The sequence below is a fragment of the Elephas maximus genome, chromosome 15 (genome assembly GCF_024166365.1).
Source record: "Elephas maximus indicus isolate mEleMax1 chromosome 15, mEleMax1 primary haplotype, whole genome shotgun sequence".
Lineage (NCBI taxonomy): Eukaryota > Metazoa > Chordata > Mammalia > Proboscidea > Elephantidae > Elephas > Elephas maximus.
In genome coordinates this window covers 25,640,014-25,928,371 of record NC_064833.1, presented here as the reverse complement: position 1 = coordinate 25,928,371, position 288,358 = coordinate 25,640,014, and the positions used below count along the sequence as shown (strand labels likewise).

General features: G+C 39.9%; 2 protein-coding genes and 1 non-coding gene across 3 annotated transcripts; 1 reads left to right on the top strand and 2 right to left on the bottom strand.

Annotated features, from left to right (window-relative positions):
* Positions 1 to 52,333: 52,333 nt before the first annotated feature.
* On the bottom strand, positions 52,334 to 190,920 carry EIF3H (eukaryotic translation initiation factor 3 subunit H). Its single transcript, XM_049853584.1, has 8 exons — positions 190,746 to 190,920; positions 145,353 to 145,509; positions 67,994 to 68,161; positions 66,366 to 66,465; positions 65,011 to 65,160; positions 61,534 to 61,654; positions 55,742 to 55,874; positions 52,334 to 52,579 (listed from the first exon to the last, which is right to left on the bottom strand). Exons 1-8 carry the CDS (start codon positions 190,875 to 190,877, stop codon positions 52,482 to 52,484), a joined length of 1,059 nt encoding a protein of 352 aa, XP_049709541.1. The 5' UTR covers positions 190,878 to 190,920; the 3' UTR covers positions 52,334 to 52,481.
* Positions 190,921 to 213,648: 22,728 nt separating this feature from the next.
* Positions 213,649 to 222,785, top strand: UTP23 (UTP23 small subunit processome component). Its single transcript, XM_049854257.1, has 3 exons — positions 213,649 to 213,903; positions 220,112 to 220,286; positions 221,185 to 222,785. Exons 1-3 carry the CDS (start codon positions 213,716 to 213,718, stop codon positions 221,569 to 221,571), a joined length of 750 nt encoding a protein of 249 aa, XP_049710214.1. The 5' UTR covers positions 213,649 to 213,715; the 3' UTR covers positions 221,572 to 222,785.
* Positions 222,786 to 248,572: 25,787 nt separating this feature from the next.
* LOC126059122 (U6atac minor spliceosomal RNA) lies at positions 248,573 to 248,697 on the bottom strand. The gene has a single exon (XR_007513381.1). It is a non-coding gene; the product is annotated as a U6atac minor spliceosomal RNA (small nuclear RNA).
* Positions 248,698 to 288,358: the final 39,661 nt, after the last annotated feature.

Sequence of the window (288,358 nt, the reverse complement as noted above, 5' to 3'; positions counted from 1 at the left end):
GTCAATTTAAAGCAAAACTCTATTTTTCTTACTCTACTCGTGGCTGGTTAGTTGTTGAGTATTTATAAAAGAGAGGAGGACCCTCATTACAGAAAATTACTAGCTATGTGCAAACTTAGCACCAGCTTTTCTCCTGTTAAGGCTAATAGTGCAATGAACATATGCTTATGCATAGCCTGTTTTGTGTTTTTTGCTTTTTTCTAGGCTAAATTCTTTCCTTAAAGCCCTAGGATCAATATTATTGGGTCAGAGGGTAGGAACATTTTTATGGCTCCTGATATATATCCTCACACTGCTTTCTGGAGAATTTGTACCAAATAATAATGCCACCAGTAGGGTATGAGTTTATTCATTTTTCTAGAAGGTCATCAAAACTGGCCACTACCAGTGGGTGTTAAATGGTATGTCTGTTACATAGTATTATTTTATAATATTTTCTAATTTCTGTTGGGGACAGGTTTGCCACCCCAAAAAAGAAAGCATCTGTTTTATTCAATGCTGTCTTTGGTACTATGTACCGTTCTTTTTCAATTTTTTTTTTGGCGGGGGGAGGTTGGGAAGTGGTGGGTGATTGCCAAGGAAAAAATCTATAGCTCTTTTGATTGGAATTGTGCATCTATAAATTAGAATTATAAATCCACAAATTAAATTTAAAAATAATAGACATCTTGAACCATTCTGTGTTCCCATTCAAGAACGTCTATTTAGTCTGCTCCCTTTTCCCCTACCACACCACTTACCATGTCTCTAGCCCTGTTGACAGTGTAAAGCTGTGACAAAGAAAGCAAGTGCTCTCCAGTCAACATGTTTCTCCTGTCCGTCGTGGGCTCCCCCAGATCATTATTCCAACTCCCTTGCAGCTACAAATGGCGTGTGGCAGAGCTCTAAGCAATGGAATATGGGAAAAAGTTGTGTGTGTCACTTGCAGGCCTGACTTAACTCCTCTTGTGAAAACCTCCACACTCCCTCACCTCCCTCCTCTCCTTATCGGATGCATAGAATCCAGAGTGCACTCCAGGCCCCTGCAAGAGCCACTGAATAGAAACCTGGCTCCCTAATCACCATGGAGAAGGCAAACTTGCGAAATATCCTGTTGGATCACAATATGAGTGAGAAATACATTTTGCATTGTGTTAAACCACTGAATGGTGGAGACTGTGACGTAAGCTAATCTACCCTAATGCAGTAAGACTCACTGCCTTCCAAGCTGAAGACTCACATTTGGCTAGAGGCCAAAACAGTAACATTAAATGAAAAAATCAGAGGCATCATGATGCAATAAAAACAATGAAGGGTTTGGATACAGACAGACCTGTTTAAATAAAATTCTCATAACTGCTGTGGCCTCAGTTTTCTCATCTATAAAATGGGAGAAATACAATACATCATACAAGTTTGTGGTAAAAACTAAGCAGAGCATGTCTGTAAAAATGAACAAATCTGTCTTGGAAGAAGTACAGCCAGAATGCTTCTTAGAAGCAAGAGTGGTGAGACTTCGTCTCACTTACTTTGAACATGTTATCAGGAGGGACCAGTTCCTGGAGAAGGACATCATGGGTGATAAAGTAGAGAGTAAGTGAAAAAGAGGAAGACCCTTAACAAGTGGCTGCAACAATGGGCTCAAGCAAAACAACGATTATAAGGATGGCACAGAACCGGGCGGTGTTTCTTCCGTTGTACATAGCTTCACTATGAGTCAGAACCAATTCCACAGCATCTAACACCGTATGTAAAGCACACAGCACAATGTTTGGCGTGTAATAGCAAGTATTCTCTTCCCTTTCCAGCCAGAGGGGAGTGATGTCCTTCCTTTTAGCAGCAGCCTTAGGAAGGTACCTCTCCTCCTGAGTCCTCCGCAGCCCTTTTTCCTCTGAGATGAAGCTCTGAATTTCCCGATCACTTAGTAGACTTAGTCTATTTAGGCTACCAAAGCTACTTCATTATTACATAAGAAATCACAGCAATCCAAGAACGGGAAATCTATTTACAAGTAGGTAAATAACAGGGAAAATAAAATTAATGAGATCAGCTTAACAAAAATGTCTTCTATTCAAAAGTCTACCCCTTCCCACGTAATTAAATAAGCTCCAGTGGTACAACAGTTAAGCACTCAGCTGCTAACCCAGCAGCTCTGCAGAGAAACACCTGGTGATTGGCTTCCATAAAGATTACCAGAAAAACCAAACCCATTACCGTGGAGTCAACTTCGACTCATAACAACCCCATAGGACAGGGTAGAACAGCCCCACAGTGTTTCTAAGGCTGTAAATCTTTATGGAAGCAGACTGTAACATCTTTCTCCTGCAAAGCAGCTGGTGGATTTGGACCGTTGACCTTTCGGTTAGCAGCTGAGCACTTAACTACTTCACGTCCAGGCCACCTTTCTGTAAAGATTACAGCCTAGAAAACCCTAAGAGGCAGTTCTACTCTGTCACATGGGGTTGCTATGAGTCATAATTGACTCAGCAGCACCCAACAACAGCAATGGCCACCATCTAACTTACCCAAAACCTTCTATCTCATTCACCCTTACACAGTGACACACAGAGAGAAACCAGTCAGACTCCGCTTCTTACTCCTTGGTGCTTAAAGGAACCTGACCCTCTCTGACTTATTATCTAGGCACGCCACAAGAAGTGGTGAAAGATTTGAACTGATCCATACACACGCATGTGCACACGCGTGTGTACACACACAGATACTGTATGATCAGCACTGCACAGTTGCAGAGTAGGGGTGCAGAGTTTGACCATGGAACTGAGCCATGTAGGCTTTGAATTGGTGACCTTGTTAGCAGGGTTTGCTAACCACCCACAAATGGAAAGGCAGCATATTGCAAAATCATCAGAATGGGTCAGGGTATTACTCTTCGCCCACTTACCGAGGGATGCCAACCATATTGCAGTTTACTAGGAATAACAAATACCTAAATTAAATGGTCCAGAATACATGAACTATATCAATAATGAACCTACATTTTAGATGAAAGAACCATAAGCATTTAATTATCACAGAAGGTAAAAGAAAAAGCATCCAAAGAGTAAGCTAACAAAGAGGTAGGCACCACTCTGAAATTTTGAACAGGTTTCTAAATCAAAAAGGGCAGTAAATCATGTTACTTATCATTTAAAAATAACTAGGTTTTAAGAAATGAAATTAGACAAGTGATTAATGCGTCAGCTTCAGCCAGAGTTCCTTTGATAGTTGGAAGAAAATAAAACCCAGCCAAGAAATAAACATTTCAAATTCAGGTGCTTTGCAATCTGTGCTCCAAATGTTTTCCCTGGGCTTGTGAAGAGGTGGCTTGCTCCGCATACACAGCAGCCAGATTGCTGGCGCCAGTCAATTATCGTCAAAATAAGAGCACTGGCAGAAAAGAGGAGACGCTGCAGTCACAATGGTCAAAAGTGCACTTGAGCGCAATGGTCTGGATAGGCAAAACGGTAGGAGCAGGGAAAATACCAGCTAAAGGAGAGGGTTGTCAAGGTGATCTTGAAAGGATGCTGGTTTTGTTTTTGTTTTGCTTTGCTATTTCCATTTACATGAGGAACCAAGGATAGGACAGACCTTATATGTATTGAAATCGAAAGATGCCACGATAGAGTAAGAAAGAAATGTAAGTGACAGGACAGTGTGTGTAAAGAGACGGAGAAGTACATGGTGGGTTAGAGCACATCTCCTACGGCCCAGGACACAAGGGTTCAGAAAAACTAAAGGCAAAAATTAAAATGATTCATAATCCCACTACCTAGGTAGCCCCTAATAAAATAAAAAGCTTTGCTTCCATGTGATTGAATTGTGTCCCCCAAAAATATGTGTCAACTGGTTAGACCGTGATTCCCAGTATTGCGTGGTTGTCCTCCATTTTGTGATTGTAATTTTATGATAAAGAGGATTAGGGTAGGATTGTAACATGCTTACTAAAGTCACATCCCTGATCCAATGTAAAGGGAGTTTCTCTGGGGTATGGCCTGCACCACATTTTATCTTCCAGAAGACAAAAGGAAAGGGAAGGGAGCAGAGAAAAGGGACCTCATACCACTGAGAAAGCAGTGCCGGGAGCAGAGCACGCCCTTTGGAACCAGGGTTCCTGCATGGAAAAGCTCCTAGTCCAGGGGAAGATTGATGAGAAGGACCTTCCTGCAGAGCTGACAGAGAGAGAAAGCCTTCCCTTGGAGCTGACACCCTGAATTTGGACTTCTAGTCTATTAGACTGTGAGAAAATAAATATCTCTTTGTTAAAGCCATCCACTTGTGGTATTTCTGTTATAGCAGCACTAGATGACTAAAACAACCACACTCCAGCCCCATCCTATTTCTTAACCTAAAGTAAATCTATTTAAAATTCCCTGGATAGTTTTGCAGATGAATTTTCAATACATATACCAGCATTTATGTAGCTTTTTAAATTATACATAAAAGATGACATTATTCCCAAGATAACCTTTCTTTTTCACCTATTAATATACCTTTGCAGTATATCCATATCAATGCTTACAGATCCACCTCATTTCATTGTGTAATGCAACAGAACTTCTTTAACCTGTGCCCTATTGACTGACATTTAAGTCAACTCCAGATTTTTGACTAATTCTCACAAGGCTGCAGGGAACAACCTTGCACACATATTTTGGCATAATTTTGTAAGTATTATAACTGTAATTCAAATTCCCAGAAATAGAATTGCTGGCTCAAAGTGTAAATCCATAGCTGCTTAATTTTCATAAATATTGTCAAATTGCCCATGAAAAGGTTACATCAGTTTACACTTCCACCAAAATTATATGAAAGTGCATTTTCCTCAGCATGCTTGCCACCGCTAGATATATAAAGCTTTTCAATTGTTACCAATGCAATGGCTTAAAAAGTGGTGTGTTATTCCAGTTTGTACTTATGAACAAGTCAGCGCCTTAGAGTAGTCAAGAGCACAGGCTCAGGAGCAAGACCCTGAGCTGGAATTCTGGCACTGCCATTTCCTACCTATGTAGCATTGGCCAGGTTGCCTAACTTCTCTATGCATCAGGCACCTTCTTGACAAAATGGAGCAACAATATAACCTACCTCGTTGTTCTTATAAAAATTACGTGATTAAATAGATGCCAAGTGCTTAGAACAATGTTTGCAATACAGTAAGCACTAAATTAATATTAGCGGTTTTCATGGTTTGAATTGTGTCCCCCCAAAATATCTGTCAGCTTGCCTAAGTCATGATTCCCAGTATTATGTGAATTGTCCACCATTTTGTCATCTGATGTGATTTTTCTGTGTCATAAATCCTATCTTTATGATGCTAATGACATAGGATTACTGGCAGTTATGTTAATGAGGCAGGACTCAAGCTACAAGATTGGATTGTGTCTTAAGCCAATCTCTTTTGAGGTATAAAAGAGAGAAGCAAGCAGAGAGACATGGGAACCTCATACCACCAAGAAAGCAGCACTGGGAGCAGAGTGCATCCTTTGGACCCAGGTTTCCTGTGCTGAGAAGCTCCTAAACCAGGAAGATTGTCCCGAGCTGACAGAGAGAGAAGATTTCTCCTGAAGCTAGCACCCTAAATGCAGACTTCTAGCCTACTGGACTGTGAGAGAATAAACTTCTGTTTGTTAAAACCATCCACTTGTGGTATTTTTGTTATAGCAGCACTAGATAACTAAGACAGCTATTATTTTTGTTCTACCACCTATCAGTTTGTCTTAGTGTGGTGGCTTGCATGTTGCTATGATGCTGGAACCTATGCTACCAATATTTCAAATGCCAGCAGGTAACAGGTTTCAGTGGAAGTTTCAGACTAAGACAGGCTAGGAAGAAAGGCCTGGAAATGTGCTTCCAAAAATTAGCCAACGAAACTGTATGGATTAGTGCTTCTGCCTTATCTGCTAGTTTGTGGGGCAGTGTGTGAGGTCTTAAAAGCTTGAAAGCAGCCATCCAAGGTACAGCAAGTGGTCTTTATCTGCCTGGAGCAACAGAGGAAGAAAGAAAGTCAGAAATAGAGAGGAAATGGAATGTGATGATCAACGCTAATTACCTCCATGAACAACTGCCTCCTTTGCCATGAGACCATAAGAAGTGGATGGTGCCCGGCTACCATTACTGAACATTTTGGTCAAAAATTCTATAGAAGCATCCCATTTAAAAGAGGGAAAATGTAGAACAGAATTTTAAATTCTCAGAATCCAGACTTTGTGGAGCCATTGAGGCTGGATGAACCCCCAAAACTATTACCCAGAGATAATCTTAAACCTTAAGCCAAAAATATCCCCTGAAGTCTTCTTTAAACCAAACAACAGCTTAGATTAACTAGTAAGAATCTCTGCCCTGAGCATTGTGCTCTTTTGAGAACTATCTATATGAGATGAAATTGACAACAGCATCTCAAAAAATTAGATAGGAAACAGGGGGCAGTGAGTTTATGTTAATGGAGGAGGAACAACTTGGAAAAGGAGGATGAGAATGGTGCAGTACTTGAAGTATGTAATCACGTCTCAGAATCGTACATGTAGAAACTGTTGAATTGACGTATGTTCTGCTATGTAGATTCTCAACAACAACAAATAAAATAAATTAATAAAAACCTTATGAATCACAACAGAATGTTGTATAATATAGCACTGGAAGATGAGCCCCTAGGTTGAAGGTACTACATAATAGCCACAAAAATGGACTCAAACATGTCAATGACCAGGAAGATTGCACAGGACTAAGCAATGTTTCATTCTGCTATACATACGGTCATTACAAGTCAGAGCTGACTCAACAACTAACAACAGTAATAACTATTATTTTTATTTTACAAATAAAAATACTCATTTATTATCCATTTGTTCCTGGGTGGTGCAAAAGTTTTGCGTTTGACTACTAACCAAAAAGTTGCCAGTTCGAATCCATCCATTGGCATCACAAAAGAAAGATGCAAAGATCTGCTTCCATAAAGATTATAGCCAAGAAAACCCTTTGGGGCAGTTCTACTCTGTAACACATGGGGTCACCATGAATCAGAATCAATGGCAATGGTTTGGTTTGTTTATTGTCCATTTGTATTCGTCTTTTTGGGAGTGCCGTGTTTACATCTTTTGCCCATATTTCTTTTTCTTTTTTTTAATTTTATTATGTTTTAGGTAGAAGTTTACAGCTCGTATTTCTTATTGGCTTTTATGAGTTTTGCTCATCCATTATATCTTAACTTGATTTCTAAAGACAGATTTGTTCACCAAAGGACCCTGACTGGGAAAAGTGGGTGTGTGGTATTGGCATCTGCTCAGCCTCCCAGGAGTCCTTGCATAGTGCAAATGATTAACGTGGTCAGCGGCTAACCACAAGATTAGAGGTTCAAGCCCACCCAGAGGTGCCTCAGAAGACAGGCCTGGTGATCTATTTCAGAAAAATCAGCCACTGAAAACCTTCTGGAGCACAATTCTACTCTGACACGCATGGGGTCACTATGAGTCAGAACTGACGCTACAGCAGCTGAAAGAAAAAACAGGTCTCCCAACCAGAAGCTGGGCTAGGATGCAGCAGAGAAAGACTGAAGGCACAAAAATTAAGAAGGAGAATCAGGCAGCACTTGAGGTAAAAGTCTGAGACTAAACAGTCTAGACTTAAGGATGTGTGTGTCAACTCTGGTCCTCGACACCAGCACAAGTATAGCACTCTACAATCTCCTAGCAGACTGGAGAACACACACCAGGAAACCTTCCCTTGACTTTGAATTTTTTTTTACACATCTCTCTCTATTAAAGAAAAACATGGAGGGTATCAGTTATTTCCTAACCTTGTTCCTTTCCAAGTCAAAGTCTTGGTATTGAAATGCACTTTCTTCAAACTTAAATCCAAAAATTGTAATTTAATCAGAGCAATTATAAGTAACAGATGCTGGAAGGTTTGCGCTTTTTACTTTCACAAGAAATATACACGCTGGATCCAAATTTTTGGATATGATACCCAAACGAAGTTAGGGGCTGGAAATGAGAGACTGCTAAATTTAAGCCCATATATATAAGGTTTAGAAGTTGAAAGTACAACATAAACATGGGGAAATTGGGAAACCAGACACACAAAAAGTGTATTATATTTGACAGACAGCCCTACTTGATCAGCACATCATACTCCAGAGGTAAGTCAATAGAGTGCAGTGGTTAGAAAATGAACCTCAGAGTGTCATGGGTTCAAAACCCAGGCCTAGCACTTACTGTGGATGATCTTGGCTGCATTATCTTGGCCAAAGGAATTTACCCTCTAACACTCAGTTTCTCCAGCTGTAAAATGCAATATAAATTGCTATTGTTGTTAGGTGCTGATAAGTCGGTTACAACTCATAGTGACCCCATGTACAACAGAACAAAACTCTACCCAATCTTGCACCATCCTCACAATCATTGTTATGTTTGAGCTCACTGTTGCAGCTACTGTGTCAATCCAACTCATCTCATCTCATCTTACCAAGCATGATGTCCTTCTCCAAGACTGATCCCTCCTGATAACATGTCCAAAGTACCTGAGACGAAGTCTCATCATTCTTGCTTCTAAGAAGCATTCGGCCTGTACTTCTCCCAAGACAGATCTGTTTGTTTTTCTATAAGCCCATGGTATATTCAACATTCTTAGTCAACATCATAATTCAAAGGCATCAGTTCTTCAGCCTTCCTTATTCATTGTCCAGCTTTTGCATGCATATGAGGTAACTGAAAATACCATGGTTTGGGTCAGGTGGACCTTAATCCTCAAAGTGACATCTTTACTTTTTGACACTTTAAAGAGGTCTTTTGTAGCAGATTTGCCCAATGCAAGACATCATTTGATTCCTTGACTGCTGCTTCCATAGGCATTGATGGCGGATCCAAGTAAAATGAAATTCTTGACAACTTCAATATTGTCTCCACTTATCATGATGTGAAAACCCTGGTGGCATAGTGATTAAGAGCTACAGCTACTAACCAAGGAAACCCTGGTGGCATAGTGGTTAAGTGCTATGGCTGTTAACCAAAGGGTTGGCAGTTCAAATCCACCAGGCGCTCCTTGGAAACTCTATGGGGCAGCTCTACTCTGTCCTATAGGGTCGCTATTAGTCAGAATCGACTCGACGGCACCAGGTTTGGCTTTAGTTTAGCTATGAACCAAGAGTTTGGCAGTTCAAATCCACCAGGCAGTCCTTGGAAACCCTATGGGGCAGCTCTACTCTGTCCTATAGGGTCACTATGAGTGGGAATTAACTGAACAGCAATGAGTTTTTTTTTTTTTTGGCTTTTATCATGATGTTGCTTACTGGTCCAGCTGTGAGGATTTTTGTTTTCTTTATGTCGAGGTGTAATCCATACTGAAGGCTGTAGTCTTTGACATGCATCAGGAAGTGCTTCAAGTCCTCTTCACTTTCCACAACTAAGGTTGTGTCAACTGCATATCACAGGTTGTTAATGAGTCTTCCTCCAATCCTGATGCCACATTCTTCTTCATATAGTCTAGCATCTTGGATTATTTGCTTAGCATACAGATTGAATAAGTACATTGAAAGGATACAACCCTGACACAGATCTTTCCTGATTTTAAGCCATGCTGTATCCCCTTCTTCAGTTTGAACAACTGCCACTTGGTGTATGTACAGGTTCCACATAAGCACAATTAAGTGTTCTGAAATTCACAGTCTTTGTAATATTATCCATAATTTGTTATGATCAACACAATCTAATGCCTTTGTCTAGTTATTGAAAAACCAGTAAACATCTTTCTGATACCCTCTGCTGTCAGCCAAGAGCCATGTGACATCAACAATGATATCCTTCATTCTATGTCATCTTCTGAATCCAGCTTGAATTTCTGGCAGTTCCCAGTCGACAGGGGTGGATTATCCAATAAGCAAGGTAAGCATGGACTTACTTGTGCTTACTTATTAATCCGTAGTGAACAATTTCCATGAGTTTACCCATGCAAGCAAGAAGAAAATTAGTAAGTAAGAACAAGTAAGCCCGTGCTTACCTAGTGCACTGGATAACCCATTCCTGTCAGGGATTGTAAATTTGAAAGCTGTGAATTGTACATTTGATTCTGTAGGAACGTGTTGTGGGTCTGGGAGAGAGACAGATGCCAGCCATACCCAGAAGCAGAATCTTTGATGTGGTGGGAAAAAACGTGAAACTTCGCTACAGCACCAGTTTACCTTGCCTATTGGGTGATCTACCCCTGCCTGTTGATGTACTGTTGCAACCATTTTTAAATCATCTTCAGCAAAATTTTACTTGTGTGTGATATTAATAGTTCAATAAATTCCACATTCCATTGGGTCACCTTACTTTGGAATGGGGATGTATGTAGATCTCTTCCAGTCAGTTGGCCAGGTAGCTGTCTTCCAAATTTCTTGGCATAGATAAGTGAGCACTTCCAGCATTGCATTCATTTGTTGAAACATCTCAGTTGGTATTCGGTCAATTTCTTTTTTTTTTTTTTTTTTCACCAATGCCTTCAGTGCAGCTTGGATTTCTTCCTTGAGTACCATCGGTTCTTGGTCATATGCTGCCTCCTGAGATGGTTGAATATTGATCAATTCTTTTTTTGTACAGTGACTCTGTGTATTTCTTCTGTCTTCTTTTGATGCTTCCTGCGTTATCCAATATTTTGCCCAAATAATCATTCAATATTGCAACCTGAGGCTTGAAATTTTTCTTCATTTCTTTCAGCTTAAGAAACGTCAAGTGTGTTCTTCCTTTTTGGTTTTCTAACTCCAGTTTTTTGCACATTCTATTATAATCAAATCCACCAGGCACTCCTTGGAAACTCTATGGGGCAGTTCTACTCTGTCCTATAGGGTCGCTATGAGTCGGAATTGACGGCACTGGGTTATTATAATATTTTACTTTGTCTTCTTGAGATGCCCTTTAAAACCTTCTGTTCAGCTTTAAAAAAACAAATGATGCTGCTTTGTTGAGTTGTGAGGATTATATAAATTAATGCAGGAAAATGCTCAAAACTAAGAGTTCTACAAATGATTAAACATCTCTACATATTTCTCTCAGTACCTAAACCTTTTTATTTCTAAGTTTTTGTGGTCCAGATCCATATTCCAACTAACATCCATATCCATCAATCAACCACTGAGTGATCACATTAAGTACTAAGTGCTCGATACCGCCCATAGGAGAAATAGAAGAACAGTGCCCTCAAGTAAATTTCACCCTGATTAAGGAGGCCAAGTGGAAACATACGAAACAATTAGTGAGCAATACAAGGCAGTGAAAACCAAGGTAGGTCAGACCATAAATGCCACTGGATCTTGAGCTGGAGGTGTCGTGCTGTAGAAGAATGAGGGGTTTCAACCATCCCAGGTGGAAATCGGTCACCAGGCTGTGCCTATAGCCAACCTGGTCTATTGACTGCTATAGCTCCATCCACCCAGACCAAGAATTGTCCTCACAGAACTTGTTTCTCATAGAGCTGGGCACAGAGCATGGTGGTGTGAACTCAGTTCACTGAGGCCCCCTGGGGTTTTCTTTTGCATATGGCCTGGGGGGTGGGGGGCAGTGTAGAGTTTTCTTTCCTCTTAAGCACATCATAAGTACATTTCCTGAGGAATTACCGTATCGTGTCATTCATTGCTCTTATGCACCACACTGTCCCTGACCGATGGCAAGTTTCACAGTGGCTGGGAAAGGGCCTCCTTCTCTTTGACTTCCCATGGTCAGGTGTCCTAGGGCCTCAGTAACTGTCACATGAACAAATAAACCACTAAATAAATACATCCGTGGATGGATGAAGTTCATATGTTCTCACGTATCTTGTGTCAAGAGTAGAGCAGGTAAAAATAGAAAAAAATGAGAAGAAAGGAAATACAGACCAAAAACCTATTTGTGAGAAAATGTGCACATTCCCTACCAGTAGCCCATTACAATGAAACTCTGATCACATTCAATATTCTTTGTTTTCTCCATGGCTCTACTTCTTGACATAAAGTTGTAAGAAGCAAGCAAGTATTCAGCTGGAAATGGAGTTTTGTTTTGGGGGGAAGCCACAGGAGGAAGCAAGGTGTTTCAATTACTGTTGCTGCATTACAAATCACCCCCAAAATTTAGTGGCTTAAAACAACAGTGTATTTATTGTCTCTCAGTTCTGTGGCTTGACTGGCCCCAGTTGAGCAGTGCTGGCTTGGGGGCTCTCGTATGGATATATCAGATGATGGGTAGGGCTGGAGTTATCTGAAGGCACCACAGACTGCCTTTCCAAGATGGCTCCTCCACTCATGTGTGTGTACCTCAAGCAATCCTTACCCTCTCCCCTGGCCTCGCTCTCTCTCATATGGTGTCTCATCCTCCAGGGTCTCTCCACATTGCTTGGGCTTCTCACAACATGGTGGTCACAGATGAGTCTCACTTCCTGTACGGCAGCTCGTTTCCAAGAGGTTGAAAGCGGATGCTGCTAGGCTAGGAAAGGGCTGTTCCTGGAAGTATCAGTGTCACTTCTGCCGTATTGTATTGGCCAAAGCACTAATGGAACTCAAGGGAGTAGAGAGATAGACTCCACCTTTTGATGAAGGTGTGGCAAGTTCACATTTTAGGAGGATGAAGATACTGTGCTGCAGGCAACTTTGAAAAATACAATCTGCCATGGCAGTTCATTATTGCTATCATTGTTGATGCTGTTGTTGTTTTTCTAAAGAATCTTTGCTTAGCCAAACAAATAGAGAATACAGAAAATGCCTCCAGCCCCAAATCCTGTTGCCGACAGTATTTAATGGCTAAATGGCTCTGGGACTAAGATGTTCCTTGAGACTAACATCCTTCTTTGGACCCTCAGAGTTCCCAACCAGGGCCTCTCACTACCCTATGACGCTCCTTGTGGAAATTAGCCAAAAATGCACTTTCCTCCAGGTAGACACACAGCTTGAGGAGGGCAGTGCCAGCGATGTCAGCTGGTGGCCTCCTACAGGGCACACCTGCATTCGCAGAAAAATTATGTTCATTGAAAATCAGACAAATGAGTAAATGAGTGAGCATGAAATAACTATGCTTTCCTTTCAAAGCATCTCTGGGTGCTGCAGATGGTTAATGGGCTCGGCTGCTAACCAAAATGTTGGTAGTTCAAGTCCACTCAGAGGCACCTCATAAGAAAGACCTGGTGATCTGCTTCCAAAAAATCAGCCACTGAAAACCCTATGGTGCACAGTTCTGGGGTCGCCATGAGTCGGAGTCAATTCCACGGCAACAAGGGTTTTTGTTTTTGTTCTTTCAAAGCAGTGGCCCACTAAGTGGCAGGAGAGGGCAACAGGGGAACTGGGTCAGAAGAGAGGACCAGCCCCCTCCAAAGCCGCTCTGCTATGGGCAGCTGAAATCCACACCCTAAAACGTCTCCTGTGAGGCGACAGGGGATGAATGATAGAGCATTTACAGCTGAACAGAGCGCAGTTCAATTATAGTCAGGAAACCAGAGCCGGTGGCAAGTAGCTAATCTAGGAAAATAAGAGTAGAAAGGATCCTGTTATTTATAACCTTAGCACAGTGACATTGCCAAAAAAATATTGTATAAAGTATTACCAAAGAACATAATTTCTCAGATACATGGCTACCTTTTCAGAGATGGATAATTCACTGGGGTGATTTTAAAACACTTCTTTTTGCAGCTGTAAATTACCATTTGTGGGTGTTTGACTTATCTGTCAGCTTATTAAATCAGTCCCTTTTTTCCCCCTTTCCGAGCTACAGCTATCAGTTTGTGATTAAACGTTGACAGGGTGTTTGCTCTGCCTTCATGGTGGCTCAGAAAACTTACCAGCTGCTAGGAGAAATGGTTAGAACTTGAGCTACTTTAAAAATCGTTCCACATAAACTGAAAAATTCATTATCTGTCTATCTATCTATCTATCATCTATCTATCTAATTTCCCCCTACTGGCTATCAAAGAGTTGAGTGCCACAGAAACTTCCCAAAGCCAATACGGGCTATAGCCCTTGCATTGACCCCAGTGCCGTTGAGTCGATTCCGATTCACAGGGACCCTATAGGACAGAGTAGAACTGCCTCATAGAGTTTCCAAGGAGCACCTGGCGGGTGGATTCGAACTGCTGACCCTTTGGTGAGCAGCCGTAGCACAGGGTTTCCGCCCTTGCCTTACGTAGGCATAAAAATGTGCTTTCTATAGAATCCATTGAATATCAGTTTGCAGCAGGTGAAACAAAACCAGGATCTCCCACGTCTCATGGATTTTGAAATCCACCAAATCATTTTACTCTACCTGCCTGTGCTTCTAGGTATGTAAAAATAAAAAATATTTTACTGTATAGTTTATATGGGGTTTCTTATAGAGCAGAGAAATCAGGACACCCTCAACTTGACACTGCAAACCCACCATGCTCTAGTATCGCTGGGCCGTATTCCTCTCTTTATCAGAGATTAAGGGTGGCTCTGACACTCATAAATGCTTTTGCCATTCCTACAGAAAATGCTGGAGAAAACTGGGTCGCTGCAGTGGGTTTGCAGAGGCGACAAACGAGTTTGAGAGCCTTCCCACTCATAAACTTGCAAACTTCAGCTTCAGAAGTTCACGTAGACTTTAGTGCAGCTTCTGGGTAAGCACTCGGCTGCTAACTGAGAGGTTGCAGTTTGAACCTACCAGCCGCTCCACGGGAGAAAGATGTGGCAATCTGCTTTCGTAAAGATTATAGCCTTGGAAACCATATAGGGCAGTTCTACTCTGTCACATAGGGTCACTATGAGTCAGAATCAACTCCATGGCAATGGGTTTGGTTTTCTTTTCTGGTTTATTATTTTTTTTTTAATGCTTGAAAATCCAGGAAGTAGGAAAATAGTAAGTAATCTGAGATCCTCAGTTGGAACATTTCTTGCTTCCTGCCCTAATCTCTCCCCATGCCAATCCACCCTCCCAATGAACCTCCTCAGGATGTCTGAGCTTAGAGCTCACTTCTTCCAGGAAGTCTTCCTTGGCATGTGCACCTCCACATCTGGGCTAGGTGTCCTCTGCTGTATTTCCTACCGGAGCGCTCCCCACACTGCCTGCCCACGTTCTCTTTGCTTGTCTGCATCTCCCACCAGACTGCGATCTCTATGAGGGCTGGACCTTGTCTAACTTGCCTGCTTTCATAGCTCTAGTGCCTAGCACAGTGGCACATAGCAAGTGCTCAGTAAATATTTGTTAAAGAAGCGCTCCAAATTAGTCATTCCATATGGCATCGCAAAGAATACGAGAAAGTGAAATGTTAGCTAGCTCTGGATTTGACTACAGAAATACCTCACACCCCTGTCCTTTTGCAAAGTTTGCTATTTCTCTATTATTTCAATAAAATAATTGCTCTTGCTGTACCTCCTAATTTGCTATTTATAAAGGCAACCTAAGTCAACCCACTGATGGAACGTTTTGTCTGATGTTCCCGAACAACTCGATCTCTAAACCTCCTGGGTGGTTTTCCAGATACTTTCTAAACACTCTGCTATCTCTTCATTTGTATATACAAGTTTTTACAGAACCCTCACAAGCTTCTGCCTGCGGAATATAAACTGACCTCTACCTGTTGCCGTTGAGTCAATTCTGACCCATGGCAAGCCCACGTGTTACTGAGTAGAACTGCCCTCAGAGTGGGTTTTTTGGATGTAATCTTTACGGAAGCAGGTTGTCAGGCCTTTCTCCCATGGAGCCACTGGGTGGGTCTGAACCACCAACCTTTAGCAGCCAATCACAAGCTCTTTGTGTCACCCAGGGACCTTAAACAGTCCCTCTTTTTTTAACTGATGAAGAAATGGAGGTTAAGCAAGGCTAAGTGATTTGTTCAAGGTCATCAGAGAGCAAAGGCTACAACCCAGGTCTTTTATTCATGAGTCTAGAATTTGTTGGGGGAGAGAAAAAAAGGAAATTATACAAACTTTAGAAAGCCCTGGTTGAATATAGAACACACATCTTCCTATTAAAAAGTTTAAATGCACACAAATATAAACATATTTAAATAATTTTAAAATTAAAATATTTTTTAAAGTTTTCTTTAAGAAGAGGGAAATAAAGTCCAGTACTTGCTACCAGAAGCTCTCCAACTACATTTAAGTATGTTCTTAAAAGACATAGAGAAATTAAGTGTCAATGTCCAAGCCCTAATAGAAAGTGTCTTTTCTCTGCCTTTTATTTACTAACCTGATAATTACCTGTCATTCTTATGCTTACAAATTTCAAGGCATTCGGTTCAAACCAAGAGAGTCAGTAATGACTGGTTAGAAAAATCATTCAGTCTACCTTCTTGAAGCAGCTTCTCTAAGCACATATTTCCCCAGCCCCTAACTGATGTCAGCACGTGACGTTTCTCACTCTCCCTGGAGGACATCACCTGTACTACAACTATCAAGTCCTGGGGTAATCAACGTGCAGGTCTCCTTGTTGGGTAAATTGCCAGTCTCATTTCTAACCTTCACCACCCTGCCTTTCAAGGTGACTTGCCCCAGGATTTCTGATCTGTGGAATTAGCTTGATGGCAAAGTGATATGTTCATATACTTGGGTGCCACCTTGGTTGAGGGTGGAAAGTAGAGGCAAGATAAGAAGATAAAAATCCCTCCTTTCAGATCTGTCACACTATACTGTCATGATCTCTGTCTCTATCCTGGTTTAAGATCAGTGGCTGGGTAAGCCAGACATTCAGAACAAGGCAGCATGCCCCAAGCCTCTCCAGCAAAGCAACAACGTTCTCAGTTTTCTTGTCTATGTTCAAGGAGCTGGGTTCATTGCCAAGTGCCCCTGTCAGGTGAGGTGAGGAGGCTTCCTCTTTATCAAATGCCTCCCTCCCACACCCAGGGGCCTATCTTACATTGCGCTGTTTTCTTCTCACCAGAAGTTCTAGGAAGCATCTCTCTTGTTTAAAAGCTCACAGTCATAAAGGATTCAGTCAACAGTTAGAAATGCTTGAGAGTGTGAGCTAGACCACTTAATCATGGTCAATTTTGAGAAGTGAAGCATATAGATAACCTACAACAACACAGAACAGAATGAGACCAAATGGTTGAATTACAGCGATGCATGCCAAGCCACAGCATGTCGCCAGGAATGTTCACAGTGCTCCTATCTCAGCTCTGAATGTCGGCGTACCAGCTCTGCCATAGCTCTCTTCACTGGTGAGCATCCAGGCTTGCGGCTCTAAGCAGCCCCAGTGCCTTCCTGACTCCCAAATTTACTTTCTTAACCCTGTCCTCTCCTTGAGCTCTTTACACATCCAGCTGCTTACTTGACATCTCCACTTGGATCTCTTATAGGCAACTCCAAACTCTGCATTTCCAAAAGAGTTCACGATTTTCTGCTCTACTTCCAAAATCTGTCCTCCTCCACCTCAGAAAAAGGAATTATTATGCATCCAAAACCCTAGAAATCATCCTTTATCCCTCCCTTTCTCTAAAGGTTCTCATGCCCACACGGACATCTAATTTGCCTGTGATTGCTGGTACCATATTATCTCTCTCAATGACTCTCACTCTTTCTCTACTTGAATTGCCCTTAGCACACTGGATTCTCTGGTTATGAGCACCTCTACCACATTGTGAGCTACCTGAGAATGAAAACCATGTTCTGTTCATCTGTATGGCCCTAGATAAGTGGCAGCTATAAATGTTTATTGAATATAAACTGAATGTATTCCTCCTCTGGCAATTAGAGCACCAATACAAGGGAACACACAACAGGGGTTTAGGCAGGCAAACCCACCTGGCCCAGTCCTAACCAAAGACCGTAAGGCACACATGCTCGACCTACAGGATTTCTGGTTCAGAAGAATGCTGGGTAGTCACTAAGCAGAAGAAATGCTGGCAGCCCCCTAAGAGAGTTAGGTCTCCAAGTCTTGCCAGGTGCTCTGTAGTGTTAGATAAGGTCTCACTTAATACAATTTTCTGGAAAATGTTAGTGAGCTTAACTAGCGATCTTATTGACTTTCTCCCAAACAAATGTGGAAAAGACAGGTAATGCAATTGTTTTGAGTCCACGGTTCACATCTAGGGTCATGTCTATCAGGTGCAATGTTGGACCTCTTCCCACCAAAGGCCACCTACATTGCTTCAATTATATGGCTCAAAATCCACTGTTAACTCAGAAGAAACAGAGGACCCAGCCATGTCAGTCCCCACACAAAGATGTAATCTGAGTAAACACCTGTGACTAACAACCTCCACATGTACCTAGCTGCCTACTTGTCTAGAAAAACACTGAACTGGATGCACAAAAGGGTGAATTGTATTACAGAGCATAAATGTGTTGGCAGGGGATCAATGCCAGGTGTGGCAGCCATGAGAATGTACCTTGCAGACCTCCAATGAGGGGGGCGCATAATTGACCACGGGACCCAGCAACCATTATCTGAAGTCCATAGCCACATTTGTGCTGAGACCGTTCTTCCCTCAGGTTGCTCCCAGCCAGTGACTGACCACGACAGAGATACTAAGGCTGGCCCATCCCTGAGAGACACAGGACTGCTCTGATGGCCAACCGTGGCTTGAGAACTGCCCAGCAACTTTGCTGGACCTTCTTTAGACTATATAGCAACTTTCCCTCCCTCTCTCCTTCATACAGAATCAGACTTGCATCATGGGGGATGACTCTCCCAAGCTTTTCCATCTCCCTCACCATTTTCTCTAACACAGGCATTTCCCCTAATAAAATTTTTGCACGCTTAATCCTGTCTTGGCATCTGCTTCTTGGAGGATAGACTAACACACCAGGCAGCATCAGGTACCATGCTGAAGAAACAACACCACACTGTAAAATAAGGAACTCAGATTGATGTGGATTAGGTATGGCCACCTGTGAGAGAAAACCCAAATTAACAGTGGTTTACATAGTCCATATTTTATTCTCTCATAAAAAATAAGTACAGAGGTAAATAGTCCAGGACAGATAGGGTTAATTCCACAAAGTCTTTAAGGATCTAGGTCCTATTCAACTTTCTACTCGATTATTTTGTGATTCAAAATAGCTGCTATAGCTCCGGCCATCACATCTGAGTTTCAAACTACAAGATGGAGAACAGTTAGAAGAGACCACTTTCTCCCTTTAAAAACATGTCCTAGAATTTTCACCAACACTTTCACTCACATGCATCTCATCATCCAAAACAAAGCCATGTAGCTTTACCCAGCTGCAGAGAATGCTGAGTCGGTAGTCTGTTAGCTGGTGGCAATGTGCTCAGCCGAAAATCTGGAATCCCGAATCCCGATTCTTATGACTAAGGGAGAAGTGGCAACTAAACATTAGGAGGTAACTAGCCGTGTCTACCACAGAGACTAATGGGGAAAGAATCTACCTGGAGAGGTGGGAGGGGAGAGGCCTCACAGAGAGGCTGAATCAATCTGACGTGAAGACGGCTCACTCACTGTCCTTGAGGCTCACGGTTTGCATCTGTTTGGAATGTTTTTCACAGCCGCCCTCCAAAAAAAAAAAATGGCAATATTGACACTAACAATAAATTCAACCATGATTTATATTGTACAATATATGTAGCTAATTCATGTATGATACGATTTTACGTTCTGATTCAAACAAAAAATTTTTAAATGCTTTCAAAAATTATTTTTCTATTAAAAAAAACCTAATTGTGTCACATTTAACACTTGCAAAGCTATATGCAGAAAGAAAATATTTTTTAACAAAATCCAAGCAGATTTGAAAGAGAACTGTTAGGGTAATTATTCACTTGTACATTTATACCACATTTATCTGAGGACCAAGCATTGCAGATACAAAAACAACAACAACACAGCTCTGTACTTGAGATGCTCAATGCAAGAAGAGGCACAGACAAAAAAATCCTGAGATGCAATAAGAGCTACGATGTTGCTGTTGTTAGGTGCCACCGGGTCGATTACCACACACAGCGACCCCATGTGACAGAATAGAACTGTTCCCTGTGGTTTTCCAGGCTGTAAAATCTTTACAGCAGCAGATCACCAGGTCTTTCTACGGCAGAGCCCCTGGGTAGTTTGAACGACCAACCTTTTGGATAGCAGCCAAGTGCCAAACCATTGTAATACCAGTGCTCCTAAGAGCTACAATGTTGTTGTTGCTTGCCCCTGAACTATAATGAAGATGAAAATAGTGCTATAGGAGCACAGGTGAGGGGCCAACTATGCTCAAGAAAAGCAGAGTTTCACAAAAGAGGTGAAATTTGAGTTGGCATTTTGAGGAATGAGTAGGAGTTTATTAGATGGAGGTCAATGGATTAATAACTAACCTTAAATATTAGATCTAAAACTCATTAATAACCAGGAAGGGAAGTTTGGTTCATGCATTGAATCAACACATCAGGAGAAATAAATTTCTTCTAGATAGAGCAGTATGGAAATTTGAATTGTGCTCAACGTCTCTCTTTCTTACATCATAAGCCAGGTTAGGGGCGCCGAAGGGAGTTTGCCCCTCACAGGAAACACCGTAGTGCCTGGGTTACTATATGTATGGACTGAGCACTTGCTGGCAGAGTAAGAAGGCCCATTACCATGAAAAGACTCACCCCTACAGTTAGATAAAGATTTTATGATCACCTAATCCTGGTATAAATGGTTAGCCCCCTCAGTTGCTAACCAAAAGTCCACCCAGGGGCACCTTGGAAGAGAAGCTTGATATCTCCCGGTAAATCAGCCGTTGAAAACCCTGCGGAGCACAGTTCTATTCCAACATGCATGGGGTCGCCAGGAGTCAGTATCGACTTGACGGCAAGTGGTAATTCTCTTTCTAATTAAAAATAGCTAGAATAGCTTGTGTTAACTGCAACTAACCTCTGTCTGATAATGAAAAATAGGTATTCAGGGGCATTACGTGATTTGCTCAAAGTCTCATCTCAGAGTTGAATTAATGGCAAGCCTGGGACTGAAATCCAGTACTTTGGACACTAAGTCCTCTGCCTTGTTTAGTCTCCATTCAACTGCGTTTCGTGAGGTAACGAAGAGAGAGAACTATATTAAGTCTAAGGAAAGGGCTAAAAGTTTGGGATGGGGTTTGGTGCCCAAATCTTACTCTCAAGTCCTCTTCTCCTCTGGAATTCTTGACTAAGGGAGTATTCACACAAGGAACAAACACCAGATAGAAAATAAAGTATTCTTTTAAAAGAATAATGACACTCTCGTAAATCAGGGCTCCTCAGGTAAGCAGGGGTGGAGCATGCAATTTAGGCTTCTTTCCACTCAATCAGAACAGTGAGATCTGTGAGGCAGCCCCCCGAGCTTCTGACCTGAGCTGCCAAGTAGCTGAGAATGGTCCGTCTGTAATGAGGGCCCTGGGGTGTGGCCATAGGGACATAGGACATGCATAAGAGCATATCACAGTGTGGGGAGCAGGCAGAGGGAGAATATCCCTCGGACTCCATCATTGTCTCAGGCTCTGACTGCCCAGATTGGCAGCTCTTTCTCTTGTGTTAGGGTAAAGAAAAGGAAACTGGAAAATTGGTGGGGAGAGTAATGGAAGGACAGGCAGAATTTCTCACTTCGTTTTGGAGCCCTGGTGACACAGTGGTTAAGCACATGGCTGCTAACCAAATTCGAACCCACCAGTTACTCCCCAGGAGAAAGATGTGGCAGTCTGCTTCTGTAAAGATTTACAGCCTTGGAAACCCTATGGGGGCAGTTCTACACTGTTATATAGGGTTGCTATGAGTTTTTTTTTTTTTATGAGTTAGAATTGACTGCACGACGATAGATTTAGTTTGGTTTTTTAGGCAGAGGTGGAAATCTGGGGAGAAGAACCTGAGAATTCTCCACCGCTACAGATAACAGCCCTGATGGGAAACTCCAGGCCCTAGAGTCTCAGATATCTGGACAGCCAGGGGACAGCATGAGGGCACCAAGTCCTGAAAGAACTGGGAAAGAATCTGAGGGCAGAAAAGTTAACAGAATCATGGAGGGCATAACAGAGATCCCTTGGCCTGCTTTACCATTTTCCTCAAGAACCTTTCAGAATCTGGAGATCTGCTATCAACATAGCTGTTGAGCTGGCAGAATTAGGTTCTAATTAAATCTGTTGCCATCAAGTTGATTCTGACTCATGGTGACCCCATGTGTTACAGAATAGAATTGCTCCATAGGGTTTTCTTGGCTGTAACTTTTACGGAAGCCAATCACGAGGTCTTTCTTAAGCTGTGCCACTGAATGGGTTCAAACTGTCAACCTTTAGGTTACTAGTTGAGTGCAAACCATTCGAATGACCCAGGAAATAACACATAAATGTACAGATGCCCATCTCCTCTAGATGGAAAACTCATGCCTCTTGCTGGGCTGGCTTAGCTCCATTCCCTTCTAAGTGAGGCTTGTTAATAAGTTGGCATTCATCTTACTCTGGTGAGTTTATTTTATCAGACTCAGTGAAGGAAAAAAAAAATCACAACTTACCACAATAAAGTAAATATCACAAGATAAATGACAGCGTTTGAATGGAAACCACTTAGGGACTCAGAACGGTCAGATGCAAACAGTTTCTAGACTATTAGCTGTTAAAGGTTATGCCTTATGTCACCCAAAAGGGTTTTCCCCTAGATTTATAGCATGATCTCGTGGAAGATTTATTGTCATCTTCATTTTTTTCCCAATTTAACTTTATGAACAGTCAGCCTGGAACTCCTCCTAAGTCATTTAGGCATGAGGAGATGCTGGCTTTTAAGAAATGCCTTGTGGCATATTTTCTGCAGTTTTAATGTCTTTATTATTATGAATCGGATTATTATACCCTTGAGTAGAAACCAAATCATCCTCCATTTGCCTCTCTAGATTCACTCTACTCTTTTCTATCCTGCTTTGTGCCCCTGTAGGCTGTACGGACCTATAAGGACAGCATCAGATACTCCCTCGCCTTTGACTTCCAGTTGGGAACAGCCATAGGGCTAACTGGCTAGACATCAGAGGAAGAGAAGAGATGAGCTTGGCTCATTTATCCCCCCAAATCCTGCCATGTGCCCCATGGCTGGCTGCATCCCTTGATGCAAAATCACAGCTCCAATCAGGCAGCCCAATCCTCATAGCTCTCTCTTGTCTCTAGGTTCCAGCAACCACCCCCTCCCTGTGATATATAATTTGTTCATAAATATTCATTTTCTCTCTCAAGGAGAGTATTAATCCACCCCACTGATTTTGGACTTGGCCATTTGACTTGCTTTGGTCAAAGAAATATGAGCAGAAGGGACATTCATCTCATCCAAGTAGAAGCTTTAAATGTGCTCCTGCACAATTTGGCTCTGCCCATACTTATTTCTGCCTCCATCTGAGAAGAGGAGGTCCCAGTAGAGACTACCTTCAGCCTGGGTTCTCAAATCAGAAGACATGCGAAGCCCAGCCAAGCCCAGTTGAAACTAGCTGAGCCCAGCAGAGTCAAGCAGAATCACCATCAATCTATGTTCTCATTGTTGTTAGGTGCTGTCGAGTAGACTCCAACTCATAGTGACCCCATGCACAATAGGACAAAACACTACCCTGTCCTCGCCATTCTAATGATCCTTGCTATGTTTGAGTCCATTGCTATAGCCACTGTGCCAATCCATCTCGTTGAGGCTCTTCCTCTTTTTTGCTGACCCTCTACTTTACCAAGCATGATGTCCTTCCCCAGGGATCAGTTCCTCCTGATAACATGTCCAAAGTACGTGAGATGATGTCTTGTCATCCTCATATCTAAGGAGCATTCTGGCTGTACTTCTTCCAAGACAGAATTGTTCATTCTTCTGACAGTCCATAATATATTTAATATTCATTGCCAACACCATAATTCAAAGGCATCAGATCTTCTACTCTCTTCCTTATTCATTGTCCAGCTTTCACATGCATATGAGGTGACTGGAAACATCATAGCTTAGGTCAGGCACACCTTAGTCCTAAAGGTGACATCTTTGCTTTTTTTAACACTTTAAAAAGGTCTTTAGCAGTAGATTTGCCCAATAGAATACTTTGTTTGATTTCTTGACTGCTGCTTCCAAACTATAGTCCTCAAATAGCATACGCAAGAAATAAATGTTTGTTGTCGTAAGCCACAAAGACATTGAGGTTGTGTATTACCATAACAAAAGGCAACGGATACAGTTGTCCATTCTGATCTAGGGATATTACTGGCATCTGCTTTTACTTGGCTCAAGGTTTTCCATATCTCTGTGGTTTCCCTACACCCTTCCCAAACCTTTACAAATAGTCCCTTTATTAAAGACCTCTCAAAATACCCAATTTGAGTATATCATCTGTTTTCTGCTGAGACCCTGGCTGCTACAAGTGACAAGTTTAGTGCTGAGAATATTAAAAAGAAACCACAAAGAGGCTTGAGGTACAGTGATGTTTACCAAACTCACTTTAACAACAGTAAGGAGAAGAAGAAGGAAAAGAGGAAGAAAAGGAGAAGAAAGAGGGAAGAAGGAGAGGGATGGGGCAGAGAAACACAATGGGGGGAGGGGGAGAGGAATGAGAGGAAAGAGAAAGCAGCTACTGAGGGTTTACTATGTGCCAGACACTGTGCTGAGAACTTAAAGAAGATTATGTCATTTCATCCTTACAACAACCCTGTGAGGTGGATTCTATTAATTGTCCCTGCTTTGTAAATGAAGAAATGGATAAAAAGGGGGTACACAGCTGTTTCAAGGTCACCCTCAGAAAAATCCAAACAAACTCCTCCACAGCCTCAAGAAGAAAAAAAAAAAAAAAAAAACAGAGAACACTTGGTAGTGAGAGGAGGGAAGGCTTCATGATGACAGCACTTTCGAGGGCTTTGAAGGATGGTGGAATGATGCTAGTTATTCAAACTCTTGGACAGTGGATACCAGAAAATCTTGCTGGCCAAAAAAATACATCAAAGTCCACAGTTTACAAAATACTAACAGAAAAGCAAGCCAGCTCTTGCCTTTTATGAAATGTGACAGCCTCTGAGTAGCTCCAGACTTCTTTGGATTCTGTGGATTTTGTGAAGGAAGTTCCATTAAATTACCAAGGATGTGCATAGGAGCAACTTCTTGATGCTGGGGTTATCCATCGCCGTCCAAAATAACGTGAACCGAGGGGCTCTGCTCTGAGTGGGGGGTTAACATACATACACACTCCCCTTGTCTCTGGGGCCTTATTTCTATTTCGAGATTGTCCTCATAGAAGCAACACTAATCCTCTGCATGGGGCTCTGCTGTCCATTCAGCAGTCCTGAGTGGAAGTTTATCACCAGAAATACAGGCAGGTGTGCTGTTATTCTGTCCTAATGAGCCTTTCGGAGGAGGCCACACACAAGCAGCTCTGCAACATCACCATTTACCACTTACCAAAACAATCAACACATTATCAGGCAATCCATAGGGCTGCTGATTCCACCGCCGGATAACTCAAATCCTTCATTTCTTTTGGTTCTATTTCCTTTGCCTGTAAGGGCTTTCAGTCACCAGTACATCTGCCAGGCTCCTGCCCCTTCAAAGTGCAGCTCAACCTCCTCCTTGGTAAAGTCCCCCTCACTGAGCTACCAGGACAATGGGGTGTTGAGCATAAGAACTCCAAAGCTTAAGCCGCTTGGGTTTGAATCACCCAAATTGGATCACCCAAATTGGGTGATCATAGGCAAGTTACTTTACTTCTGTTTGCCTCAATTTCATCATCTAATTCCTGATTTTAAATATTGATGACTAAGCTAAAGAATGTAAAATCCTTTTGTGAACCAAACGACATAATATACCTCCCTCATAGAGGTTATGAGAATTAGGTATGTTATTACAAATGCATGCTTTCATTTATACATACCTGAGCTCCTAACAGACTGTGTCAGAGTTAATTAGGTGACTATCTTTCCAGTTTAAGAAAAAAAAAGCCTGTTGCCATCAAGTTGATTCCAACTGATAGTGACCCTATAGGACAGAGTAGAACTGCTCCACTGGGTTTCCAAGGAGCACCTGGTTGATTCCAATTGCCAACCTTTTGGTTAACAGCTGTAGCTCTTAGCCACTATGCCACCAGAGTTTCCAACAAGCTGTGTCAGAGTTAATTAGGTGACTATCTTTCCAATTTGACTTAAATAAAGTCCTTGAGGGAGGGGTTCTGTATGTCTTATTCAGCTCCTAGCCTGGCATGTGGTATAATGGGAATTCAGGAAATAGTTTGTGTTTGCTGGTTATTTTGTGCTGTGGTCAGCCTCACTCTTTTCCCCACACCGGGCTGGGCTCAGGTGGTTGGTTCTTCTTGTCTCAGATAGGGTGGCTTATGGTTCTGTGGTTGTGGTTAGCTGCCAGACCAACAGGGGTCTGGCTGGTCTGGGTTGCCCTCAGTGGGAGTAACTTATCTCTGCTCCACGTGCTCTCCCACCTTCCAGCAAACTCACTCAACCATGATCTCATGGCAGGTGGGCAGGATTCCAGAGGGCACATGGAAGTGTGTAAGGGCTCTTGAGGCTAAGCTCAGGACTGGCATAGTATCACTTCTGCTGCATTCTGTTGATAAAAGCAAGCCAGAAAGCCCGCCCAGATTCAAAGGGAGGAGAAGTAGATTCCGTCTTTTGATGGCAGTAGCTTAACATCACATCACAAAAGATATGGTACAAGGAAAGATGGAGAGTTATGGCCATTTTTATACTCTATGATGTCACATAATACCTATAAACAGTCCTCAGTACTTATATTTTATGGAACCCATTTTGGGAAGCCATAGTCTGATTCATTTTTAAATGAATCTCTGATATGTAATTAAAGTACTTAGGATCAGCCACACCCCAATAACTGCTTAACTATTCTTCCACTGTGTCTGCTCAGAACACATGCAAAAACAAAAAGCCTATGTGCAAAAGGAACACGTAATCCTCAGTTCTTTCCTACTTTAACAAGCACCAGCCCAGCTGATGTCATTCCAAATGAGCAGAGAAATCACTAAGGAAAGATGCAGTCAAGACACGTAAGAGCTTGTTTTCACCTTATGGCTTTTCTTTTTAACTATTTTGTAATGTAACCCAGCTCAAGTTCATTGCTATATCATTTCTCATCATGGTTTTATCTACACTTATTATGAAAATTAAGAAAAATAGAACTCTGACTCAGGAGGAAGGGAAACAAAGTAACAGTTACTGACTGCTTAAAATGTGCAGCCCTATGTATACACTCCCTCTGGATCCTCAACAACACTAAAAGGAAGATGTTACTAGCCCCATTTTATCAACGAAGAAACAAAACCGAACCTGTGGCTGTCAAATCAATTCCAACTCATGGTGTCCCTATCAGACAGAGCAAAACTGCCCCATAGGGTTTCCAAGGAGCTGCTGGTGCATTCAAACCGCCAACTTTTTGTTTAGCAGCTGTGCCACCAGGGCTCCAATGAAGAAACCAGATCACGGTAGTTAAGTAATCCCAAGGCAGCACAGCTCCTATGTGGCAGAAGTATGGTCTCAGGAAAGTCTTCCTGGCTTTCTTACTCCCCATGCTTCCGACCCAGCACAGCATTGCCTGGCACCAGCCATGCCCAATGCCAGCACTGACTCAGTATCTTAGTTACTCAGTGCTGCTGTAAAGGAAATATTACCAGTGGGTGGCTTTAAAGAACAGAAGTTTATTTTTTTATAGTTCTGGAGGCCAAAAGTCCAAATCAGGGTCTCAGCCAAGTTGATTCCTTCTGTGAGCCTCTCTCCTAGTTTCTGGTGTTGGCCAGAGATCCTTGGCATTCCTTTGGTTGTAGATGATACTTTATATGTTGTCTGTCTTCCCCTGTATGTATGTATATCTGTGTTGATTCTGGTCTTCTTAAAACTCAGAAGTTATTAGGTTTAGGATCCACCCTATACTGGTATGACCTCAACTGACTGATTATATTACATCAGATTGTGTTATGGAAAGACGGCTACATTACATTAGATTACATTATGGAAAGTAATTGGCTGTACCCAAGACCAACTGATTTAATCACACGTAACTGCTCTATGAGAGCAACTAGGCTAGTGTTTGACCAAACCACTGGGAACCAAAGCCTAGCCAAGTTGACACATAAAATTAACCATCACACTCAGGGAAAACTGAAGCTCCTGGATATCAGTTAGCTCCCTGTGGTCAACCATATTGGTGCTCAAAAGCATCCTCTTTTTGACAATTGGAGAGAATTTAATCTCTGCCCCATCACACAGCCTTGGCTGTGAGACTTGATTTTGTCAGTGAAACTTGAACAGAAGAAGTGTGTACTACCAGAGACTTTAAGAGCCAGCTCTGAGTTCATCATATTCTCTTTTCCTTTCACTACGAACAATGCGGTGTTCCAGGTAGAGGCTGTTCCATCAGCCTGGGTCATGAAGTGAAGCCACCCATAGTGGACAGGAAGCACAAGTGTGAGATAAGCCATTGTAGTCATAGTGTAACCATGAGAATGGGTCCTGCCTGGTGCAATCCCTTCAGTCAATTGAGATACACCAGACCTTTGAGAAAGAGGAAGTGGGCTTTATCACAAGCTGGTCAAGCAAGGAGCTCGGAGACTAAATCTCAAATCAAGCTCCCTAAGGTTGGGGATTCTAGGGCAGTTATAGGGCTCGGGATAGAGAACTTATGCATAATTCATGAAATTTCTGGGAAAAGGTGGGCAATTTCAGGAACTAATTAGCATGTATGAGGTACAGGGGGGTGCAATATGGCGGCTGGGGGTATGTATTTGGCGGGGGGTAATGACACACGAAGTTTATCTAAGGACAGCTTTGCAGCTTATTGCTCAGAGTAGTAAAGCGGCCTTGAGCAGAGAAGCAGTGAGATGACCTTTGGCTGTTATACAGAAAGAAATGCCTTATCGGGAGCTCAGCCTGGGCGTGATGGGCGGAGGGGGAACGACCTAACCCTGTGGGTTACATTTCAGGAGGGGGAACAGTTTAACCCTGTCAGTTACAATAGGTCACTGAGATGGGGCCATTTGTTACTGCAGGGCTCTGAAACTCCAAGGAGCAGATCCACTGCCCAGCGTCTTTTTATCTTTTTTAATTTTATGCTATATACTAGAGTGGGCAAAGGGTCTTGTTCTCTATGTTTCAATAATGATCTTAAATCTCACAGAATATAAAACAGTGTTGTTTTCAAACGTACATATATATAAAACCAAAAAACCCAGTGCTGTCGAGTTGATTCCGACTCATAGCGTATATATAAGCACCCATAATATGAATTTAGAAATAGAAATATGTCTACCTTTGTGAAGCACTCTAACATTAACTATAAGTCATTAGAAACCTGTAATCCATAAGAAAGTATTTAGAAATTTTCTGAATTTAGCATGTGAAGTATGGAAAGATTGTAAACAACATTTAAATCACTTTGACCTAGCACACTGTGACACAAGAAAACATAACATAGGTAATCTCTAAACAACTTCCTTAATCTCTAACCTTGAAGAAAAGACATGTCATTCAGCTACTTTCTAACCCTGGAGAACAGACATAACATACTAGTCTCTGACATCACACTGGCCCTAGTTGTATGGAGCCAAGGTGAGAAATCCATATATGAACCCTAAATTTCTGCTCACTTACTGAGAGAAGCCGGAGATGGAACTGAGATTTTTCCATCACTGCCAACCTTGTACCCTAGCTACAAGGGACCTCTGCTGACTTTGAACTGTGGGGAAGCCTTCCTTCCAAGACCTCTGGTTACAGGTAAAAGCCTGAAGTCCAAAGATTTGGACTTTAACCATTGAACTTACATTGTAATTGTTAATTCTGATTCTAAATGAATGTCATGGGGTTTTACTTGCATGCCTTGCCATGACTGCCTTGCAATAAACTAAATGGGTTTATGCATAACAAACCTGAATATCTATTAATTTTCTAAGATAAAACTCTACACAACAATAGGTCTACAGTCAGAACGGGTTAGGTTTGAACCCTGACTCTGCCATTCACATCCTTGCCATGTACCACCTTGGCAAGCTGCTTAACCTTTCCAAGCCTCCATCTTCTTATCTGTAAAATGGGAATAATAATGCTGACCACACATTAGAGGTGAAGTTTAAGTGAGATCACACAGGTAGAAGCCCTCGCTGTTTCTGGCACACCATAAACATTGCCTAACACTGCTCGATCTCCGAGCAAACATGCATCCATTCACGTACTTACACGCTCACCTTCTCCCAGCTCTTATTGCCCTTCCATATTCCCCTGAGCCTTTTCTTCCTCTGTCCTGTCCCTAACAACCAGCGTTCAGGCGCCCTCTGCCTTCTTATTTTGCACTTTCTCCCCAATCGGGCTTCTCTCCTCCCAGCAGCTCGCTGTCCCCTGTCTGCATGCCCACTCATCTTCCTTCTGACACCTTCCCTTCCTCCTTCCTCCAGCAACAACTGTCTTACTCCAGAGCCTGGACTTCCTTCCCTGCATCTGCAATCAGCAGTGAAATGCTGAGCACAGCTGGATTTTCAAAGCCAATGGTTAATTGCAGGGAGCGGAGGGTGACCCAGTGGCAGTTTCAAGTATTTGGAGTGTGAAATAATGAAGACACTGGTGAGCAGGCAGCCTGAAATCAGCGAACAGCCCCCTTCCTGAACAGCTTCCCCCTTCCTGATGAGAGCGCCTCTCCCAGCTGGTAAGGCTTGTGCTCGAGTAGGGAGGCAGAGGAGAGCCAGAGGCCGCCCCAGGGAGATGTGCAGGGGAGAGTGCGCATCCTCAGACCTGCAGAAAGATTTCAATGACTTCCCAGTTACCATGGCAGCGGGGCTCAGGGAGGATTACACCGGAACCAAGCAGCGAAGTCTTTAATGAGGTGGTGGCCTTGAGGGCCTAGGTCTCCCCTAGCAGCGACAGTGGTTCCTGATCCCCATTATCACTGAGTGGCCCCACCTACACCCCTCACACAAAGAGCCGACCCTATTGCCCCATGGAGGAAGAGGGAGCCCAATCAAACATGTCATAATCCTGGCTTGCTGATCTGAAAACGAGAGAGCAGCCAATCTGTGCCACTTATCACCTCTCTGCCAAATCCATGAATCAAGGCAACAGATGGACAGATAAATACCCAACACCAGTCTGTAGGGAGATGGCCATCTTGTGATCCCATGGGTTTGTCTACACTGAGGTAAAAGCCAAAAACCAAAAAAAAAAAAACACATGCCATTGATTACCACTCATAGTGACCCTATAGGATAGAGTAGACTGCCCCATAGGGTTTCCAAGTTGGTTTTAATCTTTATGGAAGCAGACTACCTCTGACTCATAGTGACCCTATAGGACAGAGTAGAACTCCCCATAAGGCTTCCAAGGCTGTAATCTTTATGGAAGCAGACAGCCATATCTTTCTCCCAGGGAGAGACTGGAACCGCTTACCTTTCGGTTAGCAGCCAAGCACTTTAACTAAATACCACCAGGTCTCTTTCCACTGAGGTAAGGTCCCTGAAAAGTCTTCAACATTAAAAATGCAGCATTTTTTCAAGGGGTTACTATATGTCAGCACTAGGAACAAAACAGTGAAAATTCCAGACCCCTGTCCTCGTGGAGCTTATAGTCAAAGGAGAAGAAACACAAATAATCAATTTCAACCATGAGGCAAAACCCATCTGCCGCCTTTGTTGCAACACCTACGCCTGCCTTTCTGCTTGAGAATATCGATGGCCGCATCCTCCCTGTTGGCTTCCCAGCTCTTCCCTTACCCAGGTAACAAATTCCCCGCATTCGGTCCTCTCTTTTAAGTACTCACAGTGATTCCTGTTTTCCTAATTGGACCCTGCTTGACACCTCATTCTAACTTATATAAGTGGAACACAAGGTGTGTGTGATGGAAGCAGCAGCAAGAAGTTAAAGGGGCTGCAGGGGCCAGTTCACCAGGCTCCTTGCAGTTTCACTGGGGAGTCTGAACCATACCCGGAGGGTAACAAGGCGCCATCGCTGAGGCATCTACAGCAGAGGGAGGGGCATTAGCAGCTCTCCACTGCTTTAGAAAGACCCAGTCATGCAAAGCAGCTACCTGCAGTCCCTGAAGAATTAATCCTTCATGGCTTGTATTTTCTACATGCTTTCTCATATGCTATATAGGTGCCGCCTGAGACTTTTCTTCCAGAAGGAATGATAGTGGGAAGAAGAGAAGTGACTAGGATCCTCTCTGGATCTAGGCATTCAGGGTCCTCAGGTGGGAGGCTGAAAAAAATACACTACACCTACACCCCGTCCCCCATCCTTCCCTCTTTGCAAACCCTGGATTATTGTGCTTAAAAACTTAGAACAATAGGAGCTGAGAAAATGCAAACCCAAAACGTCCCAGTGAGCACTTTGAATACAGGATTTATTGGTTCCAAATAAGGGTGTCATATGGGTGATACAGCGAGTGCCAGCTGGTTACTCTAATTCAAAGAACTTCTTGGTCTGTACAGTCAGTCATATGGAGCAAGCAGAAGCCTATTCGTTCTTTGTCGTTTTTTTTTAAACTTCTCTTTCTCTCTTTTCAAAGTTGATCTGCTTTTCTCCCTCTCTTTTCTCTTTCCTTTCTTTTTCCTTTTTCTTTTTTAATATTCTTGGAAACATTTTTCTGCCAATCACTGTCAGCGGCTACTCAGGCCTGGGCAGAGCAACAACAGATGCACCGTTAGATGTACAGACTTGGAAATGAGCTCCTGAGGGTGCGTGGGTGGGCGTATTCCTCTCACTAGAAAGAGCAGATAAACCATGAAATACTAATTCAAGCTTCAGACAAATTCTAATCTAATACGAATGATTCTTCAGGTACAAATACAGGCAGGGAAATGGAATTGAACCCTTCATCATCCAGAACTGATTTCTTTTAAGTAATAATTGAAACGCAATTCTCCTCGAGAGAAGGCCACGGAGACTTATGTGTATTGCTAATATATTTAAGGCGGAATAGGAAAAGACAAGAATCTCAACAGTGGTGGCGGAACTAAATAGAAACTGATAATGTCAGCGCTCAGAGTAAGGCCTCTCATCCTGAGAAGTCGAGAATCACCTTAAACAGCTCGTATGACGGCTATCCTTTGTTATCCAGGTCAGAAGGCCCATGCTGGGGTAGTTAGGAGAAGGGAAACAGGTCTTAAGGACACTGGCCTATTTTAGAAAGCAGCTAAGGTTTTCTGTGCTTAAGAAAAGCCATGGGTTTAAGAAAAAGGCTCAAGAAGAAAATCGGAAGATCTGTAGCTCTCCTGGACTCTCTCACTCAACACTGACCTGGACTAGCCTGTGTTTGCCAGTGTGTGAAAGTCATCCCTGCTGCCATCTCCACAGGGGCTCACGGAAGCCACCCCACTCAGAGACCTGATGGAAATCGGCATGGTCTGGGTGCCTGGCTGGAGGGCAGTTTAGGGTTACCAAACAGGATGCATTTTGCCTAAGCCTCTTGTCCTTATAGTTACCTTGCTGCTCATGTCCAAGCATTAAAGTTACCTACTGACTCCTACATACACTCCCAGGACTGATTTTCTAAACTATTTCTGTATTTCATCATTTTTAATACAGAGGGGATGGTTGGGACCTCATTCAAACTCTGAGAGGCCCTGGATATTGATGACTTGTAAGGAAGTCTTCACCAATAGGGCCAGCATGACCTGATTTAAAAAAAAAAAAAAAAATCCCCCCCAAAAGAAAAAAAAAAAATTTTTTTCCCCCCAAGAAGCAGATAAATCCCAACTTCTTTGATATTTTTATACAAGGTCTCATTTGGGGTTTCCTTAGAGTGTGTGCTTCGTGGAGTGTCCTTTTTCTCAAAAGAATGCAGCATTAATTCCCAAAGGAAAGACATTAAGAACTGAAATGATCCTTCTTTAGCCCCAAGAATTTCTGTGACAATTTGTCAGACATCAGCTCTGTATTCCCTCATTCTCTTGCTCTCTCTCTCTCTCTCTCTCTCTCTGCCTCAGCACATACCTTTGCCCTAGACTCTCACTCACCCTCTCTCTGAAATATCCTTCTTCTGGCCAAATCCTGCTGTCTTTCATACCTCAGCCCCAGGGAATTCCTTCCTCAGGGAGATCTTCCTTGACCTTTCATAATAACACAGTCCCTCTGTGATACTCTCATAGTCTCCTGGACTTTTGCTCCATTGCTCTTATCACAATCACTGTTATGGATTGAATTGTGTCCCCCCAAAATATGTGCTGTAAATCCTAACCCCTATACCTGTGGAACAGGAGCCCTGGTGGCACAATTGTTAAGCCTTTGGCTACTAACCAAAAGGTCGGTGGTTTGAACCCACCAGCCCCTCCGTGGGATAAAGATGTGGCAGTCCGTTTTTGTAAAGATCTACAGCCTTGGAAACTGTGATGGTTAAGATTGTGTGTCACCTTGGCTGGGGCATGATTCTCAGTGTTTATATGTGATCACTCCCATGATGGAATCTGCTGTGAGTAGCCAATCACTTGAAAGGGAGTTTCCTTCAGGGTGTGGCCTGCATCTGAATATAAGCAGATGTTCTGGCTTTTTTGCTCACTCTGGATCCTGCGGCTGCCTCCTGTTCATCTGACCTCCAGTTCTTGGGACTTGAGCTATCAGCTGATCTGCGGATCTTGGGATTCATGGATCTTCACAGCCTGTAAGCGGGAGCCCTGCTCTCCAACCTGATGATCTTGGGTTCACCAGCCCCTGTGGCTACACGAATCGAGAGAAACCTCTACCCTGATCCACGGACTTGGGACATTCCAGCCTCTGCAATTGCTTGAACCATCTCCTTGAGATATATATATATGTATATATGCTTTACTGGTTTTGCTTCTCTAGAGAAGCCAGCCTAAGACAAACCCTTTGAGGCAGTTCTACTCTATGAGTTGGAATCAACTCAACGGCAAGGAGTTGGTTATACCTGTGGATGTAATCCCATTTGGGAATAGGGTTTTCTTAGTTATGTTAATGAGGCCATATCAGTGTAAGTGTGTCTTAAACCAATCACTTTTGAGATATAAAAAGAGTAGATCAGGCACAGAAGAAAACAAGCGCAATGGAGAAAAAGCTGCTCACCACATTAAGATTGGCAAGGAACAGAAGCTGAAAAGAGACAAGGACCTTTCCCCAGAGTCAGCAGAGAAAGCCTTCTCCGAGAGCCAGTGCCCTGAATTCAGACTTCTAGCCTCCTAAACTGTGAGAAAATAAATTTCTGTTAGTTAAAGCCATCCACTTGGGGTATTTCTATATAGCAGCACTAAGAAACTAAGACAATCTCAAAGTTATTGACTGCTTATGTAATTATTTGTCTAATATCTGTCTCCTCCAGACTGTAAGTCCCATTGAGGCAGCATAGCAACCTCACAAACGCACCCCTCAGGTCCCCTACTGCAGGGATAGTGAGTGTCTTAGTTATTTTGTGCTGCTAAAACAGAAATACCACAAGCAGATTTCTTAACAAAGAGAAGTTTATTTTCTCACAGTTTGTAGGCAACAAGTCCAAATTTAGGGCATCAGCTCCAGGAGAAGGCTTTCTCTCTTTGTCAGCTCTGGAGGAAGGTCGTTGTTATCAATCTTCCCTTGGTCTAGGAGCTTCTCCTCACAGGAACCCCCAGTCCAAAGGACAAGTTCTGCTCCTGGCACTGCTTTCTTGGTGGTATGAGGTCCCCATGTCTCTCTGCTCGCTTCTCTCTTTTATATCTCAAAAGAGATTGGTTTAAGACACAACCTAATCTTATAGATTGAGTTCTGCCTCATTAACATAACTGCCCCAATCCCATTTCATTAACATCATAGGGACAGGATTCACAATACACAGCAAAATCACATCAGATGACAAAATGTTGGACAATCACACAATACTGGTAATCATGGCCTAGCCAAGTTGACAGATATTTTGGGGGACACAACTCAACCCATGACAGTAAGTGACTGGCCCCAGGAGCAGTACTCTAAAGCCACCACCACCTAAGCGAAGAGGCCATGCCTCCCACGAGCTGAACTGAGCCCAGCACTGGCTGCAGTTCCCTTCCTGCCGTCGGGTCTTCTCTGACAGGCGACACTGCATCAAGGGCTCCCTATCTGCCTGGCCAAAGCTTTCTCAGAACTGGGCTGCAGTCTGAGAGTCCTACTACCAAATACTCCTTCCGCCCTCTCTCCTCCCCAGGGGCAGATTTCACGGCCATCTGAATGCGCTCCCACCTCCTCTCGCTCCCTCCCCTTCTTCTCTCACGGACATTTCCCCCAGCAGAACCCTTGTACTTTTCCATCTAATCCAGACTTGACATCTTCCCAGAGGGCCGAGGACTCATACTGATGCAGGTAGTGTTGTTCTTAGCTGCTGCCCAGTCAGCCCCTGACTAATGGAGACCCCACGTAGGAAGGAAATTCTGCCTGGTCCTTTGCCATCCCTGTGATCACTTGCAGATCAGACTGTGGTGATACATAGGGTTTTCACTAGCTGACTTTTGGAAGCAGATCACCTGACTTTTCTCCCTAGTGTGTCTTAGTCTGCAAGCTCTGCTGCAGGTCGTTTCAGTATCGTAACAAAACGAAAGCCTCCACTGACAGATGGGTAGTGGCAGCACATGAGATGTGTTAGCTGGGAATTGAACCCAAGTCTCCCACAGGGAAGGGAAGAATTCTGTCACTGACCCACCGATGTAGGCATAAACCCAAAACGAACCCACTGCTGTTGAACTGATTCTGACTCATAGTGACCCTATAGAGCAGAGTAGAACTACCCCATAGGGTTTCCAAGCCTATAAATCTTTACCGAAACAGACTGCCACATCTGTCTCCTGCGAAGCACCTGGTGGATTAGAACCACCGACCTTTAGATTAGCAGCCAAGCACTTTGAGCACTGTGCTACCGGGGAGGTAGTTCTTCCTTATTCCCCTGTTCCCCGAAGGCGTGGTCCAAAACCTGATATACAACAGGAGCTCACTGAATATGTATAAAATGGATAAATGCTCACAGACCTGGTGAAGACTAGATGAGAGAGTGGGGGTAAATCAGACCAAGTCTCCCTTATCCTCTGGGAAACCAACTTCGAGGGCAAGCGCTACAGAATGGATACCGACATCCTCTTCCTCCTAGGCTTCATATTGTAAGAGTGACCATACCAACAGCTAAAGAAAAAAGCTGTCCTCGACACTGTAACATCAAAAACAACATAACTACAACGCATTGAGCATCCAGTATGTTAGGCAATGGATTATGCAATTTACAAACATTAATTTATTTAATTCTCACAATAACAGTTGGAGGTTAATTGTATTCCCATTTACAGTGAGAAAACTGAGGCTCAGTGAATTAGTCAGGGTTAGTTTAAGTGCCACTGTGGTAACAAAAACCCCAAATTCTGGTGGCTTGAAACTACTGCATGTAAATATGAGTTCTGTTCCTGACATCCTATATCCTCACCTTTCAGAAACAGGAAGCTAATGAACCTTTTGAACTGACCAAGCTGTTAAGTTTGACCAAATCCTGTGTGGATGAGGTCCAGGTTGCCTTGGACCTCACATAACCTAGAAGCATCTATGACATACTTGCTGTAACTAAGCTTCAAGGGCCTGAGATCATGTATATAGATTTGCTCTTGCGCTGAAACTCCTTCCTTTGCCTGTTCAGGAAAATCCAAATCAATCGGATTTTGCACACAATACAAAGGCCACTTACCAAACCAGACTTGTTCCTGATGAAAGCTGGCATCCAGCCTTTTCAAAGCTGTGATATTTTATTATTTTCAGTCTTCATATTTGCACCTTACTGAGTCCAGAATTCCTGGGCTTGTTTCAGCCAGGCAACAAGGGAAGAATTTATTTTTATATCATTTTTCTTTCCTTTAAATAAATAAATGACCGTGACCTTTTTTGATAAACATTAAAATCTTGCAGCCTCCCACCAATTTTTGAGAATCCCTGATTTATCCCAACTTCTAGTAGTTTGTTACAGAATGATAGGTTCTTTTAATTTTCAGAAAATAAAAATAGACCATAATATTGAATAAGCTTTTTCAAACCGTACATACTCCCCCAACTCCACCACCACTTTGGTGGATGCCCTTGCAGTTGGTAACCACTGTATGGACATTTTGCTCCAACTCTGGATGTGCTTAGCAAAACTGAAAGTGACAACTGGCACCCCAACCATCTAGACAGGAATCCATTTTGTCTCTAGGAGAATTCTTCACTGAAGGAAACCTGAATATGGGCAACTCAAGGGACGGAAGGAACTATCTCGTGAAAGGAAGAAGAGAGAAGCTGTTTCTGAGACTGGCCTCTGACACACTGCAGCCTCCAGCTCACAGATCTGATTCTGCCAAAGTTCTCTCATCCTGAAGCAGCATCTGGTTTCCTGATTCAAGCTTCTCCTTTGTCAAAACAGGCTCTTTCCCAGCAGGATTTCTAGTGCTTCTAATACTTCTTAAGCTTAATTGGACTTGTGGGTCTGAGAAGTCTCAGCCGCTCTTGAGAATAAGGGAGTCCCAGGGAGGGAGACTGTGGTCACATTCCTCAGGCCCGCAGTTATGTTGGCCTGAATCCTAGGTCCAGTGAGTTGTGATCTGAGCCAATCCCATAACCAATTTCAGTACCTCAGTTTCCCCACCCATAAAACTTAGCTCTGGGACTTGAGGGTCCTAATGAGCATTGGGCTTTCCTGAATAAATTAACCAGGTGCCGGAAACATCTGTGGCTGGAAGCAGGGAATGCTGTATAAACAGAATATGCTATTCTCACACACGAGACTGTGACTGAAGCTCCAGCAGTAAGTAAGCCTGACTTCATCCTAATTCCTATTCAGTAGGTATCTTGGGAAAATAGTCAACTTCTTCTCCTCTAGTCTAGACTAATTTGAAGAACCCACCTTTTCATTTACCTCCCTCTATTCTACTCAGGACAAAGGGTTTTCTGTAAAAAGTGGAAAAATCAATTGTTCTTATAGCACCACGCTCCACTTAAGTCATATAACAACACTCCAAAAATAAACGCCCCAGAAGACTACATGCTCCATACAGACAAGGGCAGTATCTGTCTTATTCACCACCACATCCGGAAAGCTCAGCATAGTTCTGATTCATAGAGGATACCAAAAACGTATTTGTAGCCTTAGAAAAATAATGCTGTTAGCATAGAATTTGGGACTGTATTTATAGTCTCCTTCCACGCTGTCCTCAGTTTATGAGTTTATGAGGGCAGAAAATACTATTATCACGTGATAAACCAGTTCATTAAGGCTCAGAGTAGTCAATTTGACAAGGTCAGTGGCAGAACTGCAACCAAATCTGCCTCCAAATGCCCAATTTAGTCTTCTGCCTCTACAGTGCACTGCCTTTGTCTATAGTGAGGGTTGGCAAAGTATGGCCTGTGGCCAAATCCAGTTGTATACCTGATTTTGTAAATAAAGTTTTATTGGAACACTGTTATGGACTTTCATTTACATATTATCTGTGGCTGCTTTCCCACTACAACAGCAAGTTTCAGTAGTTACAACAAAGATGGTATAGCCCACAAAGCCAAAGATTTTTGCCGTCTGGCCGTTTACAGAAAAAAAAGTTTGTTGACTGCCGGTCCATAGCATCTTTCTCCTGGAATTCTTCATCGGTCCTGGACGCTACTGCTGGAACAAGGGTTTTGCGGTCACATTTTTTAGTCATACAGCTTGTAAGATGAAGTACCACTTAATGAATGCTTACTGTTGTGAGTGCAAAAAGCTTTACCTGCATCAGCTTATTTAATTTTTCCAACAATCCTATGAGGTATCCATTATTAAAAGGAACCCTGGTGGTGCAGCAATTAAGTGCTTAGCTACTAACGGAAAGGTTAGTGGTGCAAACCCACCTAGCGGCTCCACGGGAAAAAGACCTGGTGATCTGCTACCATGAAGATTTGAGCCTAGAAAACCCTATGAGGCAGTTCTACTCTGTCACATGGGGTCACTATGAGTCAGAATCGATTTGACAGCTCCTAATAACAACAAGGTAATTATTGCATACATCCCAATGTGATAATAGAATTGGGCTAAATCATAAGAAATTGCCAAGTTTTGGTTAATCAAATACTAGCAATTTCATGTAGCTAGACCTAATGGTATTATCTCCATTTTAAAGATGAGAAAACAGGAGCAACCGGCCTACTGACGCACAGTTAATAAGGCCTCTGGCCTAGCGCAGCCACTAGCTAGAATGATTCTTCTGAAGACTTGTTAAGGAGCAGTTTCTGGAGCCAAGTTACATAAATTTTAATGAAGATTTTATTTGGGAGTAAACCAAATGGCTGCAGCAAGAAAGCCTGGCACTCAAGAGGCTATACCAAGGACTTCAGTTTGAGAAAGACAGCCATCTTTTTTAATAAGATCCTTTGAGGAGCTAGTTGGGGAAAACGGATAGGTTCTGGAAAGTGGTCAGTTAAGCAAAGGCAGGTCCTTTCCAAGCAGGAGTAAGTTTGTAACTGGGCCACGTGTCCTTTTTTTTTTTTCATTTGTAATAGGTATAAGGGTTCTTGGCTTTTCTATTAGGAAGTTTCAAGAGAGTGTGCTTTTGGAAAGTCCCAGTTAAGTAAGGTTTGTAAGTTTAGGGGGAAGCACCTGGGGCTGGTCTAAACTGGGTATGGTATTTCTGGTTGACACACTTTACACTTCACTTTATATATTAAAGGTTTTGCTAATTCTTTAAGTAAAGAACCCTTTCTCCTACTGTTTAAGGAAGACTTTCCCACATTTATTTGACCAGAGAAATTTGGGGTTCCCCCCCCCTCAAGTAACACCTATTAATATTCCACAAAATTCACGTTCCTTGGAAAACACTTTGGGAAACACCTCCACTCCCTTGGTCCCCACCACAGAGCCTGCACCATTTCACAGGCACCTCCATCCCCTCATCACTGCTGCAGTCATGCCCCTGCCTTCCCAGAATACCCACACAAATGCTCTGGGCATGCCCAATTTGAGACACGCTGGACCTTGCTCCACAGGCGAAGGAACTCCACTTTCAGTAAAGTAACCTGAGTAATCCCCGTGATGGCTCCGGGCTAATTCCACTTACAGGAATAATGAAGCTCCATCTTTGTACGGTGTTGAATGTTCATCTCTTACATTTTGACCATGCTACACCTCCCATCTGTAATGCAAATACCCTGCTTCCATCAAAACTGCTCACTCTCCCTCTAAATCTAAGTTCTTCGTTGGATTTATGTGCCGATTCAATTGCAGGTTTTTCCCCAATAATAGCATCCAAAAACTGAGGCTGCCTTCTGTCCAAGTCAATTAAGCAGGATGGGATATGCTTAGGTGGGTTTTTCCCCCTTTCTCAAAGAGAGAAAAATTGTATGTTTATGTAAAGTTTGCTGCCAGGGCCCCATATATTACATTTTCTTCAGGGAATAATATAAGTCCACAGCTTGTCACAAGTGTCCTCCTCTGCTCTCTCCTAAAGTATTAACTTGGGAGGGAGGTTAGAAATCTTTCATAACCAATGACAGACATCCGTGCACAAAAATAGCAAGTCTCCAGTTTAATATTTTATTGCCATATTTTGAAACAACTGGTTAGGCAGCTGCTACTGTTATCTTCCAATTACTTCTCATTTTTCCAGAGTTTTAAATACAAGCTGTAACTAATTAAATCTAAATTTCTATACGCTCTTTTTAAATAAAATAAAAAGACTATTTCAGAAAACATCGCAAAGAAACAAAAAGTTGAAGTGGAGAGGATGAAAGAGATCCTGGCAGCAAGAAAGAAGGGCACTCTGTCTTTGGTCCTTCTGGTGATTTGTCTAAGTTGCCTTAAGGGGTGCAGATAGGCTGTCCTCTAACTCCATCCACGGATTCCCTGAACAGGCTCTGCGCGCTGAGACGCTGCAGCTTGCTAAAAATGCTCTTCTCCCTGCCGGTTTTATAAAGATCCTCAAGAAGAAATCTCTTTGCTGAATGCTGAAAACCTTGCATGCTCAGATGTAGCACTCTATCAGTTGTGTTCAAACCCTCTTTCAAAGGAAATTTCTCAAAAGACCTTCCATTAAACCCATGGTCATTGAGTCGATTCTGACTCGTGATGACCCTATAGGACAGGGTAGAACTGCCCTAAAGTGCTTGGCTGCTAACCAAACGGTCGGTGGTTCCAACCCACCAGCTGCTCCGAGGAAGAAGGATCACAGCCTTGGAATCCCTGAGGCAGTTCTACTTTGTCCTTTAGGATCGCTATCAGTCGGAATCAACTCGATGCCAACAGTTTGGGTTTTTTGGTTTTTAAATCTTTACAGAAGCATACTGCCACATCTTTCTCCCCAAAGGTTTGATGCCGAGGGCTTAACCTCAGCACTGCCAGGGCTCCTTTCAAAACACCTGTTGTTGTTCTGTGCCATCAGTCAATTCCAACTCATAGGGACCCTATAGGACAGAGCAGAACTGCCCCATAGAGTTTCCAAGGAACTGTTGGTAGATTCGAACTGCTGACCTTTTGATTAGCAGCCTGAGCTCTTAACCACTTCGCCACCAGGGCTCTTCAGAAGACCTAATGGGTTACATTTGGGGGATATCAGTTTCAACAAAACTGGGCATGATTCTGATTGAAAACCAAGACAGAGACTTGAGTGATTATTTTTTCCAACATTGACATGTCTTTTGTCATCAATTACGGGGCTTGTGTTTAGCAATTATATTTTTTCCTAGAAAAATAACAGATAATCTGATTTTTTCTTTTTTTTAATCTGACTTCTTAGCCCTAATTGGGAGAGTTGAAGGTGAGGGTAGGAGGCAGATTGTCATAATTCGTCTCCCTCCCACTGCTGGGATTGAACTCAGATTTCAAAACAGAACGAATGCCACTAACGCTTGTCTCCGTGCCGAAGTTCTGAAGCGGTATACACTTGCTGTCATTTTCGGCACAGTACACTTTGCTTACACTTTGCTTTCACAGCTCTGCGGCCACTGCAGTCAGTAGCCAGGTGAACAAAACCCTGCTATTGTCTCAAGCTCCCTGTGCACCTGCTAGAAATGCTATGTTATTGTTGTTAGGTGACCTTAAGTCAGTTCCAACTCACAGCGACCCTGTGTACAACAGAACGAAAACACTGCCAGGTCCTGCACCATCTTGACAATCGTTGCTATGTTTGATCCCATTGTTGCAGCCACTGTGTCAGTCCATCACCTTGAGGGTCTACCTCTTTTTCGCTAACCCTCTACTTTACCAGACATGATGTCCTTCTCCAGGGACTGAGTCCTCCTGATAACATGTCCAAATGATGTGAGACGTAGTCTCCACCATCCTTGCTTCTAAGTAGCATTCTGGCTATACTTCTTCCAAGACAGATTTGTTCTTCTGGCAGTCCATGGTATATTCAATATTCTTCGCCAACACCACAATTCACAGAAATGCTGGTGACTTTCTAAGTGCAGACTTCCTAACACGGTCTGGACGGCAGATCTTTCCAGCCTTTTGCTTTCTCTCTCCTCCTCCTCTTCTTTCTCTTCCTCCTTCTCCACTGCAATTGTACTGGGCAAACATGCCTCCAGGCCCAGGCTCCTTTTTCTCTGTCTGGAATCCTCTTCCCTCTCCATAGCCTAACAAATAATTTTTACTTTTTCAAGATACAGTGCTAGACAGCACAGTACTCTGATGCTTGTTCTTTTCCACTCTTAGCCTCCACATAGAGGTGGCTACTCTGTAATGATTTATTGCATTTTTATCTTCATAAAATCACCTGGTAACTTAAAAAAGAAATTAAGATTCTCAGGCCTTATTATACACCTGAAGTTTTAAAATGCTCCCTAGGCAATAGTGACATTATAGCCAGGTTTGGGGACCACTATACCAACACTGGAAGCCCTGGTGGCATAGTGGTTAAGAGCTACAGCCGCTAAACAAAAGGTTGGCAGTTCGAATCCACCAGGTGCTCCTTGGAAACTCTATGTGGGCACTTCTACTCTGTCCTATAAGGTCACTATGAGTTGGAATCGACTCAACGGCAACATGTTTACTAGTGCAAAGGAGCCCTGGTGGTGCAGTGGTTAAGCACTCGACTGCTAACTGAAAGGTCACCAGTCACTCTGTGACTGTCTGCTTCCATAAAGATTACAGCCTTGGAAACATTATGGGGTAGTTCTACTCTGTCCTAGAGGGTCCCTATGAGTGGGTTGATACTCGCGCAGACAGCAGCACAATCTCTTGGAGGGCTTGTTCAAACACAGGTACTTGGGCTCCACCCTCAAAGCTCCTGACTCAAGAAGTCTGGGTTGAGGGCTGAGAATTTCCATTTCTAGTAAGTTTGCAGGTGATGCTGGTCCAGGGGCCACACATTGAGAACTGCTACCTTCAGTTAACTAAGCCCCTTTCATTCCCAGTGTTGAGCACACTTTTTGGCACATTCATCTGCTGAGTGAACACCAGAAGATGCTCCAATGTTAATATACCACAGAGGAAAGATCACAATAATCGCCATTTCAAAAGTGTAAGTTTGTAATTCTACTTTTGTCTCACTATGATGTTTCGCTTGCAAAGCTAAAACCCACTAGTCAGGTTAAAGACTCAGAAGTGCTGAACTGACAAGGTAAGCAGCACCCAACTCTTTTTCAAGGAAAAGCACCACTCTTATTGGTTGGCTGATTAGTTGGTTAGTTTTCCCTCCTAGACTTACTGAGAGTCCAGCGCCTAGTACATGACAGCGTCACAAGATAATCTTTTGGTCCAAGTGTGCTTTAAATCAGTTCAAACGGTTTCCTGCTAACATTCAGGCTTCGGAGAGGATTTGCATCCCAGCCTCTAGTCGTTTCTCAGCAGAGCACCCAACACTGCTACAGTCCAGAGATATAAGATGAAAGTAGCTCTTGAGAGGTTGTCATCTGAGATTTGCCACATCAGGGCTTTATCAACATGCACAATCAACACCTTCTTCTCCTCCCTCCCCTACCCCAGATGATTTCCTGAATTTCTGTACATTTGTGAATTCACAGAAGCAGGAACAGAATGACATGGAACATCACAAATGCAAATGTCTTTGTTCCTAAGAAATTACTCCAGTTTCCCTTTTTCCACAAGTTTGGGGGGTGCGAGGGAGCAGACCCCACATTATCATTGCAAAATCGCTAAGTTTAGAAGGTTCAGCACAGGTGAGTTATAGTTTTCCAGTCAAGGGTAGCTCTTAAAACACACACACACACACACACACCCTCTTTTCCCAATGCTGGTTTGTATTTTAGTAAAACTGACATCTGCATCTCTAAAGAAATACTTCACTGTCAGAAGAATCTAGTTCAATTTCGTTTGCTTGAAATGTTTTCATCTCAGGCCAAATTTAGAATCCCCCGCCACCTGTTTTCACCACCAATCCCCAGCAAAGTAACAAAACCTCACCTCTTCTATCCACTTCCCAGTTGGAACACGCAAGGCGACAGGGAGATGCAAGAGGTTTTTAATTAGCCCCTAAGTGGGTAGTGGTTAAGAGCTCAGCTGCTAACCAAAAGGCAGGCAGTTAAAATCCACCAGCCGCTCCTTGGAAACCCTATGGGGCAGTTCTACTCTGTCCTGCAGGGTCACTGAATCAGAACCAACTTGATGGCACACAACCACCCCTTGTTAGTTCTTAGAAAGCGTATGACCTTTTGCTCACACCTCAACCCCATGATGCATCAGAAAGCACCTTGTAGAAAGAAAGGCTCGAGCATGGAAGGGGCGACATTCAAGCTCTTTAAGAAGTACTGAGATCTAGAATAATACAAAACAAAGGTGAATGATCTAGGGAAAACCTGGGTAAATTTGGAAATGATATTTAAAGCCTCTGTGCCTGTCTCCACATCTGTGAATGGGGTGTCAGTGGTGTCAGAGAGGTTGCGCTAGACTCTCTCCTGCTCTAAATTATATCAACACATTTGCAAAGTAACTTTTATTCGCATTTTTCTCCTACTGCTTCTTAAGGCTGCACCTTCTCAAATCTATTGAGGCCTAAACAGCAAATAAACCTTGGCATATGTATATATATGTGTGTGTGTGTGTGTGTCTTTTGGGTTAGGTGTTTGAGATTGAAAGCAATGAAATTAACTCAGTGGCTGAAGGGAAAAAAGAAAGGCAGTGTTACTAAGAATATTCAAATGTGTTTTTGTGAGACCCAAGGACAGGAATAAACAGGCTTTAGAAAGGGACCGGATACAGAAAATCCAGGTGTTAGAAACCCAGGGCAGCATCCTTTCATCTTTGCTCTTCTCTCTGCTACTCAGGCCTATATTACAAAATGGTTAACTAGAGGTTAGATATACTCTATTCAAGAAAAGAGTCCAGATGAGAGCACTGTTGTTGTTAGGCGCTGTCAAGTGGATTTTTCACTCGTAGTGACTCCGTGTGACAGAGTAGAACTGCCCCTTAGGGTTTTCTAAAAAAAAAAAAAAATTTTTTTTTTTTTTTTTTAATCTCTACAGAAGCTGATCGTCACGTCTTTCTCCAGCAGAGCTGCTGGGTGGGTTCCAACTGTCAGCCTTTAGGTTAGCAGTCAAACTCTTCACTGTTGTGCCACTAGGGCTCCTAGGTGAACACTGGAATCACTTAATCAGTTCTTGTTTATCAGGAAAAGGCCTCTGATTGGGTCAGGTGTGCACCTGGTCCAATCACAAACATGGATGCTGGAGCCCCCCTCTGGAATCCTATGAATTCAGGGAGTTGAGTGAGTTAGAGAGTGGAACAGTTCCCAGAAATTGGTGGGGTGAAGGAAGAGAGTGGCTCACTACAGATGTGAAGACACCACATGAATGGGAAGAGACCTTGAAACTAAAACCATTTTTCAAGACCCGAGCTCCACTCCTGGTCCTGCCCAAAGTGGTGTCTTAGCTTCAGCTAACCACAACCTCTCTGAGGTCTGGTTTCATTATTCCCGAGCAGGAATTATATCCATCTCATTGCCTTAGTAGTCTCAGTACCGAGCACACTGGTTTCATAACGCATTTCCATTCCTTTCCCATTCCCAATGAGAAAATATGAACAAGTACTTTGTGAACTGTAAAATAATATATTAACGTAGGAGACTGCTCTTAAAAGCTGTTTTAAATGTAAGTAGCCTATTCGCTTTTTTCTCCAGGTACCTGGGGGTCTTTCACCCCCATGACAGGGGTGCCCTTCAGGTGGTATGGAATACCAGAGTGATTACAAGCCAAAACAACACCTCCTGTCCATTAAGGCCAGACTAGGTATTTTTGTAGGCAGCACATGCATTTTGTGTTTCTCTGGCCCATTGCATCCTGAGAGTGCATTTTCTGTTATAGTACAGTGGGCCAGAAGTGGAAATCATCAGCGGCAATTCCTCTCTGTATCTCATTAGAGGTCTAGTTTCCCCTTAATGCACATGAAGACCTTTCATTAGCAATAATGGGAGCTGCACACATCAGAGAAAAATAGGCCCTCACCATTGTGATCTGGGAGATGAGGTCATGGGGACACTTGCCTGTCTGACTGGAGAATCGTGACAGTCAGGGATGCATGATTAGATCACAGGAAAATTAAAATCTCTGGGACTTTTTCAAAATGAAACGCAATTTTAAAAGCTCAAAATGGAGAAGGGCAAGTATCAAAACTAAAGAACCACAGGCAGATTGAATCTAGGAATGAGTTAAGCAAGTAAAAGCCAAATGACAAGATAAACAAAGGTGGAGGAAGATTACCCAGGACATTTGACAAAATAAGAACCATTTCCAATACACACAAAGTAAGACACTGGCAAGAGAGAATACGGGTCCAAGAAGAGACGGCAAGGACCATTTACCGTCAGAAGCGGTAAACACTGCTGAAAGTTAAACAAATCCTTTGCCTCTATGTCCACAAAGGAAGATGGGAGACGCCAGAAATGGCTGTGCCCTGGAGAAGGGTCAATGAAAAAAAATATTACTGAAGGAAATAGAGGTGACACCTGAGTTTATGTCTTGAGGTTGACATAAATGCCAAAAGCAATATTTCCCTACTGCAATCAACTCAACTTTAAATAGGGACACTTGGAAACAGGTCACCCTGCATTGTTAAGGGACTGAAGAATTGGTAGAGCCCTTCACTTTTGCTCAGTGATTTTTTTTTTTATTAGAGGAAGAGAAAAAGAATCTATAAATATGTACTACCATATTTTAAGTCATTTTTTAGTTCTCTTTACATTAAAATATTAGGATGTTCTTTCTTATTATATTTTAGATGAAAGTTTACAGAACTAGATTCCCACTACAGAGTACACACATCGTTTTCTGACACTGGTTACCAACCCCACGACATGCCAATGCTCTCCCTTCTCAACCTTGGGTTCCCAGTTGCCAGCTCTCCTGCCCCTCCTGCCTACCAGCTCTTGCCCCTGGGCTGGTGTGCCCCTTTAGTCTGGTTTGATGGACCCTTAGCCGAAGGGTGATCCTCAGGTGTGGCTTTATTATGAGCTAAAAGGGTGTCTGGGGGCCATACTCTCAGGGTTTTTCCAGTCTGTGTCGGGCCAGTAAGTCTGGTCTTTCTTTGTGAGTCAGGAAGAGCATCCGAATTTTCAGGGGGAGAAAGTACACACGGAAAGAAGCCGAACAGGTATCAGCGATCTGTTTTAACGGGCCTGCAGCAAGTTCTAGAGTACGCACGGCCTCGGCACCCCATCTCCTGCCCCCCAACTCACAGCGCGTCTGGGAAGCTAGCCTCTGAGGTCCCCGTCAGTCTTCGGACTGCTCGCCACTGACTTAATGAAGGGACTGAAAACAGACTGCCTAACTCACAGTTCCCAGAAAATGCAATCGGACTCAACATCTAACTCCATGGAATCAAATTGTGGCTGTAATAAACTGACCACAGGGCAGTTACGCGAGGGCTGAACGGCCTCTGAGAACGAGGAGGTACTTCGAGGATTCGGGATAGATCAACCCCCTTCAGAACAGCCCCAACTCTCTGAACTGAAGGTAGCTCTTGGGAACCATCCCTGTGTCCACGTATCCTGTATCCCTAAAACCACAACTGAGGCTTCAGCAGAGCCGCTGGTCCTGCCAGGAGCAGTGGAGCCAAACAGGCTTATTTCCGATGCAGTATAGGGAGTGTGCATCTACATAAAAAGACTCAAAGCAGATTCTTCCCAGTGGGTGTTAGGCCATAGCAGTTCGCTGCAACAAACCCTAATTCCCCTGTAGCTCTGGTTCCCCATCCCCTCATTCCGTTTCTTAAGTCATTTAGAGTCAGATCAACCCCTGTTCTTAAATTCATCCAAAGAGATGAGGAATCCAATTTGGGAATCACCACCAAATACGTAAGTAGGTTCTAGCCTTACACTGCGGCACTCTCATGCTATGGGATCCAGAAAGCATTCTCTACTTTCCTCTAGCCTTCGTCAATCTTAACAGACCCAGCTCTCCCTTCTCCCCTTCCTGGCATGCCTACTGACCACTGTGACCCCTTCCATAAACCCCAATCAAGGAAGGGACTCTCTGTCAAGAGGGACCAAAGCACTCTCCAAGACGCTTACGACTTCTCACTTTCTTGGATAACTTTATCATACTTTAAAGAGATGGACATTTGAGTCATTTGCTAAAAATAAGCTCTACAGCCATCTGGCTTGACCTAGCTTAGTATTATCCCGTTAAGCACTCCTGTACCCTGCTCAGAGGCGCATCTGCTAACCGATTAACAAGCTCAGGCATAGTTCGATTCTGTATCATCTGTCTTCGTCACTTCAAGCACTTGACAACATAGTAGGTACTTGATAAAGACTTGTTAAATGAAAAAGAGGGGGGTTAAGAAAAGATAGAGAACTATCATAGAAAAAGAGGCCCAGTGGAAAGAAAAAGAAAAATATTGATAAATTGCATATTACATATTTAATTTGAATGAAATATTTTTTTACTCTTAAAAATGGAGTTGATAACTCAAACATTTTAATATCCCCACACCAGAGTTCAATGCCAGGATCATCTGAAAGTGAAGCTGACACAGGTTTTCTAAAGGTGTTACAAAAACATAGTGTGAACAATATAGTAACACTTTAGAAAACACAAAAATTAAAATATTTAGATGCCGTAATTGAGAAATCACACCAAGCTCCATTAATCAGGCTAACATTAAACAACTATATCTCAATTTCCAAGCTTCCATAAATGGAAAAAGAAAAATTATAGTTTACATCAGTATTAAAAATATAAAGTATTTCAAGCAGGCCAAAGAAGATTCATTCCCTCATTAAAAGTATTAATAATTATGGGGTAAATCTCAACAATGGTTTACTTTCTTGGTTCTTAACATTTAATTTCCATTAGATTAACATGCTAGCTTTTTCTGTCTTTTTTGTTCCTGGGTAAGTGAATGATTTATTAGACCCAGTATGCAATTTATGAGCCTTCCTCATTTCAACTTGAAGAAACTGCAAATATTTATAGAAGATGAACCACATGTATTTGTTCCTGAAAAATGTCAGAATATAGCACTCAAATCAAATGCTGAGCAGAAGCTATTCCCTAACACTACATACTGTGGAGATTTAACTTCCAGTGACATGTTTTCCTAAACAATTCTTCCCACTTGCAGTAATTCCTAACTCTTTAAAAACTACTGAATTCCTCCATTAAGTGTGTATTCATGTACTTCCATGAGTTATGGGTACCTGAATGATCATATGGAATTTAAGAAAAATCACACCTTTCAAAAACATATAGAAAAGCCTGCAAAAGCCAGAACCTGTGTAAGATAGAAACCTGCCAGAGAAGAAAAACTCAAATATTTTCCACTAAGAGAGAATGATAGAAAAGTGGTAAGACTGCACCCTATCACAGGTGGAAAACTGGCAAAGCCCAGAAAAACAAGGCAGTCCCATCGAGTTCTGGCCCTCACATGTTTCATCACGGCAATCGTTCACCATCGGGAAAATATCATTAAGGATATGTTTGAACTGATCTTCCCTTTATTTAACTCTGTGAAACTTCTAGTGCACTCCACAATAAAATTCCAAATCTAGGCAACTAATACAATTAGAATACAGGGAAATGAGCCAATAGAGTATAAAATCCACAAGAGCAGGGACCATGACCGGTTTTGTTTATTAATATATCTCCTCTGCCTGCCACAGTCACGCTCAAATATTTGTCAACTCAAATAAAGAATCACTGTAGGTGGGAGTGCAAACCAGTATTACTGTCTTGAAGGCAATTTGGCAATACAGGTGAAAAGCCTTAAAATTCTGCATACCCTTGACCAGCAAGTCCCCTTTAAGAATTTATCCTCAGCAATTACATACTTAAGCAAAAACGTGGATTTGTGGATGTTCTTCATGGTCCTGAGTTTTTATAAAAGGAAAAGCTTGCTTTTGCTTTTATAAAAATCAATATCCTAAATAGATTGCCAAGTACCTCTCATCATAAATAATACACAGTTAGTACCCACTCTATACCAACCTTTGTTCTACTTGCTTTATCCAGATAAGAAATGGAGACAAGAACATTACCTTATAGGGTGATTGTTGAGTGTTAAAGAATTTAATTCCATACTGTGTAACGTTACTCTATTAACTGTGAATATTGGGAGTGGAGGAGGAGGGACTAGGAGAATAGCACTGCTTTGGGAAAAAAAAAAGTATTTTCCTAATTTTTTATTTGAAAGGTTATAAAAAACCATGTATAAATTGAAAATCAATGGGAGTATTTCATGATATGGAATTGACTTAACACTCACGATCCCCTATAAGGTAAATACTCTTGTCCCTGTTTCTTATCTCACCCTGATTAAGAAACTGAGGCACAGGGAAACTACCTCAGACACACCAAGAGGGGAAGAGCCAGGTTTCAATGTGACTACCTGACCCGGTGCCCCAGTGATGCCTTCAAAACGACTCTGTCAAAAAAAGGACTTATTAACTCTATTTTTATTCATCCCCCTATTTGATAATTAATAATCATCTAAGGGTCCATGTCTTCATGGTAAAAATCACCATGTAGGAGTCTCATAGGTACACCCTGCCAGCTGGTAGATCTGATTTTTTGTTTTACATGGGATTTTTTATAAGTAATCTTTCAAATATGAAATTATGAAAATACATTTCTGTCCAAAGCATCACTGTTCTCCCAATCCTTCTCCACTCCCAGCACTCACTGTTAATGGAACAGTATTTCATGGAATGGAAAGATGAACAACAAACCCTAAGTGAAAATAAAACTGTATATACAGAATGGATATCATTTTCATGCAAAACATGGTACTTCGGTGAAACTGTTTTTTAAATTCCTATGCCCACTGGCTTGTGAGCCAGCGACTAGCCGACCACCACCTGAAGAACTGAAAAGGTAGACCTACAGGAAGTAGGACAGGTCATTCCAGTCATGGGAACAAGGGGCTCCTGAGTAAGTACATGAAGCCTGGGCTTGCAGGGGCAGGCACTCACTTGGGAGCAATGAGGGTATAAAAATTCACAGTATGTGTCAGAGCCCCTGGGTCAGGAGTTAAGACACGCGGCACTGGACTGAGTAACTGCAATGTGGCAACTCAGAGGTAGCAAAGATGGAATTCGTAAGTCTGAGCCTGGTGAGACTTCTGGTCAAGCCTCGTCTTATCGAAACAAAAACAAGAAGCTAAGTAAAATACATCTGAAACCAATAAGCAAGTAGTCGAGACTATGAAAAAAAGTTTTATTTTATTTTTGACTTGAAAGACAATATCAGAGCCAATGACATTAAAGAAATCCCCTGTGCTTTTCAATATGCAAACTCCTTCTTCCAAGACTTGCCCCAATGTGATCTCAAGAGTCCATGCTAATTCCTTTTCTTAATTGTTATATTCTTGAAGAGCCTGGGCCATGAAGAGTTTACCTAGGTTCTGGGCAGTGAACTCCTTGATGTTCTGGCAGTAAGTGTTTATCTGGCCTGTGCATTTCGGAAAGGAAGAAAGAGAATATGTCATTATGTGTTCCACAATTTGTAAAATGACCAAGAACAACAGTCAAACAAGAAAATCAACAGTATTTTTTTTAAATCAAGAATTTATAAAAATCAATTCTAACATGGAGAATGAAGACAAACCACAACTTTTTAAAAAGCCATCTGCTGTAGTAAATACAAACTAGGGGTCAATCAAAATGTACTATGCAGATCAGACCAGCACTGTACTAGGGCAACTGAGAAAATAGCACTGGCTGTCCTTAGTGAGGTAGAAAAGAGATAAGAAAAAATAAAAGCATAGAACTGAAAACGAACCCAACTCGCCTGACCCAGAAATGAGCAAGTATAGTAGTTCTCAGCCTGGAAATGTTGAGTTTGGAAATACAAGGGTTCGTCCAGAGTGCCTCTGGAGCCCTCTCTCCACCCAAGCAGAGCAGGAGCAGAGTCCGCTTGTAGAAGGGGCTCCATCATTGCCTTTTAAGTCTTAAAACCAATGGTCTGATACAACAGTCAGCCATTTTCCCCATTTATATACGTATTTTTTAATGTGGTAAAAAGATACATAACAAAACATATGCCAACTCCACAATTTCTAAATGTTTAACGTTCAGTGACACTGATTACATTCTTCAAGTTGTACAACCATTCTCACCATCCACTTCCAAATCATTCCACTACCATTAACATAAACCCAATGCCCCTAGGCAAAAGTTTCCTCTTTCCCCTCCCTCTCACCTCTGGTAACCACTAGTAATCTTTGGTTTCTATATATTTGCTTGTTTCATATAAATGAGATTATACAGTATTTGCCCTTTTATGGCTGACTTTTTTGATCACTGTGATGTTTTCAAGGTTCATCCATGCTGTGGCATATATCAGGACTTCATTTCTCTTTACGGGCAAGAGCTCTCTCCCTTGGGGCCATGGTTAACTGCTAGGCTGCTAACCAGGTCCGTCTGAACCTGCCAGCTGCTCTGTGGGAGAAAGGTGTGGCAGTCGGCTTCCTTAAAGACTTACAGCCTTGGAAACCCTATGGGGCAGTTCTACTCTGTCCTATAGGGTCACTATGAATCAGAATCAACTAGATGGCAACAGTTTTAATATTCCATTGTATGTATGTATGTATATCAAAAAACCAAACCCAGTGCTGTTGATTCGATTCTGACTCATAGCCACCCTATAGGACAGACTAGAACTGCCCCATAGAGTTTCCGAGGACCGCCTGGCGGATTCGAACTGCCAACCCTTTGGTTAGCAGCCGTAGCACTTAACCACTATGCCACCAGGGTTTCCATGTATGTATATAACACATTTTATTTACCCACTCATCGGTTGGCTATTATGGAAAGTGCTGCACTAAACAGTGATGTACAGTTCCCTGTTTGCATTCCTGTCTTCGCTTCTTCTGGGTACATACCTAGGATTGGGACTGCTGAGTCATATGGTAGCTCTATGCTCAGCATTTTGAGCAACAGTCAAACTGTTTTCCACAGTGGCTGTACCATTTTACATTCCCAAAGGCAACAGATAAAGGCTCCAGTTTCTCCACAACCTCACCAACACCTACCGTTTTATGTTTTTTTGATCACTGCCATTCCAACAGGGCAGCCCTGGTGGCACAGTGGTTAAGAGCTCGGCTGCTAACTGAAAGGTCGGCAGTTTGAATTTACCAGCCACTCCTTGGAAACCCTATAGGGCAGTTCTACTCTATCCTATAGGGTCAACTATGAGTCAGAATCAACTCGACAGCAGTAGGTTTGGTTTTTGTTTTATTCTAATAGGGGTGAGGTGGTATCTTATTGTGGTTTTTGATTTCTATCTCTCTAATTGCTAATGGCAATAAGCATCTTTTCTTGTGTTTGTTGGACATTTGAAAATCCTCTTTGGTGAACTCTGTTCAAATCCTTTGCCCATTTTTTAATTGGATTGTCTTTTTGTTGTTAAGCTGTTCACACTTTTTTGTCAAAGTATTAAAAATACAACTCTGTTTCAAATGTCTGTTTCCTAAATTTATATGTATATTAGAAAGTTTTAAGGAACCTGGATTTTTTTTCTCCCACACTAATATCAATAGAATAGAGAAATTATGAAACATCAGCTTTTGAGTATGATTTTCACTCTAATACATGTCTCATGGGTAATAGGCTGATTGGATCAAATAGGATTTAACAGCATTTACACAGAAGACTACTGTTATTAAGGAGTCCCTGGGTGACACAAACAGTTGCACATTCAGCTACTAACGGAAAGGTTGATGATTCAAATCCACCCAGAGGCGCACTGAAAGAAAGCCCTGGCAATCTACCTCCAGAAGGTCACAGCCACTGAAAACCCTGTGGGGCACAGTCCTATTCTGACACATATGGGGTCACCGTGAACCAGAATTGACTGGACAGCAACTGTTTGTTTGAAGTAAGGTTATTACAGCCAAATAAGAGCATGAACGTTAGTGTATTTAAATCAAGTCCTACTACAGGGAGGAAGGTCTCCACTATGTTAAACCAAAAAACCAAACCAGTTACCATCAAGCCAATTCCAAATCATGGCAAGCCCTGTGCTTTACAGTAGAACTGTATTCCACTGGATTTTCAACAGCTCAGCATTTGGAAGTAGATGACCAGGCCTTCCTTCTGCTCTATCTCTGGATAGATAGTGTTCAATATGATTACCAAATAAAGTCAATCCAGAATTACACTTATGTTGTTACAATTTAAATCAAAGCAAGGGAAAGGTACTTCTCTTCAGCTCCAAAATTTCAATTTCATTCCACTCAAACACCTGCTTGTACAGATATGGGCTCAATGCTAAGTTAGAAAATGAAGAGTGAGGGGTTTGAGCCAAATTATTTTTTTCATTATGACTGTAAATATTCTTTCTTGGTTTCCATGAAAAATGACTCAAATAAAACCATGCCATTTTAGAAGCTTATAATGCCATCTCAAAATATTTAGATGTATTCAGAGTGAAGGACTGATTTACGAATTCTTAAATTTCAGTAATTACAGGTGCCAGATTTGAATTCATCATTCAACTATTTTAAATGTAATAGCTTTTTAAGTATATTTTTCTGTTCCTAAATTTCTCATCGCCTTCAACTTCCTAAGCAATAGAGAAAACTGTCCAGGTTTTTGCACTGGCTAACAATACCTGCAATAAGCAGCGAATCCATCCTGGCAGGGGGCTGGGGTGGTTTGAAGAGTTTGGACAGGTCCTCCTCAGGTAGCGGGGGTTCTCCTCGACTCTGGCGCTGCATATTCTCCTGCTGGCGGCGCTGCTGATACTAAAATTCAGAGGGAAAAGGATTTCATTATTTTTCTCTACTTAAGAAGAAAAAAAAGACCTCCCTCACTAATGTAACCGGCAAAGCCCTATTGCTCCGAACTCCGACTTCAGTTTTATAAACTGTAACCACTGGTAACTCTTACTTCTATGTAGCTAAATATGGCAACAGTCCAATAAATCTCTGTTGTTGTAAACGCTAGTGTCACTCTGAGCTCCAAGTGTCCGTAACTAATTCAGAAAAACAAAACTGGCATATAAGTAACAGGGACTTAAAAGGCAAAGAAGCTTGTGACTGGTGAGTGAAAGGGAGTGACTTTACCACTTATTACGAGGTAAACGACAGCACTACACACTACCTAACTTTAATGACTAAGTAATTAACTACCACATTGGGGAATTCTTTCAGCTTTATCCCTATCAATTCTGATGATATTATCACTGTTATTTTTATTATTACTACTATCTTAATAAGAGATAAGCACCTGCCACATGTTTTAGCTAAAAATGATCACTAGCTCACATGATACCTCAAAGACTTTCAAACTCTGGATTCCTATGATTCTCAAAAAGAAGGTGGGGGAAAAAATACATATTTTTAAAAATACAGTCCCTGAATTATGATGTATTCAAATTAAGACAAATTGCAATGACAATCCTTTTTTTTTTTTTGGGGGGGGGGGACATGCCATCATCAGTAATACATACTACATACAATGTTGCAGTGTGTAATTTGCTGATGTTATCATTCCCATGCCAACCACCAAAGACAAAGATTGGATTTATAAAGATGCTATTGTTGGGCGACGTTGAGTCAATTCAGACTCACAGCAACCCTATGTACAACAGAATGAAACACTGCCAGGTCCTGTGCCATCTTCACAATCATTGCTACATCTAAGCCAATTGTTGCAGCCATTGTGTTAATCCATCTCTTGGAGTGTCATCTCCTTTTACAAACTGACCTTCTACTTTACCAACCAAGCATGATCTTTTCCAGCGACTTGTCCCTCCTTATAACATGTCCTAAGCAGCAAGACGTCTTGTCATCCTCCCTTCTAAGGAGCATTCTGGCTGTACTTCCAGTGACAGATTTGCTCGTTCTTCTGGAAGTCCATGTTATATTCAATATTCTTCATCAACATCATAATTCAAAGGCATCAATTCTTTGGTCTTCTTTATTCACTGTCCATCTTTCACACATGTGTATGAGATGATTGAAAATACCATGGCTTGGGTCAAGTGCACCTTAGTCTTCAGAGTGACATCTTTGCTTTTCGACACTTTAAAGAGGTTTTTTGCACCAGATTTGCCCAATGCAATACATCCTTTGATTTCTCAAGTTTTGCTTCCACAGGTGTTGATTATGGAGCCAAGTAAAATGAAATCCTGGACAACTTCAATATTTTCTTCGTGTATCATGATGTTGCTTATTGGTCCAGTTGTGAGGATTTTTGTTTTCTTTACGTTGAGGTATAATCCATACTCAAGGCTTTAGTGTTTGGTCTTCATGAGTAAGTGCTTCAAGTCCTCTTCCCTTTCAGCAATCAAAATTATGTCATCTGCATATCGCAAGTTGTTAATGAGTATACCTCCAATCCTGATGCCACGATATTCTCCATATAGTCTAGCTTCTCAGATTATGCGCTCAGCATACAGATGGAATAAGTAAGGTGTAACAATATAACCCTGACGCACACCTTTCCTGATTTTAAACCATGCAGCATCCCCTTGTTCTATCTGAACAACTGCATCTTGGTCTACATACAGGTTACACATAAGCACAATTAAGTGTTCTGGAATTCCCATTCTATGCAATGTTATCCATAATTTGTTATGATCCACATGGCCGAATGCCTCTGCATAGTCAATAAAACACAGGTAAACATCCTTCTGGTATTCTCTGCCTTCAGCCAAGATCCATCTGACATCAGCAATGATATTTCTTGTTCCACGGCCTGTTCTGAATCCGGCATGAATTTCTGGCAGTCTCCTGATGATGTACTACTGCAACTGTTTTTGAATGATCTTCAGTAAAATTTTACTTGTGTGTGATATTAATGATATTATTCAACAGTTTCCACATTTGGTTGGATCACCTTTCTTTGGAATCGGCAGAAATATGTATCTCTTCTAGCTGGTTGGCCAGGTAGCTGTCTTTCAAATTTCTTGGCATAGCACTTCCAGCACTACGTACGTTTGTTGAAACATCTCAATTGGTATTCCATCAATTCCTGAAGCCTTGTTTTTTGCCAATGCCCTCAGTGCAGCTTGGACTTCTTCCTTCAGTACCACCGGTTCTGAATCATATGCTATCTCCTGAAATGGTTGAGCGTTGACCAATTCTTTTCAGTACAGTATCTGTGTATTCCTTCCATCTTTTGATGCTTCCTGTGTCATTTAATATTTTGCCCATAAAATTCTTCAATATTGCAATTCAAGACTTGAATTTTTTCTTTAGTTCTTTCAGCTTGAGAAATGCTGAGCATGTTATTCCCTTTTGGTTTTCTGTCTCCAGGTCTTTGGACATTTCATTATAATACTTCGTCTTCTCAAGTCGCCCTTTGAAATCTTCTGTTCAGGTCTTTTACTTCATCATTTCTTCCTTTTGCTTTAGCTACTCTACGTTCAAGAGTAACCTTCAGAGTCTCTTCTAACATTCATTTTTTTTTTTTTCCTTTCCTGTCTTTTCAATGACTTTTTGCTTTCTTCATGTATGATGTCCTTGATACCATCCAACAACTCGTCTGGTCTTTGGTCCTTAGTGTTCAACATGTCAAATCCATTCTTGAGATGGTACTTAGGTTCTCCTGGATTTGTTTTAATTTGCTTCCGCTTCAACTTGAACTTGCATATGAGCCACTGATGGTCTGTTCCACAGTCAGCCCCTGGCCTTGTTCTGACTGATGATAGTGAGCTTCTCCATTGTCTCTGTCCACAGATGCAGTTGATTTGATTCCTGTGTATTCTACCCGGCAAGGTCCACATGTATAGTTGCTGTTTGTTGTTGAAAAAAGGTATTTGCAGTGAAAAGTCGTTGGTCTTGCAAAATTCTATCATGCAATCTCCTATGTCATTTCTGCCACTGAGGCCATATTTTCCGACTACTGATCCTTCACCTTTGTTTCCAACTTTCGCATTCCAGTATCCAGTAATTACCAATAAATCCTGATTGCATGTCTCATTAATTTCAGACTGCAGAAGTTGGTAAAAGTCTTCATTTTTGGCATTAATGGTTAGTGCATAAATATGAGTAACAGCTGTACCAACTGGTCTTCCTTGTAGGCTTATGGATATTATCCTATCACTGACAGCATTGTACTTCAGGGCAGAACCTGAAATCCAATGCCATTCCTCTGCAATTTGTCATTTCTGACATAGCAGACCATAAGATCGTCTAATTCAAAATGGCCAATATCAGTCCATTTCAGCTCACTAATGCCTAGGATACAGATCTTTATGCATTCCATTTCATTTCTGACTACTTCCAGTTTTCCTAGATTCATACTTCGTACTTTCCACACTCCAGTTATTAATGGATGTTTGCAGCTGTTTTCTTCTCATTTTGAGTAGTGCCACATCAGCAAATGAAGGTCCTGAAAACTTGACCCTATCCACATCATTAAGGCCGACTCTGCTTTGAGGAGGTAGCTCTTCCCCAGATCATATTTTGAGTGCCTTCTAACCTGAGGGGCTCATCTTCTAGCACTACATCAGAAAATGTTCCACTGCTATTTATAAGATTTTCACTGGCCAATTTTTTTCAAAAGTAGACTGCCAGGTCCTTATTTCTTGTCTGTCTTTGTCTGGAAGCTCCACTGAAACCTGTCCAACATGGATGATCCTGATTGTAATTGAAATATCAGTGGCATAGAGTCCAGCATCACAGCAACACCCAAGTCATCGTGGTACAACAAACTGACAGACAAGTGGTGAATTTATAAAGATACTGATAATTAAAGGCAGTAATAATGAAAACTAAAAAAAAAAAAAAAAGACATGTCAGAACCGTTTCATGATGGAGTCATCATCGGAACAGAACCCCCTCTTAAACTGGGGACTACCTGTATATATTTTATACATATGTGTGTGTGGTGTGTAAATCGTAAAAACTTACGGATCAATTATAGTCAGGAGCTAATATGGCAACACCTTTGAAAACCAGAATCTGTATAAGGTGGAAACCTGTCAGAGGGGGAAAATTCAAATCTTTTCCAGTAAAAGGAGGGACAGAAAAGTGGTAAGACTGCCCACCGCCGCTGGTGGAACACGTGCCAGATCTGGAGGAAAAAGGCCGTCTCGTTGAGTTCTGGCTCTGGCAAGGTTCACTGTATTTGTGGATTCCTTTCAACAGTAGAGGAAAAGTATCTGACACATAAGCAGGTAATGAGAAATCAAGGTGGGTTAGTAAAAATTTAGTCCCTGCATTCCTATAAAAACTGAAAGAGAGGCTAGTTCTTCCTGAAGAGGAAGAGTACCTTGCTTTGTGAAGATTCCTGTAGTCATTTATGGGATATAAGAGTAACACTGAGATAAATATTGAATGGTGCTGGTCTGAATAAATGTAAAAGCTTGCTAAATTTGAACATATTAGAATTCCAAAAGGTATCTGTAAATTTGGTTTTCAGAATCAACTGTCTCAGAGGTGGATGATATTCAATTTGATATCACAGGCTAGTCCCTTACCTACATGAAGGACCAGTCAGAGAAGGGAATCAAGTTGGGTTATCAGAGACCTGGAAACACATCTCTTCAGTTAAAAAAGATGCTTTATAGATTTACATTTTCTCAATTCTAATTACTGTAGGAACAATGTATTTTAAATTTAAAAAAATGGAAGAACTCCAATATTTAAATTATTTTTAACACATGATTCTCAGGACCACTTAGTTATGCTTAGAATTCTATACTAACAGCACCTAGTTTAAAGTTCTTTTGAACAAATACAGAATAGTCATACACAAACACGACTTTCATAGATAAGCATTCTAGAATTAACTCATCTATGAATCAAACGCTAAGAACATTTTAGAGCAACATAGTCTAAAAACAGTGTTCCAGGAACTGTGAAAATCCTGTGGCTTCAGGTAACACTAATAAAGAAAAGGTTAAATGGCCATGGCATCATCTATGTACATATGAAAGTATGCAGGTAATTCTAGGGTTTTCATCTCTATTATAATATTTCACAGCAGTTGGTCTATTATTTCCTATCAAAATTGCTCGCTCTTAATCACAGTTGCTCAGTTTTTTAAATGAACTGAAGATTGCTAACTATGGTGCAATGAGTCACTACCAACCCAATTATAGTTAGTGAAGAAATGAGCTGTGACATTTTGGAATCTCTTTGCCTTTCTCAATAAATGCATCTCTTATCTGCATAACCTTGGCCTTACAATCTGAGCTCAGTATACCAATTGTCAAGATAGGCATTGGCAAGTGCAGCTTGTAGATAATGTATTAGGATCACACTATATAAAGAAAAATATATAGAAACATAATATTTAGAAAAAAAAATCTTTCTAAGTATGACACAGTTACTAGCTAACGGTCAGTGATTTACCAAAGATAACGTAGATCATTCTGAAGATGACTCTTGAAGTGTCATACTCAGAGGAATGAATTCAATGATGTTTGTTTAATTTTTACATAATACGAACCTGATGTTTCTGCTGCTGCTGTTTACTAGTGTTTCTCATGTACGTGTTATATTTAATGATATCTTGGCTCATTTCATCCACTCTGTCCATCAGCAACTGTAGATTCTTTCCCAGATGATTGCTGAAATGTAAAGTAAATACACTGACATGTTGTACTTCAAGTTATGGTTTTGCCATTGCTCTAAACAATTCTGAGTTACTAAATGGATCTGCCTTTTGATACAAGAATGAGAAAAGCACATACACACATAAACTCAGGGGTAGAGGAAAGAGTCTGAGTCAACTTGTTATGGACCTGTCCATGCGGAACCCACACCTGTACCACCAGTATCTGAAACGGCTCTGTTTCTTACTGTCAGAACTCACATATGCTAGGATAGGAACTGTTACAATTACCAAATAAAATATCTACAGTGTTTATTTTCTTAACAACGAAGTTTAACTCAAACTCAGAAGTCATGAACACTTTTTCTTAACAAACCCGAGTTTAATTGTGCTCCAGGGCATGTAGATGAGTTAGGAAAAGAAGAACCAAGTAAACAGTGGGATTGGCCTAAAAGCAGACACAGATCCTTTCATTTTCACCAATGAAAGAACTGAGGCCCAAAGAGCTGTACGAAGTACAAGAAATGTCATGAAGAACTACATGATTAGTTGTTAAAACGTCATTTATGTAGGAAAAGGTCACTACCAATCTTATGACTAGAGGTTGTGGGGGCAGGGAATGGGGGAACGGTGGTAACGGAGAGAACCAAAAAGGAGAGGTATTGCCATATATAAAGAGGAAAACCTATTATTTATACTCAAATGTTGAATCATAGGGACTGACTATATACTGATTTTAGTAATGAAAAAGACACCACTAGAACAGACCCTCTCCCCCCATCAAATAAATGTTTTTAGTGTAAAATATTAATATTATGTGCCTTGTGCTGCTGTTGTCGTTAGGTGCCGTCAAGTCAGTTTCGACTCATAGCAAACCTACATCAAACAGAATGAAGCGCTGCCCGGTCTTGCCCCACCCTCAGGATCATTCTATGTCTTAGCCCACTGCTGCAGCCACTGTGTCAATCCGTTAGGTGCTGTAAGTATATGTAATAATAATGAAAGAACACTGCCACAAGAACAGATATGTGAACTTCGATCATTTCAAATAATTTATACTAAAATAAATCTCTTCAGAAATATATTCAATCAGAAATACTAAAACACCTACTGTAGAGTACGGGCCTTGAAGGGCACAAGAAATTAACAGTGCATAACCATTTCACTGATAACATTCACAAGACATCAGATCCATTACCAAGAGCAATTTTCTGGGGAATCTTTTCAGTACCAGTTCAACTAGAATATTGGAATAGAGAATTACTCTTAGGAATTTCAATAATACAGCATTTTCTTTTACTGCCAAGGAAACAAAGAACTAAAAACAGATAACTTAAACAGATGTGTACCAGGACATGGAGTGATAAGTCTGCTCTGGCTACAGTATCAACTTATCCATATTATCTTTATATACGATGGCCAACCTCTAGTTTATTTTTCTAAAGAAGAATACAGAATTGTTTTTCATGTGTGGAAAGCTGGAAGCTTATTTTTTAAAAAAATTAATAAAGGCTGTTATGGAAGAACCATTAGAACTTCCATCTAATAAAATGAAAAATAAATTTTTTTTTTTATTATTATTATTTATAGTGTAGAACAAAGTTATCAGGTAAATCAAAGCACTGGCATCCAAATATAGGTTGCAAAAGGCAAGACCAAACAAAATGTTTAAGGAGCTGCTTAACAATGATTTCTGGTGGGGCGTCTTAGAAAACTTCTCATGGCAACTGGCCTGCCACCATCACACTATTAGTACTAGAAATTAAAAATTAAAATGTACAAAAGTCCTATTTCAGTCTTTTCCTATTACACATAAAGTAAAGTAGAGAAGATAAAAACTATAATGAAGTATTTGTCCAGGGCTTCGTTGCTATGGTGAATTGGGAACATTTTCCTGGCTATTACAGATGCTGCCTTAGACAAACAGACATGACAGACCAGCTCTTTGGTAATGTGAAAGCACAGAAGAGCTTTATTTGTTTTGTACGCTCAGTAAAGGAAGCTTGGGAAAAGGTGAGGGCACAGATTATACAAGCAAAAGCTTTCATGGAGTAAATTCAAAGCAAGAAAATTATTATATAACTATATGTTTAATACATCAAATTATAACCTTACATGCGGAAAAAGGTTCTTACTTCAAAGTTTTAAACACAGGTGTCTCTTATAAAAGCAATACAGAAAAAAATATGAATTTCTAAAATAGACAAATGAAAAGATTATTATGAATATGTTTGCAGTCAAACAGTATAGTCTTTAGTGTCAAATCTGCCTCGTGACCTGGCTGCATCACTTAGTACTTCACTTACCACTCAGGTGCCATCCCCCTCCCCTAGCAGCCCTCATGATGGATCCACACAATGGAAGATAGCATTCCCACACCACAGTCCCACCCATTCTGAGCATGAAGAACAACACTGGGTTCTGTGGTCCTTCTGCTCACTTCCCTTGTACTGGGGAAGTAGAAAGTCTGCATGTTCTTCTGTGCTTCTATCTGAGACAGTAAGAAATGGGATAAATAATTGAGCTTCTGCTCCACACCGGCTGCTTAAGAAAATACAATTTATTTCTTTCAGTCATTGAACAAATACACAGACTGATCACCTACTCTATCTAATTTTAGACTTGTAGCAGGTCAGCTGCTAGCCACCTCCCACCACACAAATTCACATTTAAGACGATATATAAGTGACTCTGTTCACACATCTGTTACAAGCAACAGGTGGGGAGAAAGTAACCATTAATTTCATAATGTTTTGGAACACCTCAGTCAGCATTATATCAGTGTAATATATAATATCTTGGCAACCAGGTAGCTAAAGCAGTCACATTAGAGGAAACTTGTCACTATGGCCTAAGATGGTAAAAGCCAGTATCTGGTGAAGAATATTCAAATTTTAGTTGAAAACTCAAATGACTGAAAGCTTACAACTGACATAATTTGCAAATGAGCAAGGGCAAGTGCAACCAGTAAAAGAAAGAAGCATTTTTGACTGTCTCCCGAGTGTTATTAAATATCCAGAAACAGTACCATAAGCCTCTGAGGACGGTATACAATAAATAAATCTCAGCCAAATAACTGCTCCCCCCCTCCACCAACCCAGGGCAGTTTACAGTATCAGAGCACAAATGATACAGCAAACGGTTCTCAGAAGAGGAGTGCTCAGTATTCCAACACTGTTCACTTTATCAGTTTGGGGTTTTTCCTGGGATCTTAACAAGGCCGGACAAGCGGTAGATGTTGTTACATACGTCTTACCAACATCAAAATGTTAAGTAATTTTTTCCTTGTTTTTAAGTAAAGAATATGTAAAAGAGTCTTGTGCAGTAAAGATCGTGTTCCAGAGGGACTTCTCATGAGGCAGGGCTACTTACCTGCTAGCAAGGCTGAGCAATTCATGTTTATCTGCTACAGCTGACTTCTTCTCAAGCTCCCACATTAGGACGTTGATCAGATGTGAATTTTTTATTACAATCGGCACTTCTTCAAACATGTGCTCGAAGGTGATATTTGCCTTTTTCAATCTGTGAAGCATGTTAAAAAGACTTTACTCTGCTGGTCAGAAGTAGGTGTTAAATTGACTGTTTCATACATTTTATCTAATTACAAGCCCTCTCCAGGATCTTTATGTTTGTTTCATTAGCAAGCATCCCTTTAAAAAGGGAGAGAAACTAGAGTTTTACATAGTCAAGTACAAGCTGAGTGTTTTGAATAACTCTGAAAATGATCTGAGCTTTGAACTATAAGCCTGAAAATAAGATTCTTACCAAAAACAAAAAACCTATTCATTCCTTAAATTTTCATTGTTACTAAAATATAAATATTATAGGAAGTTATCCTAAACCATCTATACCTAAGACATTTTTAAAAAGTAAATAGCAAAAAGCAGAAATACCCCAACTCCTGAAAGGTTCGTTTTAGAAGCATACTGAGCTACAGAGATTAAGGCGAGCAAAATACTCACAGGATGCTCCACATACAATGGTTCAGGACACAGCAAAAAGGCAGCTTCTCATAGTTTAGTTCTAACTACCATATTCACAAATAGTACATTTCAAAGTCTTTGCCCCATAATTTCTTTTGGGGTCAAGTGAGAAACTACTAACGAGTCGTCCTACACGAAGTCAAAACCATGAACTTTGATTTAATAAATAAAATTCCTATAATTAACAGAACATGGAAGAATTTTTAAAAAAAACTTTAGTGTAAATATTCCAATATTTACATAAAGTAGGATCGCAAACCATCTCTATCAATTCGTTCTCTTCATGTTAATGGAAATTCTCAAATTTCTAATAAGCAGCATTCTTGACTGAATCCTTAAAATGTCTGTATCTTTCCCACTCCCTCAAGAAACAGGAGCTCAGACAAGAAGACATACAGCTCACAACTGTTCTGACACATAGCTTACAACCTGACAGTTTCTGATCACTCTTTCTATCTTCCTTTATTCAGTCATTTAGTCCTTCAAATTCAGTTGCTAATTAATGCTCACCCTAACAAAATTCACCCTTGGTGAGAACAACAGATGAGACATCCCATAAAAAATAGTTTAAACATGGAAAGGAAGAAATTAAGTGGCTCTCAGCCATACAGAAAGCTTCTCCAGTCCACATGGCAAAAGTGTTATCACACCACCAGCGAGGACTCAATAAATGTGGCAAACTAAAAATTTAAAAGAAAAATACCAAACCTTTACCATATGCCTTCATAGACCCAAAACACTTACGCTTCAGGAGAAAAATCCTTCTCTTTACATACTTCCATCAGCTTAGGAGTCAGTCTGTATGCCTTCAGCGAGAGAGACCCTTGGGCAGTTTTTATGGGATCTCAAATAAGGAAAAGAGAAAAAAATTACTAAGAATTTGTCACTACCAGGGCTCCAACAACATTGATTTTGTGCCCATTTGTTACTTATCACACACTCTTTGCAAAATAAAGATCAAAATAAGAAATAATCATAACATGATCTGAAACAGATTCAAGCCATTTTAGCAAACAGTAAGTGAAAATTTAGGATCCTACATAAAAAAAAAAAAACAACCCTACCTATAATAGGTAGAATAATTTCCTCCCTAAAAGGAAAAATAGGAGACTCAAAACACAGTTGCGTTATTTTCAAATCGATTCCTCAGCTAGAACCAAGAATTCACCTTATCAAATTAGGAGAAAAATACTGATGAATATTAAATATGAAAATTCACTGCATGCATTTCTGTAGTTCCGGAATTTAAAATGAATAACCCTGCAAAGAAAATTTATCCATTCTAATATTCACTGTTCAATTTTCTTAATTAAAATGGATTCTGAAAATAGAACCACTAAAGTCAAACTGCTATCACAAAGTGTCTTTCAGTTTTAGAAAAACCAATTTTGTCCGAACTAACTTTTTTTTTTTTTTAACTGCTTAAACGCTCCGCGAGTAAGAGTGCTTAACACTCGCTGCATGATAACGGCTCTGGCACGCCAATATTCGCCTAAAACCTGTGTTAACATTCATGTTGTCTGAAACTTAACACAGTGAAACTTTTAGCAATAGGTGCTAAAGTAAAAACGAAAATAGATTGAAACAAGTGGAAAATTCATCAAGGTCTGATGATGCAACATTTCCAGCCAATATAAGTACGCTTTAACAACTTGTTCTTTACTGTAATCCAATTGTTAACATACTGAAACAATTTTGGGGCAGCTCCTAAGATTGATCGTATTCATTAGTATTTTTTCTGACAGATACTCAGGACGTTACATTTACTTCTCAGCTGGAAACTATATGCAAGTCTGCCAGATACGGCAGACTGTGAGTGTTTGGGGAGGGGGAAGGCTATAAAGCTGTTTAATTGCCCACAGTTCTGATACAGCACAGAACATCTGGTCTGGAGAGCTTGAGGAAACACCATTAAACAGGCCGAAAAGAAAAAAATCTTTGTGCTAAGAAACAGTCCAGGTTTTGTACACTGCTGTCAGAGGCATAAAAAAAAAAAAAAGAAAAACTTGGCAAGCTGTGTTATGATTGGTCAGTCACGTACAGAGCCAGACACTCCAGCAATCGGGGTTTGTTAGACATCTGGTCTAGTTCCACCAGCTCCTGCAACGAGGGAGGGGAGGTGGAGGAATAAAATGAAGCAGCTACTCCAGCATTCCAAAACGTACACATCAGGGCTCTGATAGCAAGAAAAATAAACAGAAAGAAGGAAACCCTGTCTAGACTTAGCTGCTGCTGAGGCTGCTGCAGAAACAGGGTTGGTATTTACTTGAGAAGCCCTGCCAGGCTGCTCTTAGAGGCAAAAAGACAGAAAGCAAAAATAGTAGTAATAATATTAAGGGAAGAAAAGAATAATAAAGGAACCTCCTACTAACCATAAATGAGAACGACAGATTCCTCAATGGCGTGCTGGTAGCTGAACTGAGAGTCCAGGAGCGCCCGGGTGACGAACGAGCCATAGTATGTGGACTGGTACCAGCCCACGTGGAGATGGTCAATGTTTACATGGCGAAGGCTCCGCATCATTTCCATCTGATATTGGACTAGATGTCAAGGAGGGCGGGGGAGAAAAAAACAGAACTATTCAATGATGCCAATATTCAAAACAAGCCTTTCTGGAAATAAATTTCTATAGAACTGTTTATTAGCTATAGGAAATAGGCTTCCAGATTTAAAAATTCATTCAGTCACATACAAAGAAAACAAAATAAAGCTTTCAAATCACTGGGGCTTTCCTTTTTTTCCTCTAATAAAAAACCATTTTATCAAAAAGTTATTAAAAATACAAAATTAATGCTTTGTTCTAAGCAAGGAATTATTAAATGTGGTTCCCACTCCACCTTTTTAAACTCAGAAAATAGTAAAGGTTTAAGAAAAAATTTGTTTAATTAATAAACTGGTCATGAGAAGTTTCATTTGCATTAATAAGCAAGAAAAGTTATCGCTCTCTTCTTCAAAACTGCTCTTAGAACTGAAAAGTTAAAACTCTCAGTAAAACTAATGGGGAAACAGCTATCACATTAAATATAAACAGGATACAGGCTGCTGCTGATTTAAAACATAAGAATTCATTTTTGCCTTCATCTGGTGCCCCCTACTGCATATGCTAAATTTTAAAATGAATTTGTTTCTCTTGTCTGGGTGTTCCTTTGTGTTAAGTAACAAACACTATTTTTTTTTAACAGAACAGTTAATAAAGTTATATTTTAATCACCATATATGGAAAGAAAAGTTTTATTCTTTTGTCAAATTAATGACTCTAACGTATGTTACTGACTTAGAGCAGGACTAACTAGAAAAATAGGTGCAAACAGACAATAAACAAGACATCACAGCAAAAAGCAACTACAGTCCAATAACAGCATATATAGAAGAAAATTCTATAGTCAACATACTGTCAAGTTATTCCTATTATAATGAATGCATGGCCATGGTGAATAAACATATTTGCTTCATCAGGAACTTAGCTATTTTATTTTCAAAAGCCTTAATTAGGTTTTAGCTAAAGTAAAGTTATATGTCTGTCGTTTCCATGGTTATAATGCTACTATGGTTTTACATAGCAAACAAGACTTAGCGTTATAAAGTACAAAAGAGCCTTCTTCATATGGACATGGTCTTATTTTTCAACACCTGCTGTTATCAGGCAAATAAATTATACATCTGATTATTCTAAAGAAGACTTATTTCTCACGATAAAAAATACTACTCAAGAACTTTGTACTTTCTTAGTTTTTCTCTTGTCATGTAGAAGAACTACAGAAAAGGAAAAATCCAAACAAAGTTCTTCTCTCACTACCTGCAGGGACCTTCTTAGGCCCATGGCAAAGTTGCAGCAGAGCTGGAAGATGTCTACTCTGTCAACATGTACACCAGCTTAAGCGACTCTGTTCTGAAAGTGGATTTATTCATTCTGAAAAAGGGGGAAAAATTAATACAGAGATAGTTTGGCTACCATTATTTCTTTTGTCCTTTGTTTTTAAGGCTATGTCAGGAAGGGGTGATATCTGACACGTTCTACAGATCTATTAATAAAAGGAGAAAACAAAGCCATACAGCCCATGTTATATTCTAAACCACTATTAAAAACACCACCACCTTAGAAATCAATTTTACACATAATATGATGGCCTCGAGAAGCAGCAGCAGTATAAAATTAATATGATAATCTTCCCATATCAGTTATCTTCTCATCTTAATCTTTGATCTTTCTGACATATATGAGAATCCCCCCCCTGCTCCCCAGTTTAATAGATTTACATCAGCCAGGTGAATTCGCAAGTGGTATAGAATCAATGTTAAGGTCTCCTTCTGCTTTAAAATGTCACTATTCTTTTAAATCAAAATAAAATCGCTGATTTGGCAAATAAATTTTAATCAAAATTAACTTACAAATGGAAAGTTTCAATATCATAAAAAATAAAAAAAAATAGAAAAAAACAGGCCAGAACACAATTTGCTATTCTGAAGATATAAGAAAGGCAGAGATTGCCAAGCAAGTGACAGTAAAAACACGACTTTATAAAATGATATTTTTTTAATCAGTACTTCTTAAACACCTGTTAGTGTACAATTTAGTGATGATATTAGCAGAAGTTAGAGTCTACCAACTTGCACAGTAGAAAGAAGACCTGTCATCTAGAGACCTAGCTCTGAGGTATTCCTGTTCAGTTATCACCCTTCCTGGTGCTCAGTTTACCATCTCCAAAAAGATATCAGAGCTCTTCCCAGTCAAAGAGTCACCACTTCACATTGTTCACTGACTATTCTAATTATAAAAAATGTTTTTTCTATTAGCTAAAACAGAGCCTCCACTGTGCACTCATACTTAAAATGAAAAATATGCATAAATTTTATAAATAAATAAAAATGCATTTCTCTGAAAAGTATACTGTAATCTTCCTAAATCTCCCCTCAAATAGCCTGAATACAACAGATTTCATAATAGCATTTTTAGACTACACGGGGTAAAAGCCTAAGAATGGTAGCAAACCACCAAATTCCTCTTCATCCAGTCTTGCCCACATTACCGTCCCTTGGATAAAGAAGAAAAAGAAGTGTTCCTTTAAGCTAGCAAAGAGAGTCAGGGATATTAGGACCATGACAGGGCAGTTACCACTGCTCCAATGTATTTACTCCCGGAGACTCAGAAGGAATGGGGAAATGAGCTTCTATGTTATTGTGGGTGGGTGGCTTCATTTTCTTCTTCCACCACTTAGAAAATCAACTCATTCAAGTTTTTGCAAGGCTTTAAACAAACTTATTTATGAGGTAATACTGATGACCTAAATACCTTGGATGAATATTAAAAAATTTAAGAGTTAAGAGCAATAACAGATGAATTGATAAAATTCTTTTTAAAAATCTACAATGCACTGGAATTTCACTACTACACAATAAAGTAATGTGATGTTCCAGGATATTCTCCACCTTGGTTTGGTCTTACTCCCCACCCCAATTTTAAAAATTAAAAAATAAAAGAAACTTTTTTTTTTTTTTTTTTAAATAAAAATGAGTGCCCTCTCTCTCAAAGTGTCAGCAGAGAAAGAAAGGACTTGATAGTAATCGGATCCTTGACAAGGAGGGTGTTAGTGCTCCGACAACAGCTGGGTTGCACTGAGGCCCAGTCCCCGCCAGGGCAGCTCGAATGAGGATTCGATAAATGCACTGCTCGAAAAGAGGGCAATATGATTTATTAAAACAAAGAATGAAAAGAAGTGATGCTATTTCTATTATCAACAAAGCAGGGAAGCAGAGACACAACTCATAAAATGCTGAGTAAACTGCTTTATCTCACACATTTTTAGGTCTGTGTCCTTGTTTTAGTGTTGACAGACCTGTGACCCCACTCTCCCTTCACCCCTACTTTTTCCCCTCCTCCTCCAACCCAAGTTTTCAAAAAGTACAAAATCAAAACCTACAAAAAGCTTCCTGGTAAACCTAAGTAGGTTTACCTACTGCACAGCAGACTCCCATTTGGCTAAACTGTCTCAAAACCATGTTCCCAGCTGCCGCCATCAATCAACTGGTCAGAGCTGCTACACCAGCTGACACCTATTTATCCCCTCTGGCCTATGGTAGACACTAGGAAAAAAATCATGAAATGCTGACACACCGGTATGTTTTGCACAGGAAATAAGGAATGGTCACTCCAGATTCTAATCTCCCAGGTGAAATCACTGCTTTTCTGGCTACCCTAGTCTCTCTCTCAGAAGCTATACTGGGGGTTAGGGGCAAGATAAAAGGGGACTGACTGGGAGGGGAGACTTATGACATCTAGAAGCGGCTATGACAACACCTTGTCACAGATCACAGACTGGTGAATGCAAGGTAGTGTTATTTGTCTCCTCATCTCTAGCTGGTCCTCACTTTCCTGGGCTGGCATTTTAAGAAAGGTATTAAAGATATAGCTGGGCACAGATGCGGTTCACTCCTATCTAACTTAGATGCAGTTCACTCCTATCTAGCTTAAAGAGTACCTAACACTGCAGAAGGAAGAGAGTCACAGCAAAAGAGACAAAAAGAGAAAGGAGAAGGAAAAGACAAAAGGTTACTTGGTATAAAGTGCTCTAATTCCCTATCAATGAGTTTCTTGTAGATCAACGAAATACTGAAATAAGTATTCACTGCCAACCTTGCAATGCTGGTCAGTAATTTGACACTTCCATTTTGTTCTAAAGTCCTCATATTTAACAGAGGCCCAGGCAGCAATTTCAACCAATGACATTCACTCCTGAGTTAATAGCTAAATGTTCCTGGGGGAATTTCCTAAAGATAAATGGCAAGGGGAAATTTTTTTGGAGGGGGGATGATTTTAAAATTTATGATAATGTTCAACAGAAGGGTTTAAAATCGTATAATGAGAATGTTAGGCAAGAACCTTTAAAGCATTCTTCGTTTAAAAGCAAACACCCTACCAACTGAGGAGGTACCGTACATGCAGCCAATGAACTTCAAAGACAAACTGGTGGTTACCACTCAGCCAGCCTCAAATTACTTACTAATACAAAAGCTGCCCTTGGATGCCATTGAGGTGGTGCTGCAAAATCTGGGAGGATTATAAAACCGGACTTTAGTTTTAGAAATCTCTTCAACCTCTACAATTGTCTTAATTGGTTAAACCTCTCCCAAGCAAAGGATGGCCTGGTTTACAACACTGAATAACTGTTCTAAGCTTGGCACCAGTATATTCACATTCACTTTTTCCAGATATCCTCTTTGCAAAACACTCAATTTTAATGCGCCTAGAGCTAAAACTGTCTTAACTGAGGCAGGCTGTCCAATAACTATTCCTTTCAAACATTCACCACACTTTCACCTTCAAATAGGAGAACAATGACAATAATATATTGTCTTACTTTAAAATGCTGTATCTGGAGTTGCCCTGGCAAACACCGAAAGGCAAGTATACAGTTTGAGCTCTCCTGAGGATGACTGGGAAGGCCAATGTATTAGGAACTTTATTGTTCTGTAAGATGATTAACCAGTATTCTTTTTAGCTTAAATTCCTCACCCTCGTTTTTAAAATCAACTTTTTGATTTCATTATTTTAAGTGAACCCTCATGAGACACAATTTTTCACTGAAAAACAGAACAATCAATTGTTGACATTTGGCTAGGCTAGGATAAGCTCAAAGTAGGATGCCTAAAATTGAGATCTGTATAGCAGATGCAAGTGGGAAGGTGTTTTATAGATGTCTTATTAGGTTATTAGGGAAATTTAAAAGAGCAAAACAACCTAACATAAAAATTTAAAACAATTTAATGGACCTATTGTCTTATTTAATGACTTAAGTTTACCAAATAAATCCAGAATATTTTTTAAATATACATAAATATAGCCTGGAGCAAAAAAGAGGGGAGATAGGCATCAGGGGGAAAAAAAAACTAGCATCTATTGAATGAACACTTAGGGAGTACTGGTGGTGCAGTGGTTAAGTGTTCAACTAGTAACTGAAAGGTCGGAGGTTCAAACCCACCAGCCACTGCTCCGTGGGAGAAAGATGGGACAGTCTGCTTCCATAAAGACACAGCCTTGGAAACCCTATGGGGCTACTCTACTGTGTCCTATAGGGTCACTCTGAGTCGAAATTTGACTCGAAAGCAATAGGTTTGGTTTTATTGAACGCTTACTATATAGCAGACTTTCTGCAAGTGGTTTATATACATTATTCAACCTTATTCTTCACAATAATGAGCTAATCAGGATTACTGAAATATCCTTTTAGAAAAGCTGTTTCCTACAGCTAGGAAGTGGCAGCACTCAGTCTGACTTGAGGCTCTGACTCCAAAGCCCAGGCAACCAGTCACTTAGAGAGCATCATTGTTCCTTACCATGAAGTGCAGTTAAGTTTTTCTGAATCAATAAAGCACAGCACACGGATGCTACAGAAATACACATCTCTAGGTTTTCTGAAACCACAGCCTGTGTACATTTGATCACTAAATCAGTAACTTAGTACTATCAATAAGGTTTTAAGTGATAAAAGTACCTTCAAAGATTTCTAAATGTCAAAGTTGGTAATTATCACAAATATGTACTGTAACTCCCAACTTGAAAACATTGCATTCTATGTTGCTATTTGAAACTTCTGTCAAGACTATTTGTAACTAAATACTGGCTCAGATCAAAGATGACCTGCACAAACACATCAAGTAAGGGAACAAACAGAGACCAGAACTAGTATACAATCTTTGCAGCAAAGAAACAAGCTAAACTCAATTGGGAGATATAAATGGCTTAAAAAGCAAACAAACAAAATCCCACAACTTTCCTGAAGCAAACCGATGATTTAAACAAACAACAGAGAAGTGGAATACATCAAAATCCCCTATCTGTTCTGGCACAAGTGCTAACCTAAGAAGGACTTTTACGAAAATAATTACAAGCGTCTTTTCCAGCCGTAGCATGTGATAACCAGTGAGCATTCACAGGCTATGAACTGTGACGGCTCTGCCCCGTTATTTAACAAGACAAACTTTAGGCTGTGCCTCCCTCTTCCTATCAGACTTTCTGCCAAGCCACACATACGTTTCAGGCAATGTTCAAAGCTAGTAGCAGATGGAGACTTAAGCAAACAGAATGTGCATTTGAGAAAAGAATTCTGAAACAGTCGACTTTGGGTGGAGGAATTACGGAGCCCACAGAGTTCTTAAAATGTCCATATTCTCTTCAGCCAGTCTATGTCTTGTATTCCTTTTTTTCTCAATTAATGCATGTGTTATTAACGCCACCCTTGTGACTGCTTAAGCGTTTTGGTAACAGTTCAATTTTTCTCAACAATGTGTCCAATATAAATTCTACTCTACCTAGAAACTAATCTGTTCCACTTAAACAGAAATAAAAACTCTGCCTAATAATCTTTCAGAAATATATTTTTTTAATAGTTCATTTGTCCTTGGTGGTTTAATTTCTTCTTAAGGTGTTTATGAATTTTGACAAATGATTTATTTCCAATGCCAAGCTGGGGACAAAGGAATGGGCAGGGTATACACTATATTTTGTCTTTTACAACTATTAAGAACTTTGAAAACTACTGGACATCAGGTTTTTTTTAAAGAGGCTGTAATATGCCTCAATTAGTCTTCTATGAAATAAATGAGATTCTTCATGGAAAACAACATGTATACCCGGTAACAAATTCCTACTGTTATATTCTTATCATAAAACAAAAACCAAATCACAGAACACAGCCAAGAGATTCCGTTTCTTTCAGGTCATGAGAATTTAAAATACATAAACATTTATGCCCTTGTCATGAAAACATATGCACGCAAGTGGATGAGAGTAAGCAGTCACTAAGTAGGCTAATCGTTTGTCATTGGAAGCCTGTTTACACAAACAAAGTGAATTCACCTGGGTGGGTCCCAGGGGTGAAAACCCCTCACCCCTGACCTTGAAGAATTGTCACTGCTATGCCTTGCTACATTTAAGAGAATGGTATCTCAGAAGACCAAATGACAATCTCTGGGTTTAGAAAAAAACATATTTCATGCTATATACATATAATAGGCTCTTTCATGAGGGCAGGTCAAACACCTCTGTCATATTTACAACTATATACAAGGTCCTAGATTAATGCCTGGCACAAGTTAGGTGCTGAAAATATTCTTAAAGAATGGAATGTTTTAAAAACGCCTGATTGTTGTTAATGCACTAGAAAAGGTCACAATTAATCAAAAATTATTTGGCTGTGGCATTCTAGCAATCAAAGGAAAAAGAGAAACACATTATCCAAAAAGAGAAAAACACCAGATTTCAAAGTAGGTAACACTTTTCCTAGCACTTAAGCCTAAAATGAAATTTTCATGTGGGACTTCAAAGGGAAACTATTACGAAATTTTTTGGAGAAGGCATTTCTGTAACGAAATAATCACACTTGATTTACTTTTCCTATAAATTTGGGTTTTTAATGTAAAACAAGCAAAGAATGGCCTTCTGAGTACTTTCCATAACACAGAACAACTTGTATAAGTTATCCAAAAATAAATAAATAAATAAATAAATAAAAAACCAAACTCGCTGCCATCGAGTTGATTTCTGACTCATAGCCACCCTATATCAACCCACAGGACAAAGTAACAAAGGCCTACCAAAATTAATTAATTAATAGTTTCATCCAAGAATAAACTATCAAGCTGGCTAAAGGGACATGTGACTACATCATTAGGAACAGCTGAAAATTTTTGAGTTTTTTAACTGAATGACCGCAATAAGGAATGAGAAATGGGAAATGATTTTTGCTTACTTATCCTTTTTTTCATGTTGTTTGGCAAAAGATCTGTCCAGTATATCTGATGTTACACTGATATAATTTTTCTATTGCTGACCAACTTGCCTGTATGTCCCATAGCCACCTAATAACCTGGGTACTGGCACTCATAAACCGTGGGAGCAAGGAATAGGATAGGATACTGGACTACTCAGAATCTGAAGTAGTCAACCAGATTTGAATGCCATCTCTACCACTCATCAGAAGTCTCCTCTGCTGTTTTAAAAAAAAAAAAAAAGGAGGGGGGGTTTGAAGAGAATGGGAACAGTACCTACTTCATAGGGTAGTTACGAGAATTAAATAAAATCATCTACAAGACCTTAGTGCACTGAATAACCTCAAGAATTCAGTAAGTTATCACCATCACCTATTTTTCAAATGTACTGGGAATCCAGAGAATACAGTACGTATCTGGGTCAAAGAAACAGCTTTTGGAGACCTAAGTTTGATTAACTTGGTTGCCTGAGTGTAGTGTAAACTCCCCTTATCTTCATACTGGGAGTTAGTAAGAAATCAGGAAAATGGGAAAGGGGATTGGAGATTGCATGTACAACTACAAAAAAGAAAATCTATGACTTTGTAACATCCATTTCATGAAACAGAATTCATATGTGCAAATATGAATATGATCAAAAAACAATCTACCATGAGAAAGGATTACAAAAGGAAAAAATACTTCTTCAATACTAAAACTGTAAGCTAATTATATTCAGTACAATAAAGAACAGATTCAATAAAGAAAGAGACAAGCTGCAAAAATTAGATTTCAAGAAAAGGTAATCTTGGGTGTTCTATTATTACTGTATATATAACAATATAATTGCATTGTACCATAACTTTTTATCTCCTGATTCCATTTATAACTCTTCCAAAGAAAGTAAATAAGCTCCCTGCTCTCTCCCAAATAGGTGACTTTAAAAACAACACTAAGAATCGGGGTGGGTTTAGAGGAACTGAGTAAGCACAGCACAGCTCACTTACAGGAGTCTGGAAACACTGCCCACCCAAGTGAACAGCTGAACTCAACTGGATATAGCAAAAGTTCTCTAACTCACCATTTACAGCAGGATGAGCCACCCCATTTGGGACAATTTGGTTTAGAAAATCAGCGTTGACAGTGCTCTACAAGAATAAAGCCTGAGGAAGGCGATCTTTTACAAGTATTCCTAGCTGCAATCTAAAGAAGGGGAAGCTGGCAAAAATGGAAAGTGACGGGAGTTACAGAAAAGGTTGTTCTTATGGTACGCCATTGAGTCGATTCTGACCTCAAGTCGATGGCAACCCTATAGGATAGCGGAGAACCTTATTGCCCCATAAGGTTTCCTAGGCTGTAATCTTTACAGAAAGGAGCGCTGACACCACTATGGTTAAGTGCTTGGGTGCTAACCAAAAGATGGGTGGTTCAAACCCACCAACTACTCCCCAGGAGAAAGATGTGACAGTCAGCTCCCGTAAAGATTACAACCTTGGAAACCCCATAGGGCAGCTCTATTCTGTCCTATAGGGCCACTATGAGTTGGAACTGACTGGACAACAATGGGTTTGGCTTGGTTTGGTTTAATCTTTCTTTACAGGAGCAGATCGCCACATCTTTTTTTCCTGTGGCGCTGGTGGGTTCAAACCACCAACCTTTTGGTTAGCACCTAAGCTCTTAACCATTGTGCCACCATGGCTCCTTTTATTTAAATCAGATAACTAAAAGTACTCAGCCACACTCTCCATCCACCCTTTCTTGTCTTGACCTCTTTCCGTACACGTTCTGCTTCTTCCGAACACATTTTTATGGGACAAGGGATACAGAGTTTCATGCTGAGAAAGTATGAAACAGAAATCCATGTTCCAGTTCAAGATTAATCTGAGGTTGGAAAACACACGGCTTGTTTTTAATGAGGCTATGTTACCTTTCCTATTGCAATCTCCTTTAAGGAAACAATATCTAACCCTGGAGTCCTTAACCTGGGATTTCAAGGAATCTATGAATTTCCAAAAATCAATACAGCTCCCAGGCAGCCACCTGGGAGAACAGATCAGCACTGAGATCACTAAAGATACACCATCAGGAAGAGCAGGGACAGACCAAAAGTCTAGAGAAAGTCCTGCTTTCAGCAGGAGACCCAACAGACTGTCATTCTAACCCCTTGTAGCTATCAAGAAAAACAAATGTATCATGGAAAGCTAGATGGAGGCTTCAACTAAGCTTACCCCGTGATGATGACGCCGTTGTTGTTAGGTGCTGTCTAGTTGGTGCTGACTCACAGTGATCCTATGTACAACAGAATGAAACACTGCCCAGACCTGTGCTGTCCTTATACTCATTATTATGTTTGAGCTCATTGTTGCAGCCACTGTGTCAACCCTTCTCCTCAAGGGTCTTCCTCTTTTTCACTGACTCTCTACTCTACCAAGCATGAGGTCCTTCTCCAGGAACCAGTCCCTCCTGATAATGCGTCCAGTGTACGTGAAACGAAGTCTCGCCATCCTTGCTTCCAAAGAACACTCTAGCTGTATTTCTGCCAAGACAGATTAGTTCGTTCTTTTGGCAATTTGTGGTATATTCAATATTCACCTACACCATAATTCAAAAGCATCAGTTCTTTGGTCTTCCTTATTCACTGTCCAGCTTTTGCATACAAAGGAGGCATGATAAAGACTACTATTTCCCAGGGTGGACAACAGAAGACACACGCCCTACTTACCATGTGACAGGAGCTGAGCTAGGGAGTTAAGATTGTTCTAAAGGCAGGGAGTGCTAAACCTAATAGATCCCGTATTTTGAGAATACATAGGTAACTTTGGGGAAAAGCTAGTTTCTAGCAAAAATGTCATATTATTAAAATACCCTTAAAACAAATCTTACTCTACTGTGTTACAATGTACTTTGGAGGTACACATCTACAGTCAAACACTAAAGACCATCCTTACGTTACTCACTGATCATGTTAGCTCTTCCAGTTTTTACACAGAGACCTTAAGAAGCCATTACTGAAGCTTGTCTAATCAGCTGCCCTTATGTAATCTGAAGCTCATGAAAATGCTCTTCTATGGAGGGCCACATGGATTAGAGTGGAAGATGAAATACAGTGGGGGGGGGTAATAATCATTGAAAGGCAAGAAAATTACTATAGAAGGATGTTAGAAGGCTACAAAACAGACCAAATAATTCTCTTCCACAATTGGCAGGCAGGATCCTGCCAGATGTCTGAAATGGAATTAACCTCTATGGACTACGGTGATAGAAATAAACTGCACAACTACAATGGTAAGCACAAATACTATCTAGGAAAGGGACAGCTTTGTTTTACTTTCCCTGAACAGTTGTTTCAGATTGTTTCTCCCCCAACCCCCCGCCTCCCCCCCAAAAAATGTCTCTCACTGCAGTCTCCTCAGATAATGAGCCAGCAGTATGTCCCAAGGCTTCTGAAAACATGGCCAAAAGCCTATCGAATAATACCTGATAAAGAGTAAAGTTTAATCAGAGTATTTGAGATGCTACAAAGCATTCTTGAATCAGGTAAAAAAAAAAAAAAGTAAGTCATCTTAAAAACAATGTCAACGAAACCCTCCCCCCCGCCAAAATGATATATTTCTTTTCCTTGTAGAAAAGATTAAAATACTCATTTAGAAACAAGGCATTACAAATGACTTACAGATGCTTCTTCCTTATATTTGGGGGAGAAAAACCTGAAACCGCAAATTCATGCATTCATTCCTTCACACATTCAAACAGGTATTTATTCTGAGCTATAACGTGTCCGAACTTCTTGGGGCTGCTCAGCAGAGGGCAGTGAAGACAGAAACGGCTGCTGCAGTTAACATTCCAGTGGAGAGGAGCAGACAGGACACACAGGGTGACAGTCAGCATTCCTGGGTCTACTTTAAATTGGGAGGCCACAAGGTGGCTTTTAATAAAAGCTCGGTTCTTAGGAAATGGTACAGAGGAAATGACACCCATCACCTAGATCTAACTGGTACCCCTGCTGATAACTGAGACCTGCTAGCCATTTGTCCTCAAATGCTGAAATCCTGAAGAAAATATTCATATAGTTTTCTTGATGCACCTGTCAGTCTGTTGTACTGTGGGGGCTTGCGTGTTGCTGTGGTGCTGGAAGCTATGCCACCGGTATTCAAATACTAGCAGGGTCATCCATGGCAGACAGGTTTCAGCTGAGCTTCCAGACTAGGCAGAAGGACCTGGCAGTCTACTTCTGAAAAGAATTAGCCAGTGAAAACCTTATGAATAGCAGTGGAACACTGTCTGATATAGTGCCGCAAGATGACTGCCTCAGGTTGGAAGGTACTCAAAAGATGATTGGGGAAGAGCTGCCTCCTCACAGTAGAGTTGACCTTAATGACATAGACAGAGTCAAGCTTTTGGGGCCTTCATTTGCTGATGTGGCACAACTCAAAATGAGAAGGAAACAGCTGCAAATGTCTGTCCATTTTAAGACAAACAAACTATTTTTGTCAATAACACCCAAGAAAGCAAGCTTGGGAGTCAAAAGCCTGACTTCTTACCTTACAAAATAATACAGTGAAAATGAGTAGCTGCAGGCCAAGAAAACAGGAAGACCTAAATTGCAATTTTGGCTCTGCAATTAATATAATAAAGTCTCCAGTCAAACTGCCCTAAAAAGATAGCTTTAAAATCATCTAATTTCTAATTTGCTCTTAATGAAAACACGATTTAGTTTAATGTTCAACACATGGTACTGATGACAATGTAAAATGGCAATGATTACTCTTGTGAGATGAAGAAAGCTGACATTTTTTAAGAATGAAAGCAGTGACTAGGTAAGAACCCTTCATGAATAATACTTATTTGTTTTTTGCTACTTTTTGAAGTTGGAATCAATTATCTGTACTGTGTCTTCAAGGTGCTAATATTCCACAGAAATAAACGAGAAAAGATCAGTATCACTAAATATGTATGGTCTAGAAACCTTAACAACCCCAAAGGAACAAAAAATGAAAAGACGACTTGTAAAAGTGGTCCGAAGAGGTGGAGCAGCACTAAGTTTAAGAAGTAAAAAGTCTTCTAAACAAAATGCATTATGTGGGTCTCCTACGTAGGAAATAGGCATCAGGTTAACTTGAAGAGGGAGGAGATTCAAAAAAAGCCATTAGATTTTCCTCCCAGCACTTAATTCTACTTCAGGTAAATAAGTACTGGAACAGTGTCTCTCAAACTTGTATTACCTGCAGACCACTTTACGAACATTTGGCACACATGAAAACCACCAATTTCAAGTTTAAAAAAATATGTTATTACAATTTTAATTATATAAGTTTTAATAAATTTATAAAAAATAATTGGGGTATATTAAAACATGTATTTCAACATACAGATTAGAGACAGATGGTTTAGATGATAGGTGGTTTCACTGCTAAGAGCTTTATTTTTACACTCTATTTCTACTAAACTAGAAACTCCTTACTCAACTTATAGTTCATCAAGAAAAGCAGCAAGCATTTGGCTGCTGTCAGATAATCCTCAGTATCTGTATAAAACAGAAACTTGAAAATTATGGCACTCTCTCACTAAAATTTCTACCCGAGGAATATATTAAACCTAAGAATCAACAGTTTCAATTAGGAAGATTCTGGAGATTAGATTCCAATCCTTGATCTCATTAAGCTCTGGAAGCTATTCCTATCCTACTGGAGTATTTGGATGTGGTTTTTAAATATGCCCAGTGATTTCATCAATTTCTCCCTATGGTAAATTAAAATTAACAAGGCTTAGTAAAGTATTTAATATTATAATCTCCATACTAAAAACTGCAATATTTTCACTCGGAGGTAATGCTGTGAAACTACTCAGGATACTACATTTAATTAAAAAATGCTATTTTAGCAAATCATTTAAGAAAATGCAAATAAGTTTTATTGGCATTAACAGTGTCAAAAAGAAGGAAGTAAAATGCAATCCCTTCTCACTTCCAAGATTCACGTAGGCATCTTTCTCCTCACAGGGAGTATGGAAAGGTAGGGTCTTAATCTCATACAACACATAAATACTCAGGCTGAAATTTTAATTTTATTATTGTCACTATTTCCTCCCATAGCGAATTAAGATTAGAAAGCATAATACATTATTTCATCAAGTCTAAAACTCCACTGAGTATAGGAAAGGGGAAAAGGCTGCCAATTTTAAGACACCATGGATTGAAAGAGGCCTCCCAACTTCATACAGTTTAAGTTAAAAAAAAAAAAAAGGGAGGGGCCATTTTAGAACCAATAACGCTGTTCTTTGTAAATGAAGTAGTACGTTGGTGGGTGCTGGAGTAGTAATGTCCTTTTTTGCTAAACACACAATCGTACTCCATCAGTACTGACCCCAATACACTTTTTCCAGTCTACATCACAGCTCAAAAAGTGATTATTAAATAAAAATTCTCTTCTCCTGAATCACAGATTTTCCATGACGAACAAAAAAATCACCCACCATGTCTCCTTCACACAAGAACAACATATATGCTAAGAACGAACGCTTCTCTGCGCAACAACTGTGAAGTTAAATATCTACTAACAAGCATGTTTAATAGTCAGTGCTTCTGCATACTGTATGTGATTGATATTGGCCAATATTACTCAACAGTCATTTCATAAGGGAACACAAAGCTACTCTGCTTTCTCTCCAAACATAATATTTGTCATTAACTTTGAAGCTGGTTTTATAAGATTCTTGCAATAGTGTGACATGGGTAGTGCTACTTTGAATGACTTGGTAGTTGGGATTCTTGTCCATCTTTACTGACAAAATTCATTATTTTTGGAAATAATCCTTCCGAAGGTATTATTTTCTACTTGTCCTAGAAAAACTTTATTGATTTACAAAAACGTCAGTGTGGTTTATTTTAAAACCACACAAATGTTTTGATGGCATTATGCTACCACTTGACAAAGTTTCATAAATAGTTAAAAACTCTGAGCTCTGGGGGCAAATGGATCACAGGGCCAGTAAAACCTAATTTTCAGACATGTGTCATTGTAATTCCCAGTCACACTTTTCTTTTTCAATTGCTAGCGTAAAGCATCACACTCCTAGTTACTCATTCCCAGAATACAGAGATCCGCATTCCATTTAGGCTAGGGTTTTCCGGACCAGAGCACTACTGACATCTTGGATCAGATAATTCTTTGTTGAGGGGCAGGGGAAGGACTGTCCTGTACATGTTGGATGCTCAGCAGCACCCCAGGCCTCTACCCACTGAATGCCAGATGCCAGTAGCCACTCCCTAACCTCTCCCCGCTGTGAAAACCAACAATGTCTCCAACTTATACAAAGAAAACTACAAAGCACTTTCGCAAACAACCAAAAGAGACCTATATGTAAGTGGAAAAATATACCTTGCTTATGGATAGGAAGACTTAACATTACAAAAACGTCTATTCTACCAAAAGCGATCTATACATTTAATGCAATTCTGATCCAAATTCCAACCACATTCTTTAATGAGATGGAGAAACAAATCACCAACTTCATATGGAAGGGAAAGAGGCCCTGGAAAAGTAAAGCGTTACTGAAAAAGAAGAACAAAGTGGGAGGCCTCACTCTATCTGATTTTAGAACCTATTATAGTGCCACAGTAGTCAAAACAATCTGGTACTGGTGTAACAACAGATACATGGACCAATGGAACAGAATTGAGAATCCGGACATAAATCCACCCACAAATGAGCAGTTGATATTTGACAAAGGCCCCAAAACAGTTAAATGGAGAAGAGATAGTCCTTTTAACAAATGGTGCTGGCATAACTGGATAGCCATCTGCAAAAAAATGAAACAAGGCCCATACCTCACACCATGCACAAAAACGAACTCAAAATGGATCAAAGACCTAAACATAAAATCTAAAACGATAATGATCATGGAAGAAAAAACAGGGACAACGTTAGGAGCCCTAATACATGGCATAAACAGTATACAAAAAAATTACTAACAATGCAGAAGAGAAACTAGATAACTGGGAGCTCCTAAAAATCAAACACCTATGCTCATCCAGAGACTTCACCAAAAGAGTACAAAGATTACCTACAGACTGGGGAAAAGTTTTTAGCTATGACATTTCTGATCAGCGCCTGATCTCTAAAATCTACATGATACTTCAAAAACTCAACTGCAAAAAGACAAATAACCCAATTAAAAAATGGGCAAAAGATATGAATAGGCACTTCACCAAAGAAGACATTCAGGCAGCTAACAGATACATGAGGAAATGCTCACGATCATTAGCCATTAGAGAATGCAAATGAAAACTACAATGAGATTCCATCTCACTCCAACAAGGCTGGCATTAATCCAAAAAACACAAAACCATAAATGTTCTGGCTGTGGAGAGACTGGGACACTTATACACTACTGGTGGGACTGTCAAATGGTACAACCACTTTGGAAATCCATTTGGCGCTTTCTTAAAAAGCTAGAAATAGAACTACCATACGATCCAGCAATCCCACTCCTTGGAATATATTCTAGAGAAATAAGAGCCTTTACGTGAACGGATATATGCACACCCATGTTCACTGCAGCACTTTCTACAACAGCAAAAAGATGGAAGCAACCAAGGTGCCCATCAATGGGTGAATGGATAAATAAATTATGGTATATTCACACAATGAAATACTATGTATCAATAAAAAACAGTGATGAATCTGAAACATTTCATAACATGGAGGAATCTGGAAGGCATTATGCTGAGTGAAATTAGTCAGTTGCAAAAGGACAAATATCGTATAAGACCACTATTATAAGAACTTGAGAAATAGTTTAAACAGAGAAGAAAATATTCTTTGATGGTTATGAGAGGGGGAAGGGATGTAGGGGGAGAAAAGGGTATTCACTAATTAGATACTAAATAAGAACTATTTTAGGTGAAGGGAAATGCAACACACAGTAAAGGAGAGGTCAGCACAACTGGACTAAACCAAAAGCAAAGACGTTTCCTGAATAAACCGAACGCTTCGAAGGCCAGTGTAGCAGGTGTGCGGGTTTGGGGACCATGGTTTAGGGAGACATCTAAGTCAATTAGCATAATAAAATCTATTAAGAAAACATTCTGCATCCCACTGTGGAGAGTGGTGTCTGGGGTCTTAAATGCTAGCAAGTGGCCATCTAAGATGCATCAATTGGTCTCAACCCACCTGAAGCAAAAGAGAATGAAGAACACCAAAGACACAAAGTAATTATAAGCCCAAGAGACAGAAAGGGCCACATAACCAGAGACTACATCAGCCTCAGACCAGAAGAACTAGATGGTGCTTGGCTACAACCAATGACTGCCCTGACAGGCAACACAACAGAGAACCTCTGACGGAACAGGAGAGCAGTGGGATGCAGACCCCAAATTCTCATAGAAAGACCAGACTTAACGGTCTGACTGAGACTAGAAGGTCCCCAGTGGTCATGGCCTCCAGACCTTCTGTTGACCCAGGACAGGAACCATTCCCAAAGCCAACTCTTCAGACAGGGATTGGACTGGACAATGGGTTAGAGAGGGATGTTGGTGAGGAGTGAGCTTCTTGGATCAGGTGGACACTTGAGACTATGTTGGCACCTACTCCCTGGAGGGGAGATGAGAGGGTAGAGGGCGTTAGAAGCTGGTGAAATGGACACGAAAAGAGAGAGTGAAGGGAGGGAGCAGGCTTCTCCTTAGGAGGACAGCAATTGGGAGTATGTTGCAAGGTATATGTTAAGTTTTTGTGTGAGAGACTGGCTTGATCTGTAAACTTTCACTTAAAGCACAATAAAAATTAAAAAAAAAAAGAATGTCTCCAGACATCGCCAAACATTCCCTGAAGAGCAAAATCACATCTTCCATCGATAACACTGATTTAGGCACTGCTGTGCTATTCACCAGCCAGTCACATGTACAATATTCTCAGATACATGTTTACACTACTATTTTTTATGCTTGAAGGAACCATTTCTGATCTACTTTTGAGAGGCAAGAATACAGTAATGAGGATAAAAAATCCAAATTCAACAAAAATATGTCATTGATGTGAAAATGTTAACCAAAACAAACTTACCTGAGGCACACTGATCAACTTACTATCCTTTATAACATACACGTAACTTTTAAGAACTTAGCAACTATTAAGAACTTCGAAAAGACTTCTAGGAAAACCATAAGCAATCTTACACTTCCAATATGTAAAACTAATACAAACATAATTGCCTCGATGCCTTTCTCCTCTGAAAACATCCAAATGTGGAAGTATAAAGGTAAAATTAAAAAAAATTAACTATTTTAAACAGTATTTAACTTATAAAATTCACTACTACCAAAGTGTGATATAGGCCAAGAACATGCAAAACTTTCAAGCTAAAACAGATATACATGCAGTTGAAATCCTGAAGTTGGGTTTTAATTACAGCACTTCATGCCTTCTCATAACTGGCACCTCTTGGAACAATTCTCAATCTAAAAATAAAACAAATAAAAACCAGGAGAGTGGGGTAGATGGTAAACCTGAATCAATACAACAGTATCAATACACATGGCAAGCAAAAGAAAGGGTAAACGTGTATCACTCAGTCTTCTGGTCTTGGTTTAGAACTCCCTTCTTTCTGGAAGTTTTCCCCAGTTCCCCAAGTCCACGTTAAGTGTTCCTACTTTGTGTACCACACTTCTTTCATAACATCATCCTGCCATGCTGTTGTTACGTCTACAACTGCCCGAACAGACCACTGTGTCCACAACAATGTGCAGACTCCTTGGTAGAAGTACGTGCTTTAGTAAGTCCTTGCTAAAAAAGATTCAAATGAATACTTTGATAACTCTCCTTACAGTATCAAAAGTAAAAACAACATATACAAATTTACGCAGAATGACTAAGAATATTAACAGAGAGGAAAGAAAAAAAAAAATCCTGAAAGCAAACTGGAATCATACAAAGACTCTGAATTATTAGAAACCTCAATAAGTATTGTACACAATCGTCTGTATATTGAGGGGAGAAGGAATCAACATTATTTAGTTAATTTCACTTATATCTTTTTCAGAAGAATATATTGTGGAAAAATAAAGATAACATTTTAGGTTACGTTTAAACAAGAGTTTTACTCTGCTGGAGCATTCAAATAAACAGTCCACACTTCAACATCTTTGCAATTAAATAAATTGTAATTAAAACAACATGCAATTTTCACCTGAAAAACTGTCAACATAAAAAAAAAAAATGCCCAATGATGGTTAAGCCACAGTTTAATCATAGGGTGACATATATTCTAGTGTGGATGGGTCCACTTTATACCTATTGTCCTGATGTCCCACATGGTTTAGTATTTGTCTGGGACTAAATTGTCCAGTGTGTATGGTAAATTACATGGTCACATCTAAATGGCACTCTAACATACTCCTGAGAGCAACAATCCTTAAGGAAAAATGTTGGCACGATTAACAGCTTCCATTTACTGAGCATCTACTACAGTGCAATCAAATCAGATACTTTCTATATGTCATAGGTAAGGTATTAGTCTTTCCATTTGTCAATTTGTCAATATAAAAGTGACCACCAAGACTCAATACTAAAATTTTATACCTACGAAGCCCATGTTCTTTTCAATGTGCCATGAAACTGTTTATGTCATGGGACCCTCTGACTCCCCTGTTGGAAATGTAGAATAGAGTTATAATTCAAAATATGGGGGCGGGGGGGAGACCCTTTAAATGTTGTAGCTGTTGTAAGATGCCCTCAACTCAGTTCCGACTCATGGTGACCCTGTGTACAACAGAATGAAACACTCCCCAGTCCTGCGCCATCTTCACAATCATTGCTCTGCTTGAAACCACTATTGTAGCCAGTGTGTTAACCCATCTCATTGAGGGTCTTCCTCTTTTTCACTCACCCTCTATCAAGCATGATGTCCTTTTCCAGGGACTGGTCCCACCTGATGAAATGTCCAAATAACGTGAGATGAAGTCTTGTCATCCTCATTTCTAAGGAGCATTCTGGCTGTACTTCTTCCAAGACAGATTTATTCGTTCTTTCTGGCAGTCCAAGGTATACTCAATATTCTTCGAAAACACATAATTCAAAGGCATCAAGTCTTCTTTGGTCTTCCTTAGTCGTTGTCCAGCTTTCATATGAACATGAGGCGATTAAAAATACCATGACTTGGGTCAGGCGCACCTTTCCTCAAAGTGACATCTTTGTTTTTTAACATTTTAAAGAAGTCTTTTGCAGCAGATTTGCCAATGCAATACATGGTATGACTTCTTGACTGCTCCTTCCATGGGTATTGATTGTAGATCCAAGTAAAATGAAATCCTTGACAACTTTGATACTTTCTCCTGATGTTGCTTATTGTTCCAGTTGTGAGGATTTTTGTGTCCTTTATGTTCAGGGGAGCCCTGGTGGCACAGAGACTAAGAACTCGGCTGCTAACCAAAACATCAGCAGTTTGAATCCACCAGCTGCTCCTTGGAAACCCTACTGGGCAGTTCTACTCTGTCCTATAGGGTCACTATGAGTCACAATCAACAGCAATGGGTTTGGTTTATCTTGAGATGCAATCCATACTGAAGGTTGTAGTCTTTGATCTTCAGCATAAGTGCTTCAAGTCCTCTTCACTTTCAGTAAGCAAAGTTTTGTCATCTGCATATTGCAGGTTATTAATAAGTATTCCTCCGATCCTGATGTCATCTTCTTCTTCATGTAGTCCAGCTTCTCAAATTATTTGCTCAGTATACAGATTGAGTAAGTATGGTGAAAAGATACAACCTTGATGCACACCGTATCCACTTGTTCTATTCCACATCTGTGGAAAGGCAGCATGGAGAAGCTCGGCATCAGCAGTCAGAACAAAGCGGGGGGCCGACTGTGGAAGAGACCATCAAATGCTCACGTGAAAGTCCAAGTTGAAGCTGAAGAGAATTAAAGAAGTCCACGAGAGTCAAAGTACAACACTGAGTATATCCCACCTAAATTTGGAGACTATCTCAAGAATAGATTTGTGTCACTGAACACTAAGACAAGTTGTAGGATGACATCAAGGACATCATCATACATGAAGAAGGCAAAGAGTGATTAAAAATACAGAAAAGAAAGAAAAGACCAAAAATGCATGTCAGAAGAGACTCTGAAACTTGCTCTTCAATATAGAGTAGCTAAAGCGAAAGGAAGAAATGAAAGAGTAAAAGAGGTGAACAGAAGACTTCAAATTGAAGCTTGAGAAGACAAAGCATAATTCAATGGGCAAAGACGTGGAGTTAGAAAGTCAAAAGGGAAGAACACACTCAGCATTTCTCAAGCTGAAAGAACTGAAGAAACAATTCAAGCCTCAAGTTGCAACAGTGAAGGATTCTATGGGCAAAATACTGAACAACATAGGAAGCTTCAAAAGAAGACAGAAGAAATACACAGAGTCACTGTACTAAAAAGAATTGGTCGACGTTCATCCATTTCAAGAACTGATGGTACTGAAGGAAGAAGTCCAAGCTGCACTGAAGGCAGTGGTGAAAAACAAGGCTTCAGGAATTGAAAGAATACCAATTGAGATATTTCAGTAAATTCATGCAACGCTGGAAGCACTCACTCACCTATGCCAAGAAATTCGGAAGACAGCTAACTGGCCAAACGACTAGAAGAGTTCTATATTTCTGCCCATTTCAAAGAAAGGTGATCCGATGGAATGTGGAAATTATCAAACAATAGCCTTACTATCACAAGCAAGTAAAATTTTGCTGCAGATAATTCCGAAACGATTGCAGCAGTACATCTACAGAGAACTGTCAGAGATTCAGACTAGATTCAGAAGAGGATGTGGAACCAGGGATATCATTGTTCATGTCAGATGCACACTGGCTGAAAGCAGAGAATACCAGAAAGATGTTTACATGTGTCTTATTAACTATGCAGTGGCATTCGACTATGTGAATTATTTTTTTTAATAATTTTTATTGTGCTTTAAGTGAAAGTTTACAAATCAAGTCAGTCCGTCACATATAAGCTTATATACACCTTACTCCATACTCCCACTTACTCTCTCCCTAATGAGTCAGCCCGCTCCCTCCTTCCAGTCTCTCCTTTCATGACAATTTTGCCAGTTTCTAACCCTCTCTACCCTCCTATCTCCCCTCCAGACAGGAGATGCCAACACAGTCTCAAGTGTCCACCTGATACAAGTAGCTCACTCTTCGTCAGCATCTCTCTCCAACCCATTGTCCAGTCGCTTCCATGTCTGATGAGTTGTCTTCGGGAATGGTTCCTGTCCTGGGCCAACAGAAGGTTTGGGGACCATGACTGCCAGGATTCCTCTAGTCTCAGTCAGACCTTTAAGTTTGGTCTTTTTTATGAGAATTTGGGGTCTGCATCCCACTGATCTCCTGCTCCCTCAGGGGTTCTCTGTTGTGCTCCCTGTCAGGGCAGTCATCGGTTGTGGCCGGGCACCATCTAGTTTTTCTGGTCTCAAGATGATGTTAAGTCTCTGGTTCATGTGGCCCTTTCTGTCTCTTGGGCTCATAGTTATCGTGTGACCTTGGTGTTCTTCACTCTCCTTTGATCCAGGTGGGTTGAGACCGATTGATACATCTTAGATGGCCGCTTGTTAGCATTTAAGACCCCAGACGTCACATTTCAAAGTGGGATGCAGAATGTTTTCATAATAGAATTATTTTGCCAATTAACTTAGAAGTCCCCTTAAGCCACAGTCCCCAAACCCTTGCCCTTGCTCCGCTGACCTTCGAAGCATTCAATTTATCCCGGAAACTTCTTTGCTTTTGGTTTAGTCCAGTTGAGCTGACCTTCCATGTATTCAGTATTGTCCTTCCCTTCACCTAAAGCAGTTCTTATCTACTAACCAATCAGTAAATAACCCTCTCCCACCCTCCCTCCTTCCCCCCCTCATAACCACAAAAGTATGTGTTCTTCTCAGTTTATACTGTTTCTCAAGATCTTATAATAGTGGTCTTATACAATATTTGTCCTTTTGCCTCTAATTTCACTCAGCATAATGCCTTCCAGGTTCCTCCATGTTATGAAATGTTTCAGAGATTCGTCACTGTTCTTTATCGATACGTAGTATTCCATTGTGTGAATATACCATAATTTATTTAACCATTCATCCGTTGATGGACACCTTGGTTGCTTCCAGCTTTTTGCTATTGTAAACACAGCTGCAATAAACATGGGTGTGCATATATCTGTTCGTGTAAAGGCCCTTATTTCTCTAGGGTATATTCCAAGGAGTGGGATTTCTGGGTTGTATGGTAGTTCTATTTCTAACTTTTTAAGAAAACGCCAGATAGATTTCCAAAGTGGTTGTACCGTTTGACATTCCCACCAGCAGTGTGTAAGAGTTCCAATCTCTCCGCAGCCTCTCCAACATTTATTATTTTGTGTTTTTTGGATTAATGCCAGCCTTGTTGGAGTGAGATGGAATCTCATCGTAGTTTGAATTTGCATTTCTCTAATGGCTAATGATCGAGAGCATTTTCTCATGTATCTGTTAGCTGCCTGAATATCTTCTTTAGTGAAGTGCGTGTTCATACCCTTTGCCCACTTTTTGATTGGGTTGTTTGTCTTTTTGTGGTTGAGTTTTGACAGAATCATACAGATTTTAGAGATCAGGCGCTGGTCGGAGATGTCATAGCTGAAAATTCTTTCCCAGTCTGTAGGTGGTCTTTTTACTCTTTTGGTGAAGTCTTTAGATGAGCATAGGTGTTTGATTTTTAGGAGCTCCCAGTTATCTGGTTTCTCTTCGTCATTTTTGGTAATGTTTTGTATTCTGTTTATGCCTTGTATTAGGGCTCCTAACGTTGTCCCTATTTTTTCTTCCATGATCTTTATTGTTTTAGTCTTTATGTTTAGGTCTTTGATCCACTTGGAGTTAGTTTTTGTGCATAGTGTGAGGTATGGGTCCTGTTTCATTTTTTTGCAAATGGATATCCAGTTATGCCCACACCATTTGTTAAAAAGACTATCTTTTCCCCAATTAACTGACACTGGGCCTTTGTCAAATATCAGTTGCTCATATATGGCATTATGTTTTTAAATGGTCATCAAAAATTGTTTATAATGACAGAAAATCAGAAGTTATCTAATACATCCGATAAGATGTTAAGTAAAAACTTTTATACATCATTCGAGAATTTACAACTTTAACAACGGTGATGAAAATCATTCAACAACAAAAGAATGTTTAACATGATGTGAAACAGATAGAAAAGGTTAAAACACTTTAAATTTTTTTTTTAATTAAAGCATTTTTTTAAAAATAAAGTGTAGAAGGAAATACATCAAAATAATAACCATCATTGGGTTAAAGATGACATAACATGGATACTTTTTCCTTTTCCAATTTCTCTGAAATATTATTCTATTAATTTTACAATTCAAAAAACATTAAAAAAGGGAAAACTTAGCAAAGGCTAAAAGTTCAAATAAAGTGCATTCCGTTCTCTAACTCATAACAAAATTCACATGGTCACAAAAGTGATAGTTAAGTTTGAAGATACAGATAAGATACGGAGGAAAAAAATCAAAAGAGAAATGGAAGAATCTGAGGAGTTCAGTACAGAAGCATTTCAAGAGGTAAACCAGATGTTTCTATGGAACTGCAGCAAAGGGTCTAGAAGACAGAAACTTACAGTGTCAAAGGCTACATTCAGATCAAAGAACATAAAAGTTGGGTCCATCTGCCACAGAACTGTCCATTACACTGAAGGGATCAAGCCACACTAAGCTCCCAGCAAAACTCAAATTAAAATCAGTTGAATGCTGTTGAATAAGAAAGAACTGGAAAGATGAGAAGACTGCTTCCTCAAACATTTCATTGGGAAAAGGAAGCTGGGCAATTAGGTCAAAATGTAGAGGTCAAATGCATAATTTAAGTGGACAGCATCTCATTTGAGGATGTTAAAAAAAAATTACCAACAGTGATTACAGAATAATCATTTTATTTGCTTTCACTGCCACCATCATGTCTTTCCCACCAAGTATCTCACTCCTGCTTTACTTTTATAGATCAGGCAATGCTACAGACACTCCCTGCAAAGATTCTCAAAACCAGATGAAAAACTCCTTAAGATATTTCAGTCTCCAGAGGCAGCATGGATCAGATGTCCTCACAAAACAGTTTCCAGGCCTACACTGCATCTCCAGAGAGTAGGAGATGGATACTCTGGCTAAATTATTCAAAATAGGCAGAAAGTAAAAATTACTGCTCACGTCTGGTCTGTACCTGATAAATTTACCTTTCCTTCAAAATTGAAATAGGATTTTAACAACGATACACAGAGTAGTATGAGTATGAAGCCAACTGAGAGGAAATGTTTGATTTCTTGGGGGTAAAATTCTTACCTTTCAATTGCCAGCTATGTCTATTCATCAATCTGATCAAGAGAATATATAAAATAAAATGTTATTACATGGTTTTCTATAGTTATGAGCCATGAACCTTTTTTTATAGAGACCTCTGCTTCGATGATAATCATCTGACACTGAATTATGACCAGTACATTAAGTGCCTGTCCAGAAAAAAATCAATTAAACTTCCATGAATGTTAAAGGTCAAAATATCTCAGAGTACCTACCACCTACTAAACAATAACATTTTACAGATGGCATCATAAAACAAAAAATTCAACAGACATCTGCTCTCTTATCAGGAATAAAAGCAGAGACATATCCTGGACATTAAGTAGAAAACCTTTCCATTGTTGCAATGCCCTATATAATGAATTTCTCTCTTATTTCATACCTAACTATTTACTCTAATTTTGAGCCTCATTTGTATTTAGCTTTCTCAACTTGGTGGTTGAGATGTATTCAACTTTCTCAACTTGGTGTGTGTATGGGGATGGATAATATAAATCAAAATGAATTAAAAAAAAAAACTGTTGATATAAAAAAAACTACAATAATACCAAGTTGAGCAAAAGCAAAAAATATTATCTGGCTATCAAAAACGTGTTGTTTTGTAAATGCTATGGTCACATCAACACTTATAGAGAGTTATATGTCCACACAGGCTATATACGTTACATTCTTTTTCATTTTAACTATTATAGGCCATCCTTATTTTCTGTGAAGGCACAAGAATGATTAAATAATATCCTACAATTATCATTAGAGCTTGGTATGAAGCAGGTACTTTACATATATTTATACGTTTAATTCTCTATGATGTTGGTTCTATTATTACCATTTTACAGATGAGTAAAGTATAAGAATTGTCTACTACAGTAGTATAATTTTAAAATGCAGAGTTTGGAAAGGAGAAAGTTAAGACCTGTCACTAATAATTCCCACTCTGGAAAAAGGGCTAATCACAAATCTGTGGCCTCTCGTTTTACTATTAATAAGTAGAGCCTGCCTTTGCTCTGTGTTTAATCTCAAAGAGGAGCTATTATACTACAACCACTCGAAAGGACCAGATGAAACTGGGCGGAAAGGATCAAGTTCTCACCAGATGGAAGTCCAGCAGACATGAGGGTTTTTTGTGAAAGTATCTGATTGAAAGTAGAAAGAACAGAGTGACTCTTCTGAAATACAACCAGTGAGAATCTATTCTTCCTTAATTCTGCCTAAAGTTAAGATGTAGAATGAGTACAAATAAAGCAAGGTTTCCAAGAGAGCAGACGGAACGATGCTTCTCCTTCTTCAGTTAACATAAATTTTAGAATTACCCTTGGCTGTTCTATCCCTACCATCCCAGTGAAGCAAGACGATGCATTTCTCCATAGCTGTTACTGCTACTTTTACAAAGCAACACTCCTTATTACTTACATAGAAGTGCTACACCATTAATGTTGACGGGAAGGAAAAACTCTGAAATTTGGAATATCATGAAATCTTTTCCAGACTCAGAATTATGACCAGTGCTAAAAATTCAAAGATTGAAGGAAATAGATAAGAAAATAATTCTTTTGAACTGCAAGCATACGCTACAGGAAGTATGCATAGCATGAAAACAACACAGCATTTTACAGTGTTTATAAATCAACATCCTGCAGATGTTATGATTAAGAATATCCACAATTTGTTCAATTATGAAATGTTTTAAATTGTCAAATTAACAAGCAACTCATCTACTTCAAATGCTTTTTTGGATGGAATATGTATATCATAAATATTTGCTGCATATTCAACAAATACAACTTTACCATTTATTTCCTAAGAGGTACTTCCTAAAATATATTCCCCCAAAGCTTTTCATACAGAATGCAGATGCACTATCAACCATAAAGAGATTTATAAAATGTAGATGCAGCATAACTCATTTGATATTAGAGAAAACAATCTTTCAAGGTTATAAAAGACTGTGCTTTTTCCCTCTCATCTATAAACAACCATAGTATATTTAAAATAAACTTCACATTCTGATTTCTTATAGTATTTGATATAAGAAACTAACCAGAAGGTTGCTCCAAAGAGAAATGGAACATCTGCTGAAACATGGAACATGCTTTAGGCTCACATCTGCTACTAAGGTTAGTATTCCATTGTGATAGCTTCAATCTTCATGCTAAGCAGTAAAAGCATAACCAAGAATAAAAAGGTACCAAGGAGCATGCTCTTCAGACACAGTGCTTTCTTTTTCTCAGCAACGTGCTAACAACTAACTGGTCTGAGGACTTGGAGAAATATTTCTGTAAGTACATACTTCAGATCAAAATGTGCAGCTAGCTATTCGATAGACTACTTCTACCATGTGATTGCTGATTACATCCCTCCCCCAAGTATATTAACCTAAGCATTAATCAAGACAGGATGTATGCTATTTCTTGTCTGTGATTCATCAATCTACTCTCCTTTTTTATTTTTCAACTCACCAATAACAGAATGTGGAGAAGAAATAGGAAAGGAAAAATGAGAAAGTCCAGATGACTACAAGTGATGGCATTATTGTAACTCAAAAAGGTTGATTTTGTAAGCACACCATGCTCTGCAGCTTTTCTCCTTCAATGACTTTTTAACTTTCAATTTTCTTCCATAAAAAACAAAAACAAAATTCTATGCTTACTGCAGTAAAAATTGCATTACATTTGTGACATTTTTAAAAGCCCCTATTGTACCATGAAAGGTTCCCAAACAAGGAAAAATCTGCACAGCAAGAGAGAAACTCACATTTTCTAACAGCTGTGAAGGATCAGCCCCCTAGAGTAATAGAAATCAACTGCAAACTGAAAAGTGTTTAGAAATAAAATGTTTCCATCACCTCACACTATCAGCTACTTCCATTAGTACCCATGAAAGAGACACTGGATTCTACCCAGCATTTTAATACAATAAACTTAACTGACAGTACAAAACAGAATACAATTATAGGCTAATTCTACCATCAAACACAGGAAGTCATCAATGAAGAGAATGAATACTTGACGTCCCATTTTTGCCTCTTCACTCCTGGACTAAACAACTAATCACAAAAGTCTTACTTAGAGAACAGTATACAAGTCTTATTTATGAAGCTAGTATGACTTCCATATTCTGAATTAAAACCATATCACTTAAAACACAAATGCGCTTAGCATCACATGAGGAGCTGATTTTCCAAAGTTAAAATCAACGATAAGCCCCGCAGAGCGAGTTTTGTATACCTGTGATGGTTCTGCCAGTACCTTAACAACTTACCTACTAACTAAAAAGGTAATACAGTCTACCTATCCTGAAAAATAAAAGATGGGTGATCAAATAGGCTCAAATCATCCACATTACAATAAAAATAGGAGGATGTGAAATCATATTCGGCCATTCCAAGGTCAATCCCAACTCCAGTTCCGAAGATCTCAGCCAGTGTACTTCCTCTCTACTTTTAGGCACTAGGGTAGAAGCTATACAGTCAGCATTGAATTAAGACACAATTCTTGCCTTTACACAATTACAGTAGGTAAGACAGTCACATAAGCAACAATACCATGTGACAGATTCAACAGTGTATTGGGGTGCAGAATTAATACAAAGGCAACTGTGGGAAAGAGCATTAACAGGCCCTACAGAAAAGAAGATATCTGTGCTGGTTTTGAAGGATGGCCAAGAGTTTGGAAGGTATGGAAGTGTGAAAGGGTACAGAATTCTTAGTGAACTCTATAAACAATCTCATACTGTATAATGTGTACTGGAGAAGAGACAAAAAATAAGGTAGACCAAAGCCATTACTCTAAGGGCCGCAGGCCAGGGAGAACTGGGCTTTATTGCACAGGCAAGGTGTACCAGAGAAGGGCTGTAAATAGCAGAGTGATGCTGTCAGACCCCTGTCTGAAGACATCACTTTGGTAGTGGAATGAAGGATGGACTAAAGAGGACGAGATTTGGATAGGGAGGCCTATTAAGAGGCTACTGCAATAATTCAGTCAAGAGATGACAACGGAAGCTTAAAGTCAGGTAAAGTGGACAGACTCAAGAGATTGTAAACATAAAAACTGAGATATGCTCAACAATTTCACAAGTTACATTTAACAAGGGATGGTTCACAAGTAACTGTGCCATCAGGAAAACATCAAAATTCTAAAATGCATTTTAGGTTGGATATGGTAATAAACCCCCATGTGTATGCCAGTTTGTTGTACTGTGGGGGCTTGTGTGTTGCTGTGATGCTGGAAGCTATGCCACCGGTATTCAGATACCAGCAGGGTCACCCATGGAGGACAGGTTTCAGCTGAGCTTCCAGACTAGGAAGAAGGACCCGGCAGTCTACTTCTGAAAAGCATTAGCCAGTGAAAACCGTATGAAGAAAAGAGGAAGACCCTCAACGAAGTGGTCTGACACAGTGGCTGCAACAATGAGCTCAAGCATAGCAACGAGTGTAAGGATGGCTCAGGACCGGGCAGTGTTTTGTTCTGTTGTGCACAGGGTCCCTAGGAGTTGGAACCGACTCGACGGCACCTAACAACAACTACAACAATGGCAATAAAAGAATACCACAGAAGAAGTTCAATTACTAAGAATTAACAAAGCTTACACATTTGAGACAGGGACTAGAAATTCATGTCCTGCCAACTCCATCCTCCGATTCCCAGCAAAAGAGAAGCAAATCACAAACCGCTATCATGAAATTCATGAATCAGTAGTGCAACCTGTAAGTTTTCAAAATAAATAATTGCTACAACTTATAATTACTATATCATCGAAAGACAAATAAATGTAGGAATTCAAGAAAAAGCAATTCAACCTTTTTATAAGCTTTACGAAGTGTTTTCTATTTGGCTTTAAATTTTTTTTAAGTCAGGATACATTCAGGAAGGGCCAGTAGATATTTGTTTTATTTGTGGCATTTTTATTGGGTTTTAAAACTACGTCATTTCCAAATTGTTTTTCCCACAGCTGCATTCATTTCTGGAATAATTTTCAAATATACAGAGAAATAACCTAAATATGCTGACTTAAAACATACAAAACCAAAACAAAAATCTTCTAAATCCCTCTAAACTATAAGAGTTCGTAAATTATTTATGTATTCCATGGATCTTTTTAAAAGACACTTAAAATAGAAACCCAGTCACAAAAGCAATCATTCATTCAAATAACGGACCTAAAACGTCCAAGACACTAATCTAGAATGAATTAGGTCTGACTGCTGCCTGCGTATATTTACACAACCTAAGGATAAGTGAAGGTAAGTATATCAGAAATTCATGAGACATATTCTGACCATAGCTTAAATGCAAAGCTATAAGATACAAGGATAAGGACCATATTAAACTCATAATTTCCCTCATTTTTATCTGTATGTGTGATATAATGAATTGTTTTTATATGGCCTTTCTCACCATGGTCTTGTAACTCCCACCAAATGATTGAGTGGGACTATGCAAATACGGTGCTTGTGGCCCACCAAAGGGAATGGACAGCTTGCTAATATATCCCCTTGTAGGGGTGGGACCATGCAAATAAGGTATATGGAATTCTAACGAGGGGAATGGTAAGTTTTGCCATCCCGCTAGGCTTAAAATGAACATCCCAGAGGCAGAAAAAGGGAGACCTGACTAGCACCAAGAAGAAGTATAAGTGGAGCATGTCCCTTAGTCCCAGGTTTCCTGCACTGGGAACCTCCTAGACTCGGGAGACAGAGAGCTGAAACACTGGAGACGGCAAGAAGCTGCATCAGAGAAGTGGCAGCAGCGGAACCAGGAGAATGGCAGGAGATTGCGCAGTGGGCTTCCCAGCCCATGGAGTGAGAAAGCTGAGTGTCTTCAGACATGAGGCTTGCTGGTGGTGTAGGGTTCCTTCTGGGCACTTGGGCAAGCCATGGGGCAAGACAGCTGGGCACCTTCGGCCCGAGGCTTACTGGTGGAATGGGGTGCCTACAGGCACTTACTGGCAGAGCTAAAGAGCTTTGTAACCTTGCCTGAGCAGGGCAGGGGCTGAGTCAAGGGGCCAAGGGACAATGAGAGGCCTGCCTGTGGGCATGGCTGAGAAAGCACTGTCCTGATTGAAGAACTGTATCCTGAATTGTAACCTGTTACTTCCCTAATAAACCCCATAATCATGAGCATTGCCTGTGAGTTCTGTGTAGCCATTGCAACGAATTTTCAAACCCAGCAGGGAAGTAGAGTGCCACAGGAGGGACGGTCAGTGTCAGAATTGGTAAAAATGGCAGAGAAAGGAGGCATGTAATCTTTATGGGAGTAGACCTCCAGGTCTTTTCTCCCACGGAGCCACTGGCTGGGTTCAAATCACCAATCTTTCAGTTAGCAGCCAAACATTTAACCGTTCCTAAACCTAATCACAGAAACCCTGGTAGCGTAGTGGTTAAGTGCTCTGGCTGCAAACCAGAAGGTCAGCAGTTCGACTCGGCCAGGCGCTCCTTGGAAACCCTGTGGGGCAGTTCTACTCTGTCCTGTAGGGTCACTATGAGTCAGAATTGACTCGATGGCAGTGGGTTTGGTTTTTTGGTTTAAACCTAATCACTTCTAAATTATAAAAGCAGAATAGACACAGAGACACACACAAGGGAAAGGGGAAGATAAACAATAATGCACCAACAGGTCTAGGAGTGCCAAGGATGGCTGGCAGCTATTCCCAGTGCCGAGTCGATTCCAGCTGAAAATGACAAGGACGGACCTTCCCCTATAGCCATGCCCTGAATTCAGACTTCTTTCGTCTTAAAACTGTAAGAAAATAAATTTCTGCTCTTTAAAGCCACATATATGTGGCATTTCTGTTACAGCAGCACTAGGTAAATAAGACACCATGGGAAAAGTTCCCAAAACGTTGCAACACGCAACCGCTGACAAAACCAACACAAACATAAACCCCAAAAAACCAAACCTACTACCGTCGAGTCGATTCTGACTCATAGCGACCATACTAGACAGTAATGCAATATCTTCTTCAAAATACACTTAAGTACTGACTCTAAACACAGAATGATGTCTAATACGTCTGGTGTAAGGGCTGTGAACTGGCCAAGTACATAGGGCAGCTCCATCACACAAAAAAGGTTTTGACACATACACTGCTTTTAAAAATCTAGAAATTTCACATAAAAACTGGAAACAACCTAAATGCCCACTGAGGGTAGAATGGCTAAATAAAATGTGACATACTCAGACAATAGAATACAGCAAAGAAATATGAACGAAACAGAGGATGAACCTCACCAACAAAATGCAGGGGGCATTTCATTTACGAAGTTCAAAAATATTAAATTCACAGTGCATACATACACAGTTGATACAATCATAAAAGAAATAAGTTTCATAAAAGTCAGAATATTAGTTATGTGGGGGAGGGGGAGAGAAGATTTTATAATCAGGCAGGAACACTCAGGGCTATTCTGTGCTCTTACCCATTCTATTTCCTGACCACAGTAGTGGAAATATGGGTATCTGCTTTATAATTATTCATCACACTGTGCATTTGTTTTATGTACTTCTCCTGTAAGGAGCCCTGGTGGCTGAAAGGTTGGCAGTTCAAACTCACCCAGCAGCTCCACAAGAGGATGTCCTGGCAATCTACTTCCATAAAGATTATAGCTAAGAATCAAGCCAGACAGGGAAGTCACAAAAATAAGCCAAAGCTAAAACACTGAAAAATAGGGAAACAAGGACAGCAATATGTAAAAGATGACAACATTGAAACAAAAAAAGAGGGAATAGTGTAGTTATTGAACTTTCACATGAAGAGGAAGTTAAGATGATACCAAGAAATAAAAATTAGTTTAAACTTAGAAAAACAGAGGTAAATTTTAAAGTAACCACAAAAGAAACAAACAAACCTACACATCAAAATAAAAAAGAAGAAAAACATAAGGACTCAGCAAATACAAAATCAACAACAATGAAAAAGATAAAAAGAAAGAAAAACGATCTGGCACAGAAAATTTAAGTGGAACAAAGAAACTGTCAACATCACAAAAAAAAAAAAATACATTCAAAATGACAGCACTAAACTCATACCTATCAATAATTACACTGAATGTAAACGGACTAAATACACCAATAAAGAGACAGGGAATGGCAACGTGGGTTAAAAAAAAAAAAAAATCCACAATCCGTCCATACACTGCCTAAAAGAGATACATCTTAGGCTCAAAGACAAACTAAAATTCAAAGGATGGAAAAAAATATGTCAAGCAAACAGCAATCAGAAAAGAGCAGGAGTGGCAGTATTAATCTCTGACAAAATAGACTTTAAAGCAAAATCTACAACAAAGGATAAGGAAGGACACTATATAATGACTAAAGAGTTAATACACCAGGAGGACATAACCTTGATAAATATAAACACACCCAATGGCAGGGCTCCAAAACACATCAAACAAACTCTAATAACTTTGAAAAGAGAAATAGGTAGCTCCACAGCAGTAGCAGAAGACTTCCATACACCACTTCTGGTGAAGGACAGAACATGTAGAAAAAAGTTCAATAAAGACATGGAAGATAATGCCACAATCAACCAACTCTGATCTCATAGACATATACAGAACACTCTACCCAACACCTACCAAGTATACTTCCTTTTCCAACACACAGAACATTCTCCAGAATGTTTGGCCACAAAGCAAGCCTTAACAGAATCCCAAACATCAAAATATTATAAAGCATCTTTTCTGACCATAAAGCCATAAAAGTAGAAATCAATAATCACAGTAAAAGCAGGGGGAAAAAAATCAAATACATGGAAACTGAATAACACCTTGCTCAAAAACTACTGATTTACAGAAAAAATCAAGCCAGAATAAAGAAGTTCATAGAATCAAATGAGAATGAAAACACATCCTACCAGAACCTTTGGGACACAGCAAAAGTAGCGCTCAGAGATCAGTTTATAGCAATAAATGCACACATCCAAAAAGAAGGACCAAAATCAAAGCATTAACCCTACAACTGAAATAAATAAAGAGCAGCAAAAGCAGCCCTCGGGCATGAGAAGAAAGGAAATGATAAAAATAAGAGCAGAAATAAATGAAATAGAAAAACAATTCAAAGAGTCAACAAGATCAAAAGCTGTTTCTTTGAGATTAACAAAATCGATAAACCACTGGCCAAACTGACAACAGAAAAACGGGAAAGGAAGCAAATAACCCAAATAAGGAATGCGACAGGCACTATCAAAACTGACCCAAAAGAATCATAACAAATTACTATGAAAAAGTGTACTCCAACAAATTTGAAAACATAGAGGAAATGGACAAATTTCTAGAAACACACTACCTACCTATGCTAACACAGAGGTAGAAAAACTAAATAAACCTATAACGAAGAGATTGAAAAGGTAAAAAAAAAAAAAAAACTCCCAACCAAAAAAAGCCCTGGCCCTGACAGCTTCACTCGTAGAAATCTACCAAACTTTCAGAGAAGACGTAAAACCACTACGACTAAAGGTATTCCAGAGCATAGAAAAGGATGGAATACTCCTGAACTCATTCTATGAAGTCAGGATAATCCTGATACCAAAACAAGGTAAAGACACCACACGAAAAGAAAATTACAGACCAATATCCCTCCTGAACATAGAAGCAAAAATCGTCAACAAAATTCTAGCCAATAGAATTCAACAACATAAAAATATAAATAATTCATCATAATCAAGTGGGATTCATACCAGGTATGAAGGGTTGGTTCAACACTAGAAAAACAATCAACGTAATCCACCACGTAAATAAAAGAACCACATGATCTTATCAATCAATGCAGAAAAAGCATTTGACAAAGTCCAAAACCCATTCATGATAAAACTCTCAGCAAAATAGGAATAAAAGCGAAATTCCTCGACATAATAAAGGGTATTCATACAAAGCCAACAGCCAGCATCATCCTAAATGGAGAGTCTGAAAGCATCACCCTTAAGAACGGGAATCAGACAAGGATGCCCTTTATCACCACTCTTACTCAACATTGTGTTGGAGGTCCTAGCCAGAGCAATAAGGCAAGAAAAAGAAATAGAGGGCATTCAAATTGGTAAGGAAGAAGTAAAAGTATCCCTATTTGCAGATGGTATGATCTTATACACATAAAACCCCAAAGAATCCACAAGAAAACTACTGGAATTACTAGATTTCACCAAAATAACAGGATACAACAAAAAGACAACTCAATTAAAAAATGGGCAAAGGATATGAACAGATACTTCACCAAAGAAGACATTCAGGCGCCTAACAGATACAGGAGGAAATGCTCAGTCATTAGCCATTAAACCCACTGCTGTCGATTCGATTTAGACACAAAACTACAATGAGATACCATTTTGCCCCAACAAGTCTGGCACTAACCCAAAAAAAAACACAAAATAATAAATGCTGGAGAGGTGGTGGAGAGACTGAAACAGTTATGCACTGCTGGTGGGAATGTAAAATAGTACAATCACTTTGCAAATCTATTTGGCACTTCCTGAAAAAGCTAGGAATAGAAGTACCATACGATTCAGCAACTCCACTCCTTAGAATATAGCCCAGAGAAGAGCCATCACACAGATAGACACATGCACACTCATGTTCATTGCAGCACAGTTCACAATAGCAAAAAGATGGAAACAACCTAGGTGTCCATCAACAGACAAATGGATGAACAAATTATGATACATACACACAATGGAATACCACGCAATGATAAAGAACAATGACGAATCCGCAAAACATCTCACAGCTTGGATGAATCTGGAGGGCATTATGCTGAGTGAAATTAGTCAGTCACAGAGGGACAAATATTTTATGAGACCATTGTTATAAGAATTCAAGAAAAGGTTTAAATGCTGAAGAAAGCATTCTTCGATGGTTACAGGGGAGGGAAAGGGGAATTCACTAACTAGATAGTAGACAAGAATCATCTCAGGTGAAGCAAAGGACAACACACAATACAGCAGAAGTCTGCACAACTGTACTAAAACAAAAGCTAAGAAGTTTCCTGAACACAACCAAACACTTTGAGGGACAGAGTAAACGGGGCTGGGGTCTGGGGACCACGGTTTCGGGGGACATCTAGGTCAACTGGCATAAGAAAGTTTGTTAAGAAAATGTTCTGCATCCCACTTTGGTAAGTGGCATCTGGAGTCTTAGAAGCTAGCGAAGGGCGATCGAAGATGTATCAATTGGTCCCAACCCACTTGAAGCAAAGGAGAATGAAGAACACTTATTAACCCAAGAAACAAACAGGACCACATAAACCAGAGACTCCATCGGCCTGAGACCAGAAGAACTAGATGGTGCCTGGCTACCACTAATGACCACCCTGACAGGAAGCACAACAGAGAGTCCCTGACGGAGCAGGAGAAAAGTGTGTAGCAGAATTCAAATTCATGTAAAAGGACCAGACTTAATGGTCTGGCTGAGACTGGAGAGACCCCTGACGCCATGGCCTCTAGACGCTCTATTAACCCAGAACTAAAACCATTCCCAAAGCCCACTCTTCAGACAAAAAATTAGACTGGACTATAAAACATAAAATAGAGGCGGGGGCCAAGATGGCGGACTAGGTGGACGCTACCGCGGATCCCTCTTGCAACAAAGACTCGGAAAAACAAGGGAATCGACCACATACATAACAATCTACGAACTCTGAACAACAAGCACAGACTTAGAGACGGAAAACGAACAAATACGGGCAGACAGCGACTGTTTTCAGAACTAGGAGCCAGCGCACCAGGCAGGTGACCTTCGGAGCTCGATTGGGGGCAGAGCCCAGCGGGGCAGACAGCACAGAAAGGGGGCCCACCCCTTCCCCCCCGAACCCATCCCGGGAGGAAGCCTAGCAGGTTGGCGCGGGCGGCGTAGGGGCGCAGCCGGAGGGAGAAGCACCCGGGAGGCAGTGACTGATCTGGGAGGGGGGCGAACAGCGTCCCAGCTGGGGTGCCGTCCCGCCGGGAGTTAGGCGAGAAGCCGACGGGGCGCGAGCGGGTGGGGGGTCAACTATATTTCCCTAAAGTGACCCCAGGGCGGGGCCCACACGTTCATGCGGGAGGACCCACACCCAGTCCGCGCGTGTGGCACGGCACACCAGAGGGAGAAATCCCCGGAAGTGTCTGCTCTCAAAACAGGGAAAGCAGCATCCCAGACGGGCAGCCATTCTGCTGGGATCTGGGCATGCGCGCGCGCGCAGGGCATGAGCGCGGGGTCCATTTTTATTACCCTGAATTGACCCAGGGGGCGGGACCACCTGGTCGTGCGAGTGACGCCCTCCCAGTTTGCGCGAGAGGTGTGGCACACCGGAAGGAGAAGTCCCCGGGAGGAACTGATTGGTCCCGAAGCGCAGAAAGTAGCGTCCCAGACAGGGTGTCGTCTTGCCGGGGCTTGGGCGCGCGCACGAGCGGGGCGTGAGCGCGGAGTCCATTTTTATTGCCCTGAATTGACCCAGGAGGCGGGCCCACCTGGCCGTGCGGAGGAACTGATTGGTCCCGAAGCGCAGAAAGTAGCGTCCCAGACGCGGTGCCGTCCTGCCGGGGCTTGGGCGCGCGCACGAACGGGGCGTGAGCGCGGAGTCCATTTTTATTGCCCTGAATTGACCCAGGGGGCGGGCCCACCGGGCCGTGCGGAGGAACTGATTGGTCCCGAAGCGCAGAAAGTAGCGTCCCAGACGGGGTGCCGTCCTGCTGGGGCTTGGGCGCGCGCACAAGCGGGGCGTGAGCACGGAGTCCATTTTTATTGCCCTGAATTGACCCAGGGGGCGGGCCCACCTGGCCGTGCAGGTGACCCCAAACCAGTTCGCGCGAGAGGTGTGGCGCTCTGGAAGGAGAAGTCCCGGGGAGGAAGTGACTGGTTCCCGTACAGGGAAAGCAGCGTCTTAACCCGGAAGTCATCCCGCTGGGATTTGGGCGCGCGCACAGGCGGGGCGTGACCGCGGGACCTAATTATAATCGCCTGAATAGACCCTGGGGGCGGGCCCACCCGTTCGTGCGGGAAACGCCCACCCAGTGCCCACGAGCGGTGCCGCGCACCGGAGGAAGTCCCCAGGAGGAATTGACTGGTTTCCGAACGAGGAAAGCAGTGTCCTAGCCAGGGACCCGTCCAGCCCGGATTTTGGCAAAAGGGGGCGGAGCGTGAACGTGTTGTTCAGCTCTATATTCTGTGGTGCTACACTCCTAGCTCTCAGATCCCTCCCCCACCCTCCCCAGGCGACCCCATTAACATCCGAATACCCGGAGCCAGAGAGAGAATTCAGATAGGGATCTGACTGCATTTTTTTTTAGCTGACTACTTGGAAAATCTAGTTTCCCAGTGATGGCTCGGAGACAGCAGTCCATATCAAACCACATAAAGAAACAGACCATGACAGCTTCTCCAACCCCCCGAACAAAAGAATCAAAATCTTTCCCAAATGAAGATACAATCCTGGAATTATCAGATACAGAATATAAAAAACTAATTTACAGAATGCTTAAAGATATCACAAATGAAATTAGGATAAATGCAGAAAAAGCCAAGGAACACACTGATAAAACTGTTGAAGAACTCAAAAAGATTATTCAAGAACATAGTGGAAAAATTAACAAGTTGCAAGAATCCATAGACAGCATGTAGAAATCCAAAAGATTAACAATAAAATTACAGAATTTGACAACGCAATAGAAAGTCAGAGGAGCAGACTCGAGCAATTAGAATGTAGACTGGGACTTCTGGAGGACCAGGGAAACAACACCAACATAGCTGAAAAAAAATCAGATAAAAGAATTAAAAAAAATGAAGAAACCCTAAGAATCATGTGGGGCTCTATCAAGAAGGATAACTTACGAGTGATTGGAGCCCCAGAACAGGGAGGGGGGACAGAAAACACAGAGAAAATAGTTGAAGAACTCCTGACACAAAACTTCCCTGACATCATGAAAGACGAAAGGATATCTATCCAAGATGCTCATCGAACCCCATTTAAGATTGATCCAAAAAGAAAAACACCAAGACATATCATCATCAAACTTGCCAAAACCAAAGACAAACAGAAAATTTTAAAAGCAGCCAGGGAGAAAAGAAAGGTTTCCTTCAAGGGAGAATCAATAAGAATAAGTTCAGACTACTCAGCAGAAACCATGCAGGCAAGAAGGGAATGGGACGACATATACAGAGCACTAAACGAGAAAAAATGCCAACCAAGGATCATATATCCAGCAAAACTCTCTCTGAAATATGAAGGAGAAATTAAGATATTTACAGATAAACACAAGTTTAGAGAATTTGCAAAAACTAAACCAAGACTGCAAGAAATGCTAAAGGAGATTGTTTGGCCGGATGACCAATAATATCAGCTACCAGCACAATACAAGGTCACAAAACAGAACGTCCTGATATCAACGCAACTCAAACAGGGAAAGCACAAAAACAAACAAATTAAGACTAATTCTAAAAAATAAATAAATAAACAAAATAATACACACAACAGGAAATCATGGAAATCAATAGATAAACGATCAAAATAATCAAAAAGAGGGACTAAATATAGGAGACACTGAACTGCCAGATGGAGAGTGATACAAGGCGAAATAGAAGGATACAAGTTAGGTTTCTACTTAGAAAAATAGGGGTAAATAAAAAGGTAACCACAAAAAGGAATATCAATTCCATAACTCAAGAAAAAAGCCAAGAAAAACGTAACGACTCAATAAACACAAAGTTAAACATTATGAAAATGAGGATCTCACAAGCTACTAAGAAAAACGTCTCAGCACAAAAAAGCATGTGGAAAAATGAAATGGCCAACAACACACATGAAAAGGCATCAAAATGACAGCACTAAAAACTTACTTATCTATAATTACGCTGAATGTAAATGGACTAAATGCACCAATAAAGAGACAGAGAGTCATGGACTGGATAAAAAAACACGATCCATCTATATGCTGCCTACAAGAGACACACCTTAGACTTAGAGACACAAACAAACTAAAACTCAAAGGATGGAAAAAAATATATCAAGCAAACAATAAGCAAAAAAGAAGAGGAGTAGCAATATTAATTTCTGACAAAATAGACTTTAGACTTAAATCCACCACAAAGGATAAAGAAGGACACTATATAATGATAAAAGGGACAATTGATCAGGAAGACATAACCATATTAAATATTTACGCACCTAATGACAGGGCTGCAAGATACATAAATCAAATTTTAACAGAATTGAAAAGTGAGATAGACACCTCCACATATATAGTAGTAGACTTCAACACACCACTTTCGGAGAAGGACAGGACATCCAGTAAGAAGCTCAATAGAGACACGGAAGACCTACTTACAACAATCAACCAACTTGACCTCATTGACTTATACAGAACTCTCCACCCAACTGCTGCAAAATATACTTTTTTTTCTAGTGCACATGGAACATTCTCTAGAATAGACCACATATTAGGGCATAAAACAAATCTTTCCAGAATCCAAAACATCGAAATATTACAAAGCATCTTCTCAGACCACAAGGCAATGAAGCTAGAAATCAATAACAGAAAAACTAGGGAAAAGAAATCAAATACTTGGAAAATGAACAATACCCGCCTGAAAAAAGACTGGGTTATAGAAGACATCAAGGAGGGAATAAGGAAATTCTTAGAAAGCAACGAGAATGAAAATACTTCCTATCAAAACCTCTGGGACACAGCAAAAGCAGTGCTCAGAGGCCAATTTATATCGATAAATGCACACATACAAAAAGAAGAAAGAGACAAAATCAGAGAACTGTCCCGACAACTTGAGCAAATAGAAAGTGAGCAACAAAAGAATCCATCAGGCACCAGAAGAAAACAAATAATAAAAATTAGAGCTGAACTAAATGAATTAGAGAACAGAAAAACAATTGAAAGAATTAACAAAGCCAAAAGCTGGTTCTTTGAAAAAATTAACAAAATTGATAAACCATTGGCTAGACTGACTAAAGAAAAACAGGAAAGGAAACAAATAACCCGAATAAGAAACGAGAAGGACCACATCACAACAGAACCAAATGAAATCAAAAGAATCATATCAGATTACTACATAAAATTGTACTCTAACAAATTTGAAAACCTAGAAGAAATGGATAAATTCTTGAAACAATACTACTTACCTAAACTAACACATTCAGAAGTAGAACAACTAAATAGACCCATAACAAAAAAAGAGATTGAAACGGTAATCAAAAAACTTCCAACAAAAAAAAGTCCTGGCCCAGATGGCTTCACTGCAGAGTTCTACCAAACCTTCAGGGAAGACTTAACACCATTACTATTGAAGGTATTTCAAAGTATAGAAAAAGACGGAATACTACCCAACTCATTCTATGAAGCTACCGTCTCCCTGATACCAAAACCAGGTAAAGACATTACAAAAAAAGAAAATTTTAGACCTATATCCCTCATGAACATAGATGCAAAAATCCTTAATAAAATTCTAGCCAATAGAATCCAACAACACATCAAAAAAATAATTCACCCTGATCAAGTGGGATTTATACCAGGTATGCAAGGCTGGTTTAATATCAGAAAAACCATTAATGTAATCCATCACATAAATAAAACAAAAGACAAAAACCACATGATCTTATCAATTGATGCAGAAAAGGCATTTGACAAAGTCCAACACCCATTTATGATAAAAACTCTCACCAAAATAGGAATTGAAGGAAAATTCCTCAACATAATAAAGGGCATATATGCAAAGCCGACGGCCAATATCACTCTAAATGGAGAGAACCTGAAAGCATTTCCCTTGAGAACGGGAACCAGACAAGGATGCCCTTTATCACCACTCTTATTCAACATCGTACTTGAAGTCCTAGCCAGAGCAATTAGGCTAGAAAAAGAAATAAAGGGTATCCAGATTGGTAAGGAGGAAGTAAAGCTATCACTATTTGCAGATGACATGATCGTATACATGGAAAACCCTAAGAAATCCTCCAGAAAACTACTGAAACTAATAGAAGAGTTTGGAAGAGTCTCAGGATATAAAATAAACATACAAAAATCACTTGGATTCCTCTACATCAACAAAAAGAACACTGAAGAGGAAATAACCAAATCAATACCATTCACAGTAGCCCCCAAGAAGATAAAATACTTAGGAATAAATCTTACCAAGGATGTAAAAGACCTATACAAAGAAAACTATAAAACTCTGCTACAAGAAATTCAAAAGGACACACTTAAATGGAAAAACATACCCTGCTCATGGATAGGAAGACTTAACATAGTAAAAATGTCTATTCTACCAAAAGCCATTTATACATACAACGCACTTCCAATCCAAATACCAATGTCATACTTTAAGGGAATAGAGAAACAAATCACTAATTTCATATGGAAAGGAAAGAACCCCCGGATAAGCAAAACATTACTGAAAAAGAAGAAGAAAGTGGGAGGCCTCACTCTACCTGATTTCAGAACCTATTATATAGCTACAGTAGTCAAAACAGCCTGGTACTGGTACAACAACAGGCACATAGACCAATGGAACAGAATTGAGAATCCAGATATAAATCCATCCATTTATGAGCAGCTGATATTTGACAAAGGACCAGTGTCAGTCAATTGGGGAAATAATAGTCTTTTTAACAAATGGTGCTGGCATAACTGGATATCCATTTGCAAAAGAATGAAACAGGACCCATACCTCACACCATGCACAAAAACTAACTCCAAGTGGATCAAAGACCTAAACATAAAGACTAAAACGATAAAAATCATGGAAGAAAAAATAGGATCTACCCTAGGAGCCCTAATACAGGGCATAAACAGAATACAAAACATTGCCAAAAATGATGAAGAGAAACCAGATAACTGGGAGCTCCTAAAAATCAAACACCTATGCACATCTAAAGACTTCACCAAAAGAGTAAAAAGACCACCTACAGACTGGGAAAGAATATTCAGCTATGACATCTCAGACCAGCGCCTGATCTCTAAAATCTACATGATTCTGTCAAAACTCAACCACAAAAAGACAAACAACCCAATCAAGAAGTGGGCAAAGGATATGAACACACATTTCAGTAAGGAAGATATTCAGGCAGCCAACAGATACATGAGAAAATGCTCTCGATCATTAGCCATTAGAGAAATGCAAATTCAAACTACGATGAGATTCCATCTCACACCAACTAGACTGGCATTAATTCAAAAAACACAAAATAATAAATGTTGGAGAGGCTGCGGAGAGACTGGAACTCTCATACACTGCTGGTGGGGTTGTAAAATGGTACAACCACTTTGGAAATCCATCTGGCGTTATCTTAAACAGTTAGAAATAGAACTACCATACAACCCAGAAATCCCACTCCTCGGAATATACCCTAAAAATACAAGACCCTTCACACAAACAGATATATGCACACCCATGTTTATTGCAGCTCTGTTTACAATAGCAAAAAGCTGGAAGCAAACAAGATGTCCATCAACGGACGAATGGGTAAATAAATTGTGGTATATTCACACAATGGAATACTACGCATCGATAAAGAACAGTGACGAATCTCTGAAACACTTCATAACATGGAGGAATCTGGAAGGCATTATGCTGAGCGAAATGAGTCAGTTGCAAAAGGACAAATATTGTATAAGACCACTATTATAAGATCTTGAGAAATAGAAAAAACGGAAAAGAACACATACTTTTGTGGTTACAAAGGGGGGAGGGAGGGAGGGAGAGGGCTTTTTATTGATCAATCTGTAGATGGGAACTGCTTTGGGTGAAGGGAAAGACAACACTCAAAACATGGAAGGTCAGCCTAATTGGACAGGATTAAAAGTAAAGAGGTTTCCGAGATAAAATGAAAGCTTCAAAGGATAGCGAAGCAGGGGCTGGGGTCTGGGGAACTTGGTTTGAGAGGACTTCTAAATCAATGGGCAAAACAATTCTATTATGAAAACACTCTGCATCCCACTTTGAATTGTGGCACCTGGGGTCCTAAATGCCAACAAGCAGCCATCTAAAATACATTAATTGGTCTCAACCCACCGGGAGCAAAGGCAAAGGAAGAACACCAAGGTCACACGACAACTAAGAACCCAAGAGACAGAAAGGGCCACTTGAACCAGAGACCTACAATATCCTGAGACCAGAAGAACTAGTTGGTGCCCGGCCACAATCGATGTCTGCCCTGTCAGGGAACACAACAGACAACTCCTGAGGGAGCAGGAGACCAATGGGATGCAGACCCCAAATTCTCATTAAAAGACCACACCTAATGGTATGATTGCGACTAGAGGAATCCCAGAGACAATGCTCCCCAGAACTTCTGATGGCACAGGACAGGAACCATCCCCGAAGACAAATCATCAGGCATGAAAAGGACTGGTCAGTGGGGGGGAGAGAGATACTGATGAAGAGTGAGCTAATTAAATCAGGTGGACACAGGAGAGTGTGTTGGCAGCTCTTGACTGGAGCGGGGATGGGAAGATAGAGAGAGAGGGGAGAAGGTAAAATTGGCACGAAACGAGAGACTGTAAGGGCTGACTCAATAGGGGGAGAGCAAGTGGGAGAAGGGAGTAAGATGTATGTAAACCTACATGTGACAGACTGATTGGAATGGTAAATGTTCACTTGAAGCTTAATAAAAATTTAAAAAAAAAAAAACATAAAATAATACTCGTGAAGAGTATACTTCTTAGTCCAAGGAGATACACAAGACCAAATGAGCGGCTCCTGTCCAGAGGCGGCATGAGAAGGCAGGAAGGGACAGGAGCTGGTTAGATGGACACGTGAAACCCAGGGGTGGAAATCTGGAGTGTGCTGTCACATTATAGGTATTGCAACTAGTGTCACACAACAATATACGTAAAAATTTCTGTATGAGAAATTGAGTCGTAAACTTTCATCTAAAGCACTATAAAAAAGAAAAATTATTAAAAAAAGACTATAGTCAAGAAAACCCTATGGGGCAGTTCTACTCTGTCACATGGGGTCGTCGCTTCGAGTCTAAATCAGCTCAATGGCACACAACAACAACAGTAACAACACTTCTCCTGTATTTTATATTTTGTAATAAAAAATGTTTTCAAATGGAATATGAGAAATAATTTTTTTTAAAGAATGCAAAAAATCTCAAAGTGTCTGGATATTTTTATAGAAAACTACCATGTAAACCATATCAATATAGGTGAGATCATTTTTTCAAATCTCATCTTTTTGGAAATAATAATATAAATGGTGGAAAAATCCAAATTATATTTCTAAATGACTATAAATTTCTGAATTAAATATACCCATCAGCTGACTGCCCGAACTCTGTCATTCTACAATTAATTACAATTGTTTAGAACAAAGAACTTTAGCTAAGGCCAAAGAGAATAACTGTAATATAAAAGAGCTCAGTAATACAGTACTAAAGCCAAAGTATTTGTATTAGAGAATCATCAAGAACTCTGGGAACAACGTATTAATTATTAAAAACTCAAATGTAGTCAGAGGCTCTACCACACTGAAAAGTCAGATACCTTGGATCTGGGTTAAAATATTACAGGAAAAATGAATGGCACCACTAGGAAAGTATATATAACATGAATATATTCCAGAAAATCCCTCTGGTGGCTGTGAAAATGCCATATTCCTCTCCTCTCAATATATGATACTATATTCCTATCCATAATAATCCCTATCACTCCAATACCTGTTTAAAACCATTTCTACTTTCATAATTACTGCTAAAAGTCAGTCACACTTGTTTTTAGATGCTGTCAAGCCTCTGGACCTTTTACATACTGGTTCCCCCGCTACTTTTTATTCTTTTCTGTCTCCTATTAATCTACTATTCAGCCTTACTTGAGAGCAAAGCGTTAGCCTAGGACTTAGAGTTAACAAACCTCTGATGGACCACTAATAACAACTACTGAAGTCACCTGCTCTATTACTGAAAGTACAGTAATCTAAAGTAATCAGATCACAGGACTAATTAAAAAAAAAAAAAAAAGCTCCTCTCTTTCTTTATTGCTTAACCCCATCAGTGATAACATTTGTTGGAAATAAAGTGGAGGGAAAAAACTGTGAGGTTGGAAAAGAAGTTGTAACTGAGCTAAGGCACCTTTTACTGAAAGGTTGTTGGTACAGTAGGAATTTAAGCCTAGGAAAGGGAGAACTGGATTTATTAATCCTTTCAGACTGCTATAATATTATTTTGATCCTAACTACCATTTCTGCACTTGATTTACATTGAGATGTAATTATAACCTGTTTTTCTTATAATTTTCAGCATATATAAGAATAGAATCTAATATAATTAGAGCAAATATCAAAGATTAGTTCAGAATTCACTTAAATAACAGAAAAGTAAAAACGGGTAGAAAATGCTTTAAGTATATTTGTTAAATTAAGCAAATGAATTTTTAAAAAGCCATTATTCTCAACACATTATAGGCTCTGATAAGCAAACAGAATGTGATAGTAATATGAACACAGCCATGCCTAAACCCATACTAATTTTCATCAAAATTAGTGACGTGTCTCTGACAATACATTCAAACTCAATGCTTATTATTCAGGTAAGCTTTGTTGTTTCCTAGGATTCTTGAACAAAAGGGGTATTTAGCCACCCCAGTATAAACAGCTGACTACATCACTAGGCTTCATGGCAACTCCTAATGAGAGCACAAGTTTTTTATTTAATTAGGACACATAATTTTTATTTTCTGTTTATAAATAACAACCTATTTGTAGACCTCACTCATGATACACATTCATATCACACTTTACCTTAAATGCTAATAACAACTACTGAAGTCACTTGCTCTATTACTGAAAATACAGTAATCTACAGTGATCAGATTGCAAGGTTAATACAATTTAAAAAAAAAAAAAAGCTCCTCTCTTTATTGCTTAACCCCATCAATGATAGCATTTGTTGGAAATAAAGTAGAGGGAAAAAACTGTCAGGTTGGAAAAGAAGTCGTAACTGAGCTGAGGCACCTTTTACTTAAACAACCTATTTGTAGACCTCATTCATGATATACGTGCATATCACACTTTATCTGAAATGCTACTAAGTGCTAGCTCCAGTTCAACACCAAAATGCAGCATTTGGTTTGGATCTACTCTACAGTGACTGCCTCAGGCCCTTCCCATCCTCCTACTCCCCACAAAGCTAGTTTTTGTTTGGGGTGGGGTGTCTGCATAAAAAGCCCACTCCAAGGGCACTCACAATGCAGGGACTCTTCAAGTGTCCTTTTGGTTGTTAAATAATCTTACATTTCTGCCTGCCTTACTATGCATTGGGTTTTTACTATGTTCTTTAGTTGTTTAAAATTTGCCTAAAACACCACCACCAGGAAGCCTTAATTTTGTGTTTAAAAAAAAAAAGCCAGCAAAAGAACATAAAAGGCCCCTCCAATTAAAAAATGAAAGGAGAGAACACCTAAAATATATTTTTTTTTGAATTTTAAGGTTTAGTGGATTATGACACAATTACTTTTCCAATTATTCCTTTTCGAACAGGTTTTCCTGTAGCTTTAGTGAAAACATAAAATTCACTCTTCTCAATGCTCGCTGTATTATATCAACAGCAGATAAGGTCCTGCTTTCCAGATTAACAACCTCCTAAGAAAATCTCCCTAGAGTCCTGCCTTCCTTACCTACTGGACTAAACTAGATCTAAAAGACTACAGGGATAAACACAGAAAGATATAATTTTGCAAATACTCTGTCCAAACCCCGAAACCCACTGCTATCAAGTTGATTCCAACTCACAGCAAACCTACAGTACAGAGTAGAACTGTCCCACAGGGATTCAAAGGCTGTAATCTTTACAGACAAAGACTGCCACATCTTTCTCCCACAAAGCAGCTGATGGGTTTGAAGCTCCGACCCCATTCTCCAAGCTAAAATATCAAAATAGCAGTTTAATAATATTTCTGAGACACTAAGAGAAAAGGGGACCTTCAGTTGGCTTTTATAATGCAGTGAGAAGTATCTACCTAATAAATCTCCAAGTTCTTTTATTAAATTAATTTTACCTTTATGTCAACCGTATTTTCTTCTTGGTCTCTTGAACATTAGGTAAGTTTTGGCTTTCAGAAACAATGAGGTAGGGAATATACTAGGAAGTAATCGTACTAAGTTTGGTTATATTTCATTACAAAATGGAGCTGAAGTATAACCAAAAATATAGTTAATGTTCAATTTGTGGGAGACTACATTTTTAACCTCATAACTAAATTAGTATCATTTAGACATCACACATTTTAGTAACTGCTTGTTCATGACTGTAAGTAACAGCTTAATACAACAGCTGCCCTAAGAGTAGGGAGAAACAGGAAGGAAATTTATGTGTGTGTGTGTCCAATAAAACTTTATTTACGAAAACAGATGGCAGGTGGATCCTAGTTTGCGAACCCCCACTGTTCATCAGTGGTTTTCTTTTTATTTTTAAAACAATTTTTTTTTTAATTTTGTTGTGCTATTGAGAATATACACAGCAAAACATATACCAATTCAACTATTTCTACATGTACAATTCAGTGACACTTCTTACATGCTTTGAGTTATACAACCATTCTCACTCTCCTTTTCTGAGTTGTTTCTCCTCCATACCAGTGGTTGTTTTAACTTTATTGTTTTAACAATTCTAGTACCAATACAGACTCAAATACTATTAGTCATTTGATCCTTACACTGCCTTATACAGACAAATTTTGCCACAACTTAAACATATTTCAGTTCACAAATACAAAAATAAACATGAAAAGATGATAAATTTTACCTTAATTTAATTAATATCCCAAAAAACATTTTTTTCAATTACAGGACTGGAAAAAAAAAAAAAAAGAATTTTTGATAATACCCAGTATTGGCAAGAGTGTGAAAACATTTTCAGGCAAAACTGGTGGGGGTACAAATTGGTATAATTTGTATACAATTTGGCAAAATCTATGTGCAAAGGCATTTAAGATACACTGTTAAATGAAAAAAAAATGGCATATAAAATACGATTCTTTTTTTTTTTTTTTAAAGATATTTTACTTTTCACTTCATGCCTGTTGCCACACTTCTTGACAAGTTACATGAGACTTATTCTTGCCACATTCTAACCACTTCTAGATTTGACATTCTGTTTTCTGTATCCAAACGTTCTATATTCTGGCTAAGAACAATTACTTTTTAGCACTCTTCAGTTTCTCTACCAGAACTAGCAAGTGCCTATTTTCAGGACCACATTTTCCAGAAGTAAATGAAGTTTCAAGTGCTTTTCAAGTGGCACCATCCACACATGATCATGAATATAGAGCCACACTGTCTGCATCGATAAGTGGATGGTGAATGCTGAACAGGATAGGCTGCTAGGTTAATTTCCTATCATCTACTTATACATTTTACTTTTCACTTCATACCTGTTGCCACACACTTTTTTTTTTTTTTTTTAACTACATCACATATTAAGTGTAACAAACAAAACTAACCAACCCGGTCATGACCAGGTGAGAATCTCCTGTCAAAATGAGAACCACACTGCTGCACTGATAAGCAGACACTGAATGCTTACCTAGCTAGGGGGCTAAGTTAATTCCCTACATGATTTACTTTTACATTTCGGCCTCAAGATGGAAGAATGATAAATCTGTGAATGTCAAGAGTCTACTGTACTGCAGTTTGAATGGAAATTTGTAATTTTTTTTCACATAAAATGTGTTTCATCTATTGAAATACTCTTCCTAAGACACAGCCTGAAAACAATGGAAGTTTGGCCAACCACTAGAAAGTCATTACACTGAAGACAGACACTGCAACTAAAAGCCAAATTTCTCTCCACACAATTTAAACTCCCATCAGCAATGTAAGAGTGTCTACCTCAATTCAGTGTGCTATCGAACTTCTTAATTTTTGCAAATCTGGTGAGTAAAAGCTGGTATTTTGTTGTAATTTTAAATTGTATGCCTTCCATTATAAGTAAGGTTGAACATCTTTTCACATATTTAAGTGTTATTTATGTATCTTTTCCTATGAATTGTCTGAACCATTTTTGGCCCACTGCTTCTGCTGATGTTTGTTTTCTTTTTTCCTCTATTATGACATAAAACTGACATATACTTCAAAAATTAGTCTCTTATCACTATCGAAATGCAAACATTTTTCCACTTTCCATGTAGATTTGTTTTTAATTTTATGTGGTTGATTTATTAAGGCATTTATTTTATGCCTCTGGGTTCTTTGTCGTATGTAGGCCTTTCCTACTCTGAGACTGTATATTAAATAACTCAAGCTTGCCTTTAGGGCTTTCATGATTTTATTTTTTTTAATCTGTTTTCTTAAAATGGAAATTTTTGATCTACAGTAAATTATTCTTGAGGCAGGTCTATAATCTCTCCCGAAAGGAGCTTTTCAAAAACGAAATTATGTTCAGGTGAGACGCCATATGAGTCAGAAAATTAGTTTAATTCCTCAAAGAAAGAAGAATGACATAAAACTAACTTGTAGTGCTGCATTCTAACATATTAACAAAGAATAAAAGAAAACAAAAAATTTCTTTTCATATCTCCCTGTATTCATCCCATGATATGGCCACACCATCTTTGAAAGCAAAACAACCACAAAAACACCCTGTCTAATACAAGGGTCCTTAAAAAACTGGGGTAAAACCTCTTAAACTCATATGCCTAACTTTGTACACAGGTGCATTTTTTTCCAGAAGAAAATGTTCACAGCTTTGGGGGAGGGAGAAGGAAGGGGTGCACAATGGCCCAGAGTTGTGTGTCAGAGCTCAAGCAGTGTGAGGTGGTGTCAGAGTTGGAGGGCTGTCCATCACAGAGTGTCAGACCCTAAACAGAGTTAAGAAAGCTATCCTCACAGGAGGGTGGCTAGCATGAGGAGCCAGAGACTCAGAAAGCAAGGAAGGTGTGAAGGGTGGGTGGGAGAAGCACTGCATGGAGTCATCATCCTTGCAAGGTAAGGCAACACTTGGATGGGTGGCCTGGCACAGGATACTGGTGTGCAGGTGGGGTGAGATGGGCATCATAGGGGAGGAGGGGGGACTGGCATGTGAAGTAACAGCCTGAGCAACATGAGGAGGGCATCCGCAGAGGAAGAGACAGTCGGATGAGATAGTCACTAAGTGAGGAGAAGCTGTACTTATATGTATTCCCTAGTTCTGTCAACTCAAAAAGTGCAGGAGCAACAACACTGCAAGAGCAATGCACACACTCAGTTGCCAGTTCTTGGGTTCTAAATACCATTCTTCTCTGGACTGTGAAGATTTAGGTCTCCTTTGAAAAATGACTGATTCCAGAGTTGGGTCACACAAAGTACGAAATGAGCCTGGAACATCATGCTATGCCAAAGAGCAGAGAAACGCTCAAATAACTGAGGGGAACAGCCAGCTTCAAAGGACTCCCACTGACCAAACTGGTGACAAACTCAGTATCAAAATAAATAGTGAAAGTAGCTTATAATAACCCACTAAATAAACAGCCAACAATTACTTTAAAACAAATATGAGAATGTACCCAGCCCAGTGCCGTCGAGTCAGATGAGAATGTAAGGGGCAGGGAAACTAGATTAATGGAAACAGAACAACCAGAAGGGATATAATGACAATGTTCATGCATTGTGAAGAATGTAACCAATGTCAGTTAACAACTTGTACGGAAATTGCTGAATGGGAACCTAAACTACTGTGTAAACCTTCACTGAAAACACAGTAAAATATTACTTTAAAAAAAAGGTTGAATAAAACAGTAAACCACCACAAGTCGATACAGATATAAATAATTGAACACATGTTAAAAATGAAGTATTTGTGTAGTTTTAAAATATCACACTCAGAAAATACTTGTAAAATTGTTCCAAATTTTCTAGCTCTATAATGCAATTTATAATTAGGAATAATGATTAAGAATTTACAGAAGATAACCACATCTCATGACTGTATCAAAGACTGTATTCCAACATACTACACAAATTTTTTTAGAAATAATTTGGTATTTCTGCCTAAGATACAGCGTGCTTCAAACCCACCAGCAGCTCTTCAGGAAAAAGAGTGGCAATCTGCTTTGGTAAAGATTTATAGTCTTGGAGACCTTATGAGGCTGTTCTACTCTGTCGTATAGGGTCACTAAGAGTCTGAATTGACTCAACAGCAAGAGGTCTGAGTTGTTACCTTTGCCCTAGTTCTTTGGAAAAACAACTTAGGGGACCTCTCAAATTGTATTCAACCCCACAGAGTTTGTTATTTTTGCCTGGGAGAAGAGCCAGTATCGGTCTGCAAAGAATGTTACTTTCGCACAAGACCTGAGTTGACTGACATCTCCTGGGTAACTGAGGATTGGTTGAACTCCAGTCTGGTGAGGGGAGCCCCACCATGCAACTGATGAGGGCTAGTATGTATAAAGGGCTAGAACTCAGAGATTTGGAGGTGCCTCTTGGTTGAGAAGAGCTGGGAGGAGTGCATCCTTTGGGTCATGGAGGCCCCGCTGTTTCAAATATTCCCAGGCATAGTTTGAAGGAAAAAGAAAATCTGCAGCTGAGAGAGCTGTCAGCTAAAAGCTGGGCAGGTTAGGTGAGAGAGCTGCCTGCTAAGAGTTGGGCTGGCAGAGAAGCAGAGCTACACGGGACCAGAGCAGTCTCAAAACTGCTGGCTAATAGCTGGGCCAGTTAGTAGATGACAGCAGTAGTAGACAGAGCTGTACCAGCACACAAAGGCCAACAGCAGAGAGGCTGACAGCAGAAAGGCCTGGAAGCTGAGAGCAAATGAGAGAGCTGAGCAAGCTGCTTTGCTGGCTATGAGATAGGCCAGTTATCAGTGGAGAGGCTAATGGTGGAAACCTGACAGAGAAGAACCTGACAGCAGACATCCTGATGGCAGAAAGGTCTGATGGTGGAAAGCAGTTGAAAGCTGAGCAGATTGGAGCTGAGAGCTACTTCATTGGCTACGAGTTGGGCCAGTTAGCAGCTGAGAGCCCAATGGAAGAGAGGCCTGCACAGCAGAAAAGGCAGTCACCCAACAGAGAAGCTAAGCCAGGGCACCTGCCTGGTAGAGTAGGCATCCGCTCAGCAGAGAAGGAAGCTGTTCAGCAGAGAAGCCACGCTCACTGATCACTGGCTGACAGCAGTGGTGCTGGCCAAAAACAGTCTGAGAGCTGTTCCCGCATAGAGCTTATCTGCCTGATAGCCTTTTTGCTCAGAGAGCTGTCCTGGTAGGAAGCTGTTCCGCACTGAAGAAGGGAGGAACATGCTCTCTACTTTAGGGACCCTCCCAGACAGTGCCTGTGTGTTTCCTGATGCTGATCCTAAGTTGTTCCTGTTACATTCAAGTTATCCTGATCCCAGGTTGTAGCCTGTTACTTCCCTAATTAATCTCATAACTGTTTGAGTATGGTCTAATACTTTTGTGTGGCTGTTGCAACAAATTATCAAACCCAGCAGAGAAGGAGAAAGTGCCACATGGGGAGAGGCTGGTAACAGAATTAATGGAGAAGTGGGAAGGTGGTGATTAGTTTGACCTCTGCCTCACAGGAGCCAGCTTTGTGCTGATCCTGATTCTTATCCCTCATGAATTTAGGTAATTCATTATGCTATAAAACCAAAACCAAAACCATTGCCATTGAGTCGATTCTGACCCACAGCGACCCTACAGGACAGAGTAGAACCGCCCCATAGAGTTTCCAAGGAGCGCCTGGTGGATTCGAACTGTCAGCCTTTTGGTTAGCAGCTGTAGCACTTAACCACTATACACTATACCACCAGGGTTTCCCATTATGCTATATTGTAGGAAAAAATGAATAGTAATGTTTGACTACAAAATATATAAGGCAGAACAGCCCTGCACCAAAAACAGAATTATAAGCACTGGAACCAAAAAGTTTCTAAGAAGAAAAACAAGCAAAACAAAAACAGTTAAGAAACTACTGAGCCAAACAAGAAGGCTAGATTACTTAACCTCCCTGTATTACATGTTGAATAAAGGCACAGAAGTAGTAGTCTCACTGTGGCCTTTCCAATGGGTTGTAAATCATCTCAAGGGAACTAAGTCTAAATGAAATCAAAAGGGGTGAAGAAAAGGATTGATATTTTAGGTTTAGGGAAAGTATAAAAATAAATAATGCATGCCTGTTTGAAAACATATAGGATACTAAAGGCCTACTCTTACCCCCACAGCCTCAACTTCTAGTCAGTATAAATCAGTGCTGGTGAATTCACTGGGCTGTCCTCCCACAGTCTACTACCAATGAGTATTTTCCCAAGAACTAGGGACTTCTTTAACCAGTGAGTTTATGCATTAAACTGGAATTGCAGATCTGACCACAGCCTACTCTGCCTCTACTCAAGCCACTGTCCCTATTCCTTTAAAGCCACTACAAAGGACTGAGGCTCTTACTGCATCATGTTATAAACTTATTTTTATCTCCTTTACCAGGAACCTCTGGCTGTGCCTGTCCTCCTCATACCAAACTAGGATGGTTTATGTTTCTTCCCTCAGGGCCTTAACCTTTATTTGTTCCTATTAAATATACCCTATTTAAAAACATTCCAAATTCCAGCTTGCCATGGTTGCTTTGAATTATACAATGTAAATTAGTCCACTCAGTAAGGCTTGATCTTGAAACTTGATAAGCACAATCCCAATGATTAAGTTTAAATTATGCTTCAGTCCAAGACAGACCCTATATATTTCATGTATCTCCAGGCATAAAATGAACTAATAACTACACCGAGAATGGTGCTTTGTGAAAAAATAACAGTATCTACCACTCGGTAAGGGCTTACTATGAGACAGGCACTGCCTTAATGTTTTATATGCATTCTTACTTAATGCTCAGAACAGCCCTAAAGGGTAGATAGTATTATTAACATGTTCAAGATCAGATCAGATTCAAACACACAAAGTCTACTGAACTCCAGAGCCCATGCCCCTATCACTACACCAGATGGCTGTTAGGGAGCCATTATTTCATGTGCAAGACAATTGTAATAGCAGTTATTTTTATCATGGCTTTAGTAAATTGATCTATCTGATATATCGTTCAAAATGCGTATACGTGGCAATTCTACGCCTAGCTCACAAGTCATCTGTTACTCACTACCGCAAATTACCCCTTTACTGAGATGTTACATTCTCTTGTCTACCCCTTCTTCGTTCCCACCAATGCTCTAATCCATCTTCCTGCATTCAACTACTATTTTTCCTTATATAGACCTGAACAATGTCACAATACTCATAAATAGCCTTCCTAGTTGCCCACTGTCAATGGTACAAAGGCCAAACTCCTGAACAAAATGATCACCACTATGTTATAGACAGCAACTGTCTCCATTTTACAGATGAGAAAACTGAAACTAAAAGACTGATAAACTTTTAAGGTATCTTGCATTTCCTCAGTACCCTTCCTCATGTAACACTCTCCATTTCAAAACCTCTTCCCACCCACGCAACCTCTTTCTTCACTTGGAGAAATCCTAATCTATGTCAATTCCTACTTCTTTAATGCTGTCAATTTTACTGTTTAACATTTTTTCTACTGAGAGATGCAAGAAACTGTTAGTATCAGTGGCTCATGATACCAAAGGAGTACAGGTGGAACTGTTAAGAGTTTAAATGTATAAATTTTTATACATACACACTTATACACACATTTAACTTAGATGTAGACACCTAAACTGAGTTATAGGTCAGCCATTCCTGACATCAACAATATCATTTCATGAATTACAAAAAAGTATTGATTTGATGACATTCAAGCTTCCATTCATTGCATAATTCCATCTCCCAACAATTTTTGGCATCGGTGAAACACTCAACATTTGATTAAGCTCTACAAACTTTTTCCTTAATCTCACTAAACGGTTAAATGAACATACATGCGCTCTGGTTATCCTCTCCTAAGGGCAAAGATCTTTAGGATCAATGGCAAATAAAAATGTAAATTTTAAAAAATAGAGATAATGAAATGAGACTAAAGGGGCACACCAGCCCTGGGGCAAGGACTAGAAGGCAGGAGGGGACTGGGGAGCTGGTAACAGGGGACCCGGGGCTGAGAAGGGAGAGTGTTGACATGTCGTGGGGTTGTTAACCAACATCGTAAAACAATATGTGTACTGTTTAATGAGAAACTAGTTCATTCTGTAAACCTTCATCTAAAGTACAATAAAAAAAAAAGAAGAAGAAAATAGAGATAATGAGATCAAAAATGTGAGGTGAAAATCCTGTATTTAAAAAAAAAAAATTTTTTTCTTTTTTTTTTTTTAAGTAGTCCAGCATGGAAGGAAGAACTGCTTAACTGCCTAAGGAAAAGCAGGTAGAGAAGTTCCTCCTTCAAGAGTTGATGGCAACAGCAGCTGAAACAAAACATCAAAATCAATTATCTATCTCCTGAAGTTTGCAAGTTAAGGAAAAATTCTCCTCACTTTCTAGCTACTATTTAGCAAAAAAGCAAAAGATCAACTGCATTTATGGCTTATTGTTTTTGTTCCTAAAAGTTCAACCAATAGCCTTTAAAAAGAAAAAGAAAAAAGAACAAAACAGAGAAAAGATTTATACAATATGAAGCGAAGCCAGAAGGCATCCATAAGTAAAACTGGCATCCAATATGGAAGTTTTATTTAGCATGCTTATGGGTTCTGAGAGTCCATTTAGAATGCAAAGTTAGGCTAAACATAACACTGGCACTTTTAAACACCTATTTTGAGAACTGGGAAGGAATTTTTCTATCACTGTTAATATACTTAGAAATTATATGCTTTCCCATGAAGTCCACCATTCTAAATACAGTCACGCACCGTATATTATCCCTTAGAGCAACGTCTGACCGCATATATGTCCGTGGTCTCGTATGGTTATAATAAAAAAAAGAAAAAAAAAGAATAGAGTTCAGAAATCTCAACCAGAGAACAGGACGTAGCAGACGTAACTGCACGTAGCAAATTCAACAGTTTCCCACACACAACGTGTGTATCTCATGTCTTCTGTATACAAGGCGACTGTGCTGCCAGGGTATAATGGTACGGTACATGTATAACCCATAATACATGTCTTATTAGTCATAATAAACACCTGCGTTCCTAGCTTATTACATACTGTACTGTACTTTTGTTATTTTAATGTGAACTTTCCCTAAATACGAATAAAAAGTTTATCATACAATAGTGTATGCTTTGACATGTAGCAGCATCTAATATGGTGTCCGCACAATGCTCAAGTCACATAACGTTCTATCTCCTAGAACTTATCATGGACCTCCAGTGATGCATGACTGCATAGGGTACTCTCAAAACATTCACCTAGTTATCCTTAATCATAAAATAAGTCTAAATTTATTTCATAAACTGCTTTACTCTAATCAGCTCTCCTTCAAAGCTAATACTTTTTCTAAATGTATTGAAATTAAGGAAGAATTTATTCTTTAACTTCAAACAAATTTAAAATAAAAGAAACTGAAACACTAATCTTTTTGTCACATCGCTCACTGTTAATACTGCTCCACTGCGTGTAAGATCAACTTTAAATACTTACGCGGTGTATGCACTTCACTATCTCCCCTTTTTAGTTCGATTAATTCAACAAATATTTTATTGAGCATTTACCATGTGCCGCTATTCTGGACAAACAGTAAGTCAGTCTCAGTCCCCGAGCTCAATGAGCATCTATCTATTGGACAATAATAATATAAAAGATAATTAAAATATAATCTGGTAGTCTTCATAATACTTATTAGCTACTGTGGAGTAGTGGTTAAGCACTCGGCTTCTAACCAAAAGGTCAGTAGTTCGAACCCACCAGCCATTCTGCCAGAGAAAGATGTAGCAGTCTGCTTCTGTAAAGATTACTGCCTTGGAAACCCTATGGGGCAGTTCTACTCTATCCTACAGGGTTGCTATGAGTTGGAATCAACTCGACAGGAGTAGGTTTGATTTTCTTTTTGGGGATGTTTTTCATGTCTCCAAAAATTCTCTGATACTCCTCCCACCAGGAGATGGAACTTAATTCCCCTCCCCTTGAGTGTGGGCTGGACTTACTGACTTACTTCTAACGAACACAGTATGGAAATGGAAAAATGGTAACTTTTCAGTGCAGAAACCTGGCAGTCTCCCCTAACACAAGTGATCAAGGTTAACATCACCAGCATTACGTCACGTGGATATTGATGTGATACGAAGGTCGCTTCACTTCTGTTGTGTTCTTCCCACAAATCCACAACCTTGGCCAAATCATGACAAAACATAGGACAAGCTCGAATTAATGTGCGATGTACAAAATACCTGACCAGTACTCTTCAAATGTGTCAAGGTCAAGAAAAATAAGGAGAAGGAAGATACAGGTTGGAAGACATTAAGAAGACATGACAGCTAAATGCCACATGGTATCCTGAACTGGATCCTGGAACAGCAAAAGGATATGAGTGGGAAAACTGGGGTATCCTGAATAAAGTCTATAGTTAATGATACTGTACCAGTTCTAATTTCTTAGTTTTGACAAATGCATCAAGGTTATATAAGATGCTAACGTTAATAAAAGCTGTGTGAAAGTTAAGCAAGAAATTTGTCTCTGTAACTCTTCTGCAAAAAATCAAAATAAAAGGTTTAAAAATATAGTCTGAAAAGTACCATCATGGAGTAAGCATATAATTTATGAGAGCATGTACCCAGAGCCTGGCTCAGAGATATGTGTGTGGGGCCTGGGGATAACGTCTAAGCTGCATCCTGAAGTATGAGGAGGAGTTAATAGGCTTGGTGGGGGGTGGGGGGGTGGGTAAGAAAGAACAGGACCATCTACTACGCAGGAACAAGACAGACTTTGTTTTGTGTGGTAAACAACAAGTGGTTCAGTATGGCTGGCATTATGGTGGAAGAGCAGAGACTAGCATCCAGAGGCGAGGTCACATAGAAAAGCAGGAACTACCTGTCCTTTGAGATTCAGCTCAAATCCCCCATCAATCAGTTCAACCTAGTGCTAAAGTGACCTCCTCTTCTAAATCATTGCCTATGCCAGTCATTTGGCCATAATTAGGTACTGCCTTGTTAAGTCTGTCAAATTATTTTAATCTTTGCCGTTTAAAATCTCACCACCATAAGCAGACTGGAATGGCAGAAACCATGTTTCATATAACCTTGGAACCTTCTCTTACTGGTCCCACCTTATATCATGCCTTGGATAGTGTCCAGCATAGTAGGAACTTACAGGATGAATGCTCACATAATATAAACTAGTCATCGGAATTAATGTAAAGAATGTGCAGCTTTTGTCCAGAAATAAATGCAAAGCCTGGTTTTAATTATCAGAAGTATACTACTTCATGACAGAATAATAAAGTTAGAGACATTTTCATATTCAAGCAACAGTACCACAAGGACTACCTAAAAACCTTGGACTACCTTAGGGGCCTTAAGAATCAAGAGCATATGAACTGTGGAGCATAACATTATTTCCTTCTAACATTCTGACAGACTCTGCTCCTTTCCTCCTCCCTAACAATAGCAAAAAGGTTTCCTACAAGGTGGGTAGAAGTGGAGTCTTTGAGTCCTGCTTGCACACATAACAGTCATGGCTCTTAGACAAATTATTTTCTCTCTCTAAGCCTCAGTAAGAGGAGCCCTGGTGGCACAGTTGTTCAGTGTTAGCCTGCTAACCAAAAGGTCAGTGGTTTGAACCCATCAGCCACTCCACAGGAGAAAGATGTGACTGTCTGCTTCTGTAAAGATTTACAGCCTTGGAAACCCTATGGGGAAGTTCTACTCTACCCTACAGGGTTGCTATGAGTCAGAATCAACTCAACAGCAAGAGGTTTTTAATTCTCAGTAAAATGGGAATATTAATAATACTTATACTTCATAAAATAGCAATAGGAATTAAATGAACACATGCCAACTGTTCAACACAATGCCTAGCTCATGATAACATTCAATGTTGCAGTTGTTGGTTGCCAACTCATGGCAACCCCATGTACAACAGAACAAAGCATTACCCAGTTCTGTACCATCTTCATGAGTGTTGGTATGCTTGAGCTCATTGTTATAGTCACTGTGTATTTTTAGTACCCCCCAACATAGGGGGCTCAACCCCAGCAGTATACTGACAATATTCTGCTGTCACCCACAGGGTTTTCACTGATTTTCAGAAGTAGATTGCCAGATTTTTCTTCCTAGTCTGTTTTAGTCTGGAAGCTCTGCTAAAACCTGTTCACCATGGATGGCCCTGCCGGTTATCTGAAGTACTGGTGGCATAGCTTCCAATATCATAACAACATGCAACCCACCACAGTACAACAAACTGACAGGTGGCTAATGGAAGGTTCCACAAATGTTAGCAACCACTACTGTGGTTGCAATGTGACCATTATCAGTGGCTGTAATGTGACCACTACCAGTATAATAATGATGACAGTGGCAATGTGACAACATTCAAAGATTATTGCCTATCCATTGCTAACTTCTAATCTTTTTACTTTTAAAGAACTCTTCCTAGTTAAAAAGATAGAAAAAAAATTCTTCCTGTAACACTCTTAATAACAGCTAGTAAATATTTTACTAATGGTAAAATCATGATGCACAGGCAGAAGAGTAAAGTTAGTCAACAAATACGAAGAGATCCTTGGAGTAAACAATCAAATAGAAGTTTAAGAACAAATGCATAAAAAGGAAATCAGAGGAATGTTCCTAAAACTTCAATATTTCCTTTCATATTTTTTTAAGTTTAAAAGAAGTTAAGCTGAAAAGTTTCAAAACATCCAAGACAGAACACAGAAGCTATTTAAAGTTATTTTTAAGCACATTGTTTCAAATATTTTTTCTCCATCTCATAAATAATTTCATGGACTACATGCCAATGTGGAGATCTCACATCGGTAATACACTCTATGACAGTGACCAAAGCTGTATTTACTCTAAATGTAAAAGCCGTAAGAGTTTCTTGTACAAAAGACACTTTGCAGTGGAAACCAACTAAGCCAACAACCCTCTGCAGCATCATCAACAGTGAATGTTAATCACTGTATCAAACATTCCTGATGCTGAGCTGCCAATGCTGTACAATGCCTGTTCCCTAACACCTAATTCACATTCCGTCAAAGATGGATCCTAATCCATCTAGATGAATTTATATGCCTGATAGCATAATCAAGATGTCATACTAGCTAAACAAAAATTTTATTTAATCTTTGTGAAAAAATTACATATTAAGACACAGAATATATTTATACTGCTACCCAAGTTGTTTAGATATTAAAATATTAGGGATAAACAGTATAAAAAGAAAAGTTGTTTCTTCCAAAAGAGATACTCTATTTTTTCAATCAAAGTATTCATATCCAAATGCTTCCTTAGGTTACAAAGATTTCCAAGATGGCCTGTTAATTCAAAAAGACATAAGACACTATCTTAACCAAGTGACCAAAATTAATGTCATCAGTTACGTCACGTGAATAATGTACTATCTCAAAGGCTGGGATGAGGGGGTACTTCACCAAAAGCTATAATCCTAGTCTAATCATAAAAATAAAAAAAATAAAAAAACAGACAAACCCAAACTGAGGAACATTCTACAAAATATTTAAACAGTATCTTCAAAACTGTCCAAGTCATGAAAAACAAGAGGCTGAGAAACAGTTACAGACCAGAGGAGGCTCAGGAGACATGACAAGTATATGCAACATGGTATCCTGGACTGAATCCTGGAAAGGCAAAAGGACATTAGTAGAAAAACTGGTGAAATCTGGATAAAGTCTGGAGGTTAGTCAACAATAGACATATGTACTACAGTAATATAAGATGAGAACACTAGAAGAAACTTAAAACTGGCTGAGGGGTGTAGGGAAAGTGTATAAACTATCTTTATAACTTTTCAGTAAATCTAAAATTATTCCAAAATAAAAACTTATTTTAAAAAAAGAAGAAAAAGAAAAAGACTCCAGACATACTTGTTTATGAAGGTTATCTAGTAGCAGGATAAACAGTCTTAGAATAAACACTACCACCACCAATAAATCCCATTACCAATCTAGGTTTCCATAAATATTTCAAATGCAACAATAAGAATAAAACTTCCCAGATTAAGTCACAGATTTATAAAGAACATGACAGTCACCAATTCAGTAAGATTATTACAGATAGTTTAAAACCTGTCAGTAGCTTCCTGCTGCTTAATAAATAAAACCTAAACTCCCACAAGGCTCTGAATGATGTACTCTCTCCTTTCGCATCCAGCAGGATTTATTCAGACTGGCTGGCCTTCTGAGAGTTCCTAAACAAGGCCAAGCTTGTTCCCTCCTCAGGGCCTTTGCACCTGGTTTTCCTCTTCTCCTGGTGTCAGCTTTGTACACCTCCATACAAGGGGCTCTCGGGACACTGTTTAAAGTGGGGCAACCTCCCATTAAAAAAAAAAAGCACCTGTTTATTTCTTCTCCAGTCCTTAGCACAAGTTAGAATTACTTTATTTGGTTAACTGTCTAATGTCTCTACTTGTTCACCATTGTATATCCGTCAATGCCTGGCAGAGTCATGAGAGATACCTGGCACTCAGTAAATATCTGTTAAGTGACTGAATGAATCCAACAAGTTGCGGGAAACATCTTTGGGACAGGGCACAAGGGTCAAAGGAACTCCATCCAATGAATGAATGAACTGCTCTATCGAAGATTCTTCTTTATAGTAATATAAACTTAATCTACTTCACTCTTATTTCTATTCTGAGTAATCTCAGTTGCATCCTTTGGAGCTCTGTTATAAAGATTGATTCTTTCTCCATAAGATAGATCTAAAAATATCAGTCCACATCTAAATTACACTGATTACTCCACACAATGTATGCACTTTTCAAATGGCCCAAAAAGCTCCCTATGATCCTTGAAGTAAAAAATCTTAAATATTTCATATTTTAGCCAAGTTGGTTTTAAGTATAGGAAGCCCCCTGCTGATCACCAACAGCTCACATTTACTGTACTCCCTGCTCTGTAATACGTACCACTATCACAGGACAGGTGCTTCTTACAGAGTATTCAGGAGGGAAAGGGATGAAAAACAGGAATTTAATTTTTCTAGAATGTCAGATATTAAAGTGATTTGGCACATTTAGTCAAATCCTCAATGTACATGTGAACACTTAGACTCAATCTTCTGTCATTTCTTCCATCTTTCTCTAATATTCATCTTCACATTCTTATTGCTACTGCCACATTTCATTCAGACCCTCATTGCCCTGTTTTCTCTGCCTCCTGCCAAACATACCAGAAATGACTTTTCATAAAATATTGATTTTATCCTATCACAACATCTCTACTGGGGAACCTAGATTGACTCAAAACTGCTTCAAGTCTAAGCTTCTTTTTCAAGCTTTCACTGTCTGTCATAACCTGACTCTATTATTATTTCAGACCATTCTCCAAAACTAAGCCGCCATGCTAATCAGCAAATCTTCTCACTATTCCATGCTCGTTTCTAAATCTACGCCTCGGGTCTTTGCTTTCCTCAATCTATGAGTTACTTACCTCTAAAAATCTAAAATACAACCCTACTTTCCAAAAACAAGAGTATGTCACAAATTCTTAGTAAGCAAGCTTTCCAATTTTCAAATCTTTTCCTATTTTTAATACTTTTTCTCCTTTGCCTGGGAAAACAAAAAGGCCATTAATTGTCACGTCTACATATGCCCCAAGGGCGAATCAGATATATTAAAAGAAGACTACAATCCTAGGGATATAACTGAAAGTAGGAATTCAAACAGAAACCAACGTTCACTGCAGCATTATTCACAACAGCCAAAAAGGTGGCCAACCTTAATGCCGATCAACGGAACAATGGATAAACAAAATGTGGCATATACATACAATGGAATAATACCCATTGAAATAAAACCTGCTACAACCTGCATGAACCTTGAAAACGTTATGCTGAGTGAAGTCAGTCAGTCACAAAAGGACAAATACTGAATGATCCCACTCACATGAAAAAGGCAAACGTACAGAAACCAAGGAGTCTCTTGGTGGTGCAAACAGTTAACACACTAGCTAAACGAAAAATTCAAGTTCACCCAAAGTCACCTCGGAAGAAAGGCCTGGAGATACACTTACAAAGAAATCAGCCCCAGAAAGCTCTATGGAATACAGTTCTACTCTGACACGGATGGGGTTGCCATGAGCCAGCATCGACACAGCTCCAACTGATTTTATAGCGACCCAAGATTATTAGTAGTTACCAAGGGGGGGTCACTGCATAGGGAGCACAGAGTTTCTGTTAACGGTGGTGGAATAATTTGGAAACGGATAGTGGGGATGGTGGTACAACATGATGAATGTAATCGGTGTCACTGAATTGTACATATAATATTTGTTGAACTGGCAAAAGTTTTGTTTTATATATGTATTTATATATATACACATGAATTTTTATTGTGGTAAATATGTTTATCACAATAAAAAAATTTTTAAACTATAAAAACTTTACATATACATACATAAAAAGACTATTATGGAAACCCTGGTGGTGTAGTGGTTAAGAGACACAGCTGCTAACCAAAAAGTCAGCAGTTCGAATCCACCAGGCGCTCCTTAGAAACCATATGGGGCAGTTCTACTCTGTCATATAGGGTCTCTGTGAGTCAGAATTGACTCGACGGCAAGCGGTGAAGACTATTACATTCTTAAGTGCCTTTAACCAGCTTTGAAGTTATACTGGGACATGGAAAAGTCAAGCCAGATTACAACAGCTTTAACAGAGTACTCCAAGATGAAAACAGTAAAAATTAATTAGGACATGAATAAATGTACAAAGCATACTACATGTAAATTTTCAAAAATCGATTTAATGATTATTATTACTATTATGCTAAGTGTCTTAAATTGTTAAATCTTCCTTGTCCTCCCTTTATACATCAAAATGAGTATTCTTCTAATCCAAAACATTTGTTTAAATACAAAACAGAGATACCATTAACAATACCTGTGAAAGACTGTTGTTTCCGCCAATTAAAAATTTCATTCATCTATATTAGACTTACTAAAGTTTAAAGATTTCAAGTTCAAAGGCAAAGTGAGACAATTTATCAAACAAGTTCAATTCTGTGATTAGTATAATTCATTCATTATGGGTAAAAGCAGTTAAAATCTTTCCATAAATCCTCAAAGATGTTTGTCAAAAGCACTTAATACTAGCTGAAGGGAAACTGACAGCAGTTCTACTGTCTCAAATCATGAAGTATATTTTTTAATGCATCCATCTATATCAAACAAGAATTAACTGAATTATACTAAACATTCTTATAGTACCCCACTATCACAAGATAAACAAAAGCATAATTATGATCCAAGCGAAAAACTAAAGAGAAGGAAGCTCAGATGAATTTGATATCCAACTTTTGTACCTGCAAGCTTTTAATTTCATGTTTAACAGATATTCTTGTTCTAAGGTTAGCCTAGCTGTTAAACTTGTACTTCCTTACAATCCCTAGAATTTTGGCTTGGACAAGAGTTTTCTTTTTAAAAATCTCATTGCAATGAAAGAAATTATGGTCTGAATCACAAAGATGACAAGAAACCTTAGCAATTTAAATAGACAAGCCTTGAAATAATATTGTGATCAAAGTATCAAGCAGCCTAATAAAACCCAGGTGGCTCAGGCTTATCATATATGGTACTCATTACCACAACTGCACTATTTAATCTACTTCCTGGTGTCAACAAAAACTTTCTGTTATTAATTCCCCCCAGTTATGGATCTGCTTAAGTTACCGCAGTTTTCTGATAAGAAAACTCTTTGTCCAAAAAATTTAAAAAGAGGGAGCAGGTCTCATTTTAATAAATGTTTCAGAACTGGAACCACAGTTGGTAAAACCACAGAAACCACGGTGACTTTGTATTAGTAGCCATCTTCATAAGGTTCTGTTAATTCCTAAGGTGGTACCAGATGACCCATGGTTAACAGTTTTGTACGGGTTCACATGTTTACATCAGAAGGGTAACCATATGCACACAAAAAGAACTGTTCTGCATGTTATAAACCCAACATTCAAAAGAGACTGATGCACTGACAAGGTATACAAGTGACTCTGCCAGTCAATTCCTCTTACCCATACACAAATTCATATGGTTCCCTGTTAGTTACAACTTGTAAGAGTTCAACGCAATTTTCTCATCGGTAGATCTTACTGCCCTTTTTGTAAAGTTCTTACATGTTTCACAAGCAACTGGTTTTACAGCACAGTTCATTTCCAAAACGATTCCATTTAGGCAAAGTGAAAATACAAGTAGTATTTGCTCTGCCTCCAACAATGGTGCCAAACGCAGAAGCAGCAAAAAAAATATAACAAAAAATAAAAAGAGACAAAGAAGAAAAGGGGTGTATGCTCATGGTCACTGTTCCTGGACTTACTGGTTTGTCTCAACCACAGATATCATGACATCAAAAAAGACAAACTGTGAGAGTCATACGTGTTGCACACCTCCATTTTAGAGACAGCTAGAGCGAGTGCACAGGTTACAAAGGAAAATCACTAACTGCTTAGTGTTTCATGAGTGGCACCCAGTGTTCACACAGATCCCTTACAACTGATCCATTTCCTCTCCACGCTCTCTTCTCTTTCATTCTGCTTGCCCAGATGGCAGTCCCAGCAGACTGGAAGCATTCATTGCACAACATACCACTTAACCATACTGTGTACTCGGTAAAGAAGGAAGTTCACATGGCAGGCTTCATCAGTATTGTCTGTGTAAGTCATCTGCAAAGCAATGTATTCTAGAAAGCCCTCCCGTGTCATCAGTCACACACTGATTCCCCGAGTCAAATTAAGCAGCTATTCAAACGACTGCTTGTGCCTACATTCAGTAATACTTAATGAGAACTTCTTTTTCTTCCCCCTAACCTACCCAGTTCAATCTATCCTTTCTGACTAGTTTCTCCATTCCACGTAGCAAAATACTAGCGGCTATGTTGACTTTCAGCAGTTAAACAGGTTTACAATATCTGACCTGTCTATATTTATTCAACCGCCATTAATTTTCTACTGACCTGACGGTCAGAACTGCTTTTTTAAAACTTAATACCTGCTGTATATACACATACAAATTTAAGAAACTTTCTGCAATCTAGTGTTAATTTCGACAAGCATTTATGTCCTGGCCTGATAGTAAATGAAAACACCAAAAAGTAGCCATTCAAGTAAATAAATCATGAGTATAAGTCGAAACTGCAGGCATCTGTGTCACAACGATTCTGAAGAAATACTGGATTACCGACAACCCTCTTAAATTCTGATGGATTACGTATTAGCAGGGACAGATTACCCAATAAGCAAGGGACGCATGGACTAATTTACGAATCTGCAGTGCACAATCTCACGTGGGATTAGTAAATTAACACAAGTAAACCCGTGTGTACCTTGCTTACTGGTTAATCCACCCCTGCGTATTAGATAGGCTTGCTGGAGTTTCTGGTTCTAGATTTGCCACTATCTTAACCATGAGCCTCTCTGGGCCTCAGTTTCCCATCTGCTAAAGAATTACAAAAGCTCCTGTTGTGATCCACTCTGCAAATGTGAGAACTGAGGCTGAAGAAACCCAAGGTTACAATTAGTAAAACCAGAACTTTACCAGAACTCAGTCCAAATTTCCTTTCCTTAAAGCTTTTCAGAAACTTTGCAAGATAAATTAAATGATTTTAGAAACCTCCTCTAAAAGCTATACATAGTAAATGTATACACACACTATTTCCATACATGTAGAATTAATAACTAGTATTTTTATCAGGCTGCCCATAAGAAAAGGAGCCAATGTGGAAAGAAAGGCAAATCTGTATTTGGACAAAACACCAGAGTCTCACTGCTGGTCACGCTGAGTATCTCCTGAAGGAGCAGGGAAATCTTCCAGATACAGCTCACAGGGATCTTAACATTCCATGTTCTAGCTATACTACTAGAGAAATAGTTATTACCCATGAAGTTATTATATCATCATTCTTCATACAACCCCTCGCCCTCTTCTAGTGCTCAGTCTTTTTCATGTTTTGTTTTACCTGTGTCTTGGTGGTGGAAGAGGGGAAATTAAAAACTTAAGAAGAAATAATTCGCAGTATTAAAAAAATCTTAGCAATAGACTTTAAACTGAGTATGTTTAAATACAGATCAAATTATTGACAGAAGAACATTTATCTAAGGTATTAAAAAAAGGTATTAGAGTCCTATAAATGCAGATTAATCAAAAAGAAAAATAAAGTATTTCTAATATGAAAATGAAAAAGTCAGATGATCAGTTTATAAAAAATTCTAGGACAAAAATCATTTTATAAAACAAATATATATAGAGTCCTTTTGAATTGCAAACTTGGATATATATTTGTAATCCCAAGTTGTTCTCCAACTACACAAAAATATTTTCTAGGCACTTTCACCTGGTGCTATGAGTGCTATGATCTTCATTTATACTAATAATCTGATTTCACTAACATAATGTGCTAACAAGTTCCCCAAAGCTTCAAGTCAAATATACTGCTCAGAGCAGCTAAGTTCTTTAAATAACGAGCTTTCAAAAAAATATCTGTAGCAAAGATGTAAGGAAGCAATGGTTCACTGAAGTAGCTGGCACATAGCTCCTACTCAAATATCGGTTTGATGAAAGAATAATAAAAGAATGGAAAAAGAAAAACAAAGAAGTTGAAATGAGAGATGAGCCTGGAAGCTACAGAGGCTTGAGGACAACCGCCCGCGTGGTACTGCTGCTACTGCCATTGCTACCTATTGGGGTACCAAGTGCAAACAGCCCCAACTTGGGCTCTGCTGCGAGTCTTACTGCCACGGTGCTGGTTGTGGAGTTAGTAACCTGCCACCAAAACATGTCTCTAAAAGGTCATCAGCTCTCCAATTCTATAAAACAGAAACAAGACAGGTACTTATTCCAGACCACTGACATAATTCTGTGATTCTCTCACCAATCAAGTCGGGATTAAAAGCTGCTTGTATACTAAAAGAGTTCTATCGGTTAGTTAGATGTTAGAGGGAAAAAAGCAGGAATGTGTATCATGGGGATGAGGGAAGAAAGAGATGCAGTACAGCATTATAAAGCTCCACCACGTATTGTTATTAAGTCAAAATAATTATTTCCTTTGTTTTCTACTATATTAGAAAGCATCTAAATAAAAAGGACTGATTTAAAAAAGCAACAAATGACAATCCTCGTGGTGGAAAAGAGATAAAGGTATGAAAACACCTCTCTGATACTGATGTTAACTAACCCATGAAGAATAATCTCAAACAGATAGTTTCCAAAGCTACGAACATTTCATCTACATAGAGATGAATATAAAACAAACAGAACACTTCACTGGAATGACTAAAATATCACTCTTTCAATACAAAGGGAAGTTTGCAAACTTCAGCATTAGCACCAAAACATCCAATCTAATTATAATAAATCTTCCTTGTATAAACCTTACAGACCAGCTAATATATTTAATTGGGGGATCAGCCTGGGCAGCACTTCTCCTGGGCAAGACGGGAAGCAAGCCTCAACTGTGCTAGTTAGGACAATTTCTGGAAAAACAGAAACGGCAATGACCTTTGGTTACACACTATAACTGTGGCTTTTTGACGTTTTAATTAGTGCCAAAACAGTTCGTTTTTAAAGGTTATTACCATAAGGTTTAGCAGTAAATTCAAATATCTTTACCTAAAGTTGTTGTGGTTCAACAGTAAGATAATTTTTATTCAATTAAAATTCAAACCACTGGGAATAGTAATTTAAGGATTATATTTTTAGACTTGGGAAACTTAGGAATTTTAAATACTATTTAAGCACTGTATCCACCTGTAATTTTCAAATCTTAAAGTATTACTTTAAGTCTGCACAAAATTTGAACAGGTTTTACTTGGCTTCTTTCCAAACCATAGCACTTATGCTTTGGGGACCAAGGGAGGGTATAGTGTAAAGCGCTTTAATTTCTTTAAGCAGAAAAATCTTTTACCTTGACCACATTTTCAATAGTATATCCTTCCACGCACAGGAGTTTTTTAGCTAATTTTTTTAAAGGAACCTAAATTTTAAAGCGTGAGGTAAATGCAAAAATATTTTTCAAGCTTTTAAAATGAAGTTCCTACTCTTGTAGTTAAAATCTGCAGACCCTCAAACTGAAAGAAAGAAAGCATAAAAATATAAGATAGATGCTTCATATTTGGATTTTACTTCTTATGTTCTAAGTCTCTTAATAAAGCAAAAACTAAATACGCTAAGTAAATTTTGATTTTTTAAATTTCAAATCACAAACAATAGGCTTTCTGAGTGATCAAAATAACTTAAGTGAGCAATAACCCAAAGTTCTTTGTCCTGAATATACAGCAGTAAATCAAGAATGTGAACGGTTTAACATTTTCAAAATACTACCATGAATAACAACGCACGGTACCCAGGGAATTTATATCATAATTCAGCACACAGATTCTCTCTCCTTATCTGTCTAAACAATGTTTCATTTAAAATGATATATTTATTAAAGCTTTATTAAAAATATAAAATTTAACAAATATTTTACTTAAATATTTTAAATACAACTGCAGCATGGGTAACGATTTTTATAAACGTGGGCATTAACGTTATTGTCAGAAGTCCTTTCACTTAGGAAATCAGCCGAGAAGCCAAAAACAGCTTCTCTATCTGGATATTAAAATAGTAACAAAATTCAAAAAGTGTTACCAAGAAAAGTAATGATCTCTAACCAATAAAAGTTCCAACTTTACTATATATTATATGTATAGAATATATATTTTTATTAAGTAGTTTTGTTCTGCATTTCTAGAGATGCTTGTATTATTGATGAGGGCCCGGAAATTAACTGCAACAAACTCACAAGATATAACTTCTTTAACGATTACTTAAAATTGCAACTGGCATCCACCTACAAAATAAAACTTCACCTCCCCTGTGAAGTCATCCCCAAAAGAGATTCATGGCTCACATCTGGGTATTTGCATCATTTTTTCCTACTTCACTCCGGACTTGTATCATTCTCCTGTTTTGCAACTCTGTATTTACACTCTTGCCTGTCTCACTTAAACTCTTTCAAGGCGGTAACCAGGATTTGGTGTATCTTTTTCACCACCTACTCAATGTAATCTGCTGAAGAAATGCTGAACTGTATCACTGTCAACTCTTTTTTTTTTTTTTTTGAGATAGTTGAAACATTTTATCACACCTCCACTTAATGAACTGAGGTCAATAAATAAAGCTCATCCCTCAAGATATCCTTTCTACTCTAAATATACTCCACTAAGTCCAAAACAAATCCCAAAAACTTATGTATGTGTATATATACTTTCCCCAAATATTTCTAGCAAGAAAACAAGAATGCAACAAAAGAAACAGGAAATTTATTTTAAATGAATCTGTGGAACAGATCACAATGACCACTGACTATTCACACAGACGGGGAATAATACAAAATAAGTAAAACTCCTGTCTCTTCATAAAATGTCCCCATTTGTCTAAAAAACAGTAAGTTTTCTGTGTCCTGACTCAATTCTTCCCTGAACTCAAAAGTAATACAAAGCCGAAACAGTAACCAACACCTAAGTTTCAAGCAGTTTTGCCCTGGGTGCAGGTGGCAGGCAGGCAAACTAAGAATAAACGGAAGGTGAGACTTTAAGAAGCAAGTAATTAAGCAGTGATTTTCTGTAACATAAAATATGGCTTACATACCTAGAAAGCACTGCAAATAATATAATTATACAAACTTACTCCCTCCAAACCCAGTGATAAGAAAATAACACTTTTGCTTTGAAAAATTACTCTGAATACATCTTATTTTAATTACATTTTGGCAACTTATATTTTAGCCTTTGGAAAGCCTGTTTAAGATTCTACCGCACTGTTTTTCTTTTGAAAGCTTAATGGTAACAAAATAATTGTGTAGAACAGTCTACACTAATATTTCTTGCTGTAACAGCAAACCAAAAAAAATCAAACTTATCGCCATCAAGTCGATTCCGACTCATAACGACCCTATATCAAACCTGTATGATAAAAAAGAAAAAAATTTTCAAGAACAATTTTCTCCTGCTGCAATGAACAAAAAGGCTAAAAGCTGTGTTTGTGTGTGTGTGCGCGCGGGCACACACGAGCACGTGCATCACTTCAATAATTACACATGCTGCACACATTAATACTGTCTGAGCCAGTCAGGCACCATTTCATTGCTCTAACTGCATTCAGTAGTACAATACAGCCTTCATAGTGCATTTTGAAATAAGCCTATTTTGAAAGCCAAGGATCACCCCTTGTGATCAACTTAAAGAGAACATATAAAAAATGTGTACACTCCAAATATAAAAATTATGGATTTGGTTCTAATGCAGAATAAAGTAAGCTTCTTATACCACCTGCAATATTAAACTGACTTAGTCTGTTGCAAAATAAGACAGTGAGTTATTGGGTCTGTGTTTAATTCAGTGCACTTTATAACATATTTAAGGAATTCAGTTGTATAAAATAGTATCTGAATCTTATCAGATGAAAATAGTTTTCCCATTTTGCAAGCCTCGGGTTGCAAGTCTGAGAAAACAAATTAGTCTCCAGTTCTCCTAAGCTTGATAATAGTGCCCCCTAATGGGAACTTTAATATAAGTTTTTCTACCCGTTTTTATAAAGGATATATTCTCTAACATGAGCAGTTATTCACTTTCAACTAGAAAGGAAATTCTGTAATATAAAAGTGTATAAAGATTTAATACACTCAGAGAAGAGTTACCGCATCTGTAAAAACAAATTATAAATTAATGGGGAGAAACAAACAAGAGAAACCTCATGCCAAATAGTTTTCTAGGTTGTGAATCATCAAACTACCCTAACATAATCCAAGATAACACTACAGTTAATCTTATAAGGCAGTTATCCTTCTCATTGTGTTTTTAGTATTCGGCAAGTAACTAGTATATACTAAATCAGAGACATTATAGAGTCAGAAAAAAATGGTTCCCAAGTTAAATTACTTAGTGTCACACAGATCCTAACTACAGAGCTGGGAGTCCTAATCAAGTTTTTTGGCCTCATTTGCTGTTGTTAAGTGTCATCGAATTGATTTCAACTTATAACTACCTCATGTGACACAGTGGAACTGTTCCACAGGGTTATCTAGACTGTAATCTTTACAGAAGCAGATTGCCAGGTCTTTCTCCCACAGAGCTGCTGGGTGGGCTCGAACTACACCACCAGGGCTCATACCATTACTTTTCTACAATGTCTGGCCACAAGTCTACAACTGTGACTTTAATGCCTTCCTCCCTATGATGTACAGACAGTTCTCCTAAACATAAACTACTTAAAATGCAATTTTGAAAAGGAAAAATACATTAAAATTATTCTGATAATTTCTAGGTGTGCCAGTAAAACAAACATTCTGGAATATCAATATTTTCATTTCAGTGCCCACAATACATTCTGGACTCAATGTTACAGTCAAAGTTAAAGGCCATATCTAGAAGAAATAAACAATAATCAAAAAGCCACCAATTTATAATGAAAACAGAAAAACTATCACCTTATTCTTTAACCTTAGGAGAGAGGAAGAACAGCAATGAGTAAGAAAAAGTTATATGAAATAGGAGTTGTTAAACTTTCTTAAAGGGCCAAATAGTAAATATTTTAGGCTTAAGAATCATATAGCCTCCATCACAACTACTCAACTATGCCATTGCAGCAGAAATGCAGCCATAGAAAACACATGAACAAATGAATATGACAGTGTTCCAATGAAATTTTAATTACAAAACCAGGCGGCTAGTCCTCAGATTGTAGTTTCCTAATCCCTAATTTAAAAATTTTACTAACGTTTGACTTTTGGATCACAGATTAAAAATCTTCATTTCACATGAGGCACCAAACACAAACAACAACAACAAAAAAAATCTAAGACACCAAACACAAACAACAACAAAAAAAACACCTAAGCAACCTAAAATATATCATTGCTTTTTACTTGTATCACACGAATGGAAGATGAAAGACCTTTCCCGGAGTAAATATGAGTTTCAGTGGGTATTAAATAACTAAAAAGCATAAGCAAACAGTAGGTCTTTAGCATGATTTAAAATAATCAACATACAGGATTATTCTAAAATATGTCTGTATAATGGGAAATCTTCGTTTTTATCTAGATTTGGTAAAAATGGTAACTACATATAAATGTTCCTTAAAGACAGAATAAATGTATTAGGTAAGAGAACATAAAATTCAAACCTACTGTATATATATGTGTTTGTGTATATGTATATATATGTGCGTATATATATGGAAACCCTGGTGGCGTAGTACTTAAGTGCTACAGCTGCTAACCAAAAGGTCGGCGGTTCAAATCCACCAGGTGCTACTTGGAAACTCTATGGGGCAGTTCTGCTGCGACCTATAGGGTCACTATGAGTCAGAATCAACTTGACAGCAATGGGTTATATATATATATATATATATACACATATATATATATACGTATATATATATGAGCCGTGGTGGCATAGTGGTTGAGAGCTACGGCTGCTAAACAAAAGGTCAGCAGTCCAAATCCACCAGCTGCTCCTTGGAAACGTTATGGGGCAATTCTACTGTCCTACAGGGTCGCCATGAGTCGGAATCGACTTGACAGCAATAGGTTTCAGTTTTTTATATGAGGCTATGGAGAAATATAGGGTGTTGTCTTAGATTTTCACGCTATAACAAAAACGGCACCCCGTTAACTCCTAAAGGTAAACCAAGAAAAACAAATTTAGCTGTTTTACACAAAAAGCAGGTTACAGACACCAAACAATGGTAACCTGCGCTCAACAGTCTTTAACCACTGGCTTACACTTCATGAAGTATCTAAAAGCAACATAGTATAGTGAAAAACCATGGCATTTGGACCCGAGCAGCTGCAGATTTCAAACACTATTCTAACAATTCCCTAGTTAAGTGACTCTGGACAAGTTATTTATCATGCCAAGCATCAGTTTCCTAATCTGGAAAAGGGGACTGACAAGATCTCCAACTGGGCAGAGTAACAAAGGATTATCAGGCAATGTGCATATAGTATCAAACTCGTTGTCATTGAGTCGATTTCAACTCATAGCAACCCTGCAGGACAAAGTGGAACTGCCCCATAGAGTTTCCAAGAAGCGCCTGGTGAATCCAATCCGCCTACGATTTGGTTAGCAGGCACAGCTCTTAACCACCATGCCAGCAGGGTTTCCAAATATAGTACACAGCATGCAACGCTCAGCAATTTATCATTTAATGCTAAATTGAAGTCTCTCCTTATCTTAATATTGTTCTATCATTTTTAATGGGCTTCTTAAAGCGTATGCTAATGCAATCACATCTTGGCCAACTACCTCTAGCCCATAAGAGAAGTTAGCTTCTCTCTTACAGGTTAGATCAAGACCTAGTATTAATAATACAATTTGCTTCGTTAATAGAACTGTAATGGCATTGAACAGTGTTTCTTGTTCATATTCTAAAATTTTATAAAGTAAAACTAATTACCTAGGAAAGCTGTGTGACTTCTGTGCACAAGAATGCAGCGTTCTGGAATAGATTCTATTGCCATTCGTGCCACTAACCTGACAGTTGAACAAGTCACTTCAAATTAACTTCTCAAATTCCTTACTTGTACACCAAAGAAACTAAATTAACAACCTTTGTCTTCTAGCTCTAAAAACATTATTACTGAATTACAATTAAGTATCCCAGGTCTAGTGGTAAGCAGGGGAGTAGGGATATTCTAACACTGACAGAACTGATTGCAGGGAAATCTCAACATTAATCCTGTCCGAGGTATAAATATTACAGTAATTCAGACTAAAAAAGGAGTGTGGCCAATTAAAAAAAATAATAGTAAAAAAAGAAAAGAGAGGGAAGAGAAGAAACAAAAGGAGAAGGAAAAAAAACACATACTACAATAAGGCTTAAAAAAATCCAAGTACCTAGAACTAGACTTGATTGGTTTCTAGAATTATTACGTTAATACAAAACTTGATTTGCAGGACAAATTGCAATACCAAGGTATTAGCCTTGGCAAGAATATAATTTGTGTCTCAGATATGTTCAAGGTACTTCGTGAACAGTGAAGTTAAATGAGATTAAGTAACATTTTATCAAAGCTGAAAGTGATCAGTTAAAACAGTTGTATATAAAATGATCTCTGGGAGTTCAGACAAATTAGAAATTATTTTCAACTAGATTAAAAAATACATATTTTAGGATGTTGACCTTGGCCTTTGGTGTAAGTTTTTACCAACTGTAGGCCTTTGCTAACAAGGCAACTACATTGCAGTCCAAAAATAAAATGCCTCTAAAATAAAAAAATTAAATGCTTCTGAAACGCTTAAGGAGTCTTTTTTCTGAGGCAGGCAGCTCGACTCATCTCTTCGTAAATACGGATTGGGTCAAAATGCTGGACACAATGAAGACACCTATCCTTCACAGTGTAAACTACTCCCCAAGCTAATTTCATAACGAGAAAGTCAACTATCCAAATTATTACAAACCAGGATCACAAATTCCAAATAATTAAAGGTCAAACTAGTGAAGTTTATGATATAAATCCTCATTTCACAAAATTTGTGTAATTTTTCTAAGAAAATCAGAAATTAAGTGAACTAAGCCATCCTTGATAGAGAATCCTAATAATAGATTATCAAAGATTATAGTGATAATTGTGTTAAAATCCAATTTGTAGGTACTGCAAAGATACCCTTGAGATAAACACCCTTACCTTCATCAAAATCAGCATCATCCTCTGTATGCTGGGGGAAAGGAAAGCAGTTGGTAATTTCAAGCCGATCTTCTACAACCAAACCCAAAAGCACTCCTTGAACAACTTCAGTTCCTTGTCCTTCTTCTTGATAATGTTTGATTATTTTTAATACCACCTAAAAGAAAATAAAGGAGCTTAAACCCATTTTTATAGTTTATATTTCCTTTATTTCTGAGAAAAAATAAATCATACTAGTGTGTCTGCAAGTCCACAGAACTATATAATAGGATTAACCAAATTTCTTACAAATCACTTCCTTTATCCTTACATAAATAATAAAGCTCACACAGTCTAAATGTACACCTGAAACCCTTTAATGCAAAACTGACTTGCAGACCAAATTGCAGTACCAAGGTATTAACCCTGGTATGTCAAATGTCAAAATGGTACGTACAGACAGTCCCTGGATTACGAATGTCCGATTTACAAACAACTCATATTTAAGAATAGCTGCCATAAGGTCTGTTATATTAAAACTCTGAGTTAAACACATAAAATGGCTCATAATAATGAATGAACTCCCTACTCTGTGACGCTCAGGAAAACACTGCGCAGTTCAGAAGTGTTTCATAAGTGTTCTCTATGCATAAACCCAGTGCCGTTGAGTTGTAGAAGGGTACAATATATACTAAGACATTTGACTAACTAAATAAGAACCATGTGTACCTGTTCAGACTTACCTACAAATTCGACTTAAAGACAGACTTAGAAACAGGGACTGCTAGTATGTCAAAACACAGCACTTATATGACTAAATAGCCAATCAACCCTCGGGTCAAGACTCCTCTCAAGGGGCTCTGGGACCCAGGAGTTCCTTTAGCCTTAACAAACAGTACTCCTTTATCCTGAGGTTATTATTACGAAATTGCTGAGTAAACTTGTTTACAGGAAGATAACATCCTGACCTAGATGATAAAACTACCATTAAGACACAGAAACAAAGACCTCAGTTATCTGGACACCTGAAAACAGAAATCTCTGACAAATTTCAACTTGCCTTCCTGAACAGACTATCTCATTAGCCACAGAAAGCAACAATGGGAACATGTGTCCAACGAGAATCCGGTTGGTGACCAAGCACGCACAGAAAACATAAGCTCAAATACTACCTAGCTTTCCTCAACCAGAAGGAAATATTAAGTAACCTGTAATGGAAGCATTACAGCTAGAACGCTCCTTAGAAGTGAGAATGGCAAAACTTCGGCCCACATACTTCGGACGTGTATGTTATCAGGACGGACCAGTCCTTGGAGAAAGACATCATGCGTGGTAAAGAAGAAGGTCAGCCAAAGAGAGGAAGACCCTCAACAAGATGGACTGACACAGTGGCTGCAACAATGGGCTCAAACATAGCAATGATTGTGAGGATGGTGCAGGACTGAGCGGTGTTTAGTTCTGTTGTACACACAGTCGTTATGAGTTGGAACCGACTCAATGGCACCTAACAATGACGACAATGGAATAATCAGCTCTTACATTACTCTTTCCTCTAACATTTCAAAAACAAAAAAGAGGCGGCAACAATGTACATGGCTGAGCAGGCAGTTAATTTAAAAGTTCATAATAACAATAATGGCAGAATCATTAATAATAATCCTACAACATGGAGTAGTTAATATGTGAAGTACTTAGAATAGTACTTGATATATAGTATTTACTAATAGTATTACTGCCATTATTAGCTAATATAAGCCCATGACCCGAAAATCTAAATGTTCCTGGATACTTAATGCTATTGATGGGATCACTGAACCACTGCTGAAATGGAAGGCAACAGTCAAAGATACAATGCGAAGTTCTCAGAAGGAAGATATGTCTAACAATAAAACAAATGTTTATTAGCATTTTATTGATTAATGTTCCATTTAAAACCAAAGTATTCTTGACAGAAACAGTATTACCCCAAACCAAAACCAAGCCCACTGCCATCGAGTCAATTCTAACTCATAACAACACGATAGGACAGAGAATTGCCCCACAGGATTTCCAAGGAGCAGGCAGTGGATTCGAACTGCTAATCTTTTGGTTAGCACTTAACCACTGCACCACCAGGGCTCCAGAAACAATATTAATAACCATTTGATAATAACATGTTACATGTGTTGAATATTACATGCCTGGCATTATTCTAATGATTTTACATGTGCTATCAAAAGATGTAATTCTCATAACCACTTCATAAATTATTACATTCATTTCACAGATAAAGAAAACTGAGGCAGAGAAAAACTAAGTAAATCGCTAAAGATCACACATCAAGGAAGTGGCAGAGCCAAGATTTAAACACAAATTCCAAAGCGTATATGTTTGCTTTAATTTTAGTAACGAGGAAATGGTTTTCATATCAGTAACTCAATTAAGAATTAAAATGGTGAGTGACAAATAGACACAAAAAGACTTCACATGGATACGACACAGATCCCCTAAGGATAGCAAACAATCAGCAGGGAAAATTGCTTATTACAGAGGAGCACCAACTGACAAGACTGGCAGACCTTCAATACAGTGAAATTAAGTGCACGAAACTTACAGATTCCTGTATAAAGGCCCTCTCTGCTTCTTGAAAGGCACAAAAACAGGCTTTAGAATCATGCAGGTATAGGTATGACTCCTAGGTCCAGCATTTACTACTAGTAACCTTGGGAAAGCTATTTTATCTTGATCTGCTTGAGCGCCAGACTCCTAATTTGCAAAATGAAGCTGTTGACACTACTAAAAATGAGATAGTATGCATAAAATACTTCGCCCAGGGCCTGCCAAGTAGTAAATGCTCATAAATGATCAATATTATTGATGCTGTCAATAAAAAGAAAGCAGAGCTACTTAGCTCCTATTCAGCTTATCTATCTACCAAGGAAAATTATTTTCACTCTTAAAAAATAGAACATAGAAACAAAACTGATCAAGAGTTAGCATAACACACCAATCAGCTCTAAATGATTTCAAGTCACCTAGTTTAGGCTCCCCAGGTTCCTTGATACTCCACACTTAACCCTATTGATAAGACCACTGAACCCCTGCTGCAATCAAAGTGAATGAAAAATGCTAGAAGATGTATGAGCTTAGTGTGTATCTTTGGAGAACTCTTCAGTGGTTCCTACATGTGCAAAAAGCAATACTGATTAACTAGAACCCAGCATAGTTTCAAAAAGAAGTCAGGCCAAAAAGAATTTATTTCCCTTTATAAATAAAATAGTAATGAGAAAAAATATTTTTTAAATGAATTATCACAGTTAAAAAGATCTTATATTAAAACAATGTCTTAACTTTCAAAGGGATTAGTGGGGCAACGTAAGCAAACAATACAGCAGGCTAGATATGTCTGCTCAAAAGGCAATTTCATACAGTATCAGCAGAAGTACAGAGCTCCAAACAAGAGAAATTATCATCATCATGATCTCACTCTTTTCAGCATCCCTGAATTGTTGTGTTCAGTTCTATTCAACGACCAGAGAGAAAATTTACCAGTAAAAGTATTCAACTGAGAGACAGAAAAAAAGCACAGTAGTTTGACTATTTGCTATAGACAGTCAACATAAATACGTATACACAGAAAAAGGGTAATTTATAAGAAAAAGCTGAAAACCTTGTGATGAGGACCAGTTCAATGAATTCAAATCTCTCTCTAACTAGGGATACTCAAAATAACTGACGGGTTATCAGGTACTAAAGGATTAGTCTTACTTTAAAAGGCAAACCTAAGGACTGCAGATGAAAGTTTCAGGAAGATTTCAATTTTAAGGGTAAATTCTGTCTAGCATTCAAAAATGTCTGAAATAGGAACTAGACATGTCAGCCTTTAGGAAAGGCTTAGTGATCATTAAAATCATTTCCAACTCTAATATTTATGATCTTGCCTTTTTAATATAATCTGATAAAACAAAGCACTCAGGAAAAAAACAGGAAACCATTATTATCAAAACTAAGCTGATTCATTCTTCATTTTGACAGTTTATGGTCTTCCTATCTCCTATAGAGATATCTCCTACAGGAAACCCTGGTGGCGTAGTGGTTAAGTGCTACGGCTGCTAACCAAAGGGTCGGCAGTTCAAATCCGCCAGGTGCTCCTTGGAAACTCTATGGGGCAGTTCTACTCTATCCTATAGGGTCGCTATGAGTCAGAATAGACTCGACGACACTGGGTTATCTCCTACATACACACTAAAATCTCGATACTTTAGTTCAAAATGGAATGTGATGGAACAGCATTACAAACTTGAGAGTAGGAGCCATTTAGATGTCAAAAGGGGAGTAAATTCCTGATCAGAAGTAACTGACATATACGCTTTTGATATTCTAGTTGAATAACCAAGACTTTGCTGGATATATAAAAATGCTTCACAGATCACTGCTATCTATAAGTGGGACAAAATCCTACGTTCTGTTCATTGTCTCGCCTTTTAAATACTCTCATACAACGGAGGGATGGTTTACTCACCACCACATCCCCATAACCTAACACAGGTCCTACCACATAAGAGATATGCAAAATATATTTGAATGAGTGGTAGACACTTATCACTCACAATATTCAACTCCACCAAGCGCCTTACATGCAATGACTCATTAAATCCTCACAACCACCCTCTAAGGGTCAATATTATTTTCCCCATTTTACAGATGAGAAAACAGAGAAACCCTGGTAGCTAAGAGCTACGGCTGCTAACCAAAAGGTCAGCAGTTCAAATCCACCAAGCGCTCCTTGGAAACTCTATGGGGGCAGTTCTACTCTGACCTGTAGGATGGCTATGAGTGAACCTGACATAGAAGTATTAAATCACGGAGGTGAAATCTGACTTCTGACTCCAAGGCATTTTAATCACTTCACAATGACTGAGTAATTTTAGATGCTCCAAACATGTTTACAATGGTTAAGGCTGAAATAGCTAAGATGCAATGGAGATGGCTCTGGAAGAAATCTCTAACTGGGGCTGTAGAAGCAGGGCTTCCTGCATGGAGTGTGGAAAGGTTAATGCACGGCTGCAGGATCAGAGGGCAAAAGGCTACAAGGGAATAATGGTGGTCAGATTTTTGTGCCCTGGTCCTTAGAAGTCAAGCAGCATCAACAGGAACCTGCCATTAGTTGCAAAAATGCAATACAAGAGCTAGGCCAAGATGGCGGACTAGGTGGACGTTACCGCGGATCCCTCTTGCAACAAAGACTCAGAAAAACAAGGGAATCGATCACATACATAACAATCTACGAACTCTGAACAACAAGCACAGACTTAGAGATGGAAAACGAACAAATACGGGCAGACAGCAACCGTTTTCAGAAGCAGGAGCCAGCGTACCAGCCAACTACTTGGAAAATCTAGTTTCCCAATGATGGCTCGGAGACAGCAGTCCATATCAAACCACATAAAGAAACAGACCATGACAGCTTCTCCAACCCCCCAAACAAAAGAATCAAAATCTTTCCCAAATGAAGATACAATCCTGGAATTATCAGATACAGAATATAAAAAACTAATTTACAGAATGCTTAAAGATATCACAAATGAAATTAGGATAAATGCAGAAAAAGCCAAGGAACACACTGATAAAACTGTTGAAGAACTCAAAAAGATTATTCAAGAACATAGTGGAAAAATTAACAAGTTGCAAGAATCCATAGAGAGACAGCATGTAGAAATCCAAAAGATTAACAATAAAATTACAGAATTTGACAACGCAATAGAAAGTCAGAGGAGCAGACTCGAGCAATTAGAATGTAGACTGGGACTTCTGGAGGACCAGGGAATCAACACCAACATAGCTGAAAAAAAATCAGATAAAAGAATTAAAAAAAATGAAGAAACCCTAAGAATCATGTGGGACTCTATCAAGAAGGATAACTTGCGAGTGATTGGAGTCCCAGAACAGGGAGGGGGGACAGAAAACACAGAGAAAATAGTTGAAGAAATCCTGACACAAAACTTCCCTGACATCATGAAAGACAAAAGGACATCTATCCAAGATGCTCATCGAACCCCATTTAAGATTGATCCAAAAAGAAAAACACCAAGACATATTATCATCAAACTTGCCAAAACCAAAGACAAACAGAAAATTTTAAAAGCAGCCAGGGAGAAAAGAAAGGTTTCCTTCAAGGGAGAATCAATAAGAATAAGTTCAGACTACTCAGCAGAAACCATGCAGGCAAGAAGGGAATGGGACGACGTATACAGAGCACTGAACGAGAAAAACTGCCAACCAAGGATCATATATCCAGCAAAACTCTCTCTGAAATATGAAGGAGAAATTAAGATATTTACAGATAAACAAAAGTTTAGAGAATTTGCAAAAACTAAACCAAGACTGCAAGAAATGCTAAAGGAGATTGTTTGGCCGGATGACCAATAATATCAGCTACCAGCACAATACAAGGTCACAAAACAGAACATCCTGATATCAACGCAACTCAAATAGGGAAAGCACAAAAACAAACAAATTAAGACTAATTCTAAAAAATAAATAAATAAACAAAATAATACACACAACAGGAAATCATGGAAATCAATAAACGATCACAATAATCAAAAAGAGGGACTAAATATAGGAGGCATTGAACTGCCAGATGGAGAGTGATACAAGGCGATATAGAAGGATACAAGTTAGGTTTTTACTTAGAAAAATAGGGGTAAATAAAAAGGTAACCACAAAAAGGAATATCAATTCCACAACTCAAGAAAAAAGCCAAGAAAAACGTAACGACTCAATAAACACAAAGTTAAACATTATGAAAATGAGGATCTCACAAGCTACTAAGAAAAACGTCTCAGCACAAAAAAGCATGTGGAAAAATGAAATGGCCAACAACACACATGAAAAGGCATCAAAATGACAGCACTAAAAACTTACTTATCTATAATTACGCTGAATGTAAATGGACTAAATGCACCCATAAAGAGACAGAGAGTCACGGACTGGATAAAAAAACACGATCCATCTATATGCTGCCTACAAGAGACACACCTTAGACTTAGAGACACAAACAAACTAAAACTCAAAGGATGGAAAAAAATATACCAAGCAAACAATAAGCAAAAAAGAAGAGGAGTAGCAATATTAATTTCTGACAAAATAGACTTTAGACTTAAATCTGCCACAAAGGATAAAGAAGGACACTATATAATGATAAAAGGGACAACTGATCAGGAAGACATAACCATATTAAATATTTACACACCTAATGACAGGGCTGCAAGATACATAAATCAAATTTTAACAGAATTAAAAAGTGAGATAGACACCTCCACATATATAGTAGTAGACTTCAACACACCACTTTCGGAGAAGGACAGGACATCCAGTAAGAAGCTCAATAGAGACACGGAAGACCTACTTACAACAATCAACCAACTTGACCTCATTGACTTATACAGAACTCTCCACCCAACTGCTGCAAAATATACTTTTTTTTCTAGTGCACATGGAACATTCTCTAGAATAGACCACATATTAGGTCATAAAACAAATCTTTCCAGAATCCAAAACATCGAAATATTACAAAGCATCTTCTCAGACCACAAGGCAATGAAGCTAGAAATCAATAACAGAAAAACTAGGGAAAAGAAATCAAATACTTGGAAAATGAACAATACCCTCCTGAAAAAAGACTGGGTTATAGAAGACACCAAGGAGGGAATAAGGAAATTCTTAGAAAGCAACGAGAGTGAAAATACTTCCTATCAAAACCTCTGGGACACAGCAAAAGCAGTGCTCAGAGGCCAATTTATATCGATAAATGCACACATACAAAAAGAAGAAAGAGCCAAAATCAGAGAACTGTCCCGACAACTTGAACAAATAGAAAGTAAGCAACAAAAGAAACCATCAGCCACCAGAAGAAAACAAATAATAAAAATTAGAGCTGAACTAAATGAATTAGAGAACAGAAAAACAATTGAAAGAATTAGCAAAGCCAAAAGCTGGTTCTTTGAAAAAATTAACAAAATTGATAAACCACTGCCTAGACTGACTAAAGAAAAACAGGAAAGGAAACAAATAACCCAAATAAGAAACGAGAAGGACCACATCACAACAGAACCAAATGAAATCAAAAGAATCATATCAGATTACTACATAAAATTGTACTCTAACAAATTTGAAAACCTAGAAGAAATGGATAAATTCTTGGAACAATACTACCTACCTAAACTAACACATTCAGAGGCAGAACAACTAAATAGACCCATAACAAAAAAAGAGATTGAAACGGTAATCAAAAAACTTCCAACAAAAAAAAGTCCTGGCCCAGATGGCTTCACTGCACAGTTCTACCAAACCTTCAGAGAAGACTTAACACCATTACTATTGAAGGTATTTCAAAGTATAGAAAAAGACGGAATACTATCCAACTCATTCTATGAAGCTACCATCTCCCTGATACCAAAACCAGGTAAAGACATTACAAAAAAAGAAAATTTTAGACCTATATCCCTCATGAACATAGATGCAAAAATCCTCAACAAAATTCTAGCCAACAGAATCCAACAACATATCAAAAAAATAATACACCCTGATCAAGTGGGATTTATACCAGGTATGCAAGGCTGGTTTAATATCAGAAAAACCATTAATGTAATCCATCACATAAATAAAACAAAAGATAAAAACCACATGATCTTATCAATAGATGCAGAAAAGGCATTTGACAAAGTTCAACACCCATTTATGATAAAAACTCTAACCAAAATAGGAATTGAAGGAAAATTCCTCAACATAATAAAGGGCATATATGCAAAGCCAACGGCCAATATCACTCTAAATGGAGAGAACCTGAAAGCACTTCCCTCGAGAACGGGAACCAGACAAGGATGCCGTTTATCACCGCTCTTATTCAACATCGTACTTGAAGTCCTAGCCAAGGCAATTAGGCTAGACAGAGAAATAAAGGGTATCCAGATTGGTAAGGAGGAAGTAAAGCTATCACTATTTGCAGATGACATGATCGTATACATGGAAAACCCTAAGGAATCCTCCAGAAAACTACTGAAACTAATAGAAGAGTTTGGAAGAGTCTCAGGATATAAAATAAACATACAAAAATCACTTGGATTCCTCTACATCAACAAAAAGAACACCGAAGAGGAAATAACCAAATCAATACCATTCACAGTAGCCCCCAAGAAGATAAAATACTTAGGAATAAATCTTACCAAGGATGTAAAAGACCTATACAAAGAAAACTATAAAACTCTGCTACAAGAAATTCAAAAGGACATACTTAAGTGGAAAAACATACCCTGCTCATGGATAGGAAGACTTAACATAGTAAAAATGTCTATTCTACCAAAAGCCATTTATACATATAACGCACTTCCAATCCAAATACCCATGTCATACTTTAAGGGGATAGAGAAACAAATCACTAATTTCATATGGAAAGGAAAGAACCCCTGGATAAGCAAAACATCACTGAAAAAGAAGAAGAAAGTGGGAGGCCTCACCCTACCTGATTTCAGAACCTATTATATAGCTACAGTAGTCAAAACAGCCTGGTACTGGTACAACAACAGGCACATAGACCAATGGAACAGAATTGAGAATCCAGATATAAATCCATCCATGTATGAGCAGCTGATATTTGACAAAGGACCAGTGTCAGTCAACTGGGTAAATAATAGTCTTTTTAACAAATGGTGCTGGCATACCTGGATATCCATTTGCAACAAAAACTAACTCCAAGTGCATCAAAGACCTAAACATAAAGACTAAAACGATAAAAATCATGGAAGAAAAAATAGGATCTACCCTAGGATCCCTAATACAGGGCATAAACAGAATACAAAACATTACCAAAAATGATGAAGAGAAACCAGATACCTGGGAGATCCTAAAAATCAAACACCTATGCTCATCTAAAGACTTCACCAAAAGAGTAAAAAGACCACCTACAGACTGGGAAAGAATATTCAGCTATGACATCTCAGGACCAGCGCCTGATCTCTAAAATCTACATGATTCTGTCAAAACTCAACCACAAAAAGACAAACAACCCAATCAAGACGTGGGCAAAGGATATGAACACACATTTCACTAAGGAAGATATTCAGGCAGCCAACAGATACATGAGAAAATGCTCTCGATCATTAGCCATTAGAGAAATGCAAATTCAAACTACGATGAGATTCCATCTGACACCAACTAGACTGGCATTAATTCAAAAAACACAAAATAATAAATGTTGGAGAGGCTGCGGAGAGATTGGAACTCTCATACACTGCTGGTGGGATTGTAAAATGGTACAACCACTTTGGAAATCCATCTGGCGTTATCTTAAACAGTTAGAAATAGAACTACCATACAACCCAGAAATCCCACTCCTCGGAATATACCCTAAAGATACAAGAGCCTTCACACAAACAGATATATGCACACCCATGTTTATTGCAGCTCTGTTTACAATAGCAAAAAGCTGGAAGCAACCAAGATGTCCATCAACGGACGAATGGGTAAATAAATTGTGGTATATTCACACAATGGAATACTACGCATCGATAAAGAACAGTGACGAATCTCTGAAACATTCCATAACATGGAGGAATCTGGAAGGCATTATGCTGAGCGAAATGAGTCAGTTGCAAAAGGACAAATATTGTATAAGACCACTATTATAAAAACATCTTGAGAAATAGAAAAAATGGAGAAGAACACATACTTATGTGGTTACAAAGGGGGGAGGGAGGGAGGGAGGGAGAGGGCTTTTTATTGATCAATCTGTAGATAAGAACTGCTTTGGGTGAAGGGAAAGACAACACTCAAAACAAGGAAGGTCAGCCTAATTGGACAGGATTAAAAGTAAAGAGGTTTCCGAGATAAAATGAAAGCTTCAAAGGTCAGCAAAGCAGGGGCTGGGGTCTGGGGAACTTGGTTTGAGGGGACTTCTAAGTCAATGGGCAAAACAATTCTATTATGAAAACATTCTGCATCCCACTTTGAATTGTGGCGCCTGGGGTCCTAAATGCCAACAAGCGGCCATCTAAAATACATTAATTGGTCTCAACCCACGTGGAGCAAAGGCAAAGGAAGAACACCAAGGTCACACGACAACTAAGAACCCAAGAGACAGAAAGGGCCACATGAACCAGAGATCTACATTATCCTGAGACCAAAAGAACTAGTTGGTGCCCAGCCACAATCGATATCTGTCCTGTCAGGGAGCACAACAGACAACTCCTGAGGGAGCAGGAGACCAGTGGGATAATACAGACCCCAAATTCTCACTAAAAGACCACACCTAATGGTATGACTGCGACTAGAGGAATCCCAGAGACAATGCTCCCCAGAACTTCTGATGGCACAGGACAGGAACCATCCCCGAAGACAAATCATCAGGCATGAAAAGGACTGGTCAGTGGAGGGGAGAGAGATGCTGATGAAGAGTGAGGTAATTAAATCAGGTGGACACGGGAGAGTGTGTAGGCAACTCTTGACTGGAGGGGGGATGGGAAGATAGAGAGAGAGGGAAGATGGCAAAATTGGCACGAAACGAGAGACTGTAAGGGCTGACTCAATAGGGGGAGAGCAAGTGGGAGAAGGGAGTAAGATGTATGTAAACCTACATGTGACAGACTGATTGGAATGGTAAATGTTCACTTGAAGCTTAATAAAAATTAAAAAAAAAAAAAATGCAATACAGCTTTCAATCTTTAGCAGCACTATTCTCACAAGCCACAAGTTGGGAATGTTCTCCAACACACGTCCCATTTCAGTCATGCTCGCTGTCTTTCATTTTCTCTACTTTCCAACCAACCATATGCCTCTGTCCATAAAACAGTACTGATATATTTTTTAATTAATCCTGTTTACTGATGTCATGCTCTCTGTTCTTACTTTTAAAAACAGATAAATGGAAAGCTTAACAGTTGTCCAGAACAAAAACACAACCCATATTATTTTTGTTTATACATGTCACAAATGACTCCAAGCACAGAGAGGCCCTATATCACTTATTCTCAGCTTACCAAAATGACCTGAGGAGCTTTTTGAGGGATCCTCACCCTGGCTACATATTAGAGCCACCTGGGGAGCATTACAAAATACTGACGTTGAGCCTACCTCTGAACCTACAACAGAAATTCTGAGTTATTGTGTTTAGGCTCTCCAGGTGATTCTAATACATTACTTCATTCTAGGCTTAATGAAATAGTATGATTCACCTCTCCTTATGGTTTGGTTTGGCTGTAATTCCTCAGGCGATGGCAACACACACTGCTGGTCAAACCGCTACAAGTTTCCTTTCCATTAAGACTCCCCGTGTTGCTACAAGGAGCCCAGGTGGCACAATGGTCAAGAGCTGGGCTGCTAACCAAAATGTCAGCAATTCGAATCTACCAGCTGCTTCCTGGAAACCTATGGGGCAGTTCTATTCCATCCTATACGGTTGCTTTCTTAGTTATATAGTGCTGCTATAACTAATACCACAAGTGAATAGCTTTAACAAAGAGAAATTTACTCTCTCACAGTCTAGTACGTTACAAGTCCAAATTCAGGGTGTCAGGTCCAGGCGAAGGTGTTCTCTGTTGGCTCTGGAGAAAGATTCCTTGTCATCAATCTTCCCCTGGTCAAGGAGCTTCTCAGGCACAGGTATTCCGGGTCTAAAGGACATACTCTGCTCCTGGTGCTTTCTTGGTGGTGTGACGTCCTCAACTCTCTGCTTGCTTCCCTTTCCTTTTATCTCTTGAGAGATAAAAGGTGGTGCAGGGCACACCCCAGGGAAACTCCCTTTACCTTGGATCAGAGAGGTGACCTGAGTAGGGGTGGTGTTACAACCCCACCCTAGTCCAATCACAAAATGGAGGACAACCACACAATACTGGGAATCAAGGCCTAACCGAGTTGATACACACATTTTTGGGGTGATGTAATTCAATCCATGACAGTCACTATGAGTCAGAATCGACCTGATGGCAGTGGGTTTGGTTGGTTGGGTGTTGCTAAGAAGCCCCGGTGGCACAGTGGTTAAGAGCTCAGCTGCTAACCAAAAGGTCAGCAGTTCAAATCCACCAGCTGCCCCTTGGAAACCCTATGGGCAGTTCTACTCTGTCCTATAGGGTTGCTATGAGTTGGAATCGACTCGACAGCAATGGGTTTTTGGTTTGCTGTTGCTAAAAAGTGAGCACACAGAGAAAATACAGAACCAAAGTGAACACTTTATTTACAAAAGTAAAAATAAAACCCATTGCTGTCGAGCTGATTTCAACTCATAGTAACCCTATGAATATCACCCCCTACTGAGATGAAGGAGACCTGGTGGCCCAAAGGTTAAGCACTTCGTTAACCGAAAGGTGGGCAGTTCTAACCCACCAGCAGCTCCACAGCAGAAAAGACCTGGTGATCTGCTCCCATAAAGATTACGCCTAGAAAACCCATGGAGCAGTTCTATTCTATTATATAGGGTCACTATGAGTTGGAACTGACTCAAAGGCACACAACAAGACGAAACTAAGGTCCTACTTGGAAAAATCTCTACAATACAGAAATGAGAGGAAAGAGCACCAGCAACCCATCTTAGAAGCAGAATTTCACCCCATATTTAAGACCACCTATGATCGACTCGACGGCACTGGGGTTTTTTTATGACGTTGCTATGACAGCAATGGGTCTACACTCCCCAGATTTTGTCATAGTCTGTGTCTAAACGCTTAATCCATTTATTTTGCCTTACACAGTATTATTCTCTGAATAGGTCAGCTGTGTCTAGAAACATCTCCTAGATTTCTGAGGTTTGCATGATCTCAAGTTGGGCAAGAAACTCCAATCCAAAAGATATTGAACAGATGCACTGTGTGCTGAAATTACCCTAAAGGAATCATTTTTTTCCTACTATTGTTAATTAGTCAGGGCAGACAATCTGAAAGAGCAAAACTATTACTTTATATAATCTCCAGTGAGGAGTCCCTTGGTGACGCAGTTAACACCCTCAGCTGCTAACCGAAACACTGGGGGTTCGAGTTCATGCAGAAGTGCCTCAGAAGAAAGGACCAATGATCTACTTCTGAAAAATCAGTCACTGAAAACCCTCTGTATGGAGCACAGCTCTATCCTGACACCACTGGGTTGCCAGGAGTCAGAGTCAATTTGATGGCAACTGGTAAATCTCTAATAAATACACTATTTTTGTAAGGTGTCTGGCTTTTAAAAAAGAAAAGGAAATGTAACTTTGCCCAAAACACAAAGTCTAAAAGCAACAAAGGGTTTAACTTTTAAGAAGTATCCTTCAATATTGTAAAGTATAAATAACTCCCCCCAAAAAACAAAACAAAAAAGTATAAATAAATAAGAACCTAAAATATCCAAATGAACTAAAATAGACGAGAAGTCAGTAAAACTAAAATTTGAGAATTAAGCATGATGGGTAAAAATCTTCCATCCTGTCTAAAAATGAAGATGTAGCAGAATGCCTAAAACCTCTCTATCAAAATCATATAAAAAACGTTCAATTCCATACCAGGAAACAGTTTAAATCTGGCCAAAGAGCATCTTTTTTGATGAACTAGGATAATTTTCTATCAGATACGATGTCTGCAAAGACCAGTCACCACAGCAAGACTTGGAAGTCCTGCCTAGAATTGCCAAGTTTTGGTTTACCTCAGCTTCTTTAATTCGTTAATTCATTCACTCGGATATTTACTGAGTGGCTTCTGTAAACCTGTAATCTCTGCCAGGCCCTGTTGATGTGAAATTATATAAAACACACACAGCCATTATTTTGACAGAGTTCATATTTCAGAACAGCAGTGGTGTAACTGATTACTTTTGTGTGGCCTTCCTAGCCATGGTCTTACAACTCCCACCCAGGTGACCAGGTGGCACTGTGTGATACGGTAATCATGGCCCACGAGGGGATTGGTCAGTTTTGCCTTAAAAGAGAGCCAATTTCAGAGCAGAGAGGACAATCCCAGCACCACGAAGGAAGACCAGCTAGGAGCTAGCATGTCCTTTGGACCTGGGATCCCTGTGTTGGGAAGTTCCTGGAACCAGGAGACAGAGTGAGCGGTAACCTTGAAGATGCTGAGAAGCAGTGGCAGGAGAGGAGAGACCCAACAGTAGAGACCTGGCAGCAAGAGATGGCATGGTGGGCTTCCCAGCCCATAGAGAGAGAAACCCAAGTGCCTTGGGGCAGAAACTGAGGGCCAGGGAGAGGCATGCCTACAAGCACATCAGGGAAGAGGCTGTCCTGATGGAAGAACTATATCCTGAGTGTTCCTGAGCCTGAATTGTAACTGTTACTTCCCTAATAAACCCCATAATTGTGAGTGTGGTCTGTGAGTTCTGTGTGGCTAATGCAATGAATAATCGAACCCAGCAGAGAAGTAGAGAGTGCTGTGGGAGGGATGGGTGGTATTAGAATTGGTAAGTATGGCAGAGAGAGAAGCCTTGTCTGACCTCCGCCTCATGGGAGTGAGCCCTGGGCTACTCATCTTGATTCTCTTTTCCCGTTTTGAAGTTAGAGGAGGTCAGACGCCACATCCGCGCTGTTTTTACAACAGCGACTCTCAATTTTTTTGCTCTTAGACCCTTGTAACACTTAAAAATTGAGGACTTCTAGAGAGCTTTAGTATTGATACTTACCATATAAGAAATACCATATAAGAAATTAAAATTGTGAAATGTTCAAAATATTTATTCACTTAAAGATAACAATAAATGCATTATGTCAACATAAGCTATATTTTATAAAAAGAAACTTTTTCAAAACAAAGGAAAATGAGTCAGAATAGACATATAATACTGTGTTACATTTTTATAAACATTTACATTTTTTGCAGTACAATGTGTTTCTCTTATGTATGGCCTTTCTGACCTTGGGTTCATAATTCTGCCAAAAATGATTGGCTGGGCCATAATCTTAAAATGGATTGGTTAGTCTACTATGCAAACAAGGTGTGTAAAACCACCCAATAAGATTAAGTGACCCTGTCGGAATTGGCAGATTTCTATGCAAATTATGTGGCTATGGCCTACCTAGGGAATAGCTCAGTTCATGATCTGGTGGCAAGGTCATGACTTGAAATTGACAAGAAGTAGGCTTACATAAGGACCAACTGCAGAGATTTAGGGAGACCACGCTACCATCAAGAAGAGCCCGGAGCAGAGTATGTCCTCTGGACCCAGGATCCCTGTGCTGAGAACCTCCTAAACACAGGAGAGAGCTGTAACACTGATGATGGTGAGAGACAGCACGAGACAGTGAAAGATGGCACAGCAGCATAAGCAGCAGTAGCAAGAGCGGCAGGAACCAGGAACCAAGAGACCAGCATGAGGCAGGGGCAACAGGCTTGTTGACCCACAGAGTGAGAAAGAGCTGAGGGCCTCTGGGCAGAAGGCTTGCTGGTGGAGTGGTGCCACTGGGCATTTGTCAGCAGAGCTGAAGAGTTCCAACACCTGCCTGAGCAGGGCAGAGGCCAAAAGGTGGCCCAGCAGCAGGAACAGCAGATGTTTCAGGGGCAGGCACAGCTGAGAGAACGCCTGCCTACCTGTGGCACAACCAAGAAGCTGACAGCCACCTTGGTTGGAAGCTGTCCTGACTGAAGAACTGCATCCTGTCTCCTGAGTTGTACCCTGTTGCTCCCAAGTTAATCCTGATCCTGAATTGTAGCCTATTACTTCCCTAATAAACCACATAATGGAGAGTATGGTCTGTGAGTTCTGTGTGACCACTGCAACAAATTAGCAAACCAAGCAGAGGAGTACAGAGTGCCATGGCAAAGATGGCTGGTGTCAGAAATGGTGAAAAAGCTTGAGAGTGGAGGTCTGTGTGACCTCCACATCACAGAAATAAGCTTTGGGCTGATCTTGATTTTCATCCCTCCCCCTGAAGTTAGATAACTTCTGATGCTACCTAGTGCCATCGACTCAATTCTGACTCATAGTGACCCTACAGGACAGAGTAGAACTGCCCCATAGAGTTTCCAAGGAGCACCTGGTGGATCTGAACTGCTGACCCTTTTGTTAGCAGCCGTAGCACTTACCCACTACACCACCAGGGTTTCCCTCTTCTGATGCTAGCAGGTTAGAATTTTCAAAAACAAAAAAATGTTTTAGGATAGAATAATTGCATTGTTATACATTTTTGTAATTCTTTTTAATGTCTTGTTTAATAGAAGACACCTGGATTCTCATATCGACTTCTGTAATCAATCGCTTACGATGACCCACATATCAAGTAGCCTCTGGAAGAAAGAATGAAAGAAAAAAATGACAAATAAGGTCTAAGTATTATTATAAAGGAGTCCCTGGGTAGTGCAAACAGTTAATATGCTCCGCTGCTAATAGAAAGGTTAGAGGTTGGAGCCCATCAAGAGGTACCTCAAAAAAAAGGCCTGGTGATCTACTGCTGAAAATTCAGCCACTGAAAAACCTATGGACCACACTTCTACTCTGACACACATGGAGTAACCAGCAGTCAGAAGGGACTCAACAGCACGTTTTTTTAATAACTCAAATTTATAATAAACCTGTCAAGAATAGATTAAATTCTTTTAGAAGACAAAGTAGTACAGCATTTAGAACTTTTCTATTATTTTAAAGTATTCTGGAATTTAATGGGACTAAATAGATAACTACCAAAAAAAAACAACAACAAACCCATTGTTGTTGAGTCAATTCTGACTCATAGTGACCCTACAGGACAGAGGAGAACTGCTCCATAGAGTTTCCAAGGAGCACCTGATGGATTCAAACTGCTGACCTTCTGGTTAGCAGCTGTAGCACTTAACCACTATACCACCAGAGTTTCCAGACAACTACAGTCACCTAGAAAAACTTGCTTATGTAAAACTCATTCACAAAAGACACTGGGTAAAGGTTAAAATGTTACCCTGCCTGGCCCCCTAAAATAAAAATCCATACTACCCAAAATTCTTCATCAAAAAGTATACTTCTTGGGAGGCGGGCCCAAGATGGTGGAATAGACAGATGTTTCCGGCAAGTCCTCTCACAACAAAGACCCGAAAAAACAAGTGAAACGAGTATATTTATGACAAGCTAGGAACCCTAAACATCAAAGGCAAGCTTAGAAAAGGAACTGAGAGGAAGGGGGAAGAAGAGACAGTTCAGAAGCAGTGAAGAGTTACCAGACCTGAATCACTGGGAGCCCTCAGGCATCATTCCTGGGAGCGGTGGCAGTGGGCTGGTACTAGCGTTCAGCCACAGTTTCCTCAGTGAGAAGCAGCCAGCCACACAGCCTACTCATACCTCCGGAACCAGAGAAGAACTGTGCTCTCGGCAGAAGCTAAGTACTTGCATATATTTTACCACGACCCCCTTGCCCAAGCCGGCTTCAAAGCTGATTTCCCTGGGCTGGAGAGAGGCCCTGTTCAACGCCTAGAGCCATCCTCCCAACCTTGGAGAAGGAATAAATTTGCAAGTGGGGGAAAAGATAATTTGCCAGCTCCACTAACCAGGGGAACTCAGGACAGAAGAGGCTCCTATCTGGGCATAAATGGTCCCTGGACTTTGAGTACCATTCCCCTCTACATAGACCTGTGTGGGCCTATTTCAGGAGAATACATCCTTGTTCTCAGACTCAACAGTTTCAGCTCTGCAGAGCAGAGGTGGGTGTTTGATATTTGACACCACTTTGCCTATTAAACAGGGTCCTCACCTACCCACATCAGGGGCCTAAGGACTGGTGACTCCACTCAGGTCACCCAGCTACCCAAGACAGGGGTCCAGGGATAACTAGTACCTCCCGGTCCTTACGACAAAAAACACTGGGTGCCCATGGTCCATCTGCAGAACCCACACACCTGTATGCTCTAGGGAACAGGGACACGCTTTCCTCAGAGACACTTGGGGGATGATTCTCAGGCCCCTGCCTTGTTCAGAGTGTGACTCCCAGCTGCAACCAGATACCAATACCTACACCAATCACCCCTGCCCCTCTAAGACTATAGAAGAGAGTCTGTACCGAACACTTCATGATCACCTACCTGGACATTTGAGCTGAATTCATAAAAGAAAAGTGAATGGGCTCCTAGACTAATACACCTGATAACAGCTCTAGCCATCTGGGGACAGGATGTCAGAGATCCAAAGGCAAAAATAATCAAGCTAGCTCACTCGAGCAACCCATTTGGGCATATCAAAACAAAACAATGCAAGAAGCTAGCATATAGTAAGCAAACAAAATAAACTAATACAATAACTTATAGATGGCTTGGAGAAACAGTCAATATTAAATCATATAAACAAACAGACCATGATCACCTCAACAAGCTCCCAAAACTAAGAATCAAGGGATCTTCTATGTGAAAGTGCCTTCCTGGAATTACCGGAGGCAGAATACAAAAGATTAATATACAGAACCCTTCAAGACATCAGGAAAGAAATCAGACAATACACAGAAGAAGCCAAGGAACATACAGATAAAGCAGTTGAAGAAATTAAAAAGGTTATCCAGGAACATAATGAAAATTTTAGTAAGCTGCAAAAATCCACAGACAGCAATTAGAAATTCAGAAGAATAAAAATAAAATTACAGAATTAGACAACTCAATAGAAGGTCAGAGGAGCAGAACTGAGCAAGTGGAACGCAGAATTTCTGAACTTGAAGATAAAGCACTTGGCACCAATCAGATAAAAGAATTTAAACAAATGGAGAAACCTTAAGAATCACATGGGACTCTATCAACAAAAATAACCCAGGAGTGATTGGAGTATGAGAACAGAGAAGGGTAACAGAAAATGGAGAGAGAATTGTTGAATATCTGTTGGCCGAAAACTTCCGATATTGTGAAAGATGACAAGATATCTATCCAAGATGCTCATCCAACTCCACATGAGGTAGATTTAAAAGAAAGTCACCAAGACATATTATAATCAAACTTGCCAAAACCAAAGATAAAGGGAGAATTTTAAGAGCAGCTAGGGAAAATCGAAAAGTCACCTACAAAGGAGAGTCAATAAGAATAAGAACAAGCTCGGACTACTCGGCAGAAACCATGCAGGCAAGAAGGCAATTGAAGGAAAAAAATTGCTACCCAAGAATCATATCCAGCAAAACTGTCTCTCAAATATAAAGGTGAAATTAGGACATTGCCAGATAAACAGAATTTTAGAGAATTCATAAAAACCAAACCAAAACTACAATAAATACTAAAGGGAGTTCTTTGGTTAGAAAATCAATAATATTAGGTATCGACCCAAGACTAGAACACTGGGCAGAGCAATCAGATGTCAACTCAGACTGGGAAATCACAAAAATAAATCAAGATTAAAAAAACTCAAAACAGGGAAACGGTGATGTTATTATGTAAAAGAAGAAAACAATAAAACAATAAAGAGGGACTAAGAAATTTAGTCATAGATCTTTGCTATGGAGAGGAAGACAAGGTGATACAAAGAAATAAAAGTTAGGTTTCGATTTAGAAAAATACGGGTAAATAATAAGGTAACCACAAAAGAGACAAACCATCCTACACATCAAAATAAAATACAAGAAAAAAATAGACACTCAGCAGAAACAAAATCAACAACAATGAATTTGAGGAAAACACAATATATAAAGATAATCTACTCAGCACAACAAATTAACTGGGAAAAAGAAACTGTCAACAACACACAAAAAAAGACATTAAAATGACAGCACTAAATTTGTACTTGTCCATAATCACACTGAATGTCAATGGACTAAATACACCAATAAAGAGACAGAGAGTGGCAGAATGGATTAAAAAACACGATCCATCTATATGCTGCCAACAAGAGACACACCTTAGACTTAAAAAAAAACCTTAGACTTAGAGACTTTAACTAAAACTCAAAGGATGGAAAAAAATATATCAAGCAAACAACAATCAAAAAAGAGCAGGAGTGGCAATACTAATCTCTGACAAAAAAGACTTTAAAGTTAAATCCATCAGAATGGATAAAGATGGACACTATATAATGATTAAAGGGACAATATACCAGGAGGATATAACCATATTAAATATTTCTGCACAAATGACAGGGCTGCAAGATATATAAAATAAGCTCTATCAGCACTGAAATGTGAGACAGACAGCTCCACAATAACAGTAGGAGACTTCAACACACCACTTTTGGTGATGGACAGGACATCCAGAAAGCAGCTCAGTAAAGACAGGGAAGGATCTAAATGCCACAATCAACCAACTTAACCTCACAGACATACACAGAATACTCCACCCAACAGCAGCCAAGCACACTTTCTTTTCTAGTGCACATGGAACAATCTCTAGAATAGACCACATATTAGGTCATAAAGCAAGCCTTAGCAGAATCCAAAACAATGAAATATTACAAAGCATCTTCTCTGACCATAAGGCCATAAAATCAGTAACAGAAAAAGCAGGGAAAAGAAATCAAAACACTTGGAAACTGAAAAACACCCTGCTCAAAAAAGACTGGATTACAGATGACATTAAGGATGGAATAAAGAAATTCATAGAATCCAATGAGAAGGAAACACTTCCTATCAGAACCTTTGGGACACAGCGAAAGCAGTGCTCAGAGGTCAATTTATATCAACAAATACACACATACAAAAGAAGAAAAGGCCAAAATCAAAGAATTATCCCTACAACTTGAAAAAAGAGAGCAACAAAAGAAACCCCTCAGGCACCAGAAGAAAACAAATAATAAAAATAAGAACAGAACTTAAGGAAACAGACAACAGAAAAACAATTGAAAGAATTAACAAGACCAAAAGCTGATTCTTTGAAAAAATCAACACAATTGGTAAACCACTGGCCAAAGTGACAAAAGAAAAACAGGAGAGGAAGCAAATAACCCGAATAAGAAATGAGATGGGCAATATTACAACAGACCCAACTGAAATTAAAAGAATCATACCAGATTACTATGCAAATTTGAAAACATAGAAGAAATGGATGAATTCCTAGAAACACACTACCTATATAAACTAACACAACCAGAGGTAGAACAACTAAATAGACCCATAACAAAAGAAGAATTGAAAAGGTAATCAAAAAACTCCTAACCAAAAAAAAAAACCCCTGGCCCAGATGGCTTCACTGCAGAGTTCTACCAAACTTTCAGAGAAGAGTTAACACCACTACTACTAAAGGTATTTCAGAGCACGGAAAAGGGCGGAATACTCCCAAACTCATTCTATGAAGCCACCATATCCCTGATACAAAACCAGGTTAAAAAAAAAAAAAAAAAAAGACACCACAAAAAAAGAAAATTACAGACCTATATCCCTCATGAACTAGGATGCAAAAACCCTGAACAAAATTCTAGCCAATAGAGTTCAACAACATACCAAAAATATAATTCACCATGACCAAGTGGGATTCATACCAGGTATGCAGGGATGGTTCAACATTAGAAAAACAATCAATGTAATCTACCATATAAATAAAACAAAAGAATCACATGATTTTATCAATTGACGCAGAAAAGGCATTTGACGAAGTTCAACACCCATTCATGATAAAAACTCTCACCAAAATAGGAATAGAAGGAAAATTTCTCAACATAATAAAGAGCATTTATACAAAGCCAATAGCCAACATCATCCTAAATGGAGAGAGCCTGAAAGCACTCCCCTTGAGATCGGGAACCAGACAAGGATGCCCTAGCCAGAGCAATTAGGCTAGACATAGAAATAAAGGGCATCCAGACTGGCAAGGATGAAGTAAAAGTATCTCTATTTGCAGATGACATGATCTTATACACAGAAAACCCTAAGGAATCCTCAAGAAAACTACTGAAACTAATAGAAGAGTTCAGCAGAGTATCAGGATACAAGATAAACATACAAAAATCAGCTGGATACCTCTATGCCAACAAAAAGAACATCAAAGAGGAAATCACCAAATCAATACCATTTACAGTAGCCACCAAGAAGATAAAATACTTAGGAATAAATCTTACCAGAGATGTAAAGACTTACACAAAGAAAACTACAAACACTTCTGCAAGAAACCAAAAGAGACCCACGTAAGTGGAAAAACATACCTTGCTCACGGATAGGAAGGCTTAATATTGTGAAAATGTCCATTCTACCAAAAGCGATCTATAGATACAATGAAATTCCGATCCAAATTCCAATGACATTTTTTAATGAGATGGAGAAACAAATCCCAACTTCATGGGGAAGAGAAAGAAGCCCTGGAAAAGTAAAGCATTACTGAAAAAGAAGAACAAAGCGGGAGGCCTCACTCTATCTGACTTTAGAACCTATTATACCACCGCAGTAGTCAAAACACCCCGGTACTGGTACAACAGATACATAGACCAATGGAACAGAATTGAGAATCCAGACATAAATCCATCCACATATAACAAACGACCCAAATCAGTTAAATGTGGAAAAGGCAGTCTTTTAACAAATGGTGCTGGCATAACTGGATACTCATCTGCAAAAAAAATGAAAGACCCACACCTCACACCTTGCACAAAGTGAACTCAAAATGGACCAAAGACCTAAATATAAAATCTAAAATGATAAAGATCATGGAATAAAAAATAGGGACAACGTTAGGGGTCCTAATACATGGCATAAACAGTATATAAAACATTACTAACAATGCAGAAGTAAAACTAGATAACTGGGAGCTCCTAAAAATCAAACACCTATGCTCATCCAAAGACTTCGCCAAAAGAGTAAAAAGATTACCTACAGACTGGGAAAAAGTTTTTAGCTATGACATTTCTGATCAGCGCTTGATCTCTAAAATCTACATGATACTGCAAAAACTCAACTACAAAAAGACAACCCAATTAAAAAATGGGCAAAAGATATGAACAGACACTTCACTAAAGAAGACATTCAAGCGGCTAACAGATACATGAGGAAATGCTCACAATCATTAGCCATGATGAGAAATGCAAATCAGAACTACAATGAGATTCCATCTCACTCCAACAAGGATGGCATTAGTCCAAAAAACACAAAATAAAAAATGTTGGAGAGGTTGTGGAGAGACTGGAACACTTATACACTGCTGGTGGGAATGCAAAATGGTACAACCACTTTGGAAATCCAGTTGGCAGTTCCTTAAAAGCTAGAAATAGAACTACCATACGATCCAGCAATCCCATCCCTTGGAATATATCCTAGAGAAGAGCCTTTACACAGATACATGCACACCCATGTTCACTGCACCACTGTTTACAACAGCAAAAGGATGGAAGCAACCAAGGTGCCCATCAACGGATGAATGGATAAATAAATTATGGTATATTCACACAATGGAATACTACACATCGATAAAGAACAGTGATGGATCTGTGAAACATTTCATAACATGTAGGAATCCGGAAGGCATTATGCTGAGTGAAATTAGTCAGTTGCAAAAGGACAAATATTGTGTAAGACCACTATTATAAGAACTCAAGAAATAGTTTAAACAGAGAAGAAAATATTCTTTGATGGTTATGAGAGGGGGGAGGGAAGGAGCAAAGAAGAGGGGTACTCACTAATTAGTAGATAAGAACTGCTTTAGTTGAAGGGAAAGACAACACACAATACAGGCAAGGTCAGCACAAGTGGACTAAACCAAAAGCAAAGAAGTTTCCTGAATAAAGTGAATGCTTCAAAGGCCAGCATAGGCAGGGTCGGGGTTTGAGGACGATGGTTTCAGGGGACATCTAAGACAAGTGGCATAATAAAATCTATTAAGAAAACATTCCGCATCCCACTTTGGACAGCGGCGTCTGGGGTCTTAAACACTAGCAAGCAGCCATCTAAGATGCATTAATTGGTCTCAACCCACCTGCACCAACGGAGAATGGAGAACACCAAGGATGCAAGGTAATTACTAGCCCAAGAGACAGAAAGGGCCACATAAACCACAGACTACATCACCCTGAGATCAGAAGAACTAGATGGCGGCCGGCTAAACGAATGACTGCCCTGACAGGGAACACAACAGAACCTCTGAGGGAGCAGGAGAGCAGCAGGATGCAGACCCCACATTCTCTTAAAAAGAACAGACTTAATGGTCTGACTGAGACCAGAAGGACCTCAGTGGTCATGGCTCCCAGGACAGGAACCATTCCCAAACCCAACTCTTCAGACAGGGATTGGACTGGAAAATGGGATAGAAAAAGATGCTGGTGAAGAATGAGCTTCTTGGATCAAGTAGACACTTGAGACTATGTTGGCATCTCCTATCTGGAGGGGAGATGAGAGGGCAGAGGGGGTTAGAAGCTGGCAGAAAGGACACAAAAAGAGAGAGCGGAGGGAAGGAGCGGGCTGTCTCATTGGGGGAAAGTAATTAGGAGTACATAGCAAGGTGTATATAAATTTTTGTATGAGAGACTGACTTGATTTGTAAACTTTTACTTAAAGCACAAATAAAATAAAATAAAACAAAACACTACAATGAGATACCACCTAACCCCTGAAAAACAGCAATGATGATTAAAAAAAAAAAAAAAAGGGCAACAGAAAACAACAAATGCTAGTAAGGTTATGGGGCGACTGGAACTCTTATACACTGCTGGTGGGATTGTAAATGGTACAATTCACCATGGAAACTGGTATGGTGCTTTCTCAAAAAGCTAGAAATATGATCCAGCAATCCTACTCTAAGGTTTACATTCACGAGATATAAAACCAGTTGACACAAATAGACATACGCACACCTATGTTAACTGCAGCATTATTCACAATAGCACAAACATGGAAACAACCTAAGTGCCCATCAACGGATGAATGTATAAACAAACTGTGGTACATACATACAAGGAATACTATTCAACTATGAAGAATAATGGGGAATCCGCAAAATATAACATGGATGAATGTGGAGGGCATTATGCTGAGTGAAATCAGTCAATCACAAAAGGACAAATGTTGCACGGCCCCACTATTACAAAAGTCAAGAGTAGATATACAGAGAGAAAGAAACATTCTCTGATGATTTCCAGGGATTGGAGGGAGAGAGGGGAGAAATCACCTTCTAGGTAGTAAAGAAAAAGTAGTAGACACCTGTTATTTTTCGTCATGGGAAAGGCAATACCAAACATGGGTGAAGTCTGCACAACCTGACCAAGGTAAATGAAGACACTAAGAAGTACACAAGAAAAAGGGACAACTTTGCTAAATGCATACAATTTTGCAACAACAGTAATAACAACCAAAAACGTGTGGTTACATAGCTAAATCCGTAAGCACGTATGTGTACAGGAAGGCATACGTGAAAGCACGCATGTGCATGTATAGGTGTATCTGTAGGCATATGTATATACACGTTTGTGTGCGCTGCATATATAATCATATACAATAAAACACATAGTGGGCACAGTTACCAAGACTTCTAGACATACACAAACAAACTTCCTAGACATATACTGGGTCAAAAGGGTTAGGACCATAGTCTTTGGGATAACTCAGTCAATTAGCGTATCATAGCATAAAGTAAATGTTCTAGACCCAAGTTTGGTGAGTAGAACCTGACGTCTTAAAAGCTTTACAAGCAACCACCTAAGATACAACTATTGGTCTCTACTTGTCTGGAGCAAAAGAGAATGAAGGAAAGCAAAGTCTCAAAGAAGAAACCAGTCCACAGGACTAACAGCCCGCCCAAATCACAGCCTCTTCTAACCTGAGACCAGAAGAGCTAGATGGTGCACAGCTACCCTTTCTGACCCTTATGACCAGGGATATAACAGAAGGTTTCAGATAGAATGGGAGAAAAATGTAGAATAAGACTCAAGTTTCTAAAAAAAAGGCCAGACCTAGGAGACCAATAGATACTAGAGAAACCCTGAAGACTATCGTCCTAGGATACCCTGTGAACTTAGCACTGAAGCCACTAATGGAGGTCACTTTTTAGCCAAACAATAGATTGGCCTATAAAATAAATAACATCACCCATGAGTAATGTGTCCCTAAAACAGCCAACCATATGAGACCAAGCGGCCAACATTTACCCAAAAGCAAAGATGAGAAGGCAAGGAGGAGAAGGAAAGCTAGGTGAATGGAAACAGAACAAACAGAATGGAAGTAATGAGATGTTGATGCACTGTGAAATCTGTAAAGAACGTCATGGAGCAATTTATATAAAAATTAAGTGGGAACTTAATTTGTTGTGTAAATTTTCCCCCAAAACACAATATTTTTTTTAATGTTAAGATCATGGAAGAAAAATAAACTATTTCAAAAAAAAAAAAAAAAAGGTATACTTCTCAACGTGTTCAATTCTCAAAAACGAATATTCTAACCTGAAGGCCAAGGGATCTATGGATTTCCTAAAATCACATGCAATATTTTGTCTATACACTTATGGGCATCTTCCTGGGGAAAAAGGTCCATGGCATTTGTCAGATTCTAAAAACATTAAAGATCAGTTTTAAAAATAACAGTAATAAAAACATGAGGAGTCCCTGGCTGGTGACTCAACCACTAGCCGAAACGGTGGTGGTTCAAACCCACCCAGAGATATCGCAGAAGACAAGCCTGGCAATCTGCCTCTGAAAATTCACAGCCTTGAAAACTCTGTCTTATACTCTGCACACATGGGGTCACCATAAGCAAGAACCAACTCGACAGCAACTGTCTTAGTTATCTAGTACTGCTGTAACAGAAATACCACAGGTAGACAGCTTTAACAAAAAGAAATTTTTTCTCTCACAGTCTAGGAAGCTAGAAGTCCAAATTCAGGATGCCAGCTATAGGGAAGGCTTTTTCTCTGCTGGTTCTGGGAGAAGCTCTTGTCATCAATTTTCCTTTGATTCAGGGAGCTTCTCAGGAAGGAACCTTGGGTCCAAAGGACATGTTCTTGGTGCTGCTTTCTTGGTGGTATGAGGTCCCCATGTCTCTGTTGCCCAATTCAATTCTTTTATATCTCAAAAGAGGCTGATTTAAAAAACAACCTAATCTTGTAGATTGAGTCCTGCCTCATTAACATAACTGCCACTAATCCCACCTTATTAGCATCACAGAGTAGGATTTACAACACATAGGAAAATCACATCAGATAACATAATGGTGAATAATCACATAATATTGGGAATCATGGACTAGCCATTGCGGGGGGGGGCCGAGATCATGACATAATACAATCCATATCATCAACTAACAATAACAATAAAAACATGAGGTTATTCTTTTATGTTTGTATGAACAAGAAGGGTGCAAAAAGACAAACCAGGATGTTCAGGTTACTGTAGGTATGTGGGAAACCCTGGTGGCATAGTGGATGGTGTTTAAGTGCTAGGGCTGCTAATCAAAAGATCAGAAGCCCCCAGGTGGGGCAGTTCTACTCTGTTCTATAGGGTGGCTATGAGTCAGAATCTGCTTAAGGGCAAAGAGTTTGGTTTCTGGAAGGTATGAGGGTATGGAGATAGGGAAAGGGAAGATGAAAATCACCTTTTCTTTATGAATTTCTGTGTTTTTACTTAGTTATAATATGTATATTTGTTTTTATTTTGAAAAACATCAAATAAGGAAAAAATTTAAAGAAAAGATCTTAAAAATACAACAATCACCGCAATTTAGTACATGGAGTTTAAAGAATAAAACAAACTGGCTAAATTCTTTTCTGGCAGTAGCAAATTTAACAGAATGATGTGGACATAATGTATTTCAATTTTAGCATCCTATCTTTCAGGTATGTAAGTAAAATATGAGCTGAATGACACATGGTTAAGCAGATCTGAAAGGAGAAACAGGAAAAATCCACACACAAATGTCAGCACCTGCTGACTTTAAATTCTAATCTCTTCTTGAGGTGGTTACTCAACTATCCCCTAAATCACTGCACACACATAAATGAATTGTCAGAAAATAGGCACATATACACAATTATCAAGGTCAAAGAGATAACTTCTTACCACTCCTATTTAGCATTGTACTAGAGGTTTTAGCTAATGCAACTAGACAAGAAAAGGAAATCAAGATTGGAAAGAAAAACACTTGCCATTGTTCACAGATAACATGATTACCTACATAAAAAATCCCAAAGAACCAACAATAGCAACCCCCCCCTTGCAAAAAACCTCCTGGAACTAGTAAGTGATTATAGTAAGGTTGCAGGATACAAGGTAAATACACAAAAGTCAATTGCTTTCCTAAATACCAGCAATGAACAACTGGAATATGAAATTAAAAACACATCATTTACATTAGCACAAAAAAAAAAACACGTAAGTGTAATTCTAACAAAATATGTGTAAGATCTATATGACGAAAACAACTTTGATAAAAGAAATCTTTGTACTTTCTGCTCAATTTTTCCAAACCTAAAACTGCTCAAAAAAAGGAGTATAATCATTAAAATAAAAAGCCAAGAGTGCAATTATATAAATGTTTTTTTCAAAATATTGTGTGTGTGTATAGTCTTCCTTTGAAACATCATTATCCTTGCTAAAAATAAAAGACTAGGTCCACTCCAAGCATTTCTTAGAAGTCTGAAATAAGAAAGGCAAAGCCCAAACTGCACCCAATTGCTGACCAGTTGGAGAAGCAGTCACGCCGCATGCACGATTCCTGCTTGGCTTTACTCCAGCTTTATAGATTCTGGGAGGTAAGGCCCACAGCCTGAATTTCTCCCATCAATCATTGTCAAAGAACAGCTATTACCTTAGAAGAATTTTATTCTCAAAGAAACTGTAATGCCACAAAATCTCCCCTTAGCATATTATGTAAAGTCAATACCTAGACTTTCATTTAATTCTGGCTTCCTTTACTGACTGATCTGTGAACTTGGCAGTTTTCTTATTTGGTTAAGGCTAGATCATTTTTCTAACACTGAACAAAGAAGGTAGCTATTGCCAAAATGTAAATTCAAAAAGCAGAAAGCTACATTAGTCTTAAATGTAACACATTTTACGGCTCAAGTGGGATAGGGGTTCCATTTCATAACTGGCTGACTGAAATAATAAACGGGATTTAAATCACTGCTGTTAAGTTGTGATATGAAAGAAATTTAAATAGCTTAAATAGAAAAAAAAATGGTATTTTGCTCCTGACACATATGGGCTTAGTTACAATGCTCCAATACACTTAATCAATATCTCTATAATAGTTCAGTTGAAAGAGCATATTTCATTATTATTCTCTTGGATCTAACTCTCACTGATGGTCCACATTTTTTATTAAAGTTAAATCAACTAATAACTGTTGGGAAAGGAGGGAGGGGAATACAGCCTCAAGGAATTCAACAGAATGGTACTGTTCTGATCATAAAATTAGGCTTAAAGGGAAAGTACAATGATGCAAAATATTCCTAAGTACTTAAAAAAGTAAATGACTACTTTTGAGAAAATAATTATTTATTTGCTTAGTATAAAATAAACGTACTTGTCTTTGAGACATATAGCAAATAACTTCAGTTTTCAAGTCTACCTTACTTCCCCTAGGAAACCTTGATAGCATGCCGGTTAAGAGCTACGGCCCCTAACCAAAACGTCAACAGTTCGAATCTATCCTTGGAAACCGTATGGGGCAGTTCTACTCTGTCCTATAGGGTTGCTATGACCAGAACTCAACTCAAGGGCAATGAGTTTGGGCTTGTTTGTTTACTTCCCCCAAACCACCAAGTTCACTCATGTTAAAACCAGAGAACTGTCTACCAGTTCGTGATTATATTGATTAATGTAGTATCTAATCACAATCAAATTTAAATTAATAAGAATGTTTAGTTTAATAACTTTCCATTTTACCAACTCAATATGTACATCAATACCAACCAACTTGCAAATTTCCTCACATATAGCCAGAAAGTAATTTTTCTAAAGTAACATGAGTAAAAAAGGCAACAGAATTCGCTTCCTCTCTAATACGTAAAGAAAAAAATTTCAAAAATACTACATACACTGTCTACTTCCTACCACATTTCAAGTTTATTATATATTCAGTAGCACTGACCACTGCTTAATTAGAAGGCCTTTAGGTTTTGCTTTGTTTTTTTTTTTTGGTGCTTCAATTATTGTTTGTTTTTGATTCCTTAATAGGAGGCAGTAGTTGCTAAAATAGATCCAGAAGCAAACATAAGAAAAGAGTAATTCCAGATGCCTCCAGGAAGAAACTGATTGGAAGACAGGGATGAAAGTGACAGCTTCTTTTCACTACCTACTTTGTGTGTGTGTACGGATAAAAAAAAAAAAAAAAATTTTTTTTTTTTTATGTGTAGTATGTGCTTATACTGCCCAATGTAATGACTGTGTTTAATTCCATAGGCTTAATAAATTCACTCATATGCTACTTATATCAAATAAAACTAAGGGTATAGAAAGTATTGAGGAAAAAAAAATCCCATAGTATAATTATCAGGATACAATGAATGCCTCAGTCTTCAGGAACTAGTTTAGGTACTATTTCTGGAGAAAATAAAACCTTAACCTTTTCATAACACGTGGCACAGATGCTATACCACCCATTTTTTCCAACTCTCGGGTTCTTTGGGAGTATACTTTTACCACTGAAGGTATTTGCTGCCCTCCAGCAGGGACCTGCGTAACAGTGAAAGGTGAAAAAAACATTAGTTGAGGCAAAATAGCTGGGGTATGAGGCTTGCAAGTAAGTGTAACCAGGAAGTACAACTGGGTAAAAATTTTCTTTTTTTTACTTCTGTGCCCCTAGATAAGCCTTGTAAGCATATTTAAGGTTTCTTTTGTGACAGTCAGGGAGCCCTGGTAGGTTTGGTTTTTTTGTGTGTGTGTCATATTTGGAAAACCAGACATTTCACATATAGCCTAATGGAAGGCGCCGTGGAAAACATCAGCAACCAAGGTCCAGTGATTAGACAGGCAACTGAAAAGTGTAGGTTTGAGAACCTTAAAAGTTCTGTGTTAACCATGTAGTACAAGATAATATTTCTCAAAATCCATATTATTAACCAAAAATTTAAACACGCCCCATGACTCCACATGCTTTCATTAATGAAAACACACAGTATTAAAAAAAAAATTCAAAGTAGAAAATAATTGGACCTTCAAAGGCCTCAGATTCAAAAGGTAAAAAATTATGTTTTGACTAAGTTAATGCTGAGTTACCACTATTTTTCCTGAATCAGTTTTTTTTTTTTTCACGTATACTTAGCGTGAAAAGCTTACTGTGTAAGCTGAGCATCTAAACTACACCCAAGAAGATAACTACAAGAAACCACACTGATACAGGTTGGCATCACTAGTGTGTATGCCACAAACACTGGAGGCACTGTAAGGAAAAGACAAAAACAGAACAAATATGACCTTAAGAGAAAGGAACTACACGAATAACTTCAAACAAGAAATCAACACAAAGCCAATTTCTATAGAGCAGAGGTCAAATATATCCCAGATTCCTGTGTTCTCCAAGCTCCAGTCCATCTCTGACACTGGCTACTCTACCTCCCCTCAACATTCTTTCCTCCCTCATTTGGGTTCACCAATTCGCTGTAAGATCTCACAGAACTCATGAACTGTACTTACAGTTAAGTGGTTTATTAAGGAACAGGTTACAAGTCAGGATCTAGATCAAGAAGCATGTAAGCAAAGTCTCCCTTCTTTAGTGTAGGACAGCTCTCACATCTCCTCTCAGCCTTGCAGGTCTCCTCTTGGCCCTGCCATCTGTCACCACAGGCTCTGCCACTGGGACCCTTCTGGACCTTCCGCTGTCTTCAGTGTTACAGCCCTTGACTGTGTTATAGCTCTTTTAGGAGGTTTCTTACCTCTGCTCTCTCTGCCTCTCTTTTCCTTCTGCTTCTTCTGGTTGCTTTCTCTTCTTGCTTCTCTCTGTCTCAAAAACCCCTGTGGGGCTGGCTGTATTTATTTATATATATATATATATACACATACATACCTACACACACACATACATACAATTCCTTGTCAATTTCAAGGCATACCCCCTCCCATTGAGGCCATAAACTAACCACCCAGTACGCCACACACCCTTCATTTGCATAGTAGGCTATAGTCACCTCGTCTCCATGGGTATAGTCACTTCATTTGCATGGGTATATTGACCAATCCCTGCAAGATGCATGCCAATCACAGGGCATGCTGCAGCCCTGGCCTAGACAAAAAGTTCTTTACAATTTACCCAGGAAATGTCAATCACCCTGGACAAAAGTAACAAAACTTCTGGGGTAGAAACTAGGGCAAAGGTAGTTCCTCAGGGCTTAGGGGAAAAATTGCTCAAGCTATTTCCCAAAGAACTAAGGCAAAAGGCCACTTCACATAAGGTAACTTACTTCACCACGGGAACATTGCTCAAGATGTCTGCAGGATTATCCAAATCTTGGAATCATCCTGAAATGGAAAAATCTATGGACTTAGGTTTGCCTACCTAAAGTAGATAAACTACCTTACTTAGGAATTCCTATAGCTACTCCTCCCAACTATCCTTAATATACCTCCTATTTTCTTCAGTGTTGATTTCCAGTATCTTAATCTATGTGACTCATAGGCCAAAAGGTGTAAATTTCCAAACTTCAGAATATTTACTAAATCGATGACTTCCAAAATCCAAAAACCCACTGTCATCGAGTCAATTCCAACTCATAGCGACCCTACAGGACAGAGTAGAACTGCCCCATAGAGTTTCCAAGGAGCACCTGATGGATTCGAACTGCTGACCATTTGGTTAGCAACCGTGGCACTTAACCACTACACCACCAGGGTTTCCAATCGAAGACTTACAACAACAAATTTTCCCCTAGAATGTGACAGATTATTAAATATAAAGGTTCCGATACATTAGGTTTCTGTGTTATAAATCTGTTTTAGAAAACGCATTTTCTGACACCTGAACAAGGAACATCAGATTAATTATTCCGTGGACACCTTTACTTCTATTTCCCCCATCATTACTCAAGTTACATAATCTATTTGTATCCCAGTTTAATCATCTGTAAAATGGAGATAACAGTTTCTCTACCAAAGAGCTGTTGTATGGCTTCAATGCTATAGCACTGAAGCCATACATTATACGTAAAGTTCTCAGAACAGTACCTAGCATGTAGAAGAGCTAGTATCTCCATTACCTACAATATACGATGCAGCTATAATGGTAAAAGGCACAATGAATCCAGGATGGCAAGATGTGATTTGAACACAAGCTCGAGTATATACCCTTGAAAAGTCACTCAGCGTCTGTGAGTGGCTGAATCATATGCATAATCCAGATAATACTGGTCCAACCAGCTCCTGCGGCTACTATATAATAATATCAACTGCTTTTCTTCTATTATAGAAAGCTACTATTTATAAGCCATAATATCCAACTCGCCCAAACAAAAAATATAACTAAGCAGTTACAACGTCAGACTGAATACTTAATTTAATCCTCAGACTGTGCTTACTCTCATGTAAAAAATAATGCTGACAAGATTGCTTATCTACTTTTTCATTCACAGCAAACAAAAAGCTAGAAATCAAGGGGGTATACAACAGCTATAATTAACAATAACAACAACAAAAAAAAACAGGCAACCAAGAAGAAAGAACAACTACAGTCAAAACACCTAAAACTGAAATACAGGGCACACTTGTTATAGAAATAAACAGACCTGAGACCTACTGTCCGATATGAGTCATTAACTTACGTTCTTAATGATAATGCTAAATCATAAAAACACAGTTAATAACATGTGTTCAAAATGCTCTGATTAAAGAGGCAGAACATTATGGAATACACTTCAGAAAGTTATAATGAAAATGACTAAAAAGCAAAATGTTTTGGTGCTTAAAATGGTTTCAAAAGTTAGCTAATGGTAAAATTCACACGTGTGAAACAACTTATTCTCCACTGAAGTTATAAAACTGAAAAAAGGGACCAAGAATCATGTAATTGTTTGTTTAAAGCATTAAAATAAAAGGCCAAACTATATTCTTCAAGAGACTAGGATTTTCAGACAAGAGCAGGTTATAAAGATTTAAAAAACCGTTACCTAGTCTCTACAACTTTAATTACTCATATGCAAGTTCAAGTTGAAGTTGAAGAAAATTTAAATAAGTCCACGAGAATCAAAATACAACCTTGAGTATATCCCACCTGAATTTAGAGACCATTTCAAGAATAGATTTGACTCATTGAACACTAATGACTGAAGATCAGACGAGTTGTGGGATGACATCAAGGACATCATACATGAAGACAGCAAATGGTCATTAAAAAGACAGGAAAGAAAGAAAAGCCCAAAATGGATATCAGAAGAAACTCTGAAACTAGCTCTTGAATGTAGAGTAGCTAAAGCGAATGGAAGAAATGATGAAGTAAAACATATGAACAGAGGATTTCAAAGTGCAGCTCGAGAAGACAAAATACTATAATGAAATGTGCAAAGACCTAAACTCAGAAAACCAAAAGGGAGGAACACATTCGGCATTTCTAAAGCTGAAAGAACTGATGGAAAAATTTAAGCCTCAAGTTGCAATATCCAAGGATTCTATGGGCAAAATATTGAATGACGCAGGAAACATCCAAAGAAGATGGAAGGAATACATAGTCACTGTACCAGAAAGAAGCGGTCAATGTTCAACCACTTCAGGAGGTAGCATGTGAGCAAGAACTGATGCAATTAAATGGAAAAGCCCAAGCTGCACTAAAGATATCGGCAAAAAACAAGGCTCCAGGAATTCAAGCAACACCAACTGAGCCGTTTCAACAACAGGATGCAGCGCTGGAAATGTTCACTTGTCTATGACAAGAAATTTGGAAGACAGTTACCTGGCCAACCAACTGGAAGAGATCCATATTTGTGCCCATTCCTAAGAAAAGTGATTCAAAAGAACATGGAAATTATTGAACAGTATCATTAATATCACATGCAAGTAAAATTCTGCTGAAGATAACTGAAGATCGTTTATGCCAGTACATGGAAACTGAACTGCCAGAAATTCAAGCCGGATTCCAAAGAGGACGTGGAATGAGGGATATCACTGTTGACATCAGATGGATCTTGGCTGAAAGCAGAGAATATAAGAAAGATGTTTACCTGTGTTTTATTGACTATGCAAAGGCATTTGACTGTGTGGATCATAACCAATTATAGATAACATTGCAGAGAATGGGAATTCCAGAACTCTTATTAATTATGCTCATGAGGAACCTGTACCTAGACCAAGAGGCAGTCGTTTGAACAGAAAGGGGATACCGCTTGGTTCAAAATCAGGAAAGGTGCGTGTCAGAGTTGTATCCTTTCGCCATACTTATTTAATCTGTAAACTGGGTAAATAATCCGAGAAGCTGGACTATTTGAAGAACTAGGCATCAGGATTGGAGGAAGGCTCATTAACAACCTGTGATATGCAGATGACACAACCTTGCCTGCTGAAAATATAGAGTCGCTATGAGTCAGAATCGACTCGATGGCAGTGGGTTTGGTTTTTGGTTTGAAGCACTTACTGATGAAGATCAAAGACTACAGCCTTCAGTATGGATTACATGGCAACATAAAGAAAACAAAAATGCTCATGATTGAACCAATAAGCAGAGAAAAGACTGAAGTGGTCAAGTATTTCATTTTACTTGGATCCACAATCAATGCCAGGGGAGCAGCAGCCAAGAAATCAAACTACATGCTGCACTGAGCAAATCTGCTGCAATGAGACCTCTTCAAGTGATAAAAAGCAAAGAGGTCATTTTGAGGACTAGGGTGTGCCTGACAATCATGGTATTATCATCACCTCATATGCATGTGAAAGCTGGACAATGAATAAGAAGATCAAAAAGCACTGATGCCTCTGAATTAAGGTGTTGGTGAAGAATACTGACTATACCATGGACTTCCAGAAGAACAAACAAGTCTGTTTTGGAAGAAATACAGCCAGAGTCCTCCCTGGAAGTAAAGATGGCAGACTTCGTCTCACATACTTTGAACATGTTATCAGGAATGACATGATGCTTGATAAGGTAGAGGGTCGGCGAAAAAGAGGAAGACCCTCAATGAGATGGACTGACACAGTGGCTGCAACAATGGGCTCAAATGTAGCAACAACTGTGAGGATGGCACAGGACCGGACAGTATTTCAGTCAAAAACCAGTTGTACATAAGGTCGCTATGAGTTGGAACCAGTTTGACAGCACCTAAAAACAACACATACCTCCATACAATGTCATAAAAAAGTATACAGTGATATATGTCACCAAAAAAAAAAAAAAAAAATCCGTTGCCATCAAGTTGATTCCTACTCATAGGGGCCCTATAAGGCAGAGTAGAATGGCCTCACAGGGTTTCCAAGGAACACCTGGTGGATTCAAACTACCACCTTTTGGTTAGCAGCTGTAGCTCTTAACCACTACACCACCAAGGTTTCCAATAATAAGTTCTTTACACATTGGAAATATTCATCTCAGTACACAAACCACTTTCATCAACATTTTCTCTTTTGGTTTGAATAAATATCAGGTTACATAAGACAAAGAATAGATCTATCACTGGGTGGTGTGATGGTTAAGTGTCTGGCTGCTAACCAGAAAGTCTGCAGTTCGAGTCCACCAGCCGCTCCTTGGAAACCCTGCAGGGCAGTTCTACTCTGTCCTACAGGGTCGCTAGGAGTCGGAATCGACTCAACAGCAACCGGTTTGGTTTTTTGGTTTTATCCCTGAAAGCTGTTGTGAGCGTCAGATATAATCCAGGCAAACAGTCCTTCACGGGGTCTTATAAAGAGTAGGTACTCAATTAACATTAACAATTTTTTTTACAGATAAGGAATTGATAGATTAAAAGGTGGATAACTCATTCACAAATATTTCAATGTCTTCTACGTGTCAGGCATTGTTCTAAAACCAAAACCACTGCCACTCAGTTGACTTCAGATCATGGCTGCCCCTTGTGTAGAACTGCCCCACAGGGTTTTCTTGACTGTAATCTTTAATAAAGCAGACAACCAGGTCTTTCTTCCAAGAGACCACTGCATGGGTTTGAACCACCTTTAGGTTAGTGGTGGAGCGCAATCCATTTGCACCATTTAGGGATCCTAGGCATTGTTCTAGACACTTAGAAATAGTGTAATAAACAAGGATGACTTGACCCCTATCCTCAAGAAGTTGAGGCGCCCCAGTAGCACAGTGGTTAAAGCACTTGGCTGTGAACCGGAAGGTCAACAGTTTGAACTCACCCCAGCCACTCCATGGGAGAAAGATGTAGCAGTCTGCTTCCTTAAAGATTATAGTCTTGAAAACCCTATGGGGCAGTTCTACTCCGCCCTACAGACTCGCTATGAATTAGAAGCAACTGGACACCAATAGGTTTGGTTTTTGGCTTTGGTCAAGAAATTTATATTCCAGTGTGAGGAAACAAACAAGCAAACAAGAGAATTTCAGGGAGTAACAAGAGCTTAAAAGGATGATGTAACAGAAAGCAAATGTGCCTCTTAGTTCACTCAAGTGTATGAAACCAAATGGACAACACCAGCCCAAAGGCAAAGCTGAAACGGCGGGCAGGGTCAGGAAAACTGGATAAACGGACACAGAGAACCCAGGGAGGAAAAGGAAAGGAGGACAGTGCTGACACACTGTGGGGATTGCAACTAATGTCACAAAACAATTTGTGCATAAAATTTTTGAACAAAATGCAAAACTAATTTGCACTGTAAGCTTTCACTTAAAACACAACTAAAAAAAGATTGAAAAACAAGGAAAGTAAGCTATGTAACTGTCCATTAACAGTTATATGGATAACTTGTTACAGTCATACAATGAAATATCATATAATAATGAAAATGAATGAACTACTCATATCACCACAGACTAATCCTAAAAACATGATATTGGTATTAATATTGTGTGTGTGCGTGTGTGTATGAAGACGTGGGAGAATATATACCATGAATTCATTTATACAGAGTTCATAAACAGACAAAACTAAAACTGTTTAGACTACTCCATGTGATGAAACTATAGAGAAAAATAAATAATTAACACAAAGTTCACAATAGTGGTTAGAGGATGGGCAGAAGGGATGGGAGGAAGAGGACTTTAAAGATACCTGTCACGTTCTATTTCTCAAGTTGAATGGGGCTGAACTAGGCATTTATTTTACTATCATTTATATTTTACAGATCCTTTTGCATGTGTATCTGATTTTTTTTTTAAGTTCTTTGCTAATACCATCAAAGATCTTTTAAAATTTTGATTCAAAGAACTGGTCATGGTAGATTCTGATAGCAGTGGGTTCAGGGAAGAATAGAAGACTAAAATATACGCTGTTTTTAACCAGTGACTTCAAGAAGAGAAAAATGGGAGCTAAGGATGAAACACAGTACTAAGTAAAAAGAGGCAGCTAAAATTTTTAAAATGAGCAAGACCTAAAGAAATTGATTTGTTGAAGAAAAGGAAATATGAACATCACAGAAGAATTGATGAAACAGGGACTAAAGGTAGGGAAGAAAAGACTCAAGAATGTAAGAAGTTGGTCCTGGCCACTGTCAATGTGCCAGGAACAAACATGATTAAAGACCAGGCTAACCCTAGTATTAAATTACAGTCTGTGGATTCATCCACGTCTATACAAGGCTAAGAATGGTCATGAAAGTAGAGACCGTCTATCTTACTTACCAAACCACTCCCAGCACCTAACAGGACTAGACTTGCCATGTGGTATGTAATCAGTAAGTATTTATTAAATAAATGAATCAAAACCAGAACACATCTAGAGTATACAGATTCAAATTGTACTATACAAAGAACAAAAATCAAAGAAATAAAAAAAGAGTAAGTTAAAAGCATCAAGTCACATTTTTAATTCAGTTATGTCACAATGAGAGAAAAGAATTTCAAACAGATTTCATGAACAAAGGCTAAGTAAAACTGGGCAGGGTTTATTCTGGGAAAAGACAAAAGAGTCCTATGTGGCAGGACTGTACAGTTCCTACAAAGCTTGGAAAGAGTAGGAAATAAACCTGAAGATAAAGGCAAGGACAAGATCTTGCTGGGGTATGAATTCAGTGGAAAGTCACTCAAGACATCTAAGAAAGGATTTAACAGATATGAACTCTCATATTAAGTGAATGCTTTAAATACAAAGGATAAACTGAAGAGGACTGGGAGAATAATTCAAGACACCATTAAAATAACTTATATAAGAAGATATTAGGGCTTTACAAAAATAAAACAAAATCATTTATTCATTCATTTATCCTACTATATGCCTGTTAGCAGGTTCCACATTAGAGATAAAGCAGGTGAAAAAGCAGAGTCCCTGCCCTCAGAAGCTTCATTCCGGTGAAGACTAACAAGAACCAAGCCATTTACAGGCTGTGGTAAATGGTATGAAGATAATTAGGGTGGTGTGATGGAAAGTGATGGGGAGGGGGCTAACTTTTGACAGGGCTGTCAGGCAAAACCCTTCTTCAGATGTGACATGTAGGCCAAGACCTAAATAATCAAAAGAAGCCGCTGAAACGGAAGATACATTTGAGAGGGTTTTTCAAGAAGAGAAAACAAGGAGCTGAAAGGTCGTTCTGACTGGAGCCTAGAAGAAAATGAGGTGAGTCTGGAGTAGAAAGGCATAGACGACCTTGAAGACATGATAAGAAATCTGTATTTTATTCTAAGTGGATTAGGTTAGTGGCACATTTATATGGGAAGAAGAGATGGGTATGATACATTTTGAAGGTGGAACCAACAGAATTTACTGAAGGATCAGATGTGGAGGATAATTAAAAAAAAAAAAAAATCTAGATTAATGCCTAGGTTTTCTACATTGTTCAAACGGGTAAATGGTAGTCCCGTTTACTAGGATGGGGGAGACTGAGGTAAGAACAAAAAGAGGGTGGGAAAAGAGAGGGGGGCAAGTCAGTGATTCTATTTTGAACAAGTTAAATTTGAGATGCCTGGGATATCAAAATAGTGATGATAAGCAGGCAGTTGGGTATTTAAGAGCCAGGTCTAGCAAGAAATATAAATCTAGAAGTTATCAGCAACAATTATTATTATTAATCATAAATAATATTTAAAGCCACAGGAAGGGATGAGAATATATTAGAGTCTAATGATAACAAAAACAACAATAGCAACAGATAAACTTAAATGGTGTCTTACTATGTCCCAGACACTATTTTAATTACTGACACATTATCAGTCCATTTTAAAACAAAACAACTCAGATGAGGAAACTGAGGCACAAAGAGATTAAGTACTTGCCCAACGTCGTTCAGCTAATTTTAGAGATGGATTTCAAACTTAAGCAGTCCAGCTCCAGAGTATGTGCTTTTATCCACTCCGTTACACTGCCTATCTCAGCAGCCACGAGAAGAAAACAGAAATCCAAATCCCGAGACACTCCGACACCCACCGATGGGGAAAAGAAAAGCCAACAAAGAAGTCCAGGAGTGAGTGGCCTGTGAGGTAGGATGGGGGTCAACTGGATCAAATATGGGTAAGAATTCTCAGGATTCAGGTAGGGGGAATGAAAAAGGAGAGGAACCATAAATTACTTAAGTTAAAAGAAATACTGGCAATCATTTTGTGGTTAAGGAAAGACAGCTGTGGAGAGATTCAGTAACAGGAAGTTAGTTACTGACGGATGTAGAACTAGAATACATGTCTCCTGCTTGCCAGACTAGTGCTCTTCCTACAGTTTCAAGCTACAGTGGCAGAGGTGACACTGAGAGCCTGAATGACTTGAAAAACAGAAATATTAATGATGATAACAGTGACAAAGACACAGACAGGTAATCTGAGTGTTTACTATGAAACAGGCACCATGTTCAGCACTTTGCGTACCTCATTTCATTCTCACAACCCGTAGGAGATAACTGCTTCATCTTCATCCTCATTTTACAGAGGATAAAATTGAGGCCTAATCAAAAAACCAAACCCACTGCCATCGAGTGGATTCTGACACATAGCGTCCCTAGAAAGAAGCTTCAATAACCTGTCCAAGGTCATGACTAATGAGTAAATAAGAATTTCAATACAGGTCTGTCTTCAACATTCTCTTAGCCATTATGTAATATTGCCTCCCTAAGACTAACACTAAAGGAGCCTTGATGGTGCAGTGATTAAGCACTCAGCTGCTAACTGAAAGGTCAGCAGTTTGAACTCATCAGCCACCCTGAGGGAGAAAGATGTGGCAGTCTGCTTCCATAAAGACTACAGCCTTAGAAATCATATGGGACAGTTCTACCCTGTCCTATTAAAGAGTCTCTATGAGTCAGAACCAACTCAACAGCAATGGGTTTAGTCTTTTTTTTGGGGGGGGGGGGGGCGGGGGGAGGCGGGGAAGAGTGACAGTAATCAAGACGGGGGGAAAAAAGGAGAGAGAAAGGTCTAAGGAAGAAGTTTAAATTTAAGTTTGGATACACTAAGTATGGTGTATATACAAGACATCCATGTGAAGAAATTATGTAAAATTGAACAATTCTTTATTGTTCAAAGTAAAATTCATTAATAAATCTAGAGTAACTGGTATCCCCCGCACCTAGTACAATATCTGTCATTCTGAAGGTATAATTTAAAATTCCCAATATGACGTATGGTACCTCGGAAGCATTCATGATTAAAATAGCAGCAATCAAAAAAAAAAAAAAAAAACTAAGCAATCGCATGGTAATCTAGCTGTCTAATTTTTCTTTTAATGTTAGAAATACAAATGTCTTCAGTAAGGGAGAGAGAGGGGCTCTGGTGGCGCAGTGGTGAAGCATTTGTCTGCTAACCAAAAGGTCAGCAGTTCGAATCCACCAGCTACATCTTGGAAACCCTACGGGGCAGTTCTACTCTGTCCTATAGAGTCATTATGAGTTGGAACTGACTCAACAGCAAAGGGTTTTTTTTCTTTAAGGGAAAGAGAAGTTATTAAGAATTTATTTGATTAATATTTATCTAACTGATAAAGAGCAAAAGCAGAGAGGTATCCACTACTACGGTTAAGAAGTACTTCACCAAGTTTTTCAAAACCCTGGAATAAATAACCCTCAAGGTCCCTCATTTGCCCTTATAATGGATTCTGTGGTCACTAGTAAGCTGATTTTTAATATGATTTCCCAGATACCCTGGTAATCAAAAAGGGTGCTTTTGGTAGTAGATGTGAACATTTTAGTCACTACAAAGGTATATCTTCCACAGCAAATTAAGAAACTGACATTTAAGTTTATAAATCAATCTCATGAATAGGATTAATCAGTCCCTTGGAACTAAACAACTTTGAGATACCCATTGCCGCCAAGTCAATTCTGACTCATAGAGACCCTACAGGACAGAGTAGAACTGCCCCATAGAGTTTCCAAGGAGCACGTGGTGGATTTGAACTGCCAAACTTTTGGTTAGCAGCTGTAGCTCTTAACCACTAGCTGATAAAAATGATTTGTGAAGTCACAAAATAGAGAACAAGTCTCTTGACCTTGCTGAGCCCACCGTCACAGCCTGTAAGGCTCTTCGTGATCCTAGTCTGACTCCACCTGTAGCTGTCTTTTTAATTCAACAATCTCTTGTAGCTCCAAGGACAGAGTTACTGGTGTACCATTATCATTCATCCATGTTACACAGTGCTCAGCACTTAGAAGAAAGCCCTAAAATATTTGCCAAATAAATTACCTTAACCAAACATCACTAAGGTGTTACATTTTCAACTATGAAAACTCAGTGGTTCAAAGAGTGGTTTTGTCACAAAAGCAAATTTAATAAGTATTAAATTTGGTACTTACTTTTACTAGTTCAGTCCTACTGCCAAAAAAAAAGTGACGTTCAATTTCTAAAATATGTTATTTACTCTTGAACACACACCTGCCTCCAATGGGGCGGGTGAACATCAGAAATGTAAGTAGAATACATTTTCAAAGTATTATGCAAATGACAAGTAAACGGACAGGTCAAGGAATTTTCAAAGTTAATTTCCTGCCTGCATCTTTCAAACCCTGCCATCCATAGACATAATGCTCATAATAATAATTATACCACAACTAACAATTACTAAGAGCTTACTATGTACCACCCCCACGAATTTGCAACAACTTCATCACACAATTACTTCTCATTCCCACTGGGCAGATGAAGAAGAAAGACTTGGAAAGGCTAACTTGCCTAAGATCACAAAGCTAGGAAGACTGAATGACTCCAGAGTCTAGAGTCTTAGCCATCTTATTCAGTTTTACTAACTTAAACACTTCCTTTTCTAGTTTACTTCAACAGATTAAGCTACTGAAATTATCAATAGTTTCTATGTAAACATTTTTTGTTGTTGTGTGCCCTTGAGTAGATTCCAACTTCTAGCAACTGTGTATGACAGAGTAGAGCTGCCCCACAGGATTTCCTAGGCTGAAATCTTTATGAGAGCAGATTGCCAGGTCTTTTCTCCGGCAGAATGGCTGCTGGGCTACTAGGTTCCAACTGCCCACCTTTTGGTTAGCAGCAAAGGGCTAAACCATTACACCACCAGGTCTCCCTTCACATAAATGTACCTTACTGCAATTAAAACTGTCAAATGAATCTTAAAAGATTTCTTTATTACAAATGTCTAAGGTCTGGACTACTGCAAAATAATCAGACCAGACAGAGACCTAAGCAGACTAAAAAAAACAAAAGGTGTGCAAAAGAGGAGGGTGCTTTTAAAAACAAAAGCTTTCAAAAAGAGCAATGCTTTTAAAGCTAGGAGGTCCTACACATGCACTTTGTTTGGAAACAACAGAAATGAAATTTCACATCATTCTATATTTGCCTCTTTCCTGCTTAGTCCATTCCCTTACCCAGATTTCCTTAGAAGTCCTAGTTCACGAACCTCAATCACTAAATACGTGTAATAACGGAAATTCTCCTTGATATTCACTTAAGTTCTTGAGAATGACCACTAGTAAAGAGTTTACTCCAGTTACGTAGGTAAAGCACTGAACCACAAGCTCAGAAAGGTGGCTAAAAAGTAAGCCTACAATTTGAAGTTACAGATGTCAAATCACGGCAAGGAAGCAGTGAAAACTTTCCCTTACCGTCCCCTTTTCAAGAGCCCTAAGCTAGTGTTCTAAAAAAAAAGGCGCTCTGGTGGTGCAGTGGTTAAGCTAACTGAAAAGTGGGAACTCCGAACCCACCAGCCGCTCCGCGGAAGAAAAGATGCGGCAGTCTGCCTCCGTAAAGATGTACGGCCTTGGAAACCCCATGGGGCAGTTCTACTCTGTCCTACAGGGTCGCTCTGAGTTGGAATCGACGGCAGTGGGTTTGGTGTTTTTTTATTTTTTGTTTGGAAACTACGATCCTACATCTTCTTGACACTTCCGTCACCTACTTGATTCCCACAATACTCTTTCTCCAAATGAAAACAAGACCTCAAGCGTCTGTCATACAAACCCCTAACCTCGATCCCTTTTCTCAACCCTCGAAGCTCCCGTCAGAGGGCGGAGAAGGCTGCCACCTCTCCCAAATAAAAAGTGAAGATCAAGGAGGAGGAGGATGCTACGGAAAACGTTGGCGCAACCTCACCAGACCCAGAGGAGAAGCGTGTCTGGCGAGACTGCCATGGGAACTGCGCTGCCCACGTGGGCCGGAGGAGACCAGGCCCAACTCACCAGGCCATCGATCTGCACTTGCTTCACGGCCGAGTCTCCGGAGCCGCCTTTGCCTTTGCCTTTGCCTGCAGTGCCGGTAGTGGAGCTGGAAGAGGTGGCCGCAGAGCCGGTGCCTTCCTTGCGGGACGCCATTTTTCCAGCCGGACAGGAAGAAGGGAAAGTGAGTAACCGGAAGCGGAAGTATAACCTTCCCGGGACGTCAAGGACACACCTCCGTTTCAGGCGCGTTGCTAAGAGGTGTGGCCAGCGCAGGGCCCCGCCTTTTTTCTTCTCCCGCCCACTTATTGTACCTCCCCGCCGGAATCCTGTGCGCATGCGGGTTGTGCAGCTGCGCTCCCGTTTCTGTTGAGCAGTTTTGTAGACTTTTTAAATGTTTTCCACTTCATATTTAGTCATTCTCCTTTAGGGAGTGACCATAATAGCATTATAGCTGACATCACGGTAGCGTCTTATACGTAAAAATGCTTTCACTTCTAATCTTTTGAATTAATCTGTATTCCCAAACTTGTAAACTATGAAGGGAGTACTAGCTCCCACTGGACGTATTGGGAAACTAAGACGTAGCTTGGGCAATGTCCTTCTGTTCATTAGTGGCAAGCTGGTATTGCAATCTGTGTCCTGTAATTTGTGTGCGTGTGTGCTTTAAGTCAAAGTTTACAGCTCAAGTTAGTTTCTCGTGCGGAAATTTTTACACACTCTGTTTTGTGACCCTAGTTGCTATCCCTAAAATATGTCACCACGCTCCTCATTTCCACCCCAGATTTCCCCCATCAGTTCAACCAGCTCCAGTCCGTTTCTGCCTTCTTATCTCGCTTCCTGAGGGAGCTGCCGGTTTAGTTATGTCTTATATTCCAGTCTAATCTTTGCCTGAAGAGTTGGCTTCTGGAATAGTTTTAGGCTAACAAAGAGTCCAGGAGCCATGTCTTCTGGGGTCCCTCCAGTCTCAGATAGACCATTAAGTCTGGTCTTTTTACTAGAATTTGAGTTCTACACCCCACTTTTCTCCGGCTCTGCTGTGCTCCCTGTCAGGGCAGTCATTGGTGGTAGGCAGGCACTATCTAATTCTTCTGGTCTCAGGCTGATGGAATATCTGGTTTATGTGGCCCTTTCTGTTTCTTGGGCTAATATTATCCTTGTGTCTTTGGTGTTCTTCTTTCTCCTTTGTCAGGTAGGTTGGGACAAATTGATGCATCTTAGAGGGCCCTCCTCGCTAGCTTATAAGACCGCAGATGCCACTCACCAAAGAGGGATGCAGTACATTTTCTTAATAAATTTTGTTATGCCAATTGGCCTAGATGTTCCCTGAATCAATGGTCCCCAGACCCCCACCCCTGCTACTCTGTCCCTTGAAGTGTTTGGTTGTATTCAGGAAACTTTTTAGCTTTTGGTTTAGTCCAGTTGTGCTGGCTTCCCCCGTATTGTGTGTTGTCCTTCCCTTCATTTAAGATAATTCTTGCCTACTATCTAGTTAGTGGATATCCCTCTCCCTCCCTCCCCACCCTCGTAACCATCAAAGAATGTTTTCTTCTGTGTTTAAACCTTTTCTTGAGTTCTTGTAATAGTGGTCTCATACAGTATTTGTCTTTCGGGGACTGACTAATTTCACTCAGCATAATGCCTTCCATATTCATCCATGTTATGTCTCATGTAATTTTAGATAGTGAAAATTTTAAGATGGTTTATAAAGAAATTAATTCAAACATAGGAACTTTAATCGGAATTACCAGAACTAATAGCTCTTCATTTCTATTAGCTTCATGGTGAGATTTACATGAGCAAAATACCAAAGATGTTATCATGTGGGAAACCCTGGTGCTTAAGTGCTACGGCTGCTAACCAAAGGGTCGGCAGTTGGAATCCACCAGGCACTCCTTGGAAACTCTATGGGGCAGTTCTACTCTGTCCTATAGGGTTGCTATGAGTCGGAATCAACTCGACGGCACTGGGTTTGGTTTGTTTTTGTTGTCGTTATTATGTGAAGTGTTGAACAATAATGCAGAACATATTATTCCCTAAAAACTACGCTAACTGGTGACACATTACTCTAAAATATACATCTCAAGTCTTAAAAAAAAAAAAAAAAAACTTGACAGCTTTAGAAAGCCAATTTAGTTAAGGAATTTAAGACATTATTTCTCAGATTCCAAATAACAATTTGTCTTATTTTTAAAATGTTTACTCATTCTTTAAGTATGTATTCAGAACTGATAAAGTGGGAACATCAATGAAGGGTTTTTCCTCCCTGAAGTTTTTGGCTATTTTTGTTGTCGGTGGAAGGAGCCTGGTTGCACATTGGTTAAGCAGCTTTGCTGCTAACTGAAAGGTCGGAGGTTTGAACCCACCAGCCGATCCACAGGAGAAAGACGTGCCAGTCTGCTTCCCTAAAGATTAAAAAAAAAAAAAAAAATTTTTTTATTACAACCTTGAAAATCCTATGGAGCAGTTCTACTCTGTCCCAAAGGGTTGCTGTGAGTCCGAATCGACTTCATAGCAACGGGTTTTTTTGCTTTGGCTGTTGGGGAGGAGGGAGCTCTTGTGTTACAATCTGAGAAAAGAAATAGTTGTACCTGGCAAAGGGTTTCACACACACACAAAAAACTAAGGATACAAAAGGAAATGTTAATATCTAGTCTTTTTAAGAGTATGTGGAATATTTATTAAAATAGATCACACCCTGGGTGATGAAGTCTTTACAAATTTACAAGTGTTGAAGGCTGATCATGGTAAAATCACACTAAAAATCAGTAAAAAAATGATAAGAAAAAGGAGAAGAAGGAGGAGGAGGGGAAAGAAAATCCCTAATGGAACAAGCAGAACTGGAGATGCGTGCCTACCATTGGGTACCTGTCAAGATGAGCATCTGTTGGAGGAATGGTCTGCCTCTACGTCTCCCACCCAGGCTGCCTAAGTAAAGGCCTCGGGTCTAAAGCCTTCTCTGATAAGGAGGCTAGGAATTGAGCCTCCGTCTCCCACAGAGTCACTCTGAGTTGGAATCGACTCAAAGGCAACAGGTTTGGTTTTTTGGTTTTTTCTCTCTCCCAGTTCCTTCTCCTTATCAGAGAAACCTCCCCCTGTTCTGGGCACAGAATAACTTTCTCTGTCTCTTGCATATGCATGAACACCATACGGCGCTGGCCAACCCCACATCTATATCTGGTCCCAGTGGGGAGAGAACGGGGTCTCTCGTACTCGTACTACAGCACAAGAGGGAGAGCATGCCAGATTGTAAAAGCCAGCCTCAGGGAGTGGACTGAAGGAGAAACGGGCTTTGGGAGGCCGAACATGGGCACCCCCATGTGGTTTGCTAGTTCACTAGTTTGCATTCTTATGTAAGCCTCTGGTGTGAAGCCACCATTGTCCACTACCACTGTAAAATTTATGCCGTTCCAGATCTCTGGCAATCTGGTCTGGTCCTGCTGCTGCCCAACACTTGGCCTCATATGTAAGTCTTCTTTGCTGCTACACTGGAGTTGTCCTCTCTTTCTTTGTTCTCTCGGCACCCTCCATTTTGAGAGCCAAATTTCAAGTTACTGGTCATGCTTGGACAACATCACAGAATACTTAGGTTATTTACCAACAATAAGTTTACTTAGTTACTTTATCCTACAATATACGTAACACATAGTATATTTCATAATTGCAATATCAATATTACCACTACCAATAAAACTACTGAGTAAAGTTTAAAATTTCTTTGCAATTTTTCTGTCCTTAGAAATATCCCACTAAGGATTTACAGTCATGTGTGCCAAACACATTACACACCACCACCACCAGTTGCCATCTAGTTGATTTTGACTCATGGTGACTCCATGTGTGTCAGAGTAGAACTGTGCTTCATAAGCTTTTCAATGGCTGATTTTTTAGAAGTAGATTGCTAGGCCTTTTTTCCATGGTTCCTCTGGGGGTAGTCTCGAACCACCAACCTTTCAGTTAGCAGCCAACCATTTGCACCACCCAGGGACTCCAAGCACATTACACAGGTTTTTTAAATCTGACCTAAGATGGTGCATTTGAGTCCTCTGACCAAAACAGTGCTCCTGATAGGTCAGAGGTATAAATATTAAAAGAAATTAAGAAATAAAACCTTATGACACAGAATTGGAATTAAGAAACCAATATGAATACCTTAGCTACAAAGTCCTAGAAGCAATGAAACTTCATTTACTTGGATTCCTGGTCTCCTTGCTATCTCACTGGCTGTTCCTTTCTTCTCAGGGATTCTGCTCCCCTTCCCAAATCCTTAAATATTGAAGAGCACCAGAGTTCAGTCCTTGAGCATCTTCTTTCCCTTATATTTGTTCCCTATCATAATGACATCATCCACTCTTAGGGCTGTAAACATCATAAAATACATGCTTATGATTCCTAAATTTAGGTCTTCCCCAGACCTTGCCCTTGAAGTATGGATCAGCATATCCAACAGTTTATTCACCATCTCCACTGAATGTCTAATACCTACTGCCATCGAGTTGATTCCGACTTATAGCAACCCTATAGGACAGAGTTTAACTGTCCCATAGAGTTTCCAAGGAGCGACTGGTGGATTCGAACACAGGCACCTTCAACTTAACTTTTCCAGTTGAGCTCCAGATACGACCCCTCCCCTAGCAAAAGTTCCTTCCACAGTCTTCTCCATCTCAGTTGATAGCAGCTCCAGTCTTCTAGGTGATAAGGCCAAAAACCTTGGTGTCACTGTTGACTCCTCTATTTCCCTCACGTCCCATCCCTGATCTGTCAGGAAATTGTATAAAAATGTATCTAGAGTCCAGAATTTTCTGGAATACATGTACTTTTCCCTATTCCCTCTGATAAGTACAAATAAAAACCCTGGACATTCTATATAAAACAAACATAAGAAGACTCCGAAAGATCAAAAGAGGAAGGAAAACCAGGGACTGCAAAGAATCTCAGGATATAAGCAACAACAAGATGGTGATTTCCCAGGCAGGTTTTTATTTGTGTCACATGTCCCAGAATGGGAGCAGAAGTCTGGCAACCTGGAAACACCAACAGGCTCAGGTAAAAAATGATCCAGCACACACCTGTTATCTGCACACTGTCAATGGAGATCATGCAGGGAAACTAGACCTCCACCATTCTATAGTAATAAGGCATCCCTCCCGCTCTCCACTGGAGTGGTGTTAGAGGAGGTATAGTCGAGAGTCAGAATTTCACAGCAGCCAAACAGTAATAAGGCTATCTTTCCTCCACCATGGTATCACTGGAGCCAACATGGGGAGCAATAAAGAGACACTCGCACCTCTACCAGCCAGGAGGAATCAGTGGAGGCCTAGCGGGCATCTGAAACTCACCCCTCCACCCCTGCCAGAAACAAGGAGACCCCTCATGTAGGAATCAATAGAGGACAAGTAAACCAAATTTCAAAATGCAATAACATTTACAATCACTGAAAAAATGAAACAATTGCTTGTAAATGTAACAAAACAAGTACAGGAGCTTTACGACATTCAGCCATTTCAAGAGGTAGCATATGATCATGAACTGATGGTACTGAAAAAATAAATCCAAGCTGCACTGAAGGCACTAGCAAAAAACAAGGCTCCAGGAATCGACAGAATACCAACTGAGATGTTTCAACAAATGGATGCAGTGCTGGAGTTGCTCACTAGTATATGCCCAGAAATTTGGAAGACAACTACATGGCCAGCTGACTGGAAGAGATCCATATTTGCGCCAATTCCAAAGAAAGGTGATCCAACAGAATGTGGAAATTATCAAACAATATCATTAATATCACACAAGAGTAAAATTTTGCTGAAGATAATTTTAAAAGCAGTTGTAGCAGTGCATCAACAGGGAGCTGCCAGGAATTCAAGCCGAATTCAGAAGAGGACATGGAACAAGGGATATCATTGCTGATGTCAGATGGATCTCGGCTGAAAGCAGAAAATACCAGACAGATGTTTACCTGTGTTTTATTGACTATGCAAAGGCATTTGACCATGTGCATCATAACAAATTATGAATAACATTGCAAGAGTCAAAATTCCAGAACACTTAATTTGGCTCATGGTGAACCTGTACATAGACTAAGTGGCAGTCATTCCAACAGAAAAAAAGGATAGTACATGGTTTAAAATCAGGAAAAGTGTGTTTCATGGTTGAATCCTTTCATTGTACTTATTTAATCTGTATGATGAGTCAATAACCCAAGAAACTGGACTCTATGAAGATGAACTTCTCATCAGGATTGGAGGAAGAATCATTAAGAACCTACAAAATGCGATGACACAACCTTGTGTGTTGAAAGCAAAGAGGACATGAAGCACTCACTGATGAAGATCAAAGAATACAGCCTTCAGTATGGATTACACCTCAACATAAAGAAAACAAAAATGCTCACAATTGGACCAGTAAGCAACATCATGACAAACTGAGAAAAGATTGAAGTTGTCAAATATTTCATTTTACTTGGATCCACAATCAATGCCCATGGAAACAGCAGTCAAGAAATCTAAAGACGCCTTGCATTGGGCAAATATGCTGCAAAAGACCTCTTTAACAAGTTGAAAAGCAAAGATGTCACCTTGAAGACTAAGGTGCGTGTCATGGATTGAATTGTGTCCTCCAAAAATATGTGGCAACTGGGTTAGGCCATGATTTCCACTATTGTATGGTTGTGCTTCATTGTGTAACTGATGTAATTTTTCTATGTGTCATAAATCCTAATCTCTGTGATTAATGAGGCAAGATTAGATTACGTTAAAGAGGATTAGGGTGGGGTGTAACACCTGTACTCAGGTAAAGGGAGTTTCCTTGGGGCGTGGCCTGTATCATCTTTTATCTTACAAGAGATAGAAGGAAAGGGAATCGAACAGAGAGTTGGGGACCTCCTACCACCAAGAAAGCAGAAATGGGAGCAGAGTGCATCCTTCAGACCCAGGGTTCCTGTGCAGAGAAGCTCCTAGTCCAGGGGAAGATTGATGATGAGGATCTTTCTCCAGAGCCGACAGGGACCAAAAGCTTTCCCCTGGACCTGGGCTCTGAATTTGGACTTCTAGCCTTCTAGACTATGAGAGAATAAACTTCTGTTTGTTGAAGCCATCCATTTGTGGTATTTCTGTTATAGCAGCACTAGATAACTAAGACAGTGGACCTGACCCAAGCCATGGCGTTTTCAGTCGCCTCATATGTATGCAAAAGCTTGACAATGAATAAGGAAGACTGAAGAAGAATTGACACCTTTGAATTATGATGTCGGTGAAGAATAATGAATATATCATAGACTGCCAAAAGAACAAACAAATCTGTCTTACAAGAAGTACAACCAGAATGCTCCTTAGAAGCAAGGATGGTGAGACTATGTCTCACACACTTTGGACACATTATCAGAAGGGATAAGTCCCTGAAGAAGGATATCATGCCTGGTAAAGCAGAGGATCAGTGAAAAAGAGGAAGACCCCCAACAAGATGGATTGACACAGTAGCTGCAACAATGGGTGCAAACATAACAATGATTGTGAGCATGGCGCAAGACCGAGCAGTGTTTTATTCTGTTGTACATAGGGTTGCTATGAGTTGGAACTGACTTGACAGCAGCTAACAATAACAACATATGCATGTGTGAAATCTGGACAACGAATAAGGATGACCGAAGAAGAATTGATGCATTTGAATTATGGTGTTGGCAAAGAATATTGAGTATACCATGGACTGCCAGAAGAACAAACAAATCTGTCTTGGAAGAAGTACAGCCGGAATGCTCCTTAGAAGTATTGGTGGTGAGACTTCATCTAACATATTTTGGACATGTGATCAGACAGGACCAGTATCTAGAGGAGAACATCAGGCTTGGTAAAGTGGAGGGTGAGCAAAAAGAGGAAAACTCTCAACAAAATGAATTGACAGTGGCTGCAGTGATAGGCTCAAGCATAGCAACAATTGTGAGGACAGCACAGGACTGGGCAGTATTTCATTCTCTTGTACATAGGGTCACAATGAGTCAGAAATGACTCAACAGCACCTAACAACAACAAAGCACGATATGCATGTGAAAGTTGGACAGTGAATTACGGTGTTGGCAAAGAACATTGAATATGCTATGGACTGCCAGAAGAACAAACAAATCTGTTTTAGAAGTACAGCCAGAATGCTCCTTAGATGAACCTACTTTTGACATGTGTTCAGGAGGGACTACTTCCTGGAGAAGGTCATCATGCTTGGTAAAGTAGAGTGAAAGTGAAAAAGAGGAAGAACCTAACGAGATGGATTGATTGACACGGCAGTGGCTGCAACAATGGGCCCAAGCATAGCAACAATTATGAGGATGGTGCAGGATGGACAGTGTTTCGTTCTGTTGTGCATAGGGTAGCTATGAGTTGGAAGTGATGTGACGCCACCTGCCAACAAGCAAGACAGTCTGGTCTTTGCAGAAAAATGGATATATACATCAATAGAACAGAATAGAAAGTCAAGAAATAAACCCACACAAATAGGTAAAACTGACTTTTGACAAAGGGACAAAAACAATTCAATCAAGGAAAGGTAACCTTTTCAACAAAAGGTACGGAACCAATTGCACATCTGTAGGCAAAAAAGTGAACCTTGACCTTTTTCTCAAACCTTACACAAAAATTAACTCAAATTGGATCATGTACTTGAATGTAAAAGATAATATTGTTAGAAAAATATTGTAGAAAACCCTCTGGATTTAGGGCTGGGCAAAAAGAATTCTTAGACTTGACACTAAAAGCACAATTCACAAAATGAAAAATTGTTAAATCGACTTCGTCAAAACTAAAAGCCTTTATTCTGCAAAACACTGTTAAGAGTCAAATATTCTTATTCTACCAAGAGCAAAGCCAAAGTTAGTCTAGTTTTCTGAAGAAAAAAAAATCTGTAATTCAGATATCCATGGGATCTGAACTCTAATAGGAAAATAATTTTTAAGACCTAGATTTTTTTCAAGTAGGCTCCATGATTTCCTGGATTCTCTGAGCTGAGGGTATTTGAAGTTGTCTTGGTTTGAAAGTACCTTAGAAATGAAACAAAATGGAAAATCTGTGCTGCTCCTGGATTTTTCTTTTCATTTTAAACCAATAAAAATTAAGTTGGGGCAGTGATGTAGCACCAGCTAGTGTGGAAACTGCAATGCCATGGAGAAACCCTGGACTCAAACTCCAAACACAACATTCTAAAAATACATATATAATTTCCTGATCTGTGCATTATACTGTAATTATGTAAGAGAATGTCTGTGTTCTCAGAAAATATAAAGTCAAGTATTTAGGCATAAAAGGACATTATGTTTACAACTTATTCTTAAACAGTTCAGAAAAATACAAAAATGTGTATTTATATCGATAGAAAGAATGGCAAAGCATATACAAATGTTAACATTTGAAGAGTCTGGGTCCATGGGAGTTCTTTGTATTATTCTTACCACTTCTCTGTAAATCTGGAAATATCTTAAAAACAAACATAGAAAATTAAAGACAATGATAAATAAGAGTAAAATACACACAAAATACATATACATATAAGTAGGAGATGCTAAGTGCAACTCTTAAATACAGTTAGTACATTTTTGATAACTTCTTTGTGTCAGAAGCTCTTAGGTCAGATTCGTTTTTATCAGTGCTTTCAGCCAATTTGCTTTTTAGTATCTTTGTATAAAACGTGAGCGGACCAAGACTTACATTAATATATTTGAACTCACAAAGATGAATGATTACAACCATTAAGTTGTATTTCTGCCCTCCAAAAAAGGCAGTTTGATGCTATGGAGCTGATTTTATTGTATACATTGATTTACTGGATAAAATTAATTTACCCCTTATTCCCCAAAATATATTCTTCTTTTCTCTGTCACAGAAACCAAAGATTTTAGTATACTTCTTTATTTTGCTGAAAATATTTTAAATTTAGTCACAGGCAAAAAGAGAGAGGATGGTAAGGTCTTCCAAAGCCAGCCACAGGCCCTCCCCATGGGTGACTGCAGGATGGGGACAGGAGGCAGAGGGTCACCTGCCATATCTGAGTGCAAAAATGAAAATATATCCCATCTGACTAGTTCTATCTTTTTTGGCATAGTAATTCTACCCAGTAGGAAAACACAGGCCAGTGACCGTGACCTATCTGTGCCTTAGAACCAGCCAGTACTGGGGCTGTTTTCCTTTGGCTAAGATTTACTTACTCGCTGCCCTCGTGTGGATTCCAACTCATATCAACCCTATAGGACAGTGAAGAACTGCCCCATAGGGTCTCCAAAGCTGTAATCTTTATGGGAGCTGACTGCCACATTTTTCTCCCAAGGAGTAGCTTGTGGGTTTGAACCACTGACCCTTTGTGTTAGAAATGGAACACTTAACAACTTAACCACCAGGGCTCCTTTAACACTCACTTAAAAAGAAAAAAAACCAAACTCAGTGCCGTCAAGTCGATTTCGACTTATAGCAACCCTTTAGGCCAGAGTAGAACTGCCCCATAGAGTTTCCAAGGAGCACCTGGCGGATTCGAACTGCCAACCCTTTGGTTAGCAGCCATAGCACTTAGCCACTACACCAAAAAACACCAGACTCCTTTAACTGCAGTAAAACAGAGAGTCAAGACACCAAAGATGAGTCAAGAAATATTTTTAAATGTCACTTAATTCCTATTTAGTATTCAGATGGGGCAAAGGATTTTTTTTAAATGGTCGCTTTTTTCTTATCTATGATTCAGATGTTCCTTACTTCCAGACCTCCATGGAAGGCAAGGTTCCTTTGAGTATCTGCCACTCTTGGGCCTGAACTGAAGCAGCACTTTTGGTGATAGGGGTAAGTAGACGTGGAGTGTTTCTGCTTAGGGCTCCCAGCCAAACTTGAGAGGTCCAATTTAGCATCTATTCCAGCCTTGGTGTGAGGGGAGGTGATCTAATATAATCTGACCCTTCTACTTACTGTTCCTCCAGAAAGTAATTGTACAATTGTGACATGCAACCAATGGGCAAGTCTAGACCCTATTACAAACATAAAAGCAAGGAAGGACTATTTTTAAACAAAGTTTTCAGCAAGAGATTTTGTGTAGATTAATTACTGACAAAGGGATATAAAGATTTTCATTTTTTTTAAGTTGAATAAGAGTTATAGGTTATTATCCTCATGTGTTCTCTTAAGAAAGAGATATTAATGGTTATGGAATATCCCAAAAAATCAGATTAGGGAGCCCTTCCTAAGAGAGAATCAGGAAGTCCACCCTCCGGTATTACTCAGAAAGGAGAAAGGGAGCTGAAGCTCCCTCCACCATCCACTGCCATCGGGTGGATTCTGACTCCTAGAGACCCTATGAGACAGACTGGAACTTCTCCATAGGGTTTCCAAGGCTGTAATTTTCACAGAAACAAACTGCCACATCATTCTCCCATGGAGTGGCTGGTGGGATCGAACTGTCGACCTTTCCACTGTGCCACCAGGGCTTTAACCACTGTGCCACTGGGAATCCTTAAAGCTCCCTACTCTACAGAACTGGGAGGAAAGGGCCATCACTGCCTCATCTCCCCTTCTCCAAGACAGCCATCGTTATAATTATTATATGATGTCATTAAAATTATGAGCAATGCCTAAGACACAAAAATTAGACCCAAGCAAAGCTAGAAGAAACAACATAAGAACAGGGCAAAAATAAAGTTCCAGATTAAATTAGTATAGTTTTTAGAAGTCCACAAATATTTATTTGGCCAAAGAAAACCATTTGGCTTAAAACATCACACACTTTGCTTAATATTTAACTGGAGCGGAATAAAGATACCATTTGAGAGATAGTTGAAAGCAGTTAATAGCAATAGCTACTTCTGCATTCCAGCCTTTTTACAATGTTATCAAGGACAAAAAAATAAAAAAGGATAACATGTGTAGAACATCTTAAATTTCCTAAAGCAAAGTATATAAAAGATATGTCATAGTTATCTAGTGCTGCTGTAACAGAAATACAAGTGGATGGCTGTAACAAAGATAAATTTATTTCTTCACAGTAAAAAAGTCCAAATTCAGGGTGTCAGCTCCAGGGAAAGGCTTTCTCTCTTTGTCCACCTTCTCATCAAACTTCCCCTGGACTAGGAGCTTCTCTGCGCAGGGACCCCAGGTCCAAAGGACGCACTGTGCTCCAGCCACTGCTTTCTTGGTGGTATGAGGTCCCCTACTCTCTCTTGGCTTCCTGTTCCTTTTATTTCTTGTAAGATAAAAGGTGGTGCAGGCCACACCCCAGGGAAACTCCCTTTACATTGGATTAGGGATATGTCCTTAGTAAGGGTGTTACAATCCCACCCTAATTCTCTTTAACATAAAATTACAATCACAAAATGGAGGACAACCACACAATACTGGGAATCATGGCCTAACCAAGTTGATATGTATTTTGGGGGGACCCAATTCAATCCATGACAAGGTAATACTATCATTTATCATTTTTCCTTTTAAAAAGACATTTTGTTAGCTTAGGCTTAGGAAGCATTTGGCCCAGACTTAACAAATATTCTACCAGTTAAGATGCTTCGGCCACAATGAGATATCATTTCATTTTCACTAGGACGGCTAAGATTAAAAAAACAAACAAAAAAAAAAACAGGAAGCAACAAATGTTGGTGAGGATGTGAGGAAACTGGAATTGGACAAACTCCCATTGCTGGTGGAATGGAAAATGGTACAGCCTTTGTGGAAAACAGTGTAGCAGTTCCTCAAAAAAACTAAAATGACCCAGCAATTGCACTCCACAATTCCAAAAGCCTTGAAAGCAGACTCAGACACTTGTACAGTGATGTTCACTGCAGCACTGTTCACGATAGCCAAAAGGTGGAAACAATCTAAATGCTCACCAACAGAGGAATGGATAAACAAAATGTGAGGCATACATACAATAGAATACTACTGAGTCAGAATCAATTCTACTGCAAAGGAGTCGTAGGAGAAATGAAATCTTGATACATGCTACAATATGGATGGAGCTGGAAGACATGCTGAGGGAAATAAGTCAGTCACAAAAGGACAAATATTGTATGACCTCATTTATATCGAAAGACAAATGTATGGAGACCAAAGTTTATTGGTAGTTACCAGGGACAGGAGGGAAGGGGAAAGAGATGATAGAAAAAATCACATTGATTAAGGGCAGAGTTGCACAGCCAGTTATTGCAATCGCTGTTCAGTAAGTTGCACACCTGTAAAAAGTTGAATTGGCAAAAGTTGTGTGATATATTTACAACAATAGCAAAAAAAAAAAAAAAAAAGAGTAGCTGCTGAGGCTGCTTATGTACAACCAAAAACCTCATGGGATTTGGTTCCTTGGTTTGGAGGTTTAGGGTCATGGTTTTACGGACTATCCCAATTAATTGGCCTAATAATGTGTTCAGTGCCTCTTTTCTACCTCCTAGTTCCATGCATAGTCCCTGGGGTCTTAAAAGCTTGCAAGCAGTCATCCAAAGCACAATGGGTCTTTATTCACTTGGAGCAACAGAGGAAGAAGGAAAGGCAAGAATAGGAGGGGAATATGGAATGGGCGGCTTATTACCTCCATGAACAACTGCTTCCTTGGCCATGAGACCAGAAGAACTGGGTGGTGCCTGGCTACCATTACTGAACATTTTGATCAAAGATTCCATAGAAGAATCCTGATCAAAAGGGGGAAAATGCTGAATAGAATTTAAAATTCTTATGGACTCCAGACTTTCTAGAGCCATGCATGTTGGATGAAACCCTAACACTACTGCCCTGAGATAGTTTTTAAACCCTAAACCAAATATACCCTCTGATAGTTTAGGTTAATTAGTAAAAGAATTTCTACCTTACACATTATGCTCTTTTAAGAACTATCTATATGTGATCAAATTGACAACAGCAACTTGAAAAATTAGATAAGAACCTTAGGGGACACTGAATTTATGTTATTGAGGGAGGAACAACTTAAAAAAGGAAGGTGAGAAGAGTTACACAACTCGAAGAATTAATCAATGTCACTAAATGGTACATGTAGAAACTGTTGAATTGGTGTATTTTCTGCCGTGTATATTCTTAAAAACAATAACAAAATAAATAAAATTTTATATATACATATATGTGTGTATATATATATACACACACATATATGTATAAAGATGCTTTGGGCTACAAATAACCAAAAATAAGCAAAGAAGTAAACAAAAAAATTTTGAACTTTAATTATTTTAAGCAATAACGAAATATACCCTATCATATAACTGAAGGTAGAGTGTGCTCTAAATGAAACACAGTAAAGACTTCACATTCGTATTTTTATCATTCTCTTGACTCTTGTCTTTGCCACGTTTTGATTCTGTCCACAGACTGGCTACCTCTATGATTTCAAAATAGTTGCCAGCAGTAATCGACACAATATCCTTCGTTTTTTATGTTTATTAGAAGAGAAAGAAAATTTCTTCCCATTCATGGAAAAAAAAAGTCTTTCTCTTTAGTTCGATTGGGATCAATTTAAATCATATGCCTCCTGTGCGCATATGTGGAATGAGAATATGTGAGGTTATAATGTGAAGAGCTAAGTGATTCATCCAGTGTTATGAAACAAACAATAGAGAGGGTACATTGAAGGCCAATAAAGGAAAAGTATTAGTCATTTATACATCAAACTCAGTATGTGGCTATTTTCTATGTGTTTGCTATACTAATAATAATTTTAAAATCGCATTTGACCTTTCCAACTCACAATTTTGATGATTTATGACCTACCAGCTAATATTAAAAATGAAGTGATCTTGCATTGGAAACATTTGAGAAGGTTCTAAGAGTAGCTTTTATTTTGTATAACATCACGTCATCAGTATCTCCTATTAGTGCAACCCAATTGTAAGTATTAGACATTGAAATAACGTTCTACTGGCATATTGAAAGCATGTTTCATTTCTTGCCACCAGGAGGTCAATTTCTGCCCCAAAGTTCTCCTGCTGCTTAAAAATAATATATGAAACCATGAGTAAAAGTGTTGTCTTCCCAGACTTAATGGTCTGACTGAGACTAGAAGAATCCCAGCGGTCATGGTCCCCAAACTTTCTGTTGGCCCAGGACAGGAACCATTCCTGAAGACGACTCATCAGGCATGGAAGGGACTGGACAATGGGTTGGAGAGAGATGCTGATGAAGAGTGAGCTACTTGTTATCAGGTGGACACTTGAGACTGTGTTGGCATCTCCTGTTTGGAGGGGAGATAGGAGGGTAGAGAGGGTTAGAAACTGGCAAAATTGTCACGAAAGGAGAGACTGGAAGGAGGGAGCGGGCTGACTCTTTAGGGAGAGAGTAAGTGGGAGTATGGAGTAAGGTGTATATAAGCTTATATGTGACAGACTGACTTGATTTGTAAACTTTCACTTCAAGCACAATAAAAATTATTAAAAAAAAAGAGTTGTCTTCAAGATTTTGTTCAATACAAATAGTATTTTTAGAAAATCCTGTAAAGTCATAATTTGACATTGTTTTCAATGTTTAAACGCCTTTAAGTAACAGCAATAGTATTTGCTTACCTAGAGTAATTTTCTAAGGGCTCATTAATCTTCTAAAACACTTTGATGGGTTAAAATGAAAGGCCCCAGACAATATGAACGTCTCTATCAGTTACAGTTATGATTTAATTAACTTTCAAATAGTATTTTGTTATGCATCAGAATAAAGCATTTCTCACATTGCTGCTACTTCTTAACATTTCTCTCCTTCTCTACTAATTTTTTGTTTTCACTACTTTATTAATGCTATTGAGTATTTAGAAGCCCTGATGGTGCAGTGGTTAAGTGCTGGATTGAAAGGCTGGGGGTTTGAACCTATCAGCCAATCCATGGGAGAAAGACGTCGCACTCTGCTTCTGTAAAGATTTACAGCCTTGGAAACCCTATAGGGCAGTTCTACTGCGCCCTACAGGGTTGCTATGAGTTGGAATTGACTCGATGGTAACTGGCTGGGTTTTGAGTTTATTGAGCATTTTGTAATAAAATTCTAATGGAGAGCTCTATTCAGATCAGGTATAGTGAAATACTGAATTTTTTTCAACTAACCTCATATGGCAGTATTTGTTCTCTGTAAGTATGATTTCATACAAATAAACTATGATACCAAGCAAACTTGGCTAGTCTAATCTTACAGTTATCTGATATTTACGACCCAATGGTGGGCATTTCCTAGTTTCTATCTGGTTAACAGATATCCTTGACAAACACATCCTTCGAAAACTTTTCCTACAAGACAGTTTTTCCTTTGTCATTTGCCTAGAGGAAGAGCTCACTGGTACCAGCTGGGCGAATACACAGAAATCTTGCTTTCTTTCTTTAGTTGACAACTGGGTGACATGAACATTTCCTTGACGTTTCTTGTCGAAGCAGCTGGGATTCTTCACAGTTAGCTAACCTTTCTCAACATGAGATGCATCCTGTTGGCATAACAAATTCAAATCAAAAGAATTTTTTTGAAATTTTGAAAGTTTATACTTTCAAAAGAAACAAATGTCAAGATATCTTCCAGAATATGTAAAAACGGATTTAGCTTATTTTACTTTGAAACATTCTATCTTTTAGAGAAAACTTACAAACTAGGATTTTGAACCTATTCAAAGGGCAATTATATTGGCCAACACCAACCAACATTAAGGTTTCATCAAATCCACCCACCTGTCAATATAACATTTTAGCAAGTAGCTTTAACTTACTCTGTCAGTTAGGATAGAGCTTGGCTACATAAAAAAGAAACTCAAAATAATATTTTCTTTAAAAAAAAAAAAAGTTTATTTTCCTTCTTATGTAAAAAAAAAAAAATCCAGAGGTGGGAAGCTCAGGTTTGGAATAGCAGTTGCATAGTCACAAGTGACCCAGGCTCCTTCACTTTATCTGCTCTGCCAGTAGTAGCATATAGCTTCCACCCTCAGTTACCTCATGATCTAAAATGGGTTGCTGGCGTTCCATTTTCCACATTTCAGGCAGTAGGAAGGAAGGAGGTAGAGAAAACAAAAGTGCTCATCACCAAGCTCCGTCAGCTTCCTTTAAAAAGCCCTCTCTGAAATTCCTTATAGTGCTTGTTATAGATGGAATTGTGTCCCCCCAAAATATGTGTTGGAATCCTAACCCCTATACTTGTCGATGTGATCCTGTTTGAATGCAGGGTTTTCTTTGTTATGTTAATTAGATCTTACCTGAGTAGGGTGGGTTCTAAATCTAATCACTTCTGAGTATAAAAAGAGCAGATTAGACACAGAGACACACACACACCAGGGAAGAACAGATGACATGTGAGAATTGCCAAGGAACCAAGAACACTCAGGACTACCGAGGAAGGAATTGACACAGCCAAGACCCTTCTTTGGACATTTAGTTTCCAGAACTGTAAGAAAATAAATTTCTGTTCTCTAAAGCCACCCACTTTTGGTATTTCTGTTATAGCAGCACTAAGACAACAATGCTTCTACTTACATATCCTTGGTTAGAATTTAATCATCAGGCTATATCTAGCTGCATGGAATACTGGAAAATGTACTTTTTAATCTGGGCATGTTGTTATCTTGAATAAAATAGGAATTCTTTACTAAAAGGAAGAGGAGAGGTATTGAGTGGCAACTCGCAGTCTGTACCACATTTATAATGTTATATTTGATGATTTTGTGGGAAATGTTATGCAGTCATTAAAAATAAAAAATAAGCTATGCCACTTCACTTGGGGGGAGGGATTTCCACAAAGATTGTTGGATAAGAAAATCAAAGTACATACAAGTGATAAAATATAATTCCATTTTTTCATAATAGAAAGTGACAAAAATTTCTACATATGTATCTGCATGTGTGTGTGTGTTTATCTCTTGATACACAACAAGTATACCTAGTTGTGTTCTTCTGCAGTTTCTTCCATACATGAATATGCAAAAAATTGCAGAATAATACAACTATGTCGTTAATGTGGCTTATGGGGTAAAGGGAAAAGAGCATAAACATCTTTGTATCCTTCCATTATTCCATATATTATAACAGCCATGTGTTATTTTTGTAATTTGAAACATATCACAATTTAAAAAAAAAATGTGACAGCCACCAGGTCCAACCTTCATAATACTTTTTACCATGTATGAAAATTCACAGGAAGCCAGTTCACTATAGAATCCATCCTAGGGGATTTCAGTGAAGAATTTAGTAGGACCCTCTGATAAGATTGTGTGTCAACTTGGCTGGGCCATGATTCTCAGTGTATGTATGTGATCACCCCCATGGTGGGATCTACTGTGAGCAGTCGATCAGTTGAAAGGGAGTTTTTTTGCGTGTGTGGCCTGCATCCGAATATAAGTGGACGTTCCGGCTTTTGCCTGCTCTGGATGCTGCAGCTGCCTCCTGTTTGTCTGACCTCCAGTTCTTGGGACTTGAGCTAGCAGCTTACCTGCTGATGATCTTGGGATTCACTGATCTTCACAGCCTGTGAGCAAGGGCCCTGCTCTTCAACCTGCCAGTCTTGGGTTTGCCAGCCTCTGCAGCTATGTGAGTCAAGAGAAGCTTTTATCTTCATCCATGGACTTGGGACATTCCAGCCTCTACAATCATGTGTGCCATTTCCTTGATATGAATCTCTTTCTATATATATTGCTACGCTTTACTGGTTTTGCTTCTCTACAGACCCAGCCTAACACAAATCCCAATATAAAGCAGGTTTACCTAAATTCTTTAAAATTATTTATTTAGAGAGTATTCCAGCTAGAAAACACTAAGAAGAACATTGTATTCTTTTTAAGCAAATGAATGTTAACAAACATTTATATTTAAATATGAATATGAGCAGAATAATACCATTACAGATGTTGCTGTTGTTAGGTGCCGTTGAGTCGGTTCCAACTCATAGCGACCCTATGCACAACAGAACAGCTGAAACCTGTCCTCCATAGGTGACCCTGCTGGTATCTGAATACCAGTGGCATAGCTTTCAGCATCACAGCAACACGCAAGCCCCCATAGTATGACAAACTGACAGACACGTGGGGGTTTAATAATAGATGTCTTTGCTAAATTGTCTGGCATACTAGCATTTATGAAATTAAACAACCTTTATGAATTGTATTTAACGTGTACATGTTAAATTCCATTTAGGCCATGAGTCTTTCAAGAAAAAGTCTTATTTCTGAATAAGTCACACCTTGTAAGAATAAATCATTCTCAGGTCCATTTGGCTTCATCAAAAGTTCATAAAGAAAAAGAAAAAAAAAACTTCAAAATCAGGTACAACATCCCGTTATAAATTATATTTGATCTAAACATAATAAAAAATATGAAGAGTACAAAAAATTAAGGAAAATACATTAATTCCCTACCCACTTCATGTCTATTTGGTATGGAACATGTCCAGTGTAGTAACCTCAGGAAAAAGCTTGTAGCTAGCAATTCTAACTGCCCCTCGTCTATCAGCAATTCTAAGACATTATTGTTCCTACACTATAGGGTCAAAAACATTTTAATGACTGTTAAAAGATTTAATACAATAATATTAAAATAATTTTTAAAGTAAAGTTTTATATTTAAACTTGTATCCAAATAATATTTGAGTCAATAATGGCAGTATTTGGCTTCTGCATTGGTTCTGGCCAAATATTGATCTTCCAATACTAGGCCATTTGGCATCTGCTAAAAATCTATTCAGTGGATCACTTAATAAAAACATCTATTGGATGAACAGTGGTGCTTTCCTGCAAAGAATCCTTCAGAAACAGTAAGGCACGTAAGGATGACCTCTGGAGGTTGTAGTAAATGTCATTTCCTCCCTGAATAGCCCCCCCTCCCTCAATTCTTATTCAGGAATGAGCCTTTTAAACAAGCCCACTAAGAGTTTTTTTCTCCAGGATTATGCTTTGAAGAACACTACTGTACCAGAAAACTCGGTTTTAAACTTGACAATCACCGGAACAGGCTATCTTCATGTTTGTTTAATAAGCGTTAGGTGTGCAAATTAGCACTGTCATATATATGGAGCTTGAAAACAATTATGCTGTAGTTCAGTAAATTTTTAAGAACTAAAGCCCTTAGCCCCGCACCACATTTTCCTTAGTACTGAAAATTGGCCAATGGGATGGAGCTGGTAGATAAATCTGTGAGACTATTTAAAAAAATGTTTTAACTGTTTTTGCAAGGTTGGGGTGGTATCATTTAGTTAGTCGGGGTATAGCCTGGGTCGGGGTTGGCATACAGGGATAAGGAAAGAATTCGAATTGGAAACTGTGTAATTATTCTCAAGGACCCTGAATCCAACCTTACAATGACTTTCCACGGTTTACAATTCCTACATTTGTTTTTTAAAATCCTATTTTCAGTTAGGAAACCCTGGTGGCGTAGTGGTTAAGTGCTACGGCTGCTAACCAAAAGGTGAGCTGTTTGAATCTGCCAGGCGCTCCTTGGAAGCTCTATGGGGCAGTTCTACTCTGTCCTAGGGGGTCGCCATGAGTCGGAACAGACTTGACGGCAGCGGGTTTGGTTTGGATTATTTTCAGTTAAATGAAAGCAGCCATCTAAGTGAAATAGTGCTGGGACTCAGAGAAAGGCTAACATTTTAGAAGACCTAAGTTTCAAGTTTATAAACATGTATCTTGAAATAAAACCCAAAATGTAAAAATACATTTCTATCACTTTGTAAATCATTTTTCTGTATTGGTTCTTTCTCTCAATCTTTAGCCAAAACTAGATCTGGGACAGATTCCAGGCCAGGACAAAAATGCAAAATTCCATACTACTCATTCTTTGATTTTTGCCTTGAATTGAATAGTTGGAAGTTAGCCACGGGGGAACTCGAAATTTTCTGATTCCCTCTCTCATTAATCAAACAGACCAAGTAAGTTCTATAGTCTGCTTTGTACGTTCCTTTTACCAGCCCAGAATGTAGTCTTCCCAAGTCAGAGTCTATAGACATTAAAAAATAAATAAACCACCCCAAACCCATTGCCGTCCAGTTGATTCTGATATAAAAACTGTCCTTAAAAATTATCTAGTCTTCTTACATCATCTTGAGACCAGAAGAACTAGATGGTGCCCGGCTACAACCGATGACTGCCCTGGCAGGGAGCACAACAGAGAACCCCTGAGGGAGCAGGAGGTCAGTGGGATGCAGACCCCAAATTCTCACAAAAAGACCATACTTAATGGTCTGACTGAGACTAGAGGAATCCCGGCGGTCATGGTCCTCAAACCTTCTGTTGGCCCAGAACAGGAACCATTCCCGAAGACAACTCAGCAGACATGAAAGGGACTGGACGGTGGGTGGGAGAGAGATGCTGATGAAGAGTGAGCTAATTATATCAGGTGGACACTTGAGACTGTGTTGGCATCTCCTGTCTGGAAGGGGGGGATGGGAGGTTAGAGAGAGTCGGAAGCTGGCAAAATCATCACAAAAGGAGAGACTGGAAGGGCTGACTCATTAGGGGGACAGCAAGTGGGAGAACGGAGTAAGGTGTATATAAACTTATATGTGACAGTCTGACTTGATTTGTAAACGTTCACTTGAAGCTCAATAAAAGTTAATAAAAAAAAAAGTATAGACTTACTAAGCACTACCGTTATCTGGAAAAAAAAAAAAAAAAAAAGCCTGAAAGAATAGAGTTTCAAGAGAAATAAAATCTGTAATGTAATTTTAGTATTCCCCCTCTCCAGCCATTAGATTTTAGACAAAGATTATCTTATTTTTTACTTTTATCTCCTGAAGCACATAATAACTTTTAATAAAAATTAACTTTCAACAACAACAACAACAACAAAAAATTATCTAGTCTTCCCCAAAATTTTGACAATAAAGAAACTGAACCCAAGTCTTGAAGTTTCCCAAGTTCAAACAGCTTGGGTTAGTGGCAGAACCAGGACGCAGCTCTGGTATTCTGACTCTTGGAAAATGAAGTACTTGAGAGTGCCTTCCAAGACACCGTGTGGGTGACTTAGGATGGCCTTAAGGCCAGTGAGGAATGCAACACAGTGCGATCCTCTGTCCTGAGATATGGCTCCCGAGTGAGGATAGTGCCCAGGGGTTGTAGCAAAAACACATGAACTTCAGACAGGCAACCCAGGTTCCAGAGATAGTTCTAACACTAACTAACCACATACCTTTAGTAAAGTTGCTTGAAAGTAACCAGTACAAACCTGCCTAGTCATAAACCAGCCGCCTTTAAGTTGATTTCAACTCACGGTGACTCCACATGTTTCTGAGTAGAACTGCATCCATACGGTTTTCAGTGGTTATTTTTTCAGAAGTGGGTTGCCAGGTGTTTCTTCCGATGTGCCTCTGGGTGGATTCAAACTGCCAACGTTTCGGTTAGTTGCTGTTGTTAGGTGCCCACAATTCGATTCCAACTCACAGTTACCCTATAAGACAGACAACTACCCCATAGGTTTTCTAGGCTGTAATTTTTGCCGGAGTAGATCACCAAGTCTTTCTTCTGTGGAGCGGCTGGGTGGGTTCTGTCAACCTTTGGGTTAGGAGCCTAGGGCTTAACCATTGCACCCCCATGGCTCCTTTTTCCCTTGGTGGCAGAGTGCTAAGGTTGCCCAATATTCATTGGCCCCTTTCCTTCCCCTATTTGGAAATTATAAACATTGAAAGGAATAATGTAGGCTAGAACAGTGCCTGGAACATATTAAAGCTTAATATTATTACTGATTATTTTTATACTGCCAGTCTTGGTAGGCTTCCTAAGCATCAGATAAGGTGCTAACCAAACCACGTTTGTGGTCGCTCTGGCCCAAGACTGCGCATGTGCGCCTCTGCGTAGACTAGCGCACCCTGGAGGTTTTCCCGCCAAGGTGCAAGCTTCACCCCTTCGATGGCCCGCCCCTTAAACCGCGAGCACGGCGGACGAAGCGCGCGCTCGGCAAGGGGTGACGTCAACGAGTGGGCAGGCCCTGGGATTGAGGGCGTTTGCTTCTGGGGCTAAGGGCCCGCCCCTTCCGGAGGAAGCCGGTGTTGCCGGTAGCGGCCGGGTGTGAGGCGTTGTTCTTTGCTTCCTGGTCCGGTGGCCTCGGCATGAAGATCACGAGGCAGAAACACGCCAAGAAGCATCTTGGCTTCTTCCGCAACAATTTCGGCGTTCGCGAGCCTTACCAGGTACTGCTGGATGGCACCTTCTGTCAGGCGGCGCTCCGGGGCCGCATCCAGCTGCGGGAGCAGCTGCCCCGCTATCTCATGGGGGCGACGCAGCTGTGTACCACCAGGTGGGTCCGGCTGGGAGGAGGCACCGGGATCCTGGGTGTGGTAGAGGTGAGGCCGCCGGCAAACATTGAGAGTCCAGACCAAAAACCAAACCAAACCCATTGCCATGGAGTTGATTTTGGCTCGTAGCGACCCTGTGGACAGAGTAGAACTGCCCCATCGGGTTTCCAAGGCTGTAGGTCTTTACAGAAGCCACATCTCTCTCCCGCTGAAGGGCTGGTGCGTTGGAACCACGGACCTTTCCATCAGCAGCCCAGCGCTTAACCATTGCACCACCAGGATTTCTGATACTGCGAGCCCAGGAGGTGCAAAAGTCTGGCCCACGGGGAATTGCCAATTCCGTGGAGGCACTGAGGAGGTCAGGCGGGTGTCTACAATGTAGGCAGAAAGAACAGTGTCCGGGTAAAATTTACGTGCTGGTAGCTTGGCGAATAAGAACATGTACTTTGTAGCCAGATAGTCCTGGCTTGGTATCCTGGTCCCGGTCCTCCTGCTCCGTTGTTTGGGGCAAATAGATTTAATGTCTCTGAGCCTTGGATTTCTCATCAGTAAAATAGGGATAATAACTAGTTCTAAGGTTGCTGGAAGGATCAAACGAGGTATAGTGTATGTAGAGCTTTTATCGGTCTCCAAAACTTACTCCTTTTTAAATGGTTACTCACAAGCCTCACAACTGCACTGTGAGGTAGTATCTTGGAGTCCCAGGTAAAGAAGCTGAGACTCGAGATTTTAAAAGTTTGCCCAAGATCGTTTATTTATTGAACTGTCTTTAATAAGTACTGCCATGTCCCAAGCTCTGCTCCAGCTACTGAGGATAACTTGGTGAACAGGACAGACAAGCTCCCAGGCCTCATGACCAGTAAAGTGCATAAGCCAACCTCTATTTGGTGTTTTTTGACTCCAGGTTTAATGTTCACCAACTTCATCAAAGTGTGGAAACACTTAGGATGGAACCTTGTAGGAATGGGAGGAATCATAGAAGGTTTCATAGAAAAGACAACAGTTCAGCCCAGTCACAGTTCAGTCCTGAGGGAAAGGACCGTTTTGAATGACAGAAAAGAGAGAAAAGGCATTCCTTTTTGTGAAAACCTCTTAAAGGAATGGAGTTGTGAAATGCCTGGGGAAGAGATTAAAGTGCAGAATATAGGTAGGAAAGAAGCTGTGAAGAAAGTAAATTGAGATTAAGTTCTGAAGAACTACTATTAAGAAACTTTGTTTTGTTTTTCATGGTAGAATATTTAAAGAAAATGAAAAAGTGACTTACCATACCACTACCTATGAGTAAAGGAGCCCTGGTGGTGCTGTGGTCCATCTACTAAATAAAGTTTGATTGAACCCACACAGAGGCACCACAGATTACAGCCTAGAACACCTTATGGGGCAGTTCTCCTCTTGTCATGTGGGGTCACTATGAGTTGAAATTGACTGGATGGAGCCTAACAATACCCATGAGTAACCACTGTTAACATGCGCTGTAACATCCATCTGGTTCTTTTATACATTCTCGCACATACACATAGAATTGTATACTATGTAATTGGCCTGCTTTTCTCACTCAACACTGCTCCATAAACACTGTTCCATATTTCATCAGAGCTTTCCAAGCAGTGTGCCACAAGTAGGTTAAGAACTGTCCTAAACCTTTTTATCCTCTCAGCCCTGAGGGCTTCCAGAAAGTCCTTAGAAGGCCTGTGTCCTGGATTTGGTTGCTTCCGGGCTACAAGTAGCTTGTATTTTTACCCCTCTGTATCGCAGAAATATTAACACTTTAAATGTAGCGCTATGATATAAAAAAGGTTGGAAAATACTGAATGAAATTATATTGTACACCATTTTTTTTTCCCTGAAGAATTCAGCTTAACTACTGGAATTTTTCAGACATACAGAAAAGAATACCACACACACACAAACACACAAAACCAAACCAGTTGATGTCCAGCCAATTCTGGCTCATAGCAACTCTATAGGGCAGAGTAGAACTGCCCCATAGGCTGGTGGATTCAAACTGCTGACCTTTTGGTTAACAGCCAAGCTTTTAACCATTGCACCACCAGGGCTCCAAATAATATAATGAAATGCCTATTCAGCTTTTACAATTATCAGCATGGCCAATCTTGTTTCATCTTTTCTTCTCCCTTAATGATGGGTTATTTTAAAGCACATTATTCTGTCAGTTCTTTGTATCATGAAGAGATTAAAAAACAAAACAAAACAAAATCTGTTGCCTTGGAGTCGATTTCGACTCACAGCAACCCTATGGGACAGAGTAGAACTGCCCCATTGGGTTTCCAAGGAGTAACTGATGAATTCGAACTGCTGACCTTTTGATTAGCAGCTGTAGCACTTAACCACTGTGCCACCAGGGCCCCATGAAGGGATAAAGATGCCTTTTTAAAAACCAGGACCCAAATAAGGTTCATTTGGTTTCTGTGTGTCTTAGGTCATTTTACCCTATTAACAGTTTACTCTTCTCCCTTCCCATTTTTTTAAGTTTGCAGCTTATGTTTTTAAGAAATCAGGTCATTTTTTTTGTAGCATGTCCTATGTTCAGGCTTTGACTGATTGCATCTCCTTGAATTCATTTAACAAGTTCCTTCATCTCTTTCGTTACTGGAGTCCCTGGGTGGTGTAAACAGTTAATGCTGCTAACTGAAAGGTTAGAGGTTCAAATCCACCAAGAGGAGGCTCAGAAGAACAGCCTAGTGGTCCACTCCCAAAAAATGAACCATCCAGAACCCTACGGAGCACAGTTTTACTCTGACACACATGGGGTCAGGTCACCATGAGTTGGAACCAACTCAACAGCGTCTGGTTTACTGGTTATTTACTGATCACTAGTAGTTTTTTTTTAGTAGTTAGATGTCATCTATGTCAAGAAATTTGGGAGACAGCTTCTTGGCCAACCGACTGGAAGAGATCCATATTTGTGCCCATTCCAGTGAAACGTGGTCCAACAGAATACAGAAATTATCAAACAATATCATTAATACCACATACAAGTAAGATTTTGCTAAAGATAATTCAGCAGTGGCTGCAGCAGTACATTGATGGGGAACTGCCAGAAGTTCAGCCTGGATTCAGAAGAGGATGTGTAATGAGGGGTATGGTTGCTGATGTCAGATGGATCTTGGCTAAAAGCAGAGACTACACGAAAGATGTTTACCTGTGTTTTATTGACTGTCCGAAGGCAGTGCACCGTGTGGATCATAATAAATTATGGATAACGTTGCAAAGAATGAAAATCCTAGAACACTTCATTGTGTTCATGAGGAACCTGTACATAGACCAAGAGGCAGTCGTTTGAAAAGAACAAGGGGATATTGCGTGGTTTAAAGTCAGGAGTGGTATGTGTTAGGGTTGTATCCTTTCACTGTACATATTTAATCTGTAAGCTAAGCAAATAATCCTGAGAAGCTGGACTTTGTGAAGAAGAACGTGGCATCAGGATTGGAGGAAGACTCATTAACAGCCTGCTATATGCAGATGACACAACTTTGCTTGTTGAAAGGGAAGAGGACTTGAAGTATTTACTGATGAAGATCAAAGACTACAGCCTTCACTTTGTATTACGCTTCAACATAAAACAAAAATCTTCACAACTGGACTAATATGCAACATTATGATAAATTTGATAAATGGGGAAAAGTTGTCAGGGACTTCATTTTCTTAAATCCACAATTAACACCCATGGAAGCAGCAGTCAAGAAATAAGCGACATATTGCATTGGGCAGAGCTGCTGCAAAAGACCTCTTTAAAGTGTTAAAAAGCAACGATGTCACTTTGAGGACTAAGGTACCCTGTCCCAAGCCACGGTATTTTCAATTGTATCATATGCTTGTGAAAGCTGGCAATAAATAAATAAGGAAGACTGAAGAAGAACTGATGCCTTTGAATTATGGTGTTTGTGAAGAATAGGGAATATACCATGGATTACTAGAAGAATAAACAAATCTGTCTTGGAAGAAGTACAGGCAGAATGCTCCTTAGAAGCAAAGATGGGAAGACTTAGTCTTAATGTACTTTGGACATGTTATCGGAAGGGACCAGTTGCTAGAGAAGGGCATCATGATTGGTAAAGTGGAGGGTCAGTGAAAAAGAGGAAGACCCTTGGCAAAATGGATTGACACAATGGCTTCAACAATGGGCTCAAGCACAACAACGATCGTGACGATAGTGCAGGACTTGGCAGAGTTTCATTCTGACGTACACAGGGTCACTATGAGTCCAAACCAACTCGACGGCATCTAACAACGAGAAGTAGTTAGATCTAGGGAACTTAATCATGTTCAGGTTTAAAGAAATTTGGAGTTTAAGGATGTAAGCAGTGGAATTTTTTGTTTAGAAAAGATAACTGCAGTAATGTGAGGAATAACCTGGAGAAGCAAGAAAGTGAAGACAGGTAAATGCATTTTGTGCTAGTCCAGTCAAGAAATTATGGGATCCTCAAGCTGGGAAAGGAAATGGTAGGGATCCAAAGGCTCTACAGGGAGACATTACTGAAGTGGATAGGCCTAACAGCTGATGGGGTGGGGGTAGGGGTGAGGAAAAAGGTATCAAATATAGTTTGAGATTACTACCCAGGGTGTCTGTGAGGATGATAGTATTTCAAAGAGATAGAAAACTCTAGAGGAGATGAAATTTAGAGACAGGAAAGCAGAAAGTTTGATTTTATACATTGTGAATTTGAAAAGCTGATGGTAGGACATCTGTAGGAAAATATTGAATAAGTAGTTGGAAATTTGGGCCTGAAACTCAAGATAGGGATCAAGCCTGATAACCAGAGAAAGCAAAATCTCTTCTTAAAAAATAATGGGTGCACGTGGACACTTGAGACTATGTTGGCATCTCCTGTCTGGAGGGGAGATGGGAGGGTACAGGGGGTTAGAAACTGGGAAAATGGTCATGAAAGGAGAGACTGGAAGGAGGGAGCAGGCTGACTCATTAGTGGGAGAGTAAATGGGAGTATGTAGTAAGGTATATATAAGTTTATGTGTGAGAGACTGACTTGGTATGTAAACTTTCACTTAAAGCACAATAAAAATTCTTTAAAAATAATGGGTGGTAGATACAGGGGGTGAGGCAAGGTAGAATCTGGCTAGGTAGTATTGAAGAAATCTTTTGCGTCAATCATTCTCATAATGTTTTTCAGTGTAAGGAAGGAAATACCTGAGGAGCTTACTAAAATTTCTAGCTCCAAAAGAGTGCAGATTTGGGAAAGAGAGGAGCTAGAAATTAATATAATTTAATATCACCTTGTAATTCTGATGTGGGTAGTTTGTAGATGCCACTTTGCAAAACACTGTTTTATATTAATGTGAACATGCAAAATGAAAGGAAATTGTCTAGCTTGGAATTGGAGGGCTCAGAAGGGAGAGGCAACAAGTGGCTAAAAAACTGACTGTGAGATCAGAATGTCAGTGTTTAAATCCTATTCCACCACATGGTAACTGTGTAACTTAAGTTACATTAACTGCCTTAGTCTTTAAAAAAAAAAAAATTTGTTTTATAAAATAGAATAATACCTGTCATAGGGTTATTGTGAGAATTAAATGTGTTAAAAGCATTTAATGGGTGTTCTGCAAAATTTTCAATCATTCGGAAGTACTTGTTGACACCTACTGTGTGCCAGGCATTGTGCACTGTTTGAATTGATGATCTACCTCACTGATTTCTTTCTGAGCTCTACTGTTTTGCATTTACGGAATAGTCTTAACCATTTCCTGCTCTTACCCTTTAAGATGAGCTTAGTCTTCGGGTCTTTTCCATCCATCTATAGTTTAGGGCCTGAGGTTAAAATGATGTGTATCGTTTTTTTGAACTTGTCATGTTATTAAATTCTCTTAGAATGAGGTATTCTAAAAGAGGGATACTTTTGAAGTAAGCTGTATAACTTCATAACTTGTTTTGAAATTGAGAGTTTATATAAAGAGCATTTAGCATGCTGCTTGGCACATAGTAAGTGCTCATTAAATGTTGGCTATTATTATTTCTACTTCCTGTATGTATTTTCCAGGCCTTTTCTTTTAATAGTGAATGTCAAGGTTAAAAGCTGGTGTGTGGCTGCTATGTGACAAATTCAGATTGTAATGGTATAGTTTTACTTTAAAAAAAAAAGTGGTTTTTTTTTTGGGTTTTTATTTCATGTAAACAACTGAAGTGTATTTGCTGTAATTGTGGGCCACTAATAACATTCTCCCCTCCCCTCCCAGGTGTGTGTTAAAGGAGTTAGAAACATTGGGAAAGGACTTATATGGAGCAAAATTGATTGCACAAAAGTGCCAGGTTCGAAATTGTCCCCATTTCAAGAATGCAGTGAGTGGATCAGAATGCCTGCTTTCCATGGTCGAAGAGGGAAACCCTCATCATTATTTTGTGGCAACACAGGTGATGCTTCTTTAAAACCACGAGTCAGTTTTAGTCATTTCTCTTCATAGCTCATGTGGAATTATTTATAGTCAGAAAAAAAAAATAGATGGAAGTGATGTTAAAGTGTTTAGACTCTTTAAAATGTAGGCTTTTACATTAATTTGCAGTCATTTAAAACAGTTGTCATTTGGGAGTTTGAGGAGAGAACCTTAGGCATGTTGACTCATCTTAGTACTGCCATTCGCATTCTTAAAGTATAGACAGGTGTGATGTTTTAGGGTTCTTAAAGGAAAGATAAGTAGAGCAAAGATTTTATGTTCTATGTTCATGAATTTCTTTTATATTCCTGTATTTCATAGTATTTCTCAGAAAGGCATGGTTCATATTGTTTAAGATTTTGCCAACAAGCTGGAACTGTTTTAGGATTTTAAAGACTGGCAGGGAGGCAGAAGGCTGTTGCTCAGAGGTGTTATTAATTAAGACGTTCACATACATAAAGAATATACTTGAATATGTTTTCAAAATTATAAAATTACATAATTAGCGGCAGAGTTGAATCAAAATCCAAAGTGGCTAGTTTTTGTTTCTGTTCCTCCAACCTCTTAAAGTATTCTTGACCCTTTCTGAAGCATATCTCAGAGGAGAAACAAAGGAAACCAACTACATTTACCTTTATATTAGTTAGTAGGCCTAGAATATTGGTAAGTCCAGGTCACACTTCAGCTGTTTGTACTCAGTTTTTGTTTTTTGTTGTCATGAGATTCCCCCATCAGTGAGACATACCGATTTGACAAATGAAGCTTGTGATCCCTTTTATTTTTAGTATAGCCCTCTTGAAGTTCTTAGAAACCTTCCTATTTTAAGGCACCTTAATTTAATTGATATAGTTTAACTAAATGTTTTTTCTTCTTAATAGGATCAAAATTTGTCTGTGAAAGTAAAGAAAAAACCTGGAGTTCCTCTCATGTTTATTATTCAGAACACTATAGTCTTAGACAAACCTTCTCCGAAAACAATTGCCTTTGTTAAAGCAGTGGAGGCTGGTCAGCTTGTCTCTGGGCATGAGAAACAAAGTATCAAACAGCTCAAAGAAGAACAGGGTTTAGTAAAAAACCCTAAACAGAGAAGAAGAAAGAAGCGCAAAAAAATCAGTGGTCCCAATCCTCTTAGCTGTTTGAAAAAAAAGAAAAAAGCACAGGATACAAAACCATCTTCTGCATCTGAGAAAAAAAGAAAAGGAAAAAGAATCCGGAACAGATCTGCCTCAAAAGTACTTTCTGAAAAACAGAATGCAGAAGGATAATGACTCCCTTGGACACTTTAGAAGACTTTTAAATGTGAAAAAATAAATTTAATTAAAATTGTGGAAGTGCTTACCATAAAAGACTAAACCAATTTTTGTAAATGAGCATAGACTCACAAGCCTCTGCCTAAAATTATTTGTAAAATAAAAAGAGTGAATGGGTTTAGGTACGGTGGTAAGTTTTTTTACTCAGTGGTTTGGGGAGATTGTTTTTCAAGGTAAAACTATTACCTCCTCTTCCCTCTCTCCCCACAAAAGTATTATATGCAAACAGTATTTAAAAAATCAAATAGTAATAAAAGGCTTGTTACCAAAAAAAAGAGTGTAGTCCCTCTTTCACATTCACACAAGAAACCACTTCCAGCTTTTCTAACTATTCCAGAATTTACCTTTATAGTTCTAAAAATGGGAATATGCTGCTATCTACTGATCCATCCATCATCTTTTGACTCCCTACTAGGAGAGGAAATATTTGTTTGCTTATTCTCTTTTTCCTCCCATTCTCTCAGTACGTTATTAATATTTAAGTCTGTATATCCCAAACTCAGTATTTTCATATGACTAAAAGCATTGTTCACTGCTGAACCAAGTAGCATGCTACGATTGAATTTATTTCTTATCCTACTTTTTTTTTTTTATTACTCCTGAAGTTAATAATAGCCTTATTTTAAGGATCAGACTACAGATCCAATGACTGTAAAGAATCTCACGATATAATTTTTCTTATGGTCAGAGCCATCAGGTAATACCAGGTCGTTTTTCCCCATGGAGATAATTCTGGAGCCCTCTGACATCCTCCAGTGTAAGAAAGGTTTTGTATCTAAATTGAATAATCAAAATTGTCTTTTCCAGCCCTTCTCCCCTTGTTTTAATCATCCATCAGGCCAAAATTAAAATGTTTTTGCACCGTAAGACTGAAATATAAAATTATTTTAAGTTCTTAACAGGAACATTTTTAGTAAAAGCTATTGAAAAAAGTGAACAGTCTATAGTTCCTATGAGTGAGGATAACATTTATTAATGGCAGGTTAGTTACCAGATCAAATGTAGACAAAGCAGTATAACAGGTGGAATGTACCCTGATGGTATTCGTTTCAACCTGTTAAAATTGAGTACATTTCTGGTATTCTTGTTAACAAAATAAAGCTTATTTATGCTTATTCAGTGCTATCTGATTGCTTACTAATAGTCTCTGGGCTGGAAACCTGAAAAGTCACCTCATTTTAGGATTTATTTTTAAATATTTTAAATCTTAAAACTTTGATTTGCCATTTATTTTTCGAGTTAGATTAAAAGATTTTTAAAGAAAAAAATCTCCCCATATTCTTGTATAATCCTCTTGTGAATATTACACTTAGACTTCTCCCAAATCTACCTCAATCCCAAGTAATATTTGCTTTTTTTTTTTCTCACCATTCTTGCTTTCTTTTCCATACAATCTGGGGTGGTGTGGGTAATCACTCATGGGACCTTTTGGTTAGCTGCTGTTAACCACTGTGCCACCAGGGCTCCTTCTTGCACTAAACTAAGGCTAATTAACTGTATACACCACCTCCCACTTAAACCTACAAATCCTTACAAGACACTCAGGAACAGATGTCCTTTGTAACCTGGGGACTGCCTGTACTGAGCTTCAAGGATAGAATTCTCCTTTCTATGCGTGAAGTTAAGAGATTGAATCATGTCTCTGCAACTAGGTAAATGGCTGTGATTTGACAGGCTTAATAGTTTTTCATGAGTGAGTAAAACGAATTGTTAGAATTCAAATTCTTTAAAATGTTTTAAAAACATATCATTTAATTGTACCTTAACTTTTCTTTAGTATTGTTAATTTGGGCGTAAATGAAAAAATGCTGTAATTTAAGAGATCGTAACATCCTGTATATATGTATAAAGGAATGTGTGTGTGTGTGAAGATACATATATTTCCTAATGGGAATAAAGTCAGAAGATTAGGTGCCTGGACTGAGTTTAGGAACTGCTTTCTCATGATGTTAGGTCAATAGTCTCCAAACATTTAGTCATACAACCTTACCAGTAAAAAAAAAAAAAAAAACAAGTGTGTATTTGGAAACCCTGGTGGCATAGTAGTTAAGTGCTTAAGGCTGCTAACCAAAGGGTTGGCAGTTCGAATCTGCCAGGTGCTCCTTGGAAACTCTGTGGGGCAGTTCTACTTTGTCCTACAGGGTCGCTCTGAGTCGGAATCGACTCGACGGGTGGGTTTTTTTTTATACTTGTAATATATGTATATTTGTAAACTACATAGATTTGTTACATTATAAAATAGAGAAAAAAAAAACAATTTAAAGGATAATAATCATTTTAGTATTTTTGCCATTATACCCAGTGCTATTGTGTCAATTCCAACTCCTAGCAACCATATAGGGCAGAGTAGAACTGCCTCACAGGATTTCCAAGGAGTAGCTGGTGGATTCAAACTGCTGACTTTTTGGTTAGCAGCCAAGCTCTTAACCATTGTGCCACCAGGGCTCCAGTTTTACCATTAGATGGCTTCATTAGGCCAATTAGTATTTAAAAGCATAAGAAGGTTTACCAACAATATTGGATATGAAAGTACTTCTAGGAGTTTTTGTAATTAAATTTTTCCTTTAGATCTGACTAGATCATTGGTTTTTCCTTTATAGTACTGGTGAGAAAGTATAATATGTATACTAGGAGCAGGATGTATCAATATATATTTGCTGAATGAATTAAAATGAGGTCAGACCTGGTGGCTAAAAACCTAACGAGTCACCACAGAGGAGAGTCATGGCCTTTTGTCCAGTTTCCAGACCTAAACCAGTTTTCAGACCCAGAGCCCCTTAAGGGGAGATTGGTTTCTCTTGAAGAACTCTGAAGCATTGCTGCATGTATATACTGTAAATCTTCCTCAAAGCCTATGGCAGACGGACCTGTGAGTTCCTAAATCAGCTGTTTGCAGCTGCTCTTCCAGATGTAATATCTTTGCTGGGACAAATCAATACTGCCCCTGTCATATGATATGCAGCTAGTGACTGGAAAATAGAAATACTCAGACCTTCTGGGTATTTTAGGTACTGGTTCTGAATTTTTGCTAATTGCTAAAAAAAAAAAAAAATTGCTAGGGACCCAAAATGCCACTGGTATACCAGTCAAAGAGGGGCTTTATAGTGTTCAGGTCATAAATCGAGTCTCAGCCCAAGTTTGAATCACAGTGGACTGAGTAGGTCCATGAACGCACCCTATGCTTTTTCCCCAGTTTCAGAATGTATAATTGTTAAAGACATACTTGGAAACTAATTGCATCCCAATATTGATTGGCTGTTTCTATTTATGGACAAAGGGTCATTAGGGTAGGAATGGCCAGGTGGAAGCCACTGGAACATCTCCCCACCAAAAAAACCGATTGTGGTCAAGTCGATTCTGATGCATAACAACCCTATAGAACAGAGTAGAACTGCCACACAGTTTCCATGGAGCGGCTGGTGGATTCAAACTGCCAACCTTTTTGATTACCAGCCATAGCTCTTAACCACTGCACCACCAGGGCTCTCCCGACCAGGGTAGTAAACCCAAAACAATAGCACATTATTAGAGGAATCGCAGAGATTACTACCATCATCACATACTTGAATGATGAAGAAGTGTTGATTCTTATTACATATCCACTGAATCCATCTGTTTGGCCTCTGCAGAAGGTGGATGGATCTTGAAGAGTGGCTGAATTATTTTGAAGTTAATCAAGGGATGACTCGTTTGGAGCAGCTCTTCCAGATGTTACATCTTTGCTGGAACAAATCAACACAGCCCCTGCCGTATGATATGCAGCTACTGACTAATTTGCTAGGACTAGCAGAGCAGTTTGCTTTTGCATGGCAGTATTAACAGCATACCTTCAGTCTTGCTTCATGCTCATGTCAACTCACCTACTCTCAGAAGTAATAGAATCTACAGAGATCTTGGATCTTCTTGACATTACACACAACATCACATATTGGTCCACTATATCGATGATATTACGCAAACTGGATCTGATGAGTAGGAAGTAGCAAGTACTACAGATGCCTTAGTAAGGCATACATGAACCAAAGAGTGGGAGATAAACCTTATGAAAAGTCGGGGAACCATCACCTCCGTCAGTCTCTGGAGGTTCAGAGGTCTGGAGCATGTCAAAATAACCTCTGAGAGGCAAAAGACATGTTGCTGCACCACAATCTCCTACCACTCAAAGCACAAAATTTGATGGGCCATTTTGAGTTTTGGAGGCAACACATGCCACATTTTAGTTTGATACTCTGACCCAATTACTAAGTAAGCCATAAAGCTGACCATTTTGAGTGGAGATTAGAGCAAAAGAAGGCTCTGTAGCAAGCCCAGGCTGCAGCTGGAAGCTTTTTTTTTTTTTTTTTTTTGGACCAGCAGATCCAATGATACCTGAAGTGTGGGTAGCAATATGGAGCCTCTGGCAAATACAATTAAAAAAAAAAAAATCATGGCACAAGTCTCTGAAGTTCTGGAGAAAATGCATATCCTCTTCTTAAGATAATGATTAACTTTGAAAAATAGTAACGAGATCACTCCTGGAGGTTCATCCTTCAGCCAAAGAGTGAACAGACCCATGGAACAAAACAAGACTAAAGGGGTGCACCCACCCGCCCTGGGGCACGGATTGGAAGGAAGGAGGGAACAGAGAAGCTGGTAATAGGGAACCTAGGGTTGAGAAGAGAGTGTTGACATGTCATGGGGTTGTGAACCAATGTCATAGAATAATTGGTGTACTAGGAATCGACTCGAGGGCAGTGGGGTTTTGGGAATTGATGAGAAACTAGTTTGTTCTATAAACCTTCATCTAAAGTATAATAAAACACACACACACACAAATAAAAATATATGTTCCCCAAGTGTTCCTAATGTGCTGGCAGGGTTGAGAACCTCTGGTGTAGAAAAGAACCTGGGGTTGGGAATCAGGCAAAACCCACTGCCATCAAGTCAATTCCAACTCATAGCAACTGTATAGGACAGAGTAGAACTGCCTCATAAGGTTTCCAGGGCTGTAATTCTTTACGGAAGCAGATGGTCACATCTTTCTCCAACGGCTGGCGGGTTCCAACCACTCACCTTTCAGTTAGCAGCAGAGCACTTTAACCACTGCACCACGAGGGCTCCTTGGAATAAGTCAAACCCAAGTCCAAGTTACCACCTTGGGCTCTTCTCAGCCTCGGTTTTCTTATAGATAAAATAGGGTTGATACAAAGATTATAAATAAGATAGAAACTGCCAAAAAAAAAAAAAGCCCAAACCCATTGCTGTTGATAAGCTGATTCCAACTCATGATGTAGAACTGAGCTCTGCAGGGTTTTCTTGGCTGTAATCTTTACAGAACTAGATCGCCAGGCTTTCTTCCACAGCATTGCTGGGTGGGTTTGAACTGCCAACCTTTTAATTTTTAGTTGAGCACAAACCATTTGCATAACCCAGGGACCTACTGGCACCCAGTACAGGTTTTTGGGGTTACAATGGAATACTGTGTGTCTTCAGTTTGACTCATTGGGGTCTGTGGGTATCTTGGATGGTCTATCAGGTGCAGCATGAGGAAGTGAGGCTCACACAGGAAGGTCAGAAAACAAATAGATTTAATACTCACAGATTGCAGAGAGGAAACTACGGCATGCCTCGATGCAGGACCACACAGGGACCTGGGGATAAGGCAACACCAAGCTGGAACTGTAGGAGAGGGCTTATGTATGGCCAGCAGGGTGGGGTTACCTAGGATTCACAGGCTTAAGTCTTATTGACCAGTTTGAAAGTTTCTAGTGCTTTAGCACGGGAAAAGAGAGAAGTTTTAATCACAGGCACCCACGTGGGGTGCGGCCATGAGGGGCAAGCAGTAACTATGGCGGCTGAGAGACTGCGTTACAAGATACTGAAGAGTTCTTATCATGGGAAACTATATGGAGCATGGCCAGGAGGGTTAGTTAAAGCCTATAACTGTTGAGAGATAGGGTGAAAAGACAGGAACAACCATGTCAGAAACTGGGTGAAAGGGCAACTAGGAGGAATAAGGGATGCCAAGGTGGAAAATTATATAAGCCACAAATTGGCTTTATGACATCATGCATCCATAAAAATCCTATTTTGTAAGGCTAGTTAATGATCTAAGAAAATAAATGTTAGTTCTCTTACCCCCTTGCTCTCTCTCCTTCCCTCATATCCCCCCTACCATCAACTTTTGCAGACACAGGCTTGGGCCTATTGTCCTTCTTAAGGACAACATCGTGATCCTGAGCAGCGTTTCTCATCTGTTGGGTACAAATTTGTCTCTAATGAATGCTTTCAAAAAATCAAACACGAATCTTTAGAGAAGATGCCTGGGCTTCTGAACATTCAAAAGCTCCCAATGATTCTAATGTGAAGTCAGCATTGAAAACCACTTACCTGGAACAGTGGATGTCAAACTTTGGCGCACATAAGAATTGTTTAGAGATTTTATTTACACTCAGGTTCCTGGGTTTTACCCTCAGAGTCTGATTCAGTAGAGGGCCCATGAATTTGCATTTTCAGCAAGCTCCCAGCTCTAAGAACCAGCAGCATCAGCATTACCTGGGAGCTTGTTAGAAATGCAAATTCCTGGGTCCTACCCAGCACTGTCCTATAGGGTCGCTATGAGTCGGAATCCACTCGACGGCAGTGGGTTTGGTTTGTTTTTTTTTTTTTTACCCAGCACTAGGAAACTCTGGTGGCCTAATGGTTAAGTGCTATGGCTGCTAGCCAAGAGGTCGGCAGTTCAAATCCACCAGGCGCTCCTTGGAAACTCTATGGGGCAGTTCTACTCTGCCCTATAGGGTCTCTATGAGTCGGAATTGGCTCCGGTTCAGCGGGACCTGGGACTACAGAGTCAGAATCTCTGGGGGTGGGATCCAGGAGCCTGTGGTTTAACAAGCTCTTCAGGTGATTCTTCTGCACCCTGAAGTTTCAGAACCATGGGCCTAGATTAGGGCATAGTAACAAAGCAAGAAAGAAGGCAGCCCCAGGAACCTGAGCCCATCATTATGATTCTGACTGGCGGGAGGAGTGATCAGAGTCTGAGACCAGCCTCTCAGACAAACCACCAAAACCAAGTGTCAGGGAGGGGTGGTTCCTCCAGGGAAAACCCAGCTACCATTTCCAAAACAAGAGAAACGAATGCGAGGCAAAAGCATAGGTATCTCTTATAAATACTTGGGCTACAGGGTTGTTTTCTGAGGATGAAATAAGATAACGCATGAAAAAAATGTTTTTCAATGTCTGGCATATAGTAAGTAATTAGTTGATTGCATGAATTATCTTTATTAAAGTAGTGCAGCGGATTGAATGGAGGCCTTCCAAAATATATGCTTACAGCCTGATCTCTGGTACCTTACTTGGAAAAAGGGCCTTTGCAAATGTAAAGAATTCTGAGTTGAGGAAATTACCCTGATCATCCAGGTGGGCCCCATTTCCACAGACAGTGTGGTTATAAGAGACACAGAAAGGAGAAGATGATGTGTCTACGGAGACGGGAGGTGACATGAGATGGAGCAGACAGAGATGCAGCCCCCAGCGAAGTAATGCCAACAGCCACCAGAAGCTGGAAGAGGCAAGGAATGGGTCCTTCCCTACCCCACACCTCTGGGGGGATTGCGGCCCTGCCAATACCTTACTTTTGGGCTTCTGGCACCTGAACTGTGAGAGAATAAACTTCTGTTGTTTTAAGCCATAAAGTTGGTGGTAATTTGTTATGGCAGCCCCGGAAACTAATACAGAGAAAAAAGTGTTTTTTTTTTTTTAAATTCAGTGATGCATATTTCATTAGCATTTGAAAAGTGGTTCTTTCAGATATTTTCCCACAATTATAACGGAAAAAGAACCCTGTGGTGCAGTGGTTAAGACCTATAGCTGCTAGCCAAAAGGTCAGCAGTTCAGATCTACCAGCTGCTCCCTGGAAACCCTATGGGGCAGTTCTACACTGTGCTATAGGGTCCCTAAGTGACTCGACGGCACCTGACAACAACAACAACATAATGGAAAAACACTTTCTGTATAAATAGAAGTACTGTCTCTAGATCTCTAGACTTGATTCACTGGCTTCAACAAATATTCAATTAAGGGACTAAAACTAATGCAATTCAAAACCACTGTTAAAATGCACCTATTAAGATGGTTATATTAAAAACAAAACAGTCTCAAGGATGTGGAACAATTAGAACTCTCACACATTGCTGGTAGAAATGAAAAATGGTTCAGCTATTTTGAGAAAAGTGTTTGGCAGCTTCTTATAAGGTTAAACATTTACTTTCCATACCAGTTCCAATTGAGCCTACTCTGACTCATGGTGACCCCATGTGTGTTAGAGTAGAACAGCACTCCACAGGATTTTCAATGACTGATTTTTTCTGAGGTGGATAAGGTGCCTCTGAGTGTGACGTACCTTTCAGTTAGCAGCCAAGCATGTTAACTATTTGGATCTCCCAGGGGCTCCATCCCACAAAATCCATTGCCATCGGTTGCTATGAGGGACTCCATAAGACCCAGCAATCGCGCTCCCAGGTATTTACCCAAGAGAAATACAGAGAGACAGACAGATACACGGACAGAAATCTGTATGTGAGTGTTTATAGCAGTTTTATTCATAATTACCCAGAACTGTAGACAACCTAAACCCAAACCCAGTGCCGTCGAGTTGATTCCGACTCATAATGACCCTATAGGACAGAGTAGAGCTGCCCCATAGGGTTTCCAAGGAGCAGCTGGTGAATTTGAACTGCTGACCTTTTGGTTGGCAGCTGAACACTTAAGCACTGTGCCACCAGGGCTCCTGTAAACAACCTAAGCACAGAGTAATGGATAAATAGTGCGTTTTGTCCATACAATGAGATACTACACAGCAACAAAAAGAAATGAATTACTGATACATGCAGCAACACAAATGAATCTTGAAAACATCATGATAAGTGAAAGAAAGTAGAATGGAATGAAAAGACTAAGAAGTATATGATTTCGTTTATATGACATTCTGTAAAAAAGACAAAACTATAGAAAGAGATCAGTGGTTGATAGATGGAAATATTCTTCCACTTGATTTTGGTGGTGGTAACAGATCTGCATACATGGTCAAAATTCATAGAACTGTACATTTAAAAAAGAATAAATTTTACTATATATAAATTATATCTCAATAAACCTGACCTAAAAAAATTCTGCTTTTTTGATTTTTTACCAGAAGAAGTTAACTCAGTTCTGATAAAACTCAGGAGAAAAAAGTGATTATGGTTTCAATTGGTGTCTGAAACTTTTTTTTCTTAACTAAGGAAATAGTGAAACCAGTTATTTCTATGATCGAAGATTCATTTATAGCATGGAATTAAATCTAGCTTCAAAGAATTAATTACTTTTACATTTTGCGTTGTAGTCCAATCTCAGCAATCAAGCAATCTGAAAGAGATAAACCTATTTGGGAAAATGCCTGTCTCTCAGCATTATCTAACACTGACTCAGACAGGTTATAGGTCATGGGAACCGAAAGGCTGAAAGAAATTGTTTTTGTAATGCAAAATGACATATCTTGGAGACATGGAAATAATATGAGAAAATTCTGAGAAGGTAATTGTCCTGTTTTGGGAAAAGATTAATAATAACTCTTCCACACATTCAAGATGTGGCCGTTTGCTTTCACTATCACCTAGGCTCACTGCATATGAAAACCAAAGATGTCCTGAAGGAGGACTGAAGATACCATGGTGATGAGGAACTAGAACCACATGGAAGGAGATAAGGGCTGAAAGATGGAGCTGAGGAGGTGGAATAGGCATAGGAAAAATATAATTCCCAAGGAGGGACTTGCCTTCAAAAGGCTTAGGGCTAGTACTAGAGGGAAAATACATACTGACAAATAAAGCAAGTAAGTGTGACATGTCCTTAATGAACATCTATGCAAGGTAAATGGGGTCATAAAAGTGGACAGATATGTTAAGTTCCTCCTTGGGGTGTCCTGGAAGCCACAATGGCTTCATAGAAGACAGGATTCTAAAACTGATACAAGAAAAAGAGAAGAGAGGGTATTCCATGCCACTGGAGAAGTTGAGCAAGTCACTAAAGTATGAAGGCTCCAGATTGGACAGTTGTGTGGGGCTAGAGCTTGGGGAGCAAATTGGGCATGGCTGCAGATGAGGCTGGTACATTTGAGGAGGTAGGCAGGGGTCAGCTCTGTGATACCTTGTAGATCTTCACCTCTACTCAATCCTGTAGGCAATGGAGAGTTATTGTGAAAATAATACAATGATATTTGCCTTTTGAATAAATCACACTCCTAACTATAAAGAGTATGAAAGGAAGTGTGGAGTAAATGGTAGAGGTGGACACTGGGGATGTATAGCCCATTTAGGAGACTATTGCAATTGTCCAGATGAGAGACAACAGTGGCCTAAAATGAGAGACAGTAGCCATGGGGATGGAAAGGGTAACATTATATCTTCCTCAGAATAAAGTTCTAAGAAAGATGGAGAACTTTGGATAAGGTTCAAATTCTTTAACACAACTTAAAAGCTGTACCATTAGCTAGCTCCAGCTCATTTCTGTGCATCCCAACTGTCTCCTCGTTCCCACACTCTTGCATCCTGCCCATCTCTAGTTTCACTCTCCGTGACTCCAGGTCTTTACACATTCTAATCCCACTCCATGGAAAACCATGAACATTCTTCCATCAATCCTTTTTTTTTTTTTTTTAAGGCATCGATTATATGTCCCAAATTTCCACAATACCTGGAGTTGAAAAAAATCCAATGTTATAAAATATAGGATCACATTATTGCAAAGTTAAAGAAGTGACCAGAGAAAGGGGCTCCAAAAAACCCATTGCCGTTATTGATTCCAACTCGTAGTGACCCTATAGGAAAAATCAGAACTGCTCCATAGGGTTTCCAAGGCTGTAAATCTTTATGGAAGGAGACTGCACATCTTTCTCCCGTAGAGTGGCTGGTGGGTTTGACCTGCCGACCTTTCAATTAGCAACCAAGCAGTTTAACCACTGCACCACCAGGGCTCCTAGAGAGCGGCTAGTTGGCTGCAAATCAGGGCACTGCTGCTATTTAGTGTTGCCTGATGGCATTTGTCTGCTCTGTCTCAGTGTTTCTCAGGACAATTATTTACTTTATCATCTAAACTAGTACACTTTTGCCTGAGACAAATGCTAAACTAGACAAATTCTTTAGGGTGATAGGCGCAAACCAGGATGGACCCCCAAAACTGGAGCAATTATGGTCACACTAGTTCCGGATCATGTGTCTGACTGGGACTTCCAGGAATCTCCTGGTTAGATGATGCTTACTGCTTTTGGTTGAATCCTGAAGCACAGAACTAGGGTCATAAGAATCAGTCCTCACCTACTTGCTGCCTGAGATGATCTGGTTCTACTTCCTGACCCTCTCTTTACTTCATCTTCCCTTCCATTCTTCCATGACCACTCAGAAGATGTGAAGATTAGCCTGATCCTTTTCAGAGGATGATAGCCATTTGCCTTATATTAATATCTTCAGCATCAGACTTGTGTTTTACTGTATTATGTTGATAAAGAAAAATATAGGCAGGCCAACATGGCGCTATAGGCAGAAGCACCAGGCTGTCCCTCCACAGCAAAGACCCGAAAAACTAAGTAAAACAGAGACAAGCATCAATCCTAAGTGTCAAATGAAGAGAGAAAGAACTCAACCAAGCACTGAATGGAATAAGAAACTGACAGAGAACAGAGAGTGAGGAGAGGTACGGAGCAGAGGTCTCCTATAAGCTAACACGGCACGGATTCACCATCTTGGATCCTTGTTGGAGATCTGTGAACAGGGAGTGTGGGAATGTAGCTTCATGGAGCTCCCAGCAGGAGACAGAGGACCTGGTAACCAGCAACACATGCCTTCCCACCCCCCACCCTTCTTCCCTCTGCTCATCCTCAGCTGTTTCCTGCAGGCCAAGGTCACTCAGCCTGGGAGGCATCAGCTTTGTCCTGCTTGGATTAGCTTTGCCCACACCAGCTGGCTCCTTCAGTGCCATTTCTTTGTTGCTGGTGTTGCTTTTTCCATGTTTTTTTGGTTTCTTCCCTCTCCTTCACCTCCTTCCCTTCCTGTCTCTCAAACACCTGGCTCTATGTGCCATCTCTGACTCTTCTTGGCAGGCTGTGAAGTGTCACCACTTCCCTGGTCCTTGCCTCCACACTGGTGGGATCCCTGGGGCCATTTTTGGTTTTTTATTTTGTTTTGTTTTTCTTCATTGCTCTGCTTCCTGTCTTTCTCTACTTTCCTTCTTTTCCTGTCTCCTAAATACCTGGTTCTGTGTGCCATCTCCATCCCTTCTAGATGGGCTGTGCCCTGAGGATTGGGAACCATTGCCCCTGTTGCTGGTGGGATCCCTAGGGGCATTTTAAAAGAATTTTTTTTTCTCTTTTTATTTTTTCCTTTTTGTTTTTATTTATCTCTCATTTTCTCGTCTCTCCATTTAAATGACAGGCTCCCTCAGTACTTTTTTTTTTTGGCTCCTGTTTCTCTCTCCTCTTTCTCTTTTTTCCCATACCTCCACACATCAAAACCTCCCCCTCTCTCCTGCCTATATGCACCATATGCTGAACACTGCACCCCTGAGTAGCACAGGCATGGCCTACCAGAACCTGCCCTGCACTGACCACTCCCCCACCCCCAGCCTGGCCTTGCTCTGTCAGCCCCAGTACATGCCACAAGCAACCCATCCCAGCACCCCTCTTCAGCTAGACCTGCTCTGCTGCACCCTAGCTGAGCAACTGCCCGGCCCATCAGACAAAGTGGTGAGAATTATTGTGCCCATAGACAAGCAAAAAACAAAGAACATACAGCCCAGCTGCTCAAACATAACCAAATAAAACAAAAATCAGGATGAAACAAACAAATCTACAATCAGAAAGTGAATAATTACTGAATGTCCCAAAGACAGCAGACAATTTCAAAACATACGAAAAAAAAAAAGGACAGGATGTTTCCAATAAGCATCCAAAATAAAACACCAGATGACCTACCAGTAGAAGAAAAGTCACTGGAACCACCTGATAGGGAATTCAAATCTTTAATATTCAGAGCTATCCAAGAGTTGAAGCAAAAAGCAGACAAAAATGAGGAAAATCATGGAAAATGATGTGGGATACAATTGAAAGCAAAAATTTGCAAGTGATCAGAGTTCTAGAATGGAGGGAGAAAACGGAAAACACAGAGAGGATCATTGAAGAATTGCTGACAGAAAACTTCCCTAATATCATGACAGAAGAAAAGCTGACCATCCAAGAAACTCAATTAACCCCATGTAGGATAGACCCCAAGAGAAAATCACCAAGGCATATCATAATGGCGCTCATTAAAACCAAAAACAAAGAAAGAACCCTGGGAGCAACACAAGAAAAACATAAAGTCACATACAGCGGGGAAACAATCAGACTAAACTTTGATTACTAGGCAGAAACCATGCAGGCAAGAGAGCAATGGAATGACATACATAAAACCTTGAAAGAAAAAAATTGCCAACAAAGAGTAATACATCCTGCAAAACTCTGTTCATATATGATGGTGAAATTAGGACATTTCCAGATAAACAGAAATTAAGGGGATACGTAAAAACAAAACCAAGCTTATAAGAATTATTCAAGGAAGTCCTTCAGTTTGAGAACAAATAACATCAGATGAGAATCTGAATCTAGAATGCAAGATTGCACCAGCCAGTTACCAACCTAGGAAATAAACTCTCAAGGATTATTCAAAACTAAAAGATTTACAACAAGGAAGCAGAAGGGTTAATCTGTAAATGACAACAATGTCACAACAATAAAAGAGGGAATAAGTGGTGTAGATAGAGAACTTTCTAATGGAGAAGAAGGCAAGGCAATACCAAGTAATAATAGACTAGTTCAAACCTAGGAAGATATAGGTAAATTTCAAGGTAACCACAAAGAAAGTTGACGAACCTACTCATCAAAATAAAGAAGAAACACATAAAGTCTCAGTAACAACAAAATCTACAAAGACAAAAGAAACGAAAAAAAAAAAAAAAAAGCCACAAGCAAAAGGAATTCAGCACAGGAGTGTAAGGGGAACAAAGAAAATGTCAGCACCACCAAAATGACAGCAATAAACTCACACCTATCAATAATTACACTGAATGTAAATGGTCTAAATGTACCTATAAAGAGACAGAGTGTGAGAGAATGGATTAAAAAAAAGAAGAAGAAGAAAAAGGATCCATCAATATGCTGTCTACAACAGACATGTCTGAGAAACAAAGATGTGAATTTATTAAAAAATCAAAGGATGGAAAAAATATATCAAGCAAACAGCTACCAAAAAAGAGCAGGTGTGGCAACACTAATCTGAGACAAATTAGGCTTTAAAACAAAATCCACTATAAAAGACAAAGAAGGGCACTATATAGCAATTAAAGGGAAGATCCATCGTGAAGAAGTAACTGTAATAAACATCTATGCACTCAATGACAGGGCTCCGAAATACATAAAACAAACTCTAACAGCACTGAAAAGAGAAATTGACAGTTCCACAATAATAGTAGGAGACTCCAACACACCACTCTGTAGGTTACAAGTCCAAATTCAGTGCATCCGCTCCTGGGGAAGGCTTTCTCTCAGAGAGAGAACATCTAGAAAGAAACTGAACAAAGATACTGTCATGGATTGAATTATGTCCCCCCAAAAATGTGTGTATCAACTTGGTTAGGCCATGTTTCCCAGTTTGTGTGGTTGTCCTCCATTTTGTGATTGTAATTTTATTTTGAGAGGACTAGGGTGGGATTGTAATACCACCCTTACTCAGGTCACCTCCCTGATCCAAGGTAAATGGTGTTTCCCTGTGAGATAATACAAAGTTTTTCTCTGACCACAACGTCATCAAAGTAGAAATTAACAACAGGAAAAGCAAGGAAAAAAAAAATTATTAAAGGAAACTGAATAACAACCTGCTTAAAAACCACTGAGAAATAGAAAAAATCAGAGATGGAATCATAAAATTCCTAGAATCACTCAAAAATGAAAACACATCATACCAAAACCTTTGGGATACAGCAAAGGCAGCTCTCACAGGCCAACTTATCACAATAGACGCACACATTGAAAAAGAGGAAAGGGACAAAATCAAAACGTTAGCTACACAGCTCAAAGAAATAAAAAGAGAACAGCAAAAAAAGCCAACAGCCACCAGAAGAAAGAAAATAATAAAGATCAGAGCAGAAATAAATGAAATGGAGAATAGAAAAATAGAATCAACAAAACCAAAAGTTGGTTCTTTAAAAGGATCAACAAAATTGACAAACCACTGAATAAATTAACAAAAGAAAACACGCGAGGACGCAAATAACCCAAGTAAGAAATGAAATGGGGACATTACAACAGACCCAACTGAAATAAAAGGGATCATAACAGAGTATTATGAAAAACTATACTCCAACAAATTTGAAAACCTAGAAGAAATGGACAAATGTCTAGAAGCACACTCTACCCAAACTAACACAAAATAATGTTGAAAATCTGAACAGACCCATAACAAGAGAAGAGTGAAACAGTAAAAAAAAAAAAAAAAAAAAAAAAAACTCTCAACAAGAAAAAGCCCTGGCCCAGATGACTTTACAGGAGAATTCTACCAAACATTCAGAGAAGAGCTTACACCAGAAACTATTTCAGAACATAGAAAAGGAAGCAATAATTCCAAATTCATTCTATGAAGCCAGCATAACTCTGATACCAAAACCAGGTAAAGACACCACAAAAAAAGAAAATTACAAATATGTCTCATAAATATAGATGCAAAAATTCTCAACAAAATTCTAGCCAACAGAATTCAGCATCATATCAAAAAAATAATACACAGTGACCACGTGGGATTCATACAAGTTATGCAGGGTTTAGAAAATCAATCAATCCACCACATAAATAAAAGGAAAGAAAATAATCACACGATCATCTGAATCAATGCAGAAAAGGCTTTGACAACGTCCAACACCCATTGCTGATAAAAACTGTCAATAAAATAGGTATTATTAAAATAGGGAAATTTCTCAACATAATAAATGGCATCTATGCAAAAACAACACCCAACATCATTCTTAATGGAGAGAGGCTGAAAACACTCCCCTTGAGAACAGGAACAAGACAAGGAATGCCCTTTATCACCACTCTTATTGAGCATTGTGCTGAAAGTCCTAGCTAGAGCAGTAAGGCAAAAAAAAAAGAAATAAAGGGCATCCATATTGGTAATGAAAAAGTTAAACTGTTCCTATTTGCAGATGATATGACACTGTACACAGAAAACTCAAAAGACTCTGTGAGAAAACTACTGGAACAATATAGAAAGATTCAGCAGAGTAGCAGGATACAAGATGAACATACAAAAATCAGTTGGATTCCTATACACCAATAAAGAGAACGATGAAAAGGAAATCAAGAAAACATTATCATTTACAACAGCCCCTAAAAAAATAAAATACTTAGGAATAAATCTAATCAGGGATGTAAAAGACCTATACAAAGAAAACTACAAAACACTACTGCAAGAAACCAAGTGATCTACTGAAATGGAAAAACATATCATGTTCATGGATAGGTAGACACAACATTGTGAAAATAACAATTTCACCCAAAGCAATTTACAAATACAATGCAATCTCGATCCAAATACCAACAACATTCTTTAAAGAGATGGAAAAACGAATCATTAACTTCATATGGAAAGGAAAGAAGCCCCAGATAAGTAAAGCACTATTGAAGAAGAATAAAGTAGGAGAACTTGCACAACCTGACCTCAGAACCTGCTATATGGCTACGGTAGTCAAAACAGCCTGGTACTGGTACAATAAGAAATACATTGACCAGCGGGACAGAACTGAGAACCCAGATGTAAATATATCCACCTATGGTATTTTTTATGGTCACCTGATCTTTGGCAGGGGCCCAAATTCCATCAAATGGGGAAAACACAGTATTTTTAACAAATGGTGCTGGCAAAAAAGGATGTCTATCTGCAAAAAAAGAAACAGGACCCATACCTCACAAAAATTAATTCAAAATGAATCAAAGACCTAACTATAAACCCAAAAAGTATAAAGTTCATAGAAGAAAAAATAGGATCAATGCTACAGGCCCTACTACATGGCATTGCAGGATACAAACCATAACCAACAAAACACAAAATCTAGAAGATAAGCTAGATAACTGGAATTTTCTAAAAATTAAACACTTATGCTCATTAAAAGACTTTACCAAAAGAGTAAAAAGAGAACCTACAGACTGGGGAAAAAAAAAATTGCCATTACAAACCAGACAAAGATATAATCTCCAAAATCTACAGGAAAACCCAGCACCTCTACAACAAAAAGACAAGTAATCCAATTAAAAAATGGGCAAAGGAAATGAACAGACACTTCGCCAAAGAAGACATTCAAACAGCTAACAAACACATGAGAAAATACTCACTATCACTAGCCATTAGAGAAATGCAAATCAGAACCACAGTGAGATCCCATCTCACCCTGGCATTACAGGCACAAATCAGAAAATAACAAATGGAGAGGCTGCAGTGAGATCGGAACTTTTATACACTGCTGGTGGGAATGGAAAATGGTACAACCATTTTGGAAAATATGATATGGTGCTTCCTTAAAAAAATAAGAGTCGTCACACAATAGATATATGCACGCCCATGTTCATTGCGGCATTGTTCACAATAGCAAAAAGATGGAAACAACCTATATTCCCATCCACAGATGAATGGATAAACAAACTACGGTACATACGCAAAATGGAGTACTACACAATGATAAAGAACAATGATGAATCTGTGAAGCATCTCACAACACGGATGAATCTGGAGGGCATTATGTTGAGTGAAATAAATCAATCATGAAAGGACAAATATTGTACGAGACCACTACTACAAAAGAAACCCATGAAAAGGTTTACACACAAAAGAAATAATCTTTGATGGTCACGAGGGAGAGGAGGGGTGGGGATGGAAAAACACTAAATAGACAATAGGTAAGTGGTAACTTTGGTGAAGGGTAAGACAGTACACAGTACTGGGGAAGCCAGCACAACTTGTACAAGGCAAGGTCTTGTAAGCTGCATAGACACATCCAAATTCCCTGAGGGACCAAGTTACTGGGCTGAGGGCTGTGGGAACCATGGTCTTGGGGAACATCTAGCCCAACTGGCATAACATAGTTTATAAAGAAAATGTCCTACCTTCTACTTTGGTGAGTGGCGTCTGGGGTCCTAAAAGCTTGTGAGCAACCATCCAAGATACTCCACTGGTCTCACCCCTTTGGGAGCAAGGGAGAATGAAGAAATTAAAGACAAACGTGGAATATTAGTCTAACGGACTAATGGACCACAACTACCATGGCCTCCACCAGAGTGAGTCCACTACAACTAGATGGTGCCTGGCTACCACCACTGACTCCTCTGACAGGGATCACAATAGAGGGTCCCAGACAGAGCTGGAGAAAAGTGTAGAACAAAATTGTAACTCACACACACACAAAAAAAGACCAGACTTACTGGCCTGACAGAAACTGGAGAAATCCCAAGAATATAGCCCCTGGACACTCTTTTAGCATAGTAACGAATTCACTCCTGAGGTTCAACATTCAGGCAAAGATTAGACAGCCTATAAAATGAGACTAAAAGGCCATAACAGCCCAGGGGTGAGGACTAGAAGACAGGGAGGGCAGGAAAGCTGGTAATAGGGAACTCAAGGTTGAGAAGGGAGAGTGCTGATGTGTTGTGAGGTTGGTAACTGTATTAGGCTGGGTTCTCTAGAGAAGAAAAATCAGTAAAGTATATAAATATATATGGAGAGAGATTTATATCAAAGAAACAGCTCATGTGATTGTAGAGGCTGAAACGTTCCAAGTCCTTGGATTAGGACAGAGGCTTCTCCTGATTCACGTAGCCAGGGGCTGGGGAACCCAAGATAGGCAGGTCAGAGAGCAGAGCGCCCACTCACAGGCTATGAAGATCGACGAATCCCAAGATCGGCAGATAAGCTGATAGCTGAGTTCCTTAGAACTGGTGGTCAGACAAACAGGAGGCAGCTGCAGGATCCAGAGTGAGCAAAAAGCCAGAACGTCTGCTTATATTCAAATGCAGTCCACACTCCCAAGGAAACTTCCTTTCAAATGATTGGCTACTCACAGCAGATTCCATCATGGGGGTGATTCCATATAAACACCGAGAATCATGCCCCAGCCAAGTTGACACACAACCTTAACCATCACAGCAATCAATGTCATAAAACAATATGTGTACTGTTTAATGAGAAGCTAGTTTGTTCTGTAAACCTTCGTCTAAAGTACAAAATGAAAAAAAAGGTGATCCAACGGAACGTGGAAATTATAGAACAATATATTAATATCACATGCAAGCAAAATTTCACTGAAGATCATTCAGAAACGGCTGCAGCAGTATATCGACAGGGAACTGCCAGAAATTCCGGCCGGTTTCAGAAGAGGACGTGGAACCAGAGATATTGCTGATGTCAAATGGATCCTGGCTGAAAGCAGAGAACACCAGAAGGATGTTTACCTGTGTTTTATTGACTATGCAAAGGCATTCGACTGTGTGGATCATAACAAACTATGGATAACATTGCGAAGAATGGGAATTCCAGAACAGTTAATTGTGCTTATAAGGAGCCTGTACATAGATCAAGAAGCAGTTGTTTGGACAGAACAAGACGAAATTGATTGGTTTAAAGTCAGGAAAGGTGTGAGTCAGGGTTGTGTCTTTCACCATACCTATTCAATCCGTATGCTGAGCAGATAATCCGAGAAACTGAACTATATGAAGAACTGGGCAGCAGGATTGGAGGAAGACTGATTAACGACCTGCGTTATGCAGATGACACAACCTTGCTTTCTGAAAATGAAGAAGACTTGAAGCACTTACTAATGAAGATCAAAGACCACAGCCTTCAGTATGGATTGCACCTCAACATAAAGAAAACAAAAATCCTCACAACTGGACCAATAAGCAACATCATGATTAACGGAGAAAAGATTGAAATTGTCAAGGATTTCTTTTTACTTGGATCCACAATCAACAGCCATGGAAGCAGCAGTCAAGAAATCAAAAGACGCATTACATTAGGTAAATCTGCTGTAAAAGACCTCTTTAAAGTGTTGAAGAGCAAAAATGTCACCCTGAAGACTAAGGTGCAGCTGACCCAAGCCATGGTATTTTCAATCGCACCATAGGCACATGAAAGCTGGACAATGAATAAGGAAGACTGAAGAAGAATTGACACCTTCAAATTGTGGTGTTGGTGAAGAATATTGAATATACCGTGGACTGCCAAAAGAACAAACAAATCTGTCTTAGAAGAAGTACAACCAGAATGCTCCTTAGAAGCAAGGATGGCAAGACTGCGTCTTACATACTTTGGACATGTTGTCAGGAGGGATCAGTCCCTGGAGAAGGACATCATGCTTGGCAGAGTACAGGGTCAGCGGAAAAGAGGAAGACCCTCAACGAGGTGGATTGACACAGTGGCTGCAACAATGAGCTCAAGCATAGCAACGACTGTAAGGATGTCTCAGGACCGGGCAGTGTTTCGCTCTGTTGTGCATGGGGTTGCTATGAGTCAGAACCGACTCAACGGCACTTAACAACAACAACAACAAAGTACAAAAAAGAAAAATACAGGCAAAAACTTGTAAATCGTGGCAAAAATAAACCATCTCGATAATATACATGTCTCTATCTTGAGGCATCCTATGTATGTCTTCTTTGTTCTTAGGTGCCATTAAGTTGGTTCCAACTCATAGCGATCCTATGTACAACAGAATGAAACACTGCCGTGTCCTGCGCCACCCTCACAAACATAGATATATTTAAGCCCATTCTTGCAGCCGCTGTGGAAATCCATGTTGTTGAGGGTCTTCCTCATTTTTGCTGACCCTGTGCTTTAACGGGAAACCCTGGTGGTGTAGTGGTTAAGTGCTATGGCTGCTAACCAAGGGATCGGCAGTTCAAATCTGCCAGACGCTCCTTGAAAACTCTATGGGGCAGTTCTACTCTGTCCTATAGGGTCGCTATGAGTCAGAATCGACTCGACGGCACTGGGTTTTCGGTGCTTTACCGAGCATGATGACCTTCTTCAGGGACTGGTCCCTTCTGATAATATGCTCCAAGTTCTTCGGACACAATCTTGCCATCCTGGCTTCTAAGGAGCATTCTGGTCATACTTCTTCTAAGACAGATTTGTTCGTTCTACTGGCAGTATATTCAATATTCTTCACCAACACCATAAGTCAAACACGTTCATTCTTCTCTATTTGTGTCAATCTCTCCTACTAGACCATAAGCACCTTGAGAGTCAGGGACAGTCTTTCTTACCTTAATGTCATTATTTCTTATCACATTGCTTGGACTGTGTCAAGCATTTATTTGCTCAATCAAATTCAAGTCTAACATCAAGTTAATGATTTGTACTATTAACTTCATCAACAGTTAAACTGAGCAATTACTTCAATGGAGAACTTATCCACACTTATTTGTAACCTCAATATGGATTCAGTAGTAGACCATAATGCACTGTTTGATCATGAGCACTATGAAGAAGATATAAATACAGCAGGATGAGGGCAATTGTGGTGGTGGTCAGGATAGGCTGCTCTGAGAAGATGACATTCAAGCAGAGATTTGAAGGAGGTGAGGGAGCAATCCTTTGAATCTCTATGGCAAGAGTGTTCTAGGCAGAGGGAGCAGCCAGTGCAAAGGCTCTGGTGGGAGGTTGTCTGGCTTGGCCAAGGAACTGCAAGGAGGTCAGAGACTTAATGAGAGAGAAAAAGAGAGGGAGAAGGAGAGATAGGAGAGGGGGAAAAATGACTCTAGCTGGAAGGAGAGGTCATAGGATGGAGTAGTGGTTTAGGGAAGGGAGGAAAAACTTTTTAGGTCATTGTGAGGGCTCTGGATTTTGCTCAGCATGAACTGGAAAGCCTTTGGAGGCAGAACAGAAAGTGATAACAAGATCTGACATAGGTGTTAACAAGTATCACTCTGGCTGCTGTGTTGAGAATGGACTCTAGTGGGGCAAAAGTGGAGGCAGGGAGACCAGTTAGGAGACTATTGCAGTTATTAGCTGGAGAGCTAGAGGCCAAGGCTGGTGGCGGTGGATGTGGTTGTATGGATGTATGTTGAAGGTAGAACCATCAAGACTGATCAGGTATGGGGAGAAAGAAAAAGAGTTAAAGATGACTCCAAGGCTTTTGGCCCAAGCAATTGGGAAGATAGGGTTACCATCAGCCAAAATGGGAAAAGCCGCATGTGGAGCACGTTTTGAGGGGAAAGACCAGGATTTCCAAAGTATTCCAAGTCATGCCCATGTAGACAATCAGCTTATTGTCCCACAACTGAAGAGGGACAGGACAATTGAGTTCTTGTAAATAACTATAAGAGTAATGATTCTCATAAGAAAATTGCATTATATATTCTGAAAATAGTTATTTAGAGCCTAAATCAAAACTTTTAAATTATTTAAATTAATGGGAAGTTCTAAATATTGCCCTTCACATTTGTCAGAAACATTTTTTGTTTGTTTTTTGCAAATTTTCCTTTAGTATGCAAATAATTTAGGCACTAGAGAACAAAAGGTTTTAGAAAATCTGTAAAAATCTTTCTGAACTCTTTAGATAGGCAGAGATGACTCTTAGGGGATGAGTCTAAGTAAACATTTATCTCATTATGTAAATTAGGTACATGCCCAAGGGTCATTATCATACTTAAGGTGGAGAGTAGTAAATGTTCCCAGCTTTGAATCACTTTCTAACATTTTCATCCTTTTTACACTTTGGCAAATTCCTATAGCCTTAAGGGATTATTTGATTGTACAAAACTGAAACCACTTCAAACTGACTTAAACAAAGAGTGGATTCTACTGGAAGGACACAAGAATATCTCCCAAAGTCCAAGAGAAGGGAGAAACGCTGGGCTTCATGAAGAACAGGAATTGGAAATCCAGACCCAAGGTAGTACTTTTTCTAGCTCTGTGTATTTCTCTCTATGATATCGAGGTCTCTTTTCTCTGCATTGTCTCTTTGCTTCGTTGCTTTTCCTTCTCAATGGGCAGTTTCCTCCGCCCTCCCCTTTCCCACAATGGTGCCAGGGAATTTGTATCATTTTGCTAAACCATGGCTGACTGCTCATCAGTCCATTCTCCCTAGAATCCAGTTCAAATTTTGGAAGAAGAAATCTGATGGGCCCAGGCTCTGAAATTTTTTGCCCTTTGTCCAACCAACTGTGTCTAGAGAAGAAAATGGTCATATTCACTCATAAACAAATATTTATTGAGTGCTTACCATGTGCCACATATTCTTCTAGGTGTTATGGATACAACAGGTAGCAAATAAACCCTCCATTCCCAATGGAACTTAAAATCTACTGGTGTTGTATAAATGTATCTGCACTCCACCCTGCTGAGTATGAAAGAGGTTGGAATTAGAAAAGGGTGAGCAGGCATCCTAAAAGAAATATTGCCTTTTGAAGTCTGCCAAAATTAGAAATGTCACGTTTTATGGTCAAGGCCATACTCTGGTTCTTTTGATTGCAATGACATCAAAATTACAGTAAGGGATTCTGTCTTTCTTTACTCACTATCAAAATCCAGGCAACGCACTGCTTTCATTTCTTTTCCAGAAGGTGTAACTCTTCAATCATTCACCCAGTCCTGGACCAATGCTGAGATAGCATTCTTTGTGATGGGGGTGAATATCGACAGGGTTTACTACAGTCTACTTCTAAACCTCTGTTGAGCCAACCAAGTGGCTGTTCCAGTAAATAATAATAAAAATAATGTCTAACCTTTGTTAGGATTTGCAATGTTGCTCTGCAATGTTTTAAGCCTTTTATGTATATTATCTCATTTAATCCTTACAACTCTGTGAAGAAGGCCCCCATTTTACAGATAAGGAAATTTAATAGAGCGTTTAAGTGACTTGTTCAAGGTCTTTGAACCTACAGTCTATGAAATTATCACTAAATTACATTATTGCAAAGGCACTTGCAGTAATGGTGTTGGTAGAGGGTATTAGCTACTTTTATTTCCCTGGGATAGAAAATATAGATACATGGAAACAGTCTGACACAACTTTTATCAGCCTTACTTGGGATGCAAGCTCTTATTTATAGAAATTGTCCCCAAGTGGTATATACTGTTAATGCGCTTGGTTGCTAAACGATAGCTTAGAAGTTGAGTCCACCTAGAGGTGCCTCGGAAGAAAGACCTAATGATCTACTTATGAAAAAATTAGGCATTGAAAACCCTATGGAGCACATGTGGGGTCTCCATGAGTTGGAATCTACTGGACGGCAACTGGTACTGGTATATTTCAAATGAATAAGCAAGTGAGATTTCTAACCAAGCGGAGGGTTTGCAGGAGTTGCACGTTCTTCTCCCTCAGTGTACAGCTTATCTGAAGCAACTTTCAGAGCACTTGCTTCACTGTCTTGCCCAAACTCATTCAACAAGTGAAATCAGGATTTGAACCTAGAGCCTGCTGTCTTAATCATTGTCACGCTGTCTCAAAGGCACTTGTAGGAAAAGTAGGGAATTCTGAGGGTCCACACAGGAGTTGTGGCGTGCTAATTCCATCTGCTTTCTGGAAGAAGAAAAAATTTTGACATTGTCATATTGGGTTATTGTTGTTGGGTCTAGGTCGCCTTAAAATGGATTTTCCTAAGGGTCTGTGCAAAAATCCTTCAAGTACAAACTTTATAAAACTTCTTTGACCACCCATCCCTGAAGCAGAGTTAATTATTCCCTCTGTGTCCTGCCCATGTCCTTTGTGTGTATTTCCATTAAATTCTGCAGTTATCTTATTCTGATACTCTTATTTTTGAGTTTATGATCTATTAGCTCTTTGAGGTGAGAGAATTTTCTCTCTTCTATTCACTGCTGAATCTTGACTGCCTAAGCAATATCTGTAGCACATAGTAGACACGCAATAAATGTTTGTCAAAGAAAAGCTGGAAAGGAGGAAAGAGAGACGTATCAGTATTTGACTGATAGTCATCTTCTGTGGATATTTTGGAATCCTTTTCAATTGTTTTTGTTGTTGTTAGTTCCTGTCGAGTTGGCTCTGACTCATGCTGACCCCAAGTATGTCAGAGTAGAACTGTTCCATAGGGTTTTCAAGGCCGTGACCTTTCGGAAGCGGACTGCCAGGCCTGTCTTCTGAGGTGCATCTGGGTGGGTTTGAATCCCCAAACTTTTCAGCTAGTAGTTAAACGCTTAACTGTTTGTGCCCCCCAGAGATCTTTTTCAATCGTTAGTTTTCCTTTTTCTAGTACCAGAACTCTCCAAAATGTCTGGAGCTCTTTCGTGTCATCAAAGAAGGGATCTAATGCCTTTGTGGTGTTCTTTTATGGCACTCTACTGTGTCCGAAACCCATTTTTCTGAGAGTTTCTTGATCATGTGGCAAAAATCTCTCTCTCTCTCTTTCTCTCAGTATCCACAATAACCATCTGTTAAAAGCATATGCATCTTATCTTGTTCTAGCTACCGTTTACGAAGCCGTCAAATTGAATTTCAGTTCAGGTTAGTCTGCCATTTGGTTTGCCCACAAAATGTCTAGTTAGCAGGAGAGTAGTTTATTCAGTGAATCATAAATTTACTAATTGAATTTACTTTCAAAGAAATTAACCTTGCTATAAATGAAGCTGCCTGCTTTAGGAGCACAACATTATCTTAGTCATAATCTGAGCTTGGTTGAAAGCAGAATAGGCTAGGCTTAGGGTGATGGGGACCTGGAGCAGGAGCAATCCACAGGTTAAGAGCTGGTGAATAATGGAAGTTACATTAGTCAGGACACTGACAGTTAGCTGCAAGCGATGGAAACTGGCTTTAAAATGTAATTTATTGGTTCACATTACTGAAAAGGCCAGGAACAGAAAAGTGCAGCTTCAGTTTCAACTGGATCCAGGTGCTCAATTTCATTTAGAACATTCTCTTTCCTACTGTAGCTCTCAGTTCAGTTCTGCTTTTTCTCTGTTCTGATTTTACTCTTTGTAGGTATTCTTCATCAAGGGGTGAGGTGCCTCCAGAAGCTGCATTTAGAAGACCCAGCAGAAAAGAGATCATCTTTCTCTTACTGACTTCAGCAAATGTCCCAGGAGTGTGCACATCCCTGAAACAAGTAAGGTGGCCAAGGGCGTGTGATTGATGCTCTGAGCCACATGCCCAACTCTGGATCTGGGAGTAGAGTTAACTCCACCTGAACCACATGAACAGAGAATGGGGAAGACGTGTTTCCTCATAGAAAACTGTGGCACTGTTACCAGAAGACGAGAATGCAAGCTGCCAAGTAATGAACAAATGGCCACAGCTGATATCTGTGTATGTTAAGTGTATGTTAGGTGAGTTAAATTTTTACTTGGATTATTTCATGTTCTTATTTTCTTATTCTCATCACAGCGTGTATAAATTATAGTGTAACTTACTGTCAGCTGTATGATCAATTGGTCTTTTGCTATCATCCATCATATGAAGACCAGACCTACCACCCAAATTAAGAATTTTGTGACATGCTTACCTGCTGCCGCTCAACCATTTCATCTCATTTGTCTAGCCTGAAATGGCTGTGATTTCGATGAGTACCATGGCATATGCATTTGCTTTTGTAGGGTGACATTCTAGGGAAAACTCTTGCAAATTCACTTTCTCCCCAAGCTACTTTAGAAAGCAGATAACAAAGAACATTAAACTTTTATCTATTAAAATTCAAAAAGAAAACAAAAATCAGGAAAGCCAAAAAGCCCCCCAAAACTCCATGACGGTCTTGATTTTTAGAAATTATTATGTAATGTGGGCATTTTAGGAATGTCTGAGTGGCAAAACTAGATGCTGTTTGAGGTTTAGTTCTAACATCCTGTGAAACTATTATGTGCATTATAGATAGGATGGCTGCAATTACACAGTGTACATCCTAAGACTGATTTTTTTTTTTTTTAAACTGTGATTAGATGCCACAAAGTAGGTGGCAATGCCTTAAAGGTATGTGTGCTGTAAGGCCTAAGGGCCTATTCCATCCTTGTCAAGGGGAGTGCTAACCTTTTTCCTTTCATACAACATGTAAGACTGATTTGTAAAAAAGTAACTTGAATTTAAACATACAAATACTCTGTACCTCACACAGTACCTGGTACATAATAGATAATATTTGTTGGAATAAACCTGTTAAGCCAACCCCGTTGCTGCTGATATCAACTTGATATCAACTCTGCAATCCTATAGGACAGAGTGGAACTGCCCCACAGGGTTTCCAAAAAGCAGCTGGTGGATTTGAACTGCCCACCTTTTGGTTAGCAGCCTGCGCTCTTAACCACTGCACCACCGGGGCTGTCTATGTTGGGATATTGTGTAATAAAAGGAATATTGCTAAATTTGTTACTTTATGAGATCATTCTGGTAATGTCATTATATCTTAAAATATTAACCGTTTTTTCTTTTTTTAAAAAAAAATGTCTTCCAAGCTAGCTACATTTTTTAAAATAACTCCTTCTGGCCTCTAGAGGGAGATCCAGTCCCCTCTATAAGTCTCCTCATCTGCACTCTCCTCCAGCATTTTTTTAATCCGTGCCCAAAGAGATGAATCTGTCAAGGACAAAATCATTTACTGGGCATGTTTCTAGGGGTGTGGATCTCTTTCCAGATTGTACAGCCATAGAAAGACTAGCTGGAGGCTACTGCTATTTGCAACTGCCTCTCTTATGAAGGGCTCAGCTTGTTGGATTCAGTCAACCATTTAACATATATTAAATGGTATATCATTTATTTATTTTTAGTAATATTTTATTGTTTTAGGTGAAAGTTTACACAGCAAATTCGTTTTCCATTTAACAATTTTTATACAAATTGTTCAGTGCCATTGCTTACAATTTTTACAGCGTGTCAGCGCTCTCAACATTTCCATTCTGTTTGTTCTGTTTCCGTTGATCCAGCTTCCCTTCCCCTCCTTGTCTTCTCACCTTTGATTTTGGGCAAATGTTGGCTGTTTGGTCTCATATAGTTAATTGTTTAAGGGAGCATATTACTCACAAGTGATTTTGTTTATTTTGTAAGCCAATCTATTATTTGGCTGAAAGGTGACCTACAGAAATAGTTTCAAATCCAAGTTCAAATGTTATCTTAGAAGAATAACCTCAGGATTTTGTCTAGTCTATTTTTTATATCAGTCTGGTAGGTCTGGTGTTTTTTAAGAATTTGAGTTTTTTTCTACATTTTTCTCCCGTTCTGTCCAGGACCGTCTATTGTGTCCCTGGTCAGAACCGTCAGTAGTGGTAGCTGGGCACCATCTCGTTCTACTAGTCTCAGGTTAGATAGAGGAGGCTGTGATTCGTGTGGGCTAATAGTCCCGTAGACTATTTTCTTCTTTGAGCCTTTGATTTCCTTCATTCTCTTTTGTTCACAAGAGTAGAGACCAATACTTGCATCCTAGATGGCCGTTAGCAAGCTTTTTTTTTTTTTTTTTTATAATAACTTTTATTAAGCTTCAAGTGAACGTTTACAAATCCAATCAGTCTGTCACATATAAGTTTACATACATCTCACTCCCTACTCCCACTTACTCTCCCCGTCTTGAGTCAGCCCTTTCAGTCTCTCCTTTCTTGACAATTTTGCCGGCTTCCCTCTCTCTCTATCCTCCCATCCCCCCTCCAGATAAGAGTTGCCAACACAATCTCAAGTGTACACCTGATATAATTAGCTCACTCTTCATCAGCGTCTCTCTCCCACCCGCTGACCAGTCCCTTTCATGTCTGATGAGTTGTCTTCAGGGATGGTTCCTGTCCTGTGTCAACAGAAGGTCTGGAGAGCATGGCCGCCGGGATTCCTCCAGTCTCAGTCAGACCATTAAGTTTGGTCTTCTTATGAGAATTTGGGGTCTGCATCCCACTGCTCTCCTGCTCCCTCAGGGGTCCTCTGCTGAGCTCCCTGTCAGGGCAGTCATCGATTGTGGCCGGGCACCAACTAGTTCTTCTGGTCTCAGGATGATGTAGGTCTCTTGTTCATGTGGCCCTTTCTGTCTCTTGGGCTCTTAGTTGTCATGTGGGCTTGGTGTTCTTCATTTTCCTTTGCTCCAGGTGGGTTGAGACCAATTGCTGCATCTTAGATGGCTGCTTGTTAGCATTTAAGACCCCAGACGCCACATTTCAAAGTGGGATGCAGAATGATTTCATAATAGAATTATTTTGCCAATTGACTTAGAAGTCCCCGCAAACCATGTTCCCCAGACCCCCGCGCTTGCTCCGCTGAGCTTTGAAGCATTCATTTTATCCCGGAAACTTCTTTGCTTTTGGTCCAGTCCAATTGAGCTGACCTTCCATGTATTGAGTGTTGTCTTTCCCTTCACCTAAAGCAGTTCTTATCTACTGATTAATCAATAAAAAAACCCTCTCCCACCCTCCCTCCCTCCCCCCCTCGTAACCACAAAAGTATGTGTTCTTCTCAGGTTTACTATTTCTCAAGATCTTATAATAGTGGTCTTATACAGTATTTGTCCTTTTGCCTCTGACTCATTTTGCTCAGCATAATGCCTTCCAGGTTCCTCCATGTTATGAAATGTTTCAGAGATTCGTCACTGTTCTTTATCGATGCGTAGTATTCCATTGTGTGAATATACCACAATTTATTTACCCATTCATCCGTTGATGGACACCTTGGTTGCTTCCAACTTTTTGCTATTGTAAACAGAGCTGCAATAAACATGGGTGTGCATATATCTGTTTGTATGAAGGCTCTTGTATCTCTAGGGTATATTCCGAGGAGTGGGATTTCTGGGTTGTATGGTAGTTCTATTTCTAACTGTTTAAGATAACGCCAGATAGATTTCCAAAGTGGTTGTACCATTTTACATTCCCACCAGCAGTGTATGAGAGTTCCAATCTCTCCGCAGCCTCTCCAACATTTATTATTTTGTGTTTTTTGGATTAATGCCAGCCTTGCTGGTGTGAGATGGAATCTCATCGTAGTTTTAATTTGCATTTCTCTAATGGCTAATGATCGAGAGCATTTTCTCATGTATCTGTTGGCTGCCTGAATATCTTCTTTAGAGAAATGTGTGTTCATATCCTTTGCCCACTTCTTGATTGGGTTGTTTGTCTTTTTGTGGTTGAGTTTTGACAGAATCATGTAGATTTTAGAGATCAGGCGCTGGTCGGAGATGTCATAGCTGAAAATTCTTTCCCAATCTGTAGGTGGTCTTTTTACTCTTTTGGTGAAGTCTTTAGATGAGCATAGGTGTTTGATTTTTAGGAGCTCCCAGTTATCGGGTTTCTCTTCATCATTTTTGGTAATGTTTTGTATTCTGTTTATACCTTGTATTAGGGCTCCTAGGGTTGTCCCAATTTTTTCTTCCATGATCTTTATCGTTTTAGTCTTTATGTTTAGGTCTTTGATCCACTTGGAGTTAGTTTTTGTGCATGGTGTGAGGTATGGGTCCTGTTTCAGTTTTTTGCAAATGGATATCCAGTTATGCCAGCACCATTTGTTAAAAAGGCTGTCTTTTCCCCAGTTAATTGACACTGGTCCTTTGTCAAATATCAGCTGCTCATACGTGGATGGATCTATGTCTGGGTTCTCAATTCTGTTCCATTGGTCTATGTGTCTGTTGTTGTACCAATACCAGGCTGTTTTGACTACTGTGGCTGTATAATAGGTTCTGAAGTCAGGTAAGGTGAGGCCTCCCACTTTCTTCTTCTTTTTCAGTAGTGCTTTGCTTATCCGGGGCTTCTTTCCCTTCCATATGAAATTGGTGATTTGTTTCTCTATCCCCTTAAAATATGACATTGGAATTTGGATCGGAAGTGCGTTAAATGTATAGATGGCTTTTGGTAGAATAGACATTTTTACTATGTTAAGTCTTCCTATCCATGAGCAAGGTATGTTTTTCCACTTAAGTATGTCCTTTTGAATTTCTTGTAGTAGAGCTTTGTAGTTTTCTTTGTATAGGTCTTTTACATCCTTGGTAAGATTTATTCCTAAGTATCTTATCTTCTTGGGGGCTACCGTGAATGGTATTGATTTGGTTATTTCCTCTTCGGTGTTCTTTTTGTTGATGTAGAGGAATCCAAGTGATTTTTGTATGTTTATTTTATAACCTGAGACTCTGCCAAACTCTTCTATTAGTTTCAGTAGTTTTCTGGAGGATTCCTTAGGGTTTTCTGTGTATATAATCATGTCATCTGCAAATAGTGATAACTTTACTTCTTCCTTGCCAATCCGGATACCTTTTATTTCTTTGTCTAGCCTGATTGCCCTGGCTAAGACTTCCAACACGATGTTGAATAAGAGCGGTGATAAAGGGCATCCTTGTCTGGTTCCCGTTCTCAAGGGAAATGCTTTCAGGTTCTCTCCATTTAGAGTGATATTGGCTGTTGGCTTTGCATAGATGCCCTTTATTATGTTGAGGAATTTTCCTTCAATTCCTATTTTGGTAAGAGTTTTTATCATAAATGGGTGTTGGACTTTGTCAAATGCCTTTTCTGCATCAATTGATAAGATCATGTGGTTTTTGTCTTTTGTTTTATTTATGTGATGGATTACATTAATGGTTTTTCTGATATTAAACCAGCCTTGCATACCTGGTATAAATCCCACTTGATCAGGGTGAATTATTTTTTTGATGTGTTGTTGGATTCTATTGGCTAGAATTTTGTTGAGGATTTTTGCATCAATGTTCATGAGGGATATAGGTCTATAATTTTCTTTTTTTGTAATGTCTTTACCTGGTTTTGGTATCAGGGAGATGGTGGCTTCATAGAATGAGTTGGGTAGTATTCCGTCATTTTCTATGCTTTGGAATACCTTTAGTAGTAGTGGTGTTAACTCTTCTCTGAAAATTTGGTAGAACTCTGCAGTGAAGCCGTCCGGGCCAGGACTTTTTTTTGTTGGGAGTTTTTTGATTACCGTTTCAATCTCTTTTTTTGTTATGGGTCTATTTAGTTGTTCTGCTTCTGAATGTGTTAGTTTAGGTAGGTAGTGTTTTTCAAGGAATTCATCCATTTCTTCTAGGTTTTCAAATTTGTTAGAGTACAATTTTTCATAATAATCTGAAATGATTCTTTTAATTTCATTTGGTTCTGTTGTGATGTGGTCCTTCTCATTTCTTATTCGGGTTATTTGTTTCCTTTCCTGTATTTCTTTAGTCAGTCTAGCCAATGGTTTATCAATTTTGTTAATTTTTTCAAAGAACCAGCTTTTGGCTTTGTTAATTCTTTCAATTGTTTTTCTGTTCTCTAATTCATTTAGTTCAGCTCTAATTTTGATTATTTGTTTTCTTCTGGTGCCTGATGGATTCTTTTGTTGCTCACTTTCTATTTGTTCAAGTTGTAGGGACAGTTCTCTGATTTTGGCTCTTTCTTCTTTTTGTATGTGTGCATTTATTGATATAAATTGGCCTCTGAGCACTGCTTTTGCTGTGTCCCAGAGGTTTTGATAGGAAGTATTTTCATTCTCGTTGCTTTCTATGAATTTCCTTATTCCCTCCTTGATGTCTTCTATAACCCAGTCTTTTTTCAGGAGGGTATTGTTCATTTTCCAAGTATTTGATTTCTTTTCCCTCGTTCTTCTGTTATTGATCTCTAGTTTTATTGCCTTGTGGTCTGAGAAGATGCTTTGTAATATTTCGATGTTTTGGACTCTGCAAAGGTTTGTTTTATGACCTAATATGTGGTCTATTCTAGAGAATGTTCCATGTGCGCTAGAAAAAAAAGTATATTTTGCAGCAGTTGGGTGGAGAGTTCTGTATAAGTCAATGAGGTCAAGTTGGTTGATTGTTGTAATTAGATCTTCCGTGTCTCTGTTGAGCTTCTTACTGGATGTCCTGTCCTTCTCCGAAAGGGGTGTGTTGAAGTCTCCTACTATAATTGTGGAGGTATCTATCTCGCTTTTCAGTTCTGTTAAAATTTGATTTATATATCTTGCAGCCCTGTCATTGGGTGCGTAAATATTTAATATGGTTATGTCTTCCTGATCAATTGTCCCTTTTATCATTATATAGTGTCCTTCTTTATCCTTTGTGGTGGATTTAAGTCTAAAGTCTATTTTGTCAGAAATTAATATTGCTACTCCTCTTCTTTTTTGCTTATTGTTTGCTTGATATACTTTTTTCCATCCTTTGAGTTTTAGTTTGTTTGTGTCTCTAAGTCTAAGGTGTGTCTCTTGTAGGCAGCATATAGATGGATCGTGTTTCTTTATCCAGTCTGTGACTCTCTGTCTCTTTATTGGTGCATTTAGTCCATTTACATTCAGGGTAATTATAGATAAATAAGTTTTTAGTGCTGTCATTTTGATGCCTTTTTATGTGTGTTGTTGACAATTTCATTTTTCCACATACTTTTTTGTGCTGAGGCGTTTTTCTTAGTAAATTGTGAGATCCTCACTTTCATAGTGTTTGACTTTATGTTAGTTGAGTCGTTACGTTTTTCTTGGTTTTTGTCTTGAGTTATAGAGTTGTTATACCTTTTTGTGGTTACCTCATTATATACCCCTATTTTTCTAAGTAAAAACCTAACTTGTATTGTTCTATATCGCCTTGTATCACTCTCCATATGGCAGTTCAATGCCTCCTGTATTTAGTCCCTCTTTTTGATTATTGTGATCTTTTACCTATTGACTTCCATGATTCCCTGTTATGTGTATTTTTTTTTTAATTAATCTTAATTTGTTTGTTTTTGTGATTTCCCTATTTGAGTTGATATCAGGACGTTCTGTTTTGTGACCTTGTGTTGTGCTGATATCTGATATTATTGGTTCTCTGACCAAACAATATCCTTTAGTATTTCTTGTAGCTTTGGTTTGGTTTTTGCAAATTCTCTAAACTTGTGTTTGTCTGTAAATATCTTAATTTCGCCTTCATATTTCAGAGAGAGTTTTGCTGGACATATGATCCTTGGTTGGCAGTTCTTCTCCTTCAGTGTTCTGTATATGTCGTCCCATTCCCTTCTTGCCTGCATGGTTTCTGCTGAGTAGTCAGAACATATTCTTATTGATTCTCCCTTGAAGGAAACCTTTCTTTTCTCCCTGGCTGCTTTTAAAATTTTCTGTTTATCTTTGGTTTTGGTGAGTTTGATGATAATATGTCTTGGTGTTTTTCTTTTTGGATCAATCTTAAATGGGGTTCGATGAGCATCTTGGATAGATATCCTTTCGTCTTTCATGATGTCAGGGAAGTTTTCTGTCAGAAGTTCTTCAACTATTTTCTCTGTGTTTTCTGTCCCCCCTCCCTGTTCTGGGACTCCAATCACCCGCAGGTTATCCTTCTTGATAGAGTCCCACATAATTCTTAGGGTTTCTTCATTTTTTTTAATTCTTTTATCTGATTTTTTTTCAGCTATGTTGGTGTTGATTCCCTGGTCCTCCAGATGTCCCAGTCTGCATTCTAATTGCTCGAGTCTGCTCCTCTGACTTCCTAGTGTGTTGTCTAATTCTGTTATTTTATTGTTAATCTTTTGGATTTCTACATGTTGTCTCTCTATGGATTCTTGCAACTTATTAATTTTTCCAGTATGTTCTTGAATAATCTTTTCGAGTTCTTCAACAGTTTTATCAGTGTGTTCCTTGGCTTTTTCTGCAGATATCCTAATTTCATTTGTGATATCATTAAGCATTCTGTAAATTAGTTTTTTATATTCTGTATCTGATAATTCCAAAATTGTATCTTCATTTGGGAAAGATTTTGATTCTTTTGTTTGGGGAGTTGGAGAAGCTGTCACGGTCTGCTTCTTTAAGTGGTTTGATATGGATTGTTGTCTCCGAGCCATCACTGGGAAACTAGTTTTTCCAGAAAATCCGCTAAAAAAAAACTGCAGTCAGATCCCTATCAGAGTTCTCCCTCTGGCTCAGGCTATTCAGATGTTAATGAAGCCGCCTGGGGAGGGTGGGGGAGGGAACAGAGAGATAGGAGAGTAGCACCTCAGAATATAGCCAGAGTTGCTTGTCTTGCTTGGAATGACTCTTATATCTGAGATTCCCGCGGGCGCGTCGCCTATGTGTGCTGTCTGTGTGGAGATTGCCCCCGGGGGGTCTGGCCCGCTGGAGTCACGGTCAGATCCTCCGCTTCCAGCCCCACGCCCAGCGTCAAGGCTCCCCTACTGGGACGGTGCACTCTCGACTCCAAAATCAGTCGCTGCCTCCCGGGGACTTCTCGTCCCTCCAGCCGCGTGGCCGTGCCGCCCCCGTGAACCAGGTGGGCCCCCTCCCGGGGTTAGTTCAGATGGGTGGAGTAGCTCCCCGTGCTTGTGCCGCGACCGAGTGTCCCGGCTGGAACGCTGTTCTCCCCGCTCCAATACCAGTCGCTGCCTCCCGGGGACTTCTCCTACCGGCTGCGTCCCACGCCGCCCGCGCGACCCGGATGGTCACCTTCCCGGGGTTAGTTCAGGGGGTGGAGCAACTCTCCGTGTTTATGGCGTACCTGCGTGCAGTCCAAATCCCTGTGGGACGGTTCCCCGGCTCGGATGCTACTCTTTCTGCTCCAAGATCAGTCACTGCCTCCCGGGGACTTCTCCTAACGGCTGCGTCCCACGCCGCCCGTGGAACCGGCTAGTCCCCCTCCCGGGGTTAGTTCAGGGGGGTGGAGCAGGTCTCTGTGCTTGTGCCGTACCTGACTGGTATGCTGGCTCCAGGCTCTGGAAACAATCGCTGCTTCCCCGTATTAGTTCGTTCTCCGTCTCTAAATCTGTGTTTGTTGTTCAGGGTTCGTAGATTGTTATGTATGTGATCGATTCACTTGTTTTTCCGTGTCTTTGTTGTAAGAGGGATCCGAGGTAGCGTCTGCCTAGTCCGCCATCTTGGCTCCGCCTCCCGTTAGCAAGCTTTTAAGACCCCACATGCTACTTACCAATCTAGGATGTAGAACATTATCTTTGTGAACTGTGTCATGCCAATTGACTAAGTTGTTCCCCAAGACTATGGTCCCAAGCTTTCTAACCCAGTAAACCAATCCCGAGAGTTGTTTAGATATATCTAGGAAGCCTCTATAACTGTGCCCCTATGTGGTTTGCTATTTATGTGGATATATATGCATTTTTTTATATGCATTACACACAAACGTGTATATACATATGGCTATAGATACGCCTACACATGCACATGCATTTACTCACGTGTGCCTTTCTATACACATATATGTATCCATATCTATCTAAGTAACTGCACACATGTTTTTTGTTGTTTTAACTTGTTGCAAAACTGTGTATGTTATAGCATTCAGTGGAATTGTCTCTTTTTTCTTGTGTACTTCTTAGTTTCTTTATTACCTTGGTCAAGTTGTGCTGACTTCACCCATATTTGGTCTTGTGTTTCCCATCACCAAAAGTATCAAGTGTCTGCTACCTAGAAAGTGATCCTGCCTCCCTTCCCTCCCATCTCTGTAACCGTCAAAGAACTTTGCTTCCTGTGTGCATATCTATTCTTGATTTTTATAATAGTTGGACCATATATTTGTCTTTTTTGATTGACTTATTTCACTCAGTGCAATGTCCTCCAGATTCGTCCATGTTAAAAGATGTTTCACAGACTCCTAATTATTCTTTATAGTTGCATAGTACTACTCCATTACATGTGTGTACCATGGTTTGTTAATCCATTCATCTATCAATGGGCATTTAGGTTGTCTTCATCTTTTTGCTATTGTGAATAGTGCAGCAATGAGCATAGGCGTGCACATGTCTATTTGTGTCACTGCTGTTATATCTCTAGGATATATACCTAAAAGTGGGATTCCTGGATGATAAGGTATTTCTATTTCTAGCATTCTGCGGAAGTGCCATACTGTTTTCCATGGTGACTGCACTATTTTACAATCCCACGAGCCATGTATAAGAGTTCCAATTCCCCCACAACCTTACTAGCATTTGTTATTTTCTGTAGTTTTGATCACTGCCATTTTTGCAGGAGTGAGATGGTATCTCATTGTAGTTTTCATTTGCATCTCTCTATTGGCAATGGTGGTGCAGTGGTTAAGAGCTCAGGCTGCTAACCAAAAGGTCAGAAGTTCGAATCTCCCAGCCACTCCTTAGAAACCCTATGGGCCAGTTCTACTCTGTCCTATAGGATTGTTATGAGTCAGAATCGACTTGATAGCAATGGGTTTATTTTGGGGTTTTTTGGTATTGCCTAATGATTGTGAGCATCTTTTCATGTACTTTTTGGTCTTCTGAATGTCTCTTTGGTCAAGTGTCTGTTCATGTCCTTTGCCCATTTTTGGATTGGATTCTTTGTCTTTTTGTTATTGAGTTGTTGAGGTTTTCTATATATCTTAAAGATTAGACCTTTATCAGATATGTCATTGCCAAAGATTTATTCCCAGTCTGTAGGTTCTCTTTTTATTCTTCTGGTTAAATGCTATATTATTATATTATATATAAGGTATAATGTTATTTGAACACTCCTCAGGTACCAGGCACAGTACTATGGCTGTAAACAACTGACAGGAGATCTATTTCCTGAAGAGTGCATCCTTGTGCATTTAACCTGCTCTGCCTTAGTCCTTAGAAAGAACTCTAATTATGGCTTCAATCTCAGCAAGCCTACCAAAGCCTCAGCATCCTACTAATTTAGGGGAATTTGGGCCTCTACCTTAGGTCCCTAGGTGGTACGAACAGTTTCTGCTCGACTAGTAATCTAAAAGTTGGTGGTCCAAACCCACCCAGTGGCACCATAAAAGAAAGGCCGGGTGATCTGCTTCAGTAAAGATTATAGCCAAGAAGACCCTGTGGAGTACAGTTCTACTCTGTAACGCATGAGGTTGCCATGTTCAGAATTGACTTGATGGCAACGGGTTTGGTTTTCTTTTTTTTCCCCTACTAATTCTATGTTTGTGTTATTTATGTGCCTAATTCCATTTTTTTTTTCCTCATTAAAACCCGTACCAAACCCGTTGCCATCGAGATGATTCTGATTCATGGTGACCCCATAGCACAGAGCAGAACTGCCTGACAGAGTTTCCAAGGAGCACCTGGTGGTTTCAAAATGCTGACCTTTTGGTTAGCAGCAGTAGCTCTTAATCACTAGGCCACCAGAGTTTTCTTTTCCTCATTATGGGTTATATTTTCGTGCTTATTTGCATACCTGAAGTGTTTTATTGGATTTCAGGCATTGAGAACTGTACCTTATTGGATGCTACGTATTTTTGTATTCCTATAAATATTCCTGAGACTTTTTCTTTTTTTTTCAATGCAGAAAAACAAATTGATACTTTTAGGTTTGCTCTTAAGCTTGGTTAGATAAGATCAGAGCAGTGCTAATCAAGAGCTTATCTTGTCCCATTAAGGATGGCCTTTGGTTTAAGGAGCCCTGGGGAACCTCAGTAGTACAGTGGTTAAGAGCTCTGCTGTTAACCAAAAGGTCAGCAGTTTGAATCTACCAGGTACTCCTTGGAAAACTTATGGGGCAGTTCTATTCTCTCTTATAGGGTCGTTATGGGTCAGAATCAACTCGACAGTAATGGGCTAAGGAGCCCTGATGGTACAATGGTTAAGCACTTGGCTGCCAACTGAAAGTTTAGCAGTTTGAACTCACCCAGTGGGTCCACCAGAGAAAGGCCTGGTGATCTGCTTCCATAAAGATTACAGCCTAGAAGACCCAATGGGGCAGTTCTACTCTGTCACATAGTGTCACTATAAGTCAAAATTGACTCGATGAAGCCTAACAACAACAAGAGCAAAGGAGTCCCTGGATGGTGCAAATGGTTATTGTGCTTGGCTACTAACCAAAAGTCTGGAGGTTCAAGTCCACCCAGAGATGACTTGGAAGAAAGGCATGCAATCTACTGAAAAGTCAGCCACTGAAAACCCTATGGAGTACAGTTCTACTCTGACACACATGGACTCACCATGAGTAGGAACTAACTTGACGGCAATAGATTTGTTTTTGGATTGAGGTAAAACCTTTTTTGAGTGTTTACTTGATATCTTATGGAACAGGAAATATACTTTGGTCCTTTTGATTTCCAAATATCATTCCTTACGGTGCTTTCCGGTGGTTCTTTCCCTGGCCACAGGTAGTTTTCTCACATAAAAGTACCCATTAGTACTGAGCTGAAGATTCAAGGGGACCCCTCTGCAGATCTCCAGAGCATGCTGTCTCTCTCTCTCTCACTCTGTCTTGGCAGCTCACTTTCCTCTGGTACTTGGTCCTGGGAACATTTGCTTCCATCTCTCAGAGAACGCTATCCTTTGTTGCTGATGTTCAATGCCTTGAAAACCATTGTTTCACATATATGTCCTGCTTTCTAGTTGTTTCAGGTGGGAGTGGAAATCTGGTTCCTGTTACTACAGTAGTCCATCAGCTGTGGTGCTTTCGAGCCTTTGATTCTAAAGTACCAGTGACCCTTGGTAAGGAATGGCTGGAAGTAAAGGTCAAAGATGGCTTAGTTTTCAAAGAAGGGGAGGAACTGCATGGATATACACGAGGCCAGTCCAAATGGAAATAGTATGGTTATTTGGTTATGAGGAATGAGTTATCTCTCTTTGATAGTGGATGTTCAATGAACCAAGATATAACAATTTTCCTCTATGGCATCACTCCTGTTGTCATTTGCCTTCGAGTTGATTCCAACTCATAGATTTCCTGTGTGTTCAAGAGTAGAACTGCTCCATAGGGTTTTCTTGGTTGTAATCTCTTAATGGAAGCAGATCACCAGAACTTTTCTTTTTCGGTACTTCTGGGTGGGTTTGAACCACCAACCTTAGGTTAGCAGTCAAATATAAACTATTTGCACCACCTAGGGACCTTGGCATCACCCCTATACTGGGCTATTTGGGGGAAAAGTACCTGGGAAGTAGTGTCCACTAGGTCTGGGCAGTTGGTTGTTTGTAGCATTAGGCCTTACACTCTCTGTTGCCAATTGTGTGGGATTATTATTATTAATGATAATAGCAATGATCACTTTTTGAGCACTTGATATGTGCAGGATTTCTGCTATGTTAAACACTTTACATTTTTTGCCACAATTCTCACAATACTCTTAACTAGGTAGATAACATTATTCTCACTTTCTAGATGAGGGAACTGAAGTTCAGAGAGATGAACATCACAGATATGAAGTTCAGACAGATAATATGCCCAATGTCTCTCAGCTATTGAAAGCTATAGTTGGAATTTTGAGAAGAATTTGAGAAGTTTTTTGAACCTCCACCCATGTTAAGGAAAGCTTTCTAAGGAGGAAGGGATGGAGTTTGCTACAAGCAACACTGGCCTGGCTTGAATTGATCCTGAGGAAGAAAAATTAGGGGATGTGAATGAGCCTTTCTTCATTCATCATGAATTCATTTGGAGGTCCAGGGCACTGTCTAAATTTAACCCTTTGAAATAGAAACTCAAGTTAAATAGAGATTGACATGTTTCCCCTAAAATGAATCTTATGTTGGCCCACAGCCTGGGGGACAGTTGATCAAGGTGTCATGTGGTTCCACTTCAGCGAGTACTTTGAAGGTGGAGTCAAGAAAATAATTTCTTATTATCTTGGATAAGTAAGAGTTCTAAGATTCAGTTGCTAAGGCAGGATTCAATTTCATTTAATTCAGCAAACATATATTAAATGTCCTGTCTATGTCAGGAACTGTCTTGGGCTGAGAGGGGAGTAAGATACAGCTCCTATGCTAGAGGAAATCAAAGACTAGCTGGTGAGATGGGTTCATAAATAAATAATTATGTGAGGATGAGATAGCATAAGTATGACAGAATATATGTATACAGAGGACTATGAGGGCTCAGAGAAGTGACTTGTGATCACAGCCTGGGGTTGGGAATGCCAGACCAGGGCTCTTTGGCTTTGTTTGGTTGTGTCATGAGCAGCCTTCAGGACTTTAAGATTTTTAATATTACTCCCGACTTCCCCGGGCATGTAGAATTCATGTGGTTTTTTTTTGTTGTTGTTCCTGGTGATTTAAAACGTGATTCCAGAATTGCAGTGCTGGGAATACATCAATCAGAGAATGGGAATCCCAAGTGGAGTCATGAGTTTGCTTTGCCTTTAATGTGCATGGTGCCTTGAATATGTCACTGGGCCTTCCTATTTTCATAATGTGTTGCCTTTAGGAATTCATTTTATTAAGTCATCTGTTAGATATTAACAGGCAGACTCAGGAGTGTTCCAGGGGAGTGATGGGGTCAGAATTCTATATTACAGGGTGGAATTCTCCTGAAATATTTGTTGAAAGAAGACTGCACTGTGATTAGATTCTACAGTCCAAGAAAACAACATTTACTTGGATTCACAATCAACACCAATGGAAGCAGCAGTCAAGAAATCAAAGGATGCATTGCATTGGGCAAATCTGTTGCAAAGGACCTCTTTAAAGTGCTGAAAAGCAAAGATGTCACCTTGAAGACTAAGGTGCACCTGACCCAAACTGTGGTATTTTCGATCGCATCATGTGCATGTGAAAACTGGACGATGAATAAGGAATACTGAAAAAGAATTGACGCCTCTGAATTGTAGTGTTGGTGAAGAATATTGAATATGCCATGGACTCCCAAAAGAATGAACAAATCTGTCTTAGAAGAAGTGCAACCAGAATGTTCCTTAGAAGCAAGGATGGCAAGACTGTGTCTTACATACTTCGGACATGTTGTCAGGAGGGATCAGTCCCTGGAGAAGGAGATCATGCTTGGTAAAATAGAGGGTCAGGGGAAAAGAGGAAGACCCTCAATGAGATGGATTGGCACAATGGCTGCAACAGTGGGCTGAAGCACAACAACTGTAAGGATGGTGCAGGACTGGGCAGTGTTTTGTTCTGTGGTACATAGGGTCACTATGAGTTGGAACTGACTTGACGGCACCTGACAGAAAACAACAGTAGCTAAGTTATGTTAAAAATGTATAAAGTATCAATAATACCTATTATCATATGGCAATCTATACTTTTTTCTTCCTTGAAATTAATTTTTTTCTTATAAAAGTAATATATATTGATTAAAGGAAAATACAGAGACAACTACTGTTGCTGCTGTAACAAATTACCACAAACTTATGGCTTAAAACAACACAATTTATTTCTTACAGTTCTGAAGGAGAGAAGTTTCTGAAATCCATTTCACTGGACTGACATCAAGGTGTCAGCAGACCCAGTTCCTTCTGGAAGCTCTGGGTGGAGAATACATTTTCTGGAGTTTTTCAACTTGTAGTGGCCACTCAAATTCCTTGGCTGTGGCCCCTTGGTCCATTTTCAAAGTGCATCACTCCAAACTCTACTTCCATCATTACACTGCCTTTTCCTCTGATTCTGACTCCTCCTGTGTCCCTCTTACGGAGACTGTTTTGATTCCATCAAGCCCACTCAGCCAATCCAGGATAATCTCCCCACCTCAAGATCCTTCAAACTCAACCACATCAGCAGAGTACTTTTCACCATATAAGGTAACAGTCACAGCTTCTGGGATTACGACGTGGACATATTTGAATGGATTTTATTTAGCATACCACAACTACTATTTACGTTTTTGGGTATTGACTTTTAATATTCTTTAAAAATATGTATGATTCAGATGATTCTGTATGTATACATTGGTATTATTCTTTTTTCCACTTAACCTTATATTATGAATATTTTTCAATGTCTATATATACATATTTCAAAAAAATGTTTTTCGACAACTGCATAGTTCTTCTGTAGGGATACACCATAATTTATTTAGCCTTTCATTACAATTTGTAATTGCTAGGACTCTTGGTTGTAAGTAGTAGAAATCCAAATCTAGCTGATTAAACAAAGAGAGGGAGTTACAGCCTCTGAAGTCTGAGGAAATGTTGAAAAACCAGCCTCGAGGGATTCAGCAGGCAGGGATGGATTACCCAATAAGCAAGGTACGCACAGGCTTACTTGTGCTTACTTACTAATCTGTAGTGCACAATTCCACCTGTTTTTCAAAGATGTTGTCACTATGACTTGATCGCAACAGGTTTTTTCTTTCTTTTTTTTTTTTTGGTACCTTGTTTACTGTGCTTACTGGTTAATCCACCCATCAGCAGGGCTTCAGGAACCACTGAAACCAGGGACTCCAATATTTCCAGGACTTGCTCCACATTTGCATCATTTTTACACTCTCTCCTCACAGATGTCTGCTGTTTTTCATATGACACAATTTCATCTACTGAAGATGCCTAGGCTGACTGAACACAGGCTTTCTGTTTAACCAGGTCAATCCAAGCCCCTGCAACAGAAAGCAAAACCCCAGTTTCATCATGGCCTGAAGTTAATCCCCACGTATTTAATCTCAGGCCCAGGTGATCTGGGTTCTTGCTTTTCACAGAATGGTCCACAGACGAGCATCAACAGCAATACCTGGGAGCTTTTCAGAAATACAGAACTCAGGCCCCACCAGGACACAATGAATCACAACCTGCATTTTTATCAATAGTACCATGTTGTTTGCATGTCCACAAATGTTTGAGAATAACTTCTAGTAACTGCCTTAGCTTTTCCCTTCACTTTTTGTGCGTGTTGACACGCCTATACTGACTGACCAGCAATCAAGGCTGATAGCTGTAGGAGGAAATAGGTGAAGATGGTCCAGTCGGAGAGAGTGAAAACCAGCAGCTCCACAGGCCTGGGAACCGCACTCGGACTAACGTGATCACTACCCCTGCATGTCATCTTCTCGCACTGTGGGCTAGCCAATACCTGCAGCTGTATCATCCATAAGTTATATAAAGCACCCCAGGAAAACATGGCCTTGCCAAGGAAATCTGGATCTCTCTGGTTTGGGCTCTGTCACTGCCTGGCTCACCCCAGAAAAAAAAAAATCATATGTTTATAATTAAACTAACACAATGGGAAGACAAAGGTCAAGACAGTGTAATGAAGTATCATTTTGCTGATTACCAGTGAGGTTTTTTTTCTATCCTGCACAAATTACCTGAGGGGATGTGCATCTGGGACTGCTGTGATTCCCTTTCTATTCAAAAGCAAGTAGTTTTCATACTGTTACTAGCCAGGGAAACGTCCAACAGTGGTAACACCTAGCAGAAAAGGCTAAGGGAATTTGCAGAAAAAGTGGGTTTAAAATGCTCTTCAAATATAATAATTGATAACATGTTCAATAGTTTGTGCTCAACTACTAAAGTTGAGAATTTGAACCCACCCAGTTGCACCACAAAAGAAAGGCCTGGTGATCTGTTTCTGTAAAGATTACAGCCAAGAAAATCCTATGAAGCAGTTCTACTCTGTAACCCATGTGGCACCATGAGTCAGAATTGATGGCAATGGATTTTTTTGTTTGTTTATGTGGATAAACAAAGAGGCAATACGGATTTCGGCGTCAGATATACCTGTACTGTCACAGAGTGAAAAGGGGTACAGATTCTTCTGTGCCTGGGTCTGAATCTTAGGATATTAGGGTAAATCATAGAAGATGCTTTTGACTGCAAGTAACAGAAAACCCACAATCTGACTGGTTTAGAAGATAATGGTTTTGATCCTCTCACCTAACACCTGATCCAAGGGAGAGCTGCTCTAGGCACTATATGTCTGCAGTGCATCTCTGCCTCTCTGCAGTTCCCTCAACTATGCCCCCTCAGTGTCTTCAGAGTACCAACAAGATGGCTACACAGTTCCAGGCATCAGTTCTCACAGTTCACTGGCCTGAATTTCATCACATGTCTATGCCTGTATTAGTCATTGGCAAAGGAAATGGGTCCATGTGATTGGCTCAGAAGAACAAGAACATACTCTCTGGACTGGAAGATGGAGCCAGCCTTTCTTGAAACACAGGATGTTCAGAGAAGGATGAGTAAAACAAAATTAGGATCCTTTTAGGGGCACAGATGTACATCAGGTAAACAACCAACAGTGTTTGGAACAAGGGCCCAAAGCAGCACCCATAGCCACAGAATTTGGGCAGTAACAGTGTTTTCTGGTCTGGTGGTGTTGTAAGGTGCCATTGAGTTGATTTTGACTCATAGCAACCCCATGTGACAGAGTAGAGCTTGCCCCATAGGGTTTTCTAGGCTGTAATCTTTATGGCAGCAGATCACCAGGTCGTTCTCCCAAGAAGCTGCTGGTTGGGTCTGAACCGTCAGTCAACCTTTCAGTTAACAGCTGAGCACTTAACTGTTGCACCACCAGGGCTCCTTTCTCTGGTCTAGAGAAGGATTTAATGAGAAGGGAGCATCACTGTGACAACATACTCCCGACCTCCCCTCTTAGGGCTGGCTTTGTGGGCATTCAACCTGTGCACTCATGCAGGGCCCGGGGGGTTAGAAGGGCACTGCGCTTGGTTTAATCTTCCGCTATCACCGTCTCGAAATTCATCATTTTTCAACAACAGGTCCCACACTTTAAAAAAGAAGTGTTTTTTTTTTTTTTTTACACTGGTCTGTAAATTATGTCACTGGTCCTGACTGTTCCCCTTTATCAAAGCCCATTTCTGCCAAGGGAGACAAGGCTGACAAAGTCACTGCCTCCTCCCCAGCAAAGAGGAGCCAGAAACTTCTCTCCCTAAGCCTGGGCAGTCAGTTCAATTCCATTAGAGGGGCTGTGTTCTCAGATCTGTTCTGCCACAACCCTTCTCTTTGTGACTCCTCCTCATTCAAAGATGCCTCCCTGAGAGGGCAAAATGACAAAAATGGCATCAGCAGTAGCGTTAAGATCATCACCTGTGATGGGGGTGGTATTGGGACCTGAAAGACCAAGAAAAGGAAAAATGGAAAGCTTCCATATAACAGAGGACTGTTATTGTTGCTGTGGGCCGTTGAGTAGATTCTGACTCACTGTGACACTATATGACAGTAGAACTGCCCCATAGGGTTTCCTGGGCTGTAATTTTTACGGGAACAGGTCGCCAAGTCTTCTTCCTCAGAACCACTGACTTTCCTGTTAGCAGTTGAGCACTTAACCATTGTATCTTCAGGGCTCCGTGAGGGAGGACTAGATGGTTACAACGAAGTGAGTGAGAGGGCCTCCTGTCTCCCAATATCCACTTTTGCCTTCTTCCTTAGGATGGAACCCTCGATTTTTAGCTGGGACAGAGTTGCCCAGAATAAAGATTACATTTCTAAGCCTCCTTTCCAAATAAGTGTGAACATGGGACTATGTTTGGAGCAAAGATATGTAAGCAATAGTGTTATGTGTGATTTTCTTAAAGAGAGGGAGCATGCCCTTACTTCTCCCCATTCCTTCCTACTGGCTGGAATGCAGATGTGATAGAGTGAGCTACGGGAGGAGTTGTGGACAATGAAATGGAAGCGTGTGTCAAGAGTAGGGGAACTACTTGAGAGGAGCCTGGGCTCCTGATGACCATGTACCAACATGCCATTCCTAGATGGCTTTCATTTGAATTTTGCTTATGTGAGAGAGCAAGAAATAGATGTCTACTTTGTCCCTGGGTGGTGCAAACAGTTAATATGTTCGGCGGCTAATCAAATGGTTGGAGGTTTTCGTCCACCCAGAGGCACCTGGGAAGAAAGCCCTAGAGATCTACTTCTGGAAAATCAACCACGGAAAACCCTATGGAGCACAGTTCTACCCTGACACACATGGGATCAGCCATGGAAAACCCTATGGAGCACAGTTCTAGCCTGACACACATGGGATCAGCCATGGAAAACCCTGTGGAGCACAGTTCTAGCCTGACACACATGGGATCAGCCATGGAAAACCCTGTGGAGCACAGTTCTAGCCTGACACACATGGGATCAGCCATGGAAAACCCTGTGGAGCACAGTTCTACCCTGACACACATGGGATCAGCCATGGAAAACCCTGTGGAGCACAGTTCTACCCTGACACACATGGGATCAGCCATGGAAAACCCTGTGGAGCACAGTTCTACCCTGACACACATGGGATCAGCCATGGAAAACCCTATGGAGCACAGTTCTAGCCTGACACACATGGGATCAGCCATGGAAAACCCTGTGGAGCACAGTTCTAGCCTGACACACATGGGATCAGCCATGGAAAACCCTGTGGAGCACAGTTCTAGCCTGACACACATGGGATCAGCCATGGAAAACCCTATGGAGCACAGTTCTACCCTGACACACATGGGATCAGCCATGGAAAACCCTATGGAGCACAGTTCTAGCCTGACACACATGGGATCAGCCATGGAAAACCCTGTGGAGCACAGTTCTAGCCTGACACACATGGGATCAGCCATGGAAAACCCTGTGGAGCACAGTTCTAGCCTGACACACATGGGATCAGCCATGGAAAACCCTATGGAGCACAGTTCTACCCTGACACACATGGGATCAGCCATGGAAAACCCTATGGAGCACAGTTCTAGCCTGACACACATGGGATCAGCCATGGAAAACCCTGTGGAGCACAGTTCTAGCCTGACACACATGGGATCAGCCATGGAAAACCCTGTGGAGCACAGTTCTAGCCTGACACACATGGGATCAGCCATGGAAAACCCTATGGAGCACAGTTCTACCCTGACACACATGGGATCAGCCATGGAAAACCCTATGGAGCACAGTTCTAGCCTGACACACATGGGATCAGCCATGGAAAACCCTGTGGAGCACAGTTCTAGCCTGACACACATGGGATCAGCCATGGAAAACCCTGTGGAGCACAGTTCTACCCTGACACACATGGGATCAGCCATGGAAAACCCTGTGGAGCACAGTTCTAGCCTGACACACATGGGATCAGCCATGGAAAACCCTATGGAGCACAGTTCTACCCTGACACACATGGGATCAGCCATGGAAAACCCTATGGAGCACAGTTCTACCCTGACACACATGGGATCAGCCATGGAAAACCCTGTGGAGCACAGTTCTACCCTGACACACATGGGATCAGCCATGGAAAACGCTGTGGAGCACAGTTCTAGCCTGACACACATGGGATCAGCCATGGAAAACCCTGTGGAGCACAGTTCTAGCCTGACACACATGGGATCAGCCATGGAAAACCCTGTGGAGCACAGTTCTAGCCTGACACACATGGGATCAGCCATGGAAAACCCTGTGGAGCACAGTTCTAGCCTGACACACATGGGATCAGCCATGGAAAACCCTATGGAGCACAGTTCTACCCTGACACACATGGGATCAGCCATGGAAAACCCTGTGGAGCACAGTTCTACCCTGACACACATGGGATCAGCCATGGAAAACCCTGTGGAGCACAGTTCTACCCTGACACACATGGGGTCCCCATGAGTTGGGGTGACTCCACGGCAATTGATTTTCATTAAAAAAAACAAACGAAAAAACATAGATGCTCCCCTATCCCACCAAAATAACACCTCCCCTCAGAGACACCTTCTTAGCTTTGTGAATACCGGGGTGGTCGGCGGAGGGCTTTCCCTCTGACTTTGTGGGTTTGAGTACTTTGCTTGCTCACTTTTCACTTTTTCAGGCCGAGGGATTTTGTGGGCTGGATCAGTGCCCCGCTGAACCACAGTAAACAAATAATCCGTGAGACTTAAGAAACAGAGGAGGCTTAAGGAGAAAAACACATGAAATCACTAAACTATCACTTTCCAAATTGTAAAAACCACTCTGAAGCCTGTCTTGCTAATAAGAGGCATTCTTGGGGTTTTACAGACAGTGAGCTTGGAAGGAACTTCTCCATGAGATGCACGTGGTTGAGGCCAGTAAAACGATCCAGCGGAGCAGTATTGTCCTTGGAGGCGACCGGTTTGAGTCCTGTTTGTTCAGGTGCAGCGCTTCTTTGCAAATCTGTCCACTCAGCCGCTCTGCTGCGAGGGTCTGCCAAGACAGCCAGGTGTGCCCAGCGCTGGCGGGCTGGGCTGGGGGCTGCACCTCGCAGGAAGGTGGGGGGAAATGGGGGGTGGTCTTTGGCTCCTTGCGGTGAAGTGATATGCTTGGGATAACAAAGGAAAGAAATCAAAACAAAACCAACCTACAGCATAAGAGTTCAAACCACGCTTGAAAATGATGAATGTGAGAAGAAAATTTCGCTGGAGTTCAAACTGTGGCTAGAGTTATGAGAGTTAATAAATCAACGAATCTGGAAAATGTTAAGTCTCAAAAATACAATTAGGAAGTTGCAACACTGTCGTTAAACTAGTAGTACTAACAAAAAGTAATTATTAACATGTGCGTGTCACTTCACTGCAGATATCTTTGATTTATTCATTAGTAAGGTTTGCCCTCTCCAGTAAAGAGTAGTGTATTGGTAAATAGAACGGCCTCTGCCATTTGCTAGTTATGTGACCTTGGGCGGTTTCTTTTAATATCTCTGAGCCTCAGTGTATTCATCCGTAAAATGGCTTTAATAGTAATTGTCTCTCTAGGTGGTGCCTTTCAAATATTTTGGCGGCAGCCTGGAGTAAGAAATACAATTGTATATCCCAACCCAACAGGATGGGGAGGCAGGGCTTTTATGTGATTGGGTACCAAGATGGCGGCAGCGCAAGCGTACTGTGAGGAGGGTTTTCCTGTGCAGGTGCCTTGGAGAGGTGTCCCCTGCATAAGCGTGCTGGGAGGTTGACGGGCCAAGTTACAGAAGAAAGGCCTAGATATCTACTTCTGAAAGATCACAGCCATTGAATACCCTATGGATCACGGTCTATTCCGGCATACTTGAGGTTGCCATGAGTAGAAATTGACTGAATGGCAGTTGGTTGCCGTTGTTTTGTTGTTGTAGTAGGCTAATCTGCTGAAGTAGCTCTTCAGGAGATATGGTTCTCAAAATCAACCAAGAAACGTGACTTATATTTCTCCTTGAAGTTCAAATCCCACATCTTGGGAATGGATGAGTCTGAAGTGATCCTGGTCCTAGGAGAAAAGCAAGGAAACATGATGTTACAAATACGGACTGGGTATGCTTCTCTCACCTTCCTTTTCCTTCTTGGGAGCATTTTTATCTTTCAAAGCCTTTTTATAAAACCCAAAACATTTTTATTTTTAAAACTATTTTTTTTATCATAAAAACACTATATATGCATGTCACAAATATCAAAAGTACTAAAAGTCTATGAAGAAACTAAACATCAATTATAATTTCACCATATTGAGAATGATGAATAATATTTTGGTGTCCATGTTTCTAGGCCTTTTACTATGTGTGTGTATGCTTGTCTGTTTGCATATATGTGTGTTTATATAATAATATTGTACTCATGGTTTTGTAATTTATTTTTTAATTTAAAAATATATTATGAACACATTCTTGTTTTCTAATTCTTAGAATTTCTCTTATTCTTAAATACCCCTCAACAACCTAATTGTTAATTGCCAAAGCCATCCTTATCTAGTCCAGTGATCTGAGACCAGGAATTGCTCTCAGTCTTTGGTGCATCAACCAGGTGCATCAACAGGGCCAGTCATGTCCTTCGCTGTTTACAGAAATCACACAATGTGCTGGGTGCAGCAGGTCCTCAGTGAACATAGTAACTGCTCAATGAAGTGAATGGAATTGAATAACTCAGGTGTCTTCACATTCGCTCAGGTGTTAATGTGAGCAGGAAAGCATTTTGCAGATGTACCAAGGCCTTTTTAAGGAGATGAGATCCCATTTTAGGCCACCTTTTCCACAACACAACTTACCACTCTGGAGCCTGAGTGACATGTTGTTGCTACTTGCCATCAAGTTGGCTCCAACTCATAGCTACCTTAGGTATAACAGAACAAAATGTTGCCCAGTCCTGTGCCATCCTCACAATCACTGGTATGTTTGAGCCCATTGTTGCATCCGCCATGTCAATCCATCTGACTGAGGGTCTCCCTCTTTTTTCGCTGACCCTCTCTGCTTTACCAAGCATGATTTCCTAATTCAGCAATTGGTCTCTTTAGATGACATGCCCAAAGTAAGTGACACAAAGTCTCACCATCCTTGCTCTAAGGAACATTGTGGTTATACTTCCTCCAAGACTGATTTGACATAACTGGTCATATTTGGCCCACTGACACCCTGACCTAATGTAGGAGCACAATCTGCTACACCACAGGTTTGTTCTAAAATCTGAACTTCTCGGTGCTTCCATATATCCACAATAAACTCATTGCCACTGAGTTGATTATGACTCATATCAACCCTATAGGACAGAGTAGAACTGCCCCATGGGGTTTCCAAAGCTGTAAATCTTAAAGGAAGCAGACTGCCACATCTTTCTACTGTGGAGCAGCTGGTGAATTCGAACCACCAACATTTCGGTTAGTAGCTGAGTGCTTAACCACTGTCCCTCCAGGGCTCCTTTTGTCCCCCAGTAGTGATGGTCATAATACCAACTTCACAGGCAGATGATGTAATGAATGTGAAAGTTTCCAGGAGCAATTGTGAAAATGAGTCCTCTATAAGCCCTGAACTAGATGAAATTTCTACCCTTTCTAGACCACACATCAAATTTCGCTTTTTCAAGTTCCTGTTAATGGGAAAATGCAACTGAGTAGGAATCTTGCAAAAACTCCTGTTTTTCCAAATTCAAATTGGAGTTTTACATATAAATATTTTTATTTACATTCATGACACATGCAACCAATGTACTTTTTGGTGTCTCGAAATCTGGTTTGTTTTAAAATGGCATTTTGCAGCTGGACTTGATTTGCATCTCTTGAGAGGTCTCTCTAAACACTACTGAAACAGCAAATTTAGGTTATGCTGGAGACCTGGGTGGTTTATTCATTTGTTTGTCTGGGCATTAAATTATTCAATAAACATTGAGCACTCGCTTTGTGCCAGGCACTGTGAGAGGTGCTGGGATACAGAGCTGAGAGACACCATCCTGCACCCCTGGGAGCTCACATTCATGGGGAGGAGTCAGACTTATCTACAACCACGGTGAAACCTGTGAGAGCCAGAACTCTGTGAGAGCCGGAACTTGGCGAGACTGCCTTGTTTTTCCAGATCTCGCAAGTTTTCCACCTTTGACAGGGTACAGTCTTACCACTTTTCAATTGCTTATTTTAGTGGAAAATATTTGAAATTTCCTTCTCTGATAGGTTTCTGCCTTACACAGGTTCTGGCTCTCACAGATTTTACTGTATATTGCAATATGTGTTAGATACCATTGAATAGATTTGGACTCATATCAACCCCATGTGACACAGTAGAACTGCCCCATAGGGTTTCCTAGGCTGTCATCTTCATGGGAGCAGATCGCCAGGTCTTTCTCCAATGGAGCTGCTGGGTGCGTTCAAACCTCCAACCTTTCAATGAGCAGGTGAGTGCTTAACTGTTGCACCACTGGGTTCATTTGCAACATGACAGGGCTGTAATAATACCATAAATATTTGTTGAGGTCCTGCCAGGTGCCAGAGGCTGTTCCAAGGCTGAGGATGTAATTGCGTAAGGAGAGCTCTTGCCATCAAGAGCTTACACACTAATGTTAGGGGAAAAGTTACATTTTGGCTGGTATGGGCACAGAGGTGGGAGCACTTAATTCTGCCTACGGGAATCATGGAAGACTTCACAGAGGAGATGATGTTTAAGCTGATTCTTAACGACTGAATAGGGGTTTTCCACATGAAGCCTCTGGGGAGGTGGAAGCTATGGGGGAGGATATGGGGAACAGAAAGTGCTTTCTGGTCAGAGAGATAGCTTTTCCCGATGCATGGAAGTGTAATTGCATCTGGCAGAACAATGAAAGAGGTGAAAAGGTCAGATCATAAAGGGACTTGTATACCTTGATAAGGAAACCCTGGTGCCGTAGTGGTTAAGTGCTACGGCTGCTAACCAAAGGGTCGGCAATTCGAATCCGCCAGGCGCTCCTTGGAAATTGTATGGGGCAGTTCCACTCTGTTCTATAGGGTCACTATGAGTAGGAATTGACTCGACGGGACTGGGTTTGGTTTTTGGTTTTTATACCTTGATAAAGAGTTTGGACTTTATTCTGCAGACACTAGGACTTCATACAGAGGCTCAGCATGGTAAGATTTGTCTTTTAGAAAGACTATTCAAAAACTATGAGGAAGATGGATTTCTTGGGGGACGTGGGCAAGAATGTTGTCAGGGAGAAAGGTTAGGGGTCTGATTGAGTTATCTGAAAGTAAAATGACACGTGCTTGCGCTGAAAGTGCTGGTGTTGAGAATAGAGAAGGGATGGATTCAAGAGAAACCTAGGAGATAGACTTTACGCTACATCTATATGGAGCATATAGATATATACTATGGATAATCTATGGATATATCTGTATGAATTGGAGCACTGGGTGAGGGTATTCCAGGTGATGAAATTCAGAGTGACTGCTAGGTTTCTGGTTTCATTGACTCGGTAGATTCATAATGATGCCATAGGAACCATAGAAAATGACCCTGGATGGATGCTCCTTAGCTAATTGTTAGGCCACCATTTGAAGAAACCACCATTGTCCATGGCACAGCTTGTTGACACGTGCAGATTCTTTTGGGCTTGGAATACAGTTTTGGCATATATTTCTGCACCAGATTACTCTGACCCCCACTTATTTAAAGACCCCCATGTTTTTATGGATCTCACTTTCTTTTTTTTTTAATGACACGTTAAAGTAGTGGTATGGTATTGCAGTTACGTGTATGGGTGGGTTCTGGAACTAGACTGCCTTGGCATAAACCCTGGCCCCGTCTTGCAGGATGACCTGAGCTATATACCCGTTGTGTAACTGCTTCCTCCCTGAGTCTCTCCTGGCTATAAAATGGCCGTAACAATTATATCTGCCTCCTAGGGGTACTGTGAGAATTAAATGAGTTAGTTCATGTTCATTCACTTAGAATGCGGCCTGCCTGGTAAACAGTAAGTGCCAGGCACTTATCTGCTATTATCATGCCAAGAAGATCTCCATAAGGGTCCCTGGTATTGCTCAATGGTATCTTTGCCCACTGCTAACATACAGAGCCCTGGCTTTGTGCCAGGCGCTGTGACATGACATGGGTATGTATTACCTCATTCCACTGTCACAGTAGTTATGAGGCATGCGTATAGTATGATCCCAGGGTTACTGATAAGGCCACAGAGACTAGAGATACTAAGAAACAATTGCCCCAAATCACACAGCTAACAGGTAGAGAAACCAGGATCCAAACATAGGATGGCCTGACTCTAATCCCTGTTGGTAGGGCAGCCAGGCTCCAGAGCAGACAGCCAGTTCCCAGTAGGACACTGGTGGGAAGGGCCTCATTAGTCTGATAGCAAGAACCACCTTGGTTATCTGAGTTTAAGTGCCTAGCCCAGCACCACACATGATGATAAAGTGCCACCTAGCAGGTGGCCTTGAGTGTGTAAGAGAAGGACTGTGCTGCTTCTTTATCTCTTCTCCCAGACATCCTTCCAGCCACCAAGTCCTCCCACCCCTTTTATTCTTTCAGGGATTTAGACATGATTATGGAGGCCTTGAAATAAAAGATCCAATTTAGCAGGTTGCAAAAACAGTCTAGCAATATGATCTGGAAGAGATTTTTTTTTTTTCTTTAATGCCAATTTCCTAAACAGTTCTAACTGAACCATAAAAGCCACTTAGGAGAGACTACATGTCGAGTATACGTCACCTGTGTGCTCAGCTTACGTATTTCCACATCGTCACATTCAGGTCTTGCAGGAACGTGGTAAATGTCAGGCCCTCTCTTTCATTTTGCCTTTCACTTGGGTTCCTGCACATGCTGCTGATGGTTCAGACTTGAGCGTCACCATCCCTCATGAAGCTTTTCTCCAATGCCCAGATATCACAGTTTGTTCAATACAAGTACGAAATATTATGAATCACACTGTCTTTTTTTATTGCAAGCTGGGTCACTTGGGGGAATTTAGAAGCAAGTTATTGATCTATTTTCCAGAGTGCTGAAGTCAGGGGACCTTGCACTGTTGCAGGTCATTGTTTATAATCTCAGAGCAGACTGATATTTCTTAGGACCTATTTCAACCAAAAAGCATTCTAATGACAGCTTTTCCAAGGTTGTAGAAGTTGAATTCTAAGCTTTGAATCTGCTGTTGGAAACAAACACATGTTCCCAGTCTGCCAGATACTGCCACCCTCCGTAGTTGCTCATGTTATTCTCTCTTGGAGAAAGAAATCTAGCTTTCATCCAAGTCAGGTGTGCCACTTTTGCTCAACTAGACATTTGAAAATCTACACATAAAAAGCAGATAAAAACAAAACAAAAACTGGGTCAATCTAGCAACAATCTCTTGCTTTTTTAAAAGGATTTACTCCAGAGATTCTTTATATGGAAAACTTCCCTTGTACCTTTAAGATGAGGTGTCCTGGGTGGTGAAAACGCTTGAGCACTTGATCACTAACCGAAAAGTTGGCAGTTCGAACCCACCCAGAGGCACCTTGGAAGAACAGGCCTGACAATCTACTTCTGAAAAGTTATAGCCTTGAAAATCCTGTGGAGCACAGTTCCACTCTGCACACATGGGGTCGCCGTGAGCCGGGATTGATTCATAGGCAGCTGACAGCAACCTTTAAGATGATTGACAAAACCTTACTTAAAATTTGTCAGTGGTTCCCATTTTCAGTAAAGCACTATTAGTCTTTGTTATTTTGAATTCCTTGATTAGCATAGCTTGAGTGCAAATCTCAAAAAAAAAAAGATAAAAGCCCCACATCCATACTTTAAAAAAAAAAAGGCTTTTTGACACTGCAGAAATTACAAGCAAATGAGAACTTCATGAAATGATTGGTTTGGGAAGGAATGCATTCTCATGGACTCAGATGTGGGTCCCATATTTCTTTACTGTCCACACTGACATATGCATGGTGTAGTCTCATGAATCCAAAGGTGACTTAGAGGATTCATGCAAAATACTCACCAAGTTGCAGACAAGCTGACAGAACCATGAGAGATGTGTTGCTTTGTCTTATTTTCTTTTAAAGCTACCATTTTATTGGGTGCTTGTTCTGTGCTGGTGGCACAGTGGTTAAGCACTCGGCTGCTAACTGAAAGGTTGGCAGTTCAAACCCACCAATACGTCATGAAAGAAAGATGTGGCGGTCTACTTCCATAAAGATTTACAGCCTTGGAAACCCTATGGGGCAGATCTACTCAATCCTACAGGGTCGGTACGACTCAATGGCAATGAGCTTTTTTTTGTTGTTACTTACATCATCTCATCTTTGCATGAAACTTTCGCAGCTAGAATTAATTGCCTTCGTTTTGCCCATGAGAAAATGGAGGCTCTGAAAGGAGAAATCATTTGTCCCGTGGCACACAGTTAAACAGTAATTTTTGACTCAGATATGGGTTTATGCACTGTCAAAGGTTGTGCTTTGAGCTACTACACTTGACTCTTGACCTCTACTGATCCCCGAGGCTGGGTAGGTGAGTCACTTGACATCTGTGTGTCTCTGTTCTCCAGGCCTCCTACAAAGGAGGCCACAGTATTTCTCATGATTGCAATGAAGGTCAAGCGAGGTCCTGGATGAGAAGGTCCTTTCAGAGCATCTTGATGTTCTGTGAAGAGTGACGAGACAAGCCTGCTGCCCATGCTGAAAGATTCCAGGATGTACACCACCTTGCATTGTGCTTCTCTGTGCACACATCTCAGCTTCTTTCTTGAGAGGCCAGGAATACATCTCATTATTTTAGTATACTTCACAGCATCTTGCAGGTTAACAGGTGCTTAATACGTAGTTATTGAATAAATGAATGATAGTGTTCATAGGTAATATTTAGTGAGCACTTACTGTGAACTCAGGTATTGTTCTAAATACTTTACATGGATTAAAGTAATTGATTCCTTACAACAGCCTATGTGGTAGATTCAACATCCTTCTCATTTTACAAATGAGGAAAATAAGGCAACAGGAGGTTATGGTGGTTCAGTGGCAGAATTCTCACCTTCGGTGCAGGAGACCTGGGTTCAATTCCCGGGCAGTGCACCTCCTGCACATCCACTGCCCGTCTGCCATTGGAGGCTCGTGTGTTGTTATGATGCTGAACAGGCTTCCGCAGAACTTGCAGACTAAGACAAACTAAGAAGAATGGCCTGGCCATCTATTTCTGAAAAGCAACCAGTGAAAACCCTGTGGATCACAGTGGCCCAATCTGCAACTGATCTTGGTGATGACATCGGATCAGGCAGAGTTTCGTTCCATTGTGCATAGGGTCACTATGACTTGGGGGCTGACTCGACAGCAGCTAACAACAACAATAAGGACACACGATTAGAAAATGAGAGAGGGGAAAAAAATGCGTTAAGGGCCTGGGTCTTCTGACTCCAGAAGCTTCATTCAACCGCTGTGCCTTACCACTTTTTTTTTTTTTTTTATAAAATCCTACCTTATCATCTCTCCCCTCCCACTACACTGTCTGTCATGGATTGAATTATGTCCCCCCAAAAATGTGTGTATCAATTTGGCTGGGCTATGATTTCCAGCATTGTGTGGTTGTCCTCCATTTTGTGATTGCAATTTTATGTTAAAAAAGATTAGGGTGGAATTGTAATACCACCATTTCACAGCTCACATCCCTGATCCAATGTAAAGGGAGTTTCCCTGGGGCGTAGCCTGCACCACCTTTTATCCCTCAAGAGCTAAAAGGAAAGGGAAGTAAGCAGAGAGTTGGGGACCTCATACCACCAAGAAGGCAGTGCTGGGAGCACAGCATGTCCTTTAGACCTGAGGTTCCTGTACCGAGATGCTCCCAGACCAAGGGAAGACTGATGACAAGGGCCTTCCCCCAGAGCCAACAGAGAAAGAAAGCCTTCCCCTGGAGCTGACGCCCTGAATTTGGACTTCTAGCCTACTAGACTGTGAGAAAATAGATTTCTTTTTGTTAAAGCCATCCACTTGTGGTATTTCTGTTACAGCAGCCTAGAAGACTAAGACACTGTCTAACCCCCTTCTCTATTTTTCTCCACAGCACACCCCATAACCAGCATACTTTATACGTGCTTGATGATGTTATTTTCCTTTTTGGTTTGTCTTCCCTGACTAAAATGTAAGTTTCAAAAGGGCAGGAGTTTCTGTGTTCTTTGTATACTGCTGTATCTCTGGTACAGTTACTTCCTGGCATATCTATGAGCCACTGATTAATATAGAACAGTGCCTGACACATAGTAGGCATAAATAGATATCCACTGAATGAGAGAATGATGGAATCATGGGCATATTTGTAATCTCATTAGACCTGACATCTACTCAGTTCCACCTTGCTATAGTTCTGCTTGCAGAGGTGATTTTGAATGTAATTTAGTAGGATGGTGGGTACGTAAAACAAATTGCTCTGGAATGTAGAGTGAATGAGAAGTCAAGAAGTAATTCATCTGAGGAGAGGAAGGATATAGGATAGTAGCTGGAAGGAGCATCAGTGATGGGGGACTGTATCTGTGTATGGGGGACTGTATCTGTGGGTGGATAGGTCTACGAAACTATGGGGAAGGAACAAGTGGAAAGGAAGATCTGAGTGGAAGTGACTGATGGCTCAAAAAAGGGAGAGAGGAGCTGGGTTGAGAGCGTTAGTGGAGGGCCTGGCTTTGCAAAGGAGGAGGGCTTCTGCTGCTTCTGAAACACTGTGGTAGGAGGTGATGTCTGGTAATTATGCAGAGGGATTTCAAGTAAAGAGAAACTGAGAAAGCTCGTATGACCTTGACCTTCCTAGGATAATAGCAGGGTGAAGGTCTCTACAGATGATGTAGAAGAAAATTCCAATTAAAAAAAAAAAATGATGTCAGATTAAATGATGCTTTGCCACTACCGAAACATGGAACAGGGGACCAAACTTTACATCATTTAATACGTTCATTTCCCGTAGACAATCAGTAACAATAACAGGAAATCAAGAATGGGCTGTAATTAATGTGGGTTTGTTCTCTGTAAACTGTTCATAAAAAAAAAAAGGCTGTGGATAATGAAGTAACACTGGCTGAGGCTGTTTTCAAAGACTACTTTTATAGGAACAAAGTGATCGCTTCAGGCCTTGATGTCTTCATTCTTCTTGTTAGGTGCCATCGAGTTGGTTCCAACTCATAGCAACCCTATGTAAAACAAGACGAAACACTGCCCAGTCCTGCGCCATCCTCACAATAGTTGTTATCCTTGAGCCCATTGTCGCAGGCAGTGTGTCAATCTATCTCGTTGAGGGTCTTCATCTTTTTTGCTGACCATCTACTTTACTAAGTCCTTCTCCAGGGACTGATCCCTCTTGATAACATTTTCAAAGTATGTGAAACATAGTCTTGCCATCCTTGCTTCTAAGGAGAATTTTGGTTGTACTTCTTCTAAGACAGATTTGTTCATTTTTTTGGCAGTTCTTGGTATATTCAATATTCTTCGCCAACTTCATAATTCGAGAGCATCAATTCTTCTTTGGTCTTCCTTATTCATTGTTCAGCTTTCACATGCATATGAGGCAACTGGAAACACCTTGGCTAGGGTCAGGCACACCTTAGTCTTCAAGGTGACATCTTTGCTTTTCAACACTTTTCAGAGGTCTTTTGCAGCAGATTTGCCCAATGCAATGCATCTTTTGATTATTTCACTGCTGCTTCCATGGCTGTTGATTGTGGATCCAAGTAAAATGAAATCCTTGACAACTTCAGTCTTTTCTTTGTTTATCATGATGTTGCTTATTGGTCCAGTTGTGAGGACTTTTGTTTTCTTTATGTTGAGGTGTAATCCATACTGAGGGCTGTGGTCTTTGATCTTCATCAGTAAGTGTTTCAAGTCCTCTTCACTTTCCACAAGCAAGTTTGTGTCATCTGCATAACACAGGCTGTTAATAAGTCTTCCTCCAATCCTATGCCCTGTTCTTCTTCATACTGTTCAGCTTCTAGAATTATTTGCTCAGCATACAGTTTGAATAGGTATGGTGAAAGGGAACAACCTTGACACACGTTTTTCCTTACTCTAAAGCACGCAGTATCCCCTTGTTCTGTTCGAACAACTGCCTTTTGTTCTAGGTACAGGTTCCTCATGAGCACAATTAAGTATTCTGGAATTGACATTCTTCACAATGTTATCCATAATGTGTTATGAATCACACAGTTGAATGTTTTTGCATAGTCAAAACACAGGTAAACATCTTTCTGGTATTCTCTGCTTTCAGCCAGGATCCATCTGACATCAGCAATGATATCCCTCGTTCCATGTCCTCATCGGAATCTGGCTTGAATTTCTGGCAGTTCCTTGTGGATATACTGCTGCAGCCGCTTTTGAAGGATCTTCAGCAAAATTTGACTTGCGTGTGATATTAATGATACTGTTTGATAATTTCCGCATTTGGTTGGATCACCTTTCTTGGAAATAGGCATAAATATGGATCTCTTCCAGTCGGTTGTAGCCATCTTTCAAATTTCTTGGCATAGACGGATGAGCACTTCAGCACTGCATTCGTTTGTGGAAACATCTCAATTGCTATTCTGCCAGTTCCTGGAGGCTTGTTTTTCACCAGTGCCTTCAGTGCAGCTTGGACTTCTTCCTTCAGTGCTGGCGATTCCTGATCATATACTACCTCCTGAAATGGTTGAATGTCTACTAATTCTTTTTGATACACTGACTCTGTGTATTCTTTCCATCTTCTTTTGATGCTTCCTGCTATGTTTAATATTTTCCCTGTAGAATCCTTCAACATTGGAACTCGAGGCTTGAATTTTTTCTCAGTTCTTTCAGCTTGAGAAATGCAGACAGTGTTCTTCCCGTTTGGTTTTCTAACTCCATGTCTTTGCACATTTCATTATAATACTTCACTTAGTCTTCTCAAGCTGCCCTTTGAAATCTTCCATTCAACTCTTTTACTTCGTCCTTTCTTCCTTTTGCTTTAGCTACTCTACATTCAAGAGCAAGTTTCAGAGCCTCTTCTGACATCCATTTTGGTCTTTTCTTTCTTTCCTGTCTTTTTAATGACCTCTTGCTTTCTTCATGTATGATGTCCTTGATGTCAGTCCACAACTCACCTGGTCTTCAGTTGTTAGTGTTCAACACATCAAATCTATTCTTGAGATAGTCTCTAAATTCAGGTGGGATATACTCAAGGTCATACTTTGGCTCTCATGGACTTGTTCTAATTTTCTTCAGTTTCAACTTGAACTTGCATATGAACAATTGGTGGTCTGTTCCACAGTCGACCCCCGGACTTATTCTGACTGATAATACTGAGCTTTCCATCGTCTCTTTCCACATATGTAGTCAGTTTGATTCCTGTGTATTCCATCTGGCAAAGTCCACATGTGCAGTCCCAGTTTAAGTTCGTGAAAAAAGGTATTTGCAGTGAAGAAGTCATTGGTCTTGCAAAATTCTGTTATGCGATCTCAGGCATTGTTTCTATCACCAAGGCCATATTTTCCAAATACCAATCCTTCTTCTTTGTTTCCAGCTTTTGCATTCCAGTCACCAGTAATTATCAATGCATCCTGATTGCATGTTTGGTCAATTTCAGACTGTAGAAGTTGGTAAAAATCTTCAGTTTCTTCATCTTTGGCCTTAGTGGTTGGTATGTAAATTTGAAAAATAGTCGTATTAACTAATCTTCCTTGTAGGCATATGAATATTATCCTATCACTGACAGTGTTGTACTTCAGGATAGTTATTGAATTGTTCTTTTGATGATGAATGCAACATCATTCCTCTTCAAGTTGTCATTCTTGGCATAGTAGACCATATCATTGTCTGATTCAAAATGGCCAATACCAGTCCATTTCAGCTTACGAACGCCTAGGATATCGATGTTTTTGTGTTCCATTTCATTTTTGATGATTTCCAATTTTCATACTTAGTACATTCCACCTTTGATTATTAACAGATGTTTGTAGCTGTTTCTTCGCATTTTGAGTTGTGCCCATCAGCAAATAAAGGTCCTGAAAGCTTGACTCCATTCATGTCGTTAAGGCTGACTCTAATTTGATGAGGCAGCTCTTCCCCAGTTGTATTTTGAACACCTTCCAACCTGGGGGGCTCATCTTGGGCACTGTATCAGACAGTGTTCTGCTGCTATTCATATGGTTTTCACTAGCTAATTTTTTTCAGAAGGAGACTGTCAGTTCCCTCTTCCTAGTCTGTCTTAGTCTGGAAGCCCAGCTGAAACCTGTCCACCATGGGTTCCTTGGCAATCTCCACATGGCATCCATCTTCCCCAATTTGTGCTTACTTCTGTGTCTAACCTCCTTTTTTTTATATAACATGGAAGTGATTAGGTTTAAAAGGCACCCTGCACTGATAAGGCTGCCTTAATAAATATAACATAGAAAAACCTATTTCCGGATGAGATTACAACCACAGATATGTTGTTGTTTGTGTGCCATCAGGTCGATTCTGACTCACAGCAACCTTCAGTACAGAGAACTGCTCCATAGAGTTTCCAAGGCTGTAAACTTTAAACGGGGGAGCCCTGGTGGTGTGGTTAAGAATTTGGCTGCTAACCAAAAGGTCAGCAGTTTGAATCCAACAATGCTCCTTGAAAACCCTATGGGACAGTTCTACTCTGTCCTATAGGGTTGCTGTTAGTTGGAATTGACTTGACGGCAACAAGTTTGGTTTTTTAATTTTTTTGGTAATCTTTATGGGAGCAGATCGCCACATCATTCTCTTGAACAGTGGCTGGTGGATTTAACTGCTGACCTATCAGTTTTCAGCTGAGCGCTAAACTACTTAGCCACCAGGGTTCCTTATCGACAGGTATAGGGGTTAGGATTCCAACTCATATTTTGGTGGGGGGAACACAATTCAGTCCGTAAGAGGCAGCTCTTAGCATTTCATCTCCTGCTCCTCCCCTAGCGGAAGACGTAAGGATATAACTTTACTCGGGGAGCACCTGACCTCCTGCACTCATTTCAGACTCAGCTGCTGGCAGCCCACAGTTTATCCATCTGACTTGATTGCTTCCACCAGAAGCAGGCCTCACTAGACATTGGTCTGAAGCTCACCTGCAAGGCTTAGCTGATGACAGAGTTCCCTCTCTTCTTTACTTGTGAGCCGGTGCCAAGATGACTTTCCACATCAGTGAAATAGCTTTAAACCTGACGTTCTGGACTTGGGACCTTTTCTCATTTAATCAGCACCAATTCTGTTCTCTGTCTTTGAATCTCTTACATCCAGGGCACAGGGCTGGTATCAACTCACTCTCCTGTAACTGTGCCTCTTGCCTTCCCAGTATTCCTTCTTCTCTGTCCACGCTCCCTCCCCCCCAGCTGTGGCAGGTGGTGATGCCAGAAGACTGGAGACTTCCAGCATCCAAGCCTGGCAGGCCCCTGCCGAGACCAGCTATCAGCTTTCACGCTTTGACAGGAGAATGGAGACCAAACAAAGCCAATAGCAAAGGCATGCTGAGTGGAAGTCTCTGATCTTGTCATTCTTTGACCACAAAACTGGCCCCAAACTCTCTTTTCCTAAGAACACCCTGAAGACAAAACTTTTCAGTCTCTGAGAACATTTTACTGTGTGAACCTCCACTTTCTGGCTTGACTGAAATAACAACTAACATTTTACGGTTTATGAAGTGCTTTCTTAGTTATGATTTCATTTAGTCCTCAGAGCAATCCTGTCCATCAAGTTTTGTTGCTTCTATTCAACAAATGAGACATCTGAGCTCCGGAAGCTTCAAGACTAGCCTATGAAAGTGCCAGAACTAGAAGCTAACCTAATATTTGTGACTCCGGAGGCAATACCATTTCCACTGCCCTGAACCTCCTGGAAGAGCCCCAGTGGTGCAGTGGTTAAGGGCTCTGCTGTTAACCAAAAGGTTGGTGGTTTGAACCCTCCAGCTGCTCCTCAGGAGAAAGATGTGGTGGTCTGCTTATGTAAAGATTACCACCTTGGAAACCCTAAGGGGCAGTTCTACCCTGTCCTACAGGGTCACTATGAGTTAGAATTGACTCAAAGGTAGTGGGTTTGATTTTGTTTGGTTTTTGCGCTTTCAGCCATGAGGAGAGGTAAGTGTGTAAACACAGATGACGCATCTCAAACTGGTGGGTGTGGGCTCTTTCTGGTCTGCAGTTGGGTTTTGTTTCTCTCAGACAATGTTTTTAAAAATTTTACTATGAGTTCCCAACATTTAAACACTGGGAAATTTCACATCAAAATCTAGATTTCCTGGCTTTTTCTTTTTTCCTTTCGATGAACTACAAGGCGTGGGTGGTGCAAATTGTTAATGTGCTCCATGTTAACCAAGAGGTTTGAGTGCGCCCAGAGGTGCCTCTGAAGAAAGAAAGTCCTGATGATTTACTTCTTAAAAATCAGCCATTGAAAATCCTATGGAGCACAGTTCTATTCTGACATGCAGGAGGTCACCATGAGTGGGAATCAACTTGAAGGCAACTTTTTTTTTTTTTTTTTTTAATATATGGGGCGTACATTCCCATGAGGCAACCATTACGTAGAGCTGGGTGGTGATACACCTTTTAAATGGGGCATACGTTTTCCAGATTGCTGCAGTCCCCACCACTCCCTATTGCTTTCCAACATTAAGGCTGAACATCAGTTATCATTTATTATTATTTTTGTGCTGTTGTTCTGCTTATAGCAGAGCCCAAAGAGGAAAGAAAAGGCAATTCTTGAATTCTTCTCTCAAAAGTGGGAAAAATGAAGTATGGACCTAGAAAACCTTATGTTTATTGTTAGCTTGATTTCCCTGGGTCTTGTAGGAATTTGAATTTGTGATCCCTGAAAGACAGTTGTCCCCAAATCTGGCTGCCCATTGGAATCATTCTGGAAGCTTTTTAAAAAATATGGATTTCTGGACTGCATAGACCCACTGAGTCAGAATGCTCAGGAGCGGGCCTCAGAAATATGTATTTTTAAAAAATCCAGACTATTCTGATCACTGCTATTCAGCCTGTATTTTTTCTACTTTAATTTATATATATGTGTGTGTGTGTGTGTGTGTGTGTAAAATTGTGCTCTAGGCAAAACTTTACAGCACAAATTAATTTCTCGTTTAAAAACTTATACAAATATTCTGTGACGTAATTGCAATCCCCACATTGTGTCAGCATTCTCCCCCATTCCCTTTCCTCCCTGGGTCCCCCTGTGTCCATTTGTCCTGTCCTTTCCTGCCTTCTCATCTTTGTTTTTGGGCAGTTGTTGCCCATTTGGCTTCACTTACCTGATTGAACTAAGAAGCACATTCCTCATGTGTGTTATTTTTATTTTATAAGCCTGTCTAATCTTGGCTGAAAGATAGGCTTCCAGAGTGGCTTCAGTTCTCAGTTAGCAGGGTGTTCGGGGCCACAGTCTTGGACATTACTACAGCCTCTGTCAGACCAGCAAGTCTGATCTTCTTTTTTTTTTTGTGAACTTGAATTTTGTTCTACATTTTTCTCTCGTTCTGTCCAGGACCCTCTACAGTGATCCCTGTCAGAGTGGTCATTCGTGGGAGCCTGGCCCCATCTAGTTCTTCTTGAGGCAGACTGGTAGAGGTTGTGGTTCATGCGGTCCGTTAGACCTTTGGACTAATATTTTCCTTGTGTTTTTTGTTTTCCTGATTCTCCTTTGTTCTGGACAGGATGGGACCAATAGATGTATCTTAGATGGCCGCTTGCAAGATGGCCCCAGATGCTACTTACCAAAGTTGGATGTAGAACATTTTTTTATGAACTATTTAATGCCAGTTGACCTAGATGATTCCTGAGACCATGGTCCCTAGCCCTCAGCCCCAGTAACTTGTCCCTCAGGGTGTTTGGATATGTCTAGGAAGCTTCTATGACTTTGTCTTGGTCAAGTTGTGCTGACTTCCCCAATATTTTGTGTTGTCTTACCCTTCACCAAAGTTAACACTTGTCTACTATCTAGTTAGTGATTTTCCCTCTCTACCCCTCCCCCATTGCAACCATCAAAGATTTTTTTTTTTCTGTGTGTAAACCTTTTCTTGGGTTTTATAATAGTGGTCTCATAAATTATTTGTCCTTTTGTGATTGACTTATTTCACTCAGCCTAATGCTCACCAAATTCATCCATGTTGTGAAATAGTTCACGGATTCATCATTGTTCTTTATTGTGGCATGGTATTCCAGTGTGTGTATGTACCCTACTTTGTTTATTCATCCAAATGATAGGCACCTAGGTTGTTTCCATCTTTTTGCTATTGTGAATAATGCAGCAATGAATATGGGTGGGCATATGTCTATTTGTGCAATGGCTTTTATTTCTCTAGGATATATTCCTAGTAGTGGGATAGCTGGATCCTATAGTATTTCTATTTCTAGCTTTTTAAGGAAGTGCCATATCATTTCTCACATTTTTGAGAGATCCATTTCCTTCCCTGTCTCAAGCTTCTTCATCTGCAAAATAACAGTAATGGATAGGAAGAAATAAGCCGTTGCCATTGAGTCGATTCTAACTCATGGTGACTTCGTGTGTTACGGAGTAGAACTGCTCTGTAGGGTTTTCTTGGCTGTAATCTTTATGCAAGCAGATCGCCAGAACCTTCTTCTTTGGTGCCTTTGGGTGGGGTTGAGCCACCAACCTTTAGATTAGTGCTCAAGCAAAAACTGTCTGTACCATCCAGGCAAAATCAGGGTTGAACACTAATTTCCTGAGTCCTAGACGTTGTTCTTCTACTATGGACTCCATTTCATAGAACTGGCCTTTTTTTTCCGAGAAAGTTTTCTTTTTAAAATGACATCATGATGGTCTAGGTTGGGTTAATTTTTTTTTTTTTTTTGCCCCAAACCAAAAATGAAAAATTGGAATTTTCTTGTGCTTTACTTGCTACCACTTTTCTTATATCAAAGATGAATTGGTTATATCAAATACCTTGTCCTCTGAGCCAACTACTGAAGGGAATCAGGAATACACTTCCAGGCTTTATAAGATAATAACACTAGTAATGGTAATAATACTGAGCATGGATCCTGTGTCAGGCATGCTCCCATTCATTTTCTATACATTATCTCATTTAACATTTATAGCAACCCTCTGTAGTAGGTATTTACTTCTGTATTTTACATACGAGGAGTTGAA

Excerpts from the sequence above, each read along its gene's own strand:
- UTP23 (XM_049854257.1), top strand. The coding sequence starts at position 213,716 with ATGAAGATCACGAGGCAGAAACACGCCAAGAAGCATCTTGGCTTCTTC. Across the intron at positions 213,904-220,111 it reads ACGCAGCTGTGTACCACCAG|GTGTGTGTTAAAGGAGTTAG; the intron begins GTGGGTCCGGCT and ends CTCCCCTCCCAG. Across the intron at positions 220,287-221,184 it reads ATTATTTTGTGGCAACACAG|GATCAAAATTTGTCTGTGAA; the intron begins GTGATGCTTCTT and ends TCTTCTTAATAG.
- EIF3H (XM_049853584.1), bottom strand. The coding sequence starts at position 190,877 with ATGGCGTCCCGCAAGGAAGGCACCGGCTCTGCGGCCACCTCTTCCAGC. Across the intron at positions 66,466-67,993 it reads ATCTGTCGTTCTCATTTATG|ATCCCATAAAAACTGCCCAA; the intron begins GTTAGTAGGAGG and ends TCCTTATTTGAG. Across the intron at positions 52,580-55,741 it reads GGATTCGCTGCTTATTGCAG|GCCAGATAAACACTTACTGC; the intron begins GTATTGTTAGCC and ends CGAAATGCACAG.